The sequence below is a fragment of the Molothrus aeneus genome, chromosome 7, assembly GCF_037042795.1.
Source record: "Molothrus aeneus isolate 106 chromosome 7, BPBGC_Maene_1.0, whole genome shotgun sequence".
Lineage (NCBI taxonomy): Eukaryota > Metazoa > Chordata > Aves > Passeriformes > Icteridae > Molothrus > Molothrus aeneus.
The window spans coordinates 37,229,953-37,485,000 of NC_089652.1; the positions used below are offsets into that span (position 1 = coordinate 37,229,953).

Genomic DNA, 255,048 nt, shown 5'->3' on the forward strand with positions numbered 1-255,048 from the left:
AAGCTTGGTGTAGCAGCCTTTTTCAGAATTAAGGTGGCCTAAATTCAATTTATGCAGGAGCTTAATTTTCTTCAATCAACCCTTGGTGCAGCTCGCAGGGACAGCCCCAGGTGGCCTCAGTGCCTGCCACCATTGTCAGGACATTTGAGGACAGCCCCAGGTGACCTCAGTGCCTGCCACCATTGTCAGGACATTTGAGGACAGCCCCAGGTGACCTCAGTGACTGCCACCATTGTCAGGACATTTGAGGACAGCCCCAGGTGGCCCCGGTGACTGTCACCATTGTCAGGACATTTGGGGACAGCCCCAGGTGACCTCAGTGACTGCCACCATTGTCAGGACATTTGAGGACAGCCCCAGGTGGCCCCGGTGACTGTCACCATTGTCAGGACATTTGGGGACAGCCATCCTGCTCCTCCCTGTATCATCACTGCCATCCCATACCAAAAAGGGGAGCAGGAAGGACAGAATTCATCCCAAAAATGATACAGGAATGACAGAATTTATCCCAAAAAGGAGATAGGAGTGACAGAATTCATCCAAAAAGGAGATCAGGAGTGACAGAATTCATCACCTGAGCCTGGCTGATCAGAGGAAGAACCACAAACCCCATTTTCGACCATGAAAGGCTCCATGAATAACTGAACCACTGCTTCTTAAAAACTTTACAGCTTCCCTCATAAAAAATGCCAATAAATCCTGCCCTGGAAGCCATTTCAAAGCATGGATTCCTATCTCTCCTCTTCTGCTTTGATGGTTGGCTGTAAATTCTCATGGCATCACCTCCAGCATGGAATAGGGAGCCCTGAATTTCAGCTCCAGTGTTTCCAGCTTGAGTGCCTGTATGGAATCCTGGAATCCCAGAATGGTTTGGGATGGAAGGGACCTTAAACCCCATCTTGTTCTACACTTTCCACTATCCCAGGCTGCTCCAAGCCCCAACATTCCCAGGGATGGGGCAGGCACACCTTCTCCAGGCCACAATTGTCCTTTCTAGAAAGCAGTAAATGCATCACTCCCTGTCCCCTAGGCCATAATTTCATTTATCAACAAGAGCTGCAAGAAAAACAGACACTTCCCAAAAATCCTGACCATCACCAAGTCCTCCTCTCCTGACACAAGATTTGCAGGAAGCTTTAAAGCCCCTGATTAAGGTCTCCAGGAGCTCTGACATCCCCAGGGATGCTGCTTTCCATGGAAAAGCAATTCCAGGGACCTGCCCGAGCAGCAGACATTGGGGGCTGCATTTTGAACAGTTTTACCTCATTGTCACTGGGTTTGTTTTTTGATGAAAGCTGGAGCCGTGCAGATTAAAGAATAATGTCACAGAAGGGGCTGATCAAATTGAAAAGATCCATCAGATTAATTACCAGGCTTAAAGGAGCTTGTCCATTTATCAGAAACAAAAGCCTTGGGCTTGCTACTGAGATTATGGGTTCTCCCATTTTCCAATATTTCCATTTGATCTTGTAAAACCAATTCACAGGACTGATGTAAAGTCAGAAAGAATTTGCATGGAGCCTTTCCTGCCTGCTGGGAATGCTCACTGGATACTCACTGGATACTCAGCCTGTGCTCACCATTCACCTTCACCCTCTGGAGCTGCTTTTTATTGAAGTGTTCCAAGGCAGCCCTGGCTGCCTTCCAGTCCTCACCCAGACCTGCCTGAGCACAGCACGGCCTGTTTGAAATGCTGCATCAATATTTATCACAAGTTTTGGAGGATAAGGAATATTTTAATCTTAAAACACCTCCCTGGCTGGGGCGAGATTAAATAAATGCATAACTAAAAGATGTAGGCAGTGAACATTTACCCAGCACCAGTTACTTGATAAAGGCACAGGGAGGAAATTCGGGGGCTCCAGACTCTAAAGCTGTGATTCTAAATTAAAATCATCTGTCAGCTCACCCAAAGCCTTTGAATTCACACATTGCAATTTCCTTTCTGACAATAATAATGAGCACAGTGTTAATAAAGCAGTCTGAGCTTTGCTGTGTGATCTCCTAAAGCTTCCCAGACAACCAAAGGGGTTCCATTCTCTGTGTCCTCAGAGAATCTGGCATGGTCCAGATGATTCCTGAGGGAAGCAGGGTGGTGGATTCCCATGGGATAACCTGGACCCCGCTCCAGGTCCCTGGTTGAAGCCAGGCAGGGCTTGGGCTCTTCTCCCAGGTAGAAGGGACAAAACACCCTCAAGTTGTGGCCCAGAGCAGCTGTGGCTGCCCCTGGGTCCCTGGAAGGGTCCAGGGCCAGGCTGGACAGGTTTTGGAGCAGCCTCGGATAGTGGAAGGTGTCCCTGCCCTTGGCAGGGGGTGGAATGGGATAATCGAGGTCTTCTCCCACCCAAACCAGTCTGGGATTCTGGGATTCTACCAAATGACCCATCACAGTGTGAGAAACTGTCATGAGAAGCTGACAGAGCTCACAGGACTACAGGAGCTGAATGTGTTTTCCTGAATTTCCCGTAAAATTCCCATTCCCTCTCTGTGGCCTCTGCACCAACAACTTCCCAAGGAGCTGTGCTTGGAATCAATTCCCACCATCCAGGAGATGCTCTGGAACCCCACCCCGTCACTGCCTGCCCTTCCAGCCAATTATCCCTCCCAGAAGATCTGAGCTCAGGGAAAACAGCCTGATTTTATTGGGAAGGAAGCACTTCCCCTTGCAGACGGTGCAAACAGGAATTAAAACGTGGGGAAGTTCTCCACAGGCTCCTCCTGGGTGGGATTTCAGCAGGGAGCAGTTGCAGGGCTGGGAATTGCTGTGGGTTTCATGCCTGGCTGAGAAGATCCGCAGGAGGCAGCGCATGGATGAACATTGCAGACCTTGCCTGAACCCATTAGCCACAAATTCCACTTCTCCTGCTTCCCAGCATCTCCCAAACCCAGAGCCAGCAGCCTTTCCAACACACAACAGAGCAAAAGAGACATCCTGAGCCCCTAGTCCTGGATGAGATCCCTAAATCTGAGCGTGGCTGGGGCTCTTGGCTGCACTCAATAAATAACAGAGCTGATTTTCTCAGGGCTCTACACACTGATGCAAGCAGGGATCGTATTTTGAAGCTCCCACTAAGCAAAGCTTCCCTATAATTTGCTAAATTTATCCCAAACACAATAGCGTGTGTGTAAAGGGGGATCTAAGTATGGAAGCCACTGTTTTAATATAATTGGCCTTTTAGATTAAAAGGCTCTTGTAATAACCTTTTTCTAAGAAGCAGAAAAAGTCATAATTACAGAGCAGCCACACATGACAGATAGATGTTCCAAACTGAGAAAATTAACTCTTCCCTGCGTTTCAAATGGAGAAATCCCTGCCAGGATCAGCCACCAGCATTGCAAAAAAGGAAAGACAAAACCCCCTCACTCACCTAAAGTCATTTTTAGTAACTTGAGGTTTCTCCCCTTTGCCTGGGAAATCAGTGTGTGGGTTTTTTTGCTGGTTTAAGGAGAATCTGAATCTGATTTAAGGAGAATCTGATCCTGGCTGTGTAAGCATTTAGTGTTTATTATTATTTTACTATCCTGCCTATTGCAGTGCATCCATTTAATGTGACAGGAATCCCCCTGCTCTGAAGGTGGGACCAGCCCAGCCAAGCTCTGAGGGGCAGATCCAACTCCTGCTCCCTGCGCTCCATGTCCTGTCCCGAGCAAAGAGGAGGAGGTTGAGATTGCATACAGGGAAAACTTCTCCATGGAAAGTCTTGTCCAGCCTGGCACAGTGGTGAAGTCCCCATTCCTGGGGGGATTTAAAAGCCATGTGGATGTGGCACTGGGGGACGTGGTTAGAGATGGGATTGGCAGTGCTGGGGAATGGTTGGGTGCTCTGGGAGGGCTTTTCCAACCTTCACAACTCTGTGATTCCACATGCAAGGAATACAACGAGCTGCTGCCAAGCCCTGCTGCCAAGGAATTGCTGCCAGGAGAAGAATTCCTCACTGGGATCAGCTGGAAAACAAACACGATGAGGTCTTATCCTAACGCTGAACAGAGATGGAAAGGTTTGGGAGCTCCAGAGGAGAAGCTGGTGGCGCACAGAGGGTGCAAGGACCTCTTGTGACAGGGGTGTCACAGTGGGAGCAGGGCATGGCTGCACCACCAAGCAGCACCCAGCTCCCCTCAGGATGCCTGCAAGGCCCAACATTCCCATGCTGGGACGTTTCTGCTGCTTTGCCACCTGAATAAACACCCCAAAGGCAAATCCTGTGCCCTCCATCCTCCACCCTCATGGAACCCCCAGGATGACTTTCCTGACTCGCCGCTCGCAGACGCCGTGCCAGCTGCTGTCACTCCACTCTGGGCTTGGAGGTGTTTTTCTACCGTGGCCTGGAACCGTTTCTGGCTGGTTAGAGAGGGAATTTTAACTCGAGCTGACTGGCTCACATCGAGGAATCACATCCCTCAAACATCTAATGCCGAGCGTGTCCGCGTCAGACACCGCTCCCCCCCTTCTGCAGAAACAAATCAGAAAATTAATATTTAAAAATCTATCCATCACAAGATCATTTTCCTCTCCTTAGCAACACGAGAAAGGCATTTGTGACCACCATTTCCTCTGCACTGCCTTTAATTTTTATATATCGGTTTCAGCATTAAAAAAAAAATGGGACCAGTAAATCAGCCCATTAATCATTCCAGTCCAGGAAAGCTCCAGTAAATCACCCAAGTTTTATATCTCTATTTTTTTGAACTTAGGCCCAAGAGCCCAGGGATTGAGGCCATGTGCTATTAATTTGCAAACAGGCATTTCACATTTTTGCGTGCTGACCTCAGCCCCGCAGCCCCAGGTGCGGCTGCGGCGCACGAGGAGATGATGTGTCAAAACAAATGTCAGGATTTGGGATTCATTTCACGGGGCCCCAGCAGTGCCCAGGTCTGATTTATCCACAGCCCGCTCCCATGATCCGCAGGAGGCTCGAGCAGGGGCGGTAATTATGAAATAATCCACGGGATTGTTTATTGCTGGTAATTAAGGTGAGAAATTGCGTCACGCGTCCAGAGCTGGCGTTCCTGGGGTCCCTGGTATTTTCTGGATGAGAGCTGGTGCCCTGCTGGGTGCTGGGGATGTCTTGGGGCAGCAGCCAGCGTGGCCCAGGTGACATTAAAGCGGGATTTGTCCCCTAAGCCATGTCTGTCCCCAGAGCTGTGTCTGTCATCAGCAGCGCTCCAGCTGAGCCCGGCTTTGCCCTTTCTGTCCCTCCTGCCTAACGACCCGAGCAGAGAATGTAATGAGGGACAGGATGTGGAGCCACTGCCAGGGAAGCATCTCCAGCCCCTTCCTCGCTGACCTCTGAATTCCCAGGAATAACAAAGAGCTCATTTCCAGCTCCCTGCTCCCATTCCAGCCCGCTGGCCACACCAGGATGGTGGGATCACCCAGGAGCATCCTCAGGTTGGAGTTGGTCAGGAGTTGGAAGGTGCAGAAAATTCCCCTCCTCCCCAAACTTCCAGGAGCAACTTCCAGGAACCCTGGGCACCCCAGGAGTGCTGGGCCACCATAAAATGCACGCGGCTTCGGCTTCACTGGAACACCTCAAACAGCATTTGAAGGACTAAAGCAAATTAATGGGTAGAGCTGTGAAAATTTTAATCCTAAGGGTTGGAAAAGCCCTGTGGGATCATTGAGTGAGGATGAACTCAACACTGCCAGGTCCACCTCTAAGCCATGTCCCCAAGTTCTCATGGCTGGGACACCCATGGCACAGGGATTTCTCTGCCAAAATTGCCAGCAAGGATAAAGCATCCTGAATCCTGGATTCTTGCAGGTCTGGAGCAGGGAAAACCTGCAGTGCTGGTACCGGCAGAGCAGAGCTGTGGGTGGCTGCCCAGCACCCTCTGCAGGGATTTTTGGGATCCCCTTCAAAGCCCTTCCAGCTTAAATGCTCAGGGACCTAGAAGAGATTTCATATCCCTAAAATTTATCCTCTGCCACAGATTTTCATTGTTTCCTCAGCACAAATTTGGTGCAGAACAAGGGGGATATGAACAACTGAGGGTAAAAGAGAGATAAAGTGTCGGAGTTTATTTTTAATTTTTTTTTTTTTATTTTTCCATGCTGCTCTTGTGCAACCACAAAAAGGCTTTCAAAGGTGCAGCTTGGGAGGTTCTAGCAGCAAAAAGCAATTTATCCCATATCTACACGTGGCAGTTTGTGGGATCAGTGGGGTGGGGCTGGGGGCAGCAGATAAAGGCTCCTGTGTACTGACCCCAAAACAACACAGCTCCATCAGCAGGCACCAGCCCCTTTCCTCAGCTACAAAACAGAGACCTCAGCTCCTTCCCCCTCTGGGCATCTTCAGTGTGAGGGGAAGGACAAATCAAGGCTGGAATTCAGGAGGAATCATGGAATCGTTAAAGTTGGAAAAGACCTCCAAGACCATCAAGTCCAACTTTTGCCCGCTAAACCACATCCCCAAGTGCCACATCTTGTTTTTAACACTTCCAGGGATGGTGACTCCACCACTGCCTTGGGCAGATCAGCCTGGTTTGATGTTTAATCACTCTTTCAGGGATGAAATTTTCCTTAATATCCAAGCTGACCCTCCCCTGGTGGCCATTTCCCCTCGTCTTATCCCTGGTAAATGCTCCACGAGCTCAGGAAAGAGCCCCTTGATGCTGAATAGCACCAAAAATAACCAAAAACTCCTCTCTAAAGGCACCTGGGCCTGCATCTGTGTGTGACAGCAGTGGGAAATGGCTTATCCAGGGATTACACCTAATTATGAGGCAGGGGTGGGAATGACTGGATGGGGAAAAAAAGGGGTGCCTTAAAAACCAAGAGCAATTGTCACTTCCCAGCCCAGGTGATGGGAGCCAACGTGGTGGAAAGCAGCATGGTGTGCTGGGTCACTGGGCACATCCCAGCAATTGGGAAGGTGTGGACATTGCACAGCCCAGCTGCAGCTCTGCCCTGCCCTCAAAATGCCTTTTGCTGGCTGAGCTGTCAGGTGGATTCAGGGGAGCAGAGGGAAAATGGGGTGAGGGTTTGCTTTGCAGTGCTCCCAAAAGTGGAGTGGGGGTAATTAAAGCAGGCAGGCCCTGGAAAGTGAGCAATGAGGAAAAAGAGAGAAATCCTGCTCAAGTTGGATGGTTCTTCCTGTTGGAACCCTGGTTCCTGCTGGGAATTTCAGACTCTCTGTGCTGGCAGGCACTGACCCCCAGGAGAACACTGCATTGACCTGAGGCCATGGAGAAGCTTCCAAAATGGAATGGTGGAACTGGGATTGTGGGTGTGCAGTTTGGATAGAAGTGTGTGATATCACAGGGTGGGAAACTCAGAGTTTAAGGGTTTAGAATACAGGAATAGATGGAGAGCAAGGTGGAGGTTTTGGGGTGGAGGCTGCTCCTTCTTCTCCTTCTCCTTCTCCTTCTCCTTCTCCTTCTCCTTCTCCTTCTCCTTCTCCTTCTCCTTCTCCTTCTCCTTCTCCTTCTCCTTCTCCTTCTCCTTCTCCTTCTCCTTCTCCTTCTCCTTCTCCTTCTCCTTCTCCTTCTCCTTCTCCTTCTCCTTCTCCTTCTCCTTCTCCTTCTCCTTCTCCTTCTCCTTCTCCTTCTCCTTCTCCTTCTCCTTCTCCTTCTCCTTCTCCTCCATGGGTTTGGGTGGTTTTGTGTAATTGGAATAAAAAGTCCCCATCGCAGGTCATGAGTGATTAGTTATATTGGGTTAAATTGAGAATAATTGAGATGTCATTTCTTAATTGGACAGTTTATCCTTGAAAGGCCTGGTAGAGGGAGAGACACGAGGCTCCATTTTTAGTGTGTCAGAGTGAAGTTCTGTAGAACTCAGGGTTTGTGAGACTGTGACAGAGATAAGAACCAACAAACACCTGCGTCCCAACAAGAAATAGCCTCTCACACATTTCATCCTGACCTTGGCAGAAAGAAAGAAGCAAAGAATCTGCACTTCCCATCGCAGGCCAAGTCTCAAACATGGATTTATAGCTAAAACAGAGCAAGCCAAGGAAGGTGATGGGTGTTTTCCTGATTCCCCTGCTGGAAAACCCTGAAGGGTTTTTCCCTGGAGCAGGATCTGACATCACAACACTGGACCTGCTGTGGAGGTCCAGTAGAGGCTGGACACTGGTACTGGCACAGCAGAGCTGTGGGTGGCTGCCCAGCACCCTCTGCAGGGATTTTTGGGGTCCCCTTCAAAGCCCTTCCAGCCTAAATGCTCAGGGGCCTGGGAGAGATTTCATATCCCTAAAATTTGGAGGCTGAGACAACAACCCCAGCACCCAAGGGTGCCCCAGCCCTCTCAGAGGAGTCCCCACTGCATCTCCTGGGGGTTGTGAAAGCACCAGCAGCAAGAGGAACAACATGGACATGAAATTCTGCTGCTGTCAGCTCTGACACCTGATCAGGCAGTCCCAGGCACAGGAGGGAGGAATGGCTGGAAAATCCGGCTTCCCACACAGCTCCGGGGATGGAACACAGGATGGGGAGCACCTGAAGGTGAGAAAAGAGAGCTTGTGCTGGGGAGCTCAGAGTTATTGCAGAGCTGGGCATGGGAAAGCCAAGTGACAGCAATTCTGTGATTCTGTAATTCTTTAATTCTGTGATTCTGTAATTTTGTAGTTCTGTGATTCTGTAAATCTCTGATTCTGTCATTCTTTAATTCTGTGATTTTGTAGTTCTGTGGTTCTGTAATTTTGTGGTTCTGTGATTCTGTAAATCTCTGATTCTGTCATTCTGTGATTCTGTAGTTCTGTGATTCTGTAATTCTGCAGTTCTGCTCTGCCCACACATCCCTGTCCATGGCAGAGGTAACTCCCTTTAAACCCTGACATTTTCCTGCCAGGCTTTTGCAGCAGGAGGAGCTGGAGAAGTTTTTTTTTTTTTACTCTGGCAGTGACACGACAGGGAAAATGGTTTTGAACTGCAAGAGAGGAGATTTTGATTCGATTTTGGGAAGAAATATCTTCCCTGGGAGGGTGGGGGGGGGGCCTGGCGCAGGGTGCCCAGAGCAGCTGGGGCTGCCCCTGGACCCCTAAAAGTGTCCAAGGCCAGACTGGACAGGGCTTGGAGCAGCCTGGGATGGTGGAAATGTCCCTGCCATGGCAGGGGTGGCACTGGATGAGCTTTAAATTCCCTTCCAACCCAAACCAGGCTGGGATTCTGTGAAACAGGAATTCAGTGAAGAAGAAAGGAATAAACCAAAACCCCCCCTTCCTGTGAGGAGCTGTGCAGAGCCACAAGGTCCCTCCTGAACCTCCTTTGCTCCAGCCTGAGCCCCTGCCCAGCTCCCTCAGGGATTCTCCAGCCCCTGCCCAGCTCCCTCAGGGATTCTGCAGCCCCTGCCCAGCTCCCTCAGGGATTCTCCAGCCCCTGCCCAGCTCCCTCAGGGATTCTGCAGCCCCTGCCCAGCTCCGTTCCCTTCCCTCACCCCACTCCAGCCCCTCAGGGTCTCCCTTGCTGTGAGGGGAAAACCAAAAAGTGGGAGAAAATGTGAGGGGAAAAAAAGTGCGGGAAGCTTGGGGAAGGTTCTGCTGCTGAGCTTTTCCCTTCTGGTTCCTCCTTTTCTCCAGGCCAAGCCCCTTCCCAGCTCCCTCAGGGATTCTCCAGCTCCTTCCCAGCTCCCTCAGCGATTCTCCAGTCCCTTCCCCAGCTCCATTGCCCAATTAATAATTCCCAATCAATAATTCTGTGTTTATGACCCAGCCCTAGGGAGGAGCCGGGTCCTGATGTCCAGGTGGGTCTGGTTCCTGCCGTGAGCATCACCTGCAAACATCTGGAGCTGACAGGGTTGGACCAGGCACCTTCCCCAGCCCTCTCAGGGCTCAGTCCCTGGCTGCTCCATCCCTGGGATGTTTCTTCTCCTCCAGGTTCAAAGCCAGGTCTCCAGGACCTGTCTGCTCCTCAAAGGATGAGTTTATAGGACTTGACAGAGTTGGCTTTTCCCGCTGCAAAGGAAGGAAGTTGCTTTAAGCTCTAAAAAAAAAAAAGCCAGAACCATCTGGCAGAGCACAGCTGTGGAAATATTATACATCTAATTATTTATAGAGGTACCTGTGCAGGGACGAGATCAGTTCTCATAATTACATCAGGAAGAGGCTCTTTTGATATAAAACCAACTCACAACTCACAAAAATACACCGGGGGCTCGGGCTGGGGAGAAAACACCATTTTCTTTGCTTTTTGCAACCTCAAAGCAGCAACAAGTTTGTTTTCTGCCGGTGGTCCAGGCTTCAAATGAGACCTTTGGCATCTGAAAGCCATTAAAGTGCACGGTCACAACGGCCCCAGCCATTAGAGAGACAAAACAAAGGCACAGATAATGAAGCGACTCTTGCTCCCATTAAATCAATAGCAGGAACATTCCAGGAACAAACAGCCCCGGGTGTCCCCGGGGATGCTCCCGGGGAGGCGCCCCCAGGAGCTGATTTCCAATGGAAATGCCGCTCTCCGGCCCTGGGTTTTACATCACATTTCCCCTCTTTGCTCCTCGGAGCTCTTTAAACCCATGGGAAGAGCCCGAGCGGAGCTGGCTGTGGTTTGGAAGTGCCAGCTCTGGAATTTCGGGATGCTGAGCGCTGTGGAGAGCACAGGAGCGAGGGGGGGAAACTTCCCTTGAGGTTTCCAAGGAGACAAACGGGAATTTCTGCAGAAATCCCAGGTTGGGTGTTGGAGAATTTCAGATTTCTGCTGAGAATTTCAGATTTCTGTGCTGCCAGGCACTGACCCCCAGGCCTGAGGCCATGGAGAAGCTTCCAAAATGGAACGGTGGAACTGGGATTGTGGGTGTGCAGTTTGGATAGAAGTGTGTGATATCACAGGGTGGGAAACTCAGAGTTTAAGGGTTTAGAATACAGGAATAGATGGAGAGCAAGGTGGAGGGTTTGGGATGGAGGCTGCTCCTTCTTCTTCTTCTTCTTCTTCTTCTTCTCCTTCTTCTCCTTCTTCTCCATGGGTTTGGGTGGTTTTGTGTAACTGGAATAAAAAGTCCCCATTGCAGGACCTGAGTGATTGGTTATTGGGTTAAATTGAGAATAATTGAGGTGTCATTTCTTGATTGGACAGTTTTATCCTTAAAAGGCCTTGCAGAGAGAGACATGGCTTCATTTTTAGTGTGTAGAATTTAGTGTATACACATTTTTTCTACACATTTTTAGTGCTGTAGAACTCAGGGTTTGTGAGACTGTGACAGAGACAAGAACCAATAAACACCTGAGTCCCAACAAGAAATAGCCTCTCACACATTTAATCCTGACCTTGGCAGAAAAAAGAAGCCAAAACCTGACAGCTGGGATGTCCCTGTCCCCTCATCCACAGCGTCCACCCCCAGGCAATGCTGGCCCAGGGAATCACTCCAAGGTTCAAAGGATTGAACCAGGCAGGAGGAGAGACCTCAGGGAGGGGCTGTAAATTTAGTAAGAGCTTGATAAATGGTCCCACTGCCTTAATTATCCCAGGAGCTGGGATTTTGTGCCTGCCAGGGAAGTGTCTGGTGCTGGGTTTTGACAGTAAGTGCTTGTGCATCCCAAATTACCCATTATAAATTAATAAAGGAAATGGGAGGTAAATGAAAATCATCCCTGTGCTGCACCTAACGGGGCTCCAGGAGAGCTGGAGAGGCATTTTTGACAAGCCTGGAGTGACAGGACACAGGGAATGGCTTCCCATTGCCAGAGGGCAGGGATGGATGGGACACTGGGAAGGAATTCCTGGCTGTGAGGGTGGGGAAGGGCTGGAGTGGAATTCCCGGAGAATTTGTGGCTGTGCTGTCCCTGGAAGTGTCCCAGACCAGCTTGGACAGGGCTTGGAGCAGCCTGGGATGGTGGAAGGTGTCCCTGCCCATGGCAAGAGGTGGAATTAGATAGATTTTAATGTCCCTTCCAACCCAAAGCAGTCTGGAATTCCGTGATTTGCAAGTTCTGGAAGCGCAGAGATGATGAATTCATCTGTCAGCTGAGCCAATGTAGGAGGAAATGTTCCCATGTTTTATAGGAAAATGTTTCAGGAATGAAAACAGTCATTTTCACCCTTTTCCCTTTCTCCTTTTGCACAAAGCAAACTTACAGCCAAGGCTCCTTTCCAAGAATAAATGTTATCTCAGTTTTTAAATTAGAAATTAAAGTCTTGTCAGCCCTGGGAGACAGGGAAGGAAACTTAGATTATAATGCCACAGGAGACTGAAGGCTGGAAGAGAAGGGGGCTTAGTCAAATGGTTTAAAAACACAGTTTTAGGTACTGACAAGCTCTTACAAACACGGGGCCAATGTGATGGCTCATGAAAATTCAGCTTTCTTAGGCTAATGCATCACAGCCAGCAGCAGGGATGGATTAAATCCCAGCCAGGATTTGGGCAAAATGAGGGAAAACCAGCAAAGAGATTTCTACTCCCTTTCAACACCCAAGTTTTTGTCATTCTGTGGCGCAGAAGAGAGCTCAGCCACAACCCCCCCCCCCTTTTATTATTAATATTATTAATAAATAACAACCCAGCCCTGCCATGTGCTGTAGTTTTCTCTTGATGCCTGTGGGCCACGACCTGCAGGCTTTGCTTTTTCCATACTCCCAGTCCCCAAAACGTGCTGCAATCCCAAATTTCATGGCAACAATTCCAGGGAAATCTTGAAGTTCTGCATCCAGTTTGCCCATTTCTGCTGGGGAACAGAGGAGGGCAGCTGGGAGCCTGGTGGGAAAGAGGTTTGTATGGAATTTGCCATGGGAAATGTGGGTTATGAGGCAGAAAACTGCAAAGAAAAAGGGAAAATGTGTTTTGATACAGGTTGGTTTTGGTGGTAGGAGAAGGGGGAATGGAAAAGGAGGAAGATTTAGGTGGGATATGGGGATGGAATTCCTGGCTGGGAGGGAGGGGAGGCCCCAGCAGGGCCTGGTGTGCAGGTGTGTGAGCAGCAGATGGAGGTTTGGGCTCCCACACCGTGTCCTACCTGTCACCATCCCAACAGTTTAAAGGGATGAAACTCCTCCATCTGCTCCTGCAGCTCGTGCAGAGCCCGTGCTCTCCAGATTATTGCTTTTAATAAATGAATGCATAAAAAGTGGCTTTGGGAGGCCAGAGCTGACTCTTGATCTCTGCTGACAAATCCCTGTCAATATTTCCTGACAAACCCCCAGATCTCGGGGGTTCAAAGCAGAGTTTTTATCAGAAAACTGCTTTCTGTGGAATGCACTTTCTCGCTTTCTCTCCTGCCGTTCTGCTTTATCCCAGTCGTAAAAATGTGGGATTTGTGTGAGAGTAAAAGTGAAAAGTAGCAGGTGCTTGAGGTTCAGGTGTGAAAAACCCTTCTGTGTGTGCAAACACAGCAGGCAAGTTTGGGAGGGGCTGATTCCAGCGAATCTTTCCTGATCACAGAATCCCAAAAGGATTTGGGTTGGAAGGGAGCTTAAAACCCATCCATCCCATGCAGGGACACCTTCCACTGTCCCAGGGTGTTCCAACCTGCCCCTGGGCACTGCCAGGGATCCAGGGGCAGCCCCAGCTGCTCTGGGAATCCCATCCCCATATCCCACCTAAATCTCCCCTCCTTTTCCATTCCCCCTTCTCCTACCACCAAAACCAACCTGTACCACAACACATTTTTCCTTTCTCTTTGCAGTTTTCTGCCTCATAACCCACATTTCCCATGGCAATTCCATAAAAAACCTCTTTCCCACCAGATTCCCACCTGCCCTCCGCTGTTCCCCAGCAGAAATGGGCAAACTGGATGCAGAACTTTAAGATTTCCCTGGATTTATTGCCATCAAACAGCACCAGAGTTTAGCATACATTACCAGCACGGGCTTTAAATCAAAGGAGCATTTCTTAATCCATTATTTATAATGAATCAATTATTAATGGGGATAACTTTTTCTCCCCTAATAAATTATTATAAACTCTGCTGTAACATGCTGTACCAATATGTACTATATAAATTATGGGATGTGGTTCAGGTTATGAGGAATTTAAGCAGCTCCTGAGACGTTTGCTGGCACGGGGCTGGCAGCGTTGCATTTATTGCAGCTTCAAGCAATCAGAGCTCCCCGTTGCAGCTCCTTTATTTGCTGGGAGACAGGTCCTTCAATAAATCACCTGGTAAAGATCTGTATTATTTACACAGCAATGGGAATAAATGGGGGGTTTGTATTACTGGAAAGAGGAAACCTTTTTCTTGAAGATTTTCCTGCTTTCTCGTCTTCAGTGCTGAATTTTTTTCCTTCTTGTTTCTTGGTGCTTCTACTGTTTTTTGGTTATTCTCTGTATTTTTAGATCCAGCACTGTGGGTCTGGCTTTGCTGTGGTTTCCCAACACAAACTGGTGGCTGAGGGAGGAGGATTTTGCTGTGGCTCTGGTTTTGGGGTCCTCCCCAGAGCCCTGCAGGACCTGGGCATCTCCTTGTGAGGAGGAGAAGAATCTCCAGAACCACAGTTCAGGAGGATCAATAAATACTAAAGCCTTCAATAAATCCTTCAATAAATCCTTCCATAAATCCCCTGGTAAAGATCTGATGTGAATAAATGTGAATAAATGTGGGGTTTGTATTACTGGAAAAGAAAATATTTTTCTTGAAGCTTTTTCTGCTTTCTCGTCTTCAGTGCTGAATTTTTTTCCTTCTCGTTTCTTGGTGCTTCTACTGTTTTTTGATATTTTTTCTGTGGTTTTAGATCCAGTCTGGCCATGGGCCCTTCCAGGGATCCAGGGGCAGCCATAGCTTCTCTGGGCAACCAGGGCCTCACCACCCTAAGAGGAAATCATAACAATCACAGTGATTATCGTAGAAAAATTCCCCAAAAACAGGCAATGATTCCCAGGTGGGGTCTGGATTTAAGAACAGGGTGTCTGATACCCTGCACTTCAGATCCTGAATGTATCAGGGATAAACCTTCCCACAGCCCCCACTCAGCCCTGTCACCCCCAATTCCATCGGAAAACCTGGAATTCTCCCGGAACAGCTCCGTGGGGTGGCAAATTTACCTCTCCAAGAGCCTCATTAATTTCCTGAATAAACACAAAGGCCCAGCCTCTCCCTGGCCTGCATCCACACATTCCCAGTGTGCCAGGAGCTCTTCCAAAGGCTCCCAGCCCCTGAGGTTCCTGTGCTGGTGGCGGGTACCGCTGGGAGAGCCGCGATCAAAACCCCGCTTTTATCAGCATATCAAAGCACTCAGAGGCTCGTTTCCATTTTAATGCCTCTCTGCGAGTGCTTTTAGCCATTTTTAGTCATTTTGGCTTTAATAGCATCGTCTGCATTTAAAGAGCAAGCGAATTCCCTGCTTCCAGCTCCTTGCTTCCTGGGTGGCTCCTGACAAGCCGTGGTGATCCATGTGTACAGACCTATGTCCCAGAGAAGCTGTGGTGCCCCTAAAAGTGTCCCAGGCCAGGTTGGACAGGCCTTGGAGCACCCTGGGATAGTGGGAGATGTCCCTGCCCATGGAACTGGGTGAGCTTTAAGTTCCCTTCCATCCCAAGCCATTCTGGGATTCAGTGATCCATGTAAATCCTGGAGAGAGCTGCAATTCCAGGGTCTCTATGACAACGGTGACAAGCCCAGGCTGGCTGTCACTGCGCTTCCTCCGTGCAGGATCCAGAGTTTCCCATCAGACAGGAAAATTCCGCCTCCACTACTTCACCAGTCCATCTCTGCCGAGTGACCAGCAGGTGGGAGCTGGGAGGAAAACTTCCTCTTTTCCCAGGAATAATGACCTCATCCCTGGAGGTCTGCACAGGAACTGTCTCTGCGCTGCTCAGGGACAGCCACGGTGGCCCAGCTGTCCCCACTGTGACCTCAGCTGGCCGTATCCAACTCTGTCACAGACGTATTTTACGAAATATCTTTTTGTTAGGATCTTTTCTCCTGAGAAGATGAGAGGGTTCAGAAACAAAATGTAACCAATGGTTATCTGCTGCTGTGGAATGCAACGAGTGCATCTGGGATTGGGCTCATGTGGTTGTTTCTAATTAATGGCCAACCAAAGTCTAACTGTCTCAGACTCTCTAGTTAGTTGAAAGATTTTATTATCATTTTATTCTTTTTCTGTTATTTCCAAGCTTTCTGATGAAATCTTTCTTCCATTCTTTTAGTATAGTTTAATACATAATTTTCTTTTCACATATCATAAAATAATAAATCAGCCTTCTGAAACACAGAGTCAAGATTATCATCTCTTCCCATGTCAAAGTTACCCACAAATTCAACATTTGCTGAGCCTGAGTGAAGAACATTGCCACACAACCCTGGCATGGTCCCGCTCAGGTGACAGCCATGGTGGCCCAGCTGTCCCCTCGGTGTGACCTCAGCTGGACATATCCAACCCCTGCCTCCAAGAGAGCTCCAAGCCTTTCTTCCCTGGATTCATTCCCTGGGGCTGCTGCCGTGCTTCAAGGACCTGCCACGCTGCTGAGGGACGCCAGAACATTCCAGCTCCAAGAACGCTTCTGGAAAAGCTGCATTCACCACTTCAACCCGTAAGGATTTTGCCACATGCTCCTGCTTTTCCTTGACCTCCTGTGCTGGCCGTGCCCATGTCAGGCGGTCAAACTTGCCGATCCTTTAGGTCCCTTCTCTCAGAACCCAGGAAATTCCTCTGGCTGCCCTGGAGGGCTCGAGCCCCTGCCCAGGGGGCTCAGAGACCATGGCAGAGCCCAAGACCCCTGTGCCTTGGATTTAGCCCTTGGAAAAAAACAATTACCAACCTTTACATGAAGGATTACAAGCCACGACAGTTTAAGTAGAATGATAGTGAATTTATCACGGGATGGAAAAATAGATTTTTGGGGTTTTTAGAGTGGGGGTTCAGGGGGCAAGATGGAGGAATCTGGGCATGTCCAGCCTTTCTCCTTCTTCTTCTTGGCCTCCATCTCCTGCTGTGATGGTGGCACTTTTGGACTGGTTTAGAGTAGAAGCTCACTGTCTAACACAGGTGATGGGTATTGGGAAGTCATTGTAAATATTGTACAGGTAGTTTTTAGTATAAAAAGATAACACAGCCCCAGGGAAGGCAGAGTGCCTCTGTCTGTCCTGCTGAGCAGACCTGGGCAGGTCAGAGAAAGAATTTTATAGATGAGGAACAGTAACCAACCTTGAGACCGAGAACTGAAGAGCTCTGACTCCTTCTTCGAGCGCTGGCGTGGGAAAAGAGAATTTCTGACACATCTCAGGGGCACTCTGAGCAGCCAAAGCCCCGAGACCTTCCAATCCCAACCATTCCACAGAGTTTCTTTGTTTTCCACTGGAATGACGGAGCTGATTTTCCATGGCAGGACCCCTGGGATCCCACAGGTGGAAGGGGCCATCCCCCAGCAGCGCTGGAAATCATTAAATTGGAGCGGTTTCGGAGCAGAGCCGTGGGGATGGTGGAGGAGCTCGGCCGATAATGAAAGACGCCGGGAACTCAATTTGTTTTCCTTAACGAACAGAAGGTTAAGAGAGGATCCGCTGGCAGCCTCTAATTACTTCTGGAATTTAAATGTGATAATAGAGGGCTCCCTGGCCAGGCAGATGAAAGTACACCCAACCCCGTGCCTGTGAGATTAAAATTCAGCCTTGAATTAAAAGCACCTTTTTAGCAGTGCAGGTTATTAAGCACTGAAACAACCGTCGAGAGATCTCCTGATTTGAAGAGGATTTTTTTTTTCTTTTCCCCCCCCTTTCCAAACCTAAAGCTTTAATTCAAATAGAAAAATCCCCAGGCATGTTTTACACGGGAGTTCAGACCAGATAATCACGATGGCTTTTTGCCAACCTTATCAAGTATTAATGTGCCATCACCCCGCTGCCCTCCTTCTGTGCTCTGCTCATCAAGCAATAATTTTGTCAGCAAACACAGAGAATTTCTCCAGCACGGTGTCACCAGAGGTGGCCAGCGATGAGGAGTCCAGGGCCGTGTCCATAAAACACTCTGGACATGGCAGGAACCACCTGTGGGTGACAGCTGGGTGCGTTCAGCAGATCCCTGAGGGGTTTTTCCACCTGGATATTGAAGGGAGGTGCTGGGACAGGGAGGGTTGGTGGCCACGGGGGCAGTTTGGGGACAGGCTCAGCTGGAGCCAGGAACAGGAGCTGGAGGCTGGAGAAGGTGCCACCAAGGGGGAAGGCACCACCTCACTGGAAGGTGCCACCACCCTACCAAGCGTCACCGTGATGGAAAGTGCTGCTGTGAGAAGATGCCACCACCACACAAGGCGCCACCACAACGGAAGGTGCCACCAACCGTGTGAGGCATCACCATGACAGAAGATGCCACCACCACACTAGGTGCCACCTCTCTGAAAGGTGCCACCAACACTCTCATGACGGAAGGTGCTACCACGATGGGAAGTGCCACCACCGCTCGAGGTGCCACCACCACTCCAGATGCCACCGTAAGGGAAGGTGCCACCACCCCACAAGCTGTCACTGTGACAGAAGGTGCTACTGCCACGCAAGGTGCCCCCGTGAGAAGATGCCACCACCACACAAGGTGCCACCACGATGGCAGGTGCCACCACCATGTGTGGGTTTTAAGCCCAGCTGGAGATGAAATTCCTCGGAGCTCTTCTCCCTCATTCTGGTGGAGTGGGGAGGAGGATCAAAGTGAAATTTGTATGTTGAGATAAAAAACAATAATGGAAAATTATTGTTAATTTATAATGGAAAATATTTCTGACATATAGAATATAATTTGATATATATTTTTATATATTTTTATATATCTATTATTTGATATATATTTTATATGTATTTCTATATATTTTAATATATATAATTTGAATATAGAAAATATTGTTAATTTAACAATGGAAAATATAGATAATAATAATAATAATAATAATAATAATAATAATAATAATAATAATAATAATAATAATAATAATAATAATAATAATAATAATTTCTCACCATCCACTGACTGATTCCAGACCCCCTTCCCAAACCCAGACCAACCCTTCTGTTCTGCTGTTTCTCCCCTCCACACTGGTCCCATGGGGCCATTTTAGAAACGCACACGTGGAACATAAATCAAGAGCAATTTCCAGCCCTGAGGTTGTGGTTTGTGTTCCTCACGCAGTGCAGCAGGTGGGATGGACGGTGGGATGCTCCAGGCTGTGCTCCCCACTGGAATGTGCCCCTCAGAGAGCTCCGCTGGTTCGTCAGCAGGCAAGAACGTGGCTGAGGAGCTGCTCTGACTTTGGAGGAATTTTGTTCAAGCAGTAAAGGGTTCAGAGTGAAAGAGGAGAAATTTAGGTGGGATATTGGGAAGGGATGCCTGGCTGGGAGGGTGGACAGAGGCTGGGATGGAATTCCCAGAGCAGCTGTGTCTGCCCCTGGGTCCCTGGAAGTGCCCAAGGCCAGGTTGGATGGGGTTTGGAGCAGCCTGGGACAGTGGGAGGTGTTGGGATTGGAATGGGGTGGGATTTAAGGTCCCTTCCACCCCAAACCATTCTGGGATCTCAGGACCTGCACTAAACAATCCCCATGGTCAGGAGATGTCACTTCAGTGACAGGGAAATCACCGAATTTCAGGGTTTTCAGGAAGCTGTTGGGAGCTGGGAATGAGGGCAGGGCCCTCAGATCTTGGTGTCCCCCCAGGCAGGGCCAGGAAAAGGGTGAGGCAACTCACGGAGAGCAACTCATCCAAGAGTGGAGCAGGGACAGTCCTGGGGAAGCCTCAGTGCTGGCAGAGGCCCTGAGGGGAAGGAATGTTTACTTTGTGCCCTGAGCAGCAGGAGCCCGAGCAGTGCCCTCAGCACATCCCCATCCTGCTCCTCCAACCCCGCCTCCCTCTGCTGTTTCACAGCTGACTTAGCTAAAAATACCCCTTTGTCCTGGGCTTTCTAACTTCCTGCAGTTTCTCTGCAGTCAAAAGTGGAGCTCGCTGCCAAAATCAGATACTCAAGGAGCTCTATTACTTATGAAATCAACTGCTACCACGTGACAGCTGCAAACATCTGGAATCCATCACCCAGGCTCCGTGTGGGACTTGATCCTGCTCAAATATCAGCCCGGAGCTTGAGCATCTGCAGCTTTCTCAACCCCAAAACAATTCCTGCAGAAAGTGGCTTGCAGATAATCAAAATTTCAGGGGAAAAAAAAAAAAACAAAACAGAAAAAAAAATAATGTTGTCAAAACAGAAGGATTTTTAAAAGCTTTAATGATATTTTTTTAACTTAAGGGAAGCGTTTTGCTCCAAGGGAGTTGGGAAGTGTTTCTCATCTGTGGTGGGAAGGGAAATGCTGCTCCCCAGCACTCCATGGGTTAATAACCCACACGTGGAGCTGCTCCCTTGGGCAGCATGGGCTGAGCAGGAAACCTTCCCAGCAGGATTTGGGGTGTCCTGGGAGGCTGGGGGAGCACACCTGCAGCACCTGGGGCAGGACGGGCACCTGAGCTGGGGACAAGGCCCTGGGCACCATCCTGCCTCCACAAAAAGGGTGGGATTGGGTCTGGGATGGAGATAACACGGAATGCTGAGCCAAAATCCATGGATCTGGGACAGGTGGGACAAAAGCACCCGGAGCACAGGTTGTTCTGGGCTGGAGGGCTGCCAGCCATTCCTGGCACATCCCTTTCCTGGCAGAAATGCCAGCCTGTAATCCAAACATCACTGTCAGATTAATTTCTTGTTTTCATTCAGTATTACTGAGAACAGCACGTGCTCCCACTCCGCATTCCCAAGACAGATTAATCCTAAAAAATCCTTCTATCATTTTATTGTGGGTGTAGGATCCATGCAGGGGGATTGGAAAGGATTCTCTGCTTTCTGGAGAGGGTGGGAACGACTCTTTCACCCTCATGCCTTCAGTGGGCAGCACATTCCCTGCCACTCCTGCCGCTCTATCCCAGCTCCTAAAACTCCTGGGATTAGTCTGTGTGGCCAGAAACAGCAGAACAACACAATTACCAGTGTGTAATCTCTCTATCCAGCTAGTTAAAATAATTATAATTAATTTATATAGAGGTTCAGCTCTGGCAAAATGCAATCATAACCGTCCCTTCTCCCTGCGGTCCCCAGGAGCATCCCCGGGCACGGCCGCCAGTGCTCAGCCCCTCCAGAGCCAAACAGGACTTTGGAGCCAGCTCTTCCTCTTCCCTGCCTTTGGAATTTCACTTGATTTGCAGGCACATCTCCCCCCAGCTGCCTGTGCACAGCTGAACCCCTGCACGTGGAATATTCGGCAGGAAAACGCGGGAAGAGCCAAGCAGCCTCACCAGGGAGGCCTGGGAAAAGAGAGGAGGGAAACACCTGCACTCCCAGCCCCATCCCAATTCATATTTGAACATTTTCCATGGAGCTGGGACCCTCTCAGCAGAGAGCTTTGGAAGAAGCCCAGGCTGGTTCAATCCAGAGCTTCCCAAATTCCCTGAGCAGGTTTGATGTGCACCAAGGCCCAGCTCTGTCCCCCTCCCCTGGCACAGCGCTGAGCTCCTCCTCTTGAGATGGTTTTATTAATTAAACTATGAGGTTTTATTAATTAAACTCTGAGGTTTCATTAATTAAACTCTGAGGTTTTATTCATGTGGAGTCCTGGGCCACTTCAGCTGGCAGGGGAAAGCTCAGGAGGAGATGGAATTCCCAGGAGGTTTCCAAAGGCAGCTCCAAAATTGTAACTCTAAATTCCTAAAAATCTCAGGTTTTAGCCACTGAAAACTATATGGGAATTCAGGGTTGTTTTTTAACCTAGATGGCAAATATCTGATGGCTCTGCTGGAAAAACAAACATTCCTGAATTCAATCCTATAACTCCAGGGCTTTTCCCTTCCCCACGCTCCCTGGGCAATTCTTGTCCCTGGAGCTCCATAGATCCTTCTCATAAATTAACCAAGGAATGCTAAAAACCCCCAAATTATTGCCACAAGGTCCAGTCAATCTGTGCCTGCTGTCCCAGGAAGAGCTTCACCTAAAATAAAACTTTGCAGCACCTCATGCAGATCCCTAAATCTTTAGCCCCAAACGCAGCAACCCCAAAAATTCACATTCCCACAGCATGACAGGATTAATAATTTTTGAGCAGTGGTTTGTTCCATTTTCTTTTTTGCCACATCACACACTTTGTCACTGAGGAGAACTGCTCTGCTCCTTGTCTTGTTCACAGGAGGAGCACCCTGAGGGCAATCCATGCTCCCAGCAGCCAGACCTTGGGATTCACTCTGGTTTCTGGCCCCAAAAGCGGTTTTGTGGTGGGCACATCCCTTCCCATGGAGTTTGACCCTCTCAGGGGTTCACAGCTCAGCTGGAACGAGGGCATCCCGAGTGCCACCAGCACTGGTTGGCATCGTGGCTTCTGGAGAATGGGAACTGGGAGCTCATCCGCATCCAAGGGGTTTCATCCCCGAGGAAACTGGGAAAAACGCGGTGCAGCCCTGAGCTGGACTGCCAGGGACCTGGTTAGGATTTAATCCCTGTTAGAGGGATGTCATTCCAGAAGGATTTAATCCCTGTTAGAGGGATGTCATTCCAGAAGGATTTAATCCCTGTTAGGATTAGGATTTAATCCCTGTTAGAGGGATGTCATTCCAGAAGGTGCTGGGAAGAGCACAGTCAAGCCCTAAATTGGACACCCAGAGACCTAATTAGAATTTAATCCACATCCAAGGGGTTTCATCCCAGAGGGAACTGGGAAAAGCATGGTCCAGCCCTGAGCTGGACTGCCAGGGACCTGGTTAGGATTTAATCCCTGTTAAAGGGATTTCATTCTAGTTGGAACCAGGAAGAAATGTGGTCAAGTCCTGGGTTGGATTCCCAAAGACACAATGAGGACCTGATCCCCATTCCAGGTTCATCAACTCAGAAAGAACCGGGAAAAATGTGGTCAAGTCCTGGGTTGGACTCACAGAGACATAGCTCAAATTTAATCCCTATTAAAGGGATTTCATTCCAAAAGGAGCTGGGAAGAATGTGATCAACTCTGGGTTGGATTCACAGGGACCTAATTAGGATTTAAATTGTAATAAATGGATATCATTCCAAAAGGAACTGGGAAGAGTCTGGTCTGTCTTGGGATGGACTCCCAGGAACCCAGTGAGGACCTAACCCCCATTCCAGGTGCATCATCCCATAAAGAACTGGGAAGAGCCTGGTCAACCCCAGGTTGGATCCCCAGGACCCCAGTGAGGACCTAGCCCCCATTCCAGGTGCATAATCCCATAAGGAGCTGGGAAGAGCCTGGTCTATCTTGGGCTGGACTCCCAGCCATCCACACCCTCCTGCCACACACGCTCCAGAGGTGCAAGGCAGGTGGGCAGAGGATATTTTGCCTTTCCAAAGCTGTCCCCATTTCCCACAAATCCCGGGTTTTGTTCCCAGGCTGCTGCAGGGAGGTTCTCTGGTTGCTCAGCAACTGCTTTAGCGCCGATCAGAGCTTGGGGTGGTGGCTGCAGTTCCTGCTGGACAAGGAATAGGGCAGGATCTGGAGAAGGACATGGAAATGGAAGGGCAGGCGCTGCTCCCCGCGAGCTGGGAAATCCAGTTTGGCTGGGTTCATAAAAATCAGCTGGAATCTTGGGTGGGAAAATGTCATTTTGGGTGGAAAGAGTCATTTTGGGTGGAAAGTGTCATTTTTCACTGCTCCAGTTATCTGTGGGAAGGAAGGGAATCCATGGCATGGGACGATCCATGGCAGGGCCCTGCCAGACACTCCTGTGGCAGCCAGGGATTGTCCCACACCATGGATTCCCTTCAGGAATTCAGGAATTCTGCCTTATTTTCAGATTCACAGGAACCCAGAATTTGGGTTGGAAGGACCTTAAAGCCCATCCAGTTTCACCTCTGACACCTCCCACTGTCCCAGGCTGCTCCAAGCCCCAGTGTCCAACCTGGCCCTGGGCACCTCCAGGGATCCAGGAATTCTCTGGGAATTCCATCCTAACCCCTGCCCACCCTCCCAGCCAGGAATTCCTTCCCAAAATCCCATTTAATCAATGTTCCTTCAGTCTGAAGCCATTCCCTGACGCTGGATAAACCAAAAGCCTTTGAGAGCTTCTGCAGCAGTTGTTGGTTCCCCTTCCCCTTTCCGGCCTTCCTCCTGGAATCCACACCTCCTCCTCCTCCTCCTCCTCCTCCTGCTCCCTCCTGCAGATTCCCTCTCCCCAAGTGGCAATTAGGTTGATCAGGGCACCACTTTGCAGCTTACAGATTGTTCTCCTTCATTATTAAACAGGGGATTTGCATCCTGTCCCAGCAGGTTCCCTTTGAAGCTGGGGCTGAGCTGGGAATTCCCTCCTGCTGCCGATCCCAATCCAACCTCCCGCCCGCTTCCAGCTCTGGGAACACCCCCCTGTGCACCTGGATTTCCCCACCTTTTCAGCTTCCTAACCCAATCCTGGCCGTTTCATGGCTCCCACTCCCTGATTTTCCACAGAAATCGAGCACGACCACTGCTGCTGTTGGACGTGCAAAAAGAAAATCGTGGAAGTGCTCCCAAAACCGTGCGGGTTTTCCTCAAAAATCCCTTTTTTTTTTTTTTTTTTTTTTTTTTTTTTAGGTTGTATTTCAAAGCACATTTGGAATAGGGCAAAAATATTCCTTGGGTCTCCTGGAGGATGGGATTTCCCAGGAATTGGTGCTCTCCAACCCAACTGGTGTCCTCCAGTCTCATCCCATATTTTATGGGAATATGCTGAACTTCTCCAGTGGATCTGATATTTAAAATCCCAGAATTTCCTCATACAGACATTATAATAAATGCAAATACATACCTCTATATATTTTTATATATTTAATTTATATTTAACATCCATTTTCTAGCACATTTTCTTGTTATTATTCTTTATATGCTAATTTTGATGGGAGTATTTTAATTTTCCTTGCGTTAATAATTTCTAGTGTTGGAATATCTTTTTTTTTTCTCCCATTAGGGAATCTTTAGGCTGAGTTTATTTTCAGGAGCCTCTTTCCAGCCTCTTTCCAGGGTACCTGGCAGTAAAGACTGGTGCAGGTCAACATGGTAGAGAAAAAGGGGTGAAAAAGGGAAAAAAGGGGAGAAAAGGGGAAAAAAGGGGGGGGAAATAAAGGAGACAGGGGAAAAGGGGTAGGAAAAGGGGACGAAATGGGAAAAATGGGAGAAATGGGAAAAAAATGGCACAAAAAAGGGGTGGAAAGGGGAAGAAAAGAGAAGAAAAGAGGGGGAAGGGGGAAATAAAGAGGAAAAAGGGGGAAAAGTGAGGGAAAAGGAGGGAAAAGGAGGGAAGGTGGGAAATGGGAGGAAAATAGGGAAAAAGGGAGGGGGAAAGGGGGAAAGGAAGGGAAAAGGAGAGAAGGAAAAAATGGGAGAAATGGGAAAAAAGATGGCACAGAAGAAAGGGAGGAAAGGGGGAAAAAGGGGAGAAAAGGGAGGAAAAAAGGGAGGAAAAATGGAGAAATAAAGGAGAAAAAAAAGGGAGGAAAGGGAGGAAAAAGGGAGGAAAAATTGAGAAACAAAGGAGGAAAAATGGGAGAAAAGGGAGAAAAAAAGAGGAGAAAAGGGGGTAAAGGTGGGAAAAGGGGGGAATAAAATGAAGGATAAAGGCAGGAATAAAGGGAAAGAAGAGGGGAAAAGAGGGAGTGGGAAGGGGAAAAAGGAGAAAAAAGGGGGGGAAAAGGGGGGAAAAGCCTTCCTGAGGAACTGAGAAGGTTCTGCATCCTGTCCTGATGGAAAATCCTCTCAGGAATCATTCCCAGGCTCTCTGGGGCAGCCTGAGCCCAGCTCTCCCTGCCCCTCCACACTTTCATTTCCAGCAATTCCCAGGGCAGCAAGTCCTGGAGCCCCAGCTTCCAAGGATTTTTATTCCCTATTTATTAATTCCATATTAATTCCATATTTATTTCCCCTCTCCCCACCCCGACAGGACCACAACGAACAGCCGGGCTTGAAATTTGGGCAGAATTTGATTTTGTTCAGGGGGATCTGGAGCCCATCCCCGTCCCTGCTGCCCCTCTGGAAGAGGAGGAATTCCTTCCACCCCATCCAGGGCTGCTCCCAAAAATCCTGCAAGGGAATTTCCTGCTGCTCTAACCTCCCCCAGCTGGGTTCAGAGGTCAGGACCCAACAAATGAGATTTCTGCTCGATTCTGTAATCACTGTTAATCCCATTACTGTGATCCCAGCCTCCATCTGGCCCTCCATGGGTCTCACTTCCACTTTTCCCGTCCCTTCCTTTTCATCTCCCAGGATTTCTCCGAGCACATTTCTGCTCTATTTTCCCTTTCTAAATCTGGAATCCTCAACATTTTTATTTTTACGCAAAGCTACATGTCAAATCCTCCAAATTTCCGAATTTCTCATTTCAGGGCCAACAAAACTTTACAGAAAATGCTATTTTTTCTTTTCAAGTTCACTTCCTACATATCCTAAATTTCTGCTACATTTCTAAAAGCTGCCTTTCCCTGGATCCTTTGAATAACTTTTATGTTAATCTCTAACCCAACAAAGCCTGGATACAGAAATTTTTCACTCTTTCAAGACCTTTTCTCTCCATACATTCCACTCATATCATGTTTTAGCTACTCTCTTCATCATAAACATAAATATAAAAGTATATAAACATAAAAATTAAAAATATTAACATTCTAAAATATAAATAGGATAGATATATTTTATAAATATATAAATATTGAATATATGAAATATATAACAACATAGAATATATTTATATTTTTATATATGTTATATATAAATATATAAAATATATAAATATAAAAATATAAAAATATTAAAATTAGAAATATTAAAATTCTAAAATATAAATAGGATAGATATATTTTATAAATATATAAATATTGAATATATGAAATATATAACAACATAGAATATATTTATATTTTTATATATGTTATATACAAATATATAAATATATAAAATATATAAAATATAAAAATATAAAAATATAAAAATATATAAATGTATAAATGTATAAATATAGATATATAAATATATAAATATATAAATATATAGATACACTTATTGGCAGTTTCTATTCATGCTCTTTGGGTTTTAAATTTTAGCTGGCAGAGATGTTTGGGAACTTTTCCTTAACAAAAAATAATTGCTCTCCCCCCAAAAAAACCAAAAATAGGAGCATAATTGTGCTGTGGAGACTTTTTTGGTTTCACCACTGGTGATCAACCAACTGTGGGATTTTCTCCACTGCAGGAAAAAGAGATTTTTAAAAGGTGAAGAAGAAAAAAAAAAATCATTTAAAGCAGTGAGCAGAACAAAACTGGCAAGTTTTGAATCCTCAGCTCTGTCATTTTTGTGTCAAGCCGTGCGAATCCCAGCATTATCCACCTGACAGGATGCATGCCTGGGATTCTATTTTTAGAATGAGAAATAATCTTAATGATCAGTTTGTCATCACCAAGGCAGGTGTGTGCACGGGACAAGGCTCCTGAACTCTGTCTGCTGGGGAAAAAACCCAGGAAAAACAACCAGAATTCCCATTTTCCCCCCTTCCTGCCAATAGGAAATCGAGGCTGTAATATTTCTGAATCCACGTTTCTTATCTCAAATTTTACATGCAAATCCATACTATAGAAACCTTCTATCAGGCTTTAAAAACTCTCCACAAATTCATTTCTCACACTCTCCCACTCCACTCAGCTAAATATGGGGAATAATTTCCTTCCCATGCTTTCCCTTCCCTCTTTTTCCTGTTTCAACGCTTATTTTTATCAATATTTGAAACATATCTGTGTCTTTCCAGTCTTCTTGCATGAGGGTTTTGTGAGGGAATGAAATTCCCCCTGGAGATCGTTTGGGATTTGTGCAGGTTTTACCCCATGGAGGGCAGCACTTTTCCTTTCCTCACCTCTCAGGAGGAGCTGGAAGACCAGGAATTCACTTCTCACGGGCAGGATTGGCACCAAACCCAGGATTTTCCCACCCTGTGGAGAAAATCCCTTATTTTCACATCCCTGCCATTCCTTTCCTTACAAAATCCTTTCCATTCCCCAGGGAGTGGGATGGAAACCGGGATGGGATCTCGGGTCTCAGGATGATGCTGCAAAGGCCACTCAAACCTGGGGTCCCTGCAGGGACCAGTGTCCCATCCCTTAGGGTCTGGAACAATCCCAGAGGGGAATTTGAGCACCCAGGGGCTGCCTTCGAGTGCAAAACAACACAAACAAAATATTTTTAAAAAATTAGAAATGAACAAAATCAAGCACCAAGTTCATAAAAAAAAAAAGGGGGTGAAGTTCTGGGCTGGTGCTGGCTGTCCCCAGCACAGCTTGGAGGATCAGGTTCATCTAAATGGGAAAAAAAATCATTTTAAAACCCTCAAAAGTTGTTTCTATCATCATTTTAAGGAGGATTATTTGATGCCTTTTTTTTTTTTTTTTAGTGGGATCCTGCAGAGGGGACTGGTGAGGAGCTGCTGAGATTGCTGAGTTCCTGGGAAATTTGGGAAGATTGGGGTCCAGAGCTGTCCCTGTCCCCAGAGGTGCTCCAGCACCCCCAGTTTGCCCCAAGGCAACCCAAACACGGCTTCCCCAGAGCTAAAGCGACCCAAAAAACAGAAATAAAATTCCCCATTCTTCCTTTGGAAGAGTGAGACAAATATTTTGGGATGATGAAGCATCTTGGATCGTGTCAGAAATGGAATTTGGGGTCCAGCAGGACCCCGCAAGTGCAGCAGGGGGATTTTCCAGGATCATCAGCGTCCCAAAAAACCACCCCGGTTGCCCGAAGAAAGTGGAATATTTAAAAGTCAGTGCTGATAAGGCCGGGTCTAGCTGAGTGTTTAAGCTTAAACTCGGGGTTAAGGACTGGTTTTGTCGGGCTGAATGGCTCAGCCCCGCCTGTTCACATGGAAATGTCGATTTTCTGTCACCCCAAACCCACCCGAAGGACTTTTCCGTGCCTGAAGAAGAAGCAGGAGCTGCAGGCCCTGAAATTTGGGTTTTTCCTCCACCTGAGCAGGTGTGAGGGATTCCAGGTCTTTTAATTTTGGAATTCCAGGCAATTTAAAGGGGAATTTTCCCTCAAAATACATTTCCCCTCAAAATACAGATTTGGGAGTGCTCCATGCACCCATCCAGGACCATCCCAGGGATTGCAGCTCCTCGCTGGGCAGGAAAAAATTAAAGATTTTTTTTAGAATTTAACGGAATTCTTTTGGTTTCAGCCCTGGAGATCAGAGTTCAATCCACCCCATGATGAACTCGGGGCATCATTTCCAGCAGCAGGGATGTGACAGAAACACCAAAAAAACCCCTCCCAGCAGAAAGTGAGGCTTCACCTCTCCCTGCAATACCTGCACACAAAGAAATTACCCTGAAATGTAAAAGCACATTGGGAAAAGCTCCCATTTCCAGGAGGAAAAAAAAAACAAAACCAAAAACCAAAACCAAGGAAAAGAAAAAAAACCCACCAAGCCTTGACAGCTGTGTTGAAATTACCTCTGGTAATTTGAACTGAGTGGAAGCTTTTAGACTCGATTGCACCGAAAAAATGTAAAGTATGTCACTTATTAAGCTTTTATGCCTGACATCCAGCCGAGTCTTCCCAGCAATCCCGAGATCAGGCAGCTAAATGTGCTGGGAGCTGGGAGAGCTGGAGCCATCACCAGGGAATGCAGGGGGATTACTGCTCCTGGGGGGAATTCACCAAAAAAAGGGGCTGCAGAGTCAGAGAGCATCTCCCTCCTCAGCTCAGCCTTCCTGCTCTTCCTTTTGTCAGGAAAATCAATCCACAAACACCAGAGGTTTGTGCCCAAACAGGAGCCAGAGGAGTCCTTTGGCTTTATTCCAATCAAGGCAGAGGCCATGGGGCATCCCCTGGGGTCTCTCACATTTTTGGAGGGTGCAGCCTCCTGTTTATCCCAATTTCCCTTCTCTCTTTCCCCATTTCTGAGGTTCTTGGGAGGTTCAGACTTCCCAGAACACCTGATCCCAGAGATTCCCCTCTAATGTATAACCCTCCCTTTTCATTTTTAATTCTTATGGAATTTAGGGGTTTTCCTTCTCCATTGTTTCTTTCATCTTTCAATATCCAATTTCATTTATCAGCAAACCTAGATTTTATTTGTAAAAGCAAATCTCTTTTTTTCCCCATTCATCAATCAGTGGAATCCTTCCCATGGTTTCTTTTATCTCCCAGTGCTGGTTTTACCTCCCAGCAGCCCCACAGCTGCTTTGGAAAGACAAATCCACCATTCCTCTCACTTTTGTCAGGAAAATCAATCCACAAACACCAGAGGTTTGTGTCCAAACAGGAGCCAGAGGAAGTCCTTTGGCTTTATTCCAATCAAGGCAGAGGCCATGGGGCATCCCCTGGGGTCTCTCACATTTTTGGAGGGTGCAGCCTCCTGTTTATCCCAATTTCCCAGCTGCATTTCCCTTCTCTCTTTCCCCATTTCTGAGGTACTTGGGAGGTTCAGACTTCCCAGAACACCTGATCCCAGAGATTCCCCTCTAATGTACAACCCTCCCTTTTCATTTTTAATTCTTATGGAATTTAGGGGGTTTTCCCCATTGTTTCTTTCATCTCTCAATGTCCAATTTCGTTTATCAGCAAATCTAGAGTTTATTTGTAAAGGCAAATATTTGGAGGACACAGCCTCCCTTTTATCCCAATTTCCCTCTCTCTTTCCCCATTTCTGAGGTTCTTGAGAGGTTCAGACTTCCCAGAACACCTGATCCCAGAGATTCCCCTATAATGTATAAACTTCCCTTTTAATTAATGGGGTTTTCCCCGTTGTTTCTTTCATCTCTCAATGTCCAATTTCGTTTGTCAGCCAATCTAGAGTTTATTTGTAAAGCAAATCTCTTTTTCCATTCATCAATCAGTGGAATCCTTCCCATGGTTTCTTTCATCTCCCAGCGCTGGTTTTATCGACCTGCAGACTCACACCTTGTTTGGAAAGACAAATCCACCATTCCTCTCACTGCTCTTCCTTTTGTCAGGAAAATGAATCCACAAACACCAGAGGTTTGTGCCCAAACAGGAGCCAGAGGAGTCCTTTGGCTTTATTCCAATCAAGGCAGAGGCCATGGGGCATTTCCACTGGGGTCTCTCCAATTTTTGGAGGGTGCAGCCTCCTGTTTATCCCAATTTCCCTCTCTCTTTCCCCATTTCTGAGGTACTTGAGATACCAAAGATATTTAATACCAAAGATTCCCTATAATGTATAACCCTCCCTTTTCATTTTTAATTCTTATGGAATTTAGGGGTTTTCCTTCTCCATTGTTTCTTTCATCTTTCAATGCCCAATTTCGTTTATCAGCCAACCCCCAGTTTATTTGTAAAGGCAAATCTCTTTTTCCATGCATCAATCAGTGGAATCTTCCCATGGTTTCCTTTATCCCTCAGTGCTGCTTTTACCTCCCAGTCTTTTGGAAAGACAAATCCACCATTCCTCTCACTTTAATATCAATATCTTCCTTTAAGACAATGAATACTTGAGTGGTGGGAGGGGAGGGCTCCCAGAAAAAACCCAGCCTCAGCTCCTCTGTTAGTCTGAGCTTTGTTAAGCCCGTCCCAAAGCTTCAGAAAGGTGTCAGGTGTGCTAAGCCAAGCTCATTCCCACCCCGGGAATTTTAGTGAGAGTTGTCCAAGAGAGCCTCAGAACTGCAACTGGGACAAAGAGCTCAGCCCTTAAGGGCTCTTAAAATCCACCAAAAAATGGAAATATACAAAAATAGCAGGAGGGGAAAGAACGAAACCAGCCTGGGAAGAGTTTAGGAGAGTTAACCAGGCCAGGGATGCTCAAAGGAGGGGTTGCCATGGTTTCCTGCGCGCCAGGGAGCCACGCTGAGCCTTCCTCGTGGCAATTTGGGAATTCCAGGGGTTCCATTTGGAATTCCAGGGGTTTTCATTTGGGAATTCCAAGGGTTTCATTCAGGATTTCCAGGGGTTTCATTTGGAAACCCCGGGAGTTTTTATTTGGGATTTCCAGACATTTTTTAAAGGGGAATTTGGGAATTCCAGGCATTTTCATTTGGGAATTCCAGGGGTTTCATTTGGGAACTCTGGGCAATTTCATTTGGGATTTCCAGGCATTTTCTTTTGGGAATTCCAGGCATTTTAAAGAGGAATTTGGGAATTCCAGGGGTTTTAATTTGGGAATTCCAGGCGTTTTAAAGGGGAATTTGGGAATTCCAGGCGGTTTATTTGGGGATTTCCAGGCATTTTTGTTTGGGATTTCCAGGTGTTTTTAAAGGGGGAATTTGGGAATTCCAGCCATTTTCATTTGGGAATTCCAGGCTTTTAATTTAGGAATTCCAGGCATTTTCAGTTGGGATTTCCAGGCATTTTTTAAAGGGGAATTCCAGGCGGTTTTAATTTGGGAATTCCAGGCGTTTTAAAGGGGAATTTGGGATTTCCAGGCAGTTTAATTTGGGAATTCCAGGCGTTTTAAAGGGGAATTTGTGATTTCCAGGCAGTTTAATTTGGGAATTCCAGGAGTTTTAAAGGGGAACTTGGGATTTCCAGGCAGTTCAATTTGGGAATTCCAGGCGTTTTAAAGGGGAACTTGGGATTTCCAGGCAGTTCAGTTTGGGAATTCCAGGTGTTTCAGAGGCGATGGAGCGGCAGGGAAGGCTCGGCAGGGCTGTGCCCGGGCACCCCTGGGGCCGTTTCTGCGTGGGCAGAGCCGCCTGCGCCAGCTCCTCTGCGTCCCCAGCGCCACATCCACGGGGCTTCGGATGCTGCAAGAAAAACTGGCCCAGCAAGGCTGGAATTCCACAGCAGATCCCCACAGTGCCACCGTTTCCCATGGGTTTCATTCCCAGGTTTTTGATCTCTCCAGCTGGAAGGCTGGGAATACACCGGATTTTGGGGGTTTGGGCGCGTCCCCAGGGCAGGGAGCTCAGCACCACGGGGACTTCAGGGACACCAACTCCGTGCGGGCTCTGGCGTCCTGCGGTGCCCGAATTCCGGACAAAGCGCTCCCGTTCCCCTGGCCCGACCTCTCCGTGCCGCTGCCAGCGTTTGTCCTCCCATCGATCGAATGGGCAGCCCCGGGCCAGCGTTTGCCCTCCTTGCCTCCGTTTTTCAATCCATAAAATAACGAAGAGATTCCAATACTTTGGCGGCTCTGCAGACGCAGAACATTTACGCTCGTTTCACATAATGCTCACTTTTCCAAACCATTGAGGCATTGCCTCAAATTCCATGTAAAAGTGCTGGACTATCATGGGAAATAACTCAGAGGAATAGGATGAAATTCAGGTGGAACCCAAATTTCCCAGCAGCAAACCCCTGGCATCCCAAATCCTGTTCTTTCAGGAGCTCAAATTCCATGTAAATATGGGAAATAGCTCCAGAGAAATAGGATAAAATGAGGTGGAACCCCAAACTTCCCAGCAGCAAACCCCTAGAAAACCAAATCCTATTATTCCAGGAGCCCAAATTCCATGTTAATATGTTGGACTATCATGGGAAATAACTCCAGAGAAATAGGATGAAATTTAGGTGGAACCAGAATTTCCCAGCAGCAAATCCCTGGAAGCCCAAATCCTGTTATTCCAGGAGCCCAAATTCCATGTTAATATGGGAAATTACTCCAGAGGAACAGGACAGAATTCAGGTGGATATAATAATATTATATAAAAATAAATATAAATATATAAAATATAAAATATAAAAATTAATAAAATATATAAAATAATGTCTATTTCATATAAATATACAAATTATAGATAAATAATATAATTATCATTAATATTTCTATTTATTATTATAGGTGACAATCGTTAATAGAAATATTAATAATTATAATAGTATTTATAATTATTGTTATTATTGATAATTTTATAGTAATTACTATACTTTTCTGATATAACTATTCTATTTATTATATAATAATTAGTATTGATAATTACCATTAATAATAATAATAATAATAATAATAATAATAATAATAATAATAATAATAATAATAATAATAATAATAATAATAATTTTTAAAAGCATTTTCTCAGTCCCAGATGCCAGGCAATGCTGTGCATGGAATGTGGGGAGCTTGGCACCCTGTCCCTGCCAGGTGACACAGGCAGGAGAGGCAATGCCAGCCCCCTTCAGCATCCCCAAAATTCAGAGTTAAAGGCAAAAAAATCACCTGTTCCAAAGGGGGACCAATCATCCTTCAGAAGAGCTGCCTATCCTCACCAAAACCCAGAATTATTTCAGGAACAATGACTTAGGAAATTCTGCCAAGGTAAAACAAGGCCAGGCTGGGCAGGGCTTGGGGCACTCTGGGACAGCGGGAGGTGGCAGGGGTTGGAAAAAAATCAGCTTTAAGGTCCCTGCCCACCCACAATTCTCAAATATTTTAATTTTAATTTATTTTAATTCAAATATAATCCTTGAGGATGCCTCATTTGATTAGGTATTCAATCTGTGATTCCCACGACAGCGCTGCAAGTCTGGGAGCTCTTCAAGGTTACTCACATTAAAAAACCGAGAACTTAGCACCCAAAAAAAAAAAATATATATATTTAACAAATAATAATAATTTTAAAAAACAGCTTGAAATTTCACAAGCCCCAAATTGGCAAGGCTTCAAATATCCCTGAGGCTGCTGGCATTGCACACAGGGGTGCAGAGCAGGCTGGGCATGGGAGGGACGTGGGGACACTTGGGGGACAGCAGCAGAGCCAGCAGCTCAATCAATGCAGCTGCTCTGCTGTGACTTCAGGAGGGTTAAAATGAGATTATTTTGTGGGTTTTCCTCATCTTTCCATCTTCAGCTTCCTCTCCCTTGCAGCTGATTTATCTTGGTTTGATCTCCAGCAGCTCCACGCGTGGGGAAATCCTGCAGCAGGCACGAAGCAGCATCTCCAGCCCTGGTTTTGTGTGGTTTGGGGAGCTCAGGTTAAACCATGTCTGAGTTAAACTCTGCTTTTTTCTTCATTCAGATGAGCCCCCTTCCCTGCAGGAATTTCTGTACATCCCAGCATTCCCTCCAGGCTGTTTTTCCCCTATGGAAATCCCATTCCAGCCCCTCCAGGCCTGTCAACGCCAGGAATTAACGGTGGAAAATCCTTCTGCTCTCTTTTGGGCTGGCACAGCAGGTGCTGGACTCTCAGTGTGTTATTCAGAAAGTTTGGGGGATTGATTCTGAGAGAAATGCCAAACCTTCACTCCTGGCCAGATGTTCATCCAACAGATGAAAAAGGGAAAAGCCTCTCAGGGAGGGTTTAGTGTGGGAATTAAAATTTCCACTTGTTCAGGACTGCTTGCATCCACACAAGAGCTTTTTGCTAGAAAATAAAAGCACCCAGGTGATGGTGAAGATGAAATTTTATGCACAGAAGCTCCCAGCACAGGCACAATTATCTGCAACATTAAGGAGAGGAGCAGCTTTTGTTGTCACACCAGGAAAAAAATTTGGCACAATCCTCATTAAAGTGGAAGTGAAGATTTTAAAATTTTAAAATTTTAAAATTTTTTAAATTTTTTGAATTTTTAAATTTTTAAATTTTTGAATTTTTAAATTTTTAAATTTTTAAATTTTAAAATTTTTAAAATTTTTAAATTTTTAAATTTTTGAATTTTTAAATTTTTAAATTTTTGTTTCAGGGTGCCTAAAGTGGCAGTTTTGGTGCCACTGAGTGCAGCCTGGAGGAGAAGGGAAGGGTTCAATTCCTCAGTGCAGGGGAGCTGGAGGTGTCTCCCCTCCAAAATCCGTGTTTGGAGAGATGGGAGGAGGGGTTTAGGAGCCATCGGGAGCCCAGATAAGCCGGGATCAGAGCAATGGGAGATACAGGGACATCCCACACAGAGAGAGGAGGGGTTTGGGGTGGGAAGGACCCTAAAGCTCCTCTCAGTCCGTGCTCCCAGCTCACCTGGCTCCAGGGATGGGACAATGGGGTTTATTTGGCACGGGATTCGTTTAATTTACACCGTGTTTAATTACACCGTGTTTAACGAGGGATTAATCACAGCTCCTGCTCCTCTCAGACACCCACGGTCTCAGCGTGAAATTCGGGTTTATAGGGCCTCGAAAAGAGGGGCTGGGAGAGCAGCCTGGGCAGGGAAAGGTGGGAAGGAGCCGCTGGAAACAGATCCGGGGAAAAGTGAGCTGAGCTCGGGATGGAGCAGGACCTGATCCCAAAATCTCCCCCAGGGAAAGGTGAGCTGAGCTTGGGATGGAGCAGGACCTGATCCCAAAATCTCCTCCAGGGAAAGGTGAGCTGAGCTCGGGATGGAGCCGGACCTGATCCCAAAATCTCCCCCAGGGAAAGGTGAGCTGAGCTTGGGATGGAGCAGGATCTGATCCCAAAATCTCCTCCAGAGAAAGGTGAGCTGAGCTTGGGATGGAGCAGGACCTGATCCCAACATCTCCCCCAGGGAAAAGTGAGCTGAGATTGGGATGGAGCAGGACCTGATCCCAACATCATCTCCAGGTGAGGTGAAATCAGATGGAGCAGGATTCAATCCCGGCATGTCATCCAGGGCAAGGTGAGCTGAGCTTGGGATGAGAGCAGGACCTGATCCCAACATGTCCCCTAGGGAAAAGTGAGCTGAGATCGGGATGGAGCAGGACCTATCCCAAAATCTCCCCTAGGGAGAGGTGAGCTGAGCTTGGGGATGGAGCAGGACCTGATCCCAACATCTCCCCCAGGGAAAGGTCGGTGAGATTGGGATGGAGCAGGACCTGATCCCAAAATCTCCTCCAGGGAAAGGTGAGCTGAGATTGGGGATGGAGCAGGACCTGATGCCAACATCTCCTCCAGGGAAAGGTGAGCTGAGCTGGGTGCCCCACAGCCCCAGGATGGAGCAGGACCTGATCCCAACATCTCTTCAGGGAAAGGTGAGCTGAGCTTGCCTTCCCAGAGCACTGGGATGGATGGAGCAGGACCCGATCCCAAAATCTCCTCTAGGGAAAAGTGAGCTGAGATTGGGATGGAGCAGGACCTGATCCCAACATCTCTCCCAGGGAAAGGCGAGCTGAGATTGGGATGGAGAAGGACCTATCCCAAAATGTCCCCCAGGGAAAGGTGAGGTGAGATCAGATGGAGCAGGACTCAATCCCGGCATGTCGTCCAGGGCAAGGTGAGCTGAGATTGGGGATGGAGCAGGACCTGATCCCAACATCTCCCCCAGGGAAAGGTCGGTGAGATCGGGAGGGAGCAGGACCTGATCCCAAAATCTCTCCTAGGGCAAGGTGAGCAGTGCTGGGCTCCCCGCAGGATGCCCCAGGCTGGAGCAGGACCCGCTCCCGGCTCTCCCCCTCCCGCAGCAGGGCAGGACCCGGCGCACACCTTGGAATTCCGGCTCCAAAGCACCTGGCTCCAAAGAATTCCGGCTCCAAAGCACCTGGCTCCCTCTTGTGTCGCCGAGCTGGCAGGAGCAGGAGGATGGGACAGGCTCCGGCACCGGCTCCTGTCCCCGTGTCCAGCAGCAGCTGAGAGCCCAGAGTGACCCCAAAAGGAACAACTCGGGGCTCGCAGGGACCAGGCAGAGGGGACGGGGAATGGGGTGAGCAGCTCCAGCACACACAGCCCAGCCTGCTCCATCAGGGTGAGCTGAGGAAATCCCAGCCTGGAGTAATCCCACCACCTCTCCTGCACCATCCCATCGGGATGCCATTTGTGCATCCCACCCCTGGCATTCTTTATCCACGGATTTCAGGAGGATGAAACTATTCCAGCTGTGCAAACACAACAGAAATTTGGTTTTTCCAGTGTTTTATCCTATTTTTTTTCCCTTTTGGTATTGTGGGTGGCAGGTGCTTGTTGGATTAAGCCCTTTTCTGACCCAGAGCTGGGGTAACTGAGAAGCGTTTTAAAAACTTCTATTCCATTTTCAGTCTCATGAGAAGGGTGAGACAATACAGATGTTAGGATTCACACCAGCACAATCCAGGAGCCAAATATTTCTTAATTACAACACATTATAAGTGCTTCTTGGCCTGTCAGCTTTTGCCACACCGTAAGAGAATTCTCTACAAATTCATTTCCCGCAGGTGCTGATCCCCACTGCTCCCATGACAAAGGACAGGGAAAATGCACCTGGAACCTGCTTTTAATGCAACACCCAGCACTGGTGCTGCTGCCTGCAGAGGTGTTTTTCCTTAACTGAGTTCCTTTCTGGAGATTTCTTCAAAGGTCATTAATGGGTGTCAGGAGACAAAGGAAAGCTGTGTTGGGGAAGTAGAAAAAGGGATTTGTTTTCCAGCAGATGTTCTACAACTCCTACAACTAAGGAAAAATTAAGTACAAGCAGACCAGGTGCTGTCAGCCCTGAATTGTGCAGTCTTATTCGACTTCTCTGGTTTGCTTTAAATCATAATTAAAATTAATGCTTATTTTTCATCCCCTTGGCCAGGGTGCCTGGTTATCTTCAGGCAGCTGCTGCAGAAACCAGGGAAGACTCCCATCCTCCCATTTAGGTGAAGGTGGTACAGTACACCCATGGGGTTCCTCTAATTTAAAAGAGAGGGGTGGGAAAGGACTTTTCACTGCTGTCTGCAGCAAGTGAAGGGAATGAGCCCAAAGGAGTTATTTGGAATTAAACTGGATGCAAGCCATGGATCCCAGGACACCGACCACCCTGGATGTGAGGGAGAAGGCACCTCGGAAGGGTTGAGCAATCAGAAAGCTTTTCCAAGCTTTTCCCAGGTTTTCCAAGCATTTTCAAGCATTTTCCAGATTCTCCAAGCTTTTCCCAGGTTTTCCAAGCTTTTCCCAGGTTTTCCAAGCATTTGCAGCCCCCCTGGGCAGGGTCCCAGCTGCTTTTCTCCCACACAAGATGTGCACCAGAACAGGAACGAGGGTTTGTTCCATCAACCAAGGGAGATCCCTGCTAAATCCATCTCCTCTCCCCAGCTGGGATCCACCCCTGGATGGCTGCAGGGACTCTCCAGCCACCCCCAGCTGCTGAATATTCCCATTTTCATCCGGGCTGGATGCTTCCCAGTCTCCAGCGTGGCCTGAGGAAGGTGTGGGTGTGAAAGTTGCCTCAGATAATGAGATAATTGTTATTAATTCTGTTTCTTTTTCTTCCACAGGATTCTGGGGGTTATTTTTAAACAAAACACACGGTTCTCAAAAGCAGAATATTCCTATTCAGAATATTCCTCTGGGATTGCAATTTTTCAGGAGATGCGACAGATCTTTTGCAAGTGGAGCAAACCCACAAAGTTTGAGTGCAGCTCAAAGGTGGCAGGGGCACCTTTGGGGACAAGAAACCTTCAGAAAGGGCTTTTGTCTCCTCATGGAAACCCCTCCTTCCCGCAGGAATGGCTCCATCCTTCCTGCATAATGAGATGCACAGGTGCCATGGGAATAGGGGAGGCTTTGTCCTCCCTCCCTGCAGGAGCAGCCCTTTGTGTCAGGGATGCTGAAGGATTCCACTCAATCATTCCTGCTGCATCACCTCCCCCAGCCCCTCAGCACAGCCAGGAGATTGCTTTGGCCTCCAAATTGGCCAAGATTTCCTGATTTGAGGGATGTCCCTCAAATCCTTGTGGTTTTAATGCGTTTTAAACTGTTTTTAGGGTGTTTTTAAGGTGTTTTTTCCCACTGACTGTAACCAGGTGCTGCCAGGAACTGAGCTCACATTCTGCTGCTTTTAAAGTAATTTTTAAATTTATTTTCCAGTGGGAGTTGTGCCTCAAATCAAAATTAGGCTTTGTATTTTTACAACTCTCATTTCTCCCCTTCTGGCGAAGGGCAGTGAGGGAGGGCACAAATATTTTGTTGAGGTCTCCTGAGCGAGTTTTTTATTCAAATTTATGTGCAAACCTGAGAGTCCTGAGTCAACCAATAGCTCCAGGAATAGCAGCTGTTTCCCAGGATATTATCCAACACACACAAATATTTTTCAAGTGGAATTTCACAGAGACAGCAGAGCCTTGCTTGCCATAAAAATAACTGTGAGAAAGAGAGCTGGCAAATCCCTGAGCAGGCCTAACACGGGTTTGTTTGGTTGGATTTGCTGGAATATTCATGGCAGTGACCAAATTGGAGGGGTTTTGGCTGAATATCCATTGTTTTCTGTGGAATGGTGAGGGAAGGGATGTGTGTTTCACTGGTGATGCTGTTCTGGCTGTGTTTCAGAAAGCAGCAGCCCTGGATCCATCCCAGGGCCAAAGGTGGGGCATTCCCAGCCCAAACCAAGCTGGAAAATCAGGCCTGGAGCACAGCAACAGCTCCCCTGCTCCTCTTTCCCCAGATGCCTCCCTCCGAAGCACTCCACAAACAAAACAGCCGAGGCAAAAAAGCCCTTTTTGTCTCCAGAAGCACATCCTGGGAAGGAGAGCAGCAGATGGAGAGCCCTGGGAACAATGGGATAATGCTGAAGGGGTGCCAAGGACGTGGGGCAAAGGGAATGGGAAGAGGAGCTGCTCCAGCTGAGGCAGGATTCAAAAGGAACATTTTATTCAGCTGTGATTTCAAGGCTGTGGGGTGGTGACTGCAGGTCCTTGGGTAAGGGGGAGCTGTTTGGCAGGAGAGCAGAGCTGAAGGACACCTGGAGTGCTGCTGCCAGCTGGGCAGGTGCCAACAGTGACCCAAAAACCACCCTCAGCCAGCAGCAACCAGCCAGGGCTCACACACACCAGAGGCACTGGTTGGAGCAAAAAAATAGGAAATACCAGAGCTCTGAATCGGGGGAAAAAAAAAATTAAAAAAAAATGAGGCTGTTCAGAAAAAGAGATGAGAAGCTCAATGTGGACACTGGAAAACAGCACTAATTTCATTAAAGGATTATCCTTCAGAGAGGATTTTCTCTTTGACAAGGTCGAAAAACTTTGAAAAACTTCCCATCTCTGCTTGAGCTCTGTGGGGATGCACCCAAACAGCTCCAGGGGGAGTTTTCCAGAATTCCCCATCCCTGAGCCCACTGGAGAACCTGCAGAGCACGGGGGAACTTGGAGAGGATGAAATGAAATTATTATTATTATTATTATTATTATTATTATTATTAATCTTTAAATTTTGGTCCCCTCTCCCAATTCAGCAAAGCACTTAAGCTCATCAGCTTGCTGCTTTGACACTCATTTTTAATACAATTTTAATACACTTTTAATACACAAAGGTGCTTTAACACCTCTCACTGGCTCCACTGCACTGAAGAATCAGCCATGACAAGAAAATGCCTCGAGCATTTCTTGGGCTTCAGGTTTGGGCTTCCAACCAAAAATCTGGGATTTGGTTAAAATAACACAGACACAATGTTTTGGATAACACTTTTCTTTAATGGCATAAACCCCTATAACTTTCCCTGCACATCAGACAGAAAAGCTGCTCTGGGTGTTTTGAGAAATTATTCTAAACACACAGATATCACAAAATAAAAGCTATTTTCTAAATTGGTTTAAAAAACCCCCATTTGTGCCCTTGTAATGGATACAGAAACAGATCTGCATAAACAGAATCTGATTCCAAAGTCTGAATGCCCCCACATTTTCCCATCAAATCTCTGGACACACTTTCATGTCTAAATAACGAGCTGTCAGGAGATGCTGCAGAAGCTTTTACAGCTGGAAAAAACCCCATTATTGCTCCTATGAAAACAAACTTGCCTGTTTCCTGCAGGGAAGAATTATCAAGGCTTTCTCAAGCCTGTCCATTCCATGTGCATTTTGCTCTGCCAGGTGTCCCAGCTCTCTTCTAAAGGGTCCCTCTGCAGCTAAAGGCCCAGAAAAGGTCCCCATTCCTGGCTGCTGTGGTCCCCTCCTCACAGAACCTCACACACAACTTCCCTGCAGTGTTTCCTACATGGCTGGCACACTCAGTTTAAAAAAAAAAAAAATCTCTATTTTCACTATGTACGCTATGTACTCCTTGACATCAAGCTGGGGTGTGAGAATGCTCTGAGGTACCAAAAGGAAATGTGGCTGCTTCTGGGCAGAAAAGGTCCCCAAGTTCATTAAAGATGCAAAAATCACTGATTTTTTGTTCTGACCTTAATTTGGTTGTTTGGGGGGGGCCGGGCTTGGTCACCCTCCTGTGCAGAGTTGCCAGCCCGTGAGTGGGACAAAGTGACATCCCAGTGCCACAGAGGGAGAGCTGCAGGGCCACAGGGTCACAGGCAGAGTCTGGGTGAGAAACCCAAACCCCAGGAGCCCTCACTCCTACCTGGAGTGCCCCTTCACCTCCTCTGTGAACCCAAAAACGTCTGCAGAGGTGCCCACAATGTCCAGGTGGGTGTCATAAGGGATGATGAGCGCTCTGGGGTAGCGTGCTCTCAGCCTTTCACAGAACTGTCTGAGTCTCTGCTTCCCAGCTCTGCTGGGCTCCTTGAAGCAGATCCTTTCCTTCCGTAAAATCTTCTGCAGCTCCACCGAGTAATTTTCTATCATTTTCTTGGCCTTTAATCCCTGTATGGTACCAGCCTTGCTGCCAGCACTCTCAATGCACACCGTGGTGATGTCACCATCAGTGACACCAGAAATGACCACATCATTTCCCTGCAAAGCCTTGGGATGGAAGCGCTTCATGTAGTGATAGATATCCGTGTCCAGAACCAGCATTCGTTTTTCCCTCTGTGCATCCCGGCTGGAACTCCTGGTCTCTGCAGCACCTCTGTGCTCCTGCAGCTTCCTCCTCGGTCTCTGCTGGGATTTTCTCTCTCTTTTGTCCTCCTCTGGGAGGGATTTTGCCCTCAGCAGGAGGAAATCTCTCAGCGCTTGGAGTGCTGGGAAGGACCCTTGCACAGCAATTTGCCCGTCATGCTGCAAAGGCCCAAAACTCAAAGCCGGGCTCTGCTGCTTCATCTCTTCCACCAAATCTTCTAAAACCAAGTGATCTCTGAAAACAGCCATGTTGAGGGTGGAGGTGACCCAGAGGAAGGCCTGGAATTGTCAATGGGAGAAGTTAAGGAGGGGCTAATGAGGCATGAGGCATAATTAGATGAATTAGGTGTGGGAAATGGAAAGACAGAAACTTCCGTGGACACAGGAGGGTTTGATCTGCAGAAGCTTGGGAGAAGCTCGGATGGATGTAAAAATAAAGCACACAGACATTAAGCAGAAACATAACAAACTTATGTTTCTATAGTTGTAAGTAAGAAGTAAGAAACATCTCAAATAACTTAGGTAAGTAAGAAACTATTGATAAGATGGTGAACAGTTTATAGCCTAGGGGATTAATTGTATAGAGTGGGCTAAGAGTTGAGAAGTTACAATAGAAGCATCTGCACATATAATAGTACTGGATAAAAGTATATTCACTGCAGCAGAAGTAAGTAAAGGTGAGAGGTTAGAAAAGCAAAATAAACTTTGTGGCACCATTCCATTGGGTTATAAAGTTATATATTGCCTTGTAACAAAGAACTTGTGACCATTTTTTATGGCCGACTGCGTGGCCATAAATCTCACAGCCTCTGAGACTGATGTTTGTCTGAGCCATAAATTGTTTTTAGCCCGACTGGGGTCCCATCCCTCCGATGAAAGCAGTGATAACGACATCAGGGAGGAGCTCACGTTGTGGCAGTAGCGGGTCACTGTCAGGGGGAAGGGCCTGGGCAGCCTCTTGTCCTGCAGGAGATGCTGATCCTTCTTCAGAACACGCTGCACGACTGAAAACAAACCCAGATTAAAGCTCCAGAACATTTCAAATTCTAACAGCCCCCCCTGTTTCTATAAAATCCCAATTTCAAACCAATCTCAGGCCAATTCCCTGGGGCACGGCTGTACTTTATATACACCCCTTTAAATACCTTCTGCATCCTCGAAGGTCACATAGGCAACTCCTGCTTCCCGTGTGGGATACGTGACCTGCTCCACGTCCCCGCCGTTGTTCCTGGACTTTTGGAAGTGGATGGTGAGGAGGTCAGCCAGGAGGTCATCCTGCAGGGCGCCAGCGGGGACACCAGCGATGACAACTGTCCTCATGCCTCTGCCAGCCTGGGCACAGATGGCAAAGTCAGGAGGGACCCCCAGATTCCCACCCCTGGAGAGGATCCCACTCCCTCTGCAATTTTTTCCTTTTTTTTTCCTTTTGTTTTGAATTGGTAAACACCGTTCACACCCATATTTCAAGTTTGGAAACATGTATTTTCAAGAAGCAATACATGAAAGTATCCATTAAGAATGCATAAAGTCTGAAAAAATAATATATATTATATATAATAATATGTATTAATAATATATCATATATGATGTATCATAGATCATATAATATATATAATATACATTATATATTATATATAAAATAATATATATAATATATAACATATATAATTTCTTGCTTTATATATATATAGAAGATATAATAGATATAATATATAATTAATATTATATATATATCATTATATAATATTATTATTAATATATATCATTATATAATATCATTTTATTATATTAAGATATATAATATATAATAATTTTTATTATATATATATAATAAATATTGTCGCTTCCATGTAGCAAGAGAAGTTCATTTTCAAATCAGATAAAATTCAGGCTTTAGGTGTGAATGGTATGAATGGCGGTCTCCTTTTGTTTGTTGGTTTTGTTTTGTTTTTTTTTCAGTTTTTTAGTTGTTTTAGGAGCCTTTGCAATGTGCATTTAGGGGTTAATTAATCCTGCCCAATCAGATCTCAGTGCCTGCCAGGCTGCCTCAGGCACCTGCATTAAAAAATGGTTTCAAATGCCATTTAAACCCTCTCACTATCTTCTCAAAAGCAGGAAAAATGAGCATTACATTTAAGTTTCTCAGCTGGAAGGTCCCACTGGTAACGTGGTTTCCTCTGATTCTAATATTTAACATCAGAATAAAAAATTGTAACTGCATGTGATGCTCAGCAGGGATTCCCTACAGAGTGGAAGGGGCAGATCCCCTGTTAAATTTGGGATCTCAGCCATTTAAACCCTCTCAGCATTTTCTCGAAGCAGGAAAAATGAGCCCTGAATTTCAGTTTCTCACCTGGAAGATCCCACTGGTAACACGGTTTCCTCTGATTCTGATATTTAACATCAGAATAAAAAATTGTAACTGCATGTGATGCTCAGCAGGGATTGATTCCCAGCAGAGTGGAGGGGCAGATTCCCTGTTAAATTTGGTAGAGATGGGATCTCAGCCATTTAAACCCTCTCAGCACCTTCTCAAAGCAGGAAAAATGAGCCCTGAATCTCAGCTTCTTACCTGGGAGGTCCCACTGGTAACGTGGTTTCCTCTGATTCTGATATTTGATATCACTGCACATACATTGTGGAGCACTGACTACATTTAACACTTCACTGACTTTTCGGAAGAAAGGAGATAAATTTGGTTTGTGGGAACGAGCTGTCAATAACTGCACTTCAGGTCAGTCACTCCCATCTGAATTCTTTAAACTTCTCTTAAGATTTAAACTTCTCTTTAGCTTTAAACTTCTCTTAAGGTTTTTTCCTGGGCCTGGGCTGCCTAAAACACGATCCCAGCTCCAGCAGGTGCTGCTGAGGGAGCAATGCCTGCTCACAATCCTGGGGCTCTGGAGACAAACGCAGCGAGAGGCTCCATCAAATTCCGACAGCCAGGAGCTTTTAATTAATGACAGCAGCCAATTAAGCAGGCGGTGAGGCCCGTGCGAGAGGCGGCACGGAGGGAATGCAAACGGGGATTTTCTCACGCCTGGCACAGCCGGAGCTCGGCTCGGCTGCCAGACAGCCCTCACACCTTCCCAGCTGGTGTTTGGGAGCAACACTCGGGCCTGCTAGTGGGGTTAGGGGAAAAAAAAACAACCCAAGAACACACGGTTTGTGCTGAATCACTCCCCAGACGCGTCTGTGCCGAGCAGCTGCTCCCAGGCACGGATGGGCGCTGCGGGAGGGGCCGGGAATGGGCCGGGAACGGGCCGGGAATGGGGAGGGAGGGATGGGGCAGCAGCTCTGCTGACAACGGGTCCTGCTGGGACTTCCTGGCAAATCCCAGACTGGTTTGGGTTGGGAAGGACCTTAAAGCTCATCCCAATCCAGCCCTGCCATGGGCAAAGACACTTTCCATTGTCCCAGGCTGCTCCAAACCCCCATGTCCAGCCTGGCCTTGGGCACTGCCAGGGATCCAGGGGCAGCCCCAGCTGCTCTGGCAATCCCAGCCCAGCCAGGAATTCCCAATTCACAATGTCCCATCCATCCCTGCCCTCTGGCCCTGGGAGCCATTCCCTGGCTCCTGTCCCTCCATCCCTTGTCCCCAGTCCGTCCCCAACTCCTTTTCCAGCGCTTTCCCCTCAGCTCCTCCCGGCCCTGCCCCTCGCGGTGCGCGGCCCCTGCTCCCCCCGGCCCCCGCACTTGCCATGGCCGCTCCAACGGGACGGGATCTCACCGGGACGGGATCACATCGGGACGAGGATCCCACCGGGAAGGGATCTCACCGGGAAGGGCCTCGGAACGAGCGGGCCCGGCGGGGAAACGAAAGCGAAAGCGGCGGGGAAGCGGCGGCGCCGCCCCTGGGGGCGCTCCCAGCCCGGCGGGGACAGCGCGGCCCGGCCCGCCCTGCCCGGCTGAACTGCGGGGCGGAACGGGAACCGCGATGTGCCGGGACACGCGGGGACAGGGACATTTACAGGGACATATACAGGGACACACAGGGATAGGCAGGGACAGGGACATGCGGAGACGAACATATACATGGACAAGAACACGTGAAAAGGAACAAGGGAGAAGGGCGTGCATGGAGAGGGAGAGGGACACACGGGGAGAGAAACACACCTGGAGAAGGACAGGTATGGAGAGGGACAGACATGGACAGGGACACGCATAGACTGGGACATGTGTGAACTGGGACATGCATGGAGAGAGATACACACGGAGAGGGACATGGAGGGACAAATACAGGGACACAGGGAGAAGGGCATGCATGGAGAGGGACAGGGACACAGGTGGAGAAGGACAGGTATGGAGAGGGATATGCACGGAGAGGGACAGACATGGACTGGGACATGCATGGAGAGAGATACACGTGGAGAGGGACACACAGGGACAAATACGTGGACAAGGACACACATGGAGAGGGACACAAGGGAGAAGGACAAGTGTGGAGAGGGACAGGGACACACAGGGACACATGTGGAAAAGGACAGGAATGGAAACGGACATGTGTGGAATGGGACACACATGGACTGGGACATGCATGGACAGGGACACACGTGGAGAAGGACAGGAATGGAGAGGGACATAAAAAGAATGGAGAGGGACATGTGTGGACTGGGACACGCATGGACTGGCACATGCATGGACAGGGACATGCATGGACAGGGACACACATGGAGAAGGACAGGAATGGAGAGGGACATGAAAAGAATGGAGAGGGACACGTGTGGACTGGGACACGCATGGACTGGCACATGCATGGACAGGGACACACGTGGACAGGGACACGCAGGGACAGCAAACACTGCCAGGGACGCAGGGGCAGCCCCAGCTGCTCTGGGCACCCTGTGCCAGGGCCTGCCCACCCTCCCAGGCAGGAATTCCTTCCCCCTGTCCCACATGGCCAGGGAATCCCCCCTGGCACCCCAAAGGCTGCGCTTGCCCAGCTCCTGTGGCCCCAAACAGCCCCGGGTTTGGCTGGACACTGATGTTGGGGTGAACACTGCAGCTGGGAAATGTCCCTGTGTGTAATTTGGGAATAAAAACCTCCCAGCCCAATGAAAAGTCACCCCAGCGGGGAGGAAAAAAGGATACTGACATTTATAGACACATCACTGACACTTTATTCTTATTTTTCATCATTAAAACCAGTTTCCAGCCTTTAAAGCACCATTGCTGCTTTAAAATTTAACAGGGTAATCATCACAAGCCATAATTCATCAGGGACAAAAGCAAGACATTTACAGACATTGTCTTTAAAGTGTAAAAATCTGATTTGTTTTCTGGGCTTTAAAACCTGCAGCTTCTCACCACTCCTCATGAGTCACACCTTATGAGAATTTTAAGCTTTTTCCTTTTTAATGATTTACTTGTCAATATTTATCAGTGAGATACAGTTGAAATCCATGACATTTTTTACCTTTCTCAGGTTTTTCCCCCTCTCTTTTTCAGGTGTCTGGTCTTAGCATGTTTTTGAGAGTGCAAAAGTGCACAATTTCTGGAAATTCTTCAGCACTACTTTGTTTGGAGTGATTATTATTCTTTTACAACGGTCAGGTAATCAATCCCTGCCTTTACATGCCCTAAACAGTGAGAGGTGCTACAGTCACATGTATCTCACCCAACAGCAAATTCAAAATAAACTCTGGTGTTTGCAACCTTTTAACTTTCCATATTCAGCTTTTATCCATTGCCAGTTAAATTTGTCTGGAATAATAATCCCTGAGGTATTCCCTCTCCTTTCCCTACACATCAAGATGTCAAATACCCCAAAAAGAAATTATTTAAAATGTCAGGCTCATCTTAGTTTGGAGACAAGACTATTAGGGCCAAACCATTTCAGCCCCCAAGGATGGCAAAAGTGCAAAGTCAGAGGAGGTTTTGTTTTCCAAGGATAACAGCAGAAAAGGAAAAACATTGCTCCTTGGAAAATCACTCTTTCCATGCCCTCCCAGCCCCAGCCTGGGATCACCAGATCCCTCAGGGCTGTTCAGCAGCACTGTTACAAAACCAGGTACAGCATCAGCTCAATCCTTGGCTGAAATAGTTTAAAATTACCAAAATCATGAACAAAAATTAGGAAAATTTAATTGCAGAAACGAGTATTAAAATCAAACAGTAAACCAGGCTATGAACAGCTAAAGGCAGCAAATGCCAGGGCATTTCTTAAGTGCAATTTCTTGGGTTTTTTTCTATTTTAATTCCATCTATTTTAATTTCTATTTTAATTCTATTCTATTCTTTCCATTTTCTATTTTAATTCTCTCACTGATTTGATAAGGTGGCTTTTATGAAATTACAGGATGCTTTCAGTTGTTTGAGTTCTGGTGGCACTCAGAGCCACCTTCTGAAACTCTGGCACTTGACAATGCAGGACTGGGAGGAGGCTTGGATTGGGATTAAATATGGCTTTTGTATCCAGAAGGTAATTAATAATCCACTCATCCCACTCTGGAGTATTTTAAAATCTGCCAGGTATAAAATATGCAAAGTTGCAGAAAATGTGAGCTATTTCAGGAGCTGCTGAAGGCTTGGTCTGTGCCTTTAATGTGTAACACAGGCAGGGAGTTTTGCTGACTGCCTGTGCAAAGCCAGTGCCATGAGACAAAGCAGGAAGGCAGGATTCCTTTGCTACAGCATCAATTTCAGAGCATTAAAGCACAATACCTACAGAAATCCCTGAGGAACAAAACCTCATGAGTCCCCTGTGATTTCTGAGCTGGCATTCCCAGTATCCTCCTCAAAGCAAACATAGGCTGCTCCTCTGGAGATGTATTTGATTTTCTCTATCTCCCCCCCACCATTGCTTGGCTTTTGGAAGTGAATTTCAATCATGTCCTGCACACTTTCTTCATCCTCTTCCACCTCTGGGACTCCTTTCAGCAGAATGGTTTTCTTGGAAACCCTGCAGTGTGGCTGGGGAGGAAAAACAAACCTGGATTATACAGCAGCTGGGCACTCAAGGGAACTGGGAGAGATGGGAATTGAATTCCTTGCTCAGGTGTAGTTGGGATCTCTGATGAGGTGAAAACTTTAGATAGTGGAAATTTCTCTGGAAAGAGCAGAACTCTGGATTCACACTGCCATTAAGGGTCTGGAACACAGGATTCACACTCCAATGAAGGGGAAGGGTCTGGAACTCTGGATTCACACTGCCATGAAGGCTCTGGAACTCTGGATTCACACTGCCATGAAGGCTCTGGATTCACACTGCCATGAAGGCTCTGGAACTCTGGATTCACACTGCCATGAAGGCTCTGGGACTCTGGATTCACACTGCCATGAAGGCTCTGGAACTCTGGATTCACACTGCCATGAAGGCTCTGGAACTCTGGATTCACACTGCCATGAAGGCTCTGGAACTCTGGATTCACACTGCCATGAAGGCTCTGGGACTCTGGATTCACACTGCCATGAAGGCTCTGGAACTCTGGATTCACACTGCCATGAAGGCTCTGGGACTCTGGATTCACACTGCCATGAAGGCTCTGGATTCACACTGCCATGCAGGGTCTTGGAGAGGCAGTTGAGGGCACTTGGTTTGTTGGAGGAGGCTGAGGGGAGACTCATCCCAGTCTGGAGCTTCCTCCTGAGGGACAGCTCCCATCTCTGCCCTCTGGGAACAGAGGAACAAGAGCTGGAGCTGGGCCAGTGCAGATTTAGGATGGATTTCAGGAAAGGCTCTTCCCCCAGAGGGTGCTGGCACTGCCCAGGCTCCCCAGGGAACGGACACATTGCCAAGGCTGCCAGGGCTCCAGGAGTGCTTGGACAGGGATGTCCAGGGTGGGATTTTGGGGTGTCTGTGCATGGATCCATGATCCTGTGGGTCCCTTCCAGCTCAGGAGATTCTGTGGTTCCATGATTCCAAACCCACACCTTAACTGGTGTATCCTGCACTCCTTAATGCAGCCACACTCTGGATTTGGGGATCTCTGATGGCACCACCCCACACAATCCCTGCCAGGACATGCCCCATACCAGCTGTGTGTCCTGCACACTGCAGCCCATGCCTTAATTACAAAGGCCTAATTACAGACACAATTCTGACCTGATCACCATCTCCTCCTGAAGCAGAGTGTGATGAGGCAGCTCTCACAATCTGGGCTGAATGGAAGAGTGAAATCAAGGAATGGATGAGCAAATGTTGCATCTGCTGGGACTCTGGGATCCTGGCAGAGCTTTGTGCTTAACCTCCTTCCCAAACAGCCCAGCACAGCCATGTGGGGAGTGCTGAGATAATTCCATCAAGGAAAGACAAGCACACCCTTTAAAGATAAATTGCAGCTTCACATGAACTCAACAGCCTATTTCACAGCCACACTGGCTGGGAACTTCACACAAAAGGAGGGAAAATTCTGCCCATCCTCCTATTTCCCACTTATCTGTTCTATCAGCCTGGAGTAGATTCTTTTACCTGAAAATTCCTCAAGTGGAAATCAAAGTGTGGAGAGACAGAAATGGTGAACCACTTTTCCTCTGCACAGAAAGGGTATTTAGTACATCGCACAAAGTTGTAGCTTGCTGTAAGAGAATAATAATAATAATAAAAAAAAAACCCAGTTAATTATTTAATATAATTGAACCACTATTTTATAAACATTTCAATGACCAGGCTCATCCAGCTAATGTAGGATGGCACACCTGTAGATTCTTCATGTGCATTCTGCAAAAAGTTTATTTGGCACTTCCAAAACAAAAAGCAAAATCATGAAATGCCCACAAAGCTCTGAAATAAATCTGAAGCAGCTGCTCCAAGTGGATGTGGAATTGATCATGGAATTCCATCCAGCTGGGCAACAGAAATGCCTGTCCAGCTGCACTGTCCTGCAACAGGAGCTAAAATCACACTCATCTTCCTGATTTGCTGTTTGCAGAATGAGTGTCTGGCAATGCAGAGGGAAAAAAAACAAACAGGTTTTTTGGGAAAAGTTCTGAAAGAAAGCTCACGAACTGTGAGCAGGTTGTGTTTGCTCCAAAAGGATGTGATGAAAAACTGCTTTATTTCCCCACACCTCTGGGGGATCCATGAGCTCCCTGTGGGAAGAGTTTGCAACACTCAGTGGTGACCCCAGAATGGAACCCAGGATGGACAACTGGGCCTGAATTTAGATAAGAAAATACTCCAGACTCTACCTCCAGGTTTGAGGAATGTGATGACACCTGTCCCAGACCCCTTGTTGTAGGTCACTTTTTCTATTTCTCCTCCTCCTTCTGCCTGCTCAGTTTTGTAGAAATACAGCTCAAGTTTGTCTCTCATCCATTCTTCAGGAATAGGAAGCTCAGGTATGTCTGAAACGTTGATCTTCTTTCCAGAGACAGTGATATGGAGCTAAAAATATCAAATTTTTTGCACTTTGTGACTGAAAACACCGAAAAAAAAAGAACCTAAAGCTTTGAAAAAGCTCAGATTTTGAGAGTTGCATATTTCAGCTGTTACCTCAAACTGGAATCCCATGTCAAGTTCAAAAGGCTTCACTGTCACATTTGCTGTTCTGTTGTCCAGGTTCACATAGTGCTTGCTCATCTTTGTCAGCTTCTGGGCAACTAATGGAAATCAGATATGGAAAGCTTTGTTTAATCATTATAAATCCCAAATTATTCCCCAGTCTCTTAAAAAAAAAATCTCCCTTTGCATCAGCAAAGGAGAAATTAATAATAATTAGGCAACCAGATCCCAAGCATCCATGTCTACTTCCATAAAATCTCTGTGGTTTTATGTAGGCCAAATAATATAATAACAAAATATTATATCAACTTAAATAATAACAATGAACAATAAACAATGTTATTAAAATAATATACAATAAATATAGCAAATATATTAATTAATTATACATATAAAAATAGATTTTGAGTGGGACTAGTAGAACTTTTAAGCTGATGAAAGATGCTCTTATTGTATAAAATATGATAAGATTTTTTTCCTGTCCCATTCAAAACACCCTTGGGGGAAAACCACACCACCACCAGGTGAAATACATCAGAGACATTAATTTTATAATTAAAATACACATCCTACCTTCTTCATCTTCAAAAGTCAGCAGTGCCTGGCTCTGGTTGAGTCTGAAGGGGGTTTTTGTGGCCACCCCAAAGATACAGTGGGTGTCCATATCCACATCTGCCCCATCATCCTTCATCTCTTTCAGGTGAGTGAACTTCAATTGCATTTCTGCCACCTTCTTTTTAATCTCCAACTTTAGAATTGACACAAGAGAAAGAAAACTTGTAAATTACCAATGTTACGAATATCTTTGATTCCACTGCCTTCCATTTAATCAATGTTTGCTTGTTTTCATTCCTCTCCCACTTCCAGTACCTCTTGGATTTATTTCCATATCCTCTCCCTGCTTCAAACTGGCTTGCCAGGAAAAATAAGAAACTTTCAGGTTTATTTCATTAGAGGTTCAAATGCTGGACAAGTGGCCCCAGCAGCCTTTAAGAGGGACAGATTCAGTGGGGAGGCTCAACTTCCCAGAGCAGCTGGGGCTGCCCCTGGATCCCTGGAAGTGTCCAAGGCCAGGCTGGATGGGGCTTGGGGATAGGGGAAAGGTATCCCTGGGGTTGGAATGAGATGGGATTTAAGGGCACTTCCAACCCAAACCATTCTCTGAAAATAAAAATCTGCCCTCCTAAAAGACCAATTTCCAAATATTCCACCTCCTTTACCGGATTATCCTGGGAACTGTGTTCTTTCAGGTCTTCTTTGAGCTTTTCAATCTCCTTTTTCAGCTCAGTGTTTTCTTGCTTTAGCAGCAAGAGTTCCTGCTACAGGCCAAAAAGATGAAATGCAAAATTAAACACTTAAATAAAGACAGAAATATATTTCAGCAACATCTGGGCAGTTTCTGCCATGCTGCTACTCTTCCCTCTTCATGTCCTTCTCCTTCCTCCTGTCTGCTCCACAATTCCTCCAGAACAAGGAATCCTGCTTGGACACAAGGCTCTGTGAGCAAATCCAGGATTTCCTGGACAGGGAATGTGAGAGGATGAGAAGGAAGCAGAGCAGATACTGTCAGCTCCAGCCAGCCACCATCACAAGGTGGCTCCTGGGAAGTCAGCAACCACTGCAGACACTTGGAGCACTTCCCATCAGCTGGAGGCCAAAGCCAGATGGTGACCATGACCTTTCCTGGGTACAAACCCACACTTTTGTGATTACAGAACCAAAATCAGCTTCCAGAAAATCTCCCCCTGACCTGAGTGTGTTTAAGCTATCAATTATAGTGTAATGGCTTGAAGCTGTAATTTCTCATCAGTGATCCACCAAAGCTCACTGGAAGCACCTCCCTGGCAGCCTGTGGAACGTTCTGCTGTTCCTGCACATGGAACATTGAGGGAATGAACCAAGGGGTTCTGGAGCCAAGCAGTTCTAGAAGGAAAAACCCTCTTCAGACAGGCCCTGGCTCTTGCCCAGCTCACTGGCACTTAAGAAATGCTGATCCTTTGGGTACTGTGACCTCTCACAGAACAGGGAGCTGGCAAAGCAGTGGAATCACCCCACTGGGCTTCATCCCCTTCACCCAGACCTGAAACTCATCCGTAGGGGAGAACCTTGGAAGAGGAAAGTTGGTTTTGGCAGGTTTGTTTGTTTTTTTTGTTTTGTCATCCCAAAACAGATTCAGTTTCTTGCACTGTCTCTTTGCCTGCCACTGAAAAACTGAAGTGCAGCAAAAAACACGTGGAACATTTGACCAGTACAGCTGCACACTGGTAAAGCCAGGGAAACTGGGAATGTTGCTCCCATTTTCCCAGCCCCCAGCTCCCTCCACACCTCACAGTTGGTGATTCTGTCCTTCCTCTGCTTCTCCTGCTCCTTCAGCTCTGTCAGCTGCTTCTCTGCTCTGTCATACTCGGCCTCTGCTCTTGATTTGGAGGAAATAAGGTCAGCTTTTACCCTTTGAGCGTCTTCAACTCTCATCTGCCGAGCAAAAAGAAGATTTTCAATGTTTTAAAGGTTTATTTCTAGGGGAACAAAGAAAACCTTGAGTAAGCCCTTTGTACTAAGTAATTTTTAACACTTTGGGTAAATATTCAACTTACAAGAGTGCCATCAACACAAGCACAAAGCTTGGAAGAACAGAACAAATTCAAGGTGTTATAAATGTGGGGGATTTGATCTGATTTTAGAAGGATGCACCACTCTTTGTATTTTAGCAAATTTCCATGATTCCATGTGCTTTACAGAACTTGCCTTCCATTTCCTCAGATCTTCCTTGAGGTTATCAATTACTTCCAGGGATGTCCCAGGTGGAACAATGGGTACCATACTCTGCAGAGGGAAGAGGAACACATTGGTTTTCTCCTCCATTGGCCAACAACTGAGACACCCCGAACAATTCTAGAACAATCTTTAAAAAATTAAAAAGTTTAACCAAAAAAAATTTAAAACATCATTCACTTAGGTCAAATTGCTGAATTATTTTAATGGCTGGACAGGACAAAAATCAATGAAATTGCAAATTACTGGCCAGCCATTATTATTTGCTAATTATCTAACTGCTAAAATGCACAGGTGAATATTTAGCTAAATAATGAATCAAGTTGTCTCCATGTTCTTCCACACAGAATGAAGCCCCTCAAACCCACAAATGTTTAGCTCTGTGCTTTCTCAGCAGTTCCTCCAGGAGGAGGTGTTAATAAAAAGAAAAATAAAAGTGAAAATGGGATTTTAATCTTCCAAGCTCGGGGAGATTGGATAATAAAAGGTAGTATCAAGGAAGGTGATAAAAGAACCATTTCAGAATTGAAATTCAGGGCACAAGTTCACAGGGGCAGAGAAACTACAAAGCCCAAAGAGAGGGAAAATCTCTGTTCTGTTTTGTTTCTATGGCTGCAATGTTCTGCAGGAAAAAAAAAATCCAAAAAGATCTGCTGAAATATTCTCTCCCTTTTTTACTCAAGATTACAGAAAGCTTGAATGGGAACCATGAAATTTAGGCATAGCAAAAGATCTAAATTAGATAATCCATGGAAAAGATCTGAATTAGATGATCTTGCCAGTTCTCTTGATAATGCTGGGTATTTTCTAAAAATGACAAAATAGAAAGTATTTCTTCCAGTTTCAAATTAAGCAAGAGGGAAATACCCATCTGTGTCTTAGTTACAATGGGAAAAATATTCCTTCACTCCAGGGACTGAGTGCAGGAAATAAAAAGGATGCACGTGCCAACAGCTGGAAGATAATAACAAAAAGGATTTTTTACTAAAAAAATGGCTTCACACAACAGTTTCCATCCTGAAAGAAGGAAAAAAATAACCAAGAAAACACAAGAAAGGCCAGGGAAAGTCCCACCCAAACCACCTGTGCACTGCTGGAGCTGAATCCCAGGAAAAGAGAAATTCCCCTAAAATCCTCCACAAAGACAGATGAGAAAGAGGGGCGGGACAGAAAGTTCTGGGAGGATCTGTGATGCAGAACCTTGGGAATGGGATTCTCCCCATGGAAACAGGAGGTGGAAATGGGGAATGTCCCAAGTATTAAAGGGTGGAAGAAGGTGAGACAAGCAGAAGCAGTGGGAGCATAAACCTTCAGTCAGAGATACAAAAGTCAAATACAGATTTCACTCCCAGGCAGCACATCAGGAAATACTTACAAAACCATTGTCTTGTAGAGGTAATGGACGGCTGGTAAAATCCATGGAAACCTGAGGGACCAGGAAAAAAGTTACAACATCGTGTGTATCGTTTGGGGAGTTTTTATGCAACAGAGTATCAGGAATACCAGAAGCTGTGCTAAGCTGGAAGAGTTTTTAAACACAAATGTGTAATTCCATAAGCAAAAGTGACAGATCCTGGATATCTGAAGCCTCCTTCCTTACAAGGAAATAAAAGCCAGAGGCAGATGTGAGGAATTCTGCAGCACACAACTCGATTTTGCTGCTCTGGTAGTTCTGTACTTCCCTTTAGGCCACTTCTGTGCTGTTACACACCTGGGAACAGCCTGCGTGTTCTGTGCTTGAGAGCCTGGAGAAAAAGGGACCTCAGAGAGGGCCTGAAGGGCTCCAGGAGAGCTGGAGAGGGACTGGGGACAAGGGATGGAGGGACAGGAGCCAGGGAATGGCTCCTACTGGGAAAGGGGAGATTCAGGTGGGATATTGAGAGGGAATTCCTGCTGGGAGGGTGGGGAGGAGCTGGAATGGATTCCCAGAGCAGCTGTGGCTGCCCCTGGATCCCTGGCAGTGCCCAAGGCCAGGCTGGAGCACCCCGAGACAGTGGGAGTGTCCCTGTCCATGGCAGGGGTGGCACTGGATGGGTTTAAATGTCCCTTCCACCCCAAACCATTCTAGGATTCTACAAAACCTGCTTAACACAAATGGAAACACATTCACACAGCACATAATTTAAAATTTGGAATCCACTGCCACAGCATTTTGTGGACACAGATAAAAAAGGGATTTGGGCAATCTCCCAGGCCGCTGACCAGGAGGAGATGCCAAGGTACAGAGGCTTCCAAGCCAATCTGTGGCTGTCAGGGCAAGGTTTGATCCTCTAAGGTTTAGCTTATGTGAAAAATGCATATTTTATTATTGGCTTTTCACAAATATTAAAATGAATATCATATGTGTTGTGTTAGAAAGTAATGCTGTATTAATTCTCTTAAGTAGTGTGTTAAACATAGTTTTAGGGTATAACAAAATGTTAAAATAGAAACTATGCTATGTAGAATACTTTTTCTCTAAAGAAAGGACTCACACTGTGATAGCAGTCACAGGACACTTGAATCTTTCAGAGAAAGTGAATTTATTGCTCCATTATCAGGAGAAATGAACTTCTTCCTGCCTCACTCGGGCAGGATGACGCCTTTAGGATTATGAGGAAGAAGCTGACACTGCCCAGACAGAATCCTGAGTTTGAATGGAATTTATGCATCATGTATGAGATGTATGAATATGCAACAGGCTATTGTTTATAAGGGTTAATCCTTTGTTAGCGTGTGTCCTTTTTCGGATTTATGCTGCCCAGAAAAAGGTACCCGGACGTCCATAACTCTTTGTTTCTATTGTCTCATACTGTCCTAATTCAAATTGTCCAAATTATTATTACTCTAACTGTATTACTATTTTTACAACCATTTTATTACTACTAAACTTCTAAAATTTTAAAAACAAGCGATTGGCGTTTTTCCCAGTTGGATACTCCACAGGCCTGACCTTGAAATCCCAGCGGGAGCAGCCCAAATTCCCGAGCCATCCAGGCAGTTCTGACCCTCTCACCTGGGAATCCTCACCTTGATTCTGAGGCGACCCCACCTTCACTCAGAGGCTTGAAACTGAGGTTTTGGATCCCAGAATCCCTTTCTGGTTTGGATCGGGCAGCGAAAATTCAGAGACTTCTGTACAGTTTTCTGTGGGGAAAAAAAGGAAAGTGAAAGCAGAAATGAACAACAGTTGTTCTCTGGTTTACCCGCGACTCCTCCAAGGGACCCGAGGCCCCCCTCACCGCTCGGCTCCGGGCACTGAGCTGGGGGGCACGGCCGGGACGGGCTGGGGGGCGCAGCGGGGACGGGCTGGGGGGCACGGCCGGGGCTGCCGCAGCTGCCGGCGGCTCCTCAAAACCTCCGGAGCCGTCCCGGAGCCACCTTTCGCTTTCGCTTCCCAGCCCGGGGGCGGGAAGGAAGGAAGGAAGGGCCGCGGCCCGGCCGGCCCCCTCACGCACCGGGGAGCTGCCGGAGTTAAGGGAGGAGCTGCCCCTCAGCCGAACTCCGCTGAGGCTAACGGGCACAAATGTGGAGCAAACGGGGAAATCCCCGTTTTTCCCCCGCGAAGAGGCGGGGAAAGGGCGCTGGGGCAGCGCCCTAAGGGCGGGCGTGAGGGCGGCCATGGCCTCACGGCAGAGCCGCTGCTCGCCCGTCCCGGCTGCGCTCAGCTGTGAAATCAAATAGCACAAACATAGCGGACTCTGCTGAGTTTGGCTGTGTATTTATTTACTTGTAATTCTCTGGGATTACGTGGTGTAATACAAGGGATGTGGTTTCGTTCTGTGGCAAAAAGCATCCTGGACAGAAAGAGCCCTTGCGGATGGAGATGCCACAGTCCAAGAAATTAACGCGTCGAAGAATTCTGGATAACCGAGTGTCGGCTTGTCACCGAAATTTGACCTCTAAAGAGGTTTCTGAGAAAAATCAACCCCCTTGGATTTCAGTGGTGTTGAGGAAGTGGTGTTAGTCGTGTTGAGGAAGAGAAAGCACTTGGTTCTCATCCAAGGGAGGGTAAAAGGCTGCAGAGGGACTGGGGAGAAGGGCTGGAGGGACAGGACACAGGGAATCCCAGAGGGCAGGGACGGGTGGGAGATTGGGAATTGGGAATTCATGACTGGGCTGGGATTCCCAGAGCAGCTGGGGCTGCCCCTGGATCCCTGGCAGTGCCCAGGGCCGGGCTGCATGGGGCTTGGAGCAGCCTGGGACAGTGGGAGGTGTCCCTGCCATGGCAGGGATAGAATGGGATCTTTAAGTCCCTTCCAATTCAAGCCATTCCATGATTCCACACAGATAACTAAAAGAAAGAGTCCATATCCCAGACGAAGAAGAAAAATGAAGTATATTACTTGCAGGTTTCCTTTCAAACTAAGCTGACGGATCTTTTAGTGTGTTCCCCTCAAAATTGCAAACAGACTTGTACTCATAGGCCGAAGGATTTTGTCTGGGTTGCAGTCAAACAGCGCGGACTGTTCACGAAATTAATCCTCAAAAATTCAAAATATGCCAAATAGTTGGGGCAAGTGTAAATGCTGACTTTGTCACTTTGCAGATGTGGACTCTGCTTTTGGAGGAAAAGCAGACGGAGCTGGATAACAGCGGAGCTCCTTGGTGGAATTGGTTGGGCTCTGTGAGCACACTCGAGGAGGTCTGGCAGGAGCAGCCAAATTAAGGGCTTCAGAATTTTTGTTTTCACTGGCTCCACAAAGGGGATCTTGGATTGCCCCCTGCTTGGATAGTGATCACCTCATGCCACCAGATTCACTAGGAATTTTACCCACAGCGCGATTGTTATGGCAGCTTCAAAAGTCCTTATCTGTTTTTCCAGATAAGTGGATTAAACTCTGACCCTGCGTTTGAGGGTTTATTATTATTGGTTTTGTTATTATCTTCTGCCTTGACAATGGCTAATAATGTTTACTATTGCTTTATAAACACAAAGTTGGTTACCAATGAGTAAAAGGGAGAGGTTTGCTGGAGTAGCCAGGGAGGAGGAGGTGGTTCTGTTATGACCTAAGCCCTGCAGATTTTCAGATTCAAATGTCACAGTGGTGGGCTGCTCTCCAGTGACCGTGCTCATGTTGGGATCTGAAGGAGCTTTATTTCCCCGAACTCCAGGGAACGAGCAACGTCAGCCTGGTTACACGGCCAGCTTTGGGATTTGAGCTGAACAATGTGTTTGTGCTTGTTTGGTAAAGGAAATTTATTGGAGATGCTGACCTGGGCCAAGTTCCTGAACTGAAATGGGGTTGCCTTGGAGTTGATATGTTAGTGCATTTCTGGGTGTTGTGGATTTATGGTGTTAACCACATGTGGAGCAGAGTAAAGGGAAAAGTGTGGATTTCATAACTCTGAGGAGTTTTGCCAAAGGGGAAAATCAAGGAGTAAAATACAGCATGGAGTATAAGAAGCTTTACAACTCTCTGAGCTGCCTGCATTGATTCCAAACTTGCTCTTCAGGAGCCTGAAAAACTCTGGACGAGCCCAGGAAGCTGAACTGGAAACTTGAAACAAAAATCATGATCAGGACTCATCTGCAGCAAGAGATACTCTGATTAAGCTGGAGGAAGTTTCACAGCCATAAGGTACCTTTTGTTGGTGCCAAAACTGTTTCACAGTAGCTCAGTTAAGAATCTCATGGAGTTTCCTTCAGAGGGAGAAAATTTGGGTTCTTTTAAAGTTACAACAGATTCAAAGAGGAAAGTAAATGGAAATTAGATGCCTGGGGATTAGTGGTGTCTTCCCTGCTCATCTCCAGGATTTTCAGTCTGGAAAATTGGCCTTTTTTAGTTTGTGGTGCTTTTTTATTTTATTAGTACCTGGGAAAAAGGAAATAAATGTCCAGGTTCTTCTTTAAGGAGCTGCAGTTTTCACACAGGCAGGACAATTGTGGTGACTGCTGCACCACCTCCCATCCTCAGGACTCCCAACTAAATTACTGAGAAAAAACCCTACAGACCTCAGGCAAGCAAAGAAATCTTTCTGTCCTTAGTGCTGTTCCAGCATTGAGGAGCAGATTTGGGATCATCCATTTATTGTGCTCTGTAGGTGATAACTTAGCCTTCAAAAAGCAGCATGAAAATCCATCAGGATATGAGTTCTGGATCTCACTGCTGAGGCACCAAAATCTGGAGTTATCACACCTTGACGTCAACGGGACTCCAAAACCACATGGATCCTTCAAGAAGTTTCCAATCCTTCAACTCCCTGTTTCCGCTGAGTATTCATGCAGCCAGCCCAGGCTGGGAAATGAACCAGCCTCAAGGTTAACCCAGAATCGAGCTGGCTTTAGCTGGCTGGTTTCTCCACTCCAGCTCATCCTGGAGGGTCAGAACTCCACTCCATCTCAGGGAGGGTGAAGGATAACTCAGTTCAGGGTGACAGGGCTTCAGTCTCCTCTGAGGAGGGACAGGGGACCCAGCACAGGTTCCAGATTGTGTCTTATGGGGCCAACACTGTAGGCAGCACAAACCCAATCCTTTTTTCAACAGGCAGCACAAACCCAATCCTTTTTTCAACCCTTTTTATTTCTAGCAAGGCAAAGGAGGAAAACAGACCTGACAAGGAACACCCTGAGTTTAGGTGAATTTATTCTGCCTCACAAACTGCAATTGCCTTCCCAACCCAAGCAGGAGGATGAAATGAACGCTCTTTACCAATCTCTGTGGTTCCCAGGAAGGGTTCCAGCAGGAGCTGGGGGTGTTCCAGCTTCCCTGGGCTGTGTGCTTCCAGGGAAGCAGCGCTGTGAGGCAATGCCCTGGGCTAGGAATGAATCCCAGCTCTGCTGCTGAAAGCAAACAATGCAGAAGGAATCCTCTGAGATGCACATTGGCAGGCCTGGATCCCGTTGCTGTTCTTTGGAAAATCACTGCATGTTAATGAAATAATGGATTAAACTCACTGCAAATGGCACTGCTGGTGTTGCAGGGAGGATTAGTGGCTCATTGAGGCAGAATAAATTCCAAGTGCAGCCTGTTTTGTGCTGAGATGATGGAAATGAGAGGGCAGGGAAAGCAGGAGAGCAGGTGTGGAGATGTGCCTGACAAAATTTTCATTCTGTGGGACACGGGGAATGGCTTCCCACTGCCAGAGGGAAAGGATGGATGGGATATTGGGAGGGAATTCCCACAGAAGCTGTGGCTGCTCCTGGATCCCTGGAAGTGCCCAAGGCCAGGTTGGACAGGACTTGGAGCAGCCTGGGATAGTGGAAGGTGTCCCTGCCCATGGTCTTCAATGTCCCTTTCAACCCAAACTACTCTGGAATTCCATGATCCTCTTAAAAAAAAAAAACACAACACATTTTCTGTTTGTTGCCAAACTTTGTAGTCAGCAGGATTTCTGAAAGATTATAACTCTGAATGAAAACTACCAAGATAATATTTTTGGTAATATTTAAATAAGTGCCTCAGTCTCTAGAAATTATTTTTGAAAGCAGTTGTGACATTTCCACCCCCCTTTTTTTCCCCCAAAAATTATTTTATACAATCCATTCTTCTTGAAAGAAACATTCAAAGTGTCAAGCAAAGTCCTAAATGGAGAGCCATGGTGCAGCTGAGATGAATTAAAAAGTGTATATGTGCAAGATAAAACATGGGAATTGCTCGTGTAGATATTTCTAGGAAGGAGAGTAATCCCAGTGATCCAGAGCTTTGTCCTTGACACTTCCTGGAAAAGCTCTGAGTGGTGAGGAAAGGTCATTTCTGAGAAGCTGCTAATGAGAGCTGGGTGTGCTGGTTCATTAACAGCCCTGGTTTAGTTCAGCCCACTCCCCAGTCCTGGCTAACCCTGGGGTCTCTCCCTGTATCCTGACATTCCAGACTCATCTCCCACCTTACCAACCCTGACTGGTTCAGGGGATGCAGCTCCTCCTTGCAGCTTCCCCTTTTCCCTTCCCTCTTTTCCTTTTCCCTTTTCTCCTTTCCCTTTCCTTTTTTCCTTTTCCCTTTCCTCTATTCCCTTTCCCTTCTTAACCCTTTCCCTTTTAATTTTTTCCACTTTTTCCCAAAATAACCCAGAGCTGAACTGTTTTGGATGCACTCATATTTCACTTTCTCCCCTTCACTCATGTACATAAAGCACCTTATGAGGATAAAGCACCACCAGCTCTCAGCCCAGCTCATTTCCAAGTGTTACCAACTCCTAAAAACTGTTTTATTTTTACAGGATTTCTTTAAACTCTGTTTTTTTATGGCACTGATTCTGGCTGAAGATACTTTATTGTGTCCAGCTCTAAAAGAAGTGGCTCCTAATCCTTGATTGTCTGGTTTAGATCTGAAAAGTTTCACATTAATTCAACATTAAGTATCTACTCTGATGTTATTCACAGCCTTAAAATTCACTGAATGAATTTGTGTTTTTATTATTTCACCACACAAAACTGATTAAGTTTTAGGGAGGAGAAAACTTTTTAAAAAGTAGGGTAAAAAGCAGTTATGGAAAGAAAGAAGATATATTGAAATATATTGAATTCCTCAGGAATTACCTTTCCCAGGATGAGTGTGCTGGCAGGAGGAATCCTGCATCAAAGCCTCGGATATTCCACAGGCGGTAAATTTTGGTAAATTTGTATCACACAGCTTTTGGAGAAAGATGATTCATTGTGCTCTCATCGCCCTGCTCTAAATTTGGGATATTGATTTATTTAATAGGACGCAGCTGCTACTATTCAGGGAAGAGAGAGAATGGAGTTTCTGGGGTGACACTGCCAGCTGGGGAGCTTTGGAAATCTGCTCAAGTTGGGCTGGGATTCCAGGAAAAAACCTGGATCTGGTCTGCAAACCACTGAATATCAAACTCCACACATGTTCCACCAGGATGGAAGCATGAACATGAAAAAAAATAGGAAAACTGGAATAAAACAGAAGGAAACAAAAATTAATCTAATTTTCATTAGGGTAGTCCATTGTGGCCATGGTATCAAGGAAAGCTTTGATGATCAGTTTTTCTGTGGCTGAATTTGAATATTTTGAGGTCATGGGATCATAGAAAGGCTTGGGTTGGAAGGATCTCAAAGATCCTCTCGTTCCAAGATCCTGAATTCAGGCTGAAGTTCCATCCGGCTTTTGGCCTGGATGGAAACCCCAGTTTGTCACCTGAGCCAGCCACACTGGGTTTGTGACAATGCAAAGTTTGCCTAAAATTGTAAGCTCATGAATATCCATCTTTAAATGCAGTAATTCACACCCCACCGGGGCACTTTGGTGCTGCTTAAAAACTCCTCACACTGAGAAAAGAAATCCTTTTCACTTATTTTGTGAGAGCTGCAAGAATTCTTGTTTTACCTTTTCATCTTCAAGTGGCAAGAAATATAATTTTCCATTTATTATCCCGCTGATATTTTTTTTCCACAGTGCCTGGTGTGGTGTTTAATAATATTTACTCCTGGGCCAGATAAATATCAGAGGAATATTAACCAATTCTATTGCAAATAACAGGGAAGTTGTGTTTTGCATTCACAAATGAAGCCTCAGAATGACTGGGAATGTTTAAGAGCAATTAGTTGGGTTATTTTGGTCCATTTTTGACACTTTGGATGTGGTGTTGATTTACAAGAACGTGAGTTCGTGGATGTATTTGTACAATGGAATTAATCTCACTGAAGGGGATTGGTTTGACTTTGGAATTGTTACTTTGGAGTGAAGTGTTCTAATGGCTCTCAAACTGGCAGATTAAGAGAAGCACAGTCAGAGCATGAAAAATAAAGACAAATTAATGTTGTAAAAATGAAATGTGATCAGTCACAGCCTGCCAAGTGTGTGAACAAAGCAAAGGGGAATTCTAATAAATGTGTAAAAAGCAGGTTGAGGCCACAGTCGTGTAAAAACTACTTTAATGGAGTGATGTTACCATGTGATTGGCTATTCCATTTTATTTCATACTCAGAGAGACAGGAGAGAAATAGACTTTAAAAAAGAAGTAAAGGAAGGGAAATTCCAACTCCATAAAAAACCCACGCACACCAGGATAATCTGGGAAGGAGACAGTGGCTCACAGGCACAGGAAATAAAGAAATATCTGAAGCACAGGATGATGAGAAGAGGAACGTGTGAGTTACCCACAGCAAATAATTTACTCGGTAAATCATCGGGCTGGAAAGCTGGGATCGCTTCCTTTGGAAGCCCAGACCTCCAGCAGGGCATTCCCTAGGGAAGATGCTGAGTGGGACCACCTAGAGGAGAAACTCCAAGCAGTGTTTCAGAAGAAGACGGAATAATGCAGACTTCATGAACCCATTTCCAGCCAAGTTGTGCAAGCAGCAATTTCCAGGATTAGGAGGCAACACCAGGAGCATGAGTTGGCACCACTGGATGCTGCAATCGCGGAATTCCGTGTGCGAGGCCACGCCAGAGACAGCAGCTGGCTCCTCCCGAGCCCATGGCTGTAAGGAAACCCACAGCCCAACCCTTCACAGGAGTTAGGCAATGCTGACAGAGATCACACTAAAATAAATAAAGAGTACCCCCCAAAAAAGCTGATAAAACCTTGAGTCATTAGGAAAAGACAGCAAGTTCATTTCCTCTGCAGCTGGAGCACACAGCTGGAGGGAGGAGAGAAAATCCATGGGCAGGGAGTAGGAAATGAGTGTGCAGACATGAAGGGACATCCTAGGCAATGCTGCTGAGACCAATCCCAGTGTGTTACCACCAACTCCATCTCACTGGGATTCAGGAGGAATTTAAACTGCAAAGACATCAGTGTGTGAGCTTGATTTTTGTGGAGCTGGAGGTTCTGCCCTTGAGCTGACCTTGTACAAGGACAGATTCCACCACCACCATAGCAGTGTCCAGACTGATGAGATAATATTTGGGTTATCCCTGTGGAGGATCCCTTGATTTAGCCACAAACTTTGGAATACCAGGGGAACCTGGTGATGGCCGTGCTGGGAGACCAGGACGTGGCACAGGGAGGGTTTGTCCTAAACTGTGACCATCCTCTTCAATGAGTGTTGCAGACATGAAGGGACATCTTCAGCAATGCCTGCTGAGACCAATCCCAGTGCGTTACCACCAACTCCATCTCGCTGGGATTCAGGAGGAATTTAGCCTCAAACTGCAAATACATCAGTGTGTGAGCTTGATTTTTGTGGAGCTGGAGGTTCTGCCCTTGAGCTGACCTTGTACAAGGACAGATTCCACCACCACCACCATAGCAGTGTCCAGGCTGATGAGATAATATCTGGATTTTCCCTGTGGAGAATCCCTGGGATCAGCCACAAACTTTGGAATACCACACAAGGTGAGGAGTGAAGGAACCTGGTGATGATCTCCTGGAGGACCAGCCCAGGGCATGGCCCAGGGAGGACTTTATCCTAATAATCCTCCTTTCCCAGACCTAGGTGACCATTGTCCAGCTGGGATTCCCAGTGTGGCTGGACACCTTGTCCCATGGTGGAAGAGGACAGCAGCTCTTAGCCTGCTTTTTGTGGAAGGAGCTGCTGGCTGTGCTGGAATTCTGCATCCCAAGGCGTTGGAAGGCGTTAGGCTCAAGGAATCCCGAGGAAAGAGAGAGCCTGAACAGGCAGCTCCTGGAGACTCAGGGATTCTCCCTTTTCCCTGCACTCCAGATCTTTCTGTGTTTTCCACAGCTGTGTTTTTATGGTTGGACTCGATGATCCTAAAGGTCTCTTCCAACCTTGGTGATTATGGATTCCTCTGGAAAAAACACCCAAGGAGTTCAGTGCCCTCCAGCTTTTCCAAAATGCAGACTTCAGGGAGGAATGATGGAATGTTGGGCTATCCAATTCTATCCTGAGGCTAATAAATTCCTTTTGTAATCCATCTACCAGGAATATTGATCAGGAACAACACAGAGCAGGAGACATTTGGATGACGGCTAAAAAGACCAATTTTTCCAAAGTGTTCATGGACCTAGTCTAAATTTTCTCAATTATCATTCCCAAAAATAGCATTTTCTCAATTCCTCATTCCCAAACTCATGGCAATATTTTGCTTCTGACTCCCAACCTGCCAATGCACAGCTTAGGGGATGAATGGAATTGTTATCATTCCTTTCTCAGGAGTAATTATTCCTTGCAGTTTATTTATGCCTTTGTTGGCACAAATAATTATCTCTACTATTTCACACATGGGAGGATTTCTTAAAATTCCCTATTTTTAAAGCTTGGGAGCTTACAGGAATATTGATTTCCCCAAACTCCTTGAACAGAGAGTATTTTTCCCAAAAATTGCCTCCACGAGCTTGAATGCTCACCATTGCTTCAACTCCAACCTTCCTTTCAGCACTGTGAAAATAATTAATATAAAATGCTTTAAAAATTCCTGCAATGTAAATCCCAGATGTTTCATGCACGTCTGCCAGGCAGTAATATTTTTATTTGTATATATATAAAAACATAATATATATTATATAAATATATATTACATTAGGCCTGCCAAATCCCATTGGGTGCTTTCATTTTGGATGCATTTTCCTGCTTAAGGCATCTCCTTGTCAAAGTCATTTTAAGTGAAAGAGGTGCTTTCAAAACCTGACTTATTCCTAAAGGACATTTCTCCAGCAGCAAATAAATATTTATAATATTATATATTTATAGATAGATGATATAAAAAGAAAGAAATAATACATAATACATTTTGTGAAAGGACATAATTTTTAAATCTCTGATTCTTTGGTGTCTATTTAATACCCAAGGGACAAATCTCACATCTCCTACCTGTGCTGCCAAAGGCCTAAATTCTGTACATCTGACCCTTTGCATACATTAATTTTGCACTTGAACATTCATATTTTCATAAACCCCCCCAAGCTGTTGCAGTTGGCTTTGCCCTGGCTGGAGCTGCGAGTTGTTTTTAGTTTTCAGTGTTTCTTGGCAATCCTTGGAGCCTGTTTGTCTTGGCACCCCCCTACCCCATTACCTATTCCTCAGTACCACAGGCTCTGTTTACAGCATTTTGTCCTTTTTGACTGGATTTCTGCAGTTTTAAAATGGAAACACAGAAGGACATCCCCGAGCCATTTGTTAATTTTATATCTATTTTATATCTATCCAGTATACACATTTTAAATGTTGATAGGTTCGTCTCTTTTCTGGAGAGCAACTGTCACTATAGGACTTCAAATATTTGCTCTTGGCAAAATTTCAGGTTTTTTATGAGTGAATCCATTCTTCTCTGCTCACATCTGCTCTTAATAATCCCAAATGTTTGGGGTTTGTTCAGCTTTCACATGAAGGTTTTTGTTTGCTTTTTCTAAACCAAAGCACCACTACACACAATGGTCCATTCTTGTCTCTCATTGATGTTGCTGATAAAAATGGGAACCGATTTCCAGGAGAATTCAACTGCAAGACAAAGGAGAGAAGGTTTAAAAATATTTAGTTCTGAGAGAAAATCCTCCTTGAAAGATTAACATAACCCTGGGACAGTAAATAGCAACATCATTGGCCAAGAAGTTCTCACGTTATCAAATTCTTCTGAAATTGCGTCATCTGGAGCCTATAAGGGACAGAAAAAGTTGGGAAATATCATTAAAAATTCTCCTGTCTTTCCTTAAGTACAACAAATGTGTGAAAAATTTAGAAATCTTGTGTCTAAACAACAAAAATATTCATAAATATATCCATAAATATTCATCGACAGGGCCCGGCCTTGGTTGGAGCTCTGTGTTCCCTTCTTGGCATGGCCCTTCCAGAAGTGTTGGAATCTGAAATGCAGGGAATTCTCAGAACTTGGGGTCTGTAAGCTAAAGTTCAGAATTAAACACAAAATTTGATCTGAAACTTTAGAAAAGGGCTTCTAAACTTAGGTGTTAGAAGTGAGAATGTGGATTTGTGGTTTAAAACAAAAAACACGTTAAGAAGGAGAAAATTTAGAGTTTTAGAGAAAAAATAAAAGTAGTTGTAAAAAAGAAGTTTAGAATGCAGCACTGTAGGTTTGTGTGTCATAACATGATTAAGAAAACTTACACTGTAGTATAAGTCTGTAAGATGAAATATTTAAACATTAAGTCAAAAACATAAATATCTTTGTTAGCAGTGGTTTATTGGTCAATAAACTTTTAAAAGGTCTTGTAACTAAGGTTCTTGTGACTTTCTGAGCTATGTGATAAAAATGTGAGCTGAACTTACTCTTCCTAGCTGTACAAAAGATTAAAAAAATAAATTGCATAATCTAAAAACTCAAAAGTGCCGTCTCTAACTTAATTCAAAATTCCTTCTAAAATCCCCACACAGGAGGAGGCAGGACACCTGGGAAAGGAGCAGGGACAGGAAGGAGAATGACCCCAGAGTCTGGAAAATATGAGCTGCAGCAAGGATGGAAAGAGCAGCCTGGTGGTTTTTAAGGACATCTAAAACAAGAGACAATTAAAGTTGCAACATAATTTTCCTGCTATGACGAGGCACTAAAAAATGTGTTAAATTGCTAAAGGAAAAAAGAAGAAATAAGCTGAAGTTGCAGCAGGACAGATTGAGTTAAAACCAGATGTTCTGGGGAAGGAAGTATCCAGCAGGAATAATTCATGATTATTTCTGCCATTCATGTATATAATGATCATCAATAATGATCATTATTAATAATGATGATATCGTTATGAATGAATGATGAATCATTATTTATAATGATTAATAATCACCATCATCATCATTATCAATACTGATGATTATTTCTGCCACTTGGTTGGGATCTAAGGGTTCTGAAGTTCTCCACGGAGGTCCTGGGACAATCCTTGAACTTGAACCTCAGATTATGGAAAAAAGTTTAAAATAAAATCGGATTGGTTTAAAATGGGATAAAGATAAGGGAGGTGGATGTGGCCTCTTTTTAAAGAACATCAAGTCCAAGTTCCTCCTCAAACATCCAGAATAAACCAGGTGTTCTTTTTGTTTGGCTGTTCTAAAACTTATCCCAACTTCTGGTTTGAAATTATCTTCAGCTTTTCAGCCTAAATTTAACGCTCAGTGGGATGGGATGGGATGGGATGGGATGGGATGGGATGGGATGGGATGGGATGGGGATGATTTTATTGTCAGGATTTTTCCTCTTTTTAGGTTAAATAGCTCTTCCTCCATTCCCAGGTTTCCCCCCCAAATAAATTCAATTCACAGCAGCTATTTTTAGCTTTCTCCCACTCCCTCTTTCCCTGCACTCCTTTCCCTACACTTTCCTCCAAGTAATTTTTTCTGAATGAGATTACAGTTTCTTAAAAAAAAAAAAATCCCAATGAAAGGCTTTTCACTGCATTCCTTCCATTTAAATCCATCATTTTTGGGATTGTTCTTGGGATCATTCTCAAGACCATAAATGATGTAATTGTAATATCTTCTATACCACCAACGATAAGATAAGAATACAAAATCTAAAAGCTAAACTTTGTCTATAAATATTCTCCCTGTCTATACAAATAGGAGAAGAAAGAAAAGTTTAGGTGTTTGATATTTAAATTAATGCAAAGAGATTCATGACCCACATACACTTATTTTTTAAAAATTCCTTCTTCCTCAGTGGATGAAGGAATTAAACTTCATTCATTAAACTCCTGTGTGGTTTTTTCCTCTCTTTTATCACTGTGGGTGTCACACCAGTTTGGAAATCATCAAGATGATTCCCAAAGGTGGTTTAGGGTGGTTTAGGTTGGTTTAGGGTGGTTTAGGATGCTTTAGGGCGGTTTTGGGTGTTTTAGGATGGTTTAGGGCAGTTTAGGATGGTTTAGGATGATTTAGGTTATTCCCAAAGGTGGTTTAGGATGGTTTAGGGTGGTGCAGGGTGGTGCAGGATGGTTTAGGTGATTCCCAAAAATGATTTAGGGTTTACTTTGAGTGCTGGTGAAACCCAGAGAAAAACTTTCCAACTATTTCCTAATGAGGAAAGAGTTGAGGAAAGAGTTAAGGAAAAAGTTAAGGAAAGAGTTAAGAAATCCCACTGCAGTTTCTGTAAGATTTGTCTGGGATATATTTAAATGTGGGAAACTTGGAAGAGAGCTGAAGAATGTCAGCTGGATGCTGTGTCCAGCTGTGGAATGTCTTCCTGGTGGTGAGAGGCTCTGCTGGGGTTTGCAGGTAGAAAATTTCCTTTGCAGCTCCCTGGGGAGGGCAGGCCTGGAGGTGTAGAGCTCCTCCAGAACTTTACACCAATATTTACACTAAAAATTTTGGAAAGCAAATCAAATCAAAACAAATTTGATCCCATACCTTCCTGAAACACCCTTGGAACCCCAAGAATTAGAGCTCCTGGGTTCTGTGAAAATGCATTTTTGTGTTCAATTTAAATAAATCAGTCTAAAGCTTGGGATGTTTCTCCCTATCATCCTGTGTATAAAAATCAAACCTTTTGGTACAATTCTTCTCCTGGCAACCTTTCTAAATCCAGTAATGCCCCCCTGCAGCTGCCATCAGGAATGGTTTTAGTTTATAAAGATCAAGCCTGAGCCTTTAATTGCTAAGGTTTTTTAATTAAAAGATTCTTTTTAGTGTGGGTATGTATGTGGTAATTTTATAATAATTGTATTAATCATGATACCTTTCAATGTGTGCAGAGATTATTTATTAAGTCTATTAAACAGGGGGGTTTGGTGGAAAAGAGAATCCCCAAGGCTTTTCCCAGAAGGGAATATCCATCAATCCAACCCCCAGCAGCAGAGGTGTCCCTGCCCCAGCCCCTTCTGGCAGGGAACACTTTGTGTTCCCCCATAGCTCCAAACACCTCACACCAACAACAGAAAAGGAGCCCTAAAAGGAGCCCCATTTTTGAATTATGGGGGAAAATTCTTCCTGGCAAGGGTGCCCAGGTCTTGGCAGGGGCTGCCCAGGGAGGTTTGCAGTGCCCATCCCTGGAGGTGTCCCAGGAATTCTGGAGGTGGCACTCAGGGCTCTGGGCTGGGGACAGGGTGGGCATGGCCACAGCTGGGACTCCCTGGGCTGGGAGGGCTTTTCCAGCCTCAGAGATCCTGGGATTGTGTAGAGCAGAAAACAAGCACAGATGAAGCACCAGGCCTGGCTGCTCAGCGCCCACCACTTGAGGGCTGGAGTGCTGAGGAACGTTCCTCAGTGGCACAAATCATCTGAGTGGGCACAGACACCTCCACCCTTCCCTTTCCATCCATCCATCCATCCATCCATCCATCCATCCATCCATCCATCCATCCATCCATCATCCATCCATCCATCCATCCATCCATCCATCCATCCATCCATCCATCCATCCATCATCCATCCATTCATCCATCCATCCATCCATCCATCCATCCATCCATCCATCCATCCATCCATCATCCATCATCCATCCATCCATCCATCCATCCATCCATCCATCCATCCATCATCCATCCATCCATCCATCATCCATCCATCCATCCATCCATCCATCCATCCATCCATCCATCCATCATCCATCATCCATCCATCATCCATCCATCATCCATCATCCATCCATCCATCATCCATCCATCCATCCATCCATCCATCCATCCATCCATCCATCCATCCATCATCCATCCATCCATCCATCCATCATCCATCCATCCATCCCCCATCCATCCCCCATCCATCCATCATCCATCCATCATCCATCCATCCATCCATCCATCCATCCATCCATCATCCATCCATCCATCCCCCATCCATCCCCCATCCATCCATCATCCATCCATCATCCATCCATCCATCCATCCATCCATCCATCCATCCATCCATCCATCCATCATCCATCCATCCATCCATCATCCATCCATCCATCCATCCATCCATCCATCCATCCATCCATCATCCATCCATCCATCCATTATCCATCCATCATCCATCCATCCATCCATCCATCCATCCATCCATCCATCCATCCATCATCCATCCATCATCCATCCATCCATCCATCCATCCATCCATCCATCCATCCATCCATCCATCCATCCATTCCATCCATCCATCCATTCCATCCATCCATCCATCCATCCATCCATCCATCCATCCATCCATCCATCCATCATCCATCATCCATCCATCCATCCCATCCAGCTGGGTGTTGCCTGGTGACGAGCACAGCTCTGTGCACTCAGGAGCTGTGTTATCACAACTGGAGGGCAGAGTTTTCCAAGGACAGGCTTCTCCAAGGACAAAGGTTTCCAAGGGCTGCTCACGAGCGTGGAGCCCAGAGCATTTCCCACCCCCTCGTCTCCCGCATTCCCTCTCCCAGGCTGCAGGAGCAGCTGCAGGAGGCAGGGCAGCCAGGAGGAAGGCAGGCAGACAGCTGTCAGCCTGTGAATCAGCCCCTGCACCCTGCTCTGGAGGAGAACTTTGGGCTCCCGCTGCAGAACAAAGAGCAGCTGCTTCTGACACTTGCAGCTTTCCTCTGATGAGGGAATGGGATTCACAATTGCAGATCCCGTGTAGGGAAACTGAACTCAAACAATCCGTGGAAAATATTCTCTCCTGCCTTCTTTTCATTGATCAGGTCACTGTGAAAATAGAGCCACTGAGAAAATGAATCCTCTAGGAGAATAAACCCTAATTTTCTGTAAAAGGAGAGCCAAAACCCTTCCTGAGGGCAGCTGCAGGAGGGGCATTACTGGATTTAGAAAGGCTGCCAGGAGTAGAATTGTACCAAAAGGTTTGATTTTTATACACAGGATGATAGGGAGAAACATCCCAAGCTTTAGACTGATTTATTTAAAATGAACACAAAAATCCATTTTTTACAGAACCCAGGAGCTCTAATTCTTGGGGTTCCAAGGGTGTTTCAGGAGGGTATGGGATTAAATGAGAATGAGAGGGAGTGTGTGGGATCCCTTGAAGGAGAAGAGGTTTAATTGGGGATGAGAGGGGGATGTGTGGGATCTCCTGAAGGAGGGAAAGTTGAAATGAGGATGAGTGGGATGTGTGGGATCTCCTGAAGGAGAGAATGAGTGTTACAGGGGTGTGTGGGATCCCTTGAAGGAGAGAATGTTTCAATGGGGATCAGAAGGAGTGTGTGGGATCTCCTGAAGGAGGGAATATTGAAATTAAGATGAGGGGGAGTGTGTGGGATCCCTTGAAGGAGAGAATATTTCAATGGGGATTAGAAGGAGTGTGTGGGATCTCCTGAAGGAGGGAATGAGGATTAGAGGGGATATGTGAGATCTCCTGAAGGAGGGAATGTTGAAATGAGGATGAGGGGGATGTGTGGGATCTCCTGAAGGAGGGAATGAGGATTAGAGGGGGTGTGTGAGATCTCCTGGAGGAAGGAGTGTTGAAATGGGGATTAGAAGGAGTGTGTGGGATCTCCTGAAGGAGGGAATGAGGATTAGAGGGGGTGTGTGGGATCCCCTGAAGGAGGGAGTGTTGAAATGAGGACGAGGGGGAGTGTGTGGGATCTTCTGGAGGAGGGAATGTTGAAATGAGGATGAGGGGGAGTGTGTGGGATCCCGTGGCTGCTGTAAATGTAAGAGGACTGGAACAGTCCCGGCAGATAGGCGGGCTCCTGGTCTCATTGTGTGCGGTTTGAAGGCAGCGAGTGCTGAGGAAGGAGCAGAGCCTGGCTGGGGCAGTGTCTGTGTGTGCTGCAGCGCTGAGGGACGGGATGGGACGGGACGGGACGGGACGGGATGGTTTCTTGGCCAGGCTGGGAAGGAGCAGAGCCAGCCGTGAGTCACTGCAGCCACCACAGAGGTTGGGTAAGAAGCGCAGCAGCACAATTGGAGCAGCCCCGTGACCTCAGAGGCGAGCTCTGTATTTAAGATCTGGCTCGCAGATGTTGCAGGAGGCTGGGGCCGTGCGGAGCAGCTGCAGAGGCACAGCCAGGACTCGAGATGCTCGCACTGCTGCTCCTCTCCGCCCTGCTCTGGGACCGGGCTGCAGCCTGGGGCTTCAGGGACGGCGTGCTGCACAACTCCATCTGGCTAGGTAAGAAATCTGCCCCTCTTCACCCAGCCCATGCTGCGGGCTCGCTGCGTTTGCCCAGCAGCACAAAACTCAGCTGCGCATCGATACCAATATTTATCTGCACTGAAATTCATTGAAATCGCTTCATCTGAATAGCAACTGGCCCTTTTTACAACCTTACAATTTCACCGAACTGCAGGAAATGGTATTTATTTATTTTAGAAAGGTAATTATGGAACATATAATCTGAATGTATTTTTCTGCAGGAAAAATTATTTCTTTATTTTAAAAAGTAATTATAGAACATTTCATCTGAATGTATTTCCCTGCAGGAAGAGTTATTTATTTATTTTTAAAAAGTAATTATAAAATATATAATCTGAATGTATTTTCCTGCAGGAAAAGTTATTTATTTATTTTTAAAAAGTAATTATAAAATATATAATCTGAATGTATTTTCCTGCAGGAAAAGTTATTTATTTATTTTAAAAGGTAATTATAGAACATATCATCTGAATGCATTTTCCTGCAGCAGGAGGTAAAGTGAAAACCGCATTCATTAAATAACAGTGGCTTTGTTTTGAGGGAAAAGGAGCCTGAAAAGAAACATTTGCCAAAGGAATGAATTACTTTCTGCATGAACATGCTTCCCATGCCTGGGGTCCTGCATGTGAAACTAAATGATGTGGAAATAACAGTGATAACATTTCCTGGCTCTCTGGAAAAGTGCAGAAACGGGGATGTTTGGGCTGCTCACGTCGTTTGGGGAAGGTTTCAAAAGGGCAAGACAAAAATGCTGTGGGAAGGTTTCTGGTACCTCCAGAGGGTCTCCAGAGCTCTGAGGGCTCTTTTATAGCTCGCTGTAATTATCCATTACAGCAGAGAGCTAACCCAGCCTAGAGCCCGCCAGAGGATGCCAAAATCAAGGCATGCAGCGAGTGCTCTGTTTTCCAGACAAATGCTTCCAAATCCCCCATCCCCACAGAGTGCTGTGGATTTCCCTGAGGATTTCCAGGAATCCCTGGAGCTGGCAGTGCTCGGGTGTCTCATGAGCCACCACCACGTGGCTCCAGCCCCTCTCAGAGGAGTCTGCAAAGCCCCAGGAGCACAAACGAGGCACAGAAAGGATCCTTTTCCATTGGGCTGCTGTTTTGGTTTGGAAAGACAGGTGCCTGCTGAGGAAGGCAGGAGCTTCCCCTGAAATGGAGAATGTAACCCACCCCTCTCCAAATTGCTATAAATTTTAAATTAAGGGGCTCTCAGGCAAAAAATATGGGAGCAGGAAATAACAATAAGTAGTTATTAGTAGTTATTGTTAGAAATAACAATATGTAGTTATATAACTTATATATATGAAGTCATAAGTTCTTAAGAAATAACAAATAAGTTCTTTAATAGAGAAGAAAATAAAAGGATAAAATGAACAATGCAGTAAACTAAAAACAACACTGCCAGAGTCAGAACCCAACCTGACACCCTGTGGGTCAGGGTGTTGGCAGCAATCCCATTGGAATTGTGGCTCAGCCCTCCTGCAGTGCCAGGGCTGGTTCTGCTGGAGCAGGGATCCTGGAGAATCCCATTGGAATTGTGGCTCAGCCCTCCTGCAGTGCCAGGGCTGGTTCTGCAGGAGCAGGGATCCTGTAGAATCCCATTGGAATTGTGGCTCAGCCCTCCTGCAGTGCCAGGGCTGGTTCTGCTGGAGCAGGGATCCTGGAGAATCCCATTGGAATTGTGGCTCAGCCCTCCTGCAGTGTCAGGGCTGGTTCTGCTGGAGCAGGGATCCTGGAGAAAGGTGCAGTCTCTTCCTCTGAAGATCCAGTGGCAGAGGCAGCTGCTGCTCCTCTGGGGAATCCAGTGCAGAAGCCGTGCTGGTGTTCCAGAATCTCCAGATTATATCCAGGCAGGAATGCTTGGCTGGTGTTCCAGAATCTCCAGATTATATCCAGGTAGGAATGCTTGGCTGGTGTTCCAGAATCTCCAGATTATATCCAGGCAGGAATGCTTGGCTGGTGTTCCAGAATCTCCAGATTATATCCAGGTAGGAATGCTTGGCCGGTGTTCCAGAATCTCCAGATTATATCCAGGCAGGAATGCTTGGCTGGTGTTCCAGAATCTCCAGATTATATCCGGGTAGGAATGCTTGGCTCCTCCCTCTGGGCTCACATCTCTCAGTGGGATGCTGTAGTTCTTATCAGCCATGCAGGGACATTCAATGGCTGTTATCAGCAGGTGTCCCCCCAGAGGGAGGAGGGATTGTGGAAGAGATAAGGAAACTGCTCTTTTAATGGCTTCTCCTTCCCCCCAAAGCTCGGGCCCTGCCTGCTGTGCCTCACAATTCCTGAGGCTGCTCAGGTGGGGAGGGCTCCAGGAAAGGGCAGCCTGGGAGCTCCAGGCTCCACCTCTGCTGGTCAGAAATTTGGGATAAAAGCCATCATTTGAGCAGTTTCATGAATTGAAGGCAAATCTTTTTAAATGCTTTAAAATGGAGCGACTGTGTGCTAATTGGAATGCATCATAAAATTCTGTTTGGCTACGCCTCTACACATTTAGCAGGAGAGTAAACAAAAATAAACCAGGGGGTAAAAAACCTGATGGCTTTTGCTAAGTAAACAAACCAAAATAGAAATGCACCATCTTGTGTAAGTGCAGCTATAACATTGCTGAAATGAACCCCAGAGTGCAGTTAATTCAGTTACCAATGGAATTCAGTGACTCTGTATATAAATGAAGACAAAATTGGCAAATTCGCAGCCATCCAGTTCATGCTTCTTTGCATTTAAAATAAAATAACTTGAATAGTAAAGGAAGTCACCCCAACCTCAGCCTCCCCGTGCCTGAGCATCAGAGGAATAAAAGCTGGGGATGCACAGTGACATCTGAGCTCTGCTTTTCTCCTCTTCTGATAAAGAGCCAAAACCAAAATTCAGGAAAATTTCCGTTTTAGCTTTTTCCTCCGCAAACCCTTAGCATATATAAATATAATATTGATATAATATATAAACATATAATAAATATATGAAGATATAATATGTACATTTTATTTTATACATAATTATATATACATAATTATACATTAATATATATAATTATGTATAAATATTTATATATAAATATATAATATATATATAATAAATAATAAATTTATAATAAATATATAACATTATGTATATAATACATATATTATAAATATATAAAGATATTAAAATATATATATAATGTTTTGATATATGTTTTTTATATATATATATATATATATATATATATATATATATATCTCTAAATCTTGAATTGCTGTCACTCTGGAAACGCTCCTTTTACCTTTCACCTTTTTCCTTTTACCTTTTTCCTTGTCTCAAAGCCCCTCCTGCTCTTCAGGCAGTGCTGCTGCAGCTGCTCCTTGGGGATGTGTTCCTGGTGCCACTGGAATTTTGGTGCTGCTCCTTTTTGCCACCAGCCCATTGTGAGCAGGGTTTTTTTGCCAGCTGTGGGAGGGTTGGCACAGCCTTGCCCAGATTTGCTCCTGGGCTCATCCCAGTGCCAGTTCTCAGTGCTGTGGGGTTTTCCAGGCCAGCTGCTGCCCTCTGTTCACAATTCCAATTCCTTTCCCATTCCCACTCCCTGTCTCAGGGGGTTTAGGGGCTGCACCAACCCTGTTTGGTGAAGTTCTCTGAGCAGCAGAGGCCCCTGCCATGAGCTACATGGCCACCCTCTGCTTAAAAGTGAAATATTCCTCTTTATTGAGCATTTACCAGGAGTCTCATGCATATTGCAGGTCCTTTATTGGCCAAATTTCGTGCTGCCTGTGTTTGTGCAGCAGAGGCTGGCTGCACTTCAGCCCCTCCTGCTGCTGTGGGTGAGCTGAGGGTCACTGTCCTGGCAGGGTCCCACTGTCCTGGCAGGATCCCGCTGTCCCTGGGCTCCAAGGAGGCGTTTGGAGAAGTGGGACCCATGGCCCCGTGGCACGTGCTTGTGCTTGCCAGAAAAATCAGCATTTCCTGCAGGTTCATCCTCAGAGCTCCATGAACAGCAATTCCTGTGCATTTTCCTGTCAGTGTGGGCATGGAAACACGTCCAGAGCCATAAATATGGAAATGAGGAGTTCACCCTGCTCTGACCCAGCTCTGTGGCTGATGCTGAGTTTGTCTCCCTGCACAGTGGAATTAAGGAGGGAGGGGGGGAATAGTGCCAGAGCAAGATCCCATCAGTTAATGGGGATTTTCTGTCAGTGTCACTGCCTGGGACACCCAGAGCTGGGGCAGGACTGTGTGGGGTCTGTTTTCCCAAGGCTGTTTTGCCATGTTGCAGAGGAATAAAAGGGATGGAGGCTGCTTGCTCCTCACAGGGTGCTGCTGCTGCTGCTCTCAGCCTTGCAGACTCTGTGAAGGGCTGACCTTCCCAGAAATATGTCCATTATTTGGCTTCTTTTCTTCCAAGGTCAGGATTGAATGTGTGAGATGGGATTTCTTGTTGGGACTCAGGTGTTTGTTGGTTCTTGTCTCTGTCACAGTCTCACAAACCCTGAGTTCTGCAGCACTTCACTCTGACACACTAAAAATGGAGGTTTATCTCTCCCTCTCCAAGGCCTTTTAAGGATAATTAAGAAATGACACATCAATTATTTCCAATTTAACCCAATAACTAATCACTGATGTCCTGCAATGGGGACTTTTTTATCAATTACACAAAACCACCCAAACCTGTGAAGAAGAAGGCAAAGAAGGAGCAGCCTCTTCCCTAAACCCTCCAAATTGCTCTCTATCTATTCCTGTATTCTAAACCCTTAAACTCTGAGTTTCCCTCCCTGTGATATCACACACTTCTATCCAAACTGCACACCCACAATCCCAGTTCCACCATTCCATTTTGGAAGCTTCCTCAGGGCCCCAGGTCAATGCAGTGTTCTCTTGTCAGTGCCTGGCAGCACAGAAATCCAAAATTCTCAGCAGCCAACAGCAATATTCTGGTAAACCTGCTGCCTGTCCATAGTGACATTCCAGCAATAAGTGTGGGGAGATACCTTTAGAGTGATAAGATCTGAAAATAACATTGCCAGGTGAAAAACAAAAACCAACTAAAATGGTGAGGGTTTAGTGGCAGCACTGAGAGCTCAGGGAATACAATCAGTGGTTTCCAATCCCCTTCCCATGCTCTGCAAGGATCAGTGATGGGGATTCCAGGCTTCCAGGCCAATGATTGATGTTTCTCATGCTCAGAACTAAGAACAAACTCTTGCAAAATTTAAAACTTTAAGAAGTTTAAAAAAATTTTTTTAACTTTCTGAAATTCTTCAGAACTTTTGTCCCCAGTCCTTTTCCCTCACACTGTGCTTTAAAATCACTGATGTGTTGAATTCTCTAAGAAAATCAACACAATTTTCTGTGCCTGAGACATTTCCAGGACCATTTCTTGCTGCCTTCTGCAGATCCTTCCCCAGTCTGATAAACATGGCAAACATGGGGAAAAAAATCATTCCAACTCTTTAAATGGTCATCTGAGAAATGTGGGAAATAGATTTATAGGAAACTAAATTATTTTTATAGTGTATTGTAATTAAAAAATAGTTATCTTGTAATTATAATAATGTGAATTATAACATCTGTGTTGTCTCACCCTTCTCATGAGACTGAAAACGGAATAAAAGTTTTTAAAACTCCTCTGAGTCAGAAAAGGGTATAATCCAACAAGAGAGAGTAAAAACATAATTTATACCTCGAGCAAACTATCAGCTTTTTTATCATCTGCACCTGTGAATGCCAACTTCCAGTTAAAATAAAAATATTTGCAGAGCCTGCAGGCAGGCCCAGCACTGAGCTGGCTCCTGGGGGACTCAGGGATTCCCCAGCCCTGCATTCCCAACCCAACATTCCCAACCCTGCTCACACACACTGAGCTGATTTATCTTGATTTCTCATGGGCTCAGCCATGACAGACTGCTGAGTGACTGAAAACTAATACTTCCTGTGAATAAATCAAAAGTTATGCTTCTGCTTTTTTTTTGCTCTGCTTGCTTTGAGCCGTGCAGATTTCCCAGTTCGCCAACCTTACCCAAATGTTTGGGTGACTTTGGCTAATGCTTCAGGTTTAGATACCAAATGTTTGTCCAACACAGCCCCAAAAAAAACAATTTCCCACCTGTTTAAATGGTGTGCCAGTGGGTCTTTGAGCAATCCCAAAAGATATTCAAAAAGCTGTAGCAGGCACATTCATGGGATCATCCCAAACCATCTTTGGATTCTGGTGGAGGCATGGGAACAGTGTGTTCCTCACCTTCCCAAGGCATCTTCTGGCCCTCAAGCACTGGAGATCCTTGGCTCCATGTACATGACCTGTTGTGTCAAATTGAATTATCCAGGCAAAGATCCATCTTTAGTCATGGGTGTTACTCCCTTTCACAGTGTATTTAAAAATCAGGCCTCATGAATGAATTCCTATGAATAAATTCTTAGTTTAAAAGGAGTTTTTGTACCAGAACATGCCACAGTCCCCCAGCTGTGGGTTGTGAGGCTCCTTCAGGAAGGTTTTTCTGTGGAGGAGCTGTTATCCCATGCCAGGGATATTCCCAGGGACGCTCTCCCTCTCCTCAGACTGCTGTCAGCAATATCATTTATTTCTCTGGGCACAAAACCCACCCTGGCAAACATCATCCTGGGTCTATTAAGGGCTCTCACCATTCCCAACCACAATTCAGTGGCTTTTAAAAAACCCTCCCCAAAACCCAGCCAAAAGCACCAACCCCAAGCGTGTCCCTAGAAAATAGATTCTTTATTTTTATGCTGCAAAATAACTACTGTAAAAATCCTGCTTTCCATCTTTTCTCAGCCACGTTGGCTGGGCAGAGCTGCAAACAGCCATTCCTCTCAGATTCTGCTAAATATAAGTGAGACCAAAACAAAAAACCCCTCAGATGAGATATGCAGATTGCTGCTGAGACAGATTTCCATACATATGGCACCAGACAAGCTCAACATGCAAAGATTGTAAAACTTGTAGCAGCACTGGCAGTTTCTAGGTTTCCTTGGAAAGCTGTTTTGTCTCGGGATTGCCACGGCAAAGTAAAAAATAATGAAGAAATTGCTTTAATTTTCCGTGCAGCAGAAATGTCAGCCAGCGATTGTTCTGGTCCTGCCCTTTGTGACACACGCTCGGATATTTTTATTTGACATTTTCCCCCCTTTAATTCCTGCCTCTCCTCTATCCAAGTAGCTGTGATTTCACTTCTCTGGAGATTCAAAACGAAGCTCTGATTCATCTTGCAGAGGCTCTGGGAGTTCCAGCCAGAAGGATGCTGTGAGAGGGATCCAGGAGGATTCCCCTGGGTCAGACAGGACACACAGGGCTGGGGCTGCTGGCTCCAAACTGTTCCCAAACCTCTGCCCTGGAGCAGCCCGGGGGAGCCTCCCCAGCTCTTGTTGATTTTCTGTTCTTCACAAACTCTCCCAGCACTGACTGGCTCTGGCCTAAACTTCCCCCACCCCAAATCCTGGCTCTGGGTGTCACACACACCCCTTGGGGGTCACACACATCCCTTTTTGGGCTACCTAAAAACAGAGGCCAGACAGAATTAAGGCAATAAAAACCAGTTTATTTATTGAAGGCCTTTCAGGTACGTTTAGGGCAGACAAAGCCCCCCAGGGGCTACACACAAAATGGACAACTGGTCACAGGTTTCACACCTTTATAAGATTGGTCCATTTATATATTGGGGGTTGATCTGTTCCGATTCCAGCTTCAGGTCATGAAGTCATTTACCCCAAGTTTGCTGCCCCCAACTCACTTCTGTCTCCATCTCTCAGGGCCTGAGGCAGTGAGGCGTCCTTGATTCCCAGGCCTGGAGAGGAATTGTTTGTCTGACAAAACGGGAGAACAGCAGCTGACACTGGACATGGGGTTCTACACTAAAGAATTGCAGGATTACAAATACATGAAAAATATAAAAGCTAAAATCCTAAGGCATCACATACATCCACCCCTCTGGGTGTCACACACATCCCTGTGGGGTCTGCAGGTCTGAGCTTTCCTGATGCTTCCTGTGTGGCACAGGTGAACGTTTCCCCTTCACCTGTGTTATAGATACAGGTGAAATTAAAATATTGGCTTTTTGCAAATACTAAAATGGATTGCATATGTATCGTGTTAAAGTACCTTGGTTATAAAGATGTAGGTTTTATTTCTGTTGTTGATTAAGCTTAGACATAAAGTTCTCAGAAGGCTGATACACTATATTATATTATATTATATTATATTATATTATATTATATTATATTATATTATATTATATTATATTATATTATATTATATTATATTATATTATATTATATTATATTATATTATATTATATTATATTATATTGCTATACTAAAACTATACTAAAGAGAAAGGATACATCAGAAGGCTAGAAAAGAACGAATAATAAAAAACCCAGACTCCTCAGAGAGTCACTCACAGCTGGCTTTGATTGGTGATTAAGTAAAAACAATGCACATGGAACCAATGAAACAATGACCAGTTGGCAAACAATGGCCAAACCACATTACAAAGCAGTAAAACACAGGAGCAGCAATCAGATAATTGTTGTTTTCATTCCTCTCCGAGGCTTCTCAGCTTCCCAGGAGAAAATTCTGGGCAAAGAGATTTTTCAGGAAATATCCGAAAATATTTTTTTTTTCAGAAAATATTGAGCGCATCCAGAGGAGGCAATGAGGCTGGTGAGGGGCTTGGAACACAAAGCCTGTGAGGAAGGTTTGAAGGAGCTGGGGCTGTTTAGCCTGGAGAAGAGGAGGCTCAGGGGTGCCCTCATTGCTCTCTACAGATTCCTGAAGGGAGGCTGAGGACAAGTGGGGTCGGTCTCTCCCACCGGGCAGCACTGACAGAACCAGAGGACTCAGCCTCCAGCCACGGCAGGGAAGGGATAGGTTGGATTGTAGGAAAGGCATTCTGTGCTGTTCTTGTGAGCCAGCAAAGGCCTCCTGAAGATAAAGGGAAGCCCCACATCTCTCCTGAGGAAGACACCAAGGCTGTCACCATGGAGAGGTGAGGAAGGAGAGAAAGATAAAAGATACGGACTCCAGCTGGCTCACAGAATGATGTGGCTCCTTGGTCACCCACTGAGAACTTGGTTTCTTTCTTGTGACCAACGAGCAGTGAATGTGTCTGTTAAGTAAATGTAAATATCTTGAAAAGCTATAAAAGCAACGTGTTGCTATAACAAATCCCTCTTCTGCACCCTTCTGATGGAGCCTTGGTACTTTGTGCTGTGTTATGCTCTATAGTGACGTGGATATTAAGAAGAAATTTTTCACTGAAAGAATAATAAAGCACTGTGATAAGACCCAGATCTTCAGATTGGCCTTATCCCCGAGCGCTGCAGGATGGTCAGGATAGCTCAGTCCCTGTGGGAGACAGAGTGCCCAATACCCCTCAGCTCTCAGCCGTGGCCACCCTTGGCAAGCTGTGATTCCAGCTCTTTAGTGATTCCAGCTCTTTAGTGATTCTCAGCTCTTTAGTGATTCCAGCTCTTTGGTGATTCTCAGCTCTTTGGTGATTCTCAGCTCTCTCAGGATTCCAGCTCTTTAGTGATTCCAGCTCTTTAGTGATTCCAGCTCTTTAGTGATTCCAGCTCTCTCAGGGTTCCAGCTCTGTAGTGATTCCCAGCTCTGTAGTGATTCCCAGCTCTGTAGTGATTCCCAGCTCTGTAGTGATTCCAGCTCTTTAGTGATTCCCAGCTCTTGTGGGGTTCCAGCTCTTTAGTGATTCTCAGCTCTCTCAGGATCCCAGCTCTTTAGTGATTCCCAGCTCTTTAGTGATTCCCAGCTCTTGTGGGGTTCCAGCTCTTTAGTGATTCTCAGCTCTCTCAGGATTCCAGCTCTTTAGTGATTCCCAGTTCTTTAGTGATTCCCAGCTCTTTAGTGATTCCCAGCTCTCTCAGGATTCCAGCTCTTTAGTGATTCCCAGCTCTTTAGTGATTCTCAGCTCTCTCAGGATTCCACCTCTTTGCTGGCTCGCTGGGGCGCCTTTGGCTGGGGCAGAAGCAGATGGGAGAGAGGAGAAGGAGGGGTCCTGGCGTGCCACAGCCATGGTTTATTGAGGGATCTCTGAAGGGTTCCATGACAGCTCTTCTCCTGCCAAATGGGCTAAACCAGCCCCTTTTATAGGGTATAAGGGGATCCAAACTTGTCCAATAGTGAGGGTCAGGGAAAAGGTGACCTATGGGGTTACAGAGATAAGCTATGGGGCGAGACAGAAGACAGGAGCTTATTTTGCTGTCTCATCATCACTCAGCAGTTCCTGCTGTTGAGTCTCAATCCTCCATGGAGCTCTGGCCAGCTCCATGGAGCCTGCTACAGCACTGGTATGCTCTTCCCAGGGAGGTGGTAGAATCACCACCTCTGGATGTGTTTTATAAAGGACTGGACATGGCACTTGGCGCTATAGTTGAGGTGTTGGGGCATGGGTTGTACTCGATCCTAGAGGTCTCTTCCAACCTCATGATTCTGTGATTCTGTGATTCTGTGTGATTGTATGATTGTGTGATGGTGAGGCACAGGTGCTGGCTGACCTGTGTCCCTGTCCCTGTCCCTGCAGAGCGGGCGGCCGGCGTGTACCACCGCGAGGCGCGCTCCGGCAAGTACCGGCTGACCTTCGCCGAGGCCAGGGCCGTGTGCGAGTACGAGGGAGGACACCTGGCCACGCTGCAGCAGCTGGAGGCAGCTCGGAAAATAGGTCTGGGGAAACACAGGGGCTGAGGGGGCTGGGTGGGTGTTGTCGTTTCTGTCCCGAGCTCTGGGGCTCGTTGGAAACTCCATGGGGTTTTGGTAAGGAGCAGGAGGAGTGCCAGGGTGTCCCCACCCTCCCAGCCAGGAATTCCCAATTCCCAATGTCCCATCCATCCCTGCCCTCTGGCACTGGGAGCCATTCCCTGGCTCCTGTCCCTCCATCCCTTGTCCCCAGTCCCTCTCCAGCTCTCCTGGAGCCCCTTCAGGCCCTGCCAGGGGCTCTGAGCCCTCCCTGGAGCCTTCCCTTCTCCAGGGGAACATTCCCAGCTCTCCCAGCCTGGCTCCAGCCCTGGGAGCATCTCCCTGACCTCCTCTGGACTTGCTCCAACCACTTTTATTTCCATCAAGATATTTTGTCTACAAGGGAATGAGTTCTGTGCTTGGAGTGAAAAGTGGAGCAGAGTGAGATCTCCCCTGCATTTCCAGCTGATTCCTAAGAAGTTCTTCATTCATTCAGAGCACTGGGAAAACAATGGAAAATATCTTCCACTCCACTCCAGACATTTTTTCACTCTGCTGTTGAGTCAGAAGCTGGCTCCCAGCAGCAGCACATGTGAAAAGGGTACTTTTGTTTCTTCTGAGGAGCTCTGAGCCCTAAGATGCCACAAATATGTTCCAGTTCCTCTCCATGAAAACATTGGATGGGTCTCTACAACATTGCATTCTTTGGCTGTTGGTGTTGAGTTCTCAGCCACAAAATGCATTAAGGGGATCTTTTTGTTTGGCAAGAAATCCCTGAGGCATTTCAGGTATTTAAATTTAAATTGAAAGTGTTTTAAGCAAATGCTTGGGGATTTTAGCTGTCTGTAGTATTATATTTATTTTTAGAACTTAATGCTGAGAACCCTTGAGATGGGATTGAGTAAATTTGTCTGACTTCAAAAGGGAAAGAGAGAACACCCTTGGAAAACCCATCCAATGGCTAATTTGATTACAAGTGCTGGTAGAGCACTTAAACCTGACTGTGCAGTCCATCTGCATTCGATTTGGGGCTTCAGATGAAGAACCAGTAATCACATTGTGGAGAACACAATTCAATTTTACCCTCTGCATTTCAAATTATCCTCTCAACGTCCTGTTCCCCCCTGTAGCTCAGTTTCTATCAGGCCAATCACACCCAGGCCATTGAGTCAGACTTGGTGCAATAAGAGCAGCCCAGGACTGAGCATTTTCTGCCTCCTTTGCTGCAGGTTTCCACGTGTGTGCTGCTGGCTGGATGGCCAAGGGCAGAGTTGGCTATCCCATAGTAAAAGCTGGAGCCAACTGCGGCTTTGGCAAGACTGGGATTGTTGATTATGGAATTCGCCTCAACAGGAGCGAGAGGTGGGACGCCTACTGCTACAACCCCAACGGTGAGGAGCAACCACAGGGCTGTCCTGCTGTCCTCTTCTGTCCTCTTTTCTCCTCCTTTGTCCTCTTTTGCATCTAGCCCACAATTTCTCTGAATAGTCTGAGGGCTTTCTGCCCATAATCTGAGGTATTCTGCCTGCAACAGGGTAAATTTAAGGTTAAACCTTCTTTTTTTTTTGGTCTGAGATGGAACAGCTCTGAAAATGAATGCCCTGCCTGGGACTGGCATTCTTAGGATTGTCCTAGGGGGGAATTGGGAGGAATTCCTAGGGAGGAATTGTTCCCTGGGAGGGTGGGAGGGCCTGGCACAGGGTGCCCCTGGATCCCTGGCAGTGCCCCAGGACAGGTGGGATGGGGCTTGGAGCAGCCTGGGACAGTGGGAGATGTCCCTGCCATGGCAGGGGTGGATGGGATGAGTTTTAATGTCCCTTTCCATCCAAACCATCCTGTAACTCTGTGATTCTCTGAGTGGAAATCCCACCAGCAGCGCTCTGTGTGTAATTGGAGGAGGAGAAGCGGATCTCCAGAGCAGATCAGAGCTCCAACAGGACTGACCAGAAGCCCAGCAGAGACATCTCCCCATCTCCTGCACGCTGCTCTGCAGGTGACTGCAGCACCCACGTGGGCACTTGGTGTCCCTTCAGCCAGCAGGGGACAGGCAGAGGTGGCACCAGGCAGGGCAGCAAAGCTCAGCCTGGCCCCGCTGCTGCTCCCTGGCCTGGCAGAGCCAGGCTCAGGCTGGGCCATGACGTCTGCACAGCTGTGCACATTTTGTTTGTGCTCCCAGGGCTGGGGCTTGTTTATGTTCATCAAATAGCTCTGTGGGGTGGGGGCCCTGCCAGATGTTCCACACAGAGCTGCAGGGACACTCCTGCCCTCGGAATTTCGGCGTGGGACCGTTCCTTTGTCTGCTCTGGGCCGCAGGGAATTGCTGTCCAGTTTGGTCAGAGCTCCAAAGGAAACCAGAGCTGCCAAAAGTGCAGAGCCACGAGCCTGCAGCACTACAGGGATTGGTGTCCAGGGGCTGTGGAGCCTGGCTGGGCTGTCAGGAAGGCAGGACATGAGCAGCTGGGGGGACAGGGGCAAAGCCCTGGCAGAACTGAGCCTGTGCTCTGCTCCAGGAGGCCAAAGACGGCAGGAGGAACTTGTGGAACTGTTGAGGTGTTTGAAGTGTTCATCCCACCCAGCAGTGATCATGAAATGATGGAATGGGCTGGCTTGAAAGGGACTTTAAAGCCCATCCAGTGCCACCCCTGCCATGGCAGCGACACCTTCCACTGTTCCAGGCTGCTCCAGCCTGGCCTTGGAACCTTCCAGGGATCCAGGGGCAGCCCCAGCTGCTCTGGCAATCCCAGCCCAGCCAGGAATTCCCAGTTCCCAATGTCCCATCCATCCCTGCCCTCTGGCACTGGGAGCCATTCCCTGGCTCCTGTCCCTCCATCCCTTGTCCCCAGTCCCTCTCCAGCTCTCCTGGAGCCCCTTCAGGCCCTGCCAGGGGCTCTGAGCCCTCCCTGGAGCCTTCCCTTCTCCAGGGGAACATTCCCAGCTCTCCCAGCCTGGCTCCAGAGGGGCTCCAGCCCTGCAGCAGCTCCTGGCTCCTCTGAACTCTCTCCAGCAGCTCCAGGTCTTTCTTGTGTTGCAGCCCCTGAGCTCTCCAGGTGCTGGGGTGGAGATGAGCTGGGAAGTTCTGGGCTTGTGGACAATGTAAAAACTCAGGGGGTTAATGGGGTTAATCCATCTTATTGCTCCTAGTTCCTGTGCCCTGAATCCCCTGACACAGCACCTCCCTCTCCCCAGCTCTAAACTGGGATAAATCCTAAATTCAGGCAGGAATTCCCAGTTTGGTCAGCCCCACTGGCAGGGAGCTGGCAAAGTCCAAATGGCCACTGGATCAAAGCAGGAGTGGTTTTATCCCAAAGGGAATGTGGAGCAGCAGGAACAGCAGGAGTACAACAGCAGGTCTGTGATCACGAGCTGGTTTTTGTTTGAGACACGCTTGCAAGGGGTTTTTGAAGAAGAGAGGATGAATGTGAGTGTCAGTGTGACTTGCAAGTACAGCTGTAAAGCTGGAGAGAGCCAGAAATCCCAAATGCATCTCACATAAAACACAGCTCTGGCCCCAAACCCACTGAAGGCAATGAAAGCTTTTCCTGTGAATTCAGTGAGGTTTGGATCACGCCACTTTCTTCCAAAATATCTCCTTCCAAAATCTGGGTGTCTAGGTTTGAAAAGCCAGGTGTCTGCTAAGGAAGGCAGGAGCCTCCCCTGAAATGGAAAATGTAAACCCCCTCCCTCTGAATTATTATAATTTTGAAATTAAGGGGGGGTCTCAGGCAAAGTTATGGGAATAGGACTAACAGTTCTTTACTAGGAAAAATTAAAAATACAAATACAATAGTACAAAAAAGAAAACAAAACATTGACAGAGTCAGAGCAGTCCCTGTCCCCCTGTGTGTCAGGGGGGTGGCACAGCCCCATCCCATGGGGGCTCAGCCCTCCTGCAGTGCCAGCTGTGGCTCTGCTGGAGCAGGGATCCTGCACAAGGGGGGAGTTTTCCTCTGCAGCTCCAGGGCTGCTGGAGATGGGCCTGGGCTCCCTCTGGGAATGCAGGGCAGCAGAAGCTGCTCCTCTGGGAATGCAGGGCAGCAGAAGCTGCTCCTCTGGCAATGCAGGGCAGCAGGAAGCTGCTCCTCTGGGAATGCAGGAGAGCACAAAGCTGCTCCTCTGGGAATGCAGGGCAGCAGAAGCTGCTCCTCTGGCAATGCAGGGCAGCAGAAGCTGCTCCTCTGGGAATGCAGTGGGCAGAGGCTGCTGTGCTGTCCCAAACCTCAGATTGTACCCAGGTAGGAATGCTTGGCTCCTCCTCTGGGCAGAGCATCTCCCCATGGGATGATGGAATTTTATCAGCCATGCAGGGACACTCACTGACCATGGACAGAAGATAATTAATAATTAATGGCCCATGGACAGAAGATAATCAATAATTAATGGCCCATGAACAGCAGAGATCTCCTGAGGGAGGATTGGCTGTGGGAGAGATAAAGAAAAACTGCCCAATGAACAGAGGATAACTGCCCCACCTCTGACAGATGGGGATAGGATACACCAAGTCATTAATTACATCAAAATAGCTCATTATATTCATTGGACAAAGCAATAGCTTATTGTGTTTGATTGGTACAAAGCAATTAAAGTAAATAATTAATTGGCAGGAGTTTTCAACAAATTTTTAAGGCACGAGTGCTGCTCACTAAGGCTGCAAATATCCCTTATGTGTCTATTTTATCAGTTTCCATGCGAACAGCCTTGCTTTCTTCCTTGCTGTGGATGAATTCCTATTTTATCAATTTCTTCTGCTGCAACTCAGTTGTTTGGCCTGCAGAGCAGCTGCTAAGCCTGTCCACAAGAATCTTTGTCACTCTGGATGTCCCTGTGTGATTCCCTTGGAAATCTCCAGCTCCAAGTGTCTGAAGATTCAAACCACAGCCAGAATTAAAACTCTAACTCTCCCTGCTTTTACCTCCCCCTTAGGAAAAGAGTGCGGTGGAGTCTTCACGGATTCCAAGCACGTTTTCAAGTCTCCAGGCTACCCGAACGAGTACGAGAACGATCAAGTGTGCTACTGGCACATCCGGGTCAGGTACGGGCAGAGGATCCACCTGCAGTTCCTGGAATTTGATGTGGAGGATGACACGGCCTGCCTGGCTGACTTCCTGGAGGTCTACGACAGCTATGATGATGTCAATGGATTTGTGGGCAGGTAAAGCACATTTGATATGCAAATTCATGGTAAATTGGTCCCCCCTTCAAAAAAATGCTGTTGATTAATTATAAATTGTAACATTTTTGAGATACATGTAAAATAAATAATATATAATATGTAATTTATAATATATAATGCATAAGATATAATGCATTATATATTGTCTATTACATATAGTATAAAGTATACAGTATATCGTATACTATAGTATATATGCCATATAATATATAGTATATTATAATATATACTATATTATAATATATAGTATATTATAAAATATAATAATATAGTATATATTATATATACTATATACTATGCATACTATATATTACAATATACAATAATTATTAATACTATATTAAGAGCATTATATTGTTATTAATATATTATTATTAATATATGATATAATAATGATGTAATAATAAAATAATATATATTATAATACACTATTGTAATATATACTATATTATATATGGTATAATATATATACTGTATATATAGTATATATTATAATATATACTATATATTATAATATGCAATAATTAATAATACTATATTAATGGTATTATATTATTGTTACTATATTATTATTAATTATTCAATATATTATACTATACTATAAAATTATCTATACTATATATTATACTATAAAATTATCTATACTATATATTATAATATATTATATATATATGGCATATATACTATAGTATACTATATGCTATATATACTATAGTATATTACATACTATATATGATACATATTATATATACTATAGTATATACTATGTACTATAGCATGTTACATACTATATACTATATAAATATTATATATACTGTAGTGTATACTATCTATATGCAATATATACTACAGTATATGACATACTTTAATCATCAGCATTTCCTATTTTTCCAGGTTTTGTGGAGATGAGTTGCCAGATGACATCATTAGCACAGGTAAATTATTTGCACTCTTTGTGAGAACTGAAAAAACTTAAAACCAAAATATATGTGACAAAAAATTAAATGCCCAAGATATATCTGGGAAAAAACCCTGAAATTAATTAAATTTTTTAAAATGGTAAAAAATTAAAATAAATTAATTAAATAAAGAAAATGAATACTGCCCTAAAATATTTCTGAAAAAAACCAAAATAGATGTGAAAACAATTAAAAAACCCCCAAAATGCATGTGAGACCCCCGCATTTTTCTGCCCCCCAGCCCATAAAATTTGATTTTTCCTGTGCAGGGAACGTGATGACGCTGAAGTTCCTGACGGACGCCTCGGTGACCGCAGGGGGGTTCCAGATCCGCTACTCCACCCTGGACACGCCTGCCCCAGCCAAAAATGCCTCAGCCCAGGGCAAAAGCACCTTCGTGGCTGGAAAATTTGGGATTATGTGAGCAGAACTCCAGGCACAGAAAGGGGCTCTAGACTGAACACTATTCAGATTTTTTTTCTGACATTTTTTTCATCTCTTTCTGACATTTTTTCATTTCTATTTCTGAGTTTTTCTCTTTGGCTTCTCTATGTTTTGGTAATAAACTACACTTAGGGAATAAATTATAAGATATACTTACATGGATAATAGAGAATTATTTTTAGAATACAAGTACTGTAAAAGTCGGAAGAATTCCTTGCTACCAAAGACTTAAAAATTTTTTTTTTCTATATAAACTGCTCCTTCTCCTCATTTCTTGCACCACTTGAACAAATTTTTTGTGTGTCTGTCCTGATTATTTTTAAACTTAACAGACTCTTCTCTCCTTATTTCCCTTGATTTCCACGTATTTATTTTTTAGCCTGTTGCTTTTTTTCCTGTTCTTTACACATTATTGTTTTTTTAATTAACTGGTCTTCTTGAACTGGAAGGGCCTTCAGTGTAAGGTTATTTTTAAGACAAAAATTCATCTTGTGGATGGCCTGGCAGCCACCAGGTGAAGATTGGGAAGCAGCACAGAGAGCACAGGATCAGCTGGATCCACACTTCAATTTTCCTGTCAGATCCATGGGTTCTGGCAGGGTTTCCTCATCCAGAGAACGAAGTCCTTTCAGAAAAATTAAAGGAATTACTTGGTAAAGAGAATAAAAGTGGTGAGAGGAAGCAGCAGGAGGAACTTCTCACCAAGCACGTTCAGAAGACACCATCGAGGTTCTGGACCTTGTTTACACGGGTTGGAGACTGCTCTAGTTGAAATTGCTGAATTTAATCCTTTAAGACTTTTCTAGTTTAAATTACTGAATTTAAAATCCTTTAAGACTGTTCTAGGTGAAATTGCTGAATTTAAAATCCTTTAAGACTGTTCTAGTTGAAATGGCTGAATTTAAATCCTTTAAAACAGTTCTATGAATTTAAATCCTTTTAGACTGTTCTAGTTGAAATGGCTGAATTTAAAATCCTTTAAGACTGTTCTATGAATTTAAAATCCTTTAAGACTGTTCTAGGTGAAATTGCTGAATTTAAAATCCTTTAAGACTGTTCTAGTTGAAATGGCTGAATTTAAATCCTTTAAAACAGTTCTATGAATTTAAATCCTTTTAGACTGTTCTAGTTGAAATGGCTGAATTTAAAATCCTTTAAGACTGTTCTATGAATTTAAAATCCTTTAAGACTGTTCTAGTTGAAATTGCTGAATTTAAAATCCTTTAAGACTGTTCTAGTTGAAATTGCTGAATTTAAAATCCTTTAAGACTGTTCTATGAATTTGAAATCCTTTAAGACTGTTCTAGTTGAAATTGTTGAATTTAAAATCCTTTAAGACTGTTCTATGAATTTAAAATATTTTCAGACTGTTCTAGTTTAAATTGCTGAATTTAAAATCCTTTAAGATTTTGGGTTGAAATTGCTGGATTTAAAATCCTTTTCAGTCTGTTCTAGTTGAAATTGCTGAATTTAAATCCTTTAAGACTTTGAGTTGAAATTGCTGAATTTAAAATCCTTTTCAGTCTGTTCTAGTTGAAATTGCTGAATTTAAAATCCTTTCAGACTGTTGAAATTGCTGATTTTAAATCCTTCTCCAAATGTTTTTACCTGAAGCAGCATTAAAGCTACCTCTGGTGTAATCCCACCAAGCTTGCAGTGAGTTATTTTTGTTTCTTGCAAATGCAATTAATTGTATTAATTTAAAGGAGTAAATAAGTTTTGTTTCTGAGTGTTTTGTTGAGTCCAGCTCTGCTGAAATCTAATGCCCACTAAGAATTTTCCTGTGAATTCCATTTTGTTTGCAGCATTTGTATTCCTCATCACCTGAATTCATCAGGAATGGTTTTCTGTTGGAATCTGAAACGCAGGGAACTCTCAGATCTTTGGGCCTGGAAGCCAAAGTTCAGAATTAAACCCAGGGTTTGATCTGAGACCTTGGAAAAGGCTCCCAAACTCAGGTGCTAGAAGTGAGAATGTGGATTTAAAGCAGAGACATATTAAGTTAAGAAGAGGAAAGTTTAGAGTTTTAGAGTTTAAGATATAGAGAAAATAAAAGCAGCTCCAGAGGTGAACAAGGAGTTTAGGATGCAGCACTGTGGGTTTGTGTGCCATAACAAGATGGCTAAGAAAGCTCACACACGAGTCCATAAGATGAAATATTTAAAGATTGGGTCAAAAGCATAAATATCCTTGTTGGCAGTGCTTTATTGGTCAATAGATCCTTTAAAAGTCCTGTGACTGAGGGTCTTGGGACCTTCTGGGCCATGCAGTGAAGATGTGAGCCCAACTCACCCTTCCTGCCTGTGCAGAAGAAAAACAAACCACATCATTTAAAAACTCAGAGCTCCCATCTCTAACTCATTTGGAATTCCTTCACAAATCCCCATAGTTTGCACAAGGAAGATCTTAGCCCCATTTTTGCTTTATTTCTTCTAATTTATTTCATTTCTGAGCTTTTATCGTCAATTTCACTGGGAATATAATTTGGCTGTACTGAAGAACAACATTGCAGCATAACCTCTCCTGGTTATTTCCAACACTTTATTTGTGCTCCACGAAACGAGTTTGGTATCACCACATTTCTGGGATGTAACCGGATTTAAAATGTGCTTTTTAATCCTGCCACCTTGTGTTCACAGCGCCTGTTGTACAACAGCATTCCCGTTTTCCAGGATCCGCGACAGCGCTCGTCCATAGGGAAGAGAATAAGGAAAAGCATGGGGAGAATGTCAATATTTTATTTATGACCTCGGCGTGGGGCTTTTGTTGTTGTTGTTTCTTTAACCGGGAGGAGACAGGTCTGGGATGGATAGGGATGAGAAGCAGGGAACACCAGGAATCCCCATGGGATAATTTTTGGGGAAGAAACCCAGGAGATGCAGTTCCGCTAGGCATGGCCGATGGCACAGGGAAGCCCTGGAGGTGACAGAGCCTCAGCCATGCCCGGCTCTGTCCCGGAGCTCCAGGGCTTTCCAATTTTGGGTTCGGGATTTCCTATTTCACCCCCGGGGGCTCAGGGAATTCCGGCTTGTGCTCCCACGGAGCTGGAGTTCATTTCCAGTCATTAATTGGGGTTTTGACCTCACGTGCTTCCTCCCGAGGGTCAGCTCCGGCCTCGTGACCGGGGACAGGAGCCCGGGAACAGCCGGAGCTGTGGCGGGGCGTGTTTGGGTGGGAAATTAGGGAAAGGCTCTCCCCGCACAGCGTGGGCTGGCACTGACCAGGCTCTCCGCGGAACGGTCACGGCCCCGAGGCCGCCAGAGCTCCGGGAGCGTTTGGACAGCGCTCTCAGGGTGGGATTGTCGGGCAGGCCCGGGAGGCGGCCATGGATGATCGCCCCTTTGCGCCGCTATTCCCGGATCCCGGCACCCGCGGGCCGCGCCGCCCGCTCCGCCCGAGCGCCCTCAGCGCCGCCCCGGCCCCGCCCCTCGCGCGGCCCCGCCCTTCCCGCCGCACCTCCTCCAATCAGCGACGAGGGGCGGGGCTGCCGCGGGGCGCGGGAACCTCCGGGCCGCGCTCCCATTGGCCGGAGCCCGCGCGCCGCCGGGCCCGCCGCGCGCGCCGCCATCTTAGCGCGGGAGGCGCGCGGCGCTGAGGGGCGGCCGCGCCGGGGGGAGGCGGTGGAGGTGGTGGTGTCGCCATGAGCGCTCCCGGCCCCCATCCCGAGCCCGCCGCGCCCGGCCCCGAGACCGAACCCGCCGCTCCCCAGCCCGCCGCCGGCTCCAGCCTCGGCCCGCTGCTCCACACGCTGGAGGACCCCGGCGCGCCGCCGGGAGAGCTGACGGACGCGCACCTCACCATCGTCAGGTGAGCGCGGGGGACGCGCACGCTGCCCGAGGGGAGCGGGCGGCCTGAGGGATCGGGGCGGGCGCGCGGAGCGAGAGAGCCGGGAGCGCCATCGGAGCGGGACCTGCCGGCCTGGCTGGGGCAGCGTGGCCGCGGCGAGACCGCGGGAGACATGCGGGGCTGGGGGGAGGGAGGAGGAAGGGAGAGAGGGAGGAGTGAGCGGAGGAAGAGGAGGGAGGAAGGAGCGCATGTCCACAGGGTCTGCGCATCGCAGAGCCTCCCGACCCCCTTGGATTCCTGGGCCAGAGGTATGTTGGGAAATAATAACTTTCTTGTAATGATAAAGCTTTGCGGCTTTATGATTGGAAGGATGAAGTTTTTTAGTTGGCGTTTGCCGCGTTTTCACTGCGTTTCTTTCTGGAAGGTGCTTCTTGCCCATGAGGTTGTGCCTTTACCTGCACCTGGCCGGTTTTACCATGTGCAAAGGCACGATCCCTTTCTCTCAGTGTCTCCCTTCGGTCCTGCAGTGAATTTAAAACTGCAGCTACTCACATGGCAGATTTTACAGGTTTCTAGAAATAACTGACAGCAAAAAACCCTCCTGATGTAAGTATTAAACATCAACAGGTTTCTCAGGTTGTCCCTGGCTGACTGAACTCAGCACGGTTTGGGTTTTGCAGTGAGGAGCAACTGATGATTAACGTTTTATGGGGTAATTGCAGCTTTTCTGCAAGAATGTTCTTCACATACGTGCAAAGTCATCCTTGCTGCTTGTCAGACCAGGATTTTCCTGCATTCTGGAACTGCTTGTGAGGAAGGTGCTTTTGCAGCAAGTCATTTAAAGTTTGCGTGCTACATTTTAATGTTTTTATAGGAGCTGACCGAAAAATGAAAGCCCTTAATGTTTCCACGAGTGTTCTTTAGGCAGAAAAGGAGTCATTACTCACTTTGTGCAACATGCAGGATTTTGCTGCTGGCTCAGACCTTGTGCCGGCATTTCTGCTCTTTAGCTCCTTCAGAGTTTTGTTAATTGCCTTCAAGAACATGTGCTGCTGTGTATCAGAAGTCAAAAGTTGAGTCAGTTACAAGGTATTTAACCTGGAAATATTGTTTGTTTTCCCTCCTGCTCCTTGCAGTCGCTTGAGTGGTGAAGGAGGCAAAGCCTTCACTGCAGATTTCAGGAAACACTTCCCTCAACTCTGCAAGGTGTTCAAGGTATGGTTTTTACACTCAGTTCTCTTACACTTCAGTGAACAAGGATATATTTTGGTGGGCAAGGTCAGTGGGCATTGAAAGACTCGAATTTAAGTTCATTTATAGAGTCACAGAATCATTAAGGCTGGAAAAAACCTCTGAGTCATGGAATCCAATCTTTAATGGGAATGCAGGGTAGTGGCAGAGCAGGAAAGGGGTTTTTTGGGCCAAATAGATCTTCCTTGTGATGAGGAATAAGTGCATTAAAAACCAAATTGCTGGGACTCAGATGTATTCAGGCAGCATCCTACAGTTCAATCTGATCTTCCAGCCAGGAGAGATAGTGTGTTGTGGCTGCCTTAGAAACATTTCAGAATATGCAGAAAATGTCAAGGGTTTGCAAGCAGTAATGTAAAGGTTGTTCTTGGCCTTTTTTCCTTCTGTTTCAGAAGCCTAAAAACAATTGGAGAGTCAAGTGAGAGAACATAACATACACAGCCAAAGTGAAAAACTTGGGATGTTTGGGATTTATTCCATTAAAGGTGCTTTTATTACAGAGAGCAAAAATGCCCTCAGCACCTCAAATCGTTTCACTGATTTGGTGTGTACAGAATTCAGGGAGGGTTTTCTGCCTGGGTGGGTTTTTCACCAAGTGTTTGCTTTTTCCAGCTTCCCAGCAGTGTTGGTATTCAGACAATAAACTCAATATTTCTCAGTTACTTTTCTAACCAGAGATTCTGTGGATTTGGGTTGTGGTTTTTTTTTTCCAGGCACACATTTCCAGTCCAAACTTGGAGCTCAGTAATGCAGCATTGCAGGCCTTGGGCTTCTGCACTTTTAATTCAAACAACACAGCTGAATTATCTGGTAAGCAAACAAACTGTGACTATAAATATACACATCAGAGCTCTTTCTTTATGTTTTTCTTAGCATTTGTTTTAATTTTGGCCAGGTTCTGTCTGTAATATGAGCAGTGTGATCAGTTCATTAATTGCATCATGTTCACAAGTGTGGTGATGATTTTTCATGGTGTTACACTGATCCTGTTTCACTAACTCCTGGTTTCATTAAATGCTTTGGTAGCAATTAGTACGGTAATTAATTGTGTGGAATTAGTGATCAAAAAAAGATATTCTTGTGGGAAAAGAGTGAAGAACCTATTTGTAGGATTTCTGAGTGCACAGTAGAGCTTTTCCATATTTTCCAGCTTTTTTCATGGCGATTTCTTTGTTCCATCAAATCATGGAGTGGTTTGAGTTGGAAGAGACCATTAAAGGTCACCTAGTCCAGCCCCAACTATTTCAAATTGATCCAAAATCTTATGATCTGCATTCCTAGAAAGTGCTAAATCCCTTTGACAAAAGGTTTTGCTTTTGAGAACTTGGGGCTTTGCCTCAAGGTAAAACCACAGGTTTTTGGTACCAGGGGAGAGGGCATTTTTCCTGTTTGAAGTTGGTTTTCTTTGGTTCTTCTCCTCCACTTTTTCAGTGTCTTCTGCTTTCCTGTTGTGCAGAATTCCCCCTGATTTCCTGTGAGAGCAAGGCATTTCTAATAATGTCTGTCTGCTGTCCTTCTTTCCTCCCTCTCATTTTTTCGAACCAGTTGATAAATGACAATTTTATTACAGAATGTCAGGCCCCAGAAGTCACAAAGCCCTGGAAACAATGGGGAGTTGGAAAGGGAGGGAGGACAAGCAGCTCCTGTACCTTTGAGTGTACTTTGACTGGGGGAGAGGAGTGAAAGTGTCCTTCCATCTCTCTGATTGTGAGATCATTCACCCACAAAGTGCAGATTTGCAATAAATCAGACTTTACCCTTGAATTCCAAAGGAACACATGATTTCTCCATCTAAGTCCTGTATTAACCTTATTAATTTTTATATAATGACCTACAAATTTACCACCTTCAGTAACAAAAAGCTCTTGTAGGCTCTAAAATAAATTTATGTCAAGTTATGACCAAAGTGCTGCTAAATTCACTTAAAATCCGAGAAGTTTTGAATAATTAAATATTCATCTTTAGCTCAGGTGTATTTAACTGAAGCTGTCTTCTAATATTATGGGTTCTTAAAAAGGTAATACAGATGCACTGCATTATTATATTAATTTTATTATTTTATTTTTATATATATTTATATATAAATATATACTTATATATATATTTATATTTTTATATTTTTATTTATATTATATATTTTTATATATTTTAATATCTTTCTATATGTATTTTAATATTTTTATTTCTATATTTATTTTATAAGTATAGAAATATTTATAAAATATTTATAAAATATTTTATTTTATATATTTCTAAATATTTATAAAATATTTAGAAATAATATATTTGTATTTATATTATTTAATTTATTTTATTCTATTTTATTATACTAATATTTATATTAATTTATTATATTAATTTATAATATTAATAAAGACTATTTGTATATTAATTTGTATATTATTCGTGTTGATTCATAACATTTTCAGCTTTCTGGCTACTTTAGTAGGACGGAAACTGCTCCAAAGTGATGTTTAAGGCAGTAAATCACTGGGACTTGCAGCTGAGTGGATTCTGGGCAATGTAGGTGAGCAGAATGACCTGGGGTGTGTTGCAGAGGATGGTGAGGGGTTGTGTGCTCTGCTTGCAGGCACTGACATGCAGGAGCTGCTGGCAGCAGTGAACAGCGTGGCTCTGAAATGCTCAGACAAGAACACTCGCACTCGGGCACTTTGGGTCATCTCCAAGCAGGCCTTTCCTCCTGAAGTTGTCAGAAAGGAGGTGAGTTTCTGCACTGCTCTTGTAGTGGCCTCATTTCTCACAGAGAGGAGGCTTCAGAAATTGTTTTAAAGAGGGTGAGTTCCTTCATTTCTCATTTCGCTGCTGTCTTTTCCTAGGGAGAGGAGGCAAATTGTTTCTCACTCTGCACTCAGTAGCTTTTGAATCCAAAGGTTATTTTGTTATTTCCCATCAAATCTGACAGCCAGCTATCAATTCTTGGAAAACCTGAGCCAGAAGTTAGTGCTCTCCTTGAGGGGAAAGCTGCAATGTGAGCAGTTCTATCAGAAAGCAATGAAATAGCACAGGGCAGAAAAGTTATGAATATTCCAGTTTAAAACAACACCTGGCACAATCCTGGATAATGAAATGTCACAATTCCAGCTCCTCCTGGAATTCTTTGTATCCAGGTGCTCACTGTGCTGTTCTCCTGTTTCCTCAGGTGTCCAATATTCTCTGTACCCTGGAAACAATCCTGACTAAAGGAGAAGTTCAGTCTGTTGTGGTTGAATATGAAGCACTTAATGTCATTATACGGTGAGTGCTCTGCAATATTCCATTGCCAGCCTTTATTTAAGGGGGGAACTCTCAGGCAAAACCCAAGGGGCACTGAATGTTCTAAAGACAAAACTCTCCAGCTCCTGGAGTTGTTTATTCTGTTCAGGGTTGTTTTCCTGCAGGGCTGCCCTGGTTCTCACTGGGCTGGAGGCGGTTGCTGAGTGCTGTGGGTGGGATTTGGGATGGGAATGGTGCTGATAACACCAGGGCTGTTTTAGTTAGTGCTGAGCAGAGTTTGCTCTAAGTCAAGGACAAGGGGACGCAGCTGATCCCAGCTGACCAGGGGATATTCCATGGGATTGTGCCCAGGGTGAACTGGGGAGCTGCTGGGCTGTGCACCACTTGTTTTGTGTGTTATAATTCATTAAAACACTGCCTTCATAATAATGTCATCATTCTGAAGCAGAACTTTGACAATATTGCTTTCATTTGTAGTGGCTCTTTGGGAATTATTTCCCACCTCTCACCTGGGCTTCCCAAGTCATGTTCTTACATTTTGTTTCCAGAACCTGCCTGCTTGAGAAATTCTCTGCCATTATTTGGGGTTTTATTCAGAGTTATCTCATTTAGAAATAACCCCTTGGCAACACGTTCTAGTGCAATGTTTCCCATAGCAGTGTTGAAATTCCTGTCTAATTCCAAAAGTGACTTTTTAGGACCATCACTGTGAGCACATTGTTCTGGACAGCAGAACTGAAATATTCAAATTTTTATCTGTACTTAGAGCTAATTTAATTTCTGTACTAGTAAATACATTGAGCTTGTATCTTCACTCTTTTTTGAAGTTTTTCTTAAACTTTTGGCATCTGGTTTGAGCTGCAGATCCATTTAAAATAGTTCTTTTAAACAGTTCTTGTCCTCTGGCTTTAATAAAATGGCTTGAAAGGCAGAACTTTCCCTTAGTGCAGCAAATTCTCCATAATCTGCAGGGTGGGGATTTGACTTTTCCTGGGGAAAAGGGGGACTTCAAAAAAATTCCAGGATTTCTGGATTCAAGCTAACTTGAATATCTGCCAGATATTCCCATTTTTGCACATTTTTTTGATGTGGGTGTGCTGGTGGAAATGTGTGGAATTTTGTCATGCTGTGCTCTAACAGTTTGGGAATAGGAGGATAAAATCAGAGCTCTGACCAGGTCAGTGTTGATGGAGTTTGTCCACACCTGGCTTGGGATTTGTCCAGAAGCTTCTGGGAGTTGTTCCCAGCTGTGTGGGAGCTGCCTGGGCTCCTGGGAGCTCCCAGCGATGCTTCATGGCCAGACCTTCCCTGGGCTTTGTGCATTCCTGGCAGGCTCTCAGCTCCTGTGCCCAAATTGTTGGGATAACATGGACAGCACAGCTCTCCAGTCAGGCTGTTGTGCTTTTGGAGAGGATTATGTGAAATAACACTTGAACTTTGCTGGTTTAGTACAATCTCAAAATACAATTGATTAAACAAATTTGGGATGGTTTCCTATAAATCCTGGATTGAAGTAGAGCTTTTATGGATGATACAAAGATAACTTGAGTGTCTGAGCTGCTGCTGGAGATCTGTAATCCCTATTTTTGGGGGATTAAAAACTGATTTTAAAAACTTGGAATGGTTTCCTATAAATCCTGGATTGAGTTAGAGCGTTTATTGATGGTACAGAGATGGATACAAAGATAACTTAAATACCTGAGCTGCTGCTGGTTTCCTACAAATCCTGGATTGAATTAGAGCATTTATTGGTGATACAAAGATTGATACAAAGATAACTTAAATGCCTGAGCTGCTGCTGGTTTCCTATAAATCCTGGATTGAATTGGAGCATTTATGGATGGTACAAAGATTGATACAAAGATAACTTGAGTGCCTGAGCTGCTGTTGGAGTTATGTAATCCCTATTTTTTGGGGGATTAAAAACTAATTTTAAAAATTTGGAATGGTTTCCTATAAATCCTGGATTGAAGTAGAGCTTTTATGGATGATACAAAGATGATACAAAGATAATTTAAATACCTGAGCTGCTGCTGGAGATCTGTAATCCCTATTTTTTGGGGATTAAAAACTGATTTTAAAAATTTGGAATGGTTTCCTATAAATCCTGGATTGAATTAGAGCGTTTATTGATGGTACAAAGATTAATACAAAGATAACTTAAATACCTGAGCTGCTGCTGGTTTCCTACAAATCCTGGATTGAATTAGAGCATTTATTGATGGTACAAAGATAACTTGAGTTCCTGAGCTGCTGCTGGAGATCTGTAATCCCTTTTTTTTTGGGGATTAAAAACTGATTTTAAAAATTTGGAATGGCTTCCTATAAATCCTGGATTGAATTAGAGCATTTATTGATGGTACAAAGATAACTTGAGTGCCTGAGCTGCTGTTGGAGTTATGTAATCCCTGTTTCTTTTGGGTTTTTTTGGATCCAGCTTGATGGAGCAAGCCCCAGCCCAGATGGGAGAAGAGGCTGTGAGGTGGGCCAAGCTGATCATCCCCCTGGTTGTCCACTCAGCTCACAAAGTGCAGTTAAGAGGTGCCACTGCCCTGGAGATGGGGATGCCACTGCTCCTGCAGAAGCAGCCGGAGGTGGCAGCTGTCACCGAGCACCTGATGACCACAGTGAGTGGCAGTGCTGGGCTCTTGGGGCTCTTGGGGAGCATGAATTTCATTTTCTGTGCATTGATAGCAACTTTTTCATCTCAGGGGGTTCAGTGGGAAAGAGATGGAAATATAAATATTCACTGCAAAACAGTGCCCAGCAACAAAGGGGATGGGAGACAGAATTTGGAAGCCTGAGTGTGGAGAGGGGGGCAGAAAAGCAGGGGATGCTCAGCATTTTCCATGGCCTTTAGGGGTCCCCATCCTGTGCAGCAGCAGCCCCTGGGTGTCTTTGATGAAACTTTTCATGTTCCCCTTCACTTCCAGGACTGGCCTTACTTGGCTCATTTATTTTGCCTTATTTTCTGCTGAAAAACCCAGAACCCAACCAAACAAGGTGTTTTTGGGAGCAGGGCATGTTTTGACTTTAGAGCTGGAGGAAATGCAAATATTTGAAGAGATGAATTTTGCTCTGTTGGTTGCCACTGTCAATAAGAGCCATAAATTTCAAGTGAAAAGGGACTCAGGTGGTGGCAAATGCTGTGTGGTACAGAATGAGATCCTTCTGATGTACAAACATCAGAAATGCTGCTCCACTTCCTCATGGCACCAAAAGCTGTGGATTTTGTTAAGCAAAACAAACTTGTGCTTAGTTTAGGTATAAAAGTTATATCTATTTAATTGTAAAAAATATATTTCTATAATCTCAAATCTTGTCTGTTGGTTGTGCCCCCGGACATTGGTATGAGTGTGTCGTTTGTAGAATATTTTAAATCCATTTCTTGCAGAAATTCTGTTTTCTTTCTGCCTGCAGAAATTAATCTCCGAACTCCACAAATTGTTTTCTTCCAAAAACGAGACCTTCGTGTTAAAGCTGTGGCCCCTGTTTGTCAGATTGCTCGGCAAGGTGAGCAGAAATGGAATAAATCTTGAGCAGAGGAGTGTTTGGAAGAGCAGGAATCCCTTTTAATGGTGAATTTCTTCCTGCTCAGACCCTGCATCGCAGCGGCAGCTTCATCAACTCCCTGCTGCAGCTGGAGGAGCTGGGCTTCCGCAGCGGCTCCCCCGTGGTGAAGAAAATTGCCTTCATTGCATGGAAGAGCCTCATTGATAACTTTGCTCTAAATCCAGGTAGCTTTCAAAAAAATAAATAAATATTTAGCCTGGTTTGTTTTAATCCAAGTCGTACATAGCTGGAAAAATACGCATACTGGAATGAATGATAAATACGTTATGTGTGTTAATGCAGAACTGGGAAAAAGAATATATCTGTTAGATATTTGTAAAAAAAATATATCTGTTAGATATTTGTATATCACTGGATATCCACATCATCTTGCAGAAAACTTCATAGTCTGTGTGCGTAACTAAAATTCAGATTTTTGTTGGTTTTTTTCCTCGTTTTTGTTTTCGAGGCAAGGTGATCGTTTGATCATTTGTTCTATCCTAATTTTTCTGCTGGCAATGCTAGAAATAGGATAAAATCAGTAAATCATGTTTTGTAGTGCTATAAATGATCCAAACAGCAGTGAAATAGAGAATAAAATATTCTGTATGTTTTATTTTGGATGGTGTGGTATAACTGGAGAAAGGCAACACCTCAGGATTCCAGAAGTGTTAAAAAAAAGTTGTTTGAAAAGTGTAACCTGAATCTGGACAAGTTTTTAGTCTACCTTGTGTCAAAATACAATATTTTTTACCTTGATTGTGCTTCTCTGTTCTGAAGAGAAAACTCAGTGTTTGATTCTCCTGTCCCTGGAGCAGATGGGACCTAACAGAGCAGGCAAGAGGGAATTTCTTCTGTTTATCACAGAATCCCAGCATGGGTCAGGTTGGGTCCAGCCTCCCTCAGGTTGGAATGCAGAAAATTGAATTTCACTCTTTGTATTGAAAAGAAATTCTTGATTTTCTTCAGAGCTGTTTTAAGCAATAATTAGGGCAGTAAGAGAATTTAAAAGGTTGGTGTGGTTGAGTTTTGCAAATTACTGTTAATTGAATTTGAAGCTAAAAGATATTGGGGGGAAAAAACCCCAATGGTTTAATCAAATTTTGCTGAGCTGTGGGTGAATAATCTGTGTTGTTTAAAATGCACCTTTTGGATCCCCCAGACATCCTGTGCAGTGCTAAGAGGCTGAAGCTGCTGATGCAGCCCCTGAGCTCCATCCACGTGAGGACAGAGGCTCTGGCCCTGACCAAGCTGGAGGTCTGGTGGTATTTGCTGATGAGGCTGGGGCCTCACCTGCCCTCCAACTTTGAGCAGGTAACCAGGGGACAGCAATCCTCATCCCTGTGCAGCAGAATGTAAAATACTTCTGCTTCTTCCTTTGCTGCTTTGTTTCTGAAATCAAACTCCCTCAAGGAGCCAGTTTGTGCTTGGGTGTGACTTACAGATTGTGTAGAAGGGATATTTGGGACTCACAGCCCCAGAATTTTGGGGAGTCTGTGGCAATGTCCTTTAGCATCTCTGAAAACCCGCCCTGAGTGCAGTCATGGATTATAAATGTGTTAAATAAAGGCTCTCTCCTCCTTTCACCATGGAGGTGTGGGCTTGGAAAAGGCTGCCACAGGAAAACTGCTGAAAGACCATAAATATTTGGGAAGACAGAAAGAAAAGTGATGCAGGTGTTGCATTTCTAGTCGCACTGTAAGTGGAGTGGGCCTGTTTCTATTCAACACCTGGACTCCATTAAATTAATCTTCAAGATGGGAATAAAGGGAGGGAAAAGTATTTTCTTAGGCTTATTAAAATACACTGCATCCACCAGGAATTTTTGTTTGATTAGACATTCTAATTCATTCTAAATACCCAGAAACTCTTGATTTGTGAGCAGCAGCCCAGTCTGTGCTGACTGAAATGAGTTTTTTGTGTCCCTTTGCAGGTTTGTGTCCCTCTAATCCAGAGTACCCTGAGTGTGGACCCTGCTGCTGCCTTCCCAGGAACGCCCTCACGGCCCAACAACCCCAGCCTGGGCCCAGCAGCCCCTGGGCAGAAACCAGGTACTGAAACATCAACCTGTGGGAATTTCAGCTCCATTTCATGTGCAGAGACTCACCTCTTCTGTTTGTCACGTTCTGCTTTCCCATTTCTAATTCTTGCTCTTCAGAACACTGAGTTTGCTGCATGGTCACTGCATGATTCATATGGGGGAAAGTGAGGCTGTTGCAGTCACTGTTTAAAGTTTTAAAAGTTGGGCCAGTCACAGTTTGAGGACCAGTTTTAATGGCCTGAATTGTGTTCTCTGTTGCAAGGGAGCTCTGGTTTGCAATCCTCTTTTTTCATTTATATGTGCCCTTTTATTTCTGTAGCATTTTTAGTTTCTGCCTGAATAGTAGAGAGCCTTGGGATGGTTTGGGTTGGAAAGAACCTTAAAGCTCATCCAGGGACACCTCCCATTGTCCCAGCCTGGCCTTGGGCACCTCAGGGATGGGCATCCCACTCTGCCAGCCAGGAATTCCTTCCCAATATCCCAGCTGACCCTGCCCAGGGCTGATGATCCATCAGGAATTTGAATGCTTTAACCACATGTGAAACCACCTCTAGTTTGCATTATTAACTTTATTCTGGACATCCCTTGGATAAAGGACATTATCCAAGAAAAGTCCAGAATATACTTAATAATGCAAACTTTTTTATTGAAAATCAAAATGCCACCTCTAAATAAGGAACTCCTGGTTTTCCTTCCCTTTCTGGAAGCTTGGCCTCCATGGCTTGTGCCATTCTGTTCTGCTCTAATCAGGAGCCTCAGGGATCCTGGGTTTGGGGAGTTCCCTGTTCCAAGGAAAAGTTCATCTTAGTCAAAGTATTTTGCCAAAACCTCTTAAATTTCTGTTCCAGGTGACAATTTCCAATGGAAACTGTTTTGTAGCAGCAGATTTATACAACTCTTCAGTGGCTGTGTAACCACAGCTTCCATGGAGATTTGTATTGCCAAAAAAAAAAAAAAATTGGTGTCCTAGAATTTACAATTTTGGGGCAGATATTTAAAAAACTGGGGAAAATATGGCAGTGATGGCAAACCCCACTTAGCTGAGAAACCTGGCTGTCAGAGGTGCCTTTCAGCCAGCAGCACTCCATGATTTGCCCTTTTCCTGGGGAATTTGGGGCTTTTCCCTGGAATTTCTGTGCTGTTCCCTATCTGCGTGCCCTCCCTCAGGTCCTTTGCTGTTGGTGAGCCCAGGTACGCCCAGGATGGCCCTGAGCAGCCCAGCAGGAGGGCAGCTCTTCCCTTCCATCCAGCTCCTGGGCATGGAGATGCTGCTCCACTTCCTCCTGGGACCACAAGTCCTGGACTTTGCTAAGCACAACAAACTCGTGCTTAGTCTAGGTATGTGAGTTTTATGTTTCTATTTACAAATATATGGTTTATAATTGCATATTTCCATTTACAAACATGATTTATATTATATATATTTATATTTACAAATATCTATTTCTGTTTACAAATATATGATTTATAATTGTCTATTTGTATTTACAAATACATAATTTATAATTGCCTATTTATATGATTTATAATTGTCTATTTCTATTTACAAATATATGATTTATAATTGTCTATTTCTATTTACCAATATATGATTTATAATTGTCTTTCTATTTACAAATATATGATTTACATTATATATATTTACAAATACCTATATCTATTTATATTTACAAATACATGATTTATAATAGTCTTTCTATTTACAAATATATGATTTACATTATATATATTTACAAATACCTATATCTATTTATATTTACAAATACATGATTTATAATAGTCTTTCTATTTACAAATATATGATTTACATTATATATATTTACAAATATCTATATCTATTTATATTTACAAATACATGATTTATAATAGTCTTTCTATTTACAAATATATGATTTACATTATATATATTTATATTTACAAATATCTATATCTATTTATATTTACAAATATGTGATTTATAATAGTCTTTCTATTTACAAATATATGATTTACATTATATATATTTATATTTACAAATATCTATATCTATTTATATTTACAAATATGTGATTTATAATTGTATATTTATATGATTTATAATTGTCTATTCCTATTTACAAATATATGATTTATAATTGCCTATTTGTATTTACCAATATATGATTTATAATTGTCTTTCTATTTACAAATATATGATTTACATTATATATATTTATATTTACAAATATCTATATCTATTTATATTTACAAATACATGATTTATAATTGTATATTTATATGATTTATAATTGTCTATTTGTATTTACATGATTTATAATTGTCTATTTATACTTACAAATATATGATTTATGTTATATATATTTATATTTACAAATATCTATATGTATTTATATTTACAAATATACGATTTATAATTGTCTTTCTATTTACAAATATATGATTTGTATTATATATTTATATTTACAAATATCTATATTTATATTTACAAATATACGATTTATAATTGTCTATTTCTACTTACAAATACATGAAATTAATTGTATATTTATATTTACAATTATATGATTTATAATTGTATATTTATAAATATATAATTTATAACTATATATTTATATTTATAAATACACAGTATATATTTATATCTATTTAACTGTAAAAAATATATTTGTGTCATCAATCTCATCTGTTAGAATGAAATGATTTAAACTTATAACTGTTGTCAGTTTTAAGATATCCTTATGTTTCAAATGCTGTAAACACACGACGATTTTATTGTTTTTAAGGCTATTTTCCCAGTAAACTGCAAAGTAACAGGTTTATGGGATGTGTCTCTTTGTTCTTGTAGAGCCTCTCCAGTACCCACTGATCAGTAGCCCTTCTTTTTTTTGTAAGCATGCCAGCACTCTGATAAATGCTGTTCAGGATGGCTTTCTTGCCATTGGAAAAGAAGTTCCTGGTAAGGATTCAGTGGTGAAACTGAAACATTTTCTGGGCAATCAAGTGGGCAAGGGGAACATTAGAAATCAACACTTTGTGTGATGTCCTGATGTTAGCAAAAGTAGAACTGCTCTGACTTGCACTGAAATTTGATTCTGCCTTCAATCCAAATCTGTCCTTTAACACAATTGGTATTTTAGCTGCAGTTTTGTTGAATATTTTTATTGCAAACTGAGTAAAACCATTGTTGCCTTGCAGATTGTTTGCTGAATGTTGTCTGGAAGGACATAAATGGATATGTAAAAACAGCAATTGAAGCAGGTAAAAAGGGGCATTTTCTTGGATTTGGCATTGCTCACCAGTCAGAGGTGGTTTATTTTTAAACCAGACCAGAAATTGTTCATTGTTCATTGCTTGGGTTTAGTCTGAATCAATGATTCTGTTCTGTTTGAAAGCAATTTCAAAAGAAAAACAGCCCCTCCTCAAGTCTTGAGTATTGAGGAATGGAGACAAAAAAGCTTTTGACTCTTTTTTTTCTTCATTGAAACTGTTTCATGGTAATCTGTAGAGTCTGCAGATGTACAAAAGTTGTTTCCTATTTTAAAAATATTCCTTATCCAAGGAAAGTCCAGAATATGCTCAATAATGCAAACTTTTAATTGAAAATCAAACAGAACATGAAGAAGCATTCTTTGGATGAATACAAAATTCCACAACTTTAATGTCTCAAAATTCAAATCCTTAATGAAACAAAGGTGTTTCTGTTTCTTAATTAAACTTTAAAGGATTTTTATTCTTTTTTATTTAATCCTTGAAAGGATTTTTATTTAAACTTTAGAATTTCTGTTATGAGCCAAATGACCTGAATCTCTGAAGGATTTGGTGAATTTTTCCAAATTGGCACCCAATTTTTTTGCTTTTGCACTAAAAGTTTGATTGCTGCTCAGACTGACCATTGTGTTCTGACTGGAAATGTTCTTTATTTTAGGAAATAAGAAGGAGAAGGGAGGCTCAGAAATCCTGACCATGTTGCTCCAGGCCTTAAAGAACATTGTGAGATCCAATGCTCTGCCTGTGCAGAGAGTCCTGGTGAGTTCTGCCTGAAAAGCACCTTCAGGGTAGCAGCAGAGCTGGTCCATGGCTCTTCAAAAACCACCTCGGACCCCTTCGTGAGGGGATTTTTTATTGTTTTTAATGAAGGGAATTGTGTCACTTTGACCTTTTTTTTGGTAATTTTTGTCATTTTTTAGTATTTCTTTCTAATTTTTTTAGGGTGTTTTTGGTGAATTTTTGGTGGGGTTTTTTTGTAAATTTTTTGTTTGCTTCATATTTTTTATAATTTTTTATAAAATTTGTGGATTTTCGTATTTTATTTGTGGAGTTTTGTATTTTATTTGTGGGTTTTTGTATTTGTGGGGTTTTGTATTTTATTTGTGAGTTTTCGTATTTTATTTGTGGGGTTTCATATTTTATTTGTGGGGTTTTGTATTATTTGTGGAGTTTCGTATATTATTTGGGGGTTTTTGTATTTTATTTGTGGGTTTCGTATTTTATTTGGGGGTTTTCGTATTTTATTTGGGGGTTTTTGTATTTGTGGGGTTTTCGTATTTTATTTGGGGGTTTTCGTATTTTATTTGTGGGGTTTTGTATTTTATTTGTGGGGTTTCGTATTTTATTTGTGGGTTTTTGTATTTGTGAGTTTTCATATTTTATTTGTGAGTTTTCGTATTTTATTTGTGGGGTTTTGTATTTGTGGGGTTTCGTATTTTATTTGTGGGGTTTCATATTATTTGTGGGGTTTCGTCTTTTATTTGTGGGGTTTCGTCTTTTATTTGTGGGGTTTCGTATTTTATTTGTGGGGTTTCGTATTTTATTTGTGGGGTTTCGTATTTTATTTGTGGGGTTTCGTATTTTATTTGTGGGGTTTTTGTATTTTATTTGTGGGGTTTTTGTATTTTATTTGTGGGGTTTTTGTATTTTATTTGTGGGGTTTCGTAATTTATTTGTGGGTTTTCGTATTTTATTTGGGGTTTTTGCATTTTATTTGGGGTTTTTGCATTTCATTCGTATTTTATTCTTAATTTTTTGGGTTTTCTATTTTTGGGAGAATTTTTGTATTTTTTTGTAATTTTTTTGTATTTTTTTTTTTTGTATGTATTTTTTATATTTTTGGTGGGGGCATTTTGGGGAGGTTTTTTGGGCTTTTATTTGTATTTTATTTAATGTATTTTCCTTAAAGGATTTGAACCCTCAGAAAAAATACATTTAAATGTGTTATTTTTCTCTTCCCCTACCAGTCTCTCATTGACATCACAGTCAAGGAGTTGCCCCCAAAAGTCCTGGGATCCCCAGCTTACCAAGTTGCTGATATGGACCTTTTAAATGTAAGTCTGAATTCATTCTGGGACTTCTTTAAGCTTTTGGGAAGTCAAATTATTTCAAGTTTCTCATAACTTTGTTTGCAGGCCTCATTAATTGAGCTGTGTCTCATTAATGAAATTACTGCAGAAGAAGGGCTGGTGTTGATTAGTGAATGCCATGTTCTGTGTGCTGCATCCAAAGAAAATATTTATATATAATATAAAATATAATATATTTCTATATAATATATATATAATATGTATATATATAATATTTAATATATATTATATATTATATATATATTATATATAATATATGTAATATATGTAATATATATAATATATAATGTATATATAATATATATATAATATATGTAATATATATAATGTATATATAATGTATAATATATATAATGTATATACAATATATATAATATATATTATATATGATATATATATAATGTATATACAATATATATAATATATATTATATATGATATATAATGTATATAATATATATATATAATATATTTATATATTATATTTTATATATATATATATATGTATGTATATATATATATATATGTGTGTGTATATATATATATATATATATAATCACAAAAAGCTGTGAAAAGAGGCTGAAATGCTTCTAAAATTTGCTGGGAAATTCCGAAATTTTGTTTAGGGAGGAGCAGCCTGAGAAGGCAGGAGTGTGCTCCTCATTAAAGTTTTAATTAGCAGATATTAAATACATTTTGTTGAGTACTCTCAGCATTAGCAAAGCTGAAATATTTGTGGTAAATTTGACCAGAGGTTGCCCAAAAGATCTCTTGCTGTAAGCTGGAAATGAGCACCTCAGGTTTCCCTCTTGTTTTTATGTTCAAGTGTCAGAATTGACCATTTTGGACAACGTTTAATGACTGTGAATTTCTGGCTAATAATAATACTAATAATGGTAGTGAATTTCTAGCTAATAATAATAATTGTGACTTTCTGGCTGATGATAATAATAGTGAATTTCTGGCTAATAATAGTAGTGGATTTTTGGCTAATAATAATGATAATAATAGTGAATTTCTGGCTAATAATAATAATAACAATAACAGTGAATTTCTGGCTAGTAATAGTAATAACAATAATAGTGAATTTCTGGCTAATAATAATAATGACAATAATAGTGAATTTCTGGCTAATAATAATAATGACAATAATAGTGAATTTCTGGCTAATAATAATAATAACAATAACAGTGAATTTCTGGCTAATAATAGTAATAACAATAACAGTGAATTTCTGGCTAATAATAATAATAACAATAACAGTGAATTTATGGCTAATAATAGTAATAACAATAATAGTGAATTTATGGCTAATAATAGTTGTGAATTTTTGGCTAATAATAATGATAATAATAGTGAGTTTCTGGCTAATAATAACAATAACAGTGAATTTCTGGCTAATAATAATGATAATAATTGTGAATTTCAGACTAATAATAATAACAATAATAGTGAACTTCTGGCTAACAATATTGATAATAATAGTGAATTTTTGGCTAATAATAATGATAATAATAGTGAATTTTTGGCTAACAATAATGATAATAATAGTGAATTTTTGGCTAATAATAATAACAGTGAATTTTTGGCTAACAATAATGATAATAATAGTGAATTTTGGCTAATAATAATAATAACAATAACAGTGAATTTCTGGCTAACAATAATGATAATAATAGTGAATTTCTGAATAATAATAACAATAACAGTGAATTTTTGGGTAATACAATGATAATAATAGTGAATTTCTGGCTAATAGTAGTAATAATAATTGTGAATTTCTGGCTAATAGTAATAACAATAGCAGTGAATTTCTGGGTAATAATAATTATAATAATTGTGAATTTCAGACTAATAATAATAACAGTAGTGAATTTCTGGCTAATAATAGTAATAACAATAATAGTGTCTTTCTGGCTAATAAGAATAATAACAATAATAGTGAATTTCTGGGTAATAAGAACAATAAGAAGAATAACAGTAATAGTGAATTTTTGGTAATAATAACCATAATAACTCTGAATTTCTGGCTATTGATAATAACAACAACTCTGAATTTCTGGCTATTGATAATAACAACAACTCTGAATTTCTGGCTATTGATAATAACAGTAACTCTGAATTTCTGGCTATTGATAATAACAGTAACTCTGAATTTCTGGCTATTGATAATAACAGTAACTCTGAATTTCTGGCTATTGATAATAACAACAACTCTGAATTTCTGGCTATTGATAATAACAGTAACTCTGAATTTCTGGCTATTGATAATAACAGTAACTCTGAATTTCTGGCTATTGATAATAACGATAACTCTGAATTTCTGGCTATTGATAATAACAGTAACTCTGAATTTCTGGCTATTGATAATAACAGTAACTCTGAATTTCTGGCTAATGATAATAACAGTAACTCTGAATTTCTGGCTATTGATAATAACAGTAACTCTGAATTTCTGGCTATTGATAATAACAGTAACTCTGAATTTCTGGCTATTGATAATAACAGTAACTCTGAATTTCTGGCTATTGATAATAACAGTAACTCTGAATTTCTGGCTATTGATAATAACAATCACTCTGAATTTCTGGCTATTGATAATAACAGTAACTCTGAATTTCTGGCTATTGATAATAACAGTAACTCTGAATTTCTGGCTATTGATAATAACAGTAACTCTGAATTTCTGGCTATTGATAATAACAGTAACTCTGAATTTCTGGCTATTGATAATAACAGTAACTCTGAATTTCTGGCTATTGATAGTAACTGTGACTCTGGCTCAGAGTGGAGTGCAGCACAGAAACCCTGGTGGAGGTGAGGCAGCCATTGCATTTTCCCAGTGCTGTTTTAACCTCTTGCATTTGTGTTCCAAGGGCACTCCAGCTCTGTTCCTGATCCAGCTGCCCTTCCATAACAACCTCCTGGAAAGCTGTGTGGCAGATGAGAGGTACCTGCAGCTCTGAGCATCCCTCAGAAAACACCTCACCACTTTTATTTATTTCCCCTCTCATTCCAGCTGGGGACAAAGCCAGCTCTGACCCTGTGGCATTTCCTCCCCCAGGTTTTTTGGGATCCTGGAAGCTCTGGTGGGTTTTGCCCTGTCTGGGCCCACCTCTGCCCTGGCTTTCAGTGAGTCTGTGCTGTGTGTCATTGATCAGAGTGCAGGGCAGGTGGGCAGCAAGGAGCACCTCTGCAGGATGTGGAGCATTGTTGTTAATCCTCTCACTGAGTGGATTAATCAGGTAATTCACTCATTCATTCATTCATTCATTCATTCATTCATTCATTCATTCATTCATTCATCATGAATAAATCATTCTGCAGTGAATTGGGTTCTCCTCCCCATACCCACACCCCCACTGGAGCACTTCACTGAGCATTTAGCTGAATTTTTTAAGGAATTCCATGTCTTTGAAGTGATGCTGGAATTGGACAGCTTGGCATAATCCTGCTGGTGAAAACCATGGAAAGGTTCCCCCAGGAGCTGTTAACTTTTAAATACCATGGCTTGGTTTGCTTGGTGTGGAAATCAAATCAATCCCAGATTGGGATGTTCAGGATGTAATTAGACCAGAGTTTTACTCATGTGAGACATCTTTAGTGTAATGAAAGCCTTATAAATGATAATAGCTGTGAGATTTAGCACCTTATTTAGTGGAAATAAGGTGATTGCAATGTAGGAGTTACTGAATTAATTAATCTTCATTATTCATTAGATGTAAAAATCATAGAATTTATGAAGAAAGTTTTAGATGCTGTGACTATTTCCAGCAGCAGGGAACGGCTTCCCACTGCCAGGGGCAGGGATGGAGGGAATATTGGGAATTGGGAATTCCTGCCTGGGAGGGTGGGGAGGGGCTGGACTGGAATTCCCAGAGGAGCTTTGCCTTCCTGAAATCTGTGTTACTGACCAGGAAATGTGAAATTTGGTGTCCAGGAGGTAAAATGTCCATGGAGAGGATTCCTGCTTCAAGTTCTGTTCTCCACATTTTCAGAGTGCTCAGTGAGGGAATGCTGTGGCCAAGCCAGAGCCTGATCCCAAACTGGAGCCACAAGAACTGACTTAAAAATTAATTACAGCCTCATTACCAACAGCCTGATTAACAACCATGTCCTTATGGTCCTTGGCTGTGGGGCCTTTTTGCCTCTCCATGCCTTGAACACGCCTGGCAGTGCCCAAGGCCAGGCTGGAGCAGCCTGGGATGGTGGGATGAGATCTGTGGGATGGTGGGATGAGATCTGTGGGATGTGGGATGAGATCTGTGGGATGTGGGATGAGATCTGTGGGATGGTGGGATGAGATCTGTGGGATGTGGGATGAGATCTGTGGGATGTGGGATGAGATCTGTGGGATGTGGGATGAGATCTGTGGAATGTGGGATGAGATCTGTGGGATGGTGGGATGAGATCTGTGGGGTTGGGATGAGATCTGTGGGATGTGGGATGAGATCTGTGGGATGGTGGGATGAGATCTGTGGGGTTGGGATGAGATCTGTGGGATGGTGGGATGAGATCTGTGGGATGAGATCTGTGGGATGTGGGACGAGATCTGTGGGATGGTGGGACGAGATCTGTGGGATGTGGGACGAGATCTGTGGGATGTGGGACGAGATCTGTGGGATGTGGGACGAGATCTGTGGGATGTGGGACGAGATCTGTGGGATGTGGGACGAGATCTGTGGGATGGTGGGATGAGATCTGTGGGATGGTGGGATGGTGGGATGAGGTCTGTGGGGTTGGGATGAGGTCTGTGGGATGGTGGGATGAGATCTGTGGGATGGTGGCATGAGATCTGTGGGATGTGGGATGAGATCTGTGGGGTTGGGATGAGGTCTGTGGGATGGTGGGACGAGATCTGTGGGGTTGGGACGAGATCTGTGGGGTTGGGATGAGGTGAGGTTTAAGGTCACCCCATCCCAGGGTTCCCTGAGGTGGTCATCACTTCCTGCAGCTGAAATGAGTGAGGAGCACAGCAGACATTTCCTAGATCAGCTTTCTTGAAATATATTTTGGCTTTTAGAAACGGAGTTTTGTACCCTTTGCTAGCAGGATCCTCCTGAGCTCTTGAAAGAGCAGAATATCTGATTTCAAACTCTATTTAATCAGGAACAGCCTTATTTGTCAGCCCAATTTTGCAGCTTTTGCTTTGCTAAACATAATTTAGCAGATCTCTTTTAAATTAGATACAAAAATGTGTTGTAAATTCCAATGTGGTGATTTCTGTAGCGTGGAGTGCTTTGGGTGAGACTTGAAGCTTTAAGAATTGGTTTTGCTGACTGGAGTTGGTAAAGAAATGGAAAAAGGGAGCAGAAATAAGTATAAAGTATTCAAATGTCCCAGTTTGAGACAAATTTGGGAGGCATCTTCCCCGTGGGGTCTCTTCTAAAAAAGCAGATTTTAGCAGCTCCTCTCCCAGAGGATAATCTGGGAGGTAATGGTGTTTGGGAGATAATCTCCTTGGAGAAGAGCAGAAAAAAATGTTCCTTTAACAAGCAAAGTACTCACAAGTGTGAAGAAATGAATCCTATTGAACCATAAAACTCTTTTCTTGTTGCAGAATAACGAGGTGAACCAGGGGGATGCCCTGGAACACAACTTCAGTGCTGTGTACAGTGCTTTGATGCTGCCAGTATCCCACATTTTCCCCACTCAGGGATTCCCACAGGTAACAGCAAATGAATCAAATTCAAACCCATGTGGGATTTATCAAATCTCTGAACTCTGAGCTGACTTTGGGTTCAGTCAGCTGGGTTTTGGGTTCAGTACAACACCAGAGATTTAAAATACCAAACCTCCAACTTAAAACCTTAAAGAATCCCCTAGGTTTTGACAGCAGAAGGAAACACAAAGCAAGTTGTTCTCTGTGCACAGATACTGATATTTACCACCTTCTTCTCTCTGCTCAAGGCCACTCTGAAATCCTTGCTGCGCTCCTGGTCTGACCTGTACCGAGCTTTTGCTCGCTGTGCTGCTCTGGTGGCAACAGCAGAAGAAAACCTGTGCTGTGAGGAGCTTTGTGCCAAAATAATAGCTGGGCTAGAAGGTGAAACTCCAGTAGTGAGTATAAAACTGATCATTTAGCAGATCTCTTCTTAATTACATCTGAGAACGTGTGTATAAATTCTGATGTGGTGATTTCTGCAGCCTCGAGTGGCTTGGGGGAGACCTGGAGCTTTAAGAGTTCTTTTTGCTGGCAGGAGTTGATAGAGAAATGAAAGAAATTATAAATTTCTTTAATAAATATAAAGGTCAAATATTCAAATAGTTAAACAGATTTTCGATTTATCTTCTAATTAATAATAATAATGATTACTGAGTGCCATTGTGGTGTAAATGGAATTTGTCCAGCTGAAATGTGTTTATGAATACCACAAACCCACAGGCACTGCAGCTAGGAAGGAGAACGTGGAACCATCAGCCTTGTACACCAAAATTTAAAGATTTTATTCCTAAAGCTGTGTAAAAAAGGAAGATTTTTGAAAGAATCAGTGGTTTTGTTGCCTGAATTTCCTATTCCCAAACTCACACCACAAGAGGAGGAGGATGAATATTGAGTTTGGGATATAAAGCCCTTCATGCATAAAGGAAAAAATACTGTGAAAAAGACAAAAAAATGGCATTGAAAAACCTGGAATTGAGAGGATGGCATCATTGTAACTTACCTTGGATGCTGCTAAATAAATAAGTGATAAATATCACTTTTAAAAATCAGTAATTAAACTAAATTAATTAATCAGTAATTAAATCAATCAGTAATTAAACTAAACAAAACAATTTAAAAGTTCAGTGGGAAGTTATATTGCAACTTCTTTTAGCTGACAATATCAGTGTTCCTTTTAAAGCAAGTTGGGCCTTATTTAGGAAAATTTGGATGGATTGAGAGGGTAAAAAACCAACTTTAATTATCCTTTTCTATGCACTCAAAATTATTTGTGCTTTTGGCTGTTAATGACAACTTAATTGTTGTGCCTGTAATGACTTTTGTGGCAACCAGGCTTTGTCCCTGAGCACACAGGGAGCCTTGAACCTTAATATTATTGAATGATCCTAAATGTGGATAAATGATTTGATAAATGATCAATTGAGACATTTGAAAAACTGATCAACTTGATAAATGATTTTTAATTGATTTATCCTAAATGTGACCCCTTCTCCCAGCTGCCTGCCACTGTTGGCTGCTTTAGACACTGTTTATTTTAATTATTAGAATTAATAAGCCCATCCTCAGTGTAAATGTGTATTTAAAATGGAATTTTATCAGCCTCACCTGATCATGCAGAACACCTTCACCCCCCTTTAATTTAATTTAAAGTTGTTTCTTTGCTGTCCTGCACACCAAGGGTGGTTTTTTCTGTCATTGTTGCTCTTCTGAGGATTGACTTCTGGTTTTGCTGCTTGGTTTCTCTTTCTCCTGCTTGATTTCTGGTTTTTGCTGCTTGATTTTTATTTTTTCTGATTGATTTTTTTTTCTTTTTTTTTGCTGACTGATTTCTGTTTCCTGCTCAGGTGTTCTCCATGCTGGAAGGTCTCACCCACCTTGTGTCAGTCATGGTTGACTGCATCAACTTTGCACCCTATGGCACTAAATTCCAGCCCAAAAACAGATGTAAGGAAATAACTTCAATTTTGGGGGTTTTGTATGTGGCTTCAAGAGTTGGTTCAAAATTAGAGTTTAACAGAAGCCATGGGGTCATTGTGTATAAAATATTCTTTGGGTTTTTTTCCTATTCTCACTTAAACTGTTAAAGCTGAAGAAATAATTTCCTAAAGAGCATAATTCAGTAAAAAAAGGAGTTAAAATTTACCTGCCCCATGGGAATTTGTTAGAGTGGTAAAATGCAGTGTTGGGCTGCTGAAGGAATGAAATGCTTTAAGGAATGAAATGGTGACGGGGGAATAACATCATGTAAACTTCACTTGCAAATAAATAAACTAATTTAAAAAAAATACTTCTCCTTCCCTCCTGTTCACTGTTCCAGAATTGTGCTATCTGAGGAGTGGATTTTTATTTTCAAGTAGGCATTCAAACCTTAAATATTTCAAGTCAAAAATTTCAAGTTCCTTAAAACCTCGAAAATTTCAAGCAGGCATTAAAACCTGCAGAGTCTGAGCAGCCAGAAATATAAATAAGAAGACTAGAAATCAGATAAAATTACACATTAGAATGTGGTTAAGTTGTTAAATCAATTTTTCAACTGTTTATATGTAGATGTAGTTTGGGAATCAGAGTCCTTCCTCTCTTGCAGCCTCAATGTTCAGCTGTCTTTTCGTGTCGGTTAAGGGAAAGAAATGCAGTTTGTAATTGAATTTTTGAACCTCAGCTCCCCAGACCCCCACGGACTGGGCTAAGAAGAAGAAGGAGCCCCTTGGCAAGCTGAGCTCTCTGCTGAAGCTGCTGCTGCTGCTGCTGAACTCCTTCCACGAGCTGAGCTGCGCGGAGCAGCCGGCGGAGCCGCTGCTGCCGCTGGGGCTGGCCCTGCTGGCGGCCCTGCAGGGCCTCGTCAGCCACATCTCGCTGCCCTCCCTGCTGGGCACCGCCCTGGGCACCTTCTCCAAAGCCCTGGCACTGTTCTATGAGAAAACCAGGTCAGCACTTGGAGGGTGCTGGGAGCTTGGGCTGGGGAAACTCCGGAGTGCTGTGGGATGGAGTGTGGTGATGCCAGGGGGAGACGAGGATCTGACTCCGTGTTTCGCAAGGCTGATCGGTTATTTGATTGTATATATAATATTGGAACTATACTAAAAGAGTAGAAGAAGGGATTCCATCAGAAAGCTTGCAAGGAAAGGAATGGAATGATAATAAAATCTCGTGGCTGACCAGAGAGTCTGAGCCAGCTGGGCTGTGATTGGCCATTAATGAGAAACAACCACACGAGCCCAATCCCAGCTGCACCTGTTGCATCCCACAGCAGCAGATAACCATTGGGTACATTTTGTTCCTGTTGCATCCCACAGCAGCAGATAACCATTGGTTATTTACATTTTGTTCCTGTTACATCCCACAGCAGCAGATAACCATTGGTTATTTACATTTTGTTCCTGTTGCATCCCACAGCAGCAGATAACCATTGGTTATTTACATTTTGTTCCTGTTGCATCCCACAGCAGCAGATAACCATTGGGTACATTTTGTTCCTGAGGCCTCTCAGCTTCTCAGGAGGAAAAATCCCTAAGGAAAGGATTTTCCATAAAATGTGTCAGTGACAGTGGAGCTCAGGGTTTGCAGGGTTGAAAAAAGCTCCATATTTCAAAGTTTGATCTCTTCAGAGTGACTCTGTTGGCATCTCTGCAAGATGCCAACACCCTTTACCTTCCACACCCTGCAGTAAAGATATTTATGGATAGAAATAAAGAAAATTTTTTAGGAAACAATAAAAGTTTTTGCATTAAATTTTCTAGGAAATCAATGATAATTTCTTGATGTGCACCGAAATCCTGGAAGTTTTGAAGCAGAAGGAAAGACTGGGAAAAACTTTGCTTGGTGCTTTTTTTCCTGAGCCTTGTGTTTTCCTTGCACTTACTTATAAAAATGGAAAAGATTATTTTCTGAACATCATTTTTTTAAAGATTTATTCCCAAAAAGGGAGAAGTTGGATAAATATTTTTGAAGAAAAACACATGGAAGCAAATAAAAATTTGGGAACCTCTTCAGCTTGGAGATCACAGGCTTAGAAAATGAGTTAAAAATGGGGTTTGCTCACATTGTTCTGGCTAATTGTACCTAAGGATTTTTTGTACATGGAATATATTTATTTACATGGAATATAATTACTTATATATTTATTTATTTGTATGGAATTGTTTAGTTTATGGAACTGCTTAGTGGTACTTAAGCTTTTTAATGCCAATATTTCAGCTTTTTAATGCAAATGTGTTTAAGGAGAGCATTTAGAGTGCAATTAGAAGTTCATTTATAAGAAAAGCTTTGATTTCAAATTTGTTCTAATTACCAATGACTTCTCCATTAATTCCCCCTGAAGTCAGCACATCAGTATCCATGGAATTTCAAGGATGCTCTGGGAAACTCCATCAGGAAATGGTTTAATCCCCAGCTGAGGCTCATTTCTCAAAGTGATTCCATCAAGTTACTCCCCAAAACCAGTGTGCAGTGCTGGAATTGACTGCCTGTTACATTTTTGTGCTTGGGATAAATGAGAAAAATAGAAATGAATTGAATTTGTTTTGGCAGGCTCCCCGAGGCACCCAAAGTCTACAGCAACCTGAACAACAAGGTAAACGTGCTGCAGAAATCCCTGGGGGCCTGGGGCAGGTGGGGAACAGCAGAGCGCTGCCATTTCTTCTGGAATGAAACAAAAAATGGCATGAGGATAGAGATTGAATTTTAAAATTCTTAAAAATTTAATTTAAATTAATTTTTTTTAAATTAAAAAAAAATTAAAATTTAAATTATAGAAGTAAGGATTTGGGGGAGATGCAGAACAGCGGAATTCTGCCATTTCTTCTGTAATAAAATAAAAAGGATGAGGGTAGAGATTGAATTTTAAAATTATTTTCAATTTAAAGAATTAAAAATTTAAATTCTAGAAGTAAAGAGATGGGGAATAGCGGAATTCTGCCATTTCTTCTGGAATAAAATAAAAAATGGCATGAGGGCAGAGATTGAATTTTGAAATTCTTTTAAATTAAAAGAATTAAAAATTTAAATTCTAGAAGTAAAGAGATGGGGAATAGCGGAATTCTGCCAGTTCTTCTGTAATAAAATAAAAAATGGGATGAGTGTAGAGATTGAATTTTAAAATTATTAAAAATTTAATTTGAATTAATTTTTTTTTAATTTAAAAAAATTAAAAATTCTAGAAGTAAGGATTTGGGGGAGATGTGGAACAGCAGAGTTCTGCCATTTCTTCTGTAATAAAATAAAAAATGGGATGAGGGTAGAGATTTAATTTTTAAATTCTTAAAAATTGAATTTAAATTAATTTTTTTTTAATTTAAAAAAATTAAAAATTAAATTCTAGAAGTAAGGATTTGGGGCAGATGAGGAACAGCAGAGTTCTGTCATTTCTTCTGTAATGAAATAAAAAAATGGGATGAGGGTAGAGATTTAATTTTGAAATTCTTTTAAATTAAAAGAATTAAAAATTTAAATTCTAGAAGTAAGGATTTGAGGGAGATGGGGAACAGTGGAATTCTGCCAGTTCTTCTGTAATAAAAAATGGCATGAGGGCAGAGATTGAATTTTAAAATTCTTTTAAATTAAAAAAATTAAAAATTTAAATTCTAGAAGTAAAGAGATGGGGAATAGCGGAATTCTGCCATTTCTTCTTTAATAAAATTAAAAATGGGATGAGGGTAGAGATTTAATTTTTAAATTCTTATAAATTTAAAAAATTAAAAATTTAAATTCTAGAAGTAAGGGTTTGGGGCAGATAGGAAACAGCAGAGTTCCCCATTCTTCTGTAATAAAACATGGGATGAGGGTAGAGATTTAATTCTTAAATTCTTTTAAATTCAAAAAATTAAAAATTTAAATTCTAGAAGTAAGGAGATGGCTAACAGCAGAATTCTGCCATTTCTTCTGTAATAAAATAAAAAATTGGGATGAGGGTAGAGATTTAATTTTAAAATTCTTTTAAATTTAAAGAATTCAAAATTTAAATTCTAGAAGTAAGGGTTTGGGGCAGAATTTGGGGGCAGGATTTGGGGAACAGCAGAAATCTGCCATTTCTTCTGTAATAAAATAGAAAATGGGATGAGGGTAGAGATTTAATTTTTAAATTCTTTTCAATTTAATTTAAATTTTTTAAATGTATGAAAAATTGAAATTGAGATTCTAGAAGTGGGGAGCACTCAGCCCTGGGGCTTTGCTGTGACGTGACATTTCGGGCTGTAAAAACCCAGTTGAAAATCAACTCGTGGCTGAAACATTCCGAGTTTTAGCTGGGAGCTTGCACTGACGCCGCTGTGCTGTGTCCTCCCCAGCTGGAGAAGCTGCTGGCAGAGATCCTGCAGTGCCTGCAGTGCCACTGCCCCGGCTCCTGCGACTCCGAGCTGCTGCGGCAGCTGAGCCCCGTGCTGTGCGTGGCCTTCCAGCACCGGAGCAAGCAGATCCGCCAGCAGAGCGCCCAGCTCTGGAACTGCACCTTTGCCAAGGCCTCCTCCCTCGCCTACCCCGAGGAGCTCAAGTGAGAAAAACAGCTTTTATTAAATATTAAGCCCCGAATGTTTCGGGGTGTGTCCTGCCTGGCTCCGTCTGGCCTCGCTGCTGGACCGAAGGTGGCAGCTGTGGTGTTTTCACCCCAGAGATGCCTTTGGCCGGCTGGGTGCTGCAGCTGAGCACTCAGAACAAGTCCAGGCAAAATAGGAACTCAGTTACCTTTGGTGGAAAAGGTTCAGGCAACGGTGAAGAGAAAAGGAGCGGGTTCTGCCGTGGAGCTTAGATCCAGAGTTTATTGTAGCATGGTAGACCTCTGAATGTGGTATCAGCTCCAGACAGAGCCGGCAGAGACACGGCAGAGACCCCGACCGCATGGCCTCGGAGACAGACCCACAGCAGAGACCCTGACCCCATGGTCTCGTGTCCTTTTAAGCCCCGGGGACAGGGGGTGGGGATGGACAGGTGAGGGCCGACCAGGTGTGAGCAGGGGAAGGCTCAGGGGATGTGGAGCCAGGACAAACCAATGAGCCCAGGCCTGGGGGGCATCTGCCAGTCACTCAACACCTTGCTGGAACGTGCCAGGCAGGAGGGCACAGGGGAGGGGGAAAGGTTGGCATCCTTGAGGGGGATGGGGTAGGTGAGACAGGAAATGGCGACACACGGCAACAAGATTTTTGTTACTGACATCCCCTCCGGGAGAGCTCACCCGTTCTGCTTCCCTGGGGATGTTTCTGCTGTGAGCTGCTGCTCTTGCTCTGCACCTTTCCCCCTCCCATCAATCCAAAATTGTGTTCTGTTGTTGAGCAGGTCTGTGTTAAGTCAAGCCAAAAAGAAAATCCCTCTGCTGCTGCCTGGTTTTGAAAGCATTGAGGTGTCTGAGGAGTGCAGCGGCCCCTTCTCTGACCTGGTAAATGTTTGGTTGGGATTTCATGGGAATTGCTCAGCTGGGATTCACTGACCTGCAGTGATTTCATGCTTAGGATGATAAACTCTGCTGGGTTAGCACTGTCAGAAGACTCACCTGGTTTTTACCGCTTCCTGCGTTGTAAATTTAGAGTGCTAGGAATTTCTTTGAAAGAATTAATGGTTTAAGTTGTCCTCTACATAGTTTAGAGGAAATTTGTGAGCGAGGGATGGTTTTATTCTAGAAATTACCACAGGGTGGGTTTGTGAGCTTGGAGCTCTTCCCACAGTGCATTCAGTGTGGTTTTGTCTGAGCAGATGGAGAATTCCCAGCTGGATGCAAAGATCAGTGGAATGGAGGTGAAGGTGGGACAGAAACGAGATTCAATCTTGGCACAGACAAGTGAAGCCAAAAGTGATGGCAAAGACAAGTCCAGCAACGTGCAAGCAACACCTGCCAAGGTAAAGTGATCCCAGAGAGGGGTCCTGCAATCCAATCCAGGATCTTCAGGACCAAGTCAGCACTTTGGGGATGCTGAAATACTTTTCTTTCCAGCTTGGTCTGCCCAACAGAGTCAGGGTTAATATTCCTGTCAGAATTCCCTGCTGGGCTTGGGGAGGGTGGCAGGAAAGAGCCCAAGTCCTCACTCTGTGGAGACTGTGACAGATTTGGGTTTTGGTGGGCTCTGGGGTAGGCAGATCCCTCACAGAGATAGGCCATGTCCTTCAGAAATTCCTGATTTCCAGTTCCTCTCCTGTTCCTAACCAAGCATTTGGGGTTTTTTATCTCTTTGCAGTTAAAACTAGAATTTCCATCTCCTAAGACAACAAGTGAGACGCTTCTGGAAGAGGACAAATCTGTTGATTTTGTGTTTATTCCTCCAGAAACAAAACCAAGAATATTGACAGAACATCAGAAGGAAGTGCTCAGGTCCAAGAGGTCTGTCATTTATTGCTCTGAACTTCATGTGAAATGTCATTCCTTGAGTAGCTGAGCCTGACTTAGCTTCAGTTCCTGTTCTTACACCAACACAGGTCGTTGAGTCTTGTTCCTCCATACAAGTTATGAAGTTTAAAGCTAAGGGAGTTCCTTGATTTGCTGTTTTAAAGCAACCAAATTACTCTTGCAATTGCATTTCCCCTTCTGGTTAAATACACTCCCTCTAGTCTGTTTGGAGTTTGGGAATTTGGAGTTCAGATTTTTACCTGGGGACTTAGAGTGTGAAATAAAAGATGTCATTCCTCACAAATCATGGAAATGAAAGGATTGGGTAAAACAATCTGAGGAAGGGATTTCTTGAGTCAGCAGCAGGTCAGGAATTAGGGTGTTCCCAAGGCTCATCTTGATTGCAGAAGAATCTTTGGAATGATCTCTTTTAATGAGAGAGGATGATATTGGTGTGTTTTCTGTGCTTAGGCAGCAGGAGCAGTGTGAGCAGGACGTGAGGCAGGAGCTCCTCTGGGTTGGGCTGAAGTCTTTGCAGAGAGGGATCCCAATCACAGCTTTTATTCCCCAAAAATAAAGATTTAATGCAGCTGAAAAGAAATGGCCTTGAAATAAGGAGATAATAAATCCAAAGAGGAGTCTGACTCCTATTCCTGGTGTTGTTCCAGGGCTGACATTCCTGCCCTGTACAACAACTTGGATGCTTCCCAGGACACCAGCACATTTTCCCAGTACAGCCAGAGCCAGGAGGATTCTTTGTGAGTAGAAGTGCCCAGTTGTGGTTGTTTAAGGGTTCTCCTTTGGCAGCAACACTGATTTCAGTCATTCTCTTCTAGGGAAATGCCACCTGCAGTAGAAAATGCCAAAGAAGATCCTGCAAACCAGCCTCAGGTAATTTCCCGTTGTCTGATAGTGACTAAAATCAGTTTCTACCAAATGTGAAAGGTTTTGTGGTTTGTTTGCCATTCTCAACACCAAGTGAGAGAAAATCTTAACACCATTGCAGTGCTGTGTTCTGCCTTATATCATTTATTCCTTTAGGATTATTTAGAATATCATTTAGGCCAAATCACTTGTGTATTTGATGTTGGAATGGGAGAATTTATGTGAGCGGTTTGTGATCACCCACGTGCCTGTGCTGCCACAGTATTTTACTGGGGTAAAGACTGTAATTCCTGAATTCCTTCTGGGGAGAACTTGCCTGAACAGCTGCTGTGCTAGCAGTCAGTCAGACCAGGTGAAATACAGCAAAACTTGAGCATTTTTGGAGTTCTTCATTTTGGGATTAAATGGTTTTAAAAAGTGTCTTTCATAGCTATCAAAGCACAGATAATAAATCATTTGGTGGTTGGAAAAACCTTGTTGGGTGTGTTGTTTTCTATTGCACCAGAACTGCAGTTGACTATTGTATAATATTATTGTATAATATTATTGTGTAATATTATTGTATAATATTATTGAGTAATATTATTGTATAATATTATTGTATAATATTATTGTATAATATTCATAGGACAGGTACAACTGTTCCATTTGATTCCTGGGACAAACCTTTTGCTGTTGATGTTTTTGGGACAGGAGGAGAAGGTGGGCAGTGAAGGATGTCACTCAGAGGAGAGCCCAGCCTGCACCAGCGAGGAGGAGACCAAAAACGAGAGCGCTGAGATGATCCCAGAGGAAACCTCCATTGGAGAGGCCTTGGAGACAAGTTCTGTGGAAGCAGCTCCCCAGGAGGCCTCAGCAGGGAAGGAGGACACCTCAGATGTCCCCAGCAGCTCAGCAGGGAAGGAGGACACCTCAGATGTCCCCAGCAGCTCAGCAGGGAAGGAGGACACCGCAGATGTCACCAGCAGCTCAGCCTCCAGTGACATCATCTCTGGCACGCCCCAGCCCGTGAGCCGGCGCCAGTCCTTCATCACCCTGGAGAAATTCGGGGCTGCAGAGAGCCGGCCCTTCAGCCCAGCCCCTCTGAGCTCCGTGTCAGAGCTGGCTGGGACTCCTCCTGAGGCAGCCACGCAGGAGAGCAGCAGTGACAGCAAGGCTGGAGCTAGAGCAGAGAAACCTGGAGAGGAGGACAAAAACCCTCCGAAAGCCGAGGCGGCCGCGCGCAGGGTGACGCGCCGGCAGAGCAGGATGGAGCTGCAGGGCAGCAAACCCAAGGTGCAGGGCAGGCCAGAGGAGCCCCTGGCCCCCGAGAGCCTGGAGAGCGGTGCTGAGCTGGGCTCTGCAGTGCAGGACGTGGAGCACATCCTGCTCAGCCACTCCCAGGCTCTGCTCTCCACGGAGGCCGACATCCAGAGAGCCGAGGATGCCATCGCAGAAATGGAGAAGGCCCAGGGGCTGGACACGGACTCGAAAGAAAACACCCCCCCAGAGAGCAGCAGCTGCCCTGAGCAGGCCCCAGGGGAGGACAGCCAGGTGCCACAGGTGTCCCCTCAGCAGAAGCAGCTGAGACGTTCCTCCAGGAGACGCTCGGAGCCTGCGGAGAGCTCCTCGGGCAGCCAGGAGAGGGAGGATGGGCTCCCCAAGAGAGACAGGAGGAAAGAGGAGGAGAAAGCTGGGCAGAAGAAGCTGTCCCAGGGGAAAGCTGATGGATCCCAAAAGCAGAAAGGAATTCCTGGGAAAGCCACAGAGAACGCAAAAGAGAGCAGCCAGCCTGAGAGAGTGGCAGAGGAGCGGAGCTCCAAGGACTCTCCTGCTCTCAGGGGCCTGGAGGAGGAGGGCAGCAGAGGTGGCAGGAGGGCAGAGGATGCCCCCAGGGCAGAGGGGGAAGGTCAGGGCAGCCTCAGCACAGCGGGGCAGAAGGTGGAGCGCCCACGGTACCACACCAGGAGATCTTCCCAGGGGTTACTGTCCAGCATAGAAAACTCTGAGGCTGACAGCTCTGAGGGCAAGGAGGAGAGCACCAAGAAGAAAAAACCTGTGAAAGTGAGGAGCAGGAGCAATTCTCTTGAAGGGAAATTGAAAGAGGGACAGGCAGGGAGCCAGAGCCCTGAGGGCTCTGCCCAGGGAAGTGAAACTAAGAGTGCACAGGAGGCCAGTAAAGCTGAGCCTGAGGTTGGCACAGGTGCTGCAGTGCCAGCTGAGCCAGGTGGCCTGGAAAAGCAGGAAATTGCTGCAGCTGCTGGGGAAGCTGTGGGCTCTGGCAGCTCTGAGAACCCAGGCGCTCTGCAGGACACCAGCGAGGAGCCAGGCAAGGGTGATGCAGCCATGGAGTCACTGTGCAGCCCCTGCGTGTCTGAGCAGGATGGCAGAGCAGCAGAGGACAGGCACAGCAGCACAGGGGACTCTTTGCAAAGCCCCGAGTGCCACAACAAGAGAAGCAAAAGGGTGAAAAAAATCAAGAGCTGTGACTGCTGCTTCAAAAAGCCAAAGCAGCAGGTGACTGAATCGAAGGTCACTGAGTCAAAAAAGGAGAAAGGCCCTGAGCTGGAGGAGCCTGAGAGGAGCCCAGCTCAGAGCCCAGCTCAGAGCCCAGCTCAGGATGTTTCTGCTCCCTCAGATCTGGAGGAGAGCTTGGCCCTGGCTCCCTGTGGAATGAGCACCCCATTGCATCCTCCCGAGGAACCCAGCACCTTCAGCTTGGACAGGCAGGAAATGGATGTGGAAAACCTGCAGGGAAGCAGTGTGGGGGTGGAGGAGGAGAATCCAGAGGGTCCAGAGGGTTCAGCACCTGAAATCACTGAATCCATGGAGGAAATAGAGGAACCTGCTGAGCAGAAGGAGCCAACAGAACAGGTTCTGCCTGAGAGTGTTCCTGAAGAGCCCAGGGAGGGCAGCCTGGACTCAGGGGACCAGGGGGAAGAACCAGCAGCTGCAGAACAGGAGGAAATAAAGGAGAATGGACAGCTGGAGGAGGAGCCTGAGGAGCTGGATGTTGACAGCAAACCTGAGGAAAAGGAGATGAAGGAGCTGGAAGGAAATCAGGAGGATAAAGGAGAAGCTGAGAACTCTGCTGGGGAAACTTGTGTTATTCCAGACCAAGAGATGAAGGAGGAGTTGTTGGAAACTGAAATCAAAGTGCCTGAAAACGCGGCCTTGGCAGATCAGAGTGTGGATTCCCCCCTGAAGGTGGAAGGGGAGCCCCCAGTGCAGGTGGCTGAAAGCCCCACCAGCCTCCAGGCCCGCTGCACCTGGTCCCCCTCAGCCTCCCCATCCACCAGCATCCTCAAGAGAGGGGTCAAGAGGAGCCAGGAGGATGATTCCCTGTCACCTGCCAACAAGGTACTCCATGGGGATTGTGCTACTCACTGCAAAACTGGCACGGGGAGCTGAATTCATTCCAAATCTGTTGAGTTACTGGGGACTGGTGTGAATAATCTTACAGGAATGCTGAGGTTTGGGTTTGGAATGTGCCAGATTTGCATTGTGAGGGGTTTTATTTTGAAGCAGAGCACCCTGGGTCACTGCACAGGCAGGAGCAGCACGCTCAGGGTTGTACACAGAGATTCCTGAGGGAATTCTCACAGTCTGTCCTTGCCTCAGACATTCCCTGGGTCCTTCAAGAACTTCAGTGATTCCAAACTGATTTTTTTTTTTTTTGTCTCCTCAGAGTGACTTCCCCAAGCTGTGCTGGGTTGAGTTCCCACTCTAAAACCTCCTTCTCTCCTCCCCAGATCCGTCGAGTGTCTTTTGCAAACCCCATTTTCCAGGAGGGCCTGGCAGACGACATCGACAGGAGGAGTCCTGTCATCAGATCCCATTCCTCACCCTCCTCCAGGAGTCTTAAAATCCTCTCTAACATGCAGGTCAGGGTAAAGCCTGGAACAATGTTCTGTTGTGTCCCAAGTATTTGTGTATTTATCATAAACACAGCGTGGCTTTGGTGCATGTTTGCAGTCACTTACGCACAGTTGTAAGGGCTGAGGAGCAGAAGTGTAAGAAACAAAACTGCTTTAGCCTGACTCATTCTGTTGCTGTGAACTCCAGTGAACTCTGAGGTTTCAGGGGCTAAAATCTCACTATTAACTGAATTCCTGCTGTTAACTGAATTCCTACCAATGACTCAATTCCTACCACCCTGAGATGTTTTTTTCCTCTTTTTCTATCCAGCACATTACCACTCCAACCAAAGGATTTCTGTCCCCAGGATCTCGTACCCTTAAATTTAAGAGCTCAAAGAAGTGTTTAGTAAGAAGTGCTTTGGTTCATGTTTCTCTTCTATTTTTTTTCCCTGTATTCAGTGGGTGACAGTTAATTTAACACTTTGCTTGTGTTACCCCAGATCACAGAGATGGCCAAGGAGTCCCTGCCGTGCCTCTCGGAGTTTGTGTACCCTGCCTTGGCTGGCTGCAAGGCCCCTGTGGATGTCATTTTACCTCAGATCACATCCAACATCTGGTCAGTGGCTCCTTGCTTTTGGAGGTGACATTTCAGTAGAAACTGAGCTCTGACTGAGCCTACCAAACCACAATTTTAGCCAGAATTCTTTGAAGGGATTGGGGTTGGTTGGGTGAGGAAGAGACTTGTGAATATTTTGGCATTCTTCAAGTACTTATTTGATGACTGGAAAGCTCCCCAGGGCTGGGGAGTTTGTGCAGGGCCAGGAGCTGGATTGATGAGCCTGTGGGTCCCCTCCAGCTGGGGATGTTCCCTGCCTGTGTGCCAATAACCCCATTTTGCCTCCCCTGCTGCAGCGCCAGGGGCCTGGGGCAGCTGATCCGAGCCAAGAACATCAAGACCGTGGGAGACCTGAGCACTCTGACAGCTCTGGAGATCAAAACTCTCCCCATCCGCTCCCCCAAGGTCTCCAATGTCAAAAGAGCTCTGAAGGGATACCACGAGCAACAGGTAAAGTGGAATTCCAGCAGTGATCTCGTTTACTGCAGCAGGAATGGTGTCCTTTTTTCCTTCATTAAAAACAGCACTTTGAAACCTAATCCCTGCCTGCCTCAGTACTGTTGAGTTTAAGATACAGATGACTTGGTTAAACTGTTATTATTAACAGGAAAAGTGATTGGATTTATTATGGGGCTAAAATATATCTTAACCCTGTAATTTATTTGTATTTTTTTTTCAATCTGAAAATGTTTTCTCTCCCCAAAAAACGCCCAGGTGAAATCTCGGGTGTTGGAGGAAAGCACAGTGCCTGAAGATGCTGAGAAGCCTGGAAATGATGTGGAGGAGAAATCTCTGAGTGGAGAAGAGGAAAAACTTGCAGCAGGTACCTGCTGGTGGCTTTTTGCTTTGGGTTTGGAGGGTTCTGCTGTGCTGTCTTCATCCTCTCCTGCTGGGGACACCTCATCCTTCAGTTTTTATTTTGGGTTGAGTTTTATCCTAACCCCGAGGAAGGGTGTGCAGGGTGTGCAGTGCCTCTCTGGGAATGTTTCCCACGGAATAAATGCATTGCAGGCTGCTCAGAGATGGGGTTTTGTACAGAACCAGCTGGAATTCTGCTCGGCTTTCCCTGCACTTGTCTCCTTTCCCTCCCTGCAGATCTGGTGGACGCAGGCGGCGGCGGCGGCGAGCAGCCCCCCGTGGATCTGCTGGGGCAGGTGCAGGCCCTGGCAGCCCAGCTGAGCTCCCAGGATCTCCGTGGCTACTCTGGCAGGCAGCTCCTGGAGATGCAGGAGAAGCTGCTGGCCATGGCCTCGAGCATCACCAGGAGCCTGCAGGCCCAGGGCCCCGAGTAGCTGCCCCTGCTCAGGGAGGAGGAGCCTGCTCCAGCACTGCCCCACTGGCCTTCCTTGCTGCTCCCTCACTGCTTCAGGCTGCTTCTTGGGCTACAGGATATGTTCTTAACATCTTCATGGATTTATTATCTTCTCTTTTTTTCCTTTTTTTTTTCCTTTCTTTTCCCTTTTTTTTTTTCCTTTTTTTTTTCCTTTTTTTTTCCTTTTTTTTTTTCCTTTTTTTTTTTCCTTTTTTTTTCCTTTTTTTTTTCCTTTTTTTTTTCCTTTTTTTTCCTTTTTTTTCCTTTTTTTTCCTTTTTTTCCTTTTTTTTCCTTTTTTTCCTTTTTTTCCTTTTTTTTCCTTTTTTTCCTTTTTTTTTCCTTTTTTTTCCTTTTTTTTCCTTTTTTTTCCTTTTTTTTCCTTTTTTTTCCTTTTTTTTCCTTTTTTTTCCTTTTTTTTCCTTTTTTTTCCTTTTTTTTCCTTTTTTTTCCTTTTTTTTCCTTTTTTTCCCCTTTTTTCCCCTTTTTTTTCCTTTTTTTTTTCCTTTTTTTTCCTTTTTTTTTCCCTTTTTTTTTCCCTTTTTTTTTCGTTTTTTCCTCCCCTTTTTTTTTTCCTTTTTCCCTTTTTTTTGCCTTTTTTTTTTTTTTTTTTTGCCTTTATTTCCTGCTGGTTCCTCCCCCTCCCAGAGCTGTGGGGCTGTTTCCTCCCTGGCAGAGCTGTTCCTGTGGGATTGCTATGCATCTTTCTTTCGGGCCGTGAAAGAAAAACCTGACAAGGCTGTGCAATAGCAGAGACTGTGAAAAACCAAACCAACAGAGTAATTAAATTATTTTTTTCCAAACCCAAAGTGTTCTTACTGCTGCAGACTCTGGCTGAGAGGGGGCTGAGAGCTGCAGCTGCCGCTCTGCCCCCTCCTGCCCCAGCTGCCTCCTCTGGAGCTCTGGCAGCGCCTGTGAGGTGAGCTGGGCTTAATTCCTTCCAGCAGGAGCCTGGCATTTGTACTGGATCTATTTTTCCATGTATTTTTGTACGACTCAAGCTCAGAGGAAATGTGCTTGCATGGGAGAGAGACTCCCAGGCTGTGCCCCTGGCCTTTGCTGGCAGCAGCTCTCCTGCTGGGAAGACTTTTCCGTGAGGAAATGATGGATTGGACAAGAGCTCTTTGTATATTGTGTACAGACTCACAGCAGATGTTGGGTAATAATTTATGGAGTTTTAATTGCATGGACTGCATTGCTGCTGCTTGGAGACCTTCAGCCAGAACTCCCAGGTTTTCCCTCTGGGATTCTGATCTGTATATATTGTACTGTAGCTATCCAGATGGGTGTTTATTGAAAGGAACTGCTGCAGGTGGTTTTCCAACTTTTACATGGGCAAATAAAAGAGCTGATAGTTCCCAGACTTGGTTGTGGCCTCGTGCTTTGGTGGCTTCTGGGCTTTTTCTGTCTCCAGCTTCCCCTCAGGTTTGGATTCCCGAGGCTGGGAGGGACCTTGGAATGTCACCGGTGCAGGTCCTCGAGGACAGGGTGGGATCTGGGCTGCAAAACTCTCAGTGTTTTTTGCCCTGTTTGTGTCTCATGGAGAAAAGGGACAGGACAAACAGCCCGGAGCTACAAGGGGAAGAAGCTCTGTGGCTCTTCTTGGTTGGTTTGGTTCCAGATCTGCCTCCTTAGGGAGAGTTCAGCTTTCCAGGTAAGGATGTTCCTGACCCATGGGAAGGGTTTTGATCCCAACTCCCAGTGCTGGACCTGCCTTGGGAAGGTTGGGACATTTCCCTTCCAGGCTGCCCCTGCTGGGAATTCCCTCTGGACTCTGAATTCCTCAGGGGTGATGCTACAACCCCTGCTGTTAACTTGGATTTAATCTATGGGAGATAGAAAATCCAGAGGTTTTTATTCCCTTCTTTCCTGTGGAGTGGCTGCTGCCAAGTGCTGCAGTAGATGAAGCAAAAATTGATGTTCAGGTGTGGAATGACCCCAGCTCTGGGTCCTTTCCCTCCTCAGTAGTTTGTGGGGTGAATTCCCTTTCCCAGCACCACAGCACCCATCCATCCATACTGCAGAACCTCAGCTTTATTCATCACTAATTTACAAGAAATCACAACTTTTGCCCCCAGAACAGTTGCAGGAGAACACATTCATGAGAGCTCAGCAAGCAGGAGAGGGGTGCTTGATTTTTCCCTCCCCAAATAAATCGGGTTGAAATCCAAAGCTTAAATGGAAAACCAAGTGAAGAGATTGAAACATTTTAGAACAGCCCAGTAAAATTCTCTTTGTGGCAGAATGAATCATATAATGTGTGTGTTGGAATTGTGGAGATGTTGTGTAGTGTCTTAGTGTGTGATGAAACGTTTGAAATCCCAGACAGCAGCTGGGACTGTTTGGCACTGGGAGAAAGGCAGGAAGTGCTTAGAGGCACTTTAGGAAACGTTGTGTGAAATACTCCAGGTGTGTTTTGCTCTGCAGTTGTTTCTGGTGTGGCTGAGAGGGGCAGGAGGGCTCGGGGCAGGTGTCCCAGCCCCGGGGCTCACACGGCCTCCACGTAGTTGGCGGGCAGCATGCCGGTCTTGCCGGTTCTCTGCACGGTGCCGTACATCCAGCCCTCGTCGATGGCCTGCACGTTGACAATGGTGTCCCCGTCCTTGAAGGACACCTCGTCTGCGTCCGCCGCCGTGTAGTCGTACATGGCCCGGAACGTCTTCTGCAGGGACAGGAGGGACAGGGTCAGAGCCTTACAGGGGACACAAGGGACATGGCCACACCCTGACATTGCTCAGAACTTCTGCAGGGACAGGAGGGACAGGGTCAGAGCCTTACAGGGGACACAAGGGACATGGCCACACCCTGACAGAGATCAGAACTTCTGCAGGGACAGGAGCGACATGGCCAGAGCCTGACATGGCTCAGAACCTCTTCTGAAGGGACACAAGGGACATGGTCAGACCCTGACATTGCTCAGAACTTCTGCAGGGACAGGAGGGACAGGGTCAGAGCCTTACAGGGGACACAAGGGACATGGCCACACCCTGACATCACTCAGAACTTCTGCAGGGACAGGAGGGACGGGGTCAGAGCCTTACAGGGCACACAAGGGACATGGTCACACCCTGACATGGGACAGAAGGGATGTGGCCACACCCTGACATGGCCTAGAATGTCTTCTGCAGGAACACAGGGGACCCAAAGGGACAGAAGGGACATGGTGACACCCCGACATGGCACAGAAGGGATGTGGTCACACGGTCACACCCTGACATGGCCTGGGACATCTTCTGCAGGGACACAAGGGACAGAAGGGACATGGTCACACTCTGGCTTGGCCCAGACCCTCTTCAGAAAGGACACAAGGGACAGAAGGGACATGGTCACACCTTGACATGGGACAAAAGGGGCACAGGCAAGCCCTGACATAGCCTGGAATGTTTTCTGCAGGGACGGAAGGGACACGGTCAGAGCTTTACAGGGGACATGATGTCTTCAGGGACGCAAAGGGACGTGGTCAAACCCTGAGAAGGCCTGGGATGTCTTGTGCAGGGACAGAAGGGACATGGTCAAACCCCAGGGGTTGGGATTGGTGTCATGGCAGGGTCTGGCTGCTCCTTCAAACCTGGCTGTGGATTCTCCTCCCTCCCTGAGCCCCTTGGGTGCCTGAGTGCCACAGCCCCGGGGGCTGCTGGTGGCACTGAGCCTGAGCAGTGTCCCCACAGTGGCCTTGGGCACCACCAGCTCCAAGTGTCACTTTCAAGTTGTTGCCTCCCAGCAGTTTTGGGGGCGATGCCATTCCCACTGTCCTTGACTCCAGAGGCAATCCCTGAAGGAGCACTTCCTCCCACCCCTCACTTTTCAAGGGCTGAGGAGGAAGAAGAGCCCATTCCAGGTTTCCAAATGCCCATTCCAGGTTTCCAAATGCCCATTCCAGGTTTCCAAATTTCCAGGTGCTCATTCCAACTTTCCAGGCCCAGGGGAGGCTCTGTCCCCCTTAAGTCCCTGTCACACCTGGTTTCATACAGACCCTCAGCCCCATAGACTGGAATGCCACCAACTCGGTCTTGGATTAACACTATTAATAGTGTTAATTAATTATGAATCAGTGGCTGTGACCCCTCCGGGTGCCCCAGGGTTACTCACCCCAGCAGTGGAGGGGTGGGAAGGCACTGAGGACACCGTGGTTTGCTGGGTGGCCACTGAGGATGAGCGTTGCTGTGGCAGCTCAATGGTCTTGACCTGCTTGTAGCCCACTGCAGAGAGAGGGTGGGGTTATTATGGGATGGACAAAGATCATTGTGTGGGGCTTTTGTTATGGGATTGTGATGGAGGTAGTTGGGATAAAAATCATTGTGTGGGGATTATTATGGGATTGTGATGGAGGTAGTTGGGATAGAGATCATTGTGTGGGGATTATGGGATTGTGGTGGAACTGGTTGGATAAAGATCATTGTGCGAGAGTTGTTTATTATGGGATTGTGATGGAGCTGCTCTGGAGAAGGATCATTGTGTGGGGTTATTATGGGATTGTGATGGAGATGGTTGAGATAGAAATCATTGTGTGGGATTATTATGGGATTGTGATAGAGCAGACCTGGATAGAGATCATTGTGTGGGGATTATGGGATTGTGGTGGAGCTGGCTGGGATGAAGATCAGGGATGTGTCACAGGGGTGGGTTAAGGTCAGTTTAAAACACATTTACGGCTGTTGCTTGTGTGCGACTCAGCATTTTGGAGCCGTGTTTTTCCCTGGCTGCCACGAGCAGTGGGGAGCCCGTGTGTCCCCCCGGGGTGGCTGTACCTGTGGCCGTGGTGGTGAAGAAGCCCCTGTTGCTGTAGTAGGACAGGCGCTGGTCGGTGCCCTCCGAGGGCTCGGATTTCTCGTCGGCCGCGCCGCTGATGCTCAGGGCGCTGGCGGAGCGCGAGTGCTCGCGGCTGCGGCGCTGCGCCTGGACTGGGGGCACAGCGGGGACTGTCACCCCTGGGGCTCACAGCCACCACCCTGGGGCTCCTGGAGCCACCACCCCTGGGGCTCCTGGAGCCACCACCCTGGGGCTCACAGCCACCAAACCCAGGGCTCAGAGTCACCACCCCTGGGGCACTTGGAGTCACCAGTCCCAGGGCTCTCAGAGTTACCAACCCTAGAGCTGAGACCTCATAGAACCCAGCCCTGCTAAGCTCAACTTTTCCACAATCCCAGTGTACCATAGTGGGATTTCCCAATGCTTTTTTAAGCATTCCATGCTGAAGTCCTGCTCTTCAATATTCACAGTATTTTATCTTTTCTCCAGCCTCTTTTCCCTTAGTTTTCATAGCTTAAAAAAATTGTTATTCTAATTATCCTGTGATTTTCTTCCTGACACAGCACAGGGCTATCCCCACGATTTTCTACCATCCAGGTATTTTTCCTTTCAGACAGGAAGTAAAAAAAAGGTCACTGAGAACAGCCTGCACAGTAATTCCAAAAGGAAGCACAGGTTGTACCATGGCACCTGTGGATCATATAAACAATCCTCCTCCTGCCTCTGCTGGATCCTTTTACAAAAGGAAAATTAATAATGTATTTTTTGGCCATTAGTTACACTGGTGAGGAGCAGCTACAGCCAATTTCTCCTCTGTCCCCTGTGTCCCTTGGGGTCTCAGCTCTGTTTGGCACCCAGACCCCACCCTTGCAGGAGTTCAATCCCATTTTGCCCCTGCAGCCCCTGGGACACACCTGAGATCATGTGCAGGCTCCGGGACTGGATGTTGTCCTCGGCGGGGTCGTAGTCGAAGACGGAGCCGGGGTTGGTTCTCCACACCCGGAGCCCTGCAGGAAAAAGGGACATTTCCTGAGGAGAGGCTGAGCAGCACAGCCTGGAGGACAGCAGGACAGGGGGTGAGTCCTCCTCACACTGGGAGTGGCCAAGGCCAGGCTGGATGGGGCTTGGAGCACCCTGGGATAGTGGAAGGTGTCCTGCTCATGGCAGGGTGGGACTGGATGGGTTTTAATGTCCCTGCACCCCAAAACAATATGGAATTCTTTGAAAAATCACCCTTCTTTTATAATTTAGTGCTTCTCAATTCTATAGCATAAATTTGGCTTTTTTACAATCAATCTACAGCAAAGTATTTCTCTAATAGATAGAGATGGAGTCCAAAATAGAAGAATCACAAATGCAATGTGACATTATCAAGGTGGGGACAGCAGGTCACAGGTCATTTACAGCTGCTGGCAGAGAATATTTCCAAAAAGGACTTGGATGAGAACATGACCAAGTAATGATGATTGGAATTGATGTGGCTGAGCTTAAATGAAACCCCTCCTGTAGCAGATGTGCCCAGGTCTCCTGACCTGTGAGGTTCTCCTGGTCCTGGTCCACGCGCTTCCGCTCCATCTCCACCACCCTCCTCTGGATGCCCCTGTAGCTGATGTCACTGAAGTCCTGCATGTTCTTCTTCACGCGCTCCGTGATGGGGTCGGTCACCACGGGCGTGAAGCTCCCCTTGCTCTTCTCAAAGTCCTCGTGGTACTTCACCTGCAATTCCAAAGGATTGTGATTCCTGCTTCCCTCGGGGGCATTGCCAGCTCCTGAGCTTTGCCCTTCCCAATCCGAATCCCAGACTTGCTTTAGCATCAACGCCTTCAGTACCCAAAGCTGGGAGGACACGTCGTCCTTGCTACCAGGCAGGGTTAGTTTTATACTGAACTCCTTTTCTATTGAACTTTATATTGAACTCCTTTTCTACTGAACCCCCAGGGGAAGGCCGCCTCTGGCAGAGCTCTTACAGTGGAGATGTGTTTCTGGGTCTCCCGCACGCGCCGCATCTCCGGCGTGTCCAGGACGTAGGCGGCTTTTCCTTGGACTTGCTTGCGGAAACTGTCAGAGTAAAGAACCTGCCCGGGGAGGAGAAGCACAGGAGTCACCTCTGGAGTCACCTCTGGAGCACCAGGCTGCCAGAGAAGGGCCAGTCCCAGATTTTTATACAATTTTTTTATAAGTGACTCTTACTGAAGCACCATAATTTTATATGTCACGGGGTACTACGGCCGTAATTTGAAATTTAACTGCTTAAAAACTCCCCAAGAGAACCCAATTCACCACAGAAATACTTGATTGCGCCAGGAAGTTTTGAAGAATCCCACATCCTTCCAAACCTCTCCTGTCTGAGCGAGGGTTTCAGGGTTGAAAAGTCCCTCTCCTGTGTTGCACCCACCGAGCTGATGTTCTCCTGGTTGCGTTTGGCTCTCTCCATCTCCGGGGTCAGCGGGGTCGGAGTTCCCTTGGCCATGTGCTCCTTGTACAGCACCTGCAGGGCACAAACACAGCTCAGGCTGGGAGAATTCCAGCTTTTCCAGGGACTGGGGTTAATGTTCAAGCAAACTCAGCCCTGCAGAGTGGAAAAGATCTCGGGAAACAAAGCAGCTGAAACGTTATTGGCAAAAGGTAAAAAAAAAAATAATTTAAAACATCAAAGGGAAAATAGGCAAAAATAAGGAAAACTGGGGAAATAAGGCTGAATTAGGTGGAGTTTGGCTGAGGATGGTTATTTTTGACACAAGGCGTTTGCGGTGCTCTCAGTACCGAGCTGATTTGTTCTTGGTTCCGCTTGACTCTCTCCATCTCCGGAGTGACCGGGCTGGGAGTGGCCTTCCCTAAACCTTCCCTGTATGCAACCTACAGACCACAGAGGAACTCAGTCACAGGGCAGAACTACACACCACACCGGGGTGTTACTGGGCTTGCACTCAACACCAGCCGTTAGGAGAAAAAAAAAAAAAATAATAATAATAATTAGGGAAAAATCGTATTAACAAGTTAAATGACAAAAAAAAAATCCTTTCAAATTAGGAAAGGGTGGGGGAAAAAGTCAGGAAAAATCGTATTAACAAGTTAAATGACAAAAAGATCCTTTAGAATTCCAGTACTTAAGAGGTGACTTTTGAAAGAAAAGATTAGAGGGTTAAATAAAACCAGGCAGAGTGAGGTTATTCAGAAGAGCTCCTGGCCCTCCTCGGGTGTTAAGCAGGGCGGTGCGAGGTCTGGGCAGGGTTTTCCTGCGGGAATACCGAGCTAATCTGCTCCTGGTTGCGTCTGACTCGCTCCATCTCGGGAGTGACGGGCGTGGGGGTCGCCTGCCCCACGTTCTCTTTGTACAACACCTGCGGGACAAACACGAGCCGGGCTCTTAAACAGCCCCGAAACACCGCGGCTCAACACAAATTATTACTTTGTTACCGGATTTCAAAACCTCAAACGTTTAGTGAGGAACAAGGAGGGGAAAAGTGGGATTTGGGGTGAAGGGCTCTATCCAGGTGGCTCCAGAGGCTCAGGAAGTGCCTCTGGCTCTAAAAAGCTGTGTAAGAAATGCTTTATCTGCTTTATTTAATCTATAGTTGAAGCAATTCCTGATCTGTTTAGGAGGGAGGTGGAAGTTTTGTCGCCACACTGCCCCAGTAATGATGTCAGGAATGGGTGCTTTTCCCTGAAGTCAAATCCACCTGAAAATCCAATGGAAGGTGAAACACTGAACACAGAGAGAAGCCTGAATATCCCTGGAAAACCTGGGCTAGTGAGAGGTAAGGGAATGAATGAGCTCTGTGTCCCTTTCAACCCAAACATTCCCTGATCCCCACCAAGGGATCTGAGCTCCTGAGATGGTCTGGATAGAACCCACAAATTCACAAACCAAGTTGTAAAAAAGGCCTAAAACTCTGGATCACACCGTTAACACCAAAGTAATTTGGGTTTAGAAAGAGCAATTAATGCGCAGGAAAAAAAGAAACTCATCTCTTTTTAAATTAAAACCAGCTCTGAGTGGGAGTTAGGCTGTTACTTGATTAAGTTGAAGCACAGAGGAAAGCAGGAATTTCTGGGAAGGTACCGAGCTAATGATCTCTTGATTGCGTTTGACTCTCTCCATCTCGGGGGTGATGGGGGTCGGGGTCACCTTCCCCACATTTTCCTTGTACAAAACCTACAGGATACAAGGGAGTACCCAAACGTCATTGAAAAGGAAAAGAAAAACAACAAAAAAAGCCCAAAAAGCAGAACAAACAGCTTGGGAGCCGTCCCACCAAGTTAGGGCTGGGGCATGGGGAGGAGTTGGAGCTTTGCCATTAATTAATCTGGGATGCAGGAATGGCGGCAAAGCACAGGGGGAGTAAGAAAGGGTTTAAAAAATTCAATCAGGACAACACCACCCATCCCAAAAAGGGATTTTTTTTTTTTTTCCCTATTAAAACCCTGCCTGGGGCAGCGTTCAAGGGAAGCCGGTGCGGTTTGTGTGTGAGCACGGGGCCTCGGGGCAGAGGCGTTTCAGGGGTTAATAAGCGCAGGTTGCTGAGGCTCCAGCCGGGTTAAACACTCCGCTGCGGTTTTGGGGGACTTTTCCTGCCGCAAGTACCGAGCTAATGATCTCCTGGTTGCGTTTGACTCGCTCCATCTCGGGAGTGACGGGCGTGGGGGTGGCTTTCCCTATGTTCTCCTTGTACAACACCTGCGGGATGAGAGAAGCCGGAGAAAGGCACAGTCAGCCCCAGCTCTCCCCACGCCTTCCTCGGCCCTCGGATTTAGTCCAGAAGTGATTTTAGAGCAGGTCCTGGGCACTGGTTTAGTACTGGAGTAGTTTGGCAGCCTGGCTTGAACGGCTGCTGATAAATGGGGTAAGTACCAAAGAGCACAAAATCCCCCTGGAGGGGCTGAGCACGGCAGAAAACCCAATTAACTGCTAAAAGAAATTAGCAATTAAACCCAATTAAAAGAAATGGCAGCACTGCAGAGAAAAGGAGAGGAGAGGGTTTAGGATTAGAGCAGGACATTAAAATCACTCTTAAAACCAAGATCAACTGGCCCGAGTTAACATTCCAACTGGAGAAAGCCACGAGTGAGGAGCGAGCTCTGCTCTGAGCTGCATTATTCTGGGACAAATCCTTCTCCAAACAGTTAAAAAGGGCTTGGAAAGAGTTAAAAGCTTTCAGCTCTGGGTTTAAAGAGTTAAAGGGGAGTTTTGCTCTTGGCAAAGTACCGAGCTGCAAATCTCCTGGTTGCGTTTGACCCTCTCCATCTCGGGGGTGACAGGAGTGGGGGTCCCTGTCCCCACGCTCTCTTTGTACAACACCTGCACAACAAGAAACCATCCAAAGCCATCAGCACTCATCAAATCCAAATTTTCTTGTGGAATGGGAGCTTTTTAACCCCCACTGCAGCCTCCTGAGAAATCACACCCTCCCTCTTCCATGGTTAAAACAATGCACGAAGAATTTTAGATATAAAAGATATAAAACATATAAAGGGAAGATGGAACAGGGAACAAAATGGTTAAAAACGTTAAGAAGAATGTAAATATTTGTAAATAAATCCGAGCAACGTAAATATTTGTAAATAATTCCATCAGTGAAGAAGTGGGAGGTCAGTAACACAAGTAAGGGAGGATAGATTATGAGGATGTGTTTGTGGAGATGTGCTTGTGGTGTTCATGAGGATGTGTTCGTGAGGATGTGTTTGTGGGGATATGTTTGTGGGGATTGTTTGTGGTGTTTGTGGGGATTATTTATGAGGATGTGTTTGTGGGGATGTGTTTGTGGTGTTTGTGAGGATGTGTTTGTGGGGATGTGTTTGTGGGGATGTATTTGTGGAGTTTGTGAGGATGTGTTTATTAGGATGTGTTTGTGGTGTTTGTGGGGATATTTGTGAGGATGTGTTTGTGGGGATGTGTTTGTGGGGATGTGTTTGTGGTGTTTGTAGGGATGTGTTTGTGAGGATTGTTTATGGTGTGAGGATGTTTGCAGGGATGTGTTTGTGGGGATGTGTTTGTGGGGATGTTTTTGCGGGGATGTGTTTGTGAGGATTGTTTATGGTGTTTGTGGGGATGTTTGTGGGGATGTGTTTGTGGGGATGTTTTTGCAGGGATGTGTTTGTGAGGATTGTTAGTGGTGTTTGTGAGGATGTTTGAGGGATGTGTTTGTGAGTTGATTGAGCAGGAGGAGGAGAGGAACGGTGTGTTTTAAGGGAGGTTAAGGAGCACAGTCAGAGGGAGCACTCCTGCTGCCCACGGTACCGAGCTGAGGTGCTCCTGGTTGCGCCTGACCCGCTCCAGCTCGGGGGTGATCGGGATGGGGGTGCCCGTGCCCAGCTCCTCCCGGTACAGAACCTGCGGGAAAACCGGGACAGAAATCCGGGATGGGAGGGAGGAAAGCCGGAATCCTGCTCCAAACAGCAGCGCTGCTCACGCCTGGACACAAAACCGGGCAGGAAAAGCTGTGAAAGCACCAAACAATCCCGAATAAAGCAGCTCTGGATCCTCTCCCAGCCCAGCACATCCCACCCAGGCACGGTTTAGTTCTCCAGGGTAAAATCAGGAAAATCGGGAGAATTCACTCCACGGAACAAAACTGAACGGGGATTACATAAGGAAAAGAGGGTGGGTTTTTAAGAGTTAAAAAAAAAAAATAAAAGTGTTGGGACTAACTAAGGAAAGGGGGTGAGGCTTTATGAGTTAAAAAAGGAATTGTGGGGAATGAATTAGGAAAACATGGTGGGTTTTTAGAGATAAAAAAAAGAATTGTGGGGATGAAATAAGGAAAGAGGGTTGGTTTTTATGAGTTCAAAAAACCCAGGATGGTTGGGGCTAAATAAAGGAAACAGCGTGGGTTTAAGAGTTAAAAAAAAAAAAAGGATTCTTGAGACTAAATAAGGAAAACAGGGTGGGTTTTTAAGAGTTAAAAAAGAAGGGATTGTTTGGGATAAATAAGGAAAGAGGGTGGGTTTTTAAGAGTTAAAAAAAAAAGATTTTTGAGACTTAATTACGAAAACAGGGTGGATTTTTAGTTAAAAAACCAGGATTGTTGGGGCTAAATAAAGAAAATAGGGTGGATCTTAAGAGTTTAAAAAAGGGGGTTGTTTGGATTAATAAAGGAAATAGGGTGGCTATTTTAGCATTAAAAAAGGGATTTCTGAGACTAATTAAGCCAAAAATTGTGGGTTTTTAAGAGTTAAAAAAATAGGCAATCACACTCCAAAAGGTGGGATTCAATTACTAAAATTATGTAATTAAAAATCAAGGGAATAAGAACAATGTAAGTAATAACGATAAAGGAAACTAATTTCTGAGAGGGACCAGGATATTATTTTTTGGGTAAGTCAATTATAAGGAAACAAAAATATTGTTTTGTTGGTTAAAAAGCCTTTTAAAATCGATTAAAGGGGATTGGTTTTTTTGGCTTTTGGAATTCCAAACTACCGAGCTAATGTGTTCTTGATTGCGTTTGACCCTCTCAATCTCGGGGGTGACAGGGGTGGGGGTTCCTGTCCCCAGCTCCTCCTTGTACAACACCTGTGGGATGAGGGGCAAAAAACAGAATCAAAGCAGCACCAAAACCACCCAGAGCACCAGAGAGGGGCTGCTGACACAGCCTGGGGGGAAAAATCCCTTGGGATAAAAAACTCATTTAAACTCTGCTAGGACTGAGGCTGAAGGAGGGTGGATTTAGATGGTATATTGGGAAAAAATATATATTTATATATAAATAATATTCTGTATTATATATTATAAAAAATTCTATATAATATGTAAAATGCATATTAATCAATAAATATAGGATTTTATATTTTAAACATTTAAAAATATATTTTGTATTACACACATATAATTTCTAGCTCTCTCCTGGTTTCTGTGGCACTTCCCTCAACTTTCCACACATTCCAACACCCCCAGAACACTTCCAATGCATCCCTGCCATATTTGCTAAAGGAAAAGGCACCAAACCCAAAGGCAAATTCACCAAACCCAAAGGGAAAAGGCTCAAACCCAAAGGAAAAGGCACCAAACCCAAAGGCAAAGACACCAAACCCAAGGGAAAAGGCTCAAACCCAAAGGAAAATGCTCAAACCCAAAGGAAAAGGCTCAAACCCAAAGGAAAAGGCACCAAACCCAAAGGCAAAAAGACACCAAACCCAAGGGAAAAGGCTCCAACCCAAAGGAAAAGGCTCAAACCCAAAGGAAAAGGCTCAGTCCCAAGGCAGGAGCAATGCAGGCACCAATCCCAGCTGATTTCCCATCCCACACCCATCACAGCCACAGATTTGGGTCACACAAGGAATAGTTTGGGTTTTATACATGGGAAACCAGGGGAAATCAAAAATAATCAAGGATTGAAGTGATTAATGAAAGGAAAAGCAGATCATAAAAAAATATGCCAGGAAAACGATGGGAAGAAGGGATCCAAACTCATTAGTGATGGATCTAATCAAAATAAAGTGGGGATTACAGAGGGAAAAATGGCAGAACACAAGGACGGGGATGCTCTGGTGTCAATCAATTATTTTGGGGTTAAGATTTTTTTAAATCAATTAAGAGGGATATTTTTTTTGGCTTTTGGAATTCAAATCTACCGAGCTAATGTGTTCTTGATTGCGTTTGACCCTCTCAATCTCGGGGGTGACAGGGGTGGGGGTTCCTGTCCCCAGCTCCTCCTTGTACAACACCTGTGGGATGAGGGGCAAAAAACAGAATCAAAGCAGCACCAAAACCACCCAGAGCACCAGAGAGGGGCTGCTGACACAGCCTGGGGGGAAAAATCCCTTGGGATAAAAAACTCATTTAAACCCTGCTAGGACTGAGGCTGAAGGAGGGTGGATTTAGATGGTATATTGGGAAAAAATATATATTTATATATAAATAATATTCTGTATTATATATTATAAAAAATTCTATATAATATGTAAAATGCATATTAATCAATAAATATAGGATTTTATATTTTAAACATTTAAAAATATATTTTGTATTACACACATATAATTTCTAGCTCTCTCCTGGTTTCTGTGGCACTTCCCTCAACTTTCCACACATTCCAACACCCCCAGAACACTTCCAATGCATCCCTGCCATATTTGCTAAAGGAAAAGGCACCAAACCCAAAGGCAAATTCACCAAACCCAAAGGGAAAAGGCTCAAACCCAAAGGAAAATGCTCAAACCCAAAGGAAAAGGCTCAAACCCAAAGGAAAAGGCACCAAACCCAAAGGCAAAAAGACACCAAACCCAAGGGAAAAGGCTCCAACCCAAAGGAAAAGGCTCAGTCCCAAGGCAGGAGCAATGCAGGCACCAATCCCAGCTGATTTCCCATCCCACACCCATCACAGCCACAGATTTGGGTCACACAAGGAATAGTTTGGGTTTTATACATGGGAAACCAGGGGAAATCAAAAATAATCAAGGATTGAAGTGATTAATGAAAGGAAAAGCAGATCATAAAAAAATATGCCAGGAAAACGATGGGAAGAAGGGATCCAAACTCATTAGTGATGGATCTAATCAAAATAAAGTGGGGATTACAGAGGGAAAAATGGCAGAACACAAGGACGGGGATGCTCTGGTGTCAATCAATTATTTTGGGGTTAAGAATTTTTTTAAATCAATTAAGAGGGATATTTTTTTTGGCTTTTGGAATTCAAATCTACCGAGCTAATGTGTTCTTGATTGCGTTTGACCCTCTCAATCTCGGGGGTGACAGGGGTGGGGGTTCCTGTCCCCAGCTCCTCCTTGTACAACACCTGTGGGATGAGGGGCAAAAAACAGAATCAAAGCAGCACCAAAACCACCCAGAGCACCAGAGCGCGGCTGCTGACACAGCCTGGGGGGAAAAATCCCTTGGGATAAAAAACTCATTTAAACCCTGCTAGGACTGAGGCTGAAGGAGGGTGGATTTAGATGGTATATTGGGAAAAAAATATATATTTATATATAAATAATATTCTCTATTATATATTGTAAAAAATTCTATATAATATGTAAAATGCATATTAATCAATAAATATAGAATTTTATATTTTAAACATTTAAAAATATATTTTGTATTACACACATATAATTTCTAGCTCTCTCCTGGTTTCTGTGGCACTTCCCTCGCCTTTCCACACATTCCAACCCTCCCAGAACACTTCCAATGTATCCCTGCCATATTTGCTAAAGGAAAAGGCACCAAACCCAAAGGAAAAGGCTCAAACCCAAAGGAAAAGCACCAATCCCAAAGGCAAAGTCAGCAAACCCAAAGGAAAAGGCTCCAAACTGAACGGAAAAGGCTCAAACCCAAGGGAAAAGGCTCAAACCCAAAGGAAAAGGCTCAATCCCAAGGCAGGAGCAATGCAGGCACCAATCCCAGCTGATTTCCCATCCCACACCCATCACAGCCACAGATTTGGGTCACAGAAGGAATAGGTTGGGTTTTATACATGGCAAAACCAGGGGAAATCAAAAATAATCAAGGATTGAAGTGATTAATGAAAGGAAAAGCAGATCATAAAAAAATATGGCAGGAGAAAAGATGGGAAGAAGGGATCCAAACTCATTAGTGATGGATCTAATCAAAATAAATCGGGGATTACACAGGGAAAAATGGCAGAACACAAGGAAGGGGATGCTCTGGTGTCAATCAATTATTTTGGGGTTAAGAATTTTTTTAAATCAATTAAGAGGGATATTTTTTTTGGCTTTTGGAACTCAAATCTACCGAGCTAATGTGTTCTTGATTGCGTTTGACCCTCTCAATCTCGGGGGTGACAGGGGTGGGGGTTCCTCTCCCCAGCTCCTCCTTGTACAACACCTGTGGGATGAGGGGCAAAAAACAGAATCAAAGCAGCACCAAAACCACCCAGAGCACCAGAGAGGGGCTGCTGACACAGCCTGGGGGGAAAAATCCCTTGGGATAAAAAACTCATTTAAACCCTGCTAGGACTGTGGCTGAAGGAGGGTGGATTTAGGTGGGATTTTGGGGAAAAATATATATTTACATATAAATAATATTCTATATAATATATTATAAATAATTCTATATCATATATAAAATGCATATTAATCAATTAATATAGAATTTTATATTTTAAACATTTAAAAATATATTTTGTATTACACACATATAATTTCTAGCTCTCTTCCGGTTTTAGTGGCCCTTCCCTCGCCTTTCCAAACATTCCAACCCTCCCAGAACACTTCCAATGTATCCCTGCCATATTTGCTAAAGGAAAAAGCACCAAACCCAAAGGCAAATTCACCAAACCCAAAGGGAAAAGGCACAAACCCAAAGGAAAAGCACCAATCCCAAAGGAAAAGGCTCAAACCCAAAGGCAAATTCACCAAACCCAAAGGGAAAAGGCTCAAACCCAAAGGAAAAGGCACCAATCCCAAAGGCAAAGACACCAAACCCAAAGGAAAAGGCTCAAACCCAAAGGAAAAGGCTCAAACCCAAAGGAAAAGGCTCAGTCCCAAGGCAGGAGCAATGCAGGCACCAATCCCAGCTGATTTCCCATCCCACACCCATCACAGCCACAGATTTGGGTCACACAAGGAATAGTTTGGGTTTTATACATGGGAAACCAGGGGAAATCAAAAATCATCAAGGATTGAAGTGATTAATGAAAGGAAAAGCAGATCACAAAAAATATGGCAGGAGAAAAACGAAGAAGGGATCCAAACTCATTAGTGATGGATCTAATCAAAATAAATCGGGGATTACACAGGGAAAAATGGCAGAACACAAGGAAGGGGATGCTCTGGTGTCAATCAATTATTTTGGGGTTAAGAATTTTTTTAAATCAATTAAGAGGGATATTTTTTTTGGCTTTTGGAACTCAAATCTACCGAGCTAATGTGTTCTTGATTGCGTTTGACCCTCTCAATCTCGGGGGTGACAGGGGTGGGGGTTCCTGTCCCCAGCTCCTCCTTGTACAACACCTGTGGGATGAGGGGCAAAAAACAGAATCAAAGCAGCACCAAAACCACCCAGAGCACCAGAGCGCGGCTGCTGACACAGCCTGGGGGGAAAAATCCCTTGGGATAAAAAACTCATTTAAACCCTGCTAGGACTGTGGCTGAAGGAGGGTGGATTTAGATGGTATATTGGGAAAAAATATATATTTATATATAAATAATATTCTGTATTATATATTATAAAAAATTCTATATAATATGTAAAATGCATATTAATCAATAAATATAGGATTTTATATTTTAAACATTTAAAAATATATTTTGTATTACACACATATAATTTCTAGCTCTCTCCTGGTTTCTGTGGCACTTCCCTCGCCTTTCCACACATTCCAACCCTCCCAGAACACTTCCAATGCATCCCTGCCACATTTGCTAAAGGAAAAGGCCCCAAACCCAAAGGCCTCACCAAACCCTAGGGAAAAGTCTCAAACCCAAAGGAAAAGCACCAATCCCAAAGGAAAAGCCACCAAATTCAAAGGAAAAGGCACCAAACCCCAAAAAAAGGCTCAAACCCACAGAAAAAGGCTCAAACCCAAAGGAAAAAGCACCAAACCCAAAGGAAAAGGCTCCAACCCAAAGGAAAAGGCTCAGTCCCAAGGCAGGAGCAATGCAGGCACCAATCCCAGCTGATTTCCCATCCCACACCCATCACAGCCACAGATTTGGGTCACACAAGGAATAGTTTGGGTTTTATACATGGCAAAACCAGGGGAAATCAAAAATAATCAAGGATTGTAGTGATTAATGAAAGGAAAAGCAGATCATAAAAAATATGGCAGGAGAAAAGATGGGAAGAAGGGATCCAAACTCATTAGTGATGGATCTAATCAAAATAAATCGGGGATTACAGAGGGAAAAATGGCAGAACACAAGGACGGGGATGTTCTGGTGTCAATCAATTATTTTGGGGTTAAGATTTTTTTTAAATCGATTAGGAGGGATTTTTTTTTGGCTTTTGGAACTCAAATCTACCGAGCTAATGTGTTCTTGATTGCGTTTGACCCTCTCAATCTCGGGGGTGACAGGGGTGGGGGTTGCTCTCCCCAGCTCCTCCTTGTACAACACCTGTGGGGCAACAGGGCAGTCAAAAAGAGGTAAAAACAAAAAAAAGATCTGCATTTGGCGGAGGGAATTAATGGAATTTTATGCCCACTAAATGTAGTAGAAAGCAGGAAAAATTAGGGAGCATAAATCAGTTATTAATTGTGATAAATTCAGCTGGGAATACAAATCCAACTGCCTGGGTAGGCTCCAGCAGAGGAACAAAGTATTATAGGAAGGGGATTCAGCAAATTATTTTAAAAAATAGGTTTAAAAATGCAAAATAGCTTAAAGTTCAGGGAAAAAAAATAATGCACATGAAACATTGAGAGTTAAATTATAAGAAAAATATTTTAAAAAAGTATATAAAATATGGTGCTAAAAACATAAGAGCAGAAAGGCAAATTTTATGAGTTAATTTGAGGAGATTTAAAGTTTGCAGGTGTTAAATAGTTACAGAAAATGGAGTTTTCCCCTGTAATGATAAAAAGATACCGAGCTAAAATTCTCCTGGTTACGTTTGACCCTCTCCATCTCAGGAGTGACAGGAACTGGGGTGCCAACCCCCAGCCCCTCCTTGTACAACACCTGTGGGCAGCAGGAGTGTGGAAATTAAAACAAAATATAAAATAAAATAAAATAATAAAAAAAAAATAAAAAAAAAAAAATAAAAATGGAAGGAAAGGGGAGGACAGGGAGGTCAGGGAAGAGAGAGAGAGAGAGGAGAGAAATAATATTGTGAAACTGCAAAGTGTGGGAAAAAAAGAGTTTTGCTTTGGTCAAAGCTCAGCACAAAACCCTCAAGGAAAAGAACCAGGTGATGATGCTGTCACCTCAGCCAGGGCCAGAGCTGCTGGAATGTTCCAAGGCACCTGGAAATTCCCTGGCAAAGACTTTTCCCTACTCCAGCTCCAGATGTTCTGCCAGGATTGCAGCCAGGCTGAGATGCCTGTCCCTGTCCCAGGATCTCTGCCAGGACTGAACTCCAGGTGGGATTTGGGCAGAGTGACCCCAAGAGGTCACAAATTCAACCAGAACTGCGGAACAAAGTGGTGGCACGGTGCTCTTCCGAGTGGATGTGTCGGGAGGGGGAATTCCAGACAGGAATTCACTCCTGCCGCACTTCTCCCATCTCTACTGGATGTTCTTGGTGTTCCTTCACTGCCATGAGCTGGGAATGCCACCTGAGCTCCTCACAAAGCCCTGGGGACACAGCAGAGCCCCAGCAGGACAGGGACAGGGACAGGGGCAGGGACAGACCTCTCACTGCTTCCAACCCAAAGCATTCCCTGTCCTGTGACTCAGGAAGGGCTGAGAGTCCATTTCCCTTTGGCAGGAGGTGCTGGAAGGGTGGGCTCTGCTCCTGAGGAGCAGTGACACCATTCCCACAGGGAATATGTCCTTGGGAAGCAAAGGAAGGCCCTGCTCCAGGGCTTTAATTCCTGAGGTTAAAATCTTCCATCTGGAGCAAGGGCACGAGTCAACTCGAGGGGAAAATGGAAACTTGAGGATCCTGCCAGGGCTTCAGGGGGTTGATAAGGAAGGATTGCTCCCAGCACACCCAAGGATGTGACATGGAGGGGTTACAGGGGCTGGGTGTGGGTTTGGAAGGGGAGCAGGGGTGCAGATCCCTCAGTACCGAGCTGATGTGCTCCTGGTTCCGTCGGACCCGCTCCATCTCCGGCGTCACCGGCGTGGCAGTGCCAGCCCCTAAACCCTCCTTGTACAACACCTGTGAGGGACAACAGCAGTGCCACGAAAACCCCACTCAGCACAGGCCAGACCCACCAGATCCCACTGTTATGGGATTGTGTTTAGAGTTAGGATCACTTGGGGTTCATCACACGCTCGTTCCAGAGGCAGGGATTAAGGAAGAGGCTGTGGGGGATTATTCTGTGAATGGGTCACTGCAGAGAGGAGATAAAGGCTCGGGGTAAAACAAACGTGGGGAGAAACACCACAACTCCACAGGGATGTTCTGCTGCCCAGTTTAGCTCAGGAAATGCCAGGATTATTTTCAGGCAGGTTTGTTCTTAGAAGAAAAGCGCATGAAGGTGTAAATCCCCCCGAAAGCACAAACAGTGGAAGATCAATGAGTTAAAACCCAGCCGGGACTACGCCCCCGAGGAAGAACAAGGTTAGGGTGTTAGGAGCACAGGATTATAACAAGAGCCCGTTGTTATAAGTCCTGCAGGGTGGAAATACCGAGCTAATCTGCTCCTGGTTGCGTTTGACCCGCTCCATTTCTGGGGTCACGGGCGTGGGGGTGCCTGTGCCCAGCTCCTCCTTGTACAACACCTGTGGGACACAAGCAGGGTCAGAGCAGCCCTGGGACACCTCTGACCTGCTCACTGCCGTTGCAAACTGGGATTGTACACAGGTGAAAACACAATTCACACCCCTCAGGATCTTCCTCAGCACCAGCTCAGAGTAATTTCCCTTCAATTCTTCATTTAAAGGACACAAATTCAAATATTCTCCTGACCCTGCCCTGAGAGGGATCTTTTACTTCTCATCTTAGTTCAGGAAATATGATAGAATTACTTTTTAGGCAGTCAGTATTTCTTTATAGGATTAATAAATAGCTTAATCTTTTCTGGAATTGTTCAGTGTACAAAGACTTCATTGTGGGTTTTACTCATTTTCACTTCTGTTTGTTTGCACCACTATTTTACTTTGGGTTAAACCTCTAGGAAACAAAAACAACTGAGTGCCATCACTCATGTTGTGAGGTTTAACTTATCCTGTAGTTATTTGGTTTTTAAAAATGGTATTTTTCATGAAATGAGGAGTTTATGGGGTTGGAATGGGGTTGGAATTATGAAATGTGGTTGGAATAACCCCAACCATGTGGGAATACCTGACAAGTGTATTGCTACATTTTGACTCACAGCTCCTCTTGCAAGTAGGAAAATCCTTGTACCAAAACAAAACTTGCACCAAAACAAACTAACAAAAAAAAAATTCACTCCTTGGTGTCATTGAAACAAAAAAATCAATTACAGCAAAGGAAAATAACTTGTGGTGAAGGTTAGAAAAAATGAGGAATCATTTGGAAAAACAACTCAGTTGTCCATAAGTGAGCTGTGAAATTTACACTTGACTGGATATGGGAAGATTTTGTTTTCTCTTGTAATTATAAGGGAATATATATATTATATATTTGTCACACAAAAAGGCTTCAAATAGGTTTATCCCTCAAAGTTCTGTGATCCTGCTCCCTTTTTTCCCAGTCAAGCTTCAACACATAACCTGGGTAATTTTTTTTCCTAGCTCTGTGTTCAGAAAAGGCCACGGAAGACACACAGGCAGCGACTGATGGGGATAATTCCTGTAAAACTCAGGTATTTCAATTTCCTGCTGCTGGCCACGGGGATTTGGGAGAGCTGGAGCTTTCTCAAGAGGAAAAGGCCCTGGAGAGGGCAGAGAGCAGGGAATTCCTGGGCTGATGTGCAAGGAACAGGGAATTCCAGGGAACAGGGACATTCCCGAGATGATGGGCAGGGGACAGGGACATTCCAGGAACAGGGACATTCCAGGGAACAGGGACAGGGACATTAATTACCGAGCTGATGTGCTTCTGGGTCTCCTTGACGCGCTTCACCTCGGGCAGGTCGGGAATGGGAGTCCCTTTGCCGATGCTCTCCTTGTACTTCACCTGCCAAGGAACAGGAATTAGGGGAGGGAAAAGGATCTATGGGACAGCTTTCAAAGGTTCATAAAGAGATTTATCCTGATCTGTGCACAGGGGAAGTTTAAAGGTCCTTTCCACCACTTTCCCCTCACCTTCCCAAGGGATCTGTGGCAAGGCAACTCAGCTGTTGAGTCATTGGGAATGGCACTGAAAGGGTTTTATAAAACCAGATAAATTCCTTTACACCTGACACTATTTGGCCTTTCTACCAACCAAAGGAGAATTTGGGATGTGTAAGAATCATCACACAGCGTTTCAGCAGTGACAGTGCCATTGCATTTCTGCTTTGCCAACAACAAAAAAAGCCTTTCACAAGAACATTTTTAACATTTTCAACACATTCTGCATCAACAAACTAGCTGCAGTGTTAGTGCATGACACTAAATGATATCACCATTCAAAAAAAACATGGAGGAGGTTTAGGAGCTTTGAAATAAAAATAATAGGCAAAATAGAGGGCTGTGACCTTTTAGGTAACATCCAAGTTTGCCAGGACAAAACAAACCAAAAAATTCACCACCAGAAAATTCAGTCTGAGCAGGGTAAAACAGATTTTCCTGGGAGATGGTCCCACCCTGCAACAGGTTGTGGAATCTTCATCCTGTGGGATACTCAAAACTCAACTCATCCTAAAGCTGAGCCACAGCTCAGCTAGATGGAATAGATTATTTCAACACTTCCCTTCCCACCTAAATATTTCTTATTTTCTGTCCAAACTATATCTGAGATGAGATCAAATTTACAGCAAGAGCTTTTGTGGTTTAGAAATGGGTTGTGAGTAAGAAATAGAATGTTAATCATTAGAGAGGTTACTGTTAAAGTAACAAGAATGGGCAAAAACTTCAAGAAAGTCACCCTTGACTGGTTGGGTTATTGCCAAACCACTGTTAGCAAGATGTAAAGAAAAGAAAAATAGAAAAAAAATATTATTTCAAGTTGAATTAGCAGCAGTAGAGTGAGTATTAAAAACCAATCCTTGTGTACCGAGCTGATATTATCCTGGGTTCGTTTAACTCTCTGCATCTCTGGGGTCTTTTCAATTGTGGTTCCAGTTCCAATATCTTCTTTATACAAAATCTTAACATTTAGAATGAAGACAACAAGGTTAAGCATCCAAAACACAACATTCTTGCTCCCAGACACTGAATTTGGACACAATGGAGCAGCTGAAAGCCCAGAGGATCCACTCTGGTCCCTGCCTCTCTGAAGGTGTCCAAAGTGAGCACCATTTGGGGAAAAAAAGAGCTGATTTTTTTATATTTAATGCTTTTTAAGTAGGAGATAATTTATACAATAAATCAAAATATCAAATATATTTCAGTAGAATATTCCTGGGCTAGTGGAAGGAGTCCCTGCCCATGGCAGGATGGAAGATGAGCTTTAGGTCCCTTCCACCCATTCCATAATTCCATAATCAAAACATCTGTGGGCTAATTTTTGAATTGACGATCATTATTTGCTCTTATTTGATTTATACAAATATTTTCCACTCTGTACTTGGTTAATGGTGCTGGAGGCAAAATGCCACAGGAGACTTGATGGCAACAGGAACTGGGCAGCAACTCAGGCACACAGAGCACAAGGGGCAGCAGGACAGGGAGGGACTGGCACGGGAACAGCACAAAGGAAAGGGACAATAATTATATTCATTTCATGAGGGATTGTCTAACTCCATCACAGCTGTGCCTGTGAAAGAGGGCAATACCCCACAAAAACAGCAGGAAAAACACTTTATAAAACCAGCTAAACCTACTGTAGGAGAAGCACCAAAAACTGTAATTTTATTAAAGATATTAAACTATATTTTTTGGGCTGAGGAGTGAAGACAGAGGTGACCATACCGAGCTGAAATTCTTCTGGTTTTCCTTCACCCTCAGGATTTCTGGGGTGTCCTGAACCACTGTGACTTTTCCTTTGCTGTTCTGTAGATCTGACTGATACTGAAGCTGTGAAAATGAAAAATGGGAAATGTTAATTCTATGCTGTACAAATTCCCTCACAGTTTTCTTCAAAAATGAGATAAATATGGTTTTGGGGGTTTTTTTACTTATTTCTGGACATACATTGCTAAAGTTCTTCTGATTCTCTCGGACCCTCTGCATTTCTGGTGTGTCAGCCACAGGCACATAGTAGGGCATGCTCTTCTCTGCATCTTCCTTGTATTTTTTCTGATGGAAAACCCCAAATGGATTAAAATAGAAAACAGAAAAGCAGCAAGAAGGAACTGGAGTTATTGATTGTTGAGTAGTGCCCATCTTTGTGGAAATGTGAGTTCTTCTCTGCCTGGTAGAAACTGAGATTATGCCTCTGTGCAAGATTTATTTTAGACAGCAGGTTATTGAGGAGTAGAAAATTAAGAAGAATCTGCTTAAAGAAGAATTAGCTTTGCAAAGCAAGAGAAATTATCATGTCACTTGACACAGCAGTAAAATTAATTTGATTATTGCAGTAGAATTCCAGAGCTCTGGAAAGATTTGTTCTGAAGGTTGTGGGAGGTGGTTATTTGGGTGTTTCATTAGTATTTCCTGGAGTTCCCACATGAGCAGGATTAATGGCTGCACTCAAGATACCTGGCTGGAAAGGTTCTTGACCTGCTGGGCATGAATAATCTCTGGAGTATCAACAACACTGGTGTAGTTGGCTTTCTCCATTTCTGCCAATTGTTTGTATTTGATCTGTCGGGCAAAGCTCACGTTTAGGGGCCTCTGCACAACAGCTCGCTCTGGGTTTACCCAGGAAAATCTGAATTTTCCTTCCTGAGGAGCTCAGAGGGTCAGGGTGGCACAGACCTGGCTGGCGATGTCGGTGGCGTTCCTGGCGCGCACGAAATCCGGGGTCTCCAGCGCCAGCTCGGTCAGGCCCTTCCCGCGGATCTCCTGCTCCAGGGCCCGCTTGTACTCCTTCTGCAGGGAGACAGGGATGGGGAGGGAAAAGGGCTCAGGTCCACAGACACACTCCAGGAACAGGGCCAGCCCCAGCCAGGACAGAGCCCATCCCAACCAGGAACAGAGCCCATCCCAAAGAGGAACAGTGCCCATCCCACAGAGGAACAGTGCCCATCCCAAAGAGGAACAGAGCCCATCCTAACCAGGAACAGAGCCCATCCCAAAGAGGAACAGAGCCCATCCCAACCAAGAACAGTGCCCATCCCAAAGAGGAACAGAGCCCATCCTAACCAGGAACAGAGCCAATCCCAAAGAGGAACAGTGCCCATCCTAACCAGGAACAGAGCCAATCCCAACCAGCAACAGAGCCCATCCCAAAGAGGAACAGAGCCCATCCCAACCAAGAACAGTGCCCATCCCAACCAGGAACAGAGCCCATCCCAACCAGGAACAGAGCCCATCCCAACCAGGAACAGTGCCCATCCCAACCAGGAACAGAGCCAATCCCAAAGAGGAACAGAGCCCATCCCAAAGAGGAACAGTGCCCATCCTAACAAAGAACAGAGCCAATCCCAAACCAGGAACAGAGCCAATCCCAAACCAGGAACAGAGCCAATCCCAAACCAGGAACAGTGCCCATCCCAACCAGGAACAGAGCCAATCCCAAACCAGGAATACCACCAATCCCAACCAAGAACAGTGCCCATCCCAACCAGGAACAGAGCCCATCCTAACCAGGAACAGAGCCCATCCCAAAGAGGAACAGTGCCCATCCCAAAGAGGAATAGTGCCCATCCTAACCAGGAACAGAGCCAATCCCAAACCAGGAAGAGTGCCCATCCCAACCAGTAACAGAGCCAATCCCAAACCAGGAATACCACCAATCCCAACCAGGAACAGTGCCCATCCCAACTAGGAACAGGGCCAGTCCCAACCAGGAACAGTGTCCATCCCAGTCAGGAACATGGCAGGCATCCCAACAGGGCATGGCAGAGGGCTCAGATTCACGGCCACACACCAGGAACAGGGCCAGCCCCAGCCAGGAACAGAGTTCATCCCAACCCAGGAACAGAGCCAATCCCAAACCAGGAGTACCACCAATCCCAACCAGGAACAGTGCCCATCCCAAAGAGGAATAGCACAAATCCCAAACCAGAAACAGAGCCAATCCCAAACCAGGAACAGAGCCCATCCCAACCAGAAACAGAGGCAATCCCAACCAGCAATAATGCCCATCCCAAACCAGGAATAGTGCCTGTCCCAAACCAGGAACAGTGCCAATCCTAAACCAGGAATACCTCTAATATCAACTCATAATCATGCACACAAATGATGTAATTTTAAGCTATTTCAGTTTGTGCTTCCTTACTTAAATCTTGGTTTAGTCCCTTGATTAATCAACTCATGAGTCCCTTGAGTGACTGTTGATCCCAGCTCCTGTTTCCCATCTGAATTCCTGACAGTGACTGTGAACCCAGGAAAGAGCTCCCTTAAAAGTCCACTTTGACCCTTATTCCCTCATCCATGTTCTTTCCTGGCCTCTACTCAAGAGTTTCCAGGGAATTATGAAGTTCAAACCAGCTGAAAGGCAGGAATGGATGGGAGACTGGGAAAGAATTCCTGGCTGGGATGAATTCCCAGAGCAGCTGTGGCTGCCCCTGGATCCCTGGCAGTGTCGCAGGCCAGGCTGGACCCTGGGGCTTGGAGCAGCCAGGGATGGCACAAGGTGTCCCTCCTAGGGCAGCTGGATATTCCATCCACTCAGGCATTTTCCAAGCAGCTCTCCCATACCTCGTTCAGGATTTGAGTGGCATTCTTGGCTCTCAGCATGTCTGGAGTCTCTTCTAAGGCTGTCAGTCCTTTCCCTTTGACTCCTTCCTCCAGATCCTTCCTGTACTCTTTCTGCAGGAGAAGGAGAAGGAAAAACACTGCAAAGCCAGACCAAAGGGAGTTTTACACTCTACCAACTTTGTTGCAAAAAACTTAAAGAAAACGAAAGAAAAAAGAGTTCCAAAAGCTCCAAAAGAAAAGAAGGAAAAAAAAAAAGAAATTTGAAAACCAAGAAAGAATATTGTACAGGGTTATGGAAGAAGTAGTCCAACAAAAGATAGGGATTATTGTGGAAGATAAATTGCCAAGGCACACACATATGGACCAGTTAGGCTGAGGGAAGTCAGAGAGGGGCAGCACATGGGAATACGGTTAAGGGACAAGGAAGAAATATCCATGGCAAATTAGCTGACAGCACAAAATGGATGTGAACATGCTCAGTGTGGGTGGGCAGGAGAGTGGGGAAGAAGAAGTGGGAGTGCTGGAGGTGCTGCAGGAGGCAGAGGAAGGAAGCCCAGAGGAGCTGGTACCTCGCTCGCTATTTTGGTGGCGTATTTGACATGCAAGAGGGATGGTGTGACCTCCAGGCCAGTGAGGTTCCTGCCCTTCATGGACTCTTCAAAGTCCTTCTTATATTCTTTCTAATGAGAGCAAGAAGAAGAAGAAGGAAAAAAAAAAAAAGAAAAAAAAAGGCAAAACAGCAAATATTTATTACAGTATTTTCATTATGTGCAAAGCTGGGGGTGTGTCAAAATCACTGGGTACAGCTGATGCTAAATTCTCTTCCTACTAAAACTTGTGAAGCAGATCATTGCTTTCTATGGAAATAGGACCTGATCCAGCTTTTATTTTTTATATTTATACTCATTTATCTATGCAGAGAAAGCATTCAAAGGTACCACAAGGACTAACAGCCTTACACAGCTGCTTTGCAGCCTCCATCTGGGCCAGAAGAGGAATAAGCCTCAAATAAACACAAAAAAACTGCTCAAGAAAAGAAAATGACAGGTCAGGGGAGAACCTCTGACAGCAGAGACACACAGGGAATAAAAGAATTTCTCAAAAATGGAGTTTTGAGGTGAAAAAAAAAAGAATAAGAACACTTTCTGTGTCCTGTGATAATACACAAACACTGTGTTGTATTGTAAAAGCGAAATTAATTTTGTGCCACATTTCTTATTCAAAGACTTATTTAAGCTTCATTTACCAATAAAAATTACAGATAAACTCATTTCATGACAGGAAAGTGCCATGAATGTTTAATGCAGCATTTAACAACCATCATAAAGAAATAGGAAATTACTATAATTTTCAGTCTATCAGCCTGCACAAGGTGCAAGCAGAATTGCCTGTTAAAACCCTAAGTTTAATATAAAAAAGAAATTTTAAAGCTTTTCAGCCTATCAGTATTGATTTTACCTCACTCTGCATGAGCTGAGACTCCTTTGCAGTCAGATATGTGGGAGTTTCAAAGTCCAACATGGGCTTTCCTTTTTCCTTCTCATATTTTTCTCTGTATTTCACCTGAGAAGAAAAGACAGAAAATCACCCTCCTAAATAATCAAAGACCTAATTAACTGTGTAGTATGTGCCTACTATCAACAGTTATGGGATAAAAATGAGATGTCTAATGCAGTTTGCCTTCCTGAAATCTGTGTTATGGATCAGCAAATGTAAAATTTGGTGTCCAGGAGGTAAAATGCCCATGGAGAGGATTCCTGCTTCAAGTTCTGTTCTCCACATTTTCAGAGTGCTCAGTGAGGGAATGCTGTGGCCAAGCCAGAGCCTGATCCCAAACTGGAGCAACAAGGACTGACTTAAAAATTAATTACAGCCTCATTACCAACAGCCTGATTAACAACCATTTCCTTATGGTCCTTGGCTCTGGGGCCTTTTTGCCTCTCCATGCCTTGAACACCCCTGGCAGTGCCCAAGGCCAGGCTGGAGCAGCCTGGGATGGTGGGAAGTATCCCTGTCCAAGGCAGGGGTGGATGTGATAATCCTAAATGTCCCAAACCCTTCTGGAATTCTGTGCCAAGCACCAGAACAATCAGCTGTGGCCCTTGGTGTTCTTGCAGTAATTCCTCTCTTGCTTTACAGCCAATAAATACTGGGAACAGAGAGGATCAGAGACCAAATCAGACTGTGAATTTGTCTGGAGTGATCCACTGCTTTATTCCAGAGGGGAAAACTCCAGGCATATGATAGTTTTGGTTAAAGCCATTTTGGATGCAGAGCTCTCCTTTGGATCATGGAATGGATGAAGCAGTTGGAAATCCGCTGTCAGAAACAACCCTAATTCCTTCAGTTCCCAGTTTCTGTGATTCCCAGGTCCTTTTTTCTCCAGAGATAAATCCCCCTGATAAATGTATTATCCTGTGTAAAAAGATCCATGCACAGCAGAGATGAGCAGCAGGATTGGCTCTGGAATGAAGGAATCACAGGGAGATTTTATCCGTGTATTTTATGTGTTCTGCACTTGGAAATGGGCAGGTTCTGCTCCCTGGATCCTCGCCCAGGGGTGCAGTGCTGGTGGGGCAGAGAGGCACAGGGAATGTCCCAGCCTGGAGGATTCACTGGAGGGATTTTGATGGAATTTGGAGCTCAGTGAGTTGGGATAAGGACAAACACACGTCCAACTTACGTGGCTCTGGAGCTCTGAGGCCTCCCTGAGATGAACCTGTTCAAGATTATCTGGCACCACATGGTAGTGACCCTTACTCTTCTCATATTGCTTCTTGTACTGGTACTGAAGGGAAGGTGTCAAAAATCATCTCAATCAAAAAAAAAAAACCCTCAGCAAATTTACTTCTTAGGTCCAAAGAAAGCAACACTTCAACGGAATATCAGAGAGAAATTAGAAATGCAAGAAGTAAAACAAAATCCAAGAAGTTTAGAATTGATATTGGGGGTTAAAGATGTGAGGGAATAGTTATTTTTTTATGGTCATTTGGATTGCAACAAAGGTTTTGTCCAAACCAGGATTAAAAGAAGAAAAAGAAAGAGGAGAAAACACAGTGGGTAATGAAAAGGCTGTACCAGGCAATAAAGGTTTTGCCTTTTCTCATTATCAATTATTTTGTTAGGCATAACTAGGTGGATTTACAATAGGGAAGTGTTAAACAAACATCCAGTAAAAGTAAAAAAAGTAAAGTAAAAACAAAATCCAGATAAAAACAACAAAAAAATTAAATATAGTAATCAGCAAAGAAAAAAGGAAAAAATAAAAAAAGGTATTTGTTAGTGTGGTGCAATCAGTTAAAAATGGGATCAAGAACCAATCCAGTAAAAATGATCAGAGGATTTAAAAGATGAGCAGTTCTGCAGTCAGTTAAAATGGGATCAAGAGCCAACCCAGTGGAGATGATCAGTGTTTACAATATTAGCAGTGCTACAGGAGATGAGGATTCCCCGTCCCAGGGCACAGGCACGGGGCAGCCGCCGGTTAAGGAGGCACCATTGGGAAGCAGAGGAAGAGATCACTACCAGGTGATGCCCATGGAGGTGCCCCAGGGAGCAGCTGTTACAGGAGGAGTTAGCAGGGAATTCCCAAGGGAATTCCCACCCTGGGAGCTGCGGGATCACCGGGAGCTTACAGCACTGGCGAGCTGGCTCGTGCTCAGCACGTGGTTCATCAGCAGCGACTCCTTCATGTCCGTCACGGGCTTGTGCAGCTTCTTCAGGTCTGCCTTGTACTTCACCTGAAGGGAATAAGGGTCAAACCCATCAGGAGAGGGCCCTGCCGCTCCAGCCGGGCCTGGGGAGGTTCCAACCACACAAAGGAGGGATTTGGGAAAGCAGGATGGGATCTCCTCCCAGGAAAAGCCAAAGTGAACGTACCTCGCTGGCCATGTTGTGGGCGTCCTTCAGGGTCTTGTAGATTTTGGCCTCCTTCAAATCATATTTTGGCTTTTTACCCAACTCTTTGGCAAAGTTCTCCTTGTATTTCACCTAAAGAGAGAACAACCAGGTGTCACAGCTGCTCTGCAAGACTCACTCTGCAGAGGGGCCCCGTTTCGGTGGGGCTGGCTGGCAGAAGAAGGAAAGTGCAGGAACTTGAAGGTGTTCACTGGAAACAGGATTATTTCAAAAATGACCTGACATGGAAAGAAAATCTACACCTATCTGACATTCACAAGATACCACTTGCAATTTGTCATCCAGTGCAAAGGTCACACCTCCTCATTGTAAAAATAAAAGAGCCAAGAGAATTGTGTTGCCAAAATTCTGACCCTTGGAGGTGAAGAGTTTTTCACTTGATGGGAACAGTCCATTGATTTAAGATGTTTCACAGAGACAGATATAATAAGAGTAAAATACAAGAAAATTATATATATATATATAATATAATTATTATATATAATATATAAAGATAATAATGCAAGAGTATATGAAAGAGTGTTAAGAAGAAATTTTTATACACTTCTTGGAGAAATAAGAGCTTTAAAAAAACCTCAAGACTTTAGAGCACTGAAGATGTCAATACATCAAATATTTTTCTATCTATTGTTATGCACACAGTGTGTTCTGTCTGGATGGAAGGAGGACATTAATCACGAACAGAGTAGTGACACAATTAATTACTAATGATAAATAATTAATTAGATTCTACAGGAGTTTTAGTAACACTTCCAAACCACATCAGTTGTAGCCAAGTCAAACACAGCACTGGGAGCCATCAGAATCCAGCAGATCCAGCCTGGAGGCACAGGAATATCGACAGGAATGAGAGTTTTTAAACCCAAAAGGAGAGTTGCTGGGAGATCAATGCAAAATCAAAAGCAAGCAAGCCAGACAGACAAAATCCCACTAAAAAACTCAACTGGAGACACAAAGTGGACATGATGCTTTACAAAGTTTATGAGAAGAGATGTTCAGGAGAGAAAACAACAGCTAAAGATGATGCCAAGCATTCTTTGCTCCCTCACTGCCCCTCCAGCAGCTCACTTTCCCTCAAAACCAAAATTATCTCAGCAAAGAATGTTTGAAAGACCAAGAGTGGAAAAAGAATGGAAAGCCAGGATCTCATCACTGAAGTGGAACAAACAGAACTTCTTCTTTTTCTTGTAGATGAATTTAGAATCCTTGGTTCTCCTGAGGAGATGCTTGGTTCTCCTGCAGACACCGTGGTGGACATTCCAACATCCAAACATGGCAGCAGACTCAGACAGACATGGAAAAAACAAAATCCCTTTTTTTCACATGGAAATACATGTGTAAAACTGAAAGGGCACAGACCTGTCTGCTGCCACTCCCAAATGGGCAATCCAGGCTCTGGTTTTCTGTTTTCCAAAGGTTTTGATGTTGGAAAAAGTCTAAGAAACAATAAACCTTCACACCAGTACAGGCTGCACTCCTCAGTGGGACTGATTCAGCCATTCAGACTGCTCTTCCATTAGGAAATTCCACCCAGTAAAATAATTTAATTAAAGTTTAAATTAAGTTTTAATAGAAGTTTGAAGAGTTAAAATGAACTTCTGGTGACTACTCACTGAAAATTACCAGCACCATTGTTCAGGTTGGTCATACATACACCTCTACACATGTATTTCCCTGTGGTTTTTTTTTCATTTTTGGACAATAACAGCTCAAACTTTAAGTTTTTAGGTGAAAAAGGTGAGTGTTCACATTATGTGAATGCACTAAAACCTTCCATAAAACAACCTGGAAACTCCAAAATCATTATGAAGGGCAGAATGACATGTAAAGCTTCACATGGTGCTGCAGAATTGCAAGATCATTATGCCAGCAAGAGACAACAATGCACAACAATGGCATTAAATGGCAGTTAATTAAAATTCTCTTACATGACTACTTAGCATATTTGCTTTCTTAAAGGTTCTCATCCAGGGGGTGTCATAGGAAGCAGCTCCGTGGCCTCTCATGTGTTGTTTGAGGTACTCTGCCTACAACCAGCAGCAAGAAAGCAAGGTCAGAAAGGCAAAAATCCAGAATTCAAACTCAAAGAGGTGAGAAAGAACCAAGAGGGACTGAGGTCCTGGCACAAGATTCTTTTAAAGACACAAAGGAAAAAGAGAGTGGCTGAAAGAAATCATGGGTCCGCTCAAAGGATGGAAAATAAGAGTTGGGTAAAGGCTGGTTCTGGTAAAGCCAATACCCAAAAGAGCTAAAAGACAACAGGGCAAACACTTCAGCTTCAGCATTTATGTCACAGCATCACCTTAAGAAGGTTTTATATCTCCATTAATAACAGTAGAAAAGTTTAACAAAGTAATACTTTGTACTGGTATTTGATTTTTATTTCCCCACATTCCCTTCCTTTCCTTTCTCCCCCAGTTTGGAAATAATTTCAATTATAATCATGACAACACTCTGTAAATAATTTTAAAGTCTCGTTTCTCTCACTGCTTTGAGTTTCACCAAGGTTTCATTTTGCCCTTACCTGGCTGGTCAGTTTGGACACCTCCTTGGCCAGCTCAATGTCTGGACGTCCCAGCATGGTCACACCCACACCTGCTGCTCCACGCTTCTTATATTCAATCTAATCAAAGAAATAAATCATTTAGGAGTCAGGAAACCCCCTTTTAATTATTCTGCTGGATTTTGTAATTAAATTAATGCTAAAAGATTATACAGAAGCCTTAAAACCACTCACATTGCTGATTAACTTGGCAGCCTGAGTTGCTTTCTTAATATCTGGTCGATCTGCTATAGGTGTGTAGTGGAGTTTGGATTTGGCATCTTTCTTGTATTCAATCTAATCCATGGAAGAAGACAGAGGAGAGAAAATTAATGAGAAAATTAAATTTATTCGTTGGGAATACACCAATTAAGGGCACAGCAACATTGCTGAGAAAGCTCATGGGTTTGTTTTGGGAATCAATTCACAAGGCATGGATCTGGAAATCTGGTTTTGCAAGTTGGCTACAAGTGAAGAAATAAATATGGGAAATTCTGTCTGTATTTGAAAGAATGAAAAAATTATTAGATGTGATTTCCACCAGATTACTTGAAATCCTACAATGGGATTTAAATACAAATCTCTTCTTTCAGTGCAATTTTATATTTGTACATTTATCTTTTAAAATTACACCAGAACATGGAAGCTGGGAGAAAAATCAGAAATCCATAAACTTGGGTTTTTCCAGCTGAATTTGCTACATAACCTACTAAATTAATGGAAAAAGAGGCAAACTTACTGTGCTCTGGTTTTTAGCCACTTCCATGGCATGTTTCACCTCAGGAGGCTCCAGCATGACAGAATAATTGGATTTGCCTTTCTCCTTCACAAATTTCTTCTTGTAGTTTGTCTGTCAAGAACAACAAGGGCCACGTTATGAGTTTTTAATGTCACACGGGGGGAAATGCTACAGAAACTTGGAAAGAAAGCTCCTTGAAACTGCTGTAGGTGGATGAAGAGGAATCACCTCACTCCCAAAACGTCTTTTGGAGTTGGGATAAGAAAATCTGAGCTTTGGAGATGCTGAGCTGAGTGTGAGCTCACCTCGCTGACGTTCTTGGTCACCTCCTTGACGTGGACAGTGTCCCTGGTCTCGGGCAGGGTGGTGAAGGAGCCATGGGGCAGCTGCTTCTTGCTCTGCTCTTTGTACTTGTTCTGCCAGCACAGGGGAAAGCCAGGTCAAAGCCAGCAGCTCCGGGATGGAACTCAATTCCATTAAATGAAGAAGGGAATGAATGTTTTACCTCAGACACCAGAGAGCTGACGTTCTTAGCCAGCAGGATCTGAGGGGTGTCTGGAACAACGTGGTAGGTCCCACGGGCTTTGTTGTGCTTCTCTTTGTATTTTATCTAGCAGGAAGGAAAGATAGCAATTTAAATAATGTGCATTTTGTCTTCTAAAAAGTAATTAGTACAGTCATGTTTGCTTGTTAGTGCAAAACTTTGCAAAAAATCCCATATTTTGACATTTTACCACCTAATCCATACATTCCTATGGCTCTCACTTGGATTTTTTAATATACTGAATACTAATATACTGTTAGTAATTATGAAAGATATTTTGTATTATTATTAAAGGTATTTTGTGCTATTTTCTCTAGACACTTCCATTTAAATATCCATTAAAATAGGAATGCAGAGATGCACCTGAGTGTAAGGTCTAGGGGTGTTCATGCAATGTTAACTTTGAATATTAATTTAATCCATGAACAGTGGCTTCTACAAGACCAAATTTATTCAGTCAATTTTTTAATTAAATAAATCAAATAATGAAGTCAGACTGAGAACAACTGTCCAAAGCTTTGTTGCTAATCCAATTATATTTGCAATAGAACAGTTTAGTAGTGAGTAAAGTGGTAGTAGTGAACTTGGAGAGGAAAGGTGAGTTCAGTGCTTACATCACTGGCCAGGATGGCATTATTGAGGGCTAACACTGTGTTTTTATCATCTGTGACAGAGAGTTTGCACCCCTTGAGGAATTCCCGGTCCAGTTTGTATTCGTACTGCAGGAAGAAAAAAGAAAAGATAAAGTAAGAGAGTCTCTGATCTTCTCCAATGTAAAAAATATTCAGAAGAGGAGAGATGGGGAAATGGAATATTCAGTGTATTTTGATTTTCTTACATCACTCTGCTGCAGAGAGGACTTGGCTGCTTGGACAAAGTCAGGCCTGTCAGCAATCAGGTGCCAGTGGGCTTTGGCTGCTTCATATTTCTTCTTATAATCCAGCTGTGTCCAGGGAAAAACAAACAGGGAGAGTTAATGGGAAACTGGGGACTTTGCACACAACATACAGAGGCCAATTCTCTTTGGCCTGTGAGAAGAGGTAAGAAAATGTATCCACACCAGATTAGGGCTTCTCTGGGCCAGGCACAGCCCAGCCCAGCAGTTTTTCCACTGCTGGGTGGAGAAAGGAACATGAAGGTGGAGAAAGGGATGTGAAGGTGGAGAAAGGAATAAGAAGGACTGAAATGACATCCTGACTTTGGAGAACAGGAGAGTTTCAAATCCTTCCTAATGAAACGGGTGTTGGGCACCAGTAACAAAAAAAGCCACGTCTCCAAGAGCATCATCCCATGGAATTCCTGGCACAGTTGTGTCTCTGCCAGGAAAACAGGGGATAACTGGAAGAATGGGATGTGTGACATGAAAGAACCTCAATGACAACTCACCAGAGTGAGCACTTGAGTGTGAAATAAATAAATTAAAACACACTTTCTTCCAGCAGCGTAAGGATTAGAAGCGATGCCCAAAAAATTTGGTGGAATTTAATTTCTTGTGGAATAATTTCTTGTGGAAAATAATTGCTTGTGGCTTCCACTGCCAGCTCCCTCCAGAATAAAATTAAGCCATGATCAGGACAGAACTCACGTTGCTGTTCAGTTTGTAGGCGTGCCTGGGAGTTTTGATGTGAACTGAATCTGCCACGACGTTGCAGCGCGATTTGCTCCTCTCATACATTTCTTTGTATTTCAGCTGAAGAAAGACAAAGATGTAAAAATGTTTGCAAAGATCATGTCAGCATCAACAAGAAAAGCATCCAAATATTGAAAAACTTAATTAAAATTGCTCCTGTCTGGATAAAATCTTAATAGGAGAAAATGACTGGAGGTGGCACTCCAGGCTCTGGGCTGCTGATGAGGGGGGAATTGGGCACAGCTTTAATTTGATGGTCTGGAAGGCTTTTCCAACCTAAATAATTCTGGGATTCCATGAAAAATAAATTCTGTTGATACAACTTGGTATCAAGCACCTGCCTGAAGGAGGGTTTTCTCCAGCAGCACTTCTCTTTACATAGAAAATGTGGCAGTTTTAACTCACCATGAGGCACAGACTAAGATTAAACAAAATCTATTGATGACCAGTAATTCTGAATATTTCTAGATTTTTGCAGCCGAAAGCAATCCTTTGAAGAACCTTATTTTCTGATAGTTACACTAACTGAAAACTCCTTCAGAGAATCTCAGCACTCAGTTTGGAGCTTAAAAATATCCTTCAATTCACATCTCTGTCTCTCAATGGTACACTTTAGTATCTGGATAAAAATTATTATTTTTTTCTCCTGGATTTACTAATTATGTAGAAATCCATGGAGCATCTGGATGAGATTCAGGTTACTTATTCTGACAGTACTACACTGAATTTCAGAAGTTTCAGTATCCTCACTTATGGATACCTAATGAAACAAAAAACAGAGAGAAAGGGTAGGAGAGGAATTAGGAGCAGGAGTCCTAAATTCTTTATTATTCTATCCACTCCCTCCTCCTTTCTCTCTCCATCTTACTTTTCTGTTGCCTCAGAATTAAAACATATTTATTTTAGAACAGAACATTCACCTTACATATTCACAGTATCCATACAAGAAATTAATAAACACAGCAATACATGAAATACTTTATTTAAGCCTCAAAAAAAAAAAAGCCTCTAGACGAAGAAAATCTAGGAAAAAGCCTCACAAAAGTAATGATTTAGAGACCACTTCCAGCTTATGGCTTTTATTTCTAGTGAGGGGTGGTTTGTCCCAGCAAAAAAATCTTCCAAGAGCTCCAAAAGAAAATTCTATGTAAGAATTCCTGAAAACCTGGGTTTGGAAAGAGCACTGAATGCAGATAGAGTTTTCCAGGCCAATACGGTCTAAGAAGGTGATGATTTTCACTGACAGCGTCACACAGGAGTTACAAACATTGGCTGCCAAGTTAAAAAGTGAATTTGGGTGTTTGTGTTGGCACAGAGGTTTCACTCACGTCACTGATCCTGTCCTTGACCTTGCGCACGTGCAGCAGCATCGGCGTGTCCTGGATGGTGGTGTAGCCCTTGGGCTTGGCTTTGTTGTACTCCAGCTTGTAAATAATCTGAAGGGACAAATTGGGGTTTGGGTTATTTCTTGGAATCCGTGGTGTCAGCTGGGAATTCCCTGGGGGTGACTGTCCCATTCCAAAGGATCCGCACTTACGTCACTGATCTGCTTGTTGACCTTTGTGGTCCGCAAATACTCTGGAGTATCCAGAACTGTGGTGTATTTGTCTTTCTTCTTCTCATAGTCCTTCTTGTACTGAATCTGGAGATGGGGAAAAGCTCTAAGTTAATACACAGAGCAGGACAAATCCTCCTCCAGAGGTGGGATTATATCTATGGGTGAAATTGCAAAACCCTCCCACAAAGCCAAAGAAAGCAGAGCATGCACCATGAGCTGAATTGCAAATCCTTTCCTTGCCCAGGAGGCTGCCTGTTTGTTTGCCTGATTCATTTTATCATTATTTCAAGCTAAAATCTCAAGGACTGAGCTAAAACAATCAATCCTTGCAGACCAGAGACTTTTGAATTTCATAATGGACAAAATTTCATTTTTAAATAGTCATATATGTTGAAATTTGGACTTGGTGATCTTGGAGGTCTTTTCCAACCTTAATGATTCTGTGATCAGAGTGAAGAGAAACGTAAATCATCTCACACAGCAGGAGTTAAAAACATTACCAAATATATCCCAATGCTAGGATATTTTCAAGGCTTTGGCAGCAGGATTTGTGCCTTGGTAATGATTTTCTTAAAGATCAGCTTGCCCTGCTCAGGTTTCTAAACCTTTTTTCACAGAGTTCACCAAGTGAGAACAGGTTCACCAAGGATGGGAATTCATTGTAGGCAGCCCCAAGGCAGCTGGAAAAGGTTAGAATACATTTTTAAAAAAATAATTTTCATGCTTTACCCTTTATCAGAAAATAAACCCATGCATTTGAAATGGAGCAGACAAAATATGAAAAAATATGAACAGACAAAATATGAAAAATGATAAACAAGTAATCAATGGTAACACGGTGTGAACTCGGGGGGACATGCAGGTCAGACACTTTTTTTTTTAATTCAAACATACTCAAAGTTACCTGCAAGGAGTTTTTAGTGGAAGAATATAAATCCACAGAAAAATGGAACACAAATGTCTGAAAGACCTTCAGTAATTTATTACTGAAGACTGTCACTATTGGCACCGGCAATAACAAAGAATTACAATTCCCTCTGACAGAATTGTTTTCCTCTGCTGCATTTCCAGTCTATCATTTATATTCCAGTTCATGATCAGGAATGATTTTCCCCCTGCAAAGGGTGAGCTGACTGCCAGCAGCTGTGATTTCAGAGCAGAAATAACTGTTCTCTGTCTGACACCATTCTGGGCACAGTGGGAGATGAATGTTGGAATCTCCCTGGCAAATCCATCATGTCCTTCCTGAATTAAGGAACTGGGGTTATCAAAGGTGGCCAGGCCAAGAAATGGTGTCAGAATGAGAACTGAGTTAGGGAAATACCAGGAAGAGCTAACATCCAATATCTGAAATGTATGGAAAATTGCTTTTTCTATACAAATATGTGAAATTGATACCAATTGTTTATAATGAAAGGAGAAAACGGGGACAAGCTCAGAGTGAGCTGAGCCATGTCCAAGTGACAGCAAATATTGTTTCAGATATTCTGTTTTATTTTACCACAGCCAGCATTAAGCCCATGGAGGAAGCTTTGGGGTCTGAAGTCCATGGAAATAGAGGGAGCAGTAAATTTGCCAAGTCCAAGCAGCTACAGTGGGATCTAAGGTGTCCTAGAGCAGCAGCTCTGCAGATTACCTGGCTCCACAGATATGTGTTGTAGAGTGCTGTCAGCATGTCTGGCCTCAGAATTTCATTGCATCCGTTCTGCAGGAGCATCTTGGCAAAGGATTTATAGCTTTTCTGTCCATGCAAATGGCAACCAAGGACAAGAGAGACACATGAACAACATGAACAATGACACAGCTCTAGATCCCAGGCACTTGGAGAGTGGAGAGATTTAGGCAAGGTGCTGTATGTATTCAGCCACATGTGCATACAATTCACATCTGGATAATTAACACTGCCAAGGGTAAATATTAACAAGTTTTCCTATTCTCACTTTAAGGAAGCTATGAATTTTTGGGGGGAGAGGAGAGTAAATTAGAGATTAAGGCAAATATGTCCCTGTTGCTTTATCTAGAAATGAGTAAGAAGAAAAGAGAGGTAACAAAACAACAAATGCTTGATTCTGCATTTAAGACCTCTCCAGTGGCTTCAGGAGGGATGGGATTCCTGATGTCCATTGATGCACAATAATGGAAGTACATACAGGACAGATGGACAGAGCAGCTCACACAAAAAGTGCCTCCTTTTTGGGTGGCAGGATGGAGATGGAATGAAGAGTGAAGAAACATGACAAGAATCACAGGGCTGTGACAGTGCTGGGAGTGAGGGGGGCACTCAGAGGTGCTGCAGTGCCCCCACAGTACCTGACTGCTCAGGGTGCTGCCCCACTTGGCCAGCAGGTTCCTGGGATCATCCACAATAACGCTGTACCTATCTTTGAGCTTCTCATAGGCTGCTTTATATAATTTCTGCTCAGAATAGCACATACAGTGTAACAAGAGAGGGTTAAGATACAGAGAGATCACTGGTGTAACCTCTTTACAGGCTGGGGTTGAAGGGCATGTCCAAAAGAGAAAAATACATTAAGAAAAAACAAAAACAAAAACAAAAAAACAACAAAAAAACCCTCACAATCAAACAAACAAAAAAATTTAAAATAACAAAAAAACTCAAAAAAAACAACCAAAAAAACCCAAACAAAAAAAAACCAAACCAAAAAAAAACACAAAAAAATCCCACAAAAAGCCCCCAAAAAACCATCAAAAAAACCCCAAAGAAAAAAACACAAAAATCCCCAACAAAAAGCCAAAACCAAAACAAAATTCCCAAAAATAAACAAAAAAAAACCCAAAAATCCCCCCAAAAACAAAAAACGCCAAACAAACAAAATACTGAAACAAAAAGAAACCCAAAAACCAAACCAAACCAAAAAACAAACCAAAGCAAAAAAAACCCAAAGAACTACCATACAAAAAAGAAGAGGGAGAGAGGGAGAATATTTCCAAATGGTAATTGCATTTCTACATTGCCTCTGGAAGGCCTACAGGTTAAGGATGCCTCTATTCCACCCCTTCACTAAGCAATTTTATGACTGATTTTCTCCATGAAAAGCAACTGCAGAAACAGCTCTGTGTTGTAGATTCCTGAGTTGAGTCCAAAGAGAACACAATGAGATGTTATTAAAAAAACATCACTTATATAACAGAAGATATTTAGGTAAGCATTTCAATATATGGAGCTCCTGTTGATAAAATTTCACCTGTTTATGTTTCTGATTGCAATTTTTCATTATTTACACTATGAACAATTATAAGACTGAACAATCTTCATAAAAATTCTGGTATTTGTTGTGAAACAGCTTCTCTTACCTAGAACAGGTAATACAGTAATAAACTTCCTGACAGGTAATGATATAACACAATGGCTGGTGAAAAGAATGAAATATTAAGATATAAACCTAAATATCTGCTTCTTTACTGAAAAGCATCAGATTTTGATGGGCTGTTCCAACTCTAAGCTGATTGGAAATCACCTTGAACGTGGTGTTTTCCATGGAATTCCTCCTGCCAGGAGAAATTTGAATTTTAAACCCAGGGGCGTTCATTAATTATTAGGTTGTGACAATTGTTTCTTTAGCACTACAGGAAGAAAATAAGAAAAATTTGAGTTGTAGAGTGGAAAAATTCCAGGCAAAATCACTGAAATTAAACGAGTTGTGGAAACTTCAGACATAATTCTGTCTTCCTAACACCAATAAAGATTTTGTCAATGTTTTAGGAAAGCACTTGGAATTCTGTCCACATCTTTTTGAGATGGAAACCAACACTCAGGGTTACTGTACCAGCAGCATTATTTAAATCAGCAAAGGAGAAGTTCCTTTGCCATGAAAAATTCATGAACAGGGGCGGGGATTTCACTTTCTAGGCTCTGCAAACCTGATCTGTCCTAACACCCAGAATAACAACAACCTTGTCTTTCATGACTTTAGTCTGATCTCAAAGCATCCTTAAGCCTGATTATAAGGAAGGAAAACCTTCAAGTCTGTATTTACTCACAGAGCAACTCCTTAAGGCTGAGCCTACAGAAATCTTTACTTACCATATCTGTCAGCTGAGTTGCATATTTAAAATGTTCATTGCTTGGAGAGTCAGCCACGTACTTGAACTTGGACTTGGTCTTCTCAAAATCCTCCTTGTACTTACACTGCAGCCAAAGAAAATCAAACACACAAAACCCAGCCCATGTTAGCCCAAACAAGGGTAAGGCAATGAAAATGTGATTTTAGAGAGAACTTGTGGCAAAAAAAAAATTGGTGGAATTATTGCATTTGTGGGTTAACTTTTCTACCAACAACAAATAGTTGTAAATGGACAGCAAATGTCCAAAACCATTCAGCAAGAATTCAGTGTGTCACTCACCCCACTGTAGAGCACTTTATTCTTCTCTGCCAGGACAAAACTTGGAGTATCCCACACATAGCAGCCAGTGCCTTTGAGCCATTCCAGGTCTTCCTTGTATTTAACCTTTAAAAAAGGAGTAAAAACCTCAGTTTTAAGCAGATAATCAGTGCTGAAATGAACCTCAGCACAAGGTGTGGCAAAGAGAGTTACATCCATTATAAAATAGATTAGTTTATCTTATTTTTGTGATGGACTCAGTTTATTCACACACATAATCTGTCATTAGCTGTCGCAGTTCCTGTGTGAATTAAAAATAAGGTACAGGTAAGGGGTTATTATGTATGTACAAATATGTACAATTAAATTGTTGTTACAGGGCTAAACAAATTTAAGCAAATGCAAAGGAAATTAATTAAGACTGTCTGTTAATTTGACAAGGGGCTGTGCTGCAGTTTTAGCCATCAGATTCTGTCAGTTCCCTGGACAAATTGCAAATCACTGAAATCCTTCAGTTGCTTTCCGTTTGTTGGGAAAGGAGGTTTGGGCTCATTTTGGAGACCACTTTGAACGTTCATTCTGGGCCATGCAGGAGCTGCTGGGACTCACATCACTGATGGCATCCGTGACCAGGCGGTGGTGGAAGTGCTCAGGGCGGTCTGGGATGGATCTCCAGATCCCCAGCTGGCTCATGTAATTCTCCTTATACTTCACCTACAGAGTAAGTGGAAGAATTAAGTAAAACAATCCAAGAGAACACTCCAGACAACACAAAAGTTTTAGTTTTTTTCCCCCTGAAACAGCAGAACTAAAAGAGTGGAAATGAGATTAACTTGTAACACCAACAGAAACCAATATTCCAGAGAAAGAGAGAAATCAACACTGATAATGCTGATTTTTTCCCTAATTATTTGACATATTGAAACAGAACAAAAGGCTAAGTGGCCTATTTTGGGTTATTAAGTGTCAAACACTAATTAGGAATGAAGATGTACATACACTGCTGATGTCATCCGTGACCTTCCTGTGGTAGACAATGTTCAGAGCATCCTTCACTGTGTGGTATTTGCCCTTGGTGTTCTCAAAGGTTTCTTTGTAGCGCAGCTGGGAAGAAAAAAAAACACACAAAAGAAGGGATTAATGTGCCAGGGACTGTTTCAGTTAAATTTCTCACTCCTCAGGAATGATATCCAGAGATATGTTGCTGTCTGACATCCCAATGCCATCCCTGAGGAATTTTAGGAGGCTGCAATTGCCTACAATCAGCCGTAATTTCACTGAGACTTGTGGTGAAAAGGACTGGGAATTTCATCCAATTCCCTTTCAGACTGAGGAACAAACACCCCTGCATCACAGGAGTGCTCTCTAGAATAGTACAGGTGCCACTTCTGGCATAGAAATCTTCCCTGCCCTCCTCTAGAAGAAAGCAGGAAGATCATCCCAGACTTTCTCCGAGGAGAAATTCCCACGTGCAGAAGAGCTGGGATGCTTCTTGGCAGTATTTAAAAATCATTCTTAGAGCAGTAAGATTAATTAAACCCTAGAAAAAAGCACCAGCCCTGCACATGTCCTTTCACATCTCACTGGTTCTGAAATACATGGAAAAGCTCTCATAGATGAGCATTTTTAAATTGCCTTAAATCACAAATAACTATTCCACGCTTGAAAAAATCAATTTCATCTTAACAACCTCCTGTGCAGCAGCTCAGGTAATTTTTCTCTCTAATCTACTTCTGAATTTAAAAAATGAACACATTCCCAGTGACAGGGCAGTTTACTTCTAACACAAAACTGAGATGAAAAAGCTGATAAAAGTTATTTTATCCGGGCCCCAGCATCAATCACTTCACTCCAGCCTGCTCTATTTGGAGACTTGATGTGTAAACAAATTATTTTAAATCTGGTTTTACTTTGCTGTAGAGCCACATTTCAGTGCAATGGGAAATGAAAATGAATTATAAAAATTGGAAGAGGAAAAAAGGCATTGCAGTAGAATCAAATCAAAACTTAATAATGTTCCCTAATTTCAAATGTAAATGGACATGCAAACAAGGGGACTTCCTTGGTGGGGGACACTGAGATATTCTGTGCTTTGCATGTTTGCTTCCCACCGACTTTTCCTGTTCTTTCCATGGAGAATGCAAGGAAAGCAGCAGGGGGATGTTGCTGGAGCACTCACATCACTGGCATTCAGGTAGGCTCTCTTGGCTCTGATCAGCACTGGGGTGTCAGGGACAGGGGTGTATTTGTCCTTCATCTTCTCGTACTGGGTTTTGTACTTTTTCTAAGAGAGACAGCAAGAGGGAAGAGTCATCATTGCAATTTTAGAAGCATTTGCCAACCTGCAAGAAAAAGCTTGTCTTACGAAATCCTAAACCACATTTTCAGAATGTTTTATTTCACCACAACTTACAAAGGAAATGTGGAATATAAGAAAGCGAAAACTAAATGAAGGCACAGATTCGAACCTTGAAATTACCACTAGAATTAGAAATAAAACTCCTGAAGAGTTCAGCAGAGTGGCAGCAAATTAGAAAACAAGATTTTACCTCACTGATCATGTCCTTGACACTCCTGGCATGTGCAAAGGCTTGAGTCTGACCATCAGCATGATGGTGGGGTCTCTCCTTTGTGGCAAGTTCCACGTACAAGTACTGCAGCAAGAAGAAAATAATCAAAAAAACCCACACTTCTACTAAATTCTCTGAAATTCCACTAAAGCCTCTGAAAAACAGCTGTAAATTCACAATATAAACATGACCACCAATTTCTAGGAATTCTACAATGCTTGGAAAAGGCCTGGAAAGCTTTTGCTGTACTTTAACAATATATTAAGAAGGATTCCCTGATTGACTTTCATATCAGCACAATTTTTTCACCTGGCTCTGTATTTTTTGTCCTGTCTTGGCTCTTATGAAGTCAGGTGTATCAAGGACGGATGTGTATTTTGTCTTCAGCTCATTGCCTGCAGCTCTGTAAACCAGCTGGAAAAAGATAGATCCTGGAATTATTTCTTCTGCAATTGTTTAGAAGCTGCACAATCACAGCTTTGCATTTATAACATCTCATCTATTCCAGTAAAAAAACACAGGGAGGGGTTAATTACAGCTACACAATTGGGCAGAAATAATGGAATTTACCTCACTCAGATGGGTTTTTAGCTCCTGCACTGCTCTGTATCCAGGAGTATCCAACACCACCTGGACTTTAGGCCACATTTTCTTGGCAGTATTTGTGTAGATATAATTAGACTGGAAAGGAAAAGCAGCATTAATAAAGGAAATTTTACAGCGCAACCCAACAGTGCTCTGAAACAACAGATTGGCTACACAGCACAAAATTCTCTCATTCTTTGCTCATTTTCATCTGTTTCACTTCACAGAAATAAATCCATTGCTGTCCTGCTCAGTTCCCAGGGGAAAACTCTTACCCAGAGCTTTCGGAGCTCGCGGGCACGGACCATGTCAGGAGTGTCATAGAGGAAGCAGCCCAAGCCCTGCAGCCACCTCAGGTCCTCTTTGTATTTAATCTAGGGGAGAAATTCAAATCAATGCTCAACCTTCGGGATCAGTTCAACCTCCAGTCCTTCAAGGCAGTGAGAAAGCCTTTTCTTTGTTACAGAACAGAAAGGAAGAGAGAGAAACCCAACCCCACTCCCAGCAGAGGGGTTTGGACCTCACTTACGTCACTGCTGATGTCCCCAGCGTAGCGACAGTGCAGCACGTGAGGGGTGTAGGGCAGGGAGATCAGGTGGCCCTGCATCCTGAAGAAATCTGACTTGTAGATCAGCTGGAATACAAGGAACAAAACAGCATTTCAACTCTTTGGTCAGGGGATAACGTCAGTTTCCTCAGTTGTTCTGTTAGGAAGGCACCTACATCGCTGACAGCCTCCTGGGTGGCTTTGACTTGGCGGATTTCAGGCGTGTCAGGGGTGGTGTGAATCTTGTCCTTGTTCTTGTGGTAGGTTGCCCTGTACAGCCTCTGTCACAAGAGACAACATTCTGCACTTGAACACAGCTCAAAACCTTGAGATGGCAAAGAAGTTCAGCACAGCGCAAGCACTTCTTACACAAATTACTGTTTTCTCCCCAGGCAAAGACTTCCCATTAATTTTCCCATTAAAATTCCCATTTCCCATAAAATTCCCATTTTCCCATTTTAGTTTTCAATAAATTCTGGAAATCTCAGACTCTAATCCTAAAAACATGTAAATACATATACTTAATTTTCATGCCATTAAAGCCAATGATCAAAGAAGTGAGCAAATATATATAAAACCTAAAACTATTGCAACCCAAAAATTTTATACAGATACAATAATTTCTATTCAACTTTAATCACAGCTAATAAAATCAGGCTGCAGTTATATATTCACGTAACAGTTTCAGCCTGGATCAATGATCCCTCACCATTCTTGATGGAATAAATAATTAAAACAGCTTCTAAGAAGAGGGATCCAACAACTCAGCAGTCAATGTACTCTCATTATGAACATTTTGGGCACTGCAAATACAACTGAAAGCAAATACATATATTTACTGTACCTCGTTAATGGCTTGATTGACTTTCCTCACATTTTCAAAGCCAACATCTTTAGGTCCCAGAGTGTAGCCCTTGGCTTTCATGTGTTCATAGGCTTCTTTGTATTTCAGCTGTAAGAAGTACAAAACCACACAGAAACTAAATTTGATTATGATTCTGGCTACACTGCAGCTCTGACAGCAATTTATGCTCTATAAAGAGAAAGATTTTAAGAGATAAACAAGTGAGATGTAGCTGTATCACAGTTAAATACACCACGAGTCATAATTATTTCTCCCTTTATCAAACGGCCCCAAATTAATAATATAATAAATTTTTCTTGCATCTAATAAGGTATTTGCATAATGCTGAGGAAATTTCTGTTTTGACAGTAAATGGCCAAGCTGAGAGTCCCTTATCTGGGGCTGCTGATCATTGCCACGGTGTAGAAGGATGATTTGGGAGGATTTAGACCCCGACTTACATCGCTGCCGATGTACTGGACGTGTTTGGCATGCTGGAAGTTGGGAGTGTCCGTGGGAAGGCTGTACCCCGTGGGCAGAGCATTCACACCAGCCCAGCGATACAAATTCTGCAAGAGCAGAGAGAAAGACTTTGTACAACTGTCAGCAATACTTGAGGGGAAAATCCCTCCATCCTGGAAACCTCTCCATCACAACAGGCAAAAGATTTCCCCCTTGCCTGGGGGGAAAACACATTAAAATGCATTTTTATAGCTTGAATGAAGATATTTTCCCATTTTCATTTCAGAGCAGCTTCACCTGAAAAGCTAAAAGCAGACAATTTGGTTTTTCAGTATCACAAACTCTGTGAAGCCCCAAGTTTTGTGCTTACCTCACTCTGTATTTTGTTTGCATTGTACGCCCTCTCCAGATCCACTGTTTTATCAGTGGAGATCATCTTGCCTTGGACATTCTTCTTGTAATCCCCACGATAGACAGCCTGGGAAAGAGAAAAAGTCATATTTGTCACATTCTCTTACAGTATGTTTTGTTTGCATACAATGGGAATTGCTCCTAAAAAAACTGGATTAAAGTTTTTTGGCTCCAGGCAATTAATGATTTTAGTGATTGTGTCTACAATGAGGTGTAGGTAAACAACAATTATTAAAATTACATTATTAAAAACGCATTAAAAGTCCCATTTCTAAAGCTGGTGAGGTAACAGCATTTGGCTGGGAGGTGAGAGAAACACTTACTTCACTTAAATTCAAGGCACTGATCACATTCTGGACATAGACAGGAGTGTCCGTGACCACAGTGAAGTCCTTCTTCATTTTTTCTGCCTTAGATTTGTACTTAATCTGCAGAGAGAAAGCAAGAGCTCTAATTACTAGCGCTAGTAATTCTTAATTTAATTTATTGTATAATCATATTTACTATACTTACTATGTATTTCATCCCTGAGCTATTTTATTAGTGAACCAGCATTGAAACAGAAAGCATATTGGAACTATGGCTTGTTATTTAATGAGTCCTTCAATCAACAAGGATAAATAACATTTATTCCATTACACCTGGAGTGGAGTAAAGCCACAGTGGAGTGAAAAAGAAGACTAAGAAGCAAACTCAGGGCTATCCACTCACATCACTGCGAAGGTCATAGGCTTGCTTGGCATGGAGGATTTCAGGAGTGTCCCAGACAAAGCAGCCAATGCCTTTCAGCCAGTTCAGATCATCCTTGTAGATCACCTAAGGAAGCAGAGAAGGAACCTGTAAGAATTCCATCAGGCTCTAATCCCTTATTTCTAAATCACTCCAAAACACAACTGTCAAATGATGGCAAGGAAGGTTTCTACTACTTTCTTTTTTTTTTTCCTTGATTGTTTGTTTGAGAAAATCAAAACAATTCCTTCAGGAATATAAATAATTTTTGATCAATTTGCTTCAATTTGGGCAATAAATTAAAAATCCAATGATTAAAAAAAAAAAAAAAACAACCAAAAACACCTGCTCATCCTACTGGGCTCTGATTTACTGCTAGATCCTACTCCTGGGCTGACCTGCCCAAGGCAAGTGTGTAGAAACTTTGTCCAGCCAGGATTTCCTCAGACTTCCAAAGTTTCCATGCCTCACGCAACCAAATAAAGGACAGTTTACAGACAGGGTAGAACTGTAATGCTATGACCCAAGTGTCTACACTATTAACACTGAAATTACTGAAACTGCTGCACAGAGATTGTGGACTCCCCATCCCTGGAAGTGTCCAAGACCACGTTGGACAGGGCTTGGAGCAACCTGGGCTAGTGGAAGGTGTTCCATGGCAGGGAGTGGAACTGGATGAGCTTTAAGGTCCTTTCCAACCCAAACCACTCTGTGATTTTCTGATTCTATTCAAATAAGCCCCATCTCAGTTACCCAATTATTGCCAAGTGTCACAAAAATTAAGTCAATGGTAACTTCAGAGCGCTCCAGCCGACATGATTGCTAAATCATTTCCTCCAACAGAGCACAAATGAAGGAACATTCTCAAAAGTGAGCCAGGCACAAGTGATTTGGGGACTTACATCACTGACTTGGTCGGTGACTCTTCTCACGTGGGTGTTGACCTGCAGGTCTGGCAGGCACAGCCAGTTGTGGAGCCGCGTGCGGTAATCGACCTCGCTGATCTTCTTCTGGGCATCCTTGGCTGAGATGATGTCCACCATGTCTGGCACAATGTGCACCTTGGCTTTGGTCTTCTCATAGGCTTCTTTGTACAGGCGCTGTGGAGTTAAAGCAATGCTTAATAAAGCTGGGTTGATGAATTTGGAGGAAATCATTGCGATTTTCATGGGATGTCAGTGGGACAGCGATCACTTCGGCCATGACTAAAATTTACATCTGGCCTGCTCTAAAAATACTTTGTGGAACCTCAACAAGGGAGGTAAAATGTGATTTGTTCAATTTTCATTGTGCTGGTGAGTTAAAGGAAGGCAGATGATGATTTTACCCATATTACAGTAAAGGTTTGCCCATGCGGGCAATGCAGTAATTCAGTTAAAACTTACATTTATGGTTGTATTCTAGAATTTAGCAAATACTGCACTCAGCCAAGTGCACATGGGAATGGGATTTGTGGATCAAGGCATGGGGATTCCTTGAGTTCCTGCTTCTGAGATGAGCATGGCTTTATCAGGAAAACACACATCCAGAACCAACACTTACATCAATGTTGAGCTTCCCAACTCTGAGGCACCTTTCTGTGTTGGGATCATCCTCAACACCTCTGGGGAGGGTGTACAGGGCTTTGAACTTGTCATATTCCTCACGGTACTTGACCTGAGACAAGCAAAGAAATGCAACAATTAACTGACTCCCATGAGTCACTTGTGGGTTTGGAACAAAATTCATCAGCATTAAGCAAAAAGTTGAGTCCAACAACTAGAGAAAGGCTTTAAGGCAGGATTTTAGTTTTCTGTTTTGTCTTAAATGGAGAAGAAAGAACATCATAACAATCTCATTGTAAAACAACAGCTGACTAGAGGGTTTTAAAAATAAATAGATTTAGAATAAGGCACTTATTTATTGTTCCAGCTGTTCCATTTAAAGTGATCTGTGGAGTGGTGTCTCTTAATTATAACTTCAGTAAAGCATAAGATATTTTCTATACCCAGTAAGCATAATTTAAAGATTTTTGGTGTATTTCTGACCTGGATGCTCATGAAACTTAGAGTAGAAAAACCCTAATGTTTTTTGTTTGGATTACTATAAAAACTGACTTTTTTTTCCATGACAAGAAGCCACAAAGGGCTGTTACCCAAATGACTATCAGAGAAAAATCATTATCTACAGATACATAGTATATCTCAATTAAAAAGAGAAGGAAAATTAAAGTTTAAAAAATATTTATATCCATAGTAGATGCAAGGCATGAAGGATTTAATTGTTAGAACTTTTTAAATCACTGCAGTGATTTAAAAAAAATGAAGAATTTAATTCACTTACAATGCTTGCATTGTGCTTCAGTTCTTTGGCACGTGCCAAGGCTACAGTATCTGAGGGCAGTGCATAGCTGGTGGCCTTCACTTTATCCCAGGCCTTCTTGTAGAGATTCTGTGGGGAAACAGAAAGTTTGTGTGAGTGGAAAAAAAATTCTTGTAAATAATTACCAACAACCAATAGGAATCAAAAGCCCTTCTGCTTTTATTTAGACACTACATGGTAAACTATTGTAAAGAAAATATTAAGTGACACTTAATGTCAAGTGCATGTAAAGGGTGATAAAAATCCTTTCTAACTATTCATGTCTGCTGTCATATGAGGTTTTAATTTTGTTCAGGTGCAATTTTATTCAGGAAATCTATTTATTAATCCAGGTGTTTTGCCAAGACTGGCATTACAATTGGAAAATATGGCCCTTGCCTGAAATACAACATCTCCCCCAAGCTCAAGTAGTGCAGAGGGTCAGCACTGGCTTTGAGAAGCTCCTGGTCTGGATGTTTATCTTCAAACAATGAACAAACAAAATAGAACAAAAATCCACATTAAAGCTCCTTAAGAGAAAGAAAACTGTGCATAAACACTTACATCACTATAGAGGTGTTTCAAATTCTGAACTCTTTCTGAATCCACTGTCTCAGTCACAGTTGTGTATTTGTCCTTAGTTTTGTGGAATTCCTCCTTGTACTTCACCTGGAGGATGAAAGCCGGGTTTAGTGAATTGCTTCAATGCTCAGCAGGACAATCCTGAGCAGAAAAGGTGGGGATTCACCTCACTGGCATTGGCAGCACTTTGCAGAGCAGTCACATAGACAGGGGTGTCTGTAACCACACTGAAGTTCTGGAAGTTCTCCTTCCCTGCAGAGGTGTATTTTATCTAAGGACACAAAATCAACAAAACACTTGTTAGTGCTGGAAATGACCTGGAAAGCCCCTGCCAGCCTCCTTTAAAATCACATCTGGACAGCTGAAATCAAAGATTACAGCTCAGTTAAGATCAACTCTGAAAGTGACAGATCATAAAATAGAAATACTTAATATACAGCCAGTATGGACTAAGGAATAATGAAATTAAAAAACACAGCTGTCTTTACATTCCCTTAAGTTTTCTCCTCCTCCAATAGCACAGGTGATGTCTCTACAGAAGCAACTCCAAGACTGTATTTTCATAGTTTAAACAAAATATTTCTGATGTAACAGGAATTACTTCATTCAGGTCTAGACTAGGACGTGTCAACCCCAGTGAATCGCAAATGGAAGAAAAAAAACACATAAATATTTATTTATTTATTTAAGGAAGACTCACCTGGCTCTGCAGGTCATAGGATTTCTTAGCCTGTAGGATTTGTGGAGTATCCCAGACATAACATCCAAGTCCCTTCAGCCAGTTTAAGTCATCTTTATACACAGACTACATGGAAGTGAACAGAACATCAGGTTAGGATGAAATTTGCCTTCTGCCAATTAAACAAAGGAATTCTACATCCTACCAAGCCAGGCAATTCACAGACCCTCAGGTTTTATTGGGAACATTGGCTGGCCAAGCTGAGACAATACTGCCTGCAGAATATGAGCACCATCCTCTCACCTGTGGGCTGATACAACCCCAACAAACAAGGGGAATTCTTTTCCAGACCCACTGGATCCAGAAGGATTCTGGATGCTGTCCTGGCCCCTGTGCTAATTCCAGCATTCCCAATTACAATAGATAGGGATCACTGCAGTGATTGGTACTAAGAATCCAAGGCCACGGTTATTAATTCATATTAATGAATCAATTAATTAATCATAATTTAATTTGCAAACATGATTTTTTGTGTTTAATTAATATTAAATTTAATATTAATTTAATATAATATTTAAATATTATGGAAGATACTTGGGAAAAATGATGGGAAAGGCTGCTCAAATGGGTTCAGTAAGCTCACATAAGTTTGGAAGGGTTTGGACAATGCCCTCAGGCTCCTGGTGGGATTTTTGGGGTGTGCTGGATGACCTTGATGGGTCCCTTCCAAGCCAGCCTAATCTATGGCACCGAGTAAAGGACAAACATACATCACTCAGGATCTCCTGGGCTCTCCTGGCGTGAATGACATCGTTCTCCTCCGGGGAGCAGCTCCAGTGGTGGAAGTAGGTGCGGTACTCCAGGTCACTGAGGATGTACTGGCACTTCTTGGCCAGGACGTGGTTCATCATGTCAGTGGGGATATGGACGTTCTTCTTGGTGTCTTCATAGTTCTTTCTGTAGGCCAGCTGAAAAGCAAAGATTGGAGAAAAGGTGAGAGGAAATCAGAGTGTTTTTCTGTATAACTTTGGATTCTGGACTAAAAGGCGACAGCATAATCTGAGATGTGGTGCCTGGATTTAGTAGTTAAGCTGCCATGGGATTCAAGAGGATAGAAATCTTAACTTGGATATTAATCACCTTTTATTTTGACAAATTCCCAGAAGGACAACAATTACCTTCACTTGCAGTTTTAACAGCTGATGAGAAAACTAACAAGTCTTCAGGATTAAAAAACTCATGCTCCACACATGGTTTACATCTAATTAAAGATAGAATATTTGGGATTACACTGATTTTAGGCCCTGCATGACACGTTGTATGTGCAGTCATGACAACAGCAACACACCAAATGTGCATTTACTTTTCCAGCTCTTAAATTCCTATTTTAACTCAAAATCTACATTTTTATTTGTAAAGGAAATGAATCCCACATGGTATTTTTTACTGCTCAGATCCTTAGACTGAAACAGAAAAAGGGGGTTTTTTTCCTTACTTTAGTATTCCTAATAGCTGAACAAATCCCTTCTCAATCTCCTAAATAATTTTAAATTCAATTATTCAATGCACGTATAAAATAAGCATTCAGGAAACACAACCATGTTGAAATAATTTTTAGTGATATTATTGCGGATTTGAGGTTGAGGTTGGACTTGATCTTGGAAGTCTTTTCCAACCTTAATGATCCTGTGATTGTACAGTTCCATTAAACTTTGCACTATTTATGTTTAAGTAATAAAATAGTGAATTTCACCTGTGAAATAAATGGTGAAATAAATGAAATGGAAAATATTCCAGACTTGTTCATTCCTTACCGCGCTCCTCATTTTCTGGAATTCCAGGGAGTGAATGACACTGGGGAAATCACCAATATCCTTCCCAGCCAGGTAGTGGCCTTTCAGCTTCTGATATATTTCCTTGTATTTAAGCTGAAAAAAATATTCATGTGGAAATTTTAATGTTAATTCTAACAACATATTGGGGGGGGAAAAGGGAAAGAATGGGAAATCCCTCCTGACCTCACTGTTGATTTGGTTTGCATGTTTGGCTCCCACAAGTGGAACATATTTCTCATCCAGAGAGTATCCAATGGGCTTGCTCAGTTCCCAAGCCTTCTTGTAATGTTTCTAGGCAAGAAAAAGCATACACAGATTTAATGAATAAATCAATTATATTTCCCATTTATGCACACATGGGATATAACATGGAATACAGAATATTTTTACAGAGTGGTTCCCAATAAATTAAATGGAGAATGTAAATATTGAGCAGTCATTCAGTATAAGGCAAACAGGACAAGTGTTCACTTTAGGTAGCTACCTGAGCACAGATTTGAGCTGATTTCTGCTTGCTTTATTACATTTATACCAGAAGGGTAATAAAATTATCCAAAATACAGATATGAGCTCTGGTATAAAAGTACAGTATAGAATTGAGATTGATAATTTTATAGATTATCAAAATTGTGAAAAATCTTCAAGAAATATTGGTGTTTATTAAAGAAACATTAGTGTCAATGGCACTTTCCTAATACTTTTTTGTTAAATATTAAATATATTCACCTTCAGATTAAATTATGAAGTGCCTACTTATATGAATGTGTAATCGCTTATATTTTTAAAAAATAGAGGTTTCTCATTAAAATCAGTGAGACTACTAAAAAGTAACTGCTTAATTATGTAAATAATCTACAGTTTTCATTTATTATAAAAGAAGTAAATGTAAAATTTATCAGTTATCTCCAAAGATATTATTGGATGGAATTATATTTGTTTTTGTCACACTATTTTGACTTCCAAGCACCACACAGCTGTCCTTTGAGGTCACTTCAATAAAGAAAGAAATCATCCTGATTCCAGGATGATCCAAACAGGAAAGCTGAAGAAAAAAGGGTTTAAATAACCTCCCTAGTGCCACTGCTGAGAGTAGAACAGCTCCTCAAGTCCAGCCCACATTTCAAAGGTTGATATTTATGGGATCTCACCTCACTGTGGAGCAAGGCCATGTCTTTGGCGTGGTGCAGAGCAGGAGTATCATCAGACCCAATGTACTGGCCTTTCTCCTGGTTAAACGTTTCTTTGTATTTTAGCTACAAAAGAAATCAAACACAGTGTTAATTCCACAGGAGAAATACATTATTCCCATTAGTCTATCTATCAGTAGTAGACATAAATTTTCCCTTGTGTCATAATGCTGTGTAGGACATTCCAGCCATGGTAATACACAGGCAAATGTTACTGTGTCCCCTCAAAATACACATGATATTCATGAAAAATTCAAGATACTGCTCAGCAAATACAGTTTAGCAACACCAGGAATTCCATGAGCTGCTCATCAAGAACAGGACTCAGCTTTCTGTTAGAAAAATCTATGCAAACTCTAAGTCAGGGACATGCCATATTCTTCTACAGGAAAATGTTAAATTATTTGGACAGCAATACTGTGTTGTTCATTCATATCACTTCTTACTAAACTTGCTCATCCCAGGAAAGCCTGTTATTAATGAGGTGCACACACAAATATTATAAGGTTAAAAATAGTATAGTTAGCAAAAGCAATTAAATCATCTCCTAATTCTTCTATATGAAATTTATTTTTTAAAAAGGTACATACATCACTCTGATTGACAGAGTTCATCTTTGCCAAAGTGATCTCAGGAGTGTCAACCACACTGGTGTATTTGGAAAAGTTATCCAGGGCTTCTTTTGTGTATGATCTCTGCAAAGAGGTGAAATAATGTCTTAAACACTGCATGAGAAAGAAGTGCCAGTTGTGGAACTGCTGAAATATTTTCTCTTACCTTGTTTATCAGCTCTTGTGCATTCTTAACCTTCTTATGCTCCACCGAATCGAGAGGGATCCAACCAATGCCACGGAGCCACTCCAAATCAGATTTGTAGATGTTCTAAACCAGAAAAACAATGCAAAAGGACAGAAATTACTGAGCTCAGGATGGATGATGCGCTGTGGGCAATATCCTTAGGCCAGACCATGTGGAAAGACCTCGTAGGGCTGCAACATCACTCACATCACTCTGCAGGTCGTAGGCCTGCCGTGCGTGGATCACGTCATTCTGGTCGGGAAGGCAGGTCCACTGGTGCAGGTACTGGCGATAGTCAACATCACTGACCAAGTTCTGGCCCTCCTTTGCTGCCACAACTGACATGGCATCTGAAGGTATGTGGATTTTGGACTTGGTTTTGTTGTAGTCTGATTTGTACAGCCTGTCGCTCTGGATCTCGCCCGCGTGCTCATACCACACCAGCTTGGGGTCATCCCTCATCTTGGCAACTCCCACGTAGTGACCTCTCTGCTTGACATACTCAGCTTTGTATTTCAGCTGGTGGGAGAGGGGAGAAACACAGAGAAAATCAGCAATGGCTGTACCCACTCTGGTTTTAACCTGGGAACAGCTTCAGCTTTGTCAACACAAAGAGCAGATGAGACAGGGAGTTGTCAAATGCAGGTTTGACAACTTAGGTTTTCAGTACATGACCAGATAAAAATCTGGTCACAAACAATATTATTACCTTGCATAAGCCTTCCAGTTAAAAATATAGTGGTTTATTAGTCTAATATACACCCAATTTCCAGTAAAAGGTATTGTTAACACAAGAGAAAAGACTTGCTAGAAATGCTTTCTAACAAGCACATTTAGTCTCATTTTGGCAACAAATTATTTGAGATTGTCTGAAGAGTGGATGCTTATTTACAATATTTACATCACACTGCTTTGACAAAATGTTTATTCCAAATAAGAGTCATGTAATAATTTCAAGATCCATTATGTAAATGTTAAAAATGAAAAGTGTGTACTGGCCTAGAGGTTTTGATATGCCAAAAAGTGAAGTTAGAGCCATATATGTTATAAATCATAGTATCACTTCAAATTTTACACCTTTTTTTATTTAACACTTACAAAATATGGAAGTCCAGCTCAGTTGATTTTGAAAGGACTATTTCTGGAGAGAGGGAATGTGGAAGGAATCTGACCTTCAGCACTAATACCTCCAAATCCCATAATCAAAAGATAGCTGAATTATTTGGAGGACATCATGGAATTCATAGGCCATGAAAAGTCTGGATGTTACCCCAGATGGAATGCTTTTTAAGTCTGTTTGGGAATTTTCAAGGCCTTTAACATTTCAGGCTTCCAAGCACTCCTCTTCCTAATGAGAAGAATCATTACCTCACTTTGGACATCACTCGAGTGCTTGGCATGAGAGATCTGCACCGTGTCAGGAGGCAGGAGGTAACCAGTGGCTTTTTCTTTCTCCCAACTTTCCTTGTACAAATTCTGTGGGAAATAAAAGTGATGAGTGATGGGAAATAAACGATAATGATTACTGTATGTATGTAATTTATTTAGAAGTATAAGGATAACAAATCCTTCCTTCAGGTTGTTATCAATAAGGTAGGTTTTTTAAATACCTAAAAAATGGGAGTAGAAGCTGTCAAGGAGAGACCACGCACCTGATTTAGAATTCTGGCTGCTTCTCGGGCCATGTCCAGCTGTGGTGTATCTGTGAGAGTATAATTTGTCTTGGCCTCATTCCATTCTTTGTGGTATTTAATCTAGGACACAGAAAGAAATGACTGCCTTGTAGCACCCCCACAGAACTGGGAAAACACCATAATCTACACACAAAATAACAAACCAACCCCTGAATTGGCAAGGCTAGTAGACAAAGCACATTAAATACAGAATCACAGAAGTCAAATGTAGCCCAGACACTGAGAGCAAACTTACGTCACTGAGGATTTCAGTGCTATTCTTTGCTGTGACATAATCAACTCTGTCAGCCACGGGAGTGAACGGGAGAGTTTCAGCTTTCGTGCGGTACTTCCTCTGAACAAGAAAGAGAAGAACAGATTACCCTTGAATATTTGATGCCTAATACAGCAATTCTGAATAGATACACAAGACAAGGAACTTCTCGTGAAGAAAAACCTCTCCATACACAATGAATGTTGTGAAAATACTGCGGTTGCAGCATTTTTTTCAAATTTCAAAATTTTTTTTCAAATTTTTCATTTGAAAAAAACCCTCATTGTTTAAACCATTTAAAATACTTTGAGTGACAAATACCCCTGAAGAAAATTTTAGTATTGAAAAACATTTGATTACCTCACTCAGGAGATCTCCAGCATATTTGACATGCTTGACTCCAAGGGAATCATTTGGCAACCATCCGATTCCCCGCAGCCATTCCAAATCAGCTTTATAAACAGCCTGGGAAAACAAAGGAGGGTCCATGCTCTTAGCAACACTTCCCTGGACAATCCAGCAAGATTCATAAATAACAGAATTTAATCCACTGGTTAAAAGGGGAGCAGTAGTTCCAACATGAGCACTACATCTAAATTTACCACCCTTCAACCATTTCATAAGTGGCTTACACTTTGCAGCTTTAACAAAGATCAAGGTGAGTTCCCTGAATTCAGGAACGGATTCCCACCCCTTAGAGCTGAAGCAGGATGAGAAGAGGCAATACAGGACTAAGTTAGGGGGTGTTTTCAGGTGAGCTTACATCGCTCTGGAGGTCGTAGGCTTTCCTGGCATGAATGACATCGTTCTGGTCGGGGAGGCAGATCCACTGGTGCAGGTAGTGCCGGTAGTCGGCGTCGCTCACCAGGGCCTGCCCGTGCTTGGCTGACACGATGGACATCATGTCCACTGGCAGGTGGCACTGGGTCTTCTGCTTGGCAAAGTACTTCTTGTACTCTCGTTCGCTCTGAACTTTGGCCACATCCAGGGCAAACTGGATTTTGGAATCTCCCTTTGCGTTCGGCACTCCCACGTAGTGTCCTTTCTGCTTCTCGTGCTCCAGCTTGTATTTGTACTGGGGGAAGAGCAGAGGTCACCATCAGTAACAGCTAGAAAGAGCTCTTGGAGCATGGGAGATGCCTCTTTTGGCACTTACATCACTGGCAATCTCTCTAGAAGCCTTGGCTGTCTTGATTGGAATTGCATCTGCTCTCAAATCATAGTTCATCTTCAGCTCATCCCAAGCTCCTTTATATTGTTTCTGAAGAGACAGATAAAACATCACACACATGTTGAATGCTCTAGCATTTGCCATTACAGAAATAGAGTTTCCAGCCATTTATTTGCTGAAATACTATGAAATTTTTTGAGCAGTACTCCTGCTCCTAATCATAAATGCAGCTGCCTCTGAAACATGCAACACCAGTTGTGCAACCTATAAAGCACAAAAGGGTGTTTATAAAGGTGTAGAAAATATTTATATGCCTTGGATTGTCATCCATTTTAATAAAATATTCCCTCAGTGGTGCATGATATTAATAATTTTTAAATAGCTGAATGCAAATATTTATTTTAAAATGGCTGAATATTTTAAGGATATTCAGTAGAGGGAAGGGAATGCCACAAGCCCTGTATGAGGACAGACTTCAATGAGATTCACAGAGATTCAACATCTTAGAATGATATAATCCACATACTATTTTAGAGAAAACAGAATGATAAACATACCTGGCTGTAATTAACAGCATTAGCCTTGGCTAGGTTGATTTCAGGGGTGTCTGGCATGATGTGGATCATAGTCTTGTCCTTTTCCCAGGCTTCTTTATATTTTTGCTGTTAAAACAGTCATTTAATATCATCAGACTTATTGAATTTCACTTATCAATAACATAAAATCCCATAAATCTCTCCTGAACTATCATCTCTAAAGAGTAAAATGTTTGGAAAAGCATTAAACTTAAAACACCACAGATCAGTTTTACATTTTAGCAGTGAGATTTCTCTTTAGCTGTAGTTTCTGGAGTGGAAGCAGCTTTGAGGAGGTTGGAACATACAGTGCTGATCTGTTCAGCGTTGGTTTTGGCCAGAACAACATCTGGGGAATCCACAACACTGGTGTACTTCACACTGTCAATGGGGGTCCGATACACGTTGTCACTCAGGAGGTCCTGGGCATTCTTCACCCTCTTAATTTCTGGTGAGTCGTTGGGCAACCACCCAATTCCACGGAGCCACTCTAGGTCTGACCTGTACACAACCTGGGTGAGATAGCCAGAAAACAAAAACATTGTTTAAAATTATTGTCTTAATAATTTTAAGCTATGCAAAGCAGATTATGTTTTATAAACCTAGCTAGACTCAGATGAATCCTTTTTATAGACAGGAGATTTCAGTGTCATAAGTAAAAATTAAAACTGGCCACAAGTTTTTAAGTGGTTCAGCTCTTAAACAACACATTCTAAACCTTGTAAGGAGAAACAACTGAAAGGACCTACAGTTAATGATGATGAATAGTAAAAGCTTAGAAGACTCTTCCTGTCTCCTCCAAAACACTTATTCCTCTAGTAATTTCAGCAATTTACAAGTCCTAACAAAACCCCAAGCTGCCTACCAGGAAAACCGACAAACAGCAAGGAACAGGAACCTCATCTCCAAAGCTTGTAATTGAAACAGTGGAAGAGGAACTGATAAGCACCAAAGCCAGGTCAGGAAATCAACTGCACTGATCCCGCTTTGCATTCAGCCACTAAAACCTCTCACTGGCTACCTCACAGAGTTTTCTTCCAATTAAATAAATTTCCAAGCTTACTCAAGCAAACAGAAGTAACAAAAGCCACCTGATTCCAAGGCAGCTCACAGCTCTTATTCCTAAGTCCCATCAAAGCAAGGAAGATAAATCCTTCAGCTTCTCCAAATCAGATCTGTCCAAAAGCATTATCTAACACATTATCAACTAAAGTTTTACAATATTCAGAGATGAAACCAATGCTTTTTAAGGGTGCAAAAGAGCACATAATAGCAGTAACAAAAAACTGAAGAAAACAGTCTCAACATAAATTTGTTGTGACTGTATAGCATTGAACAATAAGAATAAGGCTATAATCTATTGAATAAAAACTACACATCTCTGCGGGTACTCACGTCGCTCTGCAGGTCGTAGGCCTGCCGTGCGTGGATCACGTCATTCTGGTCAGGAAGGCAGGTCCACTGGTGCAGGTACTGCCTGTAGTCAATGTCACTGACCAAGTTCTGGCACTCCTTGGCTGCCTGCACCGACAGGGCATCCACAGGGATGTGGATCTGGGTCTTGGAATCGTTGTAGCCCTTCTTGTAGAGGCGGTCGTTCTGCAGGGCCATGGCGCGCGCGGCCTGCGCCAGCTTGGGGTCATCCTTGGCACTGGGGCACCCGATGTAGTGGCCTTTCTGCTTCTCGTGGGTTTCTTTGTACTTGTACTGGAAATGCAGAGAGAACAGAAGGTGTGTTGCTCACCTGGACACAGCCACCAGGCTCAGGCTGCCAGCCTGAGCTTCACTCATTCTGCTGAGACACAAGCAGCGCACAAAGAGAAGGCTGTACCTCACTGGCAATGTCTCTGGAGGCCTTGGCTTGTTTGATGGGAATGGCATCTGCTCTCAGGTCGTAGCCTTTCGCCTTGACCTCATCCCAGGCTTTCTGATAATGTTTCTGTAAAGAAAATTAATCACCTTTGTTAAACATAGTGAAATGCCTTCTCTAAAAACGTGCTTGCTGGGAATGACCTGCTTGGGAGCCCTGTTTGCTTCCTGTAACTGACAGAGTGACAATAATGATCCTGGCAAGTGTCTTAACAGAAAACTCATGACTTAAAGTAGGTGCAAGATTAAAACTCAAAAAGGCAGCAGAAATATTCCTGAAGACAGACCAATATGTCTGCAGACTCCAACAACTCCTCCATGGAATGTATTTGGCAGGTTTTGCCAAAGGGAGCAGAAGTTGTGCGGAACTGCACACTGAGCTTGGGAGTTTGTTCATGAACACACAACCTGTTGATAGGCTGAGAGCTGATAAAAAGCCTCTGGATGTACTTTCCTGTTTACAAGCACATTAGATGGTGAGTTTGTGCACCACCATTTACAGCAAAAACTGGAAGAACAATTACCAGCCTTAATTTTCCAACACTTCACAAATATTTCATGTTATTCTCTTACATTGCTGATGTTGAGAGCATTGACTTTGGACTGCAGCATGACAGGAGTGTCTGAAGGGAGGGAAATCTGGGTCTTGTCTTTATCCCAGGCCTCACGATACAGACGCTGAGGAGAAAGGAAGAACAACGGCAATTCAGTACGGTGAGAACAAAAACACCAAGAGGAATTCTTCAGTAATTCCAATTTGCAAAACTTCATCATTCCCACCAGAGAAATTCTACTCTCCACCAGAAAGAAATGAAATGGGAAGGGGGAGCTTACATCACTGAGCTGCATGGCATTGGTCTTGGCCAGGACGACGTCTGGGGAGTCGGTGATGCTGGTGAACTTCAGCTGCTCCGGCCGCGTGCGGTACAGGCGGTCGTTGAGGATCTCCTGGGCCTTCTTGGCTTTGACCACATCCACAGACCCTTCTGTCAGCCAGCCAATGCCTCTCAGCCATTCCAGGTCGGACTTGTACACGTTCTACAAACAAACCAAGGGTTACTGGCAATGCAGAGGTAACTCTTAGCCCAGAGAGCTGGTGGGTTCTCAGTTTCTGGAAATGTTCAAGACCAGTCTGGATGAGGCTCTGAATGACCAGGTCTAGTGGAAGGTGTCCCTTGCCCATGGCAGGGGGGTGGAATAAGATGGTCTTTTCCAACCCAAACAATTTTGGGATTCTGCAGCTCTAACTCTAAGTGGAAGAAGGTTTTTTATAAGCCTTTCCCCAACTTATTCTCCTACTCTACACAACAAGCAGCCAGTGATGCTCTGTTGTATCAGGTCCTTTCTGGACACACCACCCCTGATTTGCACAGAAACAATGATACTTTTAAGACACTGCATTCAAACCAGGGGCATGGCCTGCAAGGAGACTGAAAGCAAACATTCTAGAGCAGACCAAGAAAACATGGCTTCCTTATGAACTGTCCCAAATATTTCTGGCACCCAGAAATCCTTTGGAAAGGATAAAATAAACATACCAGGACAGACCACAGGCCCGTGAATGTGCATTTGAAAGTATATTTGTCAGTCACTAACAAACAGAGCCTCACACAGCTGCCCTAAAGCTTTCCTACAGTGATTGTCACTCACGTCGCTCTGCAGGTCATAGGCCTGCCGTGCGTGGATCACGTCATTCTGGTCAGGAAGGCAGGTCCACTGGTGCAGGTACTGCCTGTAGTCAATGTCACTGACCAAGTTCTGGCACTCCTTGGCTGCCTGCACCGACAGGGCATCCACAGGGATGTGGATCTGGGTCTTGGAATCGTTGTAGCCCTTCTTGTAGAGGCGGTCGTTCTGCAGGGCCATGGCGCGCGCGGCCTGCGCCAGCTTGGGGTCATCCTTGGCACTGGGGCACCCGATGTAGTGGCCTTTCTGCTTCTCGTGGGTTTCTTTGTACTTGTACTGGAAATACAAAAAGAAGTGAATCTGGGATGAAGGTGCCATCATATCCTATTGCTACTGATCACAAAAATGCATATTCTTGTTTTTAAGGGAACTGAAAATAAATGTAAAGCAATAACATACGTCACTCGCAATATCTCTTGATGCTTTTGCAGTTTTGATTGGAATTGCATCAGCTCTCATGTCATAACCCTTCTTTTTGGCCTCTTCCCAGGCTTGTACATAAAGTTTCTACATGAGAGAAGACAGAAAATGGCTTATCAATATTCTGAAAGATGGGATTTCTACATTTCATAATTGTCTCTCAAATTTTTCATAAACGTGTGATTCAGAACATCTTTATAATTAAAGAAATACTGACTTAACTCTGAATTTCCACTAGTTCAGTAAATGTTGAAATGTCCTTACTTTGCTAACGTTGGCTGCATTGGCCTTTGCTAACAGAATGTCTGGTGTGTCAGGCATGACATGGATGGACTTCTTGTCTGCATCCCAGGCTTCTGTGTACAAGCGCTGCGAGAGAGGAAAATAGCCCTTTACAAACAGTTCTTTATGAAATTATTTTACAACTACAATTATTTTACAAACTGCTAGGGGTAGCTCCAGTAAGCTGTAATACCCTGACACAGCAAAGTTTCTCTCTGAACAGCTCAAGAAGGAAAACTCTGTCCCTCCTCATTATTTCCCAGGTTAAGCTGGTGCAGCAATTGACAGATTTTGGGTTGTGGAGAAACAGGAGGAAAAGCGTATTATTTATTCTGTATAATTTGTTTGATTATGTTTGTTATAAAGGAGGAGGTACTTAGTGACTTTCACCCTCCAGATCTATGTTGCACAAGTTTCACATCCAGAGAACTTCAGGTATTTCCTCATCACTTGTTCATCATGAAGTATTATACTTGGAAAAATCTGCAATTTAAGGGACTTTTGTCAGTAGATTTTTTACCAACTGCTCACTTCAGACTGAGCCCTGAGAGAACAGCTTTCCTGTACAGTGGCTGAATTCGGAAATCAACTTTCTCTTGAATCCATATGTTTTTGGTTTTACTTTGTATTTTGAATTTTTCACCTCATGAACAAGTTCTATTAACTGGCAGTACCACCCTCACCTTGTTCATGATCTCAGCATTTTGCTTGGCTAAGACCATGGCCAAGGAATCCGTCACGCTGGTAAATTTGATTTTGTCTGCAGGCTGCCGATACTTCCTGTCACTGAGGATTTCTCCAGCTTTCTTGGCTTTCTCAACCTCCAAGGAGCCAATAGGAACCCATCCAATGCCTCTCAGCCATTCCAGGTCTGATTTGTAAACAGCCTGAAAAATTTTGAAAGTTTGTTATATATGGGCAAGTGTGATAAAACATTAAAATTAATTTAAACAAGCACATACAATATGAACAGCTGGGTATGTTTCTGAGGATATGGTTCTGAAAACAACTGTTTTTGAAAGTTGAGTAAAGTGATTATTAAATAAGAGAAATAAAAGAGGTATTGGAGCACAATGCCAGTATCAGAGTAACACACAAATTATACCTCAGATAAGGGACTGGAAAAATAGGATTAAACATAAATTTGATGAAAGAATTGAAAGAATGAAAGAATGAAAACATTTCAAAAAGTCTGATACAAGCGACTAGAGGCTCATTATCCGTATTTTAAGAATTAGGTTGTGCAAGACTTAATTCTGTATTACAGAATTACTGCATTACAGAATTACTGTATTACAGAATTACTGTGTTACAGAAATGCTGCATTACTAATTTAAGGATTTGCTCACATCACTCTGCAGGTCATAGGCTTGCTTGGCGTGGATCACGTCGTTCTGGTCAGGCAGACAGATCCACTGGTGCAGGTAGTGCCGGTAGTCAGCGTCGCTCACCAGCTGCTGGCATTTCTTGGCCAACACAATTCCAAGCATGTCCACAGGGCTGCTGAACCTTGTCTTGGACTTCTCAAAGTCCTTCTTGTACTCCCTGTCACTCTGGATCTTGGCCACGTGCATCGACCACATCATCTTGGGGTCATCCTCGATGTTCCTGGCCCCAATGTGGTGGCCCAGCTGCTTCCGATACCCTTCCTTGTACTTGTACTGCAGGAAAAAAAATCCATATATATATTCATATATTTTATCCTTTTCTAAGACAAAGCATTTAAATAGATTTCTTGGTAGAAAAACAAAGAGCACAAAAATCTGTTATCCTCTGTCTTTTAGTGATATTGCCTAATCCTTGAAACAAAACCTGTCCCAGTCATTGCAGATTTTTTTTTCCTGATTTTGTGTTTTGTGTTTCAATGTGACACTGAAACAGAATTATTTCTTTCCTCCAGAAAAGATAAGCATTTAAACTTTCAGAATTTATTTACTTACATATCTCTTTTGGGGACTGATTTTAAAGGACTTCCTATTTTGAATCAGAAATTACCTCAACACACTCTAGCATAGACTCCTACATCTTTTTGTTCATTCTTCTTGAACATCCATGGATAGCAATGGGGAGCATATAAATAATCTTCATGTTATTATATTTATTCCTTACTGTGATACATAACTCATACAAAAAATACTGGGTATCCATTATTTTTTGTGCACTTAAGGCATGTGGTAGAATCACTATGACAGCAGATTTCTATGTTATTTATTTTGTGAAATGTGACATTAGCAAACAAGAGAACAAAGATTCTGATTCTTTTCCATTACCAGATGCATAGGGAAATGAGAACAAAGCCTGCTCACCTCACTGGCAATCTCCCTGGAGGCTTTGGCAGACTGAATGGGAATGGCATCATAACGCAAATCATAGCCCTTCTTCTTGGACTCCTCCAAGGCCAGTTTGTACATTTTCTGTGAGAAAAAAAATCACAATCTAATTTCAAAACAAAATTTAAAATTACATTTCAGTTCAGCATAACTGTGCTGTAAAACAAATGAAGTTCCTAAACAATATTGTTCATCTTCAGACAATTTAAATACTGTTCTGTAAAAAAAGAAAAAAAAAACAGATTTCAAAGACCTTGTAATTTTATTGTAGATGTTTGGAAAGTGGAAATCATTTAGTGAAGACAAAGACAGGAACATTTAAAAAGCTAAACTGCCTATTTCCACAACTTGCTGTAGAAATGATTTCTCATTTATGGGGGATAATTTATTTTAAAAGAAAATATATTTTTGTGGAATAACAACTCTGATTTCAGAACTGGAACCAGCCATATATGAAAATAACTAACCTGACAATATATTAAAATTAATAAAAAATCAAAGGTGACGAAAGTGTACTTATGAAAAACTTATGAGAAACTGTCTCAGGTGTCCAGCTGCACTCACCTCACTGTAGTTCACTCGGTTCTGTTTGGCCAGCAGGATTTCTGGGGTGTCAGGCATGACATGAATTGTGGTCTTGTCTTTGTTCCAAGCTTCAGTGTACAAACGCTAAAAAAGAAAACAGGAAGAGATTGATAGGGCATTCAAAAACATGTTAATATTTCAATAAACATGGAAAACACATTAATTAAAATGATAGGAACCTGGTCCAAGGGAAATTGTCCCTTCCCATGGCAGGAGGTTGGAACAAAATGATCTTTAATGTCCCTTCTAACCCAAACCATATTATGACACTACAAAATATAGCAGGGATATACAGTTATGTGTTAATCTGGTAAAAGTAACATCAACAAAAGGAGAATTTATATGAGGGAGTTAAAAACATTAAGGAAACTGCCACATTGCTTCAGAATAATGAATAAACCAAAGAATTATTAGTGCCCAATGCACACACACACCAAGGAAAATATTTAAGATGAAAATGCAGAATATTACACAAATTTGAGTCTTCCATTACCTGACCTTTGGACCTTCCATTACCAAACCTTTTGAGTTTGGAGTGAAATAACAAGAGCACAATGACTGAAAATGCATCATGCTTGAACTGGAGCACTGCTTGTGCTCAATCATTCCCAGTCCTGCCTGCAGGGCTGAGGCAGGGACCTCTGATGCGTCACCCAGAGGAATCAGAACTCACCTTGTTCATGATGTCTGCGTTCTGCTTGGCCAACACCATCTCCAGGGAATCCGTGACACTGGTGAACTTGATGGTGTCCGGATGCTGGCGGTAAATTTTGTCACTCAGGATCTCCCCTGCTCTCTTGGCTTTCTCAACTTCCAAGGAACCAATTGGGACCCAGCCAATGCCCCGCAGCCACTCAAGGTCAGATTTGTAGCAGTTCTGTTACAATAAACAAAATTACACAACTTATTTTAATAAAATAATCATTATAATGTATGTTACATAGTGCATCTTTCCAAAGGAAAAACACCTTCCTATCAGCTCTTCATTCGAACAAATTCAAAGATGTAAAGAAAATTGTGGAAAAAATAACAGCATTTCACCTATATTAAGGGTGAAACCATTATCCAGCTTTCACAGAATGGTAAATGATAGTCCAAATCCTGGAATTACAGGATTTCATTTAAATATCAGTTAGTTGGTATAACCTCTAGGAGATCTGAGCATCAATTAACTGTGAAACGTAAAAAGAAATCTCAAAATGTTGGTTCTACCACACCAGAACAAGATGGCCTGATACAATTATGTAAAATAAACTCATTTTTCAGCAGAACTTAAATGCCAGAGAACTCACATCACTCTGGAGCTCGTAGGCTTGCTTGGCGTGGATCACGTCGTTCTGGTCCGGCAGACAGATCCACTGGTGCAGGTAGTGCCGGTAGTCAACGTCGCTCACCAGCTCCTGGCACTTCTTGGCCAACACAATTCCAAGCATGTCCACGGGGCTGCTGAACCTTGTCTTGGACTTCTCAAAGTCCTTCTTGTACTCCCTGTCACTCTGGATCTTGGCCACGTGCATCGACCACATCATCTTGGGGTCATCCTCGATGTTCCTGGCCCCAATGTGGTGGCCCAGCTGCTTCCGATACCCTTCCTTGTACTTGTACTGAAACAGAAGAGATTTAAAGTTACTTGGTGTATTGAAAAATTAATAAATAGTTCTAACAGTTTAACATACTCATTAGTTTGTAAAGATAAAAATATCTTATAAGTCTTTCTACTCTGGGATTAATTTTCATGTAATAAGCTGTTTTATTAGATATAATTACCTAAGAGTTTTTATATAAAATGCTTTCAATTCACTAAATGTTTAATATCACATTCTAACAAGTTTGGTACTTCACATTCTTTTACTATTAAGATTAAATTGTAAATATTAACTTATTTAACAAACTTTTTATAAAACTCCTTGATGAAGACCATATGATTTTTCTCTGTATACAAAGAGTTGAAATATCCAACTTGTGAGTAAACAAGGAGCATAAAAATCTGTTATCCTTCATCTCTAAGTGATGCTGCCTTACCAGAAGCACATGCTATCATAGTCATTGCATACTTTATCCCAATTGTTATGTTCAGACATCTTGAGTTTCATTATGACACTTGAACAGAAATATTGTTTGAATCAGAAATTAACCTGACGAACTCTACCATTGGTTCATTTGATCATGCTGCTTGAATATCCATGGACATCAATAGAAGTTTTTCAGGGGGCATATCAATCATCTTCACATTATTATATTTATTTATTACAGTGATATATTCCTCATTATAAAAATATTGGCTCCCCCTTTCTTCCATGCACTAAAGGCAATGTAGTGGAATCATTACAAAGAATCACTATGAAAATATATTTCAATATTATCTATTCTATGAAGTACGAATTAGCAAACCTTATGATTATTTTCCATTACCAGATGCATAGAGAAATGAGAACAAAGCCTGCTCACCTCACTGGCAATCTCCCTGGAGGCTTTGGCAGACTGAATGGGAATGGCATCATAACGCAAATCATAGCCCTTCTTCTTGGACTCCTCCAAGGCCAGTTTGTACATTTTCTGTGAGAAAAAAAATCACAATCTAGTTTCAAAAACAAAATTGCATTGCAGTTGAGCACATCAGAGTATTGAAGTCCCTAAACAATTTTGTTGATTTTCAGGCAACTTAAACATCTTCAGTCCAGCTCTACATTCACTAGAAAATAAAAGAATGCAAATTTCAAAGACCTTGTAACTTTTTTTGTAAATGCTTGGAAAATGGGAATCATTTAGGGAAAGCAAAGCAAAACTAGTTCTTTCCATACTTTGCTGTATAAATTATTTCTAATTTATGGGAGATAATATATTTCAATGGCCTAATTAGATATCCAGGAGTTCAATTTCTGGAAAAACTCTGATTTCAGACCTTTTGTGAAAATAAACAACCTGTCAATATTTTACCAGTAACTAAAAGTCAGGGATGAAAAAAGCATACTTGTCAGAAGTACAAGTTAATTGTCTCAGATTTCAGCTGCACTCACCTCACTGTAGTTCACTCGGTTCTGTTTGGCCAGCAGGATTTCTGGGGTGTCAGGCATGACATGAATTGTGGTCTTGTCTTTGTTCCAAGCTTCAGTGTACAAACGCTAAAAAAGAAAACAGGAAGAGATTGATAGGGCATTCAAAAACAGGTTAATATTTCAATAATCAGGGAAAACATAGGCCATACCAGATGAAAATATAGGAAATGTAACAGGGATAATCAGTTAGGTAATTAGGAAGAGATGGTATTAACAACAGGAGGATGGACTTACGGAAATGTAACAACATTTAAAAAATGCCGCATTGATTAAGGAGAAGGAATAAACCAATGAGCATTGCTTGTGCTCAATCATTCCCAGTCCTGCCTGCAGGGCTGAGGCAGACACCTCTGATGCGTCACCCAGAGGAATCAGAACTCACCTTGTTCATGATGTCTGCGTTCTGCTTGGCCAACACCATCTCCAGGGAATCCGTGACACTGGTGAACTTGATGGTGTCCGGATGCTGGCGGTAAATTTTGTCACTCAGGATCTCCCCTGCTCTCTTGGCTTTCTCAACTTCCAAGGAACCAATTGGGACCCAGCCAATGCCCCGCAGCCACTCAAGGTCAGATTTGTAGCAGTTCTGTTAAAAAATAGAAAGAAATCTATAAGAAAGAAATCTAACTCTATCTATAACCCACACAAGTTATTCTATCAATAACAATAATGCAACTTACATGGTGAATAGTTCACCAATAAGTAACCTCACAAGCAACAATTAATTTAAATAAATTCAAAGCACAGGAGAAAATATAAAAAAACAAGTGCATTTCCACTACATTAAGGGTGAAACCATTATCCAACTTTCACAGAATGGTAAATGCTATCATTTACCATTCTGTGAAAGTTGGATAATGGTTTCACCCTTAATAGATAGCAGTTCTGGAGTTAGAGGATTTCATTGAAGCATCAATTAGTTAACACATCCTGTTGGAGAGCTCAGTTTCAATCAGCGACAAAATTTTAAAATAAATCTCAAAATGTTGGTTCTACCACACCAGAACAAGATGGCCTGATACAATTATGTAAAATATCAAATACATTCCTCAGCAGAACTTAAATGCCAGAGAACTCACATCACTCTGGAGCTCGTAGGCTTGCTTGGCGTGGATCACGTCGTTCTGGTCAGGCAGACAGATCCACTGGTGCAGGTAGTGCCGGTAGTCAACGTCGCTCACCAGCTCCTGGCACTTCTTGGCCAACACAATTCCAAGCATGTCCACGGGGCTGCTGAACCTTGTCTTGGACTTCTCAAAGTCCTTCTTGTACTCCCTGTCACTCTGGATCTTGGCCACGTGCATCGACCACATCATCTTGGGGTCATCCTCGATGTTCCTGGCCCCAATGTGGTGGCCCAGCTGCTTCCGATACCCTTCCTTGTACTTGTACTGAAATACAAACCGAAATATTAGATTTCTGTACCACCTATAAATATCAGTTACTCATAATAAATTTTTCTAACAATAACCTTTCCAAACTTATCTATAACCTACCATTAAGAAACCCCGAAACAGTCAAATCAACTCTCATGCTAATAACATTCTAGGACTAAAGTTTTTTGCTATTTGAGTTAGAAACCTAAAGAGAATTTTTTTATCATTTTGCTTTTGAAGAAATGTGCTTTATTAAAATTAGTGAGAAAGAATCCTCGTCTTATTAAATGCATTTAATCCTTATTACATATAATGATACACATACTGTAAATACTTATCTACACAAAAAGGGTTATGAGCTATACAGCTATCACAAAAGCAGCATTATATTGTTCTTATAATTATCAACACTCATTTTTTAAAACATACATGATAGTTTACTTGCAAACATCTATTACTTAAGGTCACAGTTTAACTGCAGTGCCTTTTCCAGGATCCAGCTGACAATTTTCAGGTTGCAGAGGAGAGATGTCAACATAGAAAGAAACAAAAATTAGATTCTTACATCACTGGCGATTTGCCTGGATGCTTTGGCTGCTTGGATGGGGATGGCATCAGCTCTCAAATCATAGCCTTTCTTCTTTGAATCTTCCATGGCCTGTCTGTATTGTTTCTAGATGAAGAATTAAACAATGGGACTCATGTAAGTTCCATATGTTATATTCTATGCAAAACAAATTGCTCAGAAGTAGATCTAATAATTGTGTTTAGATTTATTATACACAGTTTTATCTACCTTTAACTCAAAACCTCAGATCAGTAGCTAATACAAATTCATGTCAAAGGAAGACCTTTGCTACATATATTGGTTAGTTAATTTTTACTTTACTCTTTTAAATAATGTAACATTGTCTACAATTTAGAGCTAAACTTTTCTTCTATACAAATGGAGTAAAACTTACTTTTTAAAACCACTGATATGGCTTACTGATGTGAACATGTTTGCCTAAAATAATATTGAGCACTGGCATCACACCTTTTCAGAATTATGCTAGTAATTACATTTCTGGTATTAATTTTTGTCTTCCCAACATTATGCACACTGGCAGAAATGACTCCCCAAAAATTCAGTGGAAACACACAACTTGTGTGGAATTTATGGAATTTCTTCTCACCAGTGCTCACTGCTCTATGCATGCACTACTACAAATATACAAACAATGTTTTTCAAGTCACAATTTTTTTGATAAATATGGGAGTTACTTAGGGAAACTGACAGTGCCATCTGTAGAAGGTTTCCCAGAACATTCCTGACCCAGCCATGACACAGAGCAGTTACATTTGGAGAGCTCCCACACTCACCAGACTGTAGTTCCTCTTGTTCTCTCTTGCCAGTGTGATTTCAGGCGTGTCAGGCATGATGTGGATTTGTGTCTTGTCTTTATCCCAGGCCTCAGTATACAAACGCTGCAGGAGAAACACAGCAGAGTATTTGGAGAAATTCACAATTGATAATTAGTAATTATCAAAGAAGATATTATTAAATCAGCTCTTGATGAAAACAAGTTTCCCATCTATTACCAAAAATTGAACTTATATCTTTACAGCCTTACAGTGGTGAAATCTCACAGCACAGGCACAGGTCTGTGGTCCCAGTCCTGTCTCAGGGGTTTAGGTAGAGACTGTTGATGAGTTACCTGATCAAATCCAGACTCACCTTGTTCATGGTGTCTGCGTTCTGCTTGGCCAACACCATTGGGAGAGAATCTGGGATGCTGGTGAACTTGATGGTGTCCGGATGCTGGCGGTAAATTTTGTCACTCAGGATCTCCCCTGCTCTCTTGGCTTTCTCAACTTCCAAGGAACCAATTGGGACCCAGCCAATGCCCCGCAGCCACTCAAGGTCAGATTTGTAGCAGTTCTGTTACAAAATATAAAGGCAGCAGTTAAAAATTTCCCCCTTTATATGTTAATCAGCATTTAAATATATTCAAATTCCCTACTATGAAGGATGATATGGAGCTAATTCTGATGTTTGGCTGTACATAAACTTTCATAAGGCCCATACATTCAGATTAATTCACTCCTCAAAATATAATGGCTTTGCTTGGAACAGGAGAAAAAAACCACAAAGTGAAAAGATAGAGTATGAGAGCAATTACTCTAGTTTATATTCCAAGGAAATTACAAACATTTCAGTAGTCCAGAGCTTATCAGCAAGTACTCACATCACTCTGGAGCTCATAGGCTTGCTTAGCATGGATGACATCATTCTGGTCAGGCAGACAAGTCCACTGGTGCAGGTAGTGCCGGTAATCAGCATCGCTGACCAGCTCCTGGCATTTCTTGGCCAACACCACGCCCAGCATGTCCACGGGGCTGCTGAACCTTGTCTTGAACTTCTCAAAGTCCTTCTTGTACTCCCTGTCACTCTGGATCTTGGCCACGTGCATTGACCACATCATCTTGGGGTCATCCTCGATGTTCCTGGCCCCAATGTGGTGGCCCAGCTGCTTCCGATACCCTTCCTTGTACTTGTACTATGGACAAAAAAATGTTCACTGAGTGATAGTTTTGGGTTTTTATATGACCCCAGAAGCCCCTGGGATACCACCTCCAGAAAATACAGCAGCTGAAGCCACAGAGATCTTAAAGAAAGAAAGGATTCAGCCGCAGTGTGTGCCATGAGGGCTGCTGTGCACTCACATCACTGGCGATGTCCCGGGAAGCTTTGGCAGATTTGATGGGAATGGCATCTGCCCGCATGTCGTAGCCCTTCTTCTTCTCCTCCTCCATCGCCTGCTTGTACAGTTTCTGGAACAGACACCACCAGGCCCTCAGACAACTCTGCTGCCTGGACATGGCAGCAACTAGGGATGGACACTGCACCCCCAACAGCCACCCACCTCACTGAAGTTCACTTTGTTCTGCTGCGCCAGCAGGATCCCAGGGGTGTCCGGCATGATGTGAATGCTGGTTTTGTCCTTCTCCCAGGCTGAGATGTACGAGCGCTGGCAACAAGGAGCACAGAGGGAGATAAAAACACACAGGTTTAGGGAAACAAACTCAATGAGCAACTCAGGTCCACAAACCAAAGGAAGGGGCCTGAACTTTGCACTGACCCAGAAACTCCTGCCCTTTCCCCAAACCTTTCTAATGCTTCACCCTTTTCCACACTGTACCCCAGTACTACTCCAACCATGCAAACAAAAATTTAATCTCATATAAGGAATACAAATCCATGAGGCAAGAAGGATTTCTCCCCCTGCGCAACCTGGGCGCTGGAAGGACATAGAACAACATGCTGGGAAAGGAAGATGCTCATTTTCTTCAGGATGCAAACACAAAGAAAACTCACTTGGTCCATGATTTTGGAGTTGTGCTTTGCCAGAACCATGGGCATCGAGTCAGGAAGGCTGGTGAATTTGAGGGTGTCTGGGTGCTGACGATACTTCTTGTCGCTCAGGATCTCACTCGCCCTCTTGTTCTTCTCAACGTCCAGTGATCCAATTGGGGACCAGCCAATGCCCCTCAGCCACTGCAGGTCAGACTTGTACACGTTCTGGAAGGACAGGAAAGGAAACAATACAACTTAGCAAATTCCTCACTCCAAGCAACCTCATCTTCTACCACGGGAAGCTCCACTTAATGGAACATGTTCCACTAGGTCAACCCACCAGCTTGTGCTACAAAAGTGACTCTGGATAAGCTCAGCTCCCAAAAACCTTTCCCTCCGCCCCTGCAACATCACAAGAGGATATCAAGCAATCCAGAAATCTTTTCCCTATACCTTCTAGGTATTGCTAGCAAAGACCGACACCATTTCTAAATCTGCATCTGGCAGAGACATTGGAGGAGCCTTTTATATCAGATCCTAAGGCTCTTCTCACCATTCTCAGTTGCACAATTTTTTACCTCCGCCAACTCTTGGTTCTCCAGAAAAAAAAGGATTTTAATTCCTTTGACCTTCCCATACCACACAGCCTTCCTCAAAAAGAGTAGACAACCCAAGGCTGTGACACAGCCAGTAAGGAACAACTCACATCACTCTGCAGGTCGTACACTGTCTTGGCATGGACAACATCGTTCTGGTCCGGCAGGCACGTCCAGCGGTGCAGAGGGTGCCGGTAATCGACATCACTGACCAGCTCCTGGCATTTCTTGGCCAACACCACACCCAGCATGTCCACGGGGCTGCTGAACCTTGTCTTGAACTTCTCAAAGTCTTTCTTGTACTCCCTGTCACTCTGGATCTTGGCCACGTGCATTGACCACATCATCTTGGGGTCATCCTCGATGTTCCTGGCCCCAATGTGGTGGCCCAGCTGCTTCCGATACCCTTCCTTGTACTTGTACTATGGACAAAATAATGTTGACTGAGTGTTAGTTTAGGGCTTTTATATGACCCCAGCAGCCCCTGGGATACCACCTCCAGAAAACATAGCAGCTGAAGCCACAAAGATTTTAAAGAGAGAAAAGACTCAGTCCCAGTGTGTGCCATGAGGGCTGCTGTGCACTCACATCACTGGCGATGTCCCGGGAAGCTTTGGCAGATTTGATGGGAATGGCATCGGCCCGCATGTCGTAGCCCTTCTTCTTCTCCTCCTCCATCGCCTGCTTGTACAGTTTCTGGAACAGACACCACCAGGCCCTCAGACAACGCTGCTGCCCGGACATGGCAGCAACTAGGGATGGACACTGCACCCCCAACAGCCACCCACCTCACTGAAGTTCACTTTGTTCTGCTGCGCCAGCAGGATCCCAGGGGTGTCCGGCATGATGTGAATGCTGGTTTTGTCCTTCTCCCAGGCTGAGATGTACGAGCGCTGGCAACAAGGAGCACAGAGGATGATAAGATCATATAGGTTTAGTGAAGCAAACTCAATGATAACATCAGCTCTGTGAACCAAAGGAAGGGGCCTGTACTTTGAACTGACTCCAGAGCTCCTGCCCTTTCCCCAAATCTAATACTTCACCCTTTTCTTTTCCACACTGTACCTCTTTACTACTCCAACCACGCAAACAAAAATTTAATCTCTTATAAGGAATACAAATCCATGAGGCAAGAGGGATTTCCTCCCCTTGCACAACCTGGGTGTTGGAAGGACATAGAACAACATCCTAGGAAAGGAAGATGCTCATTTTCTTCAAGATGCAAACACAAAGAAAACTCACTTGGTCCATGATTTTGGAGTTGTGCTTTGCCAGAACCATGGGCATCGAGTCAGGAAGGCTGGTGAATTTGATGGTGTCTGGGTGCTGACGATACTTCTTGTCACTCAGGATCTCACTCGCCCTCTTGTTCTTCTCAGCGTCCAGTGACCCAATTGGGGACCAGCCAATGCCCCTCAGCCACTGCAGGTCAGACTTGTACACGTTCTGGAAGGACAGGAGAGGAAACAATACAACTTAGCAAATTCCTCACTCCAAGCAACCTCATCTCCTACCACAGTACGCACTACCCAATGGAACACATTTCCCTGGGTCAACCCACCGGACACCAGGCCTGGGACTCCCATGGAGAGCAGCTCCCCACACCTGGCTTCCCACTCCTGCAACAGCACAAGTACTTGCCAAAGAATTCATCATCTCCCTCTCCATCTTCTCAGTATCCCCAGCAAAGACCTTCTCTATTTGACATTCTGCAGGTGGCAGAGGCATGAGAGGTGCCTTACATCACCCAAGACCCTCTGTACATGTACCTGCACCCAGAGCTTGCCACTGCCACTCTTGGTCCTCCAAAGGCAAATAGTTTCCCTGTTGCCCTTCCCCTGCCTTACTGTACTGAAGATCTCAGCCACAACTATCCCCATAAAATGTTCATGGCAAGAAAGGATTCTTCTGTGGCCATGAAGCATGACTCCACAGAAACATGATCACTGACTGTCCACGTCAATAAGTGCCACAACACAATATCAGTCCCTCAGAATCAGCCAAAAATTATTATTCCCACAAGGACCTCTTCCAGTAGAGGTACAGAACACAAGAGAGACTTGTGGTTGCAACACAACCAGTAAAGAACAACTCACATCACTCTGCAGGTCGTACACTGTCTTGGCATGGACAACATCGTTCTGGTCCGGCAGGCACGTCCAGCGGTGCAGAGGGTGCCGGTAGTCAGCGTCGCTCACCAGCTCCTGGCATTTCTTGGCCAACACCACGCCCAGCATGTCCACGGGGCTGCTGAACCTTGTCTTGAACTTCTCAAAGTCCTTCTTGTACTCCCTGTCACTCTGGATCTTGGCCACGTGCATCGACCACATCATCTTGGGGTCATCCTCGATGTTCCTGGCCCCAATGTGGTGGCCCAGCTGCTTCCGATACCCTTCCTTGTACTTGTACTAAAAGAACAAAAAAATGTTCACTGAGTGTTAGTGTAGGGGTTTTTATGTGGCCAAGACCCTACCAGTACCACCTCCAGAAAATACAGCAGCTGAAGCCACAGAGATCTTAAAGAAAGAAAGGATTCAGCTGCAGTGTGTGCCATGAGGGCTGCTGTGCACTCACATCACTGGCGATGTCCCGGGAAGCTTTGGCAGACTTGATGGGAATGGCATCTGCCCGCATGTCGTAGCCCTTCTTCTTCTCCTCCTCCATCGCCTGCTTGTACAGTTTCTGGAACAGACACCACCAGGCCCTCAGACAATGCTGCTGCCTGGACATGGCAGCAACTAGGGATGGACACTGCACCCCCAACAGCCACCCACCTCACTGAAGTTCACTTTGTTCTGCTGCGCCAGCAGGATCCCAGGGGTGTCCGGCATGATGTGAATGCTGGTTTTGTCCTTCTCCCAGGCTGAGATGTACGAGCGCTGGGAAAGGAGGACAAGAGGAAACAAGAGCACACCGGTTTAGGGAAACAAATTCAATGAGCAAATCAGGTCCACGAACCAAAGGAAGGGGCCTGTACTTTGCACTGACCCAGAAACTCCTGCCCTTTTCTCAAACCTTTCTAATGCTTCAATCTTTTCTTTTCCACACTGTACCTCAATAGAGCTCCAAAAGAGAGTTTTATCTCAATCAAGGAACATAAATCCTTAAGGTAAGAGGATGCAATATCCTCCTTGAAGAACCCAGTCTTTGGGAGGACATAGAACAACATGCTGGGAAAGGAAGATGCTCATTTTCTTCAAGATGCAAACACAAAGAAAACTCACTTGGTCCATGATTTTGGAGTTGTGCTTTGCCAGCACCATGGGCATCGAGTCAGGAAGGCTGGTGAATTTGAGGGTGTCTGGGTGCTGACGATACTTCTTGTCACTCAGGATCTCGCTCGCCCTCTTGTTCTTCTCAACGTCCAGTGATCCAATTGGGGACCAGCCAATGCCCCTCAGCCACTGCAGGTCAGACTTGTACACATTCTGGAAGGACAGGAGAGGAAAAAACTGCTCAGCAACCTCCTCACTCCAAGTAACCTCATCTTCTACCATGGGAAGCTCCACTTAATGGAACACGTTCCACTGGGTCAACCCACCAGCCACCCATTCAGTGGCGGTACCCATCTCCTAGGGCTCTTCATACAATTTTCACCTGCACCCAAGACTTGCCAACTCTTGGTTCTTCAGAAGATAAAGATTTCAATCTGTTACCCATCCCCTGACACACAGACACCTCCTTCAAAACTAGAACAGAACCCAGGACAGACAACCCAAGGCTGACACACAGCCAATAAGGAACAACTCACATCACTCTGCAGGTCGTACACTGTCTTGGCATGGACAACATCGTTCTGGTCCGGCAGGCACGTCCAGCGGTGCAGAGGGTGCCGGTAATCGACATCACTGACCAGCTCCTGGCATTTCTTGGCCAACACCACGCCCAGCATGTCCACGGGGCTGCTGAAGTGCGTTTTGGACTTCTCAAAGGCTTTCTTGTACTCCCTGTCACTCTGGATCTTGGCCACGTGCATTGACCACATCATCTTGGGGTCATCCTCGATGTTCCTGGCCCCAATGTGGTGGCCCAGCTGCTTCCGATACCCTTCCTTGTACTTGTACTGCAGGAAAACAACAGTATTCATTGAGTATTATTTTAGGTTTTTTCACATTCCTAGCCACCCCTGTGGCATCACCTCCAGCCAATTTATCAGCTGAAACCACAGATAGTTTAGAATGTGAAAGTGTTCAGCTGATGACCTACAGTGTACAGCTAGAAAAGAATCCACACAACATCCTTCTGATCAAACTCACATTTTCCAAGTTTCTCCCTGGCAGATATATTTAGAGCTACTGGTCAGTAACTGAGAGGAAGAAAACTCTCTAAATCATGAAAGCTATACCAAAAACCTGAAGTATAATACCCCCTTCATAAAGAATCATTTACTGATCTTCATGCACAATGGCCAAATCAGGTCTTACTCAAACTACTGAGGGAATAAAATGTAACTACATAGAGACTTCTGGGAAAATTAAATAAAGACAGCAAACACATACAGCAATGCAATTTTCTATTAATACCTAAGAAAACAAAAAATTATGCTTTTTCAACAGCTTTTATTTTTGAATGAAAACTTGGTTTGGGTTTTCTTTCCTCATGCACAGCTCAGCTGTGTAGCTGCAAAGTCAGGGCCATGCAGTCGTGCAGTGCTGAGGGCAGCCCAACACCTCAGAACTCCAGGCTGTTGCACAAAGAGATGCACTCACAAGCCCAGGGGGAACCCTGCTTTGAGCTATAGCCATCACCCAACTCCCACAGCTACTCTTCCACACGACCTAGACCTTCCCTTGCAACAGTGCACATCCATAACTTGCAGGGACAGCTATAGGTGGACAGTGTGAACAAAAACTTTGATGGGCAACTGAAGGGCAGGACAGGTAATGGATTTGTTGCCTCCATTTGGCTCAGTTGCAAACCCTGAGTTCAAATGCCAGCACGTGGCACCCGTGTGGCAGTGTGTGCCACAAGGGCTGCTGTGCACTCACATCACTGGCGATGTCCCGGGAAGCTTTGGCAGATTTGATGGGAATGGCATCTGCCCGCATGTCGTAGCCCTTCTTCTTCTCCTCCTCCATCGCCTGCTTGTACAGTTTCTGGAACAGACACCACCAGGCCCTCAGACAACTCTGCTGCCCGGACATGGCAGCAACTAGGGATGGACACTGCACCCCCAACAGCCACCCACCTCACTGAAGTTCACTTTGTTCTGCTGCGCCAGCAGGATCCCAGGGGTGTCCGGCATGATGTGAATGCTGGTTTTGTCCTTCTCCCAGGCTGAGATGTACGAGCGCTGGCAACAAGGAGCACAGAGGGAGATAAGAACACACAGGTTTAGGGAAACAAATTCAATGAGAAAATCAGGTCCACAAACCAAAGGAAGGGGCCTGTACTTTGCACTGACCCAGAAACTCCTGCTCTTTCCCCAAACCTTTCTAATACTTCACCATTTTCCACACTGTACCCCATTATTGCTCCAACCACAAAGAAAAAGAAAGTTTTATCTCAAACAAGGAACATAAATCCCTGAGGCAAGAGGATGCAGCATCCCATTGAAGAACCCAGGCCATGGAAGGGCATAGAACAACATCCTGGGAAAGGAAGGTGCTCTTGGCCTTCAGGATGCAAACACAAAGAAAACTCACTTGGTCCATGATTTTGGAGTTGTGCTTTGCCAGCACCATGGGCATCGAGTCAGGAAGGCTGGTGAATTTGAGGGTGTCTGGGTGCTGACGATACTTCTTGTCACTCAGGATCTCGCTCGCCCTCTTGTTCTTCTCAACGTCCAGTGATCCAATTGGGGACCAGCCAATGCCCCTCAGCCACTGCAGGTCAGACTTGTACACATTCTGGAAGGACAGGAAGGGAAAAACCCAGCTCAGCAACCTCCTCACTCCAAGAAATCCCAACTCCTACCAATGGATGTTCTCCTGAATGGAGCACATTCCACTGGATCAACCCACCAGACACCCATTCAGCGTTTGGACCCATCCCCTGTGGCTCTCCACTGCCCTCAGCATTTGTCTTTCCCAATTGCTGGTTCTCCATAAGAAAAAATTTGACTCCATTGCCCTTTCCCTGCCACACAGACCCCTCCTTCAAAACTAGAACAGAACCCAGGACAGACAACCCAAGGCTGACACACAGCCAGTAAGGAACAACTCACATCACTCTGCAGGTCGTACACTGTCTTGGCATGGACAACATCGTTTTGGTCCGGCAGGCACGTCCAGCGGTGCAGAGGGTGCCGGTAATCGACATCACTGACCAGCTCCTGGCATTTCTTGGCCAACACCACGCCCAGCATGTCCACGGGGCTGCTGAACCTTGTCTTGAACTTCTCAAAGTCCTTCTTGTACTCCCTGTCACTCTGGATCTTGGCCACGTGCATCGACCACATCATCTTGGGGTCATCCTCGATGTTCCTGGCCCCAATGTGGTGGCCCAGCTGTTTTCTGTATGCGGTTTTGTATTTGTACTAATTGAACACAGAAACAACAATTAACACTTCTTTCCAAGCTGCCATTTCAGTTTCTCTGTTGTTAATACAGTAGTTCTTCGTTTTGAATCTAACACATTTTAACTTGCTTCTGTTTTTTCCCAAAGTTTTTAGCATTTGTTATAATGTCTAGTAGATATTGTGGGATTCTTCATGGCTATATACTATCATCTTCGTATTATTTTATTTTATTTAATTAGCTTTACAGCATTTAGAATTATACAAGCTTTGAGGCGGGCAGCAACACAACAGTGTTAAAATTTTACATATCTCCTCCTGTTAAATAGAAACTACTTTTTTCCAAGATTATGTGCCCCCTCTGTGCCCCACTATGATTTTCCCTCTGCAGACTCACCTCGCTGGCTATGTCTCGGGATGCCTTGGCTGCCTGGAGGGGGATGGCATCAGGAGGGAGGTCATAGCCTTTCTTCTTCAGCTCTTCATATCCTACCTTGTAAAGTTTCTGTTAGAAAAAGATTCAAAGGAATTAATGCAGATAAAACTCTCTAGAGTTTTTCAATGCTACAACCTTCCACCTCTGACTATTGAAGAGAAAACATGGGTTTCCAAACACAGTTTACTTAATTAAATTAAACTCCATACCTTTCTATTAATGACAGGTATTTTGTGCCCTTGGATATACAATATTTTAAAATTACAATTTAAATGTCTTCTGATTGTTTCATTGAAGATCAAAATTTTCTTTTAGCAAATATATTAATCTGAATTATTCCCAGAGCTTTCTGTAGAGGCGAGTAATACAACTCTGCGATTCTCTATATCCAGTTTCAAATGCAAACTTACATCACTTGTGTTAATCAAGTTTGATTTCGCCAACAAAATTTCAGGAGTATCAGGCATGATGTGAACCTTAGTCTTGTCCTTGTTCCAAGCTTCCCTGTAGAGTATCTGAAAGAGAAACAAATAAAAACCTGGTCTGATCCAAGTTTCACTTGCACAGCAGTAATTTCAGTTCACCTTTTCTCTAAATTAGCAAAGAAAAGACATACTAAGCAAGAATTAGGAATGTAAACAAAATAATATAGTAAAATCAAATAACACAATGACTTCTTACTGATATACAACATTTTTTTCTTCTTTACATCCATGGAATGCCATGGAAACAGCATTAAAACAATATATTTACCTACTGCTTACTAGAGGTCTTATTTGCAGTTATACTGAGTAAATTATCAGCACTCCAGATCTCCACCTTCTGAACAAGGTCCGAAGAGCTGTGAGGCCCTGACTATAAACACCTGCTATCTGGATATTTTAAGTGCATGTTCTGAACCAGAGATCCTTTTTAAAATGTATATTAACATATTCATTTATTGAATCCCACGTTCTGTCTCTAGAGGCAACTTACATCACTCCTATTTTTGGCATTAGATTTTGCCAAAACAACATCCATGGCATCTGGGATACTTGTGAACTTAATCGTGTCTGGGTGCTGCCTGTACTTCTTGTCACTCAATATTTCAGAAGCTTTCTTGTTCTTTTCAGCTTCCAGAGATCCCAAAGGACTCCATCCAATGCCTCTGAGCCACTGCAGATCTGACTTATACAGGTTCTGTTAAGGGTGGAAATCAAAACCACAGCAGATTATTTCACTGTTCATTGATTAAACCCTATGAAAAGTCTAACTGGCAGTTTAGCTCCAATCTGATCTATACTGATATCAAAAGCAAGTCATCAAAGATACTTTCCAATCAGCAGTAATTATTTTCCATGGAAATAAGTGAATTAAACCCAGAGGGAGCTTACATCACTCTGCAGCTCGTTGACCCTCCTTGCCTCGGTGACATCGACCTGGTCTGGCAGACAAGTCCAGCGGTGCAGTATGTGTTTGTAGTCCACATCACTGACCAGCTCCTGACACTTCTTGGCCAGAAGAAAGCCCAGCATATCCACAGGCATATTGAACTTGGTCTTCCACTTTTCAAAGTCTTTCTTGTACTCCCTGTCACTCTGCATTTTAGCTACTTGCATGGACCACAACATCTTGGGGTCATCCTGCAGGCTGCGGAACCCGATGTGATGTCCCTGCTGCTTGCGGTATCCTTCTTTGTACTTGAACTGCAATGGCAAAGGTGGCACCACTCAAACCACAGTGACAAACGTGTAAGTGACAAAACCCCCATGTATTCCCTCATCTTAATGTTCCTCATGAAATTACCCCTGGAAGTGTCCAAGGCCAGGTTGGGTGGGGCTTGGAGCAACCTGAGATAGCGGAGCGTGGCCCTGCCCACAGAAAGGGTGGAACTGAATAATCCTTAACGTCCCTTCCAACCCAAACCATTTTGTGATTCTGCAAATGAGCAACTTGTTATGGCACCTCATGTGAAGTTTCAGCAGGCCCTTGACTTATGTGCATGACTTGGTGTCAGTGAATACTCTCCCTGGGAAAGAGAGAGTCCTTGGAAAGGGAGAGAGCGTGGCAATAGGAATGGTCTCCAGTGCCATCTGACTCAGAACTCCCTAACACTGACACACTGAAATATTTTGATGAGTAACATCATCAACAATGAAAAATTATGAAATACAAAGATACCTAAGCACAGGAAACATTTCCCAATGATTAATAAAATCTCTTCTTTATTATACGGAGAATTAATAAATTCTCTATCCATAAAAATAAAAGAAATGCAGAAGTTGTATTTGTACCAAGTTACGGTAACAGCAGTCTGTGTGTCATCACATCTGTTTCAGACATGTAATGAGGATTTCTCTGGATAGGCACTGGGCTCAGCTACCTGGACCAAATTTGCTGCTGCTCTGAAAACGAAGCAGCCCAAAGAGAATAAAACTCCTTCCTTTTTATGACCAGCCATGAATGGACCAAACTTTGAACTTGTTAAGATGCCATTAACCCTTGTTAAACTGGATAAAAACAGCTCAGGAAGGAGTTTTGTCAGTACTGTTGTTTTTGACTCCAAGCCACACCTTAGCAGAAAGGTGTATCTCAATTTACTGTGACCCTGTAGGTTATAATCACCAGGTCAGTGCATGTCACACTGAGTTAAAATGCTGCTTACATCACTTGCAATGTCCCTTGAAGCTTTGGCAGCTTTCACTGACATGGCTTCAGGTGTGAGGTCATAGCCTTTCTTTATCATTTCCTCCCAGCCAAGCTTGTAGAGTTTCTAAAATTGAAAACAATATTAATTAAAACCAGTAATATGTATGTCACCTGCTATTTAGATACACTAATGATCCAAATTCTGGTCACCTCACCGGCTTCAGTTATGAGAGAAGGGCTGCTAGAACAGGAACTGAGAAATAGGAAACTGATAAACAGGGAATACTGGTCTTCCAAGGCTTAGGAGAGGGACTAAATAGTTTTTTCACTATTCAGCTTCCTACTATAGCTAATCCTGATTTGAAACCCATCTAGAAAATTTGAGACACATACATCTGAGATAACTGAACACTTTTTGATTGGCTTAACAAAATTATTATAAGGTTTTCATGAAGCCATTTAACAGTCAAATCAGTTTGTGCACAGTTGATTTTTTTAATTACAGGCATTCTTAAGTCAAAGATTTGCCTCTGAGCAAAGCAAAACCTGAGTGTTTTCTACTGGCAAAATTGTCACTTTCTCCTATCTGAAAGCAGAGAGAAAAGCTGGAATCACTGCATCTACTTCCCATAGGTTAGGTTAAAAATATACAAAATTAACTTGTAATTTTATAGTAAAGAATTTTTAACATGACTGAATTCTATGCAAAGCATAGAGTATGGACTATGTACTTCCAGACTTCAAAAGCAGGACTTATATTCTCCACACTTTAAAATGCAATTTAGTCTGTTAGTTTGCTAGCCTGAAGCTGGTACTTATTTAACTCTGAAAATATTACCCACATAAAATTCTTGCCTGTGTTCTTAAATCACCAGTAGATATTAATTTAAAATGTTGATAAGATGTATCAAAATACTCTACCTGACTGTAGTTTGTCTTGTTCTGTTTGGCCTGTAGAATATCTGGTGTGTCTGGCATCACATGGACCTGAGTTTTATCCTTCTCCCAGGCTTCAGTATAAGCATGCTATGGACAGAAAGTTACATCAGATGTGTTAATATAAATGACAAAAGATGGTTCTTCCAGGGTTTTCACCTTTCCATTTGGATATGGATGAGTAAAAAGGCGAAGGTGCTGACTCAGATTTATTTTATGAATTAATGATCTAATCCAAAATCAGCTGAATTATTGTCCAGTCTTTCTTCTAATGAAACCAAACTATCAAGATTTTCAGGACCAGTCATTTTTATGTAAGAATGGGAGGAATAGAGGTTTGAGAAAAATGAGAAAAGATTTCTTTAAGCAAAGCTGCTTCATTGAGAAAAAAAGATGAAAAAAGAGGAACCTGTGACAGTCGTTTTTCCCAGAGGAACGCTGCCACTTATAGGTGTGACAGAGATTTACAGAGTGATTATTGGAATGGATGAGATGTGAATGCCTTGCCTGGCTTTTCCCCTAAATACTCACTTTGTTCATGATATTTGCATTTTGCTTGGCCAGGACCAGGTCCATGGCATCGTTCTGTTTGGTGAAGGGGAACATGCTGGGGTGCTGGCGGTACTTCCGATCGCTCGCAATCTCCGTGGCTTTCTTGGACTTCTCCACATCCAGAGAACCAATGGGACTCCAACCAATCCCCCTGAACCACTCCTTGTAATCCTGCTTGTACTCATTCTGCCAAACAGGACACAAAAGCAAAGTTGACAATGTACAATCAGCTCATACAGAATAAACCAGTTCTTTCCAAAACACTGCCGTGATGGAAAAACAAAAGCCACAAAAAGGAGACAGCTCATAAAAAATAATCCTGTCCTTTCCAAACTGCAGCCACAATGTGAAAACAAAAGTCACAAGTAGAAAACTTACATCGCTTTGGATCTGATTCATGTTTCTGTACAGCTCCAGACTCATTGCATCTGGCAGGAGCATGTACTGGTGGATCAGGCGTTTGTAGTTGGTGTTGGTGACACGGTCCTGGGCCTCCTTGGCTGCCACCACGCTGAGGGCATCAGAAGGTGTCTGGTAATGAGTCTTGCTCGCCTCATAGGCCTTCTTGTACTCCCTGTCCGACTGCATCTTGGCCACTTGCATGCAATGGACGAGTTTGGGATCATCCTGGAGGCTGCGGAAGCCAACGAGTTTCCCCTTGTCTTTTTCATACCCTATTTTGTATTTATACTGGAAGAGAACAGAAAGTGAGACTTTGATCCATTTAGAGTTGAAATTAAGGAAAAAATTCTTCCTTATGAGGATGCTGAGGCCCTGGCACAGGGGGCCCAGAGAAGCTGTGGCTGCCCCTGGACCCCTGGAAGTAACCAAGGCCAGTTGGAGCACCCTGGGATTGTGGAACTTACATCACTGGCAATATCCCTGGAAGCTTTGGCAGCTTTGACAGGAATAGCATCAGCCCTGAGATCATATCCTTTCTTCCTGGTTTCTTCAAATGAAGATCTGTACATTTTCTGCAACAGGAAAAATAAGCATCTTTTAAAAAAGCAAAAATTTACGTGTTTCCCACATGCTAAATATTGGTGAAAAAGTTACACCTATGAGGATGTCTTCTTAAAAAATAAAAAGAGTTTAAAATGTCTATTTCTGCCCACATTGCAGATGTGCATAATTACAAGCAATACTTTATTTAGCATATGCAGATTTAACAAGTGTTTACTAAAACCAGTGCATAATGTCATCTTTTACCAAAAATACAGGTGCTACCTACATTTTGAACGTTTTACAAAACTTTGTGCATGGGGAAAAAGAATAATCAATAATAAAATAATAAATACAGCAACAAACATGAACAGTACTGGAAGTCTACTGTATTTTGTTAGCAACTGTTAAATTTTAATGGTCTGCATGAACACTTCACAACCTGACTGTAAACATGGCTTTTTCTTGGCAATTCTGGGTATCTAATTTTGGGGAAGGAAGCAGGGAAAAGGAAAATTAATAGGTTTTGTAAAATTACTACAGGTTAGCAAGGTGAGATTTTGCATGATCTTATCTCACTTATTCCTAATAAAAAAAATAAGAGCAAGGTCACAGCCCTACATACAAACAATACTCACTTCACTTAAATTGAATGCATTTGCTTTTGCTAAAACAATCTGTGGAATATCTGGGGTGATGTGAATTTTCTTTTTGTCTTCTTCCCAGGCTTGTTTGTACTTGTGCTGGAAGGATAAAAATAAATTAGAGATCTCAACACCTGTTGTTATTATTAAATAAAACAATTTAAAATACTATTTTCCACTTGAAATCCAAACTGCCTTGACAATGATGTGTTACTACCACCAGAGCAACATTTATCTTTTTATTTTAGCACTTTAAGCACATACATTAGCTACAAAATAAAACCATATTTTCTGCAGCTCTGCGTACAATAGCGTTGACTATTAAATCACATGTAGATTGTTGCCCACTTCTGAAATGAATTCTGATGAGCACTTTCTTACCTCATCCATGATTTTGGCATTATTTAAAGCCAAGACCATGTTCATGGAATCCATAGGAACAGAGTACTTCAACTTGTCTGGATGCTGGCGATATTTCTTCTCACTCACAATTTCCATGGCTTTTTTGTTCTTCTCAGCTTCCAGAGAACCCAGTGGGAGCCACCCAACGCCCTTCATAGTTTCATCATACTCTGCTTTGTATTGATTCTGCACGCAGAAAGTAGATAAAAACCAGTATGAAGCATAAAATAGTTCATAAATTTGGAAGTAGAAGATAAAATGTATTAAGGAAAAGTGAAGCTTTTCCTGTCTTGGTCTGGACATAACTATTGCTTCTGAAGAGCCTGGTGGAGGAAATATTCATAAAATTGCTTATTTCTAAGCTCAAATTCACTAATGAAATATTTCAGAGACTAGGAAAAATAAAACTGCTGTAATTGTTGAAAAACTTGTATAATTTACTACATTTTCATAGACACCTGGCCTAATTTCACTAACAAAATAATACTATTTATCTTACAGTGTTTTTTCATAAACTAAGCATCTTTCTACACAATGCAGAGGCTGAAGAACCTCTTACTTACATCACTTTGTAACTGCATCATGTTTTTGGCCAATTCAATGCTCATAGCATCTGGCAGCACATTGTAGGTGTGGATTAAGTTCTTGTAGTTTGCATTTGTAGCCACTTCCTGAGCTTTCTTGGCTGCCACCACACTGACCATGTCAACTGGAGTGTGGAAGTTAGTCTTGGCCTTCTCATAACCCTTTTTGTACTCCCTGTCAGACTGCATCTTGGCCACCTGCATGAAGTGTACCAGCTTGGGGTCGTCCTCCAGGCTGCGGAAGCCGATGTGCTTCCCTTTGGCCTTCTCGTAGGCCAGTTTGTATTTATACTGAGACAGGAAAGAGAAAGAACAGCAAAAGCATCCGTTAAAAAATGAAACATCAAGCTCTGTTTTATCACTGAAAAAAACAGATGACAAGATCTCAGGTTCAGTCATCAAATTTAAATACAGTCATGGAATGGTATGACACAACCAGACTCACATCGCTCGCAATGTCCCTGGAGCTCTTGGCTGCTTTTATTGGAATTGCATCTGGCTGCAAGTCATAACCCTTCTTCTTGTCCTCCTCCCATCCAGATTTGTAAAGTTTCTAAGTTCAGATGAAAGAGAACAGGTGTCATGAAGGCAGAACTCTGAAGTTAAATATTTTCAAATGAGACATTAAAATGACAGCGAGGCACTGGAGGCCCACGGTGAGCACAGCAACTCACATCACTCATGGTCATCTGGTTCACTTTGCACTGCAGGATTTCTGGGGTGTCTGGCATCACATGAATGCTGGTCTTCTCTTTGTTCCACTTATCTGTGTACAGCCTCTGCAATTACAAAGGAATTGTTAGCACTGAAAAGGTACTGAACTCATAAAATAAGAGTTTGCTTTTGTTCTGCTTGTTTGCAATAAATAGTATTTCCTAGAAATTTTATTAACACCAGAAATAGCCTTCACAGAGCTGCTGAGGACCAACATTATCTTCCTCCTTTCTTTAATATTGTAAGAAATTTGCAAAGTATGTTTTGATAATTAATAAATATTGAAGCTGGAAATTTCCAATCTGTGTTTTTCCCTGCATTTATGGGAAGCAGAATGCATTTTCACAGACATTCTTTCCATGGAAAACAAAGAATAAGGATCAGTGGTGTCCTGGATAATTAGAGACAAGAGCAAAAAACTCCACTTTCCGGGAAACTTGTACAAAATGAACAGAATTCCAGGTTTTCTGCAGTTCGCTTATAGTAAATAAGTCCTACAGAAAAAGGATTATCAAAGCACTCTAAATCTGGAGAAGAATTCTTTAATCCTTAGAAACAGAAAATGAAACTCCCTTAGTTATTATATTCCCTTAGCAGTGGGAATGCACCTTGCCCCACAACTTTACAGGACAAAGACCCAAACTTTGGGTCAATCCAACAACTTCCCACCTTGTTCATGGTCTTGGCATTTTGCTTTGCCAGCACTTGGTCCATGGCATCTGTGGGGATGGAGAACTTGAGCTGGTCGGGATGCTGGCGGTATTTCTTCTCACTGAGAATCTCCGTGGCTTTCTTGGCCTTTTCTACATCCAGTGACTGAATTGGGACCCAGCCAACTCCTCTCAGCCAGTTATTGAAGTCAGATTTGTACAGATTCTTTTCAAAAATAAAAAAGAAAAACACAGCAAGGCAAGATAAATGAGTGTCTATGCACATAAAACAGGTAAAGCCTTAAAACTTCCCCTGGACATTCATTTTTTGAGGGGCAATTTAGATTTAATTAAAATTTAAGTATGATAGAGTCAGTACTTAAATAAAATCACAGTAATTAAAATCTTACTACAAAAATACATCAGTTAGTAAAACATGCTCATTTTCTGGGAATATGCCAAATATGGATAGATATTAAAAAAGTGATTACATGCTAGGTAAGTTTCCTAGAACTTAATAGCTGCACATAATTCGGATAATGTTTGGAAAATAAATGGCTCCAGACCAGTCACTTGCATCCCAACCCACTGTTAATCCAATATAATATATATTGGATTATAGAAATTCATTTTTTAGCCTTAAAACATCAATGATGTCACACAGTCATGACGAGAATTAAAAATGGAGCTGATTCTTGATGACATACATCACTCTGAAGCTGCATCACATTTTTGGAGAGCTCCAGGTTCACAGCATCAGGCAGGAGGGTGTAATTGTGAATTGGCTGCTTGTAGCCAGTGTTTGTCACCGCTTCCTGGGCCTTCTTGGCAGCTGTCACGCTGAACATATCCAGAGGAGCGTGATATTTGGTCTTGGTGACTTCGTAATCCTTCTTGTATTCCCGATCCGACTGGATTTTGGCCACGTTCATGTAGTGAACAAGTTTGGGATCATCCTGCAGGCTGCGGTACCCGACCTGTTTGCCTTTGTCTTTCTCATAGGATTCCTTGTACTTGTACTAGAGACAAAGGAAAAACAGCTTTACCCGCTTGGGAAAGGGAAAACACACTCTGGATGGGTTTGGAACACTGAGTTTCAAAGTATTAATGCTGCAGTTCGACCTAGAACCTCGTAATTGGTGTTTACAACAGCACATTTCGGTCAAAAATGAAGAGGACTATTGGATTTTTCAGCTTGCCTTGACACCTGGTACATATCTCAACCCACACCTGCAGCTACAAGCCCTCCCCCACCATTGTCATTGATGTAGGCTTGCAGCTCCCAGGGACATTCAGCTTTTAATTAAGACTGTGATGATAATAATAAATTACTGAACAATCACCAAACAATCCAATATCCCAATATTCAGTTGGGGATGTTTAAGAGAGGAATGAAGAGTCGCTTGTAGCCTTTTGCTAAAGCAGGAATACAGGTCTCCAGCACAGGTAAATAATAATAAATAATGAAATGCAGGAGGGGTATGTGTTCCACTGGATGTAAATCCTACTTACATCACTTGCAATATTCCGAGAAGCTTTAGCAGCAATAATTGGAATGGCATCTGGTTTCAGATCATAGCCTTTGGCAAGGGTTTTCTTCCAGTCTGCTTTGTAGTTAGCCTTGGAGGAAAAAATGGGAGGAGTTTGCAGTGTCAGGAATAGCAATTCTAAGAAAGAGTTTAAGCCCATGTTCTTATTACAGGAATTAAAATGCGCTGTTTTGTCCATGTAATCTCATGGAAAAATGTTAACCTGTACACAAACTACAGTTCTATTACAATAAATAAATCTACTCCAAAGATGATCATGAATGCCACAAGCATTTTTACATTTTTTATTTAGAACAACGCTATCAGTGGCATTTTTGGTCTTTCTTAAGCAAAACCCTTTTTCATTTGACTGAACTTTCAGCAATTTTTTCCTGTTAGCTTCAAACTCAGCCTTTGTGCTCCAAAGGAACTAGAGAAAACAGCCTAAATGGACTTTTTTATCAGTCTGGCCAGACTATTAAAATTCCAAGGCTGTTAAGAGAGATGTTCGTTTTTATCTCATTCCTGGAAAGCTGATAATGCCACCAAAAAAATTAACATCACAAAGGCAATAAAAGTGATACCATCAGTGGAGAGCTTCATGGTGTTGAAATTCAAAATGTACTCACATCACTGATGTTGTAGGCATTTACTCTAGCCTGAATGAACTGGGGCACATCAGGAGGGAGGTGGTACTTGTGAATAATTTCTTCCCCTTTGGATTTATACAATATCTGCAAAGAAAAACAAAGGAAGATATTTAGCAGCCCAATTTATAGACTGTGAATTGAAAAACTATTTTAAAAAAGTCTGATTTCCAGGTGATGTTCTGCTGGAATAAAATTGTGAATACACACAGCCACCTACACAATTATTTCAGGAGTGCTCTTAAAGCTGGAGGATGAAGTGAAGGTGGGCACAGGGCAGAAATTTGGAATGTCAGAGTGTTACCAAAGTTTACTTACATCACTCAGCTGTTTGCTGTTGATCTCTGCTTGCTTCTGTACTGGAGAGTCAGTCACTGAAGTGAATTTGGTTTGATCAGGATGCTTTTTGTAGGTGTACTGAAAGAAGATTAAAAATATTTGTAGAAATCGCATATAAAGTATTTTTCAAGTGTTGATAAAATAAATAGAATTATTAATAAATTAAGTACTTTTAAGGTATTAATTTGAAAAAATATTGATTTAAGCAGGTGAATGCTTGAGGTTCACTCTTCATTTTGGTACTACTGCTCTCATTTTATGGGTTTACATGTTATAAAAAGCATTGTGCTATATCTGTTTTGATCACTAGATGTCACAAAAGGCCCTAAAATAGAGATGAAGATGGTTTTGTTTTTTTTTTTTTAAAAATCACATATGGCAATGAGGCCAAACTGGTAACATCACTGATCAGAATCATTGATGTTACCAGGGATCTCTCAATTAATTTTTCTGTGGGGAACAACTGCTGCCCTGTACTCACATCTTTACATTGCTCCAACTTCTTGATTGCTTCATACTCTTGAGTTATGGTCTGAGGGAAGTAGCACTTTGTCTTTTCCTCCTCATAATCTGCTTTGTAATTTTTCTGGGAACAAGAGCAACATTCAGCAAGGAACCACAACTGAGCTTTGTCTGGACTGCCAGAGTGACGGGGAATACAGAACGATTGCCACACTTACATCACTTTTCATAGCTTCAACCTTCATGCAGTGGATTTGATGTGGGTCCTCAAAGCTGCCCAAGTAGTGCCCCAAAATATTCTTCTGATATGCATCTTTATATTTAACCTGCCAAAATAACCGTGAGTTGAGAGGCAAAAGGAATCAAGAGGTTAAGGACTGAAGGATAAGCCCCAAGTGGAACACCTACGTCACTGAAGTTCTTCAGAGCAGCATCAGTCTGGAATTTGGGTGTCTCACAGTAATTCATCCTGTTTCCTCTGGACTGTTCATAGGCTTCTTTGTATAATTTCTGCAAATCAAATAATACCAGGTCACGCAGGAGATTTCACTGCAAGTCACCCCCACCACGTTAAAAATGACAAGAGTAAAGCAGAGAAACGGTTCCAAAGAAAAGCTTTCTCACAGGACTGAGAAACAGATGGCACTGTATTCCTAGTGGTTTTCAAAAATAACTTTTTTTAGGTTTGTAAGGGAAGACAGAAAGGTCTGGCTAATGGCTTTTGGACTTCTGACACTGAGAAATATTCAATCTCTTCTCATACAAATAAAAGAGTAATTGAGAAGACCATTACAGTGAATAACCAGAATATAATATAAAAATATTATATAAAAGCACCACATGCATTACCATTATTAGCTGAAATTCCTTAAAACAGCCAGGGAAGAACTGTCCTCTTGTGATTCATTATCCACAAGGACCTAAATGAACTATCCACTAATTAGCCATCCACGTGCCACTGCTGTTGCTACATCCATCTGTGGACAATTCCTTCTTTACCTGAATTGTTCTGGCTGGTGCTATCTCATTACAAATATGGGTCTACAAAACTAAAAATACTACAAAGGAGAAGCTTTGTGAAGAAATGCAGAGTGTGGTTTCTGGTACATGACTGAAAATGATGGAGGTGCACATTGATAATACTCACATCACTCAGAATATTTCCTGCAGTTTTTAATTGCTTCAGCAATGGGTTCTCTGTAGCAGGGAGCACATTATAATCTGAAATAGCCTTTTTCTTTTCATAGTCTGCTCTGTATTTGAACTTGAAAGAATAAAAATAAAAAAAAGAGGTTTTAAAAATCAGTATTGAAAGCCCAATGCTCACTAACCTGTGTGATTGCCCAGAGCAGCTGTGGCTGCCCCATCCCTGGCAGTGTCCCAGGCACGGCTGGATGGGACTTGGAGCACCCTGGGACAGTGGAAGTTGTCCCTGGCCATGGCAGGGGTGGCACTGGGTGGCCTTTAAGGTCCCTTCCCACCCAAACCATCCTGTGATGTGAATAATTTGTATGATATAATCTTCAACTTTCCATGAAAAATGCCCCTGTTATTTAACTTATGGTGGCCAAGGACCATGAAAGGTCTTGCCAAAACAATGTCAGCACAAACTTGTGGGAGTTCAGAACTGTTCCCAGGCTGAGCAGGTGGCACTCAGCTCCCTCACCTTGCTGATGTTTTCTGAAGCTCGTTTGTTGGCTTCGTATTCTGGAGTTTCAGTCTGCATGAAGTAGATTTGGTCTTTCATGTTTTCAAAGTCTTCCTGGTATTTCCTCTGTTAGGAACAGGGACAGACAGAAAACAACACATTAATTACATTTAATTGTAAATTAGACACCTACAACAGGGATTATTTAGGAAATAAGCAATGCCACAAATGCCTCAGTATTTCCAAATGAACATAAACAAGGATAAAAGTGTTGAAGATTTTCTGCAGGATTCACTCACCATACTTAGATTTTCTGCATTCATTTTTGCAACTGCCACATCATAGCACGGAGTTTGACTCCACTTGCCTTTGATTTTGTTTTTATAGTCATCATGGTAAACAACCTATAAGGAAACAAAACAATACAATTGAATTTCCAAGACACAGTTCCATTTTCACCTGACAGATTCATTTTCCAAAGCTGTCTTTTTAAAGCTGCTTCATATTTGATGCCTGCCTTATAACTATTTTAGCAGGTATGGTAAAAAACACCTTAAATATGATTTGGCCAAACCATTTCAGTGTTATTTTCCTTAGTACCTTCCCTGACCTAAAAAGGATAAATAAATCATCTCTAACATATTCCTTTAGTTCTGTTTTCTCCCTGGTCACATAATATCAGGATATTGCCCATTAAGTCAGAATTTCCTGGGATTGCTGCTGGTTAGAAGCAAACCCTTTTAATTACCTGGTATTTGTGATTTCCATTATTTATCCAAGCTCACAGAAAGCAAGTATTAAACGTTTAAAGAGTGTTTCTAACAACAAAACACCTGCCTGAGTTTTTACTCAGTGTTCCAGGGGCATTTTCAGTCACAAGTGCATTACTTACCATAAAAAATAAAGTTACTCCAATGCTTTTTTAACATTGCTGAAGAACATATATGCCATAAATAATCTTTTTTTTTAAATCTATATTTTGTAGTTTTGGAGATATCTACAAAGCCTATTATTCTATTAATTTCAAAGAATTATGGTACTGATCCTTTTTTTTACATGTTATAAAATTTTCTTGATGACAATTTAGCTTTTAAGCTATGGAAATATAAGATAAAAGAAATTTTCTCAAAATTAATTATTGTACCTTACAAGCAGTTTCAAAGTGGTTTCTTCACCATGAGTGAATACTGCAATTCTCTAATCTCAAAATGTAGATAATTTTCAGTACACAATAAAATAAATTTTTTAAAAAAGAAGAATAATAGCTAAATTCTGAATGGAATTAAAACCCTACATCTTGCATTACAAGATTATGCAACTTTTTCCCAATTTCTCCAGCTAAAATTGGTCTTCCTGTGTGTTTTTCCTTTTCCTTGGGTCCCTTTTTGCCTCTCTGTCTGCAGGAGTGGGGTTTGGGCAGAGGTTCCACTCACATCACTCAGCTGCCGTGACACCTTCTTGGCTTGTTCCACATCAGGGGGGTCTGGCAGAGAGGTGAATTTTGCTTTCCTTTCATCGTGCCCCTTTTTGTAGACAATCTGAAAGGATGGAAGAAATAAACATTTATTTGAGGATCCCAGCATTGAACTCTGCTACCACCACATTAATAAAAGGAGTTCTGCCCACAGCCCCTGCAGCAGGAATTCTTTAATCTGTGTGGTACCAGGGAACTTCTGAACCTCTGCAAAATTCACTGAAATATTCATGTGAGAGCTGCAACCCCCTGTTGAAGAGTTCTGTATATCTAAATATCAACAAATCCCAGTCCCACCAATCCCTGACTTTTCTTATCACTGTTTTTGGCACATTTACAGACCCACAAGAGTGAACTGGACTTAGAGACAACCCTGAGAGTTTCTGCATTTGGGGAGCTACTCAAGGTCTTCTTGCTAATTTAATAAACCAATTATTTTATTCATTCCTCACCCAGCATCAAATTGCCAATGGATTTATACTCCAATATGCTCTACTTTGTACTCTAGTATCAAGTACGTATTTTTCTATGAAGTATCATTACTATCAGAGCTTACTTAACACACTTTTATTTTCTGTTCCACTGTGAAGCTTTTTATATCTAATCAAAGTCCATGGCAAGTCCCAGGTTACACCACAACCCAACAGCCTTTGGTACCCACATGCAAATCCCTGCTTTGATACTCACATCACTCAGAGTCTTCTGAGCCTGCGCCACCCTTCTGAGCTCTGGACTGTCATTGTAGGGATAAAACAGCGTTTTGTCTGCATCCCAGTCTTCAGTATAGAGTTTCTACAAGAAAAATGCCAGAATGCTCATTATGAATTCATTTCTGGCTTTGAAAGCTCATTTTACTTCAGCTGCTTAGATCTGTGGTTAGCTTTGCTTACCTTGCTGAACATTGCTGTGTTTTTTATTGCGTTCACAAGCTCTGGAGCATCAGGGGGAAGCAGGTACTTGTCCTTATTCTCCTCCCAGTTCTGTTTATATAATACCTGGAAGGAAAGATCAGCAAGTTGGTCACTCCATCACTAAAAAAATATTTACTTCTGTGAATAAACTTTAATTTTTTTTTAATCAAAGACTCAGAGCAGTAACATCTGAAGAGAGCAACTGGAAATATTTAACATTATATTTATATTTGCCATACCAACTTCTCTGCTATCCCTCCTGCGTTTCTAAACTGTTGCATAAACGTTGTTTTGGCACCCTGAGCTCAAAACTTTGTTCTTGTCAGTAACCTCAGGATCCACCAGTGTTGGAAAGTCAGCAGTCACTCACCTTGCTCACTTGCTGTGACACTTTCTTGGCATGTTCTATATCCATGGCCTTTTCATCCACATGACAAATGGTTCTGGCAATTCCCCCAGCCATGCGGTATTTAACCTGGAGCACAACAAAACTCATTGATTCCACAGCAAAACTGACTCTGATGTTTTTTAAAAAATGCAGAATAACGACATTTTCACCCTTCATATAAACACCCAGAACCTGGATGAACCTAGAAATGCAGTTGCCACCCACCTCACTGAGCTGGTCCTGCACTTTCTTGATCCTCCGGATTTCTGGGGTATCGACTGTGGAAGCATACGGCTTTCCTTTTTCTTTTCTGAATTTTTCCTTGTACTTGTTCTGGAAGGAAATAATGATAAAAAATAATTAAGACATATCCCTGAGCTCTGGCAGAACTGTATTAGCAATTATTGCCACATTTATCTGGTTAGGACAGGAATTTGGGACAGATTGTTCAATAATATAAACTAAAATTATTCAACTACATTTGCACCTCTGCTTATTTCAGCCAACTGAGTTTATTCCATCTGACACAACAAGAAAAAAATCCATCTCTAACTTGGATCACATCTAATTTATCATATTTTCCCCACGAGCTTAGTATTGATAAACCCAGATATTTACAATAGAACTATCAAACAAGCCCTGTAAAACATTTTTAAAGCTGGTGTTCCTCAAGAAATAAGAGGCATGGGACAACCAACCTCGCTGAATAAGTCCTTCATTTTATTGCTGTGTTCCAGGTAAGGTGTCTGAAACTTGGATGGGTCCACTTTTGTCCGGATTGTCTTCTTCCTGATGGGAGGGGCTGCATCCTCCACGGAGGGCTGGGTGTGCTCAGCTGTGTAGGTGGTGGTTGTGGTGGTCTCAGGGACTGAGTACTCTGTGCTGATGGTCTCAGTGATCTCAGTGACCACCTGGATATCAAAAAAATTCGATAATCACTTGTTTTATAGCTGCAAAAGTTTGTTATCTTAAGTGTTTTTCACTGCCCTGAGCTGGGTGTGCTCTGCTGTGCAGGTGGCGGTTGTGGTGGCCTCAAGGACTGAGTATCATCTGTGCTGATGGTCTCAGTGACCACCAGGAGATTTAAAAAATTAAATAATCACTTGTTTTATAGCTGTAAAAGTTCATTAGGATAAGAGTTTTCAGCACCCTGAGCTGGGTGTGCTCAGCTATGTGGGTGGTGGTCTCAGGCACTGAGCAGTCTGTGCTGATGGTCTCAGTGACCACCTGGAGATTAAAAAAATTAAATAATCACTTGTTTTATAGCTGTAAAAGTTCATTAGGATAAGAGTTTTCACTGCCCTGAGCTGGGTGTGCTCAGCTGTGCAGGTGTCTGTGGTGGTCTCAAGGCCTTAGTAGTCTGTGCTGATGGTCTCAGTGACCACCTGGAGAGTTAAAAAATTTAATAACACTTTTTAATAGCTGTAAAAGTTCATTAGGATGCATGTTTTTCACCCCCCTGAGATGGTGAAAGGGTGCTCTGCTCTCATCCAGATCCACATGGAGACAGAAAATCAGGGACACTTTTCCTACTGGGATTACCATTGTGCTCTGTATATATCACCCACCCTAAAAAAAAAACCCACAAGGAATGAAATTCCCTGGCTGGTTCCTGCATCAAACTCATGGATTTATTCTCCAGAGGGTCTGGGAGAGTGGGGCTCCAGCTGCCTCTTCTTTTACATGCATAATTTCCAATCATTTTAAATGTTTTATACACTTTCTTATCAACAAAGCCATGCTACAAGCAGTAATTTTAATACTAAGATTCTAATGAAAAGCATCTACAAGTAATTATCACAACTAAAAAACGTGCTCCAAAACCATCCAAATAAGTGTCAGGTTTTATTTTGTATCAATTAGCTTTATAAAAAATTGCCTTTATAAAGGAATTCATGAAGGTCAGAGTTCTGAGAGTTATTTGCATCAATGAGACAGAGCTGAAAATGTACCAAGAATTAATAACTTCTGTTTCTGCAGAAGCCCGTGCCGTAAAGAACATTTCATGGTAACACTGCAGAGAATTGGATTATAGCTGTTTCAGAGGTAGAATTTCAAATTATGGCAATCACTCCTTGGTGATCCAAATATTTGTTACCAGTGACATGACGAAAAATCTGCAAAAGTGTAATTTTTCAGTGAAATTACACAAGGTGAAGGAAACAGAACTGATACATGTAAACTGATCTTAGATCATCACACAGCAGGGACTTGAAGCAAAAATAAAGCATTAGGCAGCAATTGTTCACTGATATTTTGTGTTTAATGTGAAAAATTAAACTTCAGAATACAAAAGGCTGCTAATTTAGTGTTTCATGTTAATTACATGCATTTATGTGCTACATGCAGCATGACAGGGACCCTTACCTCGTGTGGCTCACCCTCCTCAATAACTGTCTCCTCAATGTAGTACTTTGAAAAAAAAAGAGAAAAAAACATCATTGTTAGGCCAGATCAGCAAACTGTAGCTTCTGTGAAGCTGTTTTAAAACACATTTCTGGAGAAACAGGATTTTAGTTCACAGGTGCTTATGGAGTCATTTGGTAACTCTGAATATCTGTTCAAATTTTGCATTAATGATTGGATTTTTATTCCATAAATTCCCCAACTAATAATCATCCAAATAATCAATGAAAGATTGTTATCTAATTTTACCCACAAGAGGATTTGCTGCCTCTTGTGGGTAAAATTAGATAAAAGGGAAGACATTGATGACCACATTAAAAGAATCAGCATTTAAACCCCAGGATTTTCCTGGTTTTTATTTGGTGACACTCATGACTGCTGTCCTCAGGGCTGCTCCTGCAAGGACACAAATAATTTCTGGCTGCCAGGTAAACTTTGTTGCTGATCACAACTCTGAGCCTGCTGATTTCCCCCCCGTTTTACTGCCCATTATCCCCCCCTAATTTATAATCTCATAAATTTGGGGATAAAACCACAACGGGAGGTGTCCCTAGAGCAGACCAGGTACACAACCTTCACTGGTCTCCCTTTGTGCAGCAGCTGTGATCTCATTATAAAAATTAATGAGGTTCGTCAGCCATAGATTGCTCTTGATAACTCAGTGTTCACTTCTCCACATGACCTTCATGTGTTTAAAAATAGCTTCTGAAAGGGATTTGATCCACAGCCTTCCCAAAGAACAAAGTGAGGCTGACCAGCTTGTAGCTCCCTGGATCTTCCTTCTTGCCTTTCTCGAAGACCAAATCCAGCTGAACATTGCCCATGGATGTAGGAATGGAGTTTGTAAGGTTTTAAATCTTTACGTTTCTGCCAAGTTTTCTGCTCCCGCTTCCACCTTCCGTATATCTATTTTTCTTGTGTCATTTTCCTCAGTCAAGAGCTCTGTGTTCCTCCACTCCACCCTTCTGCTCTTTGATTTCTGCACTTTGGGCTGGGCTGTGTGCTCAAGGGAAATCATGCTGGAGAATCACCCAACGACCCTGGCAGCCTTTGCTGTTTCCCATGGGATTTTCCCCGGGCAGCCCCCATTCTGCTCTTCCAAACTCTGGGATAATTCCATTTATTTTGCTCACTGCTCCCTGTATCTTCAGCTCCATTGTCCCGTGGTCACTGCAGCCCTTGATCTTTGCATTTTCTACCACTTCTGCCTTGTTTGTGAGAACCACGTCCAGTGGAGCATCTTTTCCAGCCGGGACAAGAGTTGGGAAAGGATCTCAAGAGCCTCAAGAGCGCCTGAGGGAGCTGGGAACGGGCTCAGCCTGGAGAAAAGGAGGCTCAGGCGGGCCCTTCCGGCTCTGCACAACTCCCTGACAGGAGGTGCAGCCAGATCGGGCTTTGCTCCCAGAGAATAATCGACAGGACAATGGGAAACAGCCCCAGGTTGTGCCAGGGGAGGTTTTTGTTGAAAAATTTTTTAAAACTTTATTTCCCGTCCGCCACTTCCCGGCCGCGGCCGCGCGGTGGCGCCGCCCCTCGGAAATGGCGGCCGCGCTGAGGGGACCGCCGGGGCCTGCGCCTCCTGCACCTGCCCCGCTCAGAAATGACGGGAAAAAAACTTTAAAAAACATTGCTGCACGAACAGCACCCGCTGTCTGCGGGGTGTGCTTCAACTGCACTAAGAGTAAATGGAAAAATGCGGGTTTTATGTCGGAAAGTCTCCTCTGAGCGGTCATTGCTTGGGGTCGCTTGCCACAGCTGTGGGAACGGAAAACCTTTTGAACCTAAAAAAATTGTCATTAAAATTTAAGCCCCTTTCTGAGAGCTTTTCCTCAAAGTTAGTTCAAGGGACCAAGCTGTACTTTCCAAGCTGTGATGTACTGGGCTGTTCTGAGGTGATTTCCATGCTGGACCCACCTTTAACAACACCTTCCACAAACCTCCCACAAAACCTTCCTCAAAACCTTCCTCAAACTTTCTACAAAACCATCCACAAACTTTCTACGAAACCTTTCACAAACTTCCTACAAAATCATCCACAAAAAAACCTCCCATAATCTTTCTACAAAACTTTCCACAAAATCCTCTGCAAAACCTTCCACAAGCTTTCCACAAAACCTTCCACAAACCCCCCTGTGAAACCTTCCACAAGCTTTCTTCAAAACCTTCCGAAAAACCTCAAGTGACTCGGCAGCAAATGTTTGTAGCACTCACTGTGGATTTTTGCACATCCCAAGACAGCTACGATGCCAAGTAATGGCTCATAACTCCAGAGAAAATTTTAGAATACCATTTTAAAATCTTTGGTGATGCCTTAGCCACTCAATATTCAACAATCATGTCCTTCTCTTTCAGAAGGTGAATTTCTGATAGGTTTAAATTCTTGGATTGATGCAGGAATTAAGAAAATTCTGGAAAGGCTTAAAATGGTACTGGATGCTGTTGTTCCTGTTTTATTTAGCATCTCACCACGAGTATCCCAAGGGAAGTGACTAAAGCAGTGTCTCCTCAGCCCAAGGGATGTGGTCACAGCAAGGTGGTCATTGAAAATTACAAACAAAGGATGAAATGGGGCTGTGTGAACAAAAAGCCCAAAATACCATAACTCCTGCTGGAATAAATAAACAATGAGAGCAAATAAATATCCATTACAGAGAGCACACAATGCACAGGAAACATAAAGGCGATTACAAGTAATGTGGGAATAAGGAATTTAATGAAGGGTTGGTGTCATTGTAGCTAGGTAGTAAAATGTCTTTAAAATCGACTTTATGAGTGCTGACACCTATTTTGCAAAATGCATTTAACTACTCTGACTGGCAAATCATTTGGCTTTACTTCATTCACCATTTGAAATATATAAAGCTGGCAGTGCTCTCACACCACCTGAAATCAACAGTCCAGTGAACACAGTGTGGTGGCAATGAGTTGTAGGATGTTTACATTTATACCCCTCTTCTTTTCCTCAAACACTGAGTGATTTTTTTACAAGACTTTGTATATTTCACAACACATAAGGTAATTTCAGAGTAGCAGCAATGCAACAAGTAAGAGCACACTGTTAATTTCGTGTACTGCTTCAATAACAGAGTCGTTCCCATGGCTCCTGCAGTAGGTTGCCCAGTTCCTGGGGAATTTTTTATTCAGTTTCCTGAGTTTAAATTACTTACTGGCAAATTAATGGAGACAGAATCATGGAATCACAGAATGCCTTGGGCTGGAAGGGACCTTAAAGATCCTCTATTCCACCCCCTACCATGGGCAGGGACGCTTCCCACTATCCCAAGGTGCTCCAACTGGCCTTGGAACACTTCCAGGGATCCAGGACCAGCTACAGCTTCTCTGGGCACCCTGTGCCAGGGCCTGCCCACCTTCGCAGGGAAGGATTCCTTCCTGATACCTAATTTAAATCTACCCTCTGTCAGCTTAAAGTCCTCCCCCTTGTCCTGTCCCTTAAACCTGACTCCATCTCTGCAATGTCTCAGGTTAAATTGGTTTGTGGTGGCACAGAGGTGCTGCATTTCTGCAGAGGCAGGGCTAGAAAGGGGCTTCCAAAGCCATCTTCGCCCATGGATTGGGTGACAGAGGGCAAGCCAGCAGGGAAAAGAGCTGGCCCAGTGCATCTATAATTACGCAGGGAGTAATCAGAAAACCTCGCACTGATGAGTGTGGGATGGCTCCAGTCCTTATTTAAACTGAGAAACTATGACAGGAACCAGGAGACTTTGCTCCTCCGAGAGCAACTGTTGTTGTTGTTGTTGTTGTTTTAGTGATGAAACCATTTAATAGATATCTAATCATCCCTAATCTTCAGAGAGCAAACAGCAACCTCTGCTCCTGAGCAGCATCTCAGTAAGGTGATTAATGCATTCAGTCACAAGGCAGGAAACAAACATTTCTACTCTCACATTTTCTTCTTACCTCCACAACTTCCTCATATTCTTCTTCCTCCATTCTGAGGGTTTTCTTCTGTCTCTCCCCCACTCACTGGTCACACAGCAGGTGAAAATGTGAATAAACAGTATTAGTCCATGACTGAAAGCACCATGAGAAGGTACAAGTAAAGCTCATAAAACACTTGGGGTCATGGTTAGTAACTAGTCAGACCCTAAATAAAGTTGGGATCTGGCATTACTTGGACTGTTATGGAAAAAACATTGGATTAAGTTTCAAACATACCGATATAAATTACAATTCTGGACAAATACCTCATTCCAGTTATAACACCAATACGGGATCCAATGAAAATAAAATAAAAGTGATAAAGACGAGATCTCTTGAAACATGATGTGATATTTTCATTACAACAGAATTATATGAAGCATTTTTCTTCTCTCTGTGACTATTCTACACAATTTCATTATATCATTCAAACTCCTGTTTGAGTGGGAGATTTATATTCTACTAATTTCATTCATAAGTAAGAGCATAATGTAGAAAAATATTGTAAATATTTTTTTCAGTGACCTTAGGTTAATGAGGCAATTTCTGTCTTCCCAGCATCAGCCTACAGAGATGCTCTGGGCTTGAGTTTTTTTTAAGCTCTTGTGGGCTTTTTCTCTCTGTTTCTTCAGACCTGGAAAAGATGAAAATCCATAGAGTTGGCTGAAGTACAAAGCACAGATTAGTGGCAGACCCTTTGAACTAATTAATTAACACACTGATTTCGCTTGTGAGGCAAAGCTACAATTTTCCACCAGAGTCTGCAGCCCTGTTTCTAATGTTGGGAGGGGATGAGGCTTTGGAACAGCTGCTCCTGAGTCCAGGGATATTTGCCGTGTAAGCTAATCCTGCCAACTGACGGGGCACTTGGGCTGAGCTGGCTAAACTGCAATTCCTTCTGAGGCAAGGGAAGTCAAGTCATGCAGGTTAAATATAGGAACACAGAATACTGGCCCTTTTTAGTCCCAACGGGCTGAGAAAAATGGCCAAAAATTAGTTGGGAAAACCATGTTGATAACTATTAAAATAAGTTAAGAATAACTCAAATAACGAGGGACAAGTCACGTGAAGCATTAGGCAGAGGTGTATGAATAAGCTCGAGAAGTGGGGTTTGCATATAAACACAACCTCTTCAACCTGTCACTGTTACAACCTTCAGCCACACTTCCAAACCCCATTCCAGGTCTCTTCCTCCTCCTCCAACCCACAGCCAGTTATTCAGACAGAAAAACTGACTTCCATGGGCAAAGCACAGCAAGGATTCCCAAAAAACTACAGGATGGGGAAGCAGCTCAAGATCCTCTTCTAAGGAGAAGAAGTGAAATGCATTTAAAATGTCCTTACCAGCGACATCCAGTAAATATCCTTTGGAGCAAAGGCTCTCCAGTCTTCCCTCCTGAGCAGCACTGGGCGAGAGCGAGGGGCTTTGGTGGCTCCTGGTGACGTGTGTGGCCCACACAGCCAATCTGGCTCCAGCCCGCTCGAGTTTCAGCCCTAAATATACCCGGTGACCCCGAGGGAGGGCACCTGTTCTCAGCAGCATCAGGGGCTGGGAGCTGGGCACCTCCGTGCTCCTCAGGAAACCCAAAACACACCAGAGCTCGCAGGGCTCGGGGAGGTGGAGCCCCAGGCAAACCCAAGGGGCGCTCCAATGGAATAAATCGTAATTAGCAGAGATGATAATAACCTTGAATTTCAGTTGATGGAGGCAATTTCATTCCTATGATGTGCCTGAATTAACACCATCCAAACTTAAGAACCTCTGCACTTGAGGAGTCCACACTGCAAACTAAACTTTAGTATAAACACGTCTTTAATTTCACCCCGTAAGGACACCTGAAGTGCTTTTTCACCTTGATGCAAATTGTGTGTCAATGCTTTTATCACTTATGAAATGTTTGCTAGCTGATCACACAGACCCAGGAACATGTGAAAAGCGACTGCTTGCAGGGAAGGAGCCCAACAAAGAGCCACCATCCCTGGTGAAGGAAGTCCAAGAAGAGTTGATAAACAGATTAAGTGACAGGGGAGCAACCCTGGTATTTTGGAAGGTCAGGAATGCCGTGATGTATGAAGCAGAAGCAGGGTGATGATAACAGATGTGACTTCTTGGGGAATGACTCGGCTGACAAACAGAGTTGACTTTGGTTCTTCAAGGAGGTGCATTCAAAAGCCAATATCAACAACGATCCCTTTCCACGTGCTAGATCACATTATTCAATAAATGGTTCTCAGGAGCCCTTGAGAGACATCTTTTTCTTTAACTCTTTCCAGAAGTTCATATTTATATCCAGATGAAATATCATATCTCATTCACTTCTGCCAAGTATTTTAGACTCTGCCCAGAGCTGCAGACCCCTCCCTGTCTCCTTTGGCCAAGCCATTTTCAATTACTCTGCATTTTGCTTTACTAGGCAGTCCTTCCCCTTTTAATGATTTCTGTTTATTTAACTTTCTTAACCTCTTTTGAAAATGCCTAGAAATTAGCACAGCATGTTGTTGGAGCCTCTGGAGAGCAACCTCAGCGTAGCCTGCTGCTCTCTGCTCCTGATCCTCTGTGTGTGCACTCCAGAAATAACTCAAAGGCCCCTTTTCCTCCCAAGAGCTGCTTCTCAATAGATTGGATGGCAAACATCTTCATTATCAATAACAAACCTTAATGGAGTAAAGGGCCAGATTTCCTTATTGAACACATTATTGTCATTCCTGCTCAATCCTGAAAGTTGCTGCAAAGAATTTCTCCCTCAGCGATACTGTGCAAGCCCTGTGTTGCTGGAACACACCTTCAGCTTTTACACTGCTGTTTGACATCTTGCTTAGAAAGACACAAAACAAGGCTGAAATTACACGCAGGACAGCAGCACCACATTTTCTGCCACTGAAATGCAGATGTCTTTAGTGTGGCACATCTTCAGGGCTGGAAAAAAGCATGGAATAACCCATGGAAATTACAGAAGGGGGCTGAGAACTACAGGATTTTTGGTGAAATGAAAAGTTAGGCTGAATGTAAGATTTTTGTTCTGCCATCAGAGCAGGAAGAGGGGAGGAGGGTGATCTTGGGTCACTTGAGGAAATATTTCAATTCCTGCATTTTGTGGCTTTGCTCCTTCAGCTCCAAATCTCAAGGAACAGCTGTGAGAAAACTGTGGCCATTGTGTGGGCAAGGAGAATCCCAGGATCCCTGAGGCTGGAAAAGCCCTCTCAGCCCACTGAGTCCCAGCTGTGCCCATGCCCACCTTGTCCCCAGCCCAGAGCCCTGAGTGCCACACCCAGGAATTCCTGGGACACCTCCAGGGATGGGCACTGCAAACCTCCCTGTTCCTAACATGTATGAGGTAAAGGGAATACCAATGGCTGATATTCCTTTTTTCTTTGAAATTGCTTTGTTGCGAAAATTTATGTCTGACTCTGATTTCTGATGGAATAGTCACAAAACCATAGAATCACTAATGCTGGAAAAGACCTCCAAGATCATCAAGTCCAGCTTTTGACTTTGTTGAGGAAATACTTGACTTTCTGGGGGACAAATATTTCAAAAGCATTAACTGTGCCCTAGGTGGAGCCTGGCAGCTCTGCCCCAGGTTAACACCCCAGGCTGGATTTATCCATGGCACATAAATGAGCACGTGCTCAGCAGTTCTGAGCTAAAGACAGCCAGCTGTAAAACTACTCGGGCAGAAAAAAAGGGTGGTTTTGCATTTCAATCACAAAGATCTAAAGCAAAAAATATTTTCTTGTACTTAACATATTTAAATATTGAGTTCAGTTAGTCCTGCTTATCCAACAGGAGCCACTCAGGGCATGGTGGATAAATGTCCTGACATCCCAGGTGCTATATTTAACCTCCTGACATACCTGGACTTAACAAGCACTGTATCATTGGAAAAGGACATTTAAATACATATTTGTGCCACCATGTCTATTTTTAACCTACCACCAGTGAGTTCCTTCTCATTCTTTTCACCACTCCCCACAGCAAGGCTCCTCTGCCCTGGCACCTTTTGGTTTAATGCATGGAAATACTGTGGAGAGCATTTTTACCAAAAAAAAAATAAAAAAAGAAATTAGGGTTTGGTTGGACCAATGCAAAGGATTGTCTCCAAATTAAATGCCCATCTATTTCTCCAACCCCTCCATTTTTACAGCTGGCCAGTATTTTTTCTTCTGGATGAAACCAGGCTGGGAGCACAGGCCTTGTCAGGGATTGGCTCTTGCCTTACAAACAAAAAGGTTTTTAGGAAAGAATACATATTCTAACAAGAATTCCACCTTTACTTCAGAGCTGCTCATCCTGTTTCTCAGAGTATTAATAGAAAGTATTAGATCATACCAAATAGTATTCTTGGGGGCAGTGGATTAAGGTGCTGTGAGTAGATCTCCTCCAGTGTCTTGTCTCCAGGTTTATTTTTTGATGCTGATGGGCTGATATGGGGTGAGCAGCAGCACCAGGCAGTGGCTGTGTGGTGTGTAAACCAACCACTGACTGTGCTGCTGTGACTCAAAGTGACTTGGCTGGAAGAGGAGGAATGAAGGAGTATTGATATGATTGATATGGAACCAAAACTCCTTTTTTGCTTCCCAACATTCCTGGACAGAGAAGGAACTGTGACCTCACCCATCACATTGTTTGGGTATAGGCCCAACTTTTTAGTGTTGAAAGTGTCACACCAGAATATTTCAAAGACTGAATCAAAAGATTATTCAAAGTGGGGGGAAAAATACAAACAAACCCAAACTTAAAAGAAGAACAAGGTGCCAAATATTGGACTAAAATCATTGTAAGATTTGATAAAGCAAAGAGAAATGACATGGACAAATGCACCTCCAGCTGGTTGTAGAAACTTAAAATTTAGGCTAATATTTAAACCCCCATGAGGATATAAAATCAGAGTGTAAAAGATCCTGTATATCGACACAAGATATTCACGGGGGCCATTGGCACAAGGAGAGTTCTCCTCACATGATAGCATCTGTCACAGCCTCCCCTGTTCTTTACTTGGGGCCTTTGAGAATCCTAAAAGAAAATATTTATCCACAAGATGATGTCAAACAGCCCAATTTATCTCCCCTGCTAATGTTCCCAAGACAGCCACAGGGTCTTAGGCACGGGTGCTCATCAGAAAGAAGATACAGCAAAGGCGAAGGTCCTCAAGAATTCAAAGCCAGCTCTGATTGTATTGATCAGATTTCCTAATGGGACGTGGTGAGGGAAGCTGAGATTCAGCACCCAACTCAACATATTCAGGTTTTGGAATATTAATATCAGTTCCTATAAACTAGGAAAGGAAGGTGAGGTTCTTCTCGAACCTTTTCTTCTTCCTGCTGTTTCTAAGGCAAATAAACTTTTATATTTTTAGAACAGAGGTACAAATATCAGCTGTAAATGCCAGTGAAAAGCCCTGATTGGCAGCCAGAGTTTCAGCTCTTACCCTGCCTCCCACACTTGTCCCTTTGGACAAGCCTCTGCCTCACTACCCTTCAATAAAATAACACAGCTCTTTTGTCTTTTAAAGACAAACTTTTTCATTATTCGCACCGTTTTGCAAATCATTACAGCACCTACAGTGAGAGCTGTTACTGTATGAGCAGATTGATCTGTTTAGGGCTGTCACATCCATGAGGGTGTCAAGGCCAGGCTGGATGGGGCTGGGAGCAGCCTGGTTTGCTGCACCTGCTGCACTGAGGGTGCCTTCCCCTCCCCAGGGTGGGTTATTGCTGAGGAAATACAATTCCTCCTTGGAGCATTCCTTCTTGGAAGAAATCCCCTCTTGGTGCTCCCCGCAGGCGCCCGCACACGACTGTCCCACCTCAGCACTCCCAGTGCTGCTGCCATGAGGACACATCCCAGTTTTCTCACAGAGTGCCAGCCTCAGATTTCAAACCTACTGGTTTCCATCTCCTGCCTCCTTCCCTGGGCTCCTCACTGAACCCCTTGCACTGAATTTAGAGCAGAGTTGTTGTTTCTCACAGAACCAAGTTGAAACAATTTATGGAGAACCATAACCCAGGCCAGGTTCATTTCTATCCCAGAGAACACTCAGATAATTTCATTAGGCTTCACATTTCTACCAAAGGAGAAAGGTTTCACATGGGGTTCTAGAGCCCTGCCAACTTTCCACATCACCAGCAAAGGGGTGGATTAACACAGAGGCATTTCCTGCTGTAAATCCTCTGGGTAGAGAGACAGGGCTGAGCACTCCCTTTCAAACTGTGAGCAGAGCATCCCCTTCATTCTGCAATCACCTCTGCTGCTTTTGCAGTTCAGCCACTGCCCTGATACTGCTGACAAATGTTCGTGCCCTGTGTGAGAACAGAGGGAAGGAATCCACTATTTACTCCCTAGGCCTCCATGCCTTTTTTCACCCAGGACATGCTTTCATTCCAAGAGGGAACAAACTCTGAACACAAAGGTGTGATTGAGGTAAAATTGTGACCGAGTCCCTTTCACCTTTTTCCTCCTTGGGCAAAAGAAGGAAAAGTGTTACTATTCCTCTTCCCCATTCCAAGGGTTTTCCAACTAGTGCAGGATTCCTTTGTGGAGTTTCCAGTGAAATGGCCTCATGACCCTCCCTGCCTGGATCCCTGTCCCTCCAAGCCCCTCTGACTCCCCTACACTGCAGAGCAGTTCCCACAGCCTATGGAAAATCAAACATGCAGTTCATGGGCTGTGACACGAATTGTCCAGAGATCACAGAAGCTGCTGCAAGAGAAGGTCAAGACTTAGATCAAAGCTCAATTAATCTACTCAAGAAATCCCAGAATAACCAAATCTTCCCACTGATAGACAATCCATGCATCTTGAGTCTCCTCACTCTGCAGGATGCTGAACCACAGCTCATATGTCCAATGTCACAGCCTTTAGCAAACTGCTGCCCGTGTCTGAGATTTATTTTTAAAATATCCTCTCTCACTGTGCTGATTTAAAAGGAACATATTTATATTAAAGGTTCAAACACCTCTGACTGTAAAACAAGGGGGGAAAAGGCAACGTGCTTCACATTCCTGGCTGGCATTGCTGGGGTGGTGTCTCATACCCTGAAATACAACCTGCAGCAGTCCATAAAATATTAAGAGTGCTCGCTGGCCGTGGCCAGGAATACTCTGCAGCAGCAGTTCCCAGGGGCAGAATGCTCTGTGAAAGGTCACCAACACAGCACTGAGGTCACCAGCACAACAGCCACCAGGAGTAATTCTTCTCTGCACTATTATTAACAGCACTGAGCAGCCACCAGGAATCTGCTGGGCTCCCACTGCTCTGCAAGGGCTCCAGACAATAAAACCCAGAAAATACAACTTTGTTACTGCACCAATAAAGGGACATTTATCACGGCAAGGAATGATAACATCATAAATTACCTCCCCTCACTCACCTGGCACTGGGCCATGCTCTCTTAGGAGACCTCTCCTCAGTGGGGCAACCTGCAGGAGCTCCTGAGCCAGCAGAAACTTCTGCAAACTGAACTGACTCCACTGACATCCCAGCAGTGACATGAACAGGGATCTCAGACCTGAGTAACTCACACCAGGACAGCTGCAGCCAGGCTGGGAGAGCTGGGAATGCTCCCCTGGAGAAGGGAAGGCTCCAGGCAGAGCTCAGAGCCCCTGGCAGGGCCTGAAGGGGCTCCAGGAGAGCTGGAGAGGGACTGGGGACAAGGGATGGAGGGACAGGAGCCAGGGAATGGCTCCCAGTGCCAGAGGGCAGGGATGGGTGGGACATTGGGAATTGGGAATTCCTGCCTGGGCTGGGATTGCCCCTGGATCCCTGGCAGTGCCCAGGGCCGGGCTGGAGCAGCCTGGGACAGTGGGAGGTGTCCCTGCCTGTGGATGTTGAAACTGGGAATCTTTAGGTCCCTGTGAACCATTCTGTGAGTCCCTGGTTCTGAGATGAGCTCCAGGCCTTTGCTAAGGAAAGTTGTGCTCCTGGCTCCCCCTCCCAGCAGAAAGGTTGGAGGTGCCCCCCAGTGCTCCCCATCCCACACAGAGCTGCTCCCCTTGGTCTCCTCCATCTGTCCAAAGTGATCCAGGCTTCTTAATGCACCTTTTCTCTGCAATGAGGGGTCAAGGGGGAAGAAACCTTTATTCATGGAATAGTTTTCATTTCCAAGGGTCTGGCAGACTTTCAGCTCTTTGAAGGCCATTCCTGATGACTTCATGGGGCTTTTTATAAAGTGAGATAATGGCAGTGGAGGGACAGAAGCAGCTGCACAATTCCCTGGCTGGGGCAGAGATGGCCCAAGCACCACAGCCCTCAGCAAATCCATCACCCCATGGATGCCAGGAGCCAGATGCTCATGGACACGCTGGTTCCCAGGGCAGGAGCCCACTCACCTTCCATGTGGGAATGTCTTGTGGCAGATCCCCAGCACATCCTCTGTGTCTGCTCATCAGGGCTGCTGAAGGGTGGGATGGTTTAATGCAATAATTCCCTTCACAGCCTGAAAATTCAGTGTTCATCTGACACAGGTTACACCACGCTGAGCCTTCTCAGTGCTGGAGATTCCCTGGCAAGAGTAGCTTTGCTGAAAAGCACAATAAAGATTAAAACACAATCTAACTCCTGCAGAAGTGTTGTCAATCCACAGATTTCTGAGCCACAAACATGGAACAAATATTTTTGTGTACTGAATTTTTTTGGCTGTGACACTGCAAATCAAGTAAATAATTTTCAGGTTTGAATGGAGTTGTTCCTACAATGACACAATTTTCCTGCTGTTGACAGCCAGCAAAACAATCTGTGCAAAACCAACCCATCCCTTCACCGTGGAGAAATACCAGAAAACACAAAAATGTCAAATTTACAGAAGGAGGATTTTTTTAAAAAGCAGAAACAGGATAGACTAAGGCAAGACTAAAGCTAGATTGTCCCAGGCACGGCAGGAGCCCAGTGAAACAGCACAAAATTGCTGTGACTGTCTGTGATAAAAGCTCATCCTGAGAGATAAAAACGAACTTCAGGGGTTTACTGGTCTGTGAAACAGCTCATTAAATTCGGGCCCGGAGGGGGCTGAGGTTTAGCAGCACGTTCAGAGGAAGGATGATGGTCTGCAAAACCAGAGCCAGCACCGGAGAGCTGGACAGGGGTGACCCCACAGCCGGGGAGCAGCAAGATGAGGAAATGGCCTCGAGCTGTGCCCCGGGAGGGTCAGGCTGGAGAATGGGGAAAATTCCTTCGTTGGAATTCCTGTCCAGCCCAGACAGTGATGGAGGCCCCATTCCTGGAGGGATTCCACAGCCCTGTGGGTGTGGCACTTGGGACATGGGGCTGTGGTGGCCTGGGCAGTGCTGGGGATGGTTGGACTGATGGTCCTGGAGGGTTTTCCCAAGCCCAGTGATCCTGTGATTCCTTGCTCCACATTTCCCTTGTGTAACAGCAATTCTATGGCAATTAATTCCCCAAGCCCCACCCAAGTCATTGTGGTACTACAGGGAAGAAAGGGAGCAGGGCATTTCTTTTAGTGGCTGCACTGGCCTAAAGAATTTCATTCCCTTGGATAAAGCACAATAAGACTCTTCATTTGAAGTATTTGCTATAAAGAGGAGGATCCTGCCCCCATCTGGCCTCCCTGGAAGGGAACAGCTGGAGGAAGAAATCCCAGATTCAAAGAGCTGCAAATCCTGCTTTGGAAGGGACTCAGGGATCATCCAGCCCAGCCCCTGGCCCTGCTGCACAGGACAGCCACAGGAATCCTTCCCAGCGTCTCTGGGAAGTGCTGGGATGGGAGCACTGAGTCCCCAGCCACTCTCTGAGCTCAGGAACAGACAGTAACTCCAGCTTTGGCTGCAGGAGGATGGCAGGGAAGTGGAGCTCATTAGAACCTTCCTGGAGCAGCTCCAGCCCTGCCATCGCTTGTTTGGGATGCAGGTGGGTCCCACTGTGCTGTGTCCTGGGAATATCCACCCTGCCACCTGCCAGGGCATGCCAAGGGAGCACAGTGCCCTCAGCAAAGCTGTGCCCACACCAGGAAACACAACAAGGATGGTTTAACTCCCTTTGCCTCCCTAAATCCCTGCCACCCCACAGGTTCCCTGTCACTGCCAGGCAGAGACACCTTCTGGCAAAAGGACCCAGCCTCAGAGCTGGGCCTCCTCCCCAGGGCTGGGAGGAGAAAAATGGGAGGAAAAACCCAATGGTCCAAATCCTGAGGGGCTCTTGCTTACAGAGAAGCACAAATAAGGTTCCATTTTAAATCTCCAAGTAGCTGAAGCCCAGATATCCCCCAAGCCCTTCCTCATCCCTGCTCCAGCCACCCTGTCATTCCTGCACTGGGCTCAGCCTGGAACAGTGCTGCTGCTGCTCCTAGCAGCAAAACCCTGCAAGAATGGCATTTTCCCTCCTTATCTCTAAAGGAGACCTCACTTACCAACATGCACAATTCATACATTATCCCAGTGCTCTCTTGGAAACACCAGGAATGAATGGTCTCAACAGACGGTGGGAAAATTGCTGTGCCTGGATTCAGGCTGGCCCTGCCCACAGGATGGCAAAGAGGGGCTGCTCTCCCTGTCCCTGTCCCCAGGGACAGCCCACACTGCTGAACTCTGTCAGCACTGCAGGATTTCATCCTGGAGAAAAGGAAGCTCAGGGGGGACCTCATTTTTATCTAAACTTACCTGAAAGGAGGGGGGTGCAGCCAGGTGGGGATCAGGACCTGCTCCCAGGGAATGAGGGATGAGAGGGAACAGCTTCAGGCTGTGCCAGGGGAGGGTGAAGTTGGATATTGGGGAAAATTTCTTCCTGGAAAGGGTTGTGCAGCCCTGGCACAGGTGGGGTGCCCATCCCTGTAGGACAATCCAGACATTGGGATTTCTCAGGAAGATTTGCACATCAAGGAAAATTCAGGACTTTCCTCCATTCAGCACCTAAACCTTTGCAGCACCTTTGGCATCCCAGGCGCGGAGGATCTCCAGGAAATTCCCTGGCCAGCTCCACACAGACACTTTGGTTTATTTGTTGCTTACACAGCTCTGATTTCCCCTATTAACCCAGGTTTTTCAAAGCCAAACACACAAAAATGACACAACATCCATGAGGATCCCACAGCACGAGGCCCTCCCTCAGAACTCTTCAACATTTACACTAAATCTTTATTTCTGTACAAAAATTTGGACAATTTTCATTGTTCCCAAGGAAATTTGCATGACCTTTTTGCATGACCCCATGACTTGCCTACATATATATACACACATATATTTGAAACAGAAAAAAGCCCTTCCAGTTCTGAAGAATGAAGGTAAAAAACATCAGAACTGAAAAATTAATGACAAGAATTAACTGTATTTATTGTCAATATTGTTGACTATTCTGTAGCTTTACATGTAGTTCATCCCCATATTATAATAAAAACATTCAGAATAACTCAATACAGACTGTGCAACAAGAGAGGAGCAACACAACCTGTAATTTAAAACGTGGTAATAGCATCAAGAAAGTATTAATTATTAAATTAATTTAAAAGTATTATTAAAAAAAAAAAAAAACAAAACAACGAAGGAGAACTCAGCAGTCTTAACTTTCATACACTGAAAAAAAGAGCCAAAAAGTAACAGTTCTGTTCAAAAGCCTATTCACAGTTCCACACACCAGGCACAAAGGCCGAAGGAATGCACAGTTGGGCTAAACCAGACAAAAATAAAGTGTGAGAATGGTGGCTTCTCTTTTAATCACCTAATATTCAACTGGCTTCCAAGGAAAACTAAAAGCAGTTTTCAGGAGTTAGATCAAAGTCAAGGAACGATGGAGTTAAGAGGGACAGGCAGGAAAAGACCTGGCTTTAAGGCAGCTCAGCATTCCTTCAGCCGCCACAAAAATGTCCCAGGAGAGCCATGGAATCACAGACTGGTTTGGGTTGGAAGGGACCCTAAAGATCATTTAATTCCAACTCCCTGCCATGGCTGGGACACCTCCCACTGTCCCAGGCTGCTCCCAGCCCCAGTGTCCAGCCAGGGATCCAGGGCAGCCCCAGCAGCTCTGGGCAGGCAGAGCAGCAGCACCAGGGAGGAACTGCAGAGCCCACCCTGCTGGGAAAGGGTGTCCCAAAGGAAACAGCTCCGGCCAGCACAGCCAAAAGGGGAGGTGGGAGGATAAGGAATGTGCAAAGGCATTTTGGCATCTCCTGCACCATCCCAACAGGGGGTTTGCTGCAATTCCTTATTCCCCAGAACTCCAAGAACTCTGTGTGTTATTTACAGAGAGGTCACCCCATGGGATCACCCCATGGATGCAGCTGGAAGGGACCCAGGGAGGCCATTCCACGGGATCACCCCATGGATGCAGCTGGAAGGGACCCAAGGAGGCCATTCCATGGGATCACCCCATGGATGCAGCTGGAAGGGACCCAGGGAGGTCATTCCATATGGGATCACCCCATGGATGCAGCTGGAAGGGACCCAGGGAGGCCATTCCATGGGATCACCCCATGGGTGCAGCTGGAAGGGACCCAAGGAGGCCATTCCATGGGATCACCCCATGGATGCAGCTGGAAGGGACCCAGGGAGGTCATTCCATATGGGATCACCCCATGGATGCAGCTGGAAGGGACCCAAGGAGGCCATTCCATATGGGATCACCCCATGGATGCAGCTGGAAGGGACCCAGGGAGCCCCAAGTGCCCGCCCAGGGCTGGTGGGGCTGCAGAGCTGGGCAGGAACTCCCTTTCCAGAGCCAGGGATCACCAAGGCTGGAAAAGCCTTCCAAGGTCACCGAGTCCAAGCTGTGCCCGACCCCCCCTTGGCATCCAGCCCGGAGCACTGAGTGCCACATCCAGCCCATGAACACCAATCTGGGAATTTGATCTCCTAACTCAGCTTTGGCCCCATCTCTTTTGCTTTTTAAGAAGTTTCCTGCAGCTCCCAGCACTCACAGGTACCTGTGTGGGATATGTGGGTATGGAAGAGGGGCACAACCCTGGGATTCAGCATTTCTGACAGGAAAACAACATTTCACACTCATTTTAATTCCCATTCTTGACACCAACCAGCACAGACTTATCACCAAACTTGCCCCAAACAAACCCTCCCCATCACAGACTGGGCAGAACAGCACATTTCACCCCAAAAACACCTAAACAGCCCCAAAAAGCAGGTCAGCAATCACATATTTGCTTGAAAACTTTCACTGCAACTCCCACACACAAAGTTTAATGCAAACAGGCACGTTTTTACAAGTGCTTTCAACTTAAAATCATAAATACTGGTAGGTTTTAAAGAATTAGCAATCGACATCATCCAGAAATGCATAAATATGATGGTACAGAGCTCCCCAGCCCAAATCTGTATTTGCTCCACTTCAACAGGAATTAAGAAAACAGAATGAGTTCCCTTCAGCTGCATGAAAAACAGAGTCTGAAAGTGGCAAAGGGGAAACAATTCAAGGAATGCTCTGATCACATTTCAGGGGGGAAAAAAAAGTAAAGTTGCTGAATAGAATCCTGGTTTTCCTTTACTATAATAAATAGCTCTATAAAATGTTTGGGCTAAATGACTTTAATACCCATGCGTGAGCGCAGCCCCAGGGCTGCTCCAGCTGGGAGCTGCCAGCCCTCCCGAGGCTTGGGATTAACGTGAAGCCATCATTTTAAACATTCGGAACTGGCATTTTCCTGCAGTCTCAGCGTTAGCCCCGCCCTGGGGAAGGTGACAAAGTCTGGAGGGAGAGAAGCACCAAGTCCAAAGGAGATCCGAGGGAAGCCGAGCGCGCTGTGGGCATTGCTGCGGGCGCACGGGGCTGCTCCTCCCCTGCCTGGAGCCGCTTCCACCCGAGCATCGTGGGGTGTAAACCCGCTCCCAGCCCAGCCCTGCACCCGGAGAGAGCTCCGAGGCTGCTGGAACATGCAGGGACGCTCGGCACGGGCACAGTGACACCGGGGCTGTCCCCATGCCTGGCTCACACAGCCCCATCCCACACCTACGGGCCCCCAGCCTGAGCTGGTTTTGGGTTTTAGCCTCTCCACAGAATCCAGCTTCTCTTGGCCCCCTGCTCAGTCAGACAAGGAGAGCACTGAGCTGAGGATGGCCAAGGAAGGATTCCCAGCCTCCCAGGTAAAGCAGCATTTTCTGGCTTCCTCCACTCTCAGCCGAGTTTTGTACACTTACAAACAGGAAAAGCTTAAAAACCCCGCCCAGCTCTGTCCTTACCCAAAGTCTGGCTTAAAAGGCTCGGGGTGGTAAAGTGACTCCACTGTGGATAAAGCTACAACAGAAAAATTCACTGGTAAGGCCCTCTTAAGGCAAGGAGAGAATTCCTGCTCCTGATTCTCACACATGAAATAAAAAGCTGCAGAGGCAGCCCCTTACAATTCATCATTTTTGGCCATTTAATGTATTCACCACTACAATATATTCAAGTCACATCTGGATTTATACCCAGGCCACATCTGGATTATCACATGAGTGCAAAGACATTTTCCTTCCTCAGTGCCACTCCTGGTGCCACGGGATCAGCCCTGCCCTGCCCAGGGCTGCTCAGCACATTCAGCTCAATTAGCTGAAAGGTACTTTTCATACCTAATTAATCTGACAGTGACAACCTTCAGTGTTCCACCAGCCAGCGTGGAAGGAAGAACTGCCATCAGCAGCTTCCCAAGGCCAAGGATTCCTGGACTGAGTTATTTAAAGTCCCTTGACAGGAATTCCAGCAATTAACCTGACACAAGGACAAATTCAGTACTTCCTGTCCCAAACTCAGTGATGCCTGATAAATGGAAAAGTGCTTGGAATGGCAGGGATAGGAGAACTGTAACAAATTTATCATAAATCCTGTTAAAACTTGGGTGTGGGGAGGGGAAAACCCACTCACTTCCACACACTGGGAGGCTTTTATAGATACGAATCTCTGTTCTAAGGGAATGGGAAATAAAGCTGATTATGGAATTAGATTTAGGCACTTGAGCTGCAGAGATGTGGAAGGTGCTGGTCAGGTGCATTCACCATTCACACACCTACACAGTGCTCAGCAGAGCAGCTGCTCAGCCTCCCAAAAAGAAAAGATATTAAAAAATGAAGCTGTTCACATTCCCCAAGTTTATTTTCCACCTCTCCTCACAATTAAAGACCTGTATAATTCCCAGATGCCAGAAGCAGCATATTCCAGAGATGATTTACCAAACTGATGATCTTCTGAACCAAAAGAAACAGTTGAAATATCAGATTATTGAAATATGACCTTTTTTTTTGCTACTAAAATGTCATTTTTCAGCATTACTTCAAAAACCATTTTTAAGGCCCCTCCCTTTTGCTAAGAATGAATTTCATGGAGAACAAAGGCAAAGCTTGAGCTGCAGCTGGAAGCCAAGGCAGCAGAACCCCGAGGGTGAAACAACAGCATCACACACCAAGGTCAGAGCCAGGGCAAGGAACCCTGCCCTGCAATCCCCAGGGGGAGCAGCACCGAGGCAAAGCTCCCTGCACTGGCTGTGGACAGAGCTGGGAGAAAAATGGCAATTCCCCTACAGGGAAAAGAAAAACGCTGTCAACAAGGAGCACTCACACAGAACACAAAGGGGTTGAGAGATCAAAAGTTTGGCTGCTCCTCTCAGTGGCTAAATTTAGAACATTTCTGAGTTCACACACGTGCACTTCAAACACCATCACAGCAAATATTCCAGGTGAGAGTCTGGAAATTATCACAGAGTCTGGGATTGATCACAGCAACCACTCCAGGTGAGTCTGGAAATGATCACAGAGTCTGGGATTGATCACAGCAACCACTCCAGGTGAGTCTGGAAATGATCACAGAGTCTGGGATTGATCACAGCAACCACTCCAGGTGAGTCTGGAATTGTCACCTCTGCTGACCATCTCTACAGACTGAAAATCAGCATTTAAACCCCAAAAGCCCTGGACAACACCACAACGTGTCAGGAAACATCAGCCACGGCTGAATTCTGGCTACATTTGCCCTGAAGAACACAAAATAACACAGAAAGCTCACAGTGACCCCAGAGACGTTTGCAATCAGGTTAACACTGGGTTGTTCACTGACCAACACCAGAGAACAATTGAATGTTGGCATCCTAAAGCCCCGAGGGCACAGAAAGCCCTGTCTGGCAGCCAGTCCTGGGGTGTGCAGGCACTCCCAGGCCCTGCTGTGGTCACTGGGGAAACCAAGACAAGGTGAACCTCAGAGGCCACAGCAAGGGAAGTGGCACGGGGAGGGAAGAGTAAAACCAACCTAAGCCATGTGCAAACACAGAGTATCTGCTTGGAACACAAGCCACACCTGCATCGTCTGACAGAGCTCCTGCACATGCACCACCAAGCAGCAGAAACCCCAGCACTGCTCCAGCACCAACAGCAGCAGCTCCTTTTCTCACCAACCAGCCCCCAGCTCACCCAGCCTGTGTGGATTCAGCCCAGGGAAGACATAAGACTCAAAAACCAAACACTTGGGTTTAGAAGCAAGTCTGCTTTTTCTTTTTTTAGACTAGAAAATGTACAATTCCATTTCATATGCAAGTGTGCACAGAGCTCGTTGCTTGTAGATACTGTCAGAGAAACTGAGAGAGTCTTTGCATTAAATTGTTAATTCTTCAAACATTGATACATTTTGCAATATACCAGTTAAATACCAAGATCTATGTGCATGCACTAGAGATATATGCATGTACACCTTAATGTTTAACAAAGACAGCAGATCCCCCAGCCAGGGAGCGTTGGAGATACCAAAAATAGATTAAAAAGTTAAATTCTTTACCTGCCTTTGTTAAATACAGACTTAGAGACTGCCTCCCCTCCTTTCCCCAGGATTCCCATGCTCCCAGGGATGCAGGTGGGAAGGAAGGCAGGAGCTGACCAGATTATCCCAGAACCAAAGAGAAGCACCTTAAAAAGTTCAAACTAAGCTTTAAAATGCCTTTTCCATCCTTACCAGGCACGGGGCTGAGAAAGGGAAGAACATTTTAAACACAGTTTGGTTTCATTTTGCTGAACTCCCAATGCATCTCCCACAGAAGAGCCTGACATTTCCAACCATGCCACTGCCTGGATCCTCTCAAGTGGGAATTCTGACCCCTTGTGCCTGGGGCAGCCATCCCAGCAGGAGCTGCAGCAGGGAAAGGTGATCCTAGTGTTCTCACACTGCCTGGGGACCATGCAAGGAGGTTCTGCTTTCAAAAGGTTCTGCCCTGGAACTCGTGTGGGTCACTTGGGGCTTTTCAAGTAGTGTCATCTGCTTAGTCCCCATCCAGTCCCCTCCACTGCATATTGATACATCTGCACATTTTAGTTTCTGCACATTTTATGTAGCAAAGAGAGTTTTTCCTCTGAAAAACACTTCACTAGAGTCTGACTTGTACGATTCCAGTGACACTTCCAAACATACTTTTGTGCCTCTTCTTTGGTTAAGAAAAAGAAAAGATACTTTTCCCTTTTTGACAGCCAAAGGTAGGCTATTTCTGCCAGACCTGAATCAACCAGCACAGCAGAGAAGGAAAGCAGTGGACAGGACCTGCAGCATCACCCAATCCAATGATGACCACAATAAAAGAGGAAAACCCATTTCATCTGCAATTCTTTGGCAAATTTGTTCTGTTTGCCAACCCTGGAATTCGAAGCTCAATCCATGTGCCTCAATCGATTCCAGCCTCCTCCCTAATCCAAGAATCATGTGGGAAAACAAGCAATGGGCTGAAGAGAGAGTTTGTTGATCAGGTTGTGGAGAGCCAAGGTGCGATTGACGTTACAGCCGTACGGACACGGAGGGACGGGTGACACGGGGACGTGGCCGTGTCACAGATTAGCACTACTGCCAACATACTGATTCAGCTTTACACTGGTCTGAGCAGATTGCAATTCACCTAGGATTGAGGTATAAATATACACAAATATGTACAGTACACATACAGGAAAAGAGTTCTGCCTTTGTAACGTGGGCCACCTCAGAAACGCTGGAGAGTCGATGCCTCTAGGCCAGTGATTTCCTGGGATAACGAACCAACAGCTCCCACTGGAGAGGGCTGCAATGGGATCAGAAAACTCTGCATTAAAAGCTCCTTCCCCTCTCTCCATCCTCCCCAGGCCCAAGGCCGGGCTGTTCCGAGGGGCAGCTTGGAAAGGAGGTTGGTCACAGCTCTGAGCGCGTCCTCCGAGGAGCCCGACCCAACCTGGAGCCCCGAGTGCTCCCGTGCCTGCTCCCAGCTCCTGTCCGTGTGTCTGTCTGTCTGTCTCTGTGTGTGTGTGTGTGTGTGTGTGCAGCTATGTAGAAAATACAGTTGCCATCAGTTCGGTATAAATACATCCACCCCACCAATCTGCCACTGGAACAGCTCTGCTGCAGCAATGTCTGTGCAAAGAGGTCATTAAAAATCATCTGATCTTCAGCCGGGACATCATCCACTCCAGTCCTTGGCACAGCCTGGGGACACAAGAGACAACATTTAGGGAATGCTGGCACTTCTCAGGGTAACTCCAAAGGTAACTCCATGCACCAGTTTAAGCTCTTCCCAAGAACTCTCAATCATTTCTGGAAACTCCTCACTCCCTGCATGGCACTTCCTAGATCTTAGCGTATCATCTATGGCCAGAGAATTCAGATCCCAGATCTTCAAGACATGAAGTTCTCTCTAATTAGGATCATTCTTAATAAACCACATTTCAGTTTGCCCCCACTTCATCCCACCCTCATTAAGCCCAAATCATATCAAGTCTTATCTCTGTGAGGTGACATAATGGATTTTATGCAGATTTGGTGTTCTGAGCCCAAAAATCTTGTAAGTATCAAGATTATGAAGCTGTGATGCCCTGGCACAGGTGCCCAGAGAAGCTGTGGCTGTCCCTGGATCCCTGGAATTGTCCTAGGCCAGGCTGGACAGGGCTTGGAGCAACCTGGGACAGTGCAAGGTGTCCCTGCCAATGCAAGGCTGGGATGGGATGATTTTAAGGTCCTTTCCAACCCAAACCATTCTGGGATTCTGGACAGGGAAGGAATGTGTGTTAAAGCCAAACACCACTATACAACCCCAGAATAATTCCAGCTTCCCCTCCTGTGGACACAAATCCCTCTTACCCCTCTCCAGTGAGAGCACAGCAGGCCTGAATGTGCCACTGGTGATCCTTAATTGAAGTCAGCTTCAGGAACTGGGAGATCTCAGCTACTGTCATGCACTCCTTCACATCCTGCTTGTTAGCAAAGATCAGCAGCCCTGCTTTCTTCAAGTCCTGGGGAGAAAGGACAGGAGGTCATGACAGAGCAGAGCAGAGCAGCCCTTGGAGGCAGAGGAGGGGACACCAGAGCCCCAGGCAACAATGCTCCAGAGCAAAGTGCTGCAGCTGACAGGAGCTGCAGGAAACCCCCTGATCCAGCTCAGCAAACAGCCAATGCCTGCCATGGATGAGGAGTACAAATCTCAGCACAACGTTTTGCTGTGCTCCATGAGGATCAGAGCCCTGTGCACCCCTGTACCTGAGTGTCACAGGCATCTTTTATGGAAAATCCTTTCCTTGGGATTTTTCCTCCTGAGAAGCTGAGAGGCCTCAGGAGCAAAATGTACCCAATGGTTATCTGCTGCTGTGGGATGCAACAGGTGCATCTGGGACTGGGCTCATGGGGTTGTTTCTGATTAATGGCCAATCACAGCCCAGCTCTCCAGACTGTCTCAGTCAGTCACAATCCTTTGTGGTCATTCCTTTTCTATTCTTAGTCAGCTTTCTGATGGAATCCTTTCTTCTATTCTTTTAGTACAGTTTTAATGTAATATATATCATAAAATAATCAATCAGCCTTGTGAAATATGGAGTCAGATCCTCATCTCTTCCCTCATCCTGGGCCCCCTGCGAACACCAGCACACCTGAGCAGCACTGACAATCTGAACAGTGACTCCAGGGATAAGCTTATTTTACCTCAAATTGCCTGGGATTACATGAAGGCACAGGTATATTATTGCAAATCTTTCCCTTGGAGAGCAAAAAGGTGTTCCCAGGAAGCCAGGCCAGCTCAAGCACTGAGCTGCCAATCAGGCACACTCCTGTTTGCAAGCAGCCAAATTAATTCCCAAATAATCAACTGCTCCAGAAAATAGCTGGAACTGAGCTGGACAACTCAATTTTGCCTTAACAGCAACTCCATGGAACCGGCTAGGAGAAAGAAAAGGTTTTCAAGGAGCAAAGAAAAGCGATTTAAAATCAATATTTGACTTTCATTGCTGCTCTCTCCAACGTCACGTCTGGAGAGGGAGCCTGGGAACATCCTGCAGGGACACAAAGGGCACATTCACTGCTCCCAAATCGGCTCCACTCTGCCTGGAATTCCAGACCTTCCCTGCGGCAAAATCAGCTCGTTAACAACTTCATCTTCCTTGAGAGAGCAGGAAACAGAAGACGCAGGTTTTTGCAACAGCCTGACGAGTCCAGCTCTGAAATCCCAATCCTGAACAGCAGCACCAAACCACCACCCCCCCGTGCCACATTTAACATCCCACAGCCTCACCTGCTCTTTTAGAATTTATTTTATTAAAAACAACTTAAATTAAACATCAAACATTTAAAAAAACAAAAACAACAAAATAAAACAAAACAAATAAAACCCACAAAAATATTAAAACTTGAAAGATCCTCTGCAAAGCCCTTGTTTTTCCTCAAAGGAAATCCATGGGAGGCTGTGCCCTTCCTGCAGGCTCCCAAACCGTGGCTATAGGTTAAATATAGATGGAATATTTTAGGCTATAATTCCATCATTTTTATGCATATTTTTTTTATTCTGACACTTAA

General features: G+C 43.8%; 6 protein-coding genes across 7 annotated transcripts in view; 2 read left to right on the forward strand and 4 right to left on the reverse strand.

Annotated features, from left to right (window-relative positions):
* Positions 1-41,013: 41,013 nt before the first annotated feature.
* RBM43 (RNA binding motif protein 43) lies at positions 41,014-46,194 on the reverse strand. The gene is made up of 4 exons (XM_066553528.1): positions 46,055-46,194; positions 43,500-43,686; positions 43,264-43,358; positions 41,014-42,633 (listed from the first exon to the last, which is right to left on the reverse strand). The coding sequence occupies exons 1-4, from the start codon at positions 46,055-46,057 to the stop codon at positions 41,914-41,916; spliced, it is 1,005 nt and encodes a 334-aa protein (XP_066409625.1). The 5' UTR covers positions 46,058-46,194; the 3' UTR covers positions 41,014-41,913.
* Positions 46,195-47,450: 1,256 nt separating this feature from the next.
* NMI (N-myc and STAT interactor) lies at positions 47,451-57,885 on the reverse strand. The gene is made up of 11 exons (XM_066553580.1): positions 57,790-57,885; positions 57,578-57,694; positions 55,944-55,994; positions 54,542-54,619; positions 54,122-54,268; positions 53,017-53,115; positions 52,370-52,544; positions 51,788-51,894; positions 51,484-51,679; positions 50,765-50,871; positions 47,451-49,266 (listed from the first exon to the last, which is right to left on the reverse strand). The coding sequence occupies exons 3-11, from the start codon at positions 55,986-55,988 to the stop codon at positions 49,045-49,047; spliced, it is 1,176 nt and encodes a 391-aa protein (XP_066409677.1). The 5' UTR covers positions 55,989-55,994; positions 57,578-57,694; positions 57,790-57,885; the 3' UTR covers positions 47,451-49,044.
* Positions 57,886-74,278: 16,393 nt separating this feature from the next.
* TNFAIP6 (TNF alpha induced protein 6) lies at positions 74,279-92,562 on the forward strand. The gene is made up of 6 exons (XM_066553808.1): positions 74,279-74,372; positions 84,933-85,070; positions 86,314-86,475; positions 90,005-90,233; positions 91,149-91,189; positions 91,483-92,562. The coding sequence occupies exons 1-6, from the start codon at positions 74,279-74,281 to the stop codon at positions 91,635-91,637; spliced, it is 819 nt and encodes a 272-aa protein (XP_066409905.1). The 3' UTR covers positions 91,638-92,562.
* Positions 92,563-95,297: 2,735 nt separating this feature from the next.
* RIF1 (replication timing regulatory factor 1) lies at positions 95,298-131,626 on the forward strand. The gene is made up of 35 exons (XM_066553814.1): positions 95,298-95,464; positions 96,580-96,658; positions 97,408-97,504; positions 99,285-99,415; positions 99,855-99,949; positions 102,366-102,555; positions 103,349-103,441; positions 103,527-103,665; positions 104,643-104,794; positions 105,414-105,531; positions 106,689-106,859; positions 108,346-108,456; positions 108,696-108,758; positions 109,426-109,526; positions 110,735-110,821; positions 113,733-113,806; positions 113,921-114,101; positions 116,417-116,524; positions 116,767-116,916; positions 118,366-118,465; positions 119,181-119,445; positions 121,049-121,091; positions 122,803-123,005; positions 123,785-123,884; positions 124,199-124,342; positions 124,678-124,820; positions 125,495-125,584; positions 125,663-125,717; positions 126,405-129,050; positions 129,443-129,574; positions 129,879-129,956; positions 130,051-130,166; positions 130,463-130,616; positions 130,881-130,989; positions 131,262-131,626. The coding sequence occupies exons 1-35, from the start codon at positions 95,298-95,300 to the stop codon at positions 131,456-131,458; spliced, it is 6,882 nt and encodes a 2,293-aa protein (XP_066409911.1). The 3' UTR covers positions 131,459-131,626.
* A 1,866-nt stretch (positions 131,627-133,492) lies between these two features.
* On the reverse strand, positions 133,493-234,359 carry NEB (nebulin). Its single transcript, XM_066553079.1, has 138 exons — positions 234,327-234,359; positions 230,370-230,414; positions 228,701-228,913; positions 228,228-228,335; positions 227,985-228,089; positions 227,594-227,698; positions 227,391-227,495; positions 226,663-226,767; positions 225,529-225,633; positions 225,248-225,355; positions 224,729-224,845; positions 223,990-224,091; positions 223,800-223,907; positions 223,601-223,705; positions 223,099-223,197; positions 222,763-222,867; positions 222,117-222,224; positions 221,312-221,623; positions 220,624-220,830; positions 219,915-220,019; positions 219,686-219,793; positions 219,220-219,531; positions 218,636-218,842; positions 218,249-218,353; positions 217,535-217,642; positions 217,047-217,358; positions 216,648-216,854; positions 216,102-216,206; positions 215,197-215,304; positions 213,926-214,237; positions 213,528-213,731; positions 212,963-213,067; positions 212,514-212,621; positions 211,826-212,137; positions 211,305-211,508; positions 210,848-210,952; positions 210,648-210,755; positions 209,411-209,722; positions 208,884-209,087; positions 208,434-208,538; positions 208,234-208,341; positions 207,756-208,067; positions 206,902-207,105; positions 206,448-206,552; positions 206,248-206,355; positions 205,770-206,081; positions 205,085-205,288; positions 204,633-204,737; positions 204,433-204,540; positions 203,955-204,266; positions 203,444-203,647; positions 203,089-203,193; positions 202,292-202,399; positions 201,430-201,741; positions 200,733-200,936; positions 200,312-200,416; positions 199,743-199,850; positions 198,587-198,898; positions 197,968-198,171; positions 197,274-197,378; positions 196,686-196,793; positions 195,729-196,040; positions 195,063-195,266; positions 194,362-194,466; positions 194,077-194,184; positions 193,642-193,953; positions 190,431-190,634; positions 190,105-190,209; positions 189,533-189,637; positions 189,140-189,451; positions 188,737-188,841; positions 188,359-188,457; positions 188,082-188,183; positions 187,798-187,905; positions 186,637-186,948; positions 186,409-186,513; positions 186,222-186,326; positions 185,593-185,697; positions 184,628-184,735; positions 184,424-184,537; positions 183,380-183,577; positions 182,631-182,735; positions 182,097-182,201; positions 181,913-182,017; positions 181,331-181,438; positions 180,551-180,664; positions 179,911-180,108; positions 178,991-179,095; positions 178,603-178,707; positions 178,239-178,346; positions 177,868-177,975; positions 177,407-177,514; positions 176,739-176,843; positions 176,545-176,649; positions 176,291-176,389; positions 176,001-176,111; positions 175,740-175,844; positions 175,410-175,514; positions 175,040-175,144; positions 173,860-173,964; positions 173,470-173,574; positions 172,882-172,986; positions 172,562-172,666; positions 170,827-170,931; positions 168,496-168,600; positions 168,287-168,394; positions 166,914-167,018; positions 166,167-166,271; positions 165,943-166,047; positions 165,290-165,394; positions 165,090-165,200; positions 164,785-164,895; positions 164,241-164,342; positions 164,028-164,126; positions 161,465-161,575; positions 161,221-161,325; positions 160,269-160,373; positions 159,044-159,148; positions 158,155-158,265; positions 157,586-157,696; positions 155,699-155,812; positions 155,480-155,584; positions 154,973-155,077; positions 154,751-154,855; positions 153,894-153,986; positions 152,781-152,873; positions 151,421-151,513; positions 149,711-149,803; positions 146,916-147,008; positions 140,811-140,903; positions 140,289-140,381; positions 138,621-138,713; positions 138,193-138,300; positions 137,758-137,941; positions 137,140-137,232; positions 136,225-136,377; positions 135,566-135,675; positions 133,493-134,138 (listed from the first exon to the last, which is right to left on the reverse strand). Exons 1-138 carry the CDS (start codon positions 234,357-234,359, stop codon positions 133,965-133,967), a joined length of 19,260 nt encoding a protein of 6,419 aa, XP_066409176.1. The 3' UTR covers positions 133,493-133,964.
* A 16,370-nt stretch (positions 234,360-250,729) lies between these two features.
* Positions 250,730-255,048, reverse strand: part of ARL5A (ADP ribosylation factor like GTPase 5A) — a 10,915-nt gene continuing 6,596 nt past the window's right edge. For both annotated transcript variants that reach the window (XM_066553136.1, XM_066553137.1), the window contains exons 5-6: positions 253,348-253,499; positions 250,730-252,696 (exon numbers count right to left, since the gene is read on the reverse strand). In XM_066553136.1, the coding sequence (XP_066409233.1) occupies positions 252,648-252,696; positions 253,348-253,499 (201 nt within the window). In that variant the 3' untranslated portion in view covers positions 250,730-252,647. The remainder of the gene's footprint in view (positions 252,697-253,347; positions 253,500-255,048) is intronic.

Excerpts from the sequence above, each read along its gene's own strand:
- RBM43 (XM_066553528.1), bottom strand. Across the intron at positions 43,359-43,499 it reads GACCTTCGAGGATGCAGAAG|TCGTGCAGCGTGTTCTGAAG; the intron begins GTATTTAAAGGG and ends GTTTGTTTTCAG. Across the intron at positions 42,634-43,263 it reads TGACCCGCTACTGCCACAAC|GCCTTCCTCTGGGTCACCTC; the intron begins GTGAGCTCCTCC and ends TGACAATTCCAG.
- NMI (XM_066553580.1), bottom strand. The coding sequence starts at position 55,988 with ATGGATTTTACCAGCCGTCCATTACCTCTACAAGACAATGGTTTT. Across the intron at positions 52,545-53,016 it reads ACAGTTCCCAGGATAATCCG|TTGGAGATTAAAAAGAAGGT; the intron begins GTAAAGGAGGTG and ends TCAATTCTAAAG. Across the intron at positions 50,872-51,483 it reads CACATTCCTCAAACCTGGAG|CAAGCTACAACTTTGTGCGA; the intron begins GTAGAGTCTGGA and ends ATTCTCTTACAG.
- TNFAIP6 (XM_066553808.1), top strand. The coding sequence starts at position 74,279 with ATGCTCGCACTGCTGCTCCTCTCCGCCCTGCTCTGGGACCGGGCTGCA. Across the intron at positions 74,373-84,932 it reads GCACAACTCCATCTGGCTAG|AGCGGGCGGCCGGCGTGTAC; the intron begins GTAAGAAATCTG and ends CTGTCCCTGCAG. Across the intron at positions 91,190-91,482 it reads AGATGACATCATTAGCACAG|GGAACGTGATGACGCTGAAG; the intron begins GTAAATTATTTG and ends TTTCCTGTGCAG.
- RIF1 (XM_066553814.1), top strand. The coding sequence starts at position 95,298 with ATGAGCGCTCCCGGCCCCCATCCCGAGCCCGCCGCGCCCGGCCCCGAG. Across the intron at positions 121,092-122,802 it reads ACAGCAACCTGAACAACAAG|CTGGAGAAGCTGCTGGCAGA; the intron begins GTAAACGTGCTG and ends TGTCCTCCCCAG. Across the intron at positions 123,885-124,198 it reads GCGGCCCCTTCTCTGACCTG|ATGGAGAATTCCCAGCTGGA; the intron begins GTAAATGTTTGG and ends TTGTCTGAGCAG.
- NEB (XM_066553079.1), bottom strand. The coding sequence starts at position 234,359 with ATGGAGGAAGAAGAATATGAGGAAGTTGTGGAG. Across the intron at positions 206,356-206,447 it reads ACAAAGTGAACTTCAGTGAG|AAACTGTACAAGCAGGCGAT; the intron begins GTGGGTGGCTGT and ends TGTCTGTTCCAG. Across the intron at positions 155,585-155,698 it reads CCACCGACATCGCCAGCCAG|ATCAAATACAAACAATTGGC; the intron begins GTCTGTGCCACC and ends TTTGCCCGACAG.